Source organism: Pelecanus crispus, chromosome 4, assembly GCF_030463565.1.
Source record: "Pelecanus crispus isolate bPelCri1 chromosome 4, bPelCri1.pri, whole genome shotgun sequence".
In the NCBI taxonomy this organism is placed as follows: Eukaryota; Metazoa; Chordata; class Aves; order Pelecaniformes; family Pelecanidae; genus Pelecanus; species Pelecanus crispus.
This window is the reverse complement of record NC_134646.1, coordinates 1,985,644-2,238,161: the sequence shown is the minus strand read 5'-3', so window position 1 is coordinate 2,238,161 and position 252,518 is coordinate 1,985,644. Positions and strand designations below refer to the sequence as shown.

Sequence of the window (252,518 nt, the reverse complement as noted above, 5' to 3'; positions counted from 1 at the left end):
GAAGATTCAGTTCAGATTTACTTGAAACACATAGTAGAAGCCTTGAAAACATTCTTGGCAATAGTCTGATCAGTAACAACTTACTTTGACTAACAGTGCAATTATTCCTACAGTTTCAGCTGTCAAAGTTGTGGATTTAATTACAGGAATTGGAATGACAGTGCTCGCTGCAAGGAGTAAACAAGTCTGAGTTCTAATAAAGACTTCATTTTAAACCCATCACAGAGCACACAGAAATTGTGTGGCAGGTTATCTGCATCCCGTTCCAGAAAGCTTTACAAAATCTCTGCCTGCCAACTCTGGGTTTGAAGGAGCAAAGTCATGACCAATTATTAGAGTGCTTTTAATTGCTGTGGAGAAAAAAACAACAACAAAACCATACCGCACACCCCACCTCCCCCAGGCTTCTCGGGGCTTGGAAGCTGGCTGGGCTGCAGTACACGAGGCTGCAGTTATTGTATGGAGGACAGACACGGCTTAAACGGGAGCGGAGATGTCCTTAGACTCTTCTGCCTGTGCGTCGGCTTAAACCTCGCGGCTCGAACGGCACCTCAGACTTGCAAATTTGTCAGTATTCTTTTCTTTGCTTAAATCTATTCCCAGGCTACCGCAAAACAGGATTGTTGGCTTGCTTTTTTGCCTATTAGTGACGCGGAAGGTTTCTGAACTGATACCTACTCTTTGGCGATGATTTTTTTCAGTCTTTGAGTGCTGTGTCCTCTTTTATTCCCTCGGGTAGGAGATACTTTGATGGAACTGGCTAGAAATGCTCGCTTGTTTTAATCAAGCGTCATCACGATCAGGAAACAAAATCGGTACTCGGGTTTTGTTAGTTTTTTTCCAGTTAGGATACGGATTCAAATATCGATTGGTAGTGTTTTAATTGCTGTGCAAGCACACAGGTGAGCAATGGACATGCTATTGTCTCATTTTATTTTCAGTCCTTGCAGTTGTTTTCTGTGTAGTGGATTTTAAGTTCTCTTAATATAAATGCTTCTTAGAACAGCAACCGATTTTGTACGTAGAGCTTAATTTTCTATAATTTTGTGCCAGTTACCTATTTCTACTTTTTTCTGTTTATTTAAGCAGGCTTCATAATAATGGAATTGTACATAAAATGTGATTAGTATTGAGATTATCCTCTTCTCTTTCCAGATTCCAGGAATCTATTTGTGAAATAAAAATCACACAGGAGAAATTCATCAAAAACTGTTAAGCATAGACCAGGGAAGAGTGTATGTAGTAATAATTGATACCTTAGGAAAAACAGTGTGCAATTTCTATTGCCAAGAGGTTCCAGCATAGCTGGGTGTAGGGACTCCAGGGTTGGTTCCCCAGCTCCCATTTAGACTGGCTGCGTGACCGTGAGTAAATCACTCTTTGCCTCAGTCTTTTCATCTTTAAAATATTGATAGCTCCTTATGTCTTCAGAAGGCTGGGAGGATGAGTTAGTGTAATATTGATGTGCTGTTTTGTAGGTCTAAAGTGCTCTATTAAATAATTGAGAGTGAAGGCAGCCCTGGCTTGAGATTTTTCACCGGGATGTTTCGATGCCCTCACGAAAGGGGTCACTGGCGCAGATTCATGGCCAATAGAAATTATTTGCCTTAAAAGATGATATAAGCGATGCAGTGCAACATTAATTGCGTTGAAGTTAGTTCACTGAAAAACATGGCCACGGAAAACTGTCACCCTTTGTGAGGAAAGGAAACTTATTACAAATTTAACCTTGAAAAAAATAACTGGTGGCAAAAACTGTACTGCAGTCCCTGTAGCTCGTGGCAGCGGCGAAGCTCTGTGCGGGATCTGCCACACGAGGTCATTGCATCCTCAGTTCTCGCTTGCCGAGCCGGCTGCGAGAAGAGCCTTAGCGTTTGAACAGCGAACAGCTTTGGACAAGGGAAAGAAGGAAGAGGTCACTTCCTCGCTTTGCCAGAGCAAAAACATTAAACTGATTAATAAATATTCTAACGAATGAGATAAACCTTGGGGAATAAAGCAAGCCCACGTTGGATTAAGCGGAAAACTAGAAAAAGCTGAACTAAGGGCAGTGGTTTTGACACCAGAAGGTCTTCTGTGCAGCCACCAGCTGTTTCTGTTCTGTGAGGGAATATTAGCACATGGAGAACACTAATCCCGATGTGCCTGAGCGGTAACAGTCTCCTAGCACGGAGCTGTCAAGCCAAATGCAGACGGTGAGCAGTACTAATGCCGGCAGTGTGCTGGGAAAAGAAAGCAATCGTGAATTCTACGAACTGAAGTCACGGCATAGTGACTTTGTGCCAGATATAATCCTGAACTGGGTACGGCTCCTCTGAAATTCTGACTGAAATCCAGTAGTGACAAGGAGTGTGCATTCCATACTGGGAGTAAGTGGCGAAGTGCTTTCTTTTACCTTAGGTTGGTATTCAGCGTGGGTGTAAAATCAATATAAAGCGCAGAGCCTAAAAGTCGGCTGTTGTGTGTAGGTGACTTTTGTTCATCTGGGGTCTAGGTTTCAATCCGTGGTTATAAATAATACGACAGCAGCATAAATAAGAATACAGTGCATGCTAATTAGAATGTAGGCTATTGCCCATTTCTTGGATTTCTGCTGGCGTTTCCCAATGTCTTAGGCAGGGTGCATGTTATACATACGTACTTCCAGAATGTCAAAGTCAAGCTTGCACTGTGTATGTTCGCTGGCTAATGGTACTGAGGGATTTAAAAAAAGGCAGTGGGCTCCTGAGAGTTACTTACAAAGATGTTGCCACTGCAGTTCCCTCGGAGTACGTTCCTGTGCTTTCTCCAGACCTTTCCGTCCTGCATTTTGTGTTTTTTCTCTCCAATTTCCTTCTAAGTTGTTGTGACTTGTCTTTTAATAATACTAAAAACATGATCTCATACAAGTTGTAACAGACCTGTTAAAGCCAAAATTTCACTAGTATGCAGCCTACTTGAGGATGTGACTTCTGCCTCTGTTCCAGCTGGGAATCTTAGGTTTTCCAGTCGTCTTTTCTGAGCAATTCTCTCGCGTTAGCCCACCTGATTGCTGGGGCTCTTCCGAACTGCTCCTGGCTTCAGCACTGTCCACACGGGCATGCTGACAGCATGCTCTTTTTTTTTTTAATAATTGCATTCAGATTTGCCTCTGCTAGTTTCTTAAAACGATAGCTGTTGCTCTCTGATGAGCTTCCACTGCGCCTTTGGCTTTGTCCCCTCTGCGGGGCTGGCTGGTGGCCTTTACCCTGATCCTCTTGGCTGTGTACAGTGGCCTCAGGTCATTGACTGTTTTGCTGCAGCAGAGTGCCGGTCTGGGTCGGCTGCCGGGGTCCCATCTGTGCTGCACCTCAGGAGGAGATAGACCCGCTGTCATAGAAAGCAGGACTTGACTTTTTAGCTCTCCGTTCCGGGTCTGCTCCGCTGCTTGTTTCATGAAGGTTTATTGCCATGGTCCAGCATAGCTGGGTAGGTATTTCATGTGTGCTTGTCCTTGTCAACAGTTTCTTTGCTTTATTATTGCCTAGGGCATAGGCATCACGTCAAGGGACTAAAAGCTTGTTTCAAGTGGGGTTTCCATTGCAGTGTGCTGTGGGCACAGTTTGAGGATAGCTTGTCAGGAGGCCGTAGCTTTTATGGCTGGCTTGAACTGCAGTTCTTGCTGGAGCACGCTTTAAACGTCCGGTTTCTGAACGGTAGGCTCGCTGCGTATTGTCGCAGAGCAACATAGCTCTGTTTTGTGGAACCGAGCAGTTTTACGTCTTGGAGAGTTAACTGAGATTCCTTGAGGCTGTGGGAGCCCTCCTTTGCTCGAGCGGTCTCTATTTTCAACGTGCCTCGTGCTATTGTGCGCACGTTTACAATCAGGCTTTTGTAGCTAATGAGTGCCTCTGCTATTCTTACACATTCAGCTGTGAAGTACGTATTGACCTCGCAGTTTCAGCTCTTACCTGCTGAGATTCACTCTGTCCCTTTTGAACGTAATTGCGGCTTATGTGGAAGGCTTTTCCTCAGAGGACAACATGAGGCTTGTGGTCTAGTGGATGATCGTTCTGTTGCTTGCGGCTTCCCATCCTGTTCAGCATTTTAGTACGGACGGGACTGATTTTTGGTGATGCTAAGATGCTATGGCACGGTAGGCTCTAGAAATGATTTCTAATTGTGTCTGCCAAGTCTTCTGGCTGTGTCGCACACTTAAACTTGCGTGATGCAGCTAGAATCTTGATCACGGTTGTAGTTACTTAGCTCGTGTAAGTAATGGCTTTTCACGGTACCTGTTAATGACTTGCCGTTAGTCTGTGCGTGCAGCGGGGCTGACAGAACTTGTCCATGCTAGAGATGAGTCACTATCTCTTTCTGCCTGAAAATTTCCTTTTCTCCCAAGGTTGTTCACCTATGATACACTCAAAGTGATAATGCATCTTAGTTTATGTTTTATTGACTGCCTGCACTTGGCCCGTTGCTCTCAGATGAGGACATCTCCAGCATCTGGTTGCACTTTTGGCTTCAAATACTGCTGTTAGCATTGCTTCTGGGATTGCCTTTACAATCCAGCTGGAATCATATTGGCAGTGGGTCAGAAAGCATTGCTGAAAATGGAGCAATTCTCTGTCTGCTGTAGAGCGTGGACTGAAGATCCCTGGATCTGCTCAAGTCCCTCTGCAGAACCCTGCTTTTAGTCGCTTTTTGTCTGCAATCTTCTCTCTCTCCCTCTTTGAGGGTTTTTTGTTTGCCTCTTCTGCTCTGCTTGTCTCTAGCACCGGAATATAACCTGATTCTCCTTCATCTGTCATGCAGCTACTCACAGACTGAACGCTTTACGTTTCATTTACTTACAACAGCATATACGTTGGATGGCAATACCTGTGCCGCTCTGTCTCTCACTTTACCTCCTGAGCTCCTGCGGTCTGAGCCTCTATACTTAGGCTAAACTGCTGCCTGTTACGATACTGATCCTTGTCTTGGATAGCTGTAGTTGCTTTAGATCTTGGAAGACGTTTCTGTAGGCGATTAGATCTGTCCTACAACATTTCCTGCTGGCTGGAATAGTATGTCCATTGAATGGTCTTGTCTTTCACTAGGGAATACTTAACGTCTTGAAATTAGATGTAGATACTAGAGTTCTCAGCCTCTTGATGTAAGTACTCATTTCTGCTTCTTGATTTTGGGGTGTTATGTTTTGGGGTTTTTTGTTTGTTGGTATGTTTTACTAAAAGTCTTTGTAGTCACTTTTTAAGGGAGCACTGTGTTCATTGAACAAGGCAAGTGATTTGATGTTTTTTAATTCAAGCGTTGCTCCATGCAAAGCGTCTGTCGTGGTTTGGGGTTTTCTTTCTTCTTTTTATTTGAGATAGAAGGCGGCTTTATTTCTTCAATTTTTATCTCCTGTGGCCAACTCGCTGTATGGGTTGCTAGGTGAGAAAGCCTAGCAGCTAATGTTACTAGCAAGCTTTTCCCTAACATCCTGCCTTTTTGCTGTGTTTGTCGAAGTCAGCTGTTGTGAATCCTGTTAACTTGATGAGCTGCCAGCGTAGTTTGTGTATCGTACACTGAATAACACGTTAGGACTCGGTGTAAAATGCAATCGGCTTTCCTTATTTACCAGAAGACCTCAACTGCAGTGTAGCTTCCTAGGCGTGTGCACGCAAATGGAAATACAGTGCTTCCGATTCTGTACGTCTGCCCTGCGGGCTTCTTCATGAACACCATCGGTTGGGGAGCTGGTGCGACCCCCAGAGTAACTTTCACTTTTGTTTTTCACTGCTGCCTCTGACCTCTGTTAATGGTTGCGAGGTCACAGTCCTGGTTAAACAATAGCTATTATGACTGTATGTAGTTTGGTTTTAGGGGGTTGTTTTGTTGTTTTTTTTTTTTTTTTTTTTTAAGGGGATTGTGGGCTGTCTGTAAAATTAGCTTTAATCTGCAAAAATAACAGAAGTGATCGTGTCTGAAAATCCTTGGTTCTAGTTGTGACTGTTGGTGATGGTCTGTGGTCTGGGCCAGGTTGCTTTTCTGAGCATGACTCATTGGTAGCACCTGTACTGCTGATAGCAAGGAGTGCCTTAAGACTTGTTCTGTATTTTTAACCTTTTGACTGCTATATGAATGGTTGCGGAGGATGGAAAGAGCTAGAGGGTAGTTCTTAGTCACTGTTTTTTAAAGAGAGGGAGTTGAGGCAGGTGTTAGGGGAAAGGAATTTCATTATGAATCTGGGCATAATTAATGCGTAGATACACCTGAAATGAAAAGTAAGATGTAAACAGATAACGCACGTGTAGAGTGTACCTTCTTACCTGAATGAGATGTAATGCTAGCAGGAGCTGGGACGTGGTCTCTGTAAACGATGCTTGATGCTGCAAAAAAATACACACCTGGGAAATGTAAGAGGTGGAAATACTTGCATGGGAGTTGTCAGATGATAGGCAAAAAGGGGATTGCACTGAAAAGTTCTACTAATATGACTTCTGCAAACTTTTGTCTGTGGCAATGGAGACAGCCTACCAGTTGAAGACCCCTGGAAGATGAGAAAGTGCTTCAAAAGGCAGTGTAGTCAGCCCTGGTAGCAGGGGGTTCAGGGAACAGCGATCAGGTGCTGTCAGTCCTTACTCAAGTCCACTAATGACCAGGAGGTGTTTGCTGCTGCTGCTGCGTGGTTGATGATAATAACCTGCCCCCGCACAACAAAGGGGAAGATGAAGAAGGGACGAGGTGAAGAATAACTTGTAGTTGAACAGTTGTGGTGCAGCAGACGCAGGGTGGGTAATACAAAGGCTGGTAACCGTTCAACAAGCAGAACGGAATGAGAGAAAGCTGAGCGCAAGGGAGAGGCGAATCATAGAATCGTTTAGGTTGGAAAAGACCTTTAAGATCATCCAGTCCAACCATTAACCTACACTACTAAGTCTACTCTAAGCCAATCAAGGGTAGACTAGACTAAAAATAAAGCCTTCAGTCTGTGGTACTGGCTATTGCTAAGGATAAATAGGCAAATGAGTCTGGCTCAGGCTAAAGTCCAATAAGCTACCATAAGAAACATGCTAGGTTTAGAATATTTTGTGATTAATCCGATTTTGTCCTGACGCATTGTAAATCGAGACTATCCCCATGGTATTCAGCAAATCCCATGCACTCTCTAAGGTACGGCCTCAATTGTGCTAGGCCAGGTATTTCATGTATTGATTTCTATTTAAAAATCTGCAGACCTAGAGGGACAAGTTGTTTACTGATATCACCAAGACTGACAAATGGTCCAGGGACGATCCTGCTAAAAGTGCTCCTGTTCGATCCCACGAGCTGGAAGGGCTGACAGATGTTGGAAAGGGAGACACTCATGTGGTAGAGCTGATTCTCTTCTTATTGATACGGCTTTTATAGATTTATTCATCTGGCAGGATATGAGAGAGAATGAGATGCCCTGGACTAAATCTTTGGCTCATGTTCATTATTGAAGCTTCGTTTCAAAACAGTTTCACAGAAACGAAACCAAGAAACAGAGATGATAAATGGAGATGGAGAGGCTTTCTGTCCTTACAGGAAATAGCTGTGCTGTAATCCAGGGTGAGGTTGAGGTATTTGCAGGCTAGCTTTGAAGTAGGCTATTGCTAAATGGAATCCGTTAAGATCTCTGTAGCGTGCAAAATCCATCGAGAGTCTTAGGACACGCCGTTTGGGGCTAGCGGGGCTGTGCTGTCAGCAGTAAAACAAACACTGTTTCTGCTTCAGCGACAGTTTGTACAACATGGGCATTCTTTTTGCCGAACAACAACATTTCATCAAGTTGCTCCTGCTTTGCGCAAGTGATGAGAGAGGAGAATCGCATCCACAAGATGGTATTTTTTTATCCTTTGGTGGCCAACATTAAGGTTCTTAGCGTTTTTGAGAGGCCCATGATGGCTGGCGGATTTGGAACTTGTGGACTAGCAGTCCTTAGCAGTGGTTTTAGACCACTTTTACAGGGGTGATATGCTTTTATGGAACGAATGCAAGCTTCCTGAGAGAAGGCTTGCTTTCTCTGTTGCCTTTTGCAAATCCTTTGGCTCTTGGCCTCAGGAGTCTGCAGCCTGCAACTTGGAGTTAGTGTTGTAGACAATTACGACTAGTTTGGCGTATTCTGCGGGTGGAGCTAGTTGGGTCGGAAGTGATGGAATTAGTAGATATTTTTACTGGGCATGTGGAAAATTATTTCAACATTAAGCCAGAAATGGGGAAAGTAAATACTTTAGGAATGTCTTTCTTTAATGCCCCAAAGGGGTTCTAAGGAACAGCAAAATGGTGCAGTCCACCTACATGCTACCTGTCTAGATTACCAGTGAAACATGCTTTATACCAGTTAGGAGATGTTTCTTATATTTGTAAAGGGAGTATATTTTATTACAGCAACAAAGCTGAGCTTGAAAAATGGTTTTTTTTAAACCTAAACTAAGGAGTTACTGCCATCTGCTAATGTGTCAGTACATAACAAATAGAAGTAGTATTAGCCCCCTTTTTAGAGAGGACTAAATTGAGACAGAGCGTGGAGTGGATTGTCCATTTCTTGCGTGACCGTGGACATCAGAGACGGGAACAAAATCTGGTTTGGGCTTGAACGATTGCTTTGGACTATGCTGTGTTCCTTGTTGAAACAACTGAGCGAGGGTTGGGAATGGGCAATGACCTGAATGAAGCAGAACATGTCACGTAACACGCTGCGTGAATGAGTCGAGCAGAGACTAGACCAAGTGGGTTTATAGATGTTAGAAAGAAATCGATTGATGGAATTTTACTTCCACGTTTGGAAGTATAATGCTGAAAGGTCTGTTCAGCGGTGAGGTGGTTGGTTTGTTGCTAAAGAAGAGAAGGATAAAGATGGACCAGCTTTTCTGTGGATGACAACTGTGCAGATAAGTGGAAAGTGCCACTTAAAGGCACGCTTGAAGAGCTACTACACTATAGCAAGTGTACATCCCGTACCCGATAGAAGGAAACAGGGACAGAGTGCAGTTTAAGGCAATCCTGGTACTGCTACGGCTAGAATGATCTATGCCGCTAACCTCTGTTACCCTGAGCAATTGCCAAATTTCAGCATTCAGAGAGCAGGTGGGTGCTGAATTCCTGCCTTGCCACTGACACAGCAACACCTCTGTTCTGGCTCCTGCGTGCTAGACAATTGAGGGAGCAACCATGGGAGAAAGAAAATTCAAGGGGAGCGTAAGTTCCTTGAGGAATTTTAATAGTCTTGCTTTTCTCTCTCTCTGCCTGTGTAGAGGGTTTGTATGCCCTGGGCCACTTGCCAAGGCAAGTGTTCTGTGTTTTGCTCCTTGTAGATGATGGCTGGTGGGGCTAAGGAGACTTGCTCTACGCCTACGGTGACAATGAAGTTGGTCACGCTCTGCCCTATCCGTTCCGTATCTAGATACTGGAGGTGACAGGACAATGCTGCTGCTAGAGGGTAATGCGAGTAGGAAGAAGCAGTTTGCAAGGGGCTAGATGCTCCAGTGGTGGTAGCAGGGTCAGGCGTTTACAGCCCTGATGGAGTTAGTGAGTAAGAGCTGCTTTGAAGGGGATCTACTGACCTTTTTTTTCTGCCAAATAAACATAGGTTGAAGAATGAAGAACCATTACAAATCTGGCAGGCTATTTTGTCTGCTGTCTTCTGCTGGCACAGTTATTTTGGTTAAAAAGATCTGTCAGTGGAGGTTTTGCCTGGGAAGACTGGAGTAGGTTCTTGTAGCACGAGTGCATTTTTGCCACAAAGGCTGTACTCGCCCTACAAGCCCTTTGCTGGCGTAGAGCAAGGCATAGCTGTATCGATGGTTGGCTCACAGCATAGACCTGGCCGCAGTGTAAAGGTCTGGGCAAAGCTATTGATTTGAACTGGGGCTTAGTTAAGCACATTTTGTAAGAGAATGAAGGTTTGATTTTTTTGGTGGTGGCTTTTTTTGCTTCCCCCACCCCCCGGCATGTAGCGTATTGTCAAAGAGGAAGCCATCCAGTTAGCGTGTGGTTTTTTGGTTTGTTTTTTTAATAGCATCTCCCAGTTAGGAGAACATGCTCAGAAGGGGCTTGGGAAAGAGTCATTTTGGGTCCCAAACCTGACAGTGGTTTTGAGCCTCTCTTATCTGTTTTATGTCTTCAGTTTGGTGGGGTGAGAGGGAAAGCGATCTCTAATCCAGCTAAATACATCTGACTCCAAACTTCGGCTTGTTTGCTTGAGATATGCAGATGAGCTCTCTGTAAATGTTTAATGAAAGGGGTTAGAGCGGTGGTTTGCTCTGACACTCGTACAATTTAAAGTACTTGTGCTTTGGCTATGAGTTGTGTAGGGGGGGTGGTGTGTCTCCTTTTTTTTTTTTTTTTTCTTTTTTTTTCTTCCCCCCCTTCTTGGTATTTTAATTCTGCTGGGTTTGAGAATAAGTCATTCAGTTTTTAGAAGTCACTGATGGGACTTGGAGAAATGAGATGTTTAACACACAGCACAGCTGCTTGAAGACAGAGCATGTGTCTAAACTTCTGTTTTATGAGAAACTTGATTTCTGCCCCCCCCCCCCCCCCCCCCCAGCAGATTCTGCTGCAGCAGAAGTGACATCATGAGGGGCAGAACTGGGCTGACTCTTACTGCTTTTGAAAAAAATTACTTTAGGAATGTAAAAACAGTCTCGTTGAGATCCTAAGATGAAAATAGTGCAAATAGAAATAATGCGGAGACAAATTACCTTTATTTCTGAAATAAGCATTGCTATAGTATTTGGAGATCCTTTTCACCCTAGAGCTCTTTACTTGTCTTCTGCCCGTAGGTAATTGGGTGTGGTTAGATGTTCCTAAGAAAAGGAAAAGGGCATGATGACTTCCTTGTAATTAATGGATTCGATTATAATTCACGTAGAGCGGGCAGTCTTTCTAGAGGCTAGTGAAAATCTCCACCCCAGCCCCATTTCTGATTTCTTCTCTTGGCCTAACTACTGTTGCCAATTGCTTACCACAGCAGCCTGCTCGTCGCCCCTGGCATAATGTTGCTGAACCCCCATCTCCAGTGATTTGCAGCAATATTCTAATTTAATTGTTTATCAGCGTTCATTTGTTTGTTTAAAGCCGAATGCTGTGTGAGTTAGATAAATGTCTTTTGAGTGGATGGAAGAACAAGTTCAGAGACAGTAGAGAGTCATTAAAAGGTTATTTAATGACTGAAAAATAGCTTGGCTGAACTGCGGGTTTCTTCTGATAGAACAGGCTCCATCAAATACTAATAGTATTTTGGCCTGATCGTAGATTGGCTCGAGTGAACTAGTTTTTCATGCTTGTAGCACAGAAACTACTATTTGCACAGAAACGTACCTGTTAAGAAGTTGAAATTTTCCTTGTCCTTTTCGTTACGAAGGCAGCCTGCAGCCTTTGTAATCTTTTTCTGCAACTCTATTCTCCTGAATCCTTCAGCATTTTTTTTAGTTTTCCATGACTTGTCAGCTTTGCTTGACATCTTCATGGAATTTGGCCTTCTGGGATAGAAGGGGTTATATCTAAATATTTGGTGGTCTTAAGTGGGCACTCTGCCAAGAGCCTTGTTGAGCCCTTCCTCGCAAAAGATTTTTCTTCCTTTTACTTGCTACAGATAAAATGGTGGAATCGGGACTCGGGTAACTCCCAATTAACTCTAGTAGATGTTCAGGTAACCAGCTAGAAAGAAGCAAAAAGGGCTTCCTTCTTCCACTAGATTGTCATCAAGTTGACCATGTCATTTGAGGTTTGTGGGGCAGCTCGTGTTTTTATATGACTTACTGTTGGGTTGATTTTCCATAATGAGTTGGGAAAGCTGATTTTTTTTTTCTTTTTTTTTTTCCTTCTCGCAGTCCAGGAAGAATTGCTCATCCTTTCCCATCACTGAAGCAGCTGGTTGGAAATAGGCAAAGATTTCACAACTTTTCGAAGCCAACTGTATTCTTCCCCTGCTGAGAGTCCTCTAGCACTCTCCTTATCTGTCTTGGAAGAAAAATGCAGCATGTGTTAACATGCTTCATTTAATTTCTGTCTCTGACTCCACCTAACCTAGTACAGTCCAGGATCATTCTTTACTCTTACTTGAGGACTGTGTGTGATTTTGGCTTAATCCTGTGCCCCTTCATCATCAGGAAATGTTATCTAACTCGCATGACACCTCTCTGTAAACTGTTGGTCTGTTTTGTCAGCAATGCTTGGATTTGCAAAGGAGCCTAGCTTCTGTGTGAGCACATCAGGTGAATGTTGTCTGGGCTTTCAGAAATGCTTCCTGCCCAGAGGTGCCTGTTAAGCCCCTGACAGATTTTTGCCACATTCTGCATGGGCTTTAGAAGGAGCTTCTAGGTATTGTCGTGTTGATGAAAAAATGTGCCTGCAGCATCTAGCCAAAGTCTGTAGTCAGTCAGTGATTCAAAACATGGAGTATTGCTCTGTAACCACCCACAACATAGTTAGTAATCATAACGGCTAATTATGGTTTCAGTTTTTGCTGTCTCATGGTTGCCTTTCCTGTAATCTCCTAGTACATGGGGTCTGGGTTTTGGTTTTCTTATGTAAAAAGATTCTCCAAATGTTTTTTGCATAAAAGTCTGGCCAATTTGTGTCCATCCCAGATGACTGAGAAGCAGTGGGTGCCGCTGTACGTGTCTGCTCTCTGTGCCACCCCTCTCCTGCTGAGGCAGCGAACTGCCCGGACTTTTCTGCAATGCCATGGACATGCACAGTTAGCTGAGAGTCAGGTATACCCCTCCGCACTACTGGCACTCCAGAGAGAAAAAAGCTGTTATGTAGAGACTGTTTTGCCTTACAGATTTGGAATGGAGGTAATCAAGGTAGCCAGCACAGTAGCAAAAGCGTGGCTGTGTACCCAGGCCGTTGCAACAGGAGGTGACTGAAGTAAAGAGTCATTCTGGGGTTGTTGAGAGCTTTGGCGTTTACCAAACTGAGTTTGTGGTATCCCTAGGTGAAAAGGAAAAATGGAAAGCAAGCTAAGCTCTTTACCTCAGGCCCCCTGAGTTGAAAGCCTCAAAAGCGCTCAGCCTATTGCATGATCATCAGCTGTGCCCTGGGTCCTTTGCAACATTCCTGCACTCCTGTTTGGGCTACGAATGCCTTCACTTGCTGTGTGAATAGCTTATCAAGCTCCGGAGCGGCATTGCTCCAAGCTAAGGAGGCTGGATCTGCACGTTCCCTTCGGTCAGTCCTAACCAAAGACATAAATCTTGCCGTTTTTTGAATGCCAGTCTGTTTGCTGCTCGTTTCCATGGTAGTGCTGCCATACGCTTTCCATTCTTATTCTCTGGTGAGCTGCAGTCCCGTGTGCTATCTTTTTGGTCCAGAGAGGGCACGCTGCAGTAATGGCTAAATGCTCACATCCTGCTTTTTACCCCTGCTCTGTATGCTCTGAGGCTTCACGCATACTACAGGAAAGAAGGCAAGGTACTGGGAGCTCGCCAGGCAGCTTGAGTAAGGCAGTGAGATCGGGAAGCCCGGCAGTAACTCCTAAGCCAGAAGATAGCTCTTGGTTTTGGTTGGTGGTAGCTCCTTAAACGAGCATTTGAGAGACTGGGCAAAATGGGCTTTACAGCCAATTCTTGTTTGGGGAGGATGCTGTAGAGGGGTGACGGGATGTTCTTGCTCTCCATAGCCTTGGAGAGCTGGGCTGCGTGGGGAAGGGCTGCCAGAGTGCGCTCTGGGTGGAAGGAGGCAAGCTCCTGAAAATCATTCCCATACTGACGTACTGATCCTTGTGAGAATTGTCCTTGGTGCTCAGCTTCTGGATTTCCCAGGTTTGGCCACGGGTTACACGGTTTTTGGCGCGTGCATATGTGTTGTGGTGCGTTTTCGCTGTTCCAGTTGGCTATTGCGACCTCAGGCCTTGTCTTTTGCCTTTACTTCCTCCTTTTTCCAGTGAGTGTGGTTTAGGAATAGACTGGCTAATCTGGTGCTTCAATGATGGCCAAAATAGCCTTGGTCTCCCTGGTCAGTCTTGAGGTTATAGCAGCACAAACCACCTGATTGCATCCATCATTCCATCCATCATTTCACCCTTGAGAGTCCTTCCTCCCTTTCCTACTTAGTAAGAAAGGGGGGTGTGGGTGGCATTTGCTGTATAAGCAAGGATAGGTAGGAGCAGAAGCCCAATGCTTGTGATACGGTAAGGATCAAACTACCTTCATCAAGCCCCACAGTTGCTTGTCTTGGCCACAGAGAGGAAAAAAAAAAAACCTTCTTGCTGCTCTGTGACAGTAATCTGGTCTGGTGTCCTGATGGGAATCCACCTTCAGCAGAGCCCCAGGGCCTGCACAGCGAATTGAGAAGAGTTTTAAGCTGAAGCCTGGCTCAGCCAGGCTGCTGACTGTTTCACCTGGCAACTAACAGTCCTTTTCTTGCTGCAGGTTGGCCCTGGGCCCTTTCAGAGGCCTCTGGGCACAAGATAAATCATCTCTTTTATTTGTCATAGGCACCTGTACAGCTCCTGGTATGGCTGGCAGTATCTGAGACTCTTGCAAACCTCCCGCGTATGCTGCTGTAAAGCGGAAAGGTGACTTAATCCAGAAGCACAAAGAAAAGAGCAGAAATGCATCAAAGGTAACGCAGGAAGTCCACAGCGATGGCTGTGGTCGTTTCTTTCTGACCAATCCACAACCCATGTATGCTTCAGTTGTACATGTGACTTAATATTTTGGTCGGGCGCTTCCAGCTTGCGGTTATATGACGGGAAGAGAGGAAAAACATAAACTGGTTCTCTAATGTCAAGGTAAACAGACATCCTCCAGCGCATTTGGGATTTGGCTGTGGGCTGAGCAAGTGTGCCCTGGGTTGTAGACTGGTGGGAAAATATTTTGTGGGAAGAACCTCTGCGGTCCTGTGAACCTAAAGCAAAGTGGGATTAGACTGTCGGGTTGTTTCATTCTTGAGTAATGCCACAGAAAAAAAGGAAAACTGGTCCCTGCAGAGCGTAAAATGTAGCGTTAACAATGGGACACTGTGTCCGTGCTACTGTTACAAAAGGTTTTAGCTCAGTGACCTGTCAGCGTTTAATTACAGTTGACTTTTAAAACAGTCTTTCTTGTAGGTAAAAGAACATTTTATTATTAAATCTGCACTTACATTCACGGACTCAGGAATTTTGAGTGAATTGGTTGCAGAGGCAATTAAGCACCTAAATCCCTTTTGAGATGAGATCGTGCCAGTTCTTTCCGTAACAAGGGTGTACAGTGTTTATTCCTGCTTTTTATACAACTGCCGTTTATTTTGTGGTTAGGTTTTTTTTTTTTTTAAGTCTTCTTTTGGCTCAAACAACTAAAGCTAACCTCTCTTGTTTTATTGCTAAAGCCCTGTGACTGTTGCCTTATAATTATAAGGCACCTGGGAGGTATTTAGTCTAACAGTGATCTTCCTTCAACATGTTGTTACATCACCCATGAAAAGATCAGAGATAACCCTTCGTCCTAGGTAAATTATAGAAAGCAGAGCAACATAAGCAAGCTGGAATTACTATTTCACAAAAACAATGCGTGGGCTCACTAGGGAGACGACTGGATGACCTCAAATGAAACTTGCCTCTCAGAAAGGGGACGTCCTGCTAATCAAGTCCAAGTTGAGTCCCCATCCCTGGAGGTATTTAAAAGACGTGTGGATGTGGCATTTGTGGACATGGTTCAGTGGTGAACTTGGCAGTGCTAGGTTTATGGTTGGACTCGATGATTGTAAGGGTCTTTTCCAACCTCAACAATTCTGTGATTCCAAAAGAGTCCCAGAAACAGGCTGGTTCTACTTGAGCGTAGATGGTCTCCTGAGACTGTGTAGTGAAGTAGCTCTAGGGTGATAGCTCCAAAAGTCATGCTGCTGTTTAACATGACCCCTCCCACCATAGTTTCAAGTAACAGCTAAGATGTGTTCTAATGCTAGGTGTGATCCAAACAGCTGATGCGTGACCAGAGCTTTGATACAGACCCCTTAGATTTTTTTTTGGTCCCAGCTGCCAAGCAGTTGAATGGATGCTCAAACAAGACTGGTCTCAAAGGATAGTACTGTCCCACACTAAAAACTGCACAGTTTATACCACAAACATTGAGTGTCATCTGAAAATTAGCATGTTTCTCTCTGTCTTGAGATGAGAGTGGTTAAGGTCTTCTGTGATCTGAAGCACTCTGGGACCAGCAGATTGAAAATTCTACATTTGAAGTGCCCTTTAGCTCTTAGCCAATGTGGAAGCTTCCTTGGTCACCGACTGGTTTCAGACCAGTGATGAAGGCAGCGGTCGACACCTCGGAACTGTTGGAAGCTGGTTTGCTGGTTTTTTAACTTAGTTTCTAGTTGCTATGAAGGTACATGTTAACGTGGACTTAGGTTCTTGGTCAGTTAGCACTGGATTCTATAAAACTTGTGGCTGTGGAATCATGTAGTATGAGGAGATGCCTGACATTGCGTGATTTGGTTGGGTTTTTTTTATATAAACAACTATTAATGCATAGCTTCACTTAAATGAAAGTCCTTTTTCCCCAAAACTTTTTGTTTACACCTTATTTAATAACCAGTCATATTGATATGCAGCCCCACAACCGATTGCGGGTAGCTCACAAGCATTTGACTGCATTTCCTGATTGCTTCTGCTATTTTTCTTGAAGAACACGAAACACTGCTGTCAGAGACTCATATGTGGTTCTCTCTTCAAAACTCTTGCTTGGAGACTGCTGAGGAAGCGTGCCTTCTCTTAGATATAGGAACGTTTTGTTAGACTGACCTGTATTAAGTAATGGTTTGAAGTTCTCAGCCACAGGAAACCATGCAACGGATATCTGTGGAAAGCAATCTCAGTGCTTTCTGAAAAGAAGAGACTCCTAAAATTTCAGAAACGACCCTTATTTGTGGTTATCTGTGTTGTTGGGGTTGATCCCCTTTGGAAATGAAGCCCCGCTTCCTTGGGGAAATAACCTGCACGATTGAAACCGAGGGAGTTCAAGTACCTTGGTATTTGTAGAGAAGTCCTCTCTAAGCCTCACAAGGTGCGTACCTCTTGGAGAGGTACTCGGAATTAATTCATAGCTCTTGAAAAGTGTTGGCTGAAGAAGGGGCCGCTGGATGGTGCTGTTGTTTTGTGGTTGGCCGGCATAAGACGCGGTTACTTTACGAGGCATGACCTGTACGGTTAAGGAATCCGACTAGAAAACTAGTCTTTTTAAAAGGTAAGGATCTGCGCTTCAAGACTGACAAGCGTGGTGCTGATGTGTAATAACATTATATCATTTTGTGAGACATTTATGTCTTCTGGTCAAGAAGGAAAAGTTGAAGTAGCCTGGGTAGTCATGAGCATTCGGGAGACCCTCTTCATAAGGGCTATAGGTGAGCAAACAGGAATGCAACACCACCAATCTGGATGCAAACCCTGAGTCTGAAAGGCAGTAGGTAAGCATTTGGTCTAAACCGATGTCTTTGAGCTTTCGCTAAGTTGTAAATTTTTATTTCAAATAAGCTGCTCACCTGAAAATCAAAAGATCAATGAGGAGTTTAAAAGGAAGAATTCAGAAGTTATTTTAGGAAGATGCTTTATCCCAGAGAACGTGAGTGAGCGTGCGTATCCGTGCACCGTAGGAGGGAGTCTACACACAGGCTTTTCCAGAGGAAAGGAGTAATAAGTCCAGAAGAAAAGCTACTTGTATGTGCAGCTTATGTAGTTACTGAGGTGAAAACAGAAGCAACCTGCTGATGGTTTAAAAAAAAAAAAAAAAAAAAAAAGGCAAATTAAGTGTATTGTTTGACTTGACCTTTGGGCTGCCTTGAGCTTAAACAGGTCACTTTGGGTCATTTTAGCTGCCTTTTACCACGCGTTTAAGATAGCCATTGCTAGTTGCCTACCTGGTTAGGAGGTTAAAAGGAAAAGTTCAGTAGTGTTTATGACATACTGAATATGTTTAAGGCATGGAGTTCTGTCAGAGACTAGAATTGGACTGCTTTCAAACTCCAGTTTTAATAAACTGTGTGTGACTTCAAAAAGGAACGAATTCTTCCTTCATTTTGTTGCTCTTCTCATAAAAAAGACGGTGTATCTGTGTATATATGCCTACGTGCACACATGTGCATGCTTTATCACCGCTTTCTGCAAAGCTTTTGGTTAGTGACTGTTCCTCTGGGTTGTAAAATCACGTTGCAGAATGCATTGGTTCAAGGACTGGCTTGCCTTTTTTTTTTTTTTTTGTCCACTAGTTTGGGCTAACTACTTGCAAATGACTTGAATCCAAAGAGTGTTTGGAAAGCTGGGAAGACAGCAGAGAGTTAAGTGTTTATTGCTGGAATGTGGGGCTAGGTCATTGCCTGAGATGGAGTGCTTGAGATGTAGTTAATGCTTCCAGCGTTTTGTTTTCTTGGCAAAAGCTGTGGAGGGTGTCATATGTGGCCGTTTTGCCCCCTGTCATCCAGTGAAGAGCCAGCTCTGCCTTTTCAGCTCAGACCTGGCATTCCTCGTTTAAAAATTCCTGACTGACTACTCAAAGCTTTCCTTGTTCATGCCTGTGCAAAGATTTAGGATAGTTATTAGGAGCTAGGGATAGCTAGAGGGCTGATAATAAAGCTGCAAGTAAACTATTAGATGGTGCAAGGTGTCACTCACTTTATGCTTTTTAGAGTGCGCTGCCAGCTATTTTGCGTGCTTGGTGGAGTTTGGATGAAAAATGGCTTATTCCTCTCCAAGAGAGCCGTGCTTAGTGGTACGAGCAGGATTGTTTCGTTACTTACCGACTAGTTTTGTGTTCTCCGTCCTCAAATGAGAAACTCTGGCTACATGTGTTCTTGTCGCTATGCCTTCTGTGACCTTGCAAATAAAGTCAGCATGTCTAATTACAAGAGAGTGCCTTAAAGTTGCTGTGGGAACAACTCGGAAATATGCTGTGTTCAGAGCGGCAGCGGGATAACAAAGATTCGGCTCAGCCAAGCAGTGGGATCAGCTGTATAGCAATGAGCTCACTGTAGCTTCTAGCGACAGAATTTCAAGTTGTCTCACGTTTCGTTAGTGCGGGAAAGATAACACTGAGAAAGCAAATCTGCTTTCCTTGCCCTGCTCCTTTCCTTTCTCAGCCAGAGTGCACCATCATGACATGCCGGTCGTGGGCCACGCATTTTTGTCTCCCTGTCCCGGCAGGGCAGGCATCGGTGCTGTATGACATGGCTTCCCAACGCCCTTCGGGTTGCTGGCTAGAGGGGAGCTGTGTGGGTGATGAGGTGCTGCTGGTAGAGGGGTAAGGAATTGAAAGAGGATGTGGGTCACTGTTTTTTTTTTTTTTTTTTTTTTTTTTAAATTGTTGATCACATATAGGTTATGGCACGATGCCACTGGAAAAGTAGACAGCGCTTCAGGTTTAGTCATGCCCCGTGCTTATTATAGTTGTGTTGTGGGATTCCAACGGCTTGCTCGCTGCGAGTGCCTATCGTTAGATAGTCATCCCAGCAGCAATCTGCCTCGTGGGCGGGAAGAGCCACTGGCAGCTGCCCGCACACACTGGGTGGGAAGAGCTGGTGCATGGACAAATTACATGCTAATCCCCAGGAGGGCAAGGGGCGTGATGCTGGCATCACGCAGGACAGGGATTGTTGCCAGGCAGGTGTCTGCAGACCTTGTGCCTACCCAGAAGAGGCATTCCTCTACTTCTGCCGGTACTGGCTGTGCTCTCCCAAATCAGCAAGCACTTTGGGCAAAGCGTGAATAAAAATAACGTAGCTGGGTATCTAGCTCTGCTGCGCCTAGGTGCATGTGAGGGACTTTGGGAAGGTTAACGTGGGCATTTCTGCAGTGTAAGCTGCATGCAGGAAAATTCTTCTGCCCAACTTCCTGCTTACTTGCTGAGCTTTGACTGCAAGAATAGCGAAGAGAAAGCATGAGAAAGCTCTCCAGGGAATGAGCAGCAGGATGGCCTTAGGAAGGACAAAGCACTATGCTGAAGCTTGCTTTTCAGCAGCCGGTATCTTCTAATATGAAATTACAGCCCAAAATGTAGACCAAGAATATAAAAACACAGTGGTGAAAGTGACTTGCAACACTGATGGCTAGTTTAGCTTTTTTTTTTTAACTCAGCCCAGAGTTAAATTTGAATTTACTTACATGATGAAGTAATTGCCTGTTTTTGAGAATCAGACTGGCATTTAAATACAAGCTTAGGTTATTTCTGTAAGCGTCATGCAGAGTATTCTCAGCAAACTGTATGAATTTCCTGGTAATCGTGGTGTTTAATTTATGGCCAACTGCGTTTAAGAATGACCTCTTTCTAATGTGGTATTTAGTGACTCTATTTGAGCAGATAAACTTCCTATCTTAGCAATATGAAATTTGTCTTCCTTGCATAATATCCTAAAACCCCATTGAAACAGAAAGAAACCTATAACTTGATGTGATGTTTTTGATTTATTAACTTGGGGTAGGTATAGACTCTTCCTGTCTGAATGTTGATAATGTTTGTCGTTAAATGGAGATGCTGGCACTTATGTATGGGAAGCCTAGGATCTGTAATAAATACGAAGTCTATAAATATTTAAGGCCTGTTACATCCAATTCAACTTTTAATACATATTTTAGTACTGTTAGGTTGAAAATAACTTAAAGCAGATCTGGGAAAACAGCTCACAACAAATCTGGGAAACTCCGATACTTAAGGGAAATGAAAAGGAGGTTTTAAGGCAAGGCAGACCGTCTTGGCGTTACCTATAATGTTTGATTTATTGGCACACGCTTCGCACAGAAGCTCTTGAACTGCCTGAGCTCAAGAACCTTAGCTCTGCCCACCCCTCGGCTCCTTCCCTGCCGCTGGCCGTCGTGCTGCAGGGCAGAGGCGGGGGCTTGGGGCAGCCCCCGGACAGTTGACTTGGCCAGCCTTCTCCCACTGGGACTAACTGGGAGGCAAGAGACCCGTCGTTGCATAGCTATTCCTCCGTCTCTCTGGTGACGTGTTTTAGAGTCCCAGAGTCATCCTGGGAATACCCTTTCCTTCCAGCTGAGGTGACTTTGCTGAGCAGATGGTAGATCCTTGAGCAGAGGCTTCGAATGGAGCGTGGTTTATCAAGAAGTGATGCATCCCTGGTGGGTCTCATTTAAATGTGCTGAAGGTTTGGAACGTAGCTGGTGTTTATTCTCACAGTATAGAAAAATGGGTGCCTGAAAGCCCTTTTGAGCAGATGTGCAATTGCTTGCTTGCTTGGAAAATGTGTTTCTGAAGAGTTGTTTGGGGAGTTTAGAGTGAAGTCTTCTCATGGGAGGGACGATGCAGCCAACATACCCTTGGCACTGGAACTGCATTTCTGTCCTCGAGTTTTCACCTGTTTGCAGTGGAGAAGAAAATTCTGTTTCCGTGTATTTATTGGTTTGAAGGACTGAATGCATTCAGGATGACTGTTAAGTGGAAAACGAGGGGCTACTAACATACTAAAACCTAGTATTTCCAGGGCCTTAGGATTCCGCATCTGTAGCTGTGGTGGTGCAGGCTTAGTTAGTAGTACTAACAGAGGTGGTTTTGGATTCTTCGTCTTTTGTCTTTTTCCAGTTAGTTGGCATCTATTTCTGTGTAAAAAGTCATAACATGAAACACATTAAAAGGGCTGATCCCTATGACAATAAACAATTAAAAGGAAAAACTGAATCCTTGCTCCAGTAGAAAATCAAAGCCAATTTGAGCTTCCAAGGAACACGGTTTTGTGATGTCTTTGATAACAGCAATAACAATAAAGGTCACGAGAGCTCTGTCATCCTGAGACGTGATGTTGCTTGCTTAGAAAAGTGGACCCTGCTGAGACTCAGATCAGGTACGTCTGATAACGAAGATGGAACAGCCGTGTTTATTTCTCGGATGTGTCAGTGAACCTGTTACTGGTCCTTGCTCTTCTGTTAACAGTCAGGTATTTATTTACATGGTGTGAAACTCAATGTCTTCTCCCGTAAAATGGCACTAATGTATCTGAACACCTAGTACCTTTCCTTCCCCTTTGGTATGCTGATGGCATGAGATCTTAGTAAGAAAGATGGAAGGGGAACGCGATATTCCTGATCTAAGATTATACTGTTGCCAAAAAGGACAGTTTCACCCTGACCCTAGTGGCACTTTCCTGCCCCCTTCCGCACTGCGCTGGGGAACAGGGTACGTTGGGACTAAGCCTCGGAGTTTTTGTTTCTTTCCTTTCTGTCCTCAGTGTAGTTCGGAGAGGTTATTTTTCCTGGTAGGTGACCAAATCTGAGGTCCAGTACATCTCTGGAAGTATTGCTTTTGAGGACACTGTGTTACCTTACAAGGAATTAAATCGTAAATATTGGTGTTGTAAAAGAAAATTTTTGGGAGGATATTGCGTATTATAAAATATCATGATGGTGCAGTGGACATGGAAATCTAGCAAACTATTTGTAAAATGGTCAGGAATATGTTTGTTTTTGTTTTGCGTGCTAATCCATACTGAAGAAGAAAAATGATGAATCTCATTGATAGCCTTACACTGTGAAGAAAGTGTGCGCTGAAAAACTAAATGGACAAGCAGGTATCTGTGCCTGGGTATTTAGGATATTTGGGCCCTTCTGCTTTAAAATATTAGCAGCTAATTTGAAAATGAATTGAGAGCACTACATTTTGATTTGAAATATAGACTCTATATAGAAGCCAGTGACCTATTCAAGCAAGTGAAACTAAGTAACAGCAGGAATTCTGAATATGCTAGCGCAACCTGTTGTTACAAAACCTTCGCTTCTCCTGTCGGACATCAGAAGATTACTAATCGTGTATACATTGGAAAAGGTTTTCAGTTTAGAAATCTGATTTCAGATTATTTGGGTGGTTGGTCTTTAATTTTTGACCCAACTGCCTGTGCAGCCAAAAATAAATAATACAGTAGGTTTTGTTACCTCTGTCCTCAGTGGCTCAGACAACATGGGACAGAACAAGTTAGTTCCTCCTTAGAGGAAGGATAGCTGAAAATTAGCTGAGGATATTGATGGATATTTGTCAGTTGCTTGTTATAATGTTATAAAATATGTTACAATCACGTGATTTTAACACATTTTTGGTCACTGCAGCCACACCCTCAGCTGTATGATGCTGTAAACCAAGGTGATAAATGCTGTAGGTCAGCGACTGGCACTCTGCAGGCTCTCCGTATGGTACCCTGGACGAGTCGGGCTGTTCTTTCCGTGCCAAAAAAGATACCACCGCCACTTTTTATACTAGGTCCACAGTGTAATTCCTGGTTTGCCTGCAGCAGTTAAGAGATAGGTAACCTAACTCTGGATGTGGGCAAATGTTTCTTCTTACTCGCTGTATCTGCTGTGCGTGTTACCTGTTCACTGAGAAAGGCCATAAGGACTTTTGAAAAGCCACTACAGGAGTGAACGGACAACTTGTTTTTTTTCTTTTCTGTCTCCTATGCTGCAGATATATCTTGTGTTACTGATAGGATGCCGGGGCAGAAAAAGGAAAGCCTGCTTTTTCATGTCCCAGGCTGAGAGTGTTTTTCGATCTGATTTCAAGCCCTGCAAGCAGTACTCAAAGTTGGTGTGCACAATGATGGCACAAGCTTTAAAGCACGCGGAGTTGGAGGAGAAGTTACAGTCTTTTAGGGCTGAAGAACTGTTTTCCTCTTTGTCTGCTCCATTAAGTCACGGTTGATTTATTAATTAGGAAGGGAACGGAGCGGGGAGGGATTTGGTGTTTACTGACAAGAGACTGCATCAGATGCTGCATATCGCTTCTCGTTCATTGTTAAATTTCCTTTTCTGGTGCTGTATGCACGGTGACTGTTATGGTGTGATGAGCGATTAAATAGGAACAACCTGTCAGCAAGTGTCGGTGGTGTGTTCTTAGGGAGGAGTTGAAGATCAGAGGAGCAGGACAGCCAGGCTGAACAGAGTACCGCGGGAGACAAGATACGATGGATGAGAACGTGTTTCTGCCATACTGGACGGAGCATCCGGATCTGGCCAGACAAAGGCACACCAGAAGAGGTTAAACCCTGAACAGAATAATCAGGTTTTCCTTCCAGATCATGCCTGCCCAGGGTAGGCAGAGAGGTCGGTAAAGAGAGGCCAGATGTAAGCAGGCCCTTACAGAATAAGGGAGAACACCACTGGATTATGAAGCCAAAGTTTAGGATCTCTCCTAGAAGCTGCAGGAGAGACGCTGGGACTGCTTCTGTATGCAGGGACTCTTGCAAGGGTTATGAAGAACATGGTTCAGTTGCCAAGGGAGAGGGAATATGCTGCTTGGCAGTCGAGGGGACTTGACCGGCGAAGGTTAGAAAACTGCAAAGTCTGTATACTTTTGTAGTTTTAGGCACTTCTCCATATAAAGCCAAAGACAGGCTGTTGTTGTAACACTTCAGGAATGCTTCATCACAAAATAAATGTGGATGCTAAACATTACTTAAGCATTATACCTGCCTGACTGATTTGGTAAGAAATGTCTGAATTGTTGTGCTTGCTGCTAGAATGCAGCCTATTCTGGGAGACAGGCTAAAGCTCAGTCAGCTGCTACGAAAACTCCTGCAGTTTAGGGCTTAACTGGAGGAATTTGTACAGCTGCAGCGCAGTCCTCTGTATAGGATTGTGACTCCGATGTGATGCCATTGTATGTAGGAAAAGACATACGAAATCTCTTTTCCTTAAGTCCATGTGTTCAGTGCTATTTCCTAGCACGGCACCTTCGGCAGCAATAAGAGACTGTGTTTCATTGGTGATCAAAACTGCCTTTGGAGAAATTTCGTTACCCGAGGAGTAGACTGACTCACGGTTTATGACATTGGCTAATGACACTAAGTGTGTTCAGAGCGACTCGAAGGAAAACAGGGCTGCCACCTTATAAATCTTCCTTCCTGTTTTTGCTTGAAGTTTTGAGAGAGATCCTGCCTCAGACTTAACCAAAACATACTTCTCTTGTAAGTTGGTTGATAGCACAACGTGGGAAATGGATATACAGAAGGATGATGGGGGTGAAAGAGGATCCTTTCAAAGAGCTGTCCGGATTTGTTTTCCACTTCAAAAAAAAGTCTGATTAGGTTCAGGTGACTTTATAGCTCATGGGAGAAGGTATCTATAGTTCTGCAGGTCTATTAACCTCTAAGATGTATGGGTTCACTGTTGGGAGCTCACAGGATAGTTGCAGTCCTCCCGTGGTAGAACACTGCAGTCCGATCAAGTGACTGAGTGAGCTCGATGCCCCTAAAACGCAAGAATCATCCTTCCCTTGCTTAACTTGGAAACTTAGCTTTTTTTTTAACTGCCACTTTTTTTCCTTGTACAGCTCTGCTAGTATTATAGAGTAGTTGTGCTGTGTTCATGATAACAGTTTGTGGAAGGTTTTGAGAAGCCTTGACACTTGAATCATCCCTATACCTGTGGCAGGGATGCTGACGCACGGATGGCGAGTAACGTGCCTATAGCTACCGATCTTAGTGCGACGGCTGAATATAGGCGGTGGTGTAGCTTTTATCAAACGATCTAGGGACAGGAAAGATTGTTTTCCTGTAGTACTTTGGCGGTCTTTGTTTGAATGTGGTTTTCTTTACGACTCAGACAAGCTCTTCTGAATCCAAATCTAGAGGTTTTTAGATTACAAGTGTAATTTGTAATCCCTTTTACAAATGTATTTAGACAAAGGATTGTGGTGAGCACATTTAGATCTTGCTTTGTGTGGTTGCCATGTAGAGTTTTCTGTTTCGACTGCTCGGATTTACAAACGGTATTGCATGAATGTCATAGATGAAATTGTACGGGCTGCAATGCTTGTGACACATTCTCCCTGCTTCCTGGTATTCAATAAAAGCAGTGGACTCGAAATAAATAATGTTCAACTGCTCTAATTTTAGTATAAAATTAAGATAACTTGTTGACTAGCGTTATTGTTCCAAAGAGCGTAACATGACCCAAGAAACCAGCAGGACTCATAGACGCGTTCTGTTGGAGAGTGTTCGCACAATATTCTCCATAAACTGTTGTCTGTTGCTATGATACAATCAGAGAAGATCAAATGCTGGGTAAACATTGCATTACTCATCAAAGAGATCAAGTAACATATAGAGGTAAGGAATGGAAGTAATTGTGGCATTGGTAGAGGTCTGGGGAGGGGTAGAGATCTGAGACTGGAGGACAGTCTCTGAAATGCCATGTGCTAGGGAGCAAAATTGAGGTAGATAAAGAGCGTTGACAGTGGAGGAAACGAGAGGATGACATAGCATAAAGCCATGTAGGCAGGAAGGAACAGACATCCTAGGTGTAAAATACTGGCAAAAGTTCTTGTAGGCATCTCCACGCATGGCACTTTTTTTTTTTTTTATCCCGTGCTATCTTAGAAGGACTTCTTCCCACACAAAGGAGTCTGGAGAGCTTCCTTGGGAAATATTCCCACAAAAATATTTATGGGAGGGTTTTTTTTTTTTTTTGAATTGTGAATAACTTTTCTTACTTCATTCCATCTTGTTGTTTAGTTGGATGCTTCTTCATCTCAAAAAGATGACCGCTCTCTTTGTGCTGACTGCTTTTTATAACGTGAATTGTTCACTGTGTCAGAGTAGCCAGGTAACAAGAGAGTTGTCTTCATTTCCCAAATCACCCAGACTCCTGACAGTTGTTTGTTCCTTTCATGTATTTATGCAGATTTATTATGTCCATTCTTGTCTTCCCTTAGCAGAAGAGATCAAACAGAAGATAAACCACTCATGCCTGCAGCAGCGCTCCCTCGTTGCCTAACTGCCTATTCTTATTCTTCTTCCAGACGCACCTTACTCCATCCAACGCTGGGCAAAGTGCTTTGGTAAATAGATTAGCTTTGTACTGTGTTCTCAGGGTCAACAAATGAAGAGTCTGGCAGGCTGACAGAAGAGGGAGGATTTTCCAGCAAGCCGCTCGATCGCCACTGAGAATGTCTTGCCACTCAAACTGAAGTAAGAGGGAGGAATCTAAACTCTTTGGTTGATTAGTAAGAAAAGGCTTTGGCAGGTTTTTCAACCTGGTGCTTGTCTGAGTTAGCAAGGAGTTTCAAGTGATTTCAGGAGAAGTGAATTCCCCCACTTATTTCACTGGGTGCCAACTCAGACTCAGAGATAATGCTTACTAAATTGAGTTAAACTTCACCGCTTTTCAGTACAAGAAGGAGGAGAAAGATCCTGTTAAAAAGAACTGCAGAGACCATTTTGGAGCTCTTGTTTCTGGTGACCTTTTAATAATGCACAGCAGGACTGAAAGTAGCAGTGGTCAAGTTCCTTGGCTTCAGAAAAATGAAACCTATTTTCTGAAGCTGGGCCACTTCAGCCAGTGACATTTGTGGCGCGTAACATTTTACGGTGTTCCGGCGACAATTCTACAAATGTGACAGCTGCGTGCCGGCTCAGGGAGGATGCAGCCTTTTTTTATGTCTTTGCATCACAGATAAATTCCCTTGTGTTTTGAGTTTTGGCATCTTTAGTTGATTACTCACGCTCAAGTGTGAGAAGAAATACTACAGAGCTAATTACAATCGCTTTTAATTAGATCCTGCAGCAACTCCTGCAATAAATTTTAAGGATATAAAAAAAATACGATACCAGCAAGGATAGAGTGGAACTATGTACGTGTAGATGGAAGGGAGGAGAGAACAAAGATGGAAAAAAAAAAAAAATGCTTCAGTGTAGAGCACCACAGGAATTCGGTACGGACGGGATACACAGAAGGCAGGAGACTGGCTAACGACTTAGAGCCCAGGAGGTACAGTTTCTGTCCAGCTCTCCCTGCATAATCACGTACGTGCCATGCTTAACGAAGGGGAGAATATCAATGCAAGAGATGGCAGCAGTCTGGCCAGCTTGAAAGTTGCCATCCTTTCCCTGGCGAGGAGGTCTCAGTGGGCAAAATCACTGACACAGGCAAAAGCGGGGAGGCCTGCAGCCTTGATGGTGCCATTCTTTTACATTGGCTTGATAAGGAAAGCCATCCCTTGCAGATTATTTTCATGGCTGCGTTCTCCTTCCCCCCCTGCCCCTCCATCTCCAATGCTCAGGCCCTCCTAACAAATGCTTTTTACCAGACCCCCGGGGTACTCCGATAGGCTCTTTCTGCTCTTAGCTTTGCAGTAAGGCTGTAAGAGCTGGAAAGAGGGAATTTCTTGCAGGAAACGAGTAGGATCTGGGCTTCCTTTTTACCCCACTTCTGTGCCAGCAGCTGGGAGAAGAGAAGAAAGCGTGGTTAAAGCAGCGATCAGGTCGTTTGTCGGTGGAGGGAAGATGGAAGAAGATGGATGGCACTGGTGGAAAGGTACTGCTAGCTTAGTAACACAGATCTTTGGGGCTTTTTCCACATTTGGTAGCAAAGGTCTGCTGAACTAGGGATACCAATTGATAGGCATTTAAATCGGGTTTGGGTGTGTTGCGAGTACTTAGTCTGAACGTAGGCGATTTCGGTGCGGGTGAATGATGCACGCTGTCTGTGAGTTTGGTGCTGCTTTACAACCAAATCGCAAAATGCCACTTGTCTCTGCGGCAGAGAGCACGCAGATATGGTACTCAGACCATAATGCCCTCCTACACAGCTATGTAGCTTTCAAGAAGTGTTGAAATACAGAGATGTGTAAGTATTCTGCTGATATTTGGGAACTTGGTGAAGTAGCTAACAAAGCAGGAATTTCTGACGAAATTCCTGGCTGCACCGGAGTGTGAACCATTTCAAACTGCCATGCTACGTCCTGAATGTGAAACAGGTCTTAGAAAACTGTTGTGTAAAAAGGTTTCGCAAATTACCTGTTTAAATATGTTAAAAGGTTTCACAAATTACTTGCTTAAACAATGTGTCATCGTGTGATGCCTGTAACATCAACAGGAGTGAGCAGTGTTATCCGGTGAGAGGCAGGTTTTGGACGTTAGGTATTGTAATCTGCTTAGCTGTCAGTCTCCTCTGTCTCTTCTGTCTCTATCACAAAGAAAGTGCTTAAAAAAAATTCATCTTGCAGGTACAGAACTGGATGATTTGTTGTTGTTAAACCGCATTCCGGTCCACGGTTTGCAATGTGTCAGAAGAGTGAACAGCAAAAGATTAATAGAAATCCCAGAAGAGTAAGAGAAATTAGTAAGTGCTTTCGGGTGGTAAAAGAATTTTCTTGGATACCCGGTGGTGTGGACAGGGTAGTGACTGAAGAAAAATGAGGGGATCTAATCTTTTTGGAACAGTGGGGGTCCTTATACATGATGCTTTATCCCTCCTTGACTTTGTTTCCTTTCCCGTCATTTCCCTGTTGAGACTTAATTGTCTACAAGCTCTTCAAGGCAGGGGTCCTCCCACCAAAGGCACACCAGGACTATGAGTTTAAATGGGACAGTCCTTTGGACCGATAAACGATGGTAATGCATTTGCTGTCTCCATGGCCAGAGCCCTGTGTCAGCACAGCTGCTTTCTTTCAAACAGTGCCTTCCTCTTCCTCTTGAAAAAGCAAGCTCAAAAGGTTTTCAAAACCTGAGTTTTGATATTCTTAACTTGATGCATTAGCTTTGTCAAGTTGTTTTTATCTGCTGTCTACTGTAGCTTGTTTAAAATCTGCAGTGACAATAATAAGCTGACAAATCTAATGCTTTTTGCTTTCAGCCTTTCAAAGCTACTTAAAAAAAAAAAAAAAATCCCAACTCTTTACTTTTGTTTACTACTTGATGCCTTAGACTCTTCCAGCATTCTGAAAACAAAGCAAGGAGTAAAAAAAAAAAAATGTTAACAGGCAAATTCTGAAAGGGTTCATTTTGAAAGCCTTGAGCTTGTAAATGGATTGATTATGGCAAGTTTTGCAGGAAATAAACTTGCACCAGGCTGTGCACGCTTTCCTTCCAGGATGGCTGAAATGCATGGCTGGGAATACTCTCCCTCCACTTCAGCGTCTCTGCGCTTTTGTGTTTGTTAATTGTCAGACTCTCTGAGAAGGAAGTTCTCCTTGCTGCTTGTACGTGGAAATCAAAGCATAGAGAAGTTACAGAAACTTGACTGGGGTTTCTGGACAAGTCGGCGGTGTTTTCTGAAATTCGCGTCGGGGCCTCTGAGTGAAACGCTGGTCCCACTGGCAAAACAACGGAGAGAGGCAGGTTTCCGCACTTCCTTAGCGTTAATGACACAAATAAATGAATTCCTTTCTTCGGTGATTCTCAAAATGCCTTACAAAAGGAGCTTAGGATCTTATCCCTCGTCCTACAGATGGGGAAACTGAGGCCATATGCCACAAAATGCCATTGCTCAGGCCGTTCGGCGGGATAGCGGCATCCTCAGGAATAAACTGCACAGCCTTTCTCTTCCAGCCAAGTGCCCTAGCCGCTCGGCGCCTCTGCCATCCCCTGCTACCCCACGCTTGTGTAAGCAGCTTGTCATCGCTGGGCAGGATTGCAGAGCACTAATTGGCGGCGCTGGTAGCATGCTAGCTGGGCAGAGTGTCGTTTTCCTCAGTGCATCACGTTGCACTGCCTGCATGTAATCTGAGATAATGGAAGCAGAGGGAAGCAATGCGTGCAATATTATACAAGAGCCAGTGCGGTGAGGACAACGCATTTCTATAAATACAAGCTGCAGATGCCTGACCCTAATGGGAACTAGAGCAAGCCCTATAGCCCATAGGGGGTTTTGTTGTTTCTGAAGGGCTGGGACAAGTATCTTCCTTTGGCAAGCAGAGGCTATGACTTCCAGTGTAGATGTTCTTCTTCTGTCCACTTCTTTGAACACCATTTTTCCCTCCTTTCCTCACCAGTATTAATTTTGGGGCCTTCTATCCCTGCTTTCTCTCCTCACGCTTGCTTCCTTCATATCTTCTTCTCTGCTGTGGTGGGACGCAATGCAGGGGGCCTCTGAGTCATCTCGAACAGCCTAACTCTGCATCCTTCAGAGTCAGTGTAAATTACCTGTCTCTGATCCAGCAGGAATGGTGACAGGTCCTCTTTAGAGCTCTTGACAATCCTTCCCTTAATACTGACTGAAAATCAGATGAATAAAATATGTTCAGGAAATGCATGGTACAAGTCTTCAGACTTTATAGAATCACAGAATCATTTAGGTTGGAAAAGACCTTTAAGACTTGTAGACAGGCTATATATAAACTGGTAATTTTATAACATAAGGATAAGGATGTAGTGGTGCATTTTAAAGAGATTCTCAATGCTACCTCAACCGTTACAACAGATGAAATGGGTTTTTTGGGGGTTTGGTTGTCGTCCGTCCATGTCCGCCCCCTCCCCCCCCCCCCCCCCCCCTTTCTGAAACACCTCTAAAAAAATATGTTTGGGACCGAACTGGGTCTTTTCCAAGAGAATATTCTGCTTCCTCGTGTTTTTTAGGAGGGATTTAGAGGGTGGTAGTGACATGCGGCAAAAGCTAGTAGACTGGGATGGAGCTGGCCTGAGCGGTGATGGGACTCCAGCCTGTCATCCCTGTGGGAGAGGTCAGGAGCCCTCTGGTAGGGTGCCCAGAGGCTTGGCAAGACGGGCTGGTGCAACCAGCTTGCTTCCCTCTTCCCAAAGAGGGCCTCGGGGAAAGGAGGGCAGAACCGGGCACGGCGCGTGGACCAGAGGCTGGCATTACTTGGTCTTAGGGACCGGGCAGGCCTCCGGGTGGGAACGACCCGCTCCCATCTCCAACTTTTGGCATCTCTGCAGGATGGGAGTGGTGGACCACTGATGTTGAAAGGAGCAGCGATTCTCAAAGGGCGTAACCAAGAGGGGGGCTGAGGGCCACTTTTGCTGGCATCTGCTGTTGCTGGACACAGGCAGCTGAGTTGGGGGGAGCCTACTTGTGTATCTCTGGAGTGCCTGCTACCGCTTCTCTTCTTGTCGCTTGTAGCTAAGGAAGGGAAACTGGTAGCAGGGTCTTGAATTTACCTAAGGCGGAGCAGGTGAACCTTGGCTTTCAGATACATCTTTTCGTGATCAACTGCCTCCTCCGGAGTGTATTCCTGCCGCGGCTTTACACCTATCTCCTGGCACTTGGTGTGTGCCCTGCCTCAGCAGGGGCAGGTTTTGTATATCCTGTGCTGCGAAGCAGGCTCTCCAGAGAAGGAATTGGCTTTCACTTAACCTTTGTATCTCCTTCTGCGATTTATCTTTAAAGGCACATCTCAAGCGTTCAATGCCACAGTGTGCTTTAGCATGCTCTGTTTCTTGTCTGAAAACTGTGCTAGCTGTAGAAGCCAGAAATGTACATTTTAATACGCGGGTAAAAATAGCTTTGTTTGTTTTAAAGCACCCTCCCCTACCTGGTATTAATTTCCATGGAGTTGAAGAATTTTAAATTCTCTTGGTTTCTGTGATGGCTGCACGCTGAATTTGGAATACTACCTCTTCCAAACAGAGTTTGAATGACATCAACAGTAAGTTCCTTCCAGCGTACCAAAATCCTTACTGGCCATTATGTTTTAAAGGAGAGATAACTGCTGAATACTCTGCTGTGTTGTTCTTCTATGGTTTTTTTCATTCTTTTTCTTTTTTCTTGTACGTTTGAATTGAACACAATTCAATTCTTCATTAGGTGTTCTTGGACTGGTAGCAGTGTTGCTTTGGCTTTGTTCCTAAGTACCAGTTAATGTAAGAGTGCCATTCCAGCTTTCCAAAGGAAGAAAAAAAACAGAGTAACCTGACAGGCTAGTTATCAGGCTGTGGTTACGTGTTCCGGTGTATCAGACTTGTATGTTATCAGCTAATTTGGCAGTACCGACTTCATTTGGACCAGGTATGAAAACACAGCCTTGTTTCTGTTTTGCAAACCAGAATACATTAGAGCACGTCGTAACTGAGCTGGCTGTGGCAGAATAGATGATATCTAGTCAGTCATAAACATTGCTCCATAAAACGCTGAAAAATCTCGCACTGGTAAGGCGAGCTTGCGCAGTCTGGTGCTTTGTACTGTGTGGCTGTGGAGTTCTTGTTCTGCTGCGGCACTTACCAAAACCAGGCTTGCTGGTTTTTGGCACTGCAACTTCTATTCCTCATTTACTCTTATGTCGGTAAATTTGGCAGTTTACTTGGAGAGCTTCGAGTGGGAAGATGTAGCCATGGGGTTGGGAGAAACCTCCTTGAGGGAAGGGGATGCACGTTAAGAGCTGCATTAGACTTGAGGAACGTGTAAGGACCCTCTTAAACTTGGGTATATAAGTAGACTGTGGGCAACAAGAAATGCTTTTGGGGGGCTACAGCTGCGCATCCAGGCTTGAGCTGGAATGGCTCAGAGAACGCATACGGCGACTGGGCTAACACACTGCAGAAATGAGGCAATAGAAGGCCTGGGACTGTCTGCAAAGACGACAACCAGCAAAAGTACCAGCGTAACGGAGAGAAAGCAGTGAGAAGACGATAGGCTTGGAGATAGATAGGGTCTCCCTGTGAGGTTGAGAAGGAAAGCTTCTCTGGGTCAGGTATTGCGTGAAAGACACTTGGAGCGGCAAGCACAAAAGCTATCTCCTTGTTGGATTCCACCACTGCGTAGGGGAGCTACGTATTAGGTAGCTTGGTAAATAAAAGGCCTTGTATCACAGCCTTCAGACCTGTTGAATTTTTCTCTTCCTGTAGAAACTATCCAGGGGCAAAAAACAGGCAAAGTTTTCTGCACTGCACAGTGAATATGCTGGTCTGAATGTTATTTGTATCGCTTATTACCATTCTTTAAATCAAAGACCTTTTAAAAAGTTTTAAAACTTGTTTCCTCTGTTTCCCAAAAGTAGCAACAAAAAGTAAGAGTTGTGGAGAGTTAATTAGGGAAAGAAAATCTCTTCTGAGGCTTAGCTGGAGGCTAATAATGAGTTTCCATTGCCTGGAGGTACGTTGGGGTGAGAAGAAAATGGGCTGGAGTGGGGCTAAAGCTGGTTTTGTTCCCTCCATGCTGCAGATGGCAGATGAATAAGTCCATTCTTCTTTGTACCTCCATCTGTGAATCACAGATGATAGCACCTCCTCTGTGTGCCTGGTCCACTTAGATACTGAACATTTTGGAGCAGAGGCTGTCTCTGACTCTGTCTTTGTACAGCACAGCGGGGTCTCGGTCGAAGCAGGGTGCTGGCAAGTTCTGTGCGGTAATATCCAAATGCTGTGGTCAAAGCTGTTGTTACCACAGCTACGTTTGCTTCGACAACTTGGAGGGGAAAAAAAAAAAAAAAAAAAAAAAGAAGTACTTCAGCCATACATGATCTGAGCTGATTCATGCTGGAAATGAAATACTTTCCAGAAGACTTGCAGTGCCCAAGATGGAGGGGAGAAGGGATTTCCTTGGGAACAGCTTTGGAGTTTTGTATTTTATTTCATGTGCTTGCCTTGCAAAGGCAGGCAAATGTGCTCTGTGTGCTTGTCTACCAGGAGAAGTAACTGCTAAGTAAGGTATGTGATGGATTTAGGTAGAACTGGAAGTAAGGTGTACTCTGTGTTCTGAGAGAGCTGGCTGTGAGGAGTTAATATACTTAGAAAAATCTTACTCATCTTGGTGTCTGTGATACAATTTTTGCGGAGGCACATCTGGCGTTTTGAGCGAGTAGTCAAGCCCTTGCTTTTGGGTACAGAACCAGGATGAAGGCAAGTGTAGATGCCGTGAAGAGTAAGCAAAGTGATGGAAGGGAGCAGCACTGTGGAGTTCATTGCTGAACCCACGGGTCTTCGATGCTTATGTACATCAAGAAAATAAGGAGGCTCTGTTCCCTTGCTTGCCCCTTGGTTGGGAAGACTCTTTCTGCTTTTCTCCTAGCATGGAAAGGTGCACGCAGGGGTTTTAGACGTGAAGTTACTTAGGGCAGCAGACAGCTTGGGGTGGCAAATCCAGCATGGCCCTGCTGTTCAATTTGCCTGTGCTGAGCCTGCCACAGAGGGATGGGTCAGCTGGGTGGGATGGCCATCACTGATCTCCGAGGCGCTTCTTCCCCCTTCAGCGAGGAGACTAGCACGTTCAACTCCCCTGGGTCCCCATCCCAGCTCTGCTTTGTTCCCGTCTTTCTGTTTTGGTGGCAGGTGTGATGTGGTCTTCATCTGGAGCTGCACGCAGCTCTCCCTTCTCAGCACGGTAAAATTTGCTCTGCTTCTCTGCAGCCTGAAGCTGGCCAGGATTGTGTTCCGTGTCCCTATACGCACGTGTGCATGCTGCTGTGAAGTGGTGGGGTCGCATGGCAGGAGTACGGGTAAGGGCTGAGATAGAAGTAAGTGCAGTTGGCTTGTTGAGGGACCGCGTTTCCAGGAGCAATAGATGAGGGAAGGGATTACATGAGGTGAGTGGGATGAAGGGTCAGGTGCTTCTCTCCTCCCAGAGGCAGGAGAGCAGGCCAGACTAGCTCCGCTCGGCCCCAAGATGGGCAGTTTGGACCACAGACAGATAGCTGAGGCGTATTAATTACAATGTCACTAGGTGAAGGGCTCGGCTTACACCCCAGCCATACGCAAAGCAAATAGTAGTAGTGGGATATTCCTGTTTGTTCGGGACCCCATGCCCTCTTTGCCGGCAGCAGAAAGGTTAGGTTTTCCCGGTGTTGCCCCTACTTTTGCGCTCACGCCGATGGCGGCTGGCATCGCTGCTCCTGCTTGGCTTTCGGTGGCTTTAACGGGTACGCTCCCACAGTCGATTGGTCAAAGGAAGCAAAATGTCACAGGGGGGAACTATTTTGATCCCTTTCACTGGGGGGGCAGAGGGGAGGGAAGAAGGGGGCCATAGTAAATGTCATAACAGACCTGAAGTTAAAAAGTGTTCCTCCAAGCTCGGACTATGTTTGCTGGGCTCTGCCTCTCTCTCTGAGCTGGAGCGAATGTGGAAGGTGAGCTGCTGGGAACCGCCGTTTCTTCTCCTGCTCAAGGAACCCGATGGAACAGCTGGATCTGTGGAGGGACTGGAGGTAGGTCCGGGCAGCCTTGTTGGGGACTGGACGCCGAGAGGCAGAATCGTTCAGGAGAGATGCAGCGGCTTCCAGTCTGAAATCCTAACTCTTCTTTTTCCCTCTGTGGCAGACTTGCTACTTCACAGAGTTTTTTTCCTGTTGATGCAGGACGTGACCAGTCTAAGAGTCTTTTCAGGTGCAAGGTCTTACGCACCAGTTTCTGCTCTTGCAATGCGGGAGAGCTTTCTAGACTGTTAGGAGCTGGGGAGTCCTCCAAAAGCGAGCTCTCGGGTTTTTTCAACTGTGTGTGAAATCCTGTGCCTTGCAACACATTTGAAAGAATACAAACGTCCAGTGGAAACCTGTCCATTTTGCTTTGTGTTATTGTTTGCTTAATTGATGCTATGTGGATGATGTGATTTCATGAAAATTCATTTTTTTAATTTATCCTGTGTATGATCTGTCTAGCCTGTGCTAGCATATTACAGTTACTTCGTGGATAACATCAGGCTTGTGGTTTGTTGTCAGTGGCAAATGCTTTTGCTGAGCCAACTTTTTGATCTGCTTAAATCGTTAAGATAAGTGGCATAACATCTCCCTGGAACGCTGTGATAGCAAGATAAACTGTGTTGGGTGTTAGGAAAAGAAAGGTTGTATGTCTGTCTGTATCTCTTGGAAACTGTTGAACGTTTTGAGGCCTTAACTTGCAGCTGTAACTACCCAACCCTAACCTGCAGTTATTAATTGGGAGCAGAGCCAGCAAGTGCTGCAGAGCTGGAACTGATATTCTGAGAATTGTGGAAAACAAAGCCGGGGAGCGGAGCGGCGAAGGCAATTGGTTTGTGATAACTGCATGTACAAGAAACAATAAGACACAGAGGAAGACGGGGGACATGTATAATGGGCTCTGTGTTGATCAGAGACCTGGTTAGGAAGATGTGGAATAAAGAAGTCTTTGAGTCATTCCCTTTTCCATATTTGAAAGCCTCCTAAACGTGTCGTCACAAACCATCTGCATGCTGAAGATGTGCAATTTGATAAGGTATGGTAGGTTGTGTTATAAGTGTGACAGTAATATGGGCATGTCTAAACACACAACTAGTCTTTTCCTTCTTCTGTGGAAAATGTTTACACGTGAAAGCAGAGTTTAGGTTTTGTCATCTGAAGACGATGACAGCAAAAGCAGATGCCTCTAGTAAAGCTGATTTCTTCTAATAAGTAAATGAATAGGTGGTTTGTGCGAACTTATGGGTGAGAGGAAAAATGCAGGGAGTCTGTTGATATCTCTGCAAAAGGAATATAATTTGCCAGCTCAGGAAGGTGAGTGACTTTGCAGAATGCAGGTCAGCGAGGAGCGAGGTCACGTAGGAAGCGGTTGATGGCTAGTTCTCGATTCAAGAAGGCCCGCTAGCCGTTCGGGACCAGCGAAGGCTTCTCAGCGGAGTGAGGGAACTGCGGTGCTGGGATATATAGCTTATGCCACAGGAAAGGGAAAGATGGGGATGGCAAGCTGGGAGGGAGCTCTGGAGATCTGAGCTGGCTGCTCCAGCTTCTCCCGCCAGACCGAGAGTCCCAGGGCAGCGACTGCCGCTCGCCGCGAACGCCTAGCGCGTTCTCCGCGGGAACCGCTGCCCCGCGCTCTGGGTCCTTCCCCTGTCACCGGCTGCATCGTGTGCCTGCTCCCAGCCTCCAGCGCAGGGCTGAGGGCAGGGCCGGCCAGGAAACCCTGCGTTAGGACGAGGCACGCTCTTCCCCGACGCCCTTGCTCGGAAACAACTCGCTGGGGAACAACAACTCGCTGTGGGAGCGCTCAGGGCTGCTCTAGGCTGCAGCGCAGGTGAGAATGCGAGAAGCGTAACGCTGGCTTATGGCCAGCGGTATTTTTTCTTACCGTCCTTCCTCCTTTTATTTTCTTTCCCCACCCCAAAGCATGGGAATGTAGTAATTGCATTTTGACCCAGTTTCCAAAAGCACTGTAGCATAGACTTTGAAGCGGGGCGGGAGGGGGAACCCACTTAAAGAATGAAAACCAGCCATTAGCGAGCACCAGTGGGGCAGGAACATCAGCAGACTGTTAGAAGTATGCACTAACAGCCTTGTAGAACAACTGTTTTCCTGCACATTTTTATGGAAGAAAAGTAATTGCGTTTACATTTTTTGATATTTGATCCGTGATATGCAAACCTTGTAAGACCGAGTTCAGGTTGACTTTAGATGAAGTACTTGAAGCGTAGATGCTTGTGTAAGGCGCCTGGATTTTCAAAACTTGGCTGGAGATTTCATGGCAGCCTTTCTTGTGGTTATTTCTGGCACCTCTGGCTGCCAGTTGGAACGCGGGGCTACAGATATGTGTGGAAGTGGAAAGGAATGGGTGTGAGCACTTGTGCGGAGTAGGAGCCTTTTAATAGAAACAGGCTTGGTTTAAGATGGGTTTATTGAAACGCGCGAAGACTTGGGGAGCAGATGTAAGTATGAAATCCAAACCAATTTCCTCATTCCGGCTATTAATACAAGAGGGGAAAAAAGGTCCTTTGAAGTGATTTCAAACAACAATTAATATCCCTTGGAATCTCCCCATCAGCTCGGTAAGAAGTCTTGATGCGAGAAGGAAGTTGGAAATCAACCTCACAAAATAAGATAGGCAGCAAAGTAGAAAGAAGAGACCAGAAGACGTCGTCCTGAGTGATGGGAATCCAGTTTCTCCTGACTTCTGCTGCATGAGTGTCCTCACTGCCTCTGATGCCATCCTGGATCAGGAGGCTGCCCTGGCCCGGCCCAAGTGACAGTCCCTCTTCCTTTCGGGATTGAGTATGGTAAAATACTCTTTGAGGGGCAATGGGAAGCGGTGGTGTATTTTTGCAAAAGAGGCTAAGGTGTGGGTGACCTTCAAGTCAGTATAACACCGCTGTTGCTCAGCATGTAGTACTGCTCTTGCTCAAGCAACAGTTGTGGTGTTTGTATGTAGTCTATCACATTTTCCATAGGCAATCTTGCATCGAAAGAGCATGAATATACAGCAAGGCTATGCACGCCGACAGGAGAGGTTGGTCAGAAATTTCTTGATGGTGTGTGGCTGGGGCCCCCTTTGCACACCATTCCCTGCCTCCCTAGTTGAACCCAGCTGTCAGCTCACAGCCGGCTTGTGTCTTGGCTCTCATTTCTGGATGTGTGTTTTACCCTGGCTTGGGCTGCCCCCGGGCTGCCTGGGAGCCGGTTTGTCCCTTGGATTGCATCGGGGAGGGCGTCCCAGAAGCGGATGCTCCAGGTGGAGAGTTTGTTTCTGCATTTGTACACTTCGAAGCACATTGGGACCCTCACCCTTCTAGGATTTCACCGTAATATATGTTAAGTGTTAATACAGGGGGCAAAAGGGTTGAGCTAATGCTACTTCTAGGGCATAGGCGGCACCTGGAATAGTTGCGCGATAGGCCTAGGAATACCACCGGTATTTGCTGTCTCTGTTGCAGTAGAGAAACAAAGGATGGTAGTGCCCCGGGCTGCATTTTCCCACCAAAAGCAAGGCTGAAAATGAAGACAGAATCATGCCCTGGAAGGCAACTCTTTGCTGCTCCGCTGCAGATAATAGCTTTGTAAGAAAATGCTCTAGTCTCAGAGGAGGACCTGGTAGGTGCCTCGAGGATGTGCTCTCCCTTGGTGGGGAAGGATGGGAGTTTTGAGATGGGACCGTGAGTGTGGGGGGAAAACGCAGGCCAAAAGTTCAAAGCTCTGAGAGATGGAGATATTCCTCGTATGTTTGTCTTAATAAAATGATACGTGAGATTCTCCAAAGGAAATATTTTATTCTGGTGTTGTGTAAGCATAAAATAAAAGCTTGCCCTTTGACAGCACTACTATTTTCTTAAAATGTTCCACCAGAACATGCTGTCTCTTCATTTCTGTCAATACTCTGTCATGCCCCGAGTCCCGAAAAGCACACAGAACAGAACGTTGTCTGAAGACAGCGGTCTCCTGTTGCTACATAAATGTTGAGGTGAAGCCTGAGTTTATTAGTTTTTAAGGCAGAAGATATTGTTTCTGCACATTTTTAGTTCATACAGGGCCTTAATTTCTATTAGTCTTAAGCTGATATGCCTTGAATTTATTTTGCTTACTGGAAGCCCGTAGAAGCTGAGGCCAACGGCATAGTTCATCTCTCTCTCGTGTACGTGGCAGCCTGGTCCCCTAAGCCATTCTTGCAGATTGGTGCTGCTGAGGCGCTTCACGACAAGGCTCCGCTGCCTGCCCTTGCTGTTGCTCGCAGAGCACCAGGCAGCCCTTGCCCTTGAACTTCTGCTCAACAAATTGCCTCCTTCCCGTGGAGAGGAGATAGGGCTTTGCTCTGATGTGGGCTCTTTGCTGCAGCCTTCTGTAGGGACTGCTGCTGGAGGTAACCGCGAGAGGTATTTAAATAGGTGGTTTCAGCAACAGGTCTTGTGGGTAGACTTCTCCTCGGCGCAGTTCCTCTGAACTCGCCGGTGTTGCCCTAAGTGCACAGCTCAGCTATTGCTGAACATTGGGAACGATGGCCAGAATATCTGACGGGGTTGGTTGGCCGGGGAAGGTTTTCATCCCTAAAGGTATCTATCCAAAGGTCTTCAGATGGAGTGCGTTGCCTTGGGGTGGTTTCAGCTCAGGTTGCTTCTCCCTTCCTTTATGATGAATCCCCAAGATCTGGGACTACACGCTGGGGGGCTGCTCCTCCTCTGCCCAAGCTTGCAGAAGCTGCCGAAGGAGAAGACTGCTGGGCTGGGAGGAGCGTCGAAAGAGCAGCCAGCTCTCCGCGATGTTTTTTGCCTTGTAGCCTCATGGCTTTTGAGCAGTCACCTCGCAGGCCACGTTGTCTTCTGCTTCCCCGTTCCTTGTTCCTGCGTTTCTTCAAACTGCATTGCGAAGGGAGGAGGGCTCCCACAGCAGCGCTGCTCCCTCATGAAATGTTGTGATGAGAGAGGGCAGCTCTTGGTAGGGGTTTTTTGTCAGGATCTTTCCAGTGCAAAACCAGTCCTTTAGCACCTGAAACTTCTTGTAGGAATGCTGTCTGCGACAGTAGCGAAGGTGTCAGGGCTGCGTGGCGCAGGCTTTGCTTGCCCCAGAGGGACAGGGCAAACCCTTTGCCAGTAACAGTTGTCATTGTTTCTGTTTCAATCTCCGAGTGAAAAAGAACAAAAGCATTTTATGCAGGGTTTCTTTTTTTGGTTTTCATTTTGTTTTGGCTTGGACAACACATCCAGTTTCACTTCAGCTCTGCTTTTTTTTTTTTTTTTTTTCCTAGGATGCTTTGCTCTTCAGACTGTTCTAAAGTGGCAAAGAGCTTTTCGAGTTACGTGTGCTCCTGGGGAATTGCTACTTGCTGAAAAACAGTCTGTTTCTGTTGGAATTACCAAACAAATAATTTTTAAAAATCATTATGTCCTCAAAGCTTTATTTATAGAGCACAAATTTCTGGCTAGGTATGACCTGCCAATGTTTGGTTTTTACTGTTTTGTTTAGGATACGTTTATATAAAAGAGTAGAGAAAGAACAAGAGATGTGAAAAGCCAAAGTAGTGAATGATAATGCCGCTGTAAAATTATTTGAAAAGAAAAGCAAACTTTGCTGATGACCCAGAACAGACAATAGGATAATAAACTGCAGCTTTTCCCAAAGGAAAAAAAAAATCAAAACAACAAACCAAACCAACCTTTGGTATATAGCATTATAAATTGTGTCCTGCGTAAAAATGACCTGGAGTTTTGAAATGAAATGACAGAAGGGAAAATACAATCGAGTTACTTTAACTTTATTGCAAGTACCGCTTGCTCCTGTGTAGCCTTTTTCTCCGTATGGAGAGAGGCCCCCGGGGGGAAAAACAGGCAACACTTGAAAAGCTAATCAATGGGAACACTGTTGTTCACTGGGAATAAAGAGTCTGTATTATTACAACAGGAAAATGGTTAAAGGCAAAGAGCCGAGATGAACTGAGAAGAAGAAGAAACATTTAGATGAATATCTGTTGTTTAAATTGGCTAAGTAAGGGAAAAACAATGTTCCAAGAACAATAACCTAAACAGTACTGGAAATCAATTAATGATTAATTGTCTGGAGCTAAGCAATATAGATCGCCATGGACTTTACTATGTAGTTTCCCGTCGTCAGAGTTTTATAGCTTGTTTACCAAATAAGCTATCACAAGACATGACCTGAGAAAGATGCTGGAGTGTATGTATGGTTGGATGAGGTAGAGAAGTTGGTAATTTACCAATACGGTACCTGCGTTACTGATGGCTGCTTTCAGAATAAGAGGGAGCCTCCCATATCCTGACTTTGTGGTTGTTGAGATGACAAATGTCTTTATCAAAGGCGTTTCCTGTAAGTATTCAGTTTGTGGCATCTACCGTCAAACAAGCTTTGTTCTGTTTCATCAGATTGAGCCGTAAGCAAAGCCTTTCAGATCCCGTGGCACAGTTCTGGATGCGTTCGCCTTGTGACGGGAGCGTTCCCCAGCAGGAGGGATTTCACAAGGAAGTTGCTTTTTACTGGGGCATGCTGTGTTTTGGATTTCCTGCTGCTGCCATTTGGCGGAGTTGGTTTTCCTGATGTAGGCTGCCTCCTAACCCTAATGCCTATCACCATCTGCTTGTTGGAAGGTATCTTCGACCAGAGGGCAAGAAGGCTCGTTGAGGGGGCTGCTGAGTTTTGACAGTAGGTTGCAAGTTTTGTCTAAGCTAGTCACGTTGGTGGACTTGGCCTTACGCTGAGCATGGGTGAGATTTCTCCATGTCCTTCCAGTCATAGCAGCTTTCCCGAGCTGCTGCACAGTGAGAAGGGTTTTCATCAAGACGATGGTTAATACTTTGTAAGGATTTGGTGCTCGGAAGAATCGGTCTGGACCACAGTACACGTGCTATACAAAAGGACTGGAGGGCATGTTGGCCCATGCTTCTGAGCTTTCATTTTTCTGGCCCGGGATGCCAATAGTTGAGGAATGAGGAAGAGAAAGAAACTCATCTAAATGACAGCTGGGGGAGAAACTGGGAACAGAATAAATCCTTCTGACGTAAATACCGCTCCTCTCATTAGCAGCCCACCCATCTCTATCGTACAGCAGAGACGTGCTTCCAGTTCTGTACCCCACTTTCACGTAGATACAATTAGCCTTGTGCTAAAAGGGGTTGACTTTAGCCCCGTGATTTCTCTCCTGTCCCGAGATGTGAAAAAGTCTGTGTCCCTTCTGACCCGCTTCGTGTGTGAACTCGCTGTGAAGCAGAGAAGAGGCGATGTGTTGGAAAGCGCAGAAGTGCTTCGGTCGGCTGGGCTGCTCCCTTCTTCCTTAGCCCTCTCCTCCTTGAGTCATTCTAGAGGGGCTGAGTGTTTGTTGTTTCAGTATCCCAACAGTTGTAGGTGGCGGAAGCGTGTGTTTCGGCATCCTATGCTCTGGTGGTTTTTGTGGGTGTATAAACAAAACACACTTTCATTATTTTAACAAAGCCCTGTGTTTTTGGCTCTCTGACCAGAGACTGGTTTGGCTTCACGCCCTCTAGCACGGAGCAGGACACAACTTCAGGAGGACGGAATCAACTTCCTCCGCTGCTCCCCGAGGCCGGGGCGCTCGGGCCATCCCGCGGAAAGCCCGGCTTGCTTGCTGCGAAGGGGACACCAGCTGCTCGCCCCTCTCGGGGGGCTGGAGCTGGGCTTTGCTGTAGCCCCGCTATCCCGGGGGGAATCGGGGTGGCTGATGTGGGGGTGCCCGTGGCCGGGTCCCGGGGGTGGGGGGTGGGGGGGCAGGTTTCCAGTAGAGGGCCCCCGAGCAGCGCCGCAGGCTCGGGCACGCTCCCTGCCCGGTGCCGCCGCTCTCCTGGCCCCCAGCAGCTCAGGGGGCTCCTTGCAGCCCCGCTGCTGCCGTATGCGATAGGCGCAGCAGTTCCGTGCGTGGAGGAGTTGCCCTTGCTGGAAAGGTAAGGGATGTTTTTGCAAGGTAATACGAGCGTTTTACAAAATGCAATCCTGGAAGTAGTAGTCGGTAAGAGAGTGGCAGGGCTTGCTTACAGATCCGTGCAAAGCACAAACTTGTGTTGCTTCCCAGCCGAGTAGAACACAACGCTTATTTTCATCTGTTTTGATCTCCAAGTGCTTATTAACCTTCCAACCTTAACTAGAGATCTACTGAAAAAGCTGGAGGCGAACACGCTGTGCTATCAGAAGTTACAGCAGTATCAGAAGGTACCAGAAGCAATTGACCCAGACTATGAAATCCCCGTAGCGCTCTCCTCCTTTTGACGCGAATGAAGAGGCTGTTGTGGCCCGGATCATCAAAGTGATGCAGGATTGCTCATTGCTCTCAAGCAGACGCGATGTATTATTAATGATAAGCGCATCGAGCGCGCATCGCAAAAAAACCCCTTAAGCCTCCAGCACTCGATTCTGTTCTACCTCAGCTCGGTGGTTTTCAGCACCTCCTGTTTCTGCCTCCTTCGAAAGACGAAAGCGTGAGCCAGTGCAGGGGAAGTCAGCGGGAATTTGGCAATTTGCTTCTTGGGGCCCTGCGTGTGGTTTCACAGTGAGTGGGCAGGCGCTCAGTCAGGGGGCTGAATTAGCTCTCCTGCAGAGTCTGAACAGTCAGCTCCCCATTGAATGTTGTTTTCACAGCTAACTGAGGCAGGACCATTGGAAAAAGCAGAACCTGCTCATCAAGTTTCAGAAGCCAATAGGTTAACTTACGTTAGACCTTTAATAACCAGCTATCGGGTAACGCTTGCTGAGACGTTGAGCTCTGCCCAGGTTTCCTGCGAAGTGGATGGAAAGGATGGACAAGTCCTGATTCTTGGCGACTTGAACACAGGTAGGGAACACAAATACGAGAGCTACAGGATTGTTTTTCGTGGTTGCCCTTAGAAATCAGTGCTATTGGAGTAATTCAGCTCTAACACTAAGGAATTGTAATGCAGGAATTTGTTCCATTGAGTTCAATGGCTAGCATGAGCTGCATACCCGTATCTTTTTAAAACAAAACACCCCCCCTGCCCCAAAATCTCAGGGTGCTTAGGAAATAGCCACGATCAAGGATTGAGTTGTGCAAATATGTGTGATTGATTTTGTTGATGTAAAGAGGATTACTTGCGTGCACAAGTGTGTTCTGGGTTGAGCCTGCTTTTGTAAATGATGACTTGGCACTGACCATTTGTCAACAAAGGAAAAGATACAAAAAGCCTTTTAGACAAGTATAACCATGGTTTCTCTGTACCTAGTTCTTTCTATTGAAATAGTTTTATCCTCTGAAACTTCCTGGCTTAGATGGAATTACTCCTGACTTAATCCAACGCAAATATTTTATCACTCGGTAGTCTGCACAAAACCCTGGAAATGCAGGAGCTGCCAGTTTCCATCTCGTTCAGCATCGTCTCTGACTGACAATGCTGTGGTCAGCACGAGCGGCTTCTGAGCCATCTACCAGAAATGCTGCAAGATATATTTATGGAATAACCTGCCCACGGGGAAAGTTCTACCCTACCGATTGGACTGAGCATGTGCGTTTATTCTCTCATCTTTGCCATCGTACCTTTGGCTGTTCTCGTTAGCTGTATACGTGTCAAACGCTGTCATTGACAACGATACCTTGCGGGACCTCACAGGAAAATTGTGCGCTGGACGAGAAGGCAGAAAAATAATTTCGGTATGTCAGCGGACGTTTAGTTGAACGTGGCGTCCTGTCCCGTGCCCTTGTTGAGGCAGGCTTTGATTGCCTCGGTCGTGAGTGGGAGGTTGGCTTTAGCGAAGGCCTTCGGCACGCTTTCTCTGCGCAAAGTCATCGTGCGCAGGGCTGAGGCCAGCGGGCTCGAAAGGCAGGTTTAAACAGACAGCCAAAGGCTTCCCAAACCAAACTGTTTCTTCATTGCCTGTTCTGTGAATGGAAAGTTAGCGGGCTTTAGCCCTGAGTGATGAGCTTATCTCCGTTTATTAAATCAAACAGAAAAAATATTGGAAATTACTGGGTAATTTTGAAGAGGGAACATGCGGGCCAAAGCGTATGAGTAATGCCCAAGGGTACATAGACACAGTATGTCGGACAAGCCGGCTCCAGCTGATGGGTTTTTATTTTGTCAATCACAATGACAGACAGGATGATTAGGTCATTTCACTTGGGTGTTTCTCCGTACGTAGAGTCTACTCAATTTGAGACTTGGCCGAGATAACTGCCTTGGCTCTTGATTTAAGGACTCCTGGAAGTGGTTTCGGGAGGGTTTTAGATCATTAAATGCAGTGATGATATATTTAAAGACTGACTTAAAATCACGCATCCTAATGTCAAAACATTTTTTTTAGCCAGAAAATTAAACGCATAGGTTTAAGATGAAAGTATTTTAAGTGACAATGAATTGTGAGGAAATGGAATTGGTATGGGTGTTATTTAGATTTGTTACTGAAATAGCGAGCTAAGAGCCAGCTGCTGAGGACCATCCAAGAGGTGCTTTCACGGAGGGATCAAAACGCTTGGGGGGGATCCTAAAACCCCCAGCAGCTTTCCAAGCGGCAAGACGCAACAGCGATCTTCTGAGGTAGCTAACGTGTCTTTTCTTCAGGAGCTCCCCAGTTCATTTAAAAAGAGAAGTGAAGTTGAAGGTGCGAACTGACTGGAACAGCATGCGGGAGTTAAAGCGTGAAGAGAGCAGTCCTTGACGCTGAGCCGTTGCCTACGCCTTCGGAAGAGGGGAAGATGTATTGTTAGTTGGGTTAGGACGTGAGCATACGAAGCTTCTCAATTGATTTAGTGCTTTGCTTTTGTTAATACAGGGACTGTCATTAGTGCAAACGAAATACAGCTCTAAGCGATCAAAGTCATCACTGTGCTGTCAGCGACCCACTGGAAACCCATGGATTGTTGAACAACGGTTACTTTCAGAATGGGATTTATAAAAGGGAGCAGAGGAGCTCAAGTCCTGACCAATTCACGGGCAGACCCACAGCTCTGACATCTTCCAGGAAAACGTTAAAAAGGGGCTGAGGGGACAGGAGCTGCAAGACAGCTACCTGTTTTCAGAGGCTGGGGAAGGCGTGGAGGTGACGGCAGCAGAAGGCATAGGAGGAACGCGGCGAGATGGCGGCTTTTGCAGTGCTCTCGTGCCAGTCTGCAAGCGCAGTGGCTTCGGTTCCTGCTGCTTTTTTGCCTGTCCAATGGATTGCGTATGATTCCCTAAGAGAGAATTTGGACGGGTGACAAGAGCGGGGCTTGGTAGTTGAGGAGTAGCTGGAGAGGCAGTTGCCGCGTGGTAATCCTAAACCTTGCTGGAGAAGTGGAGTTTCTCCTCCACAGAGCTACAATAGTCCCCTTTGTTCCCCCGAGCATCCCTGTCCTTTCTGCCGATGGATTCCTGTTCTGCCATGTTACTTGTGAGCCCTCTGCAGAGCCCCCTTGTTTAAAAATATTTTATGGATCTCGTCACCTTGGCCTGGACAGTAAAGCAAGAGCCGCACCTTTGCTGAACACGATTTGGGATGTCGGTGTTAGTCCTCTCTACCAACAGCAGTCTGGAAAGAACTTTTCGAAGCGCGGTTAGTGGAAATAGAAGTGCGTGTGCCTAAGAGAGACAGGGGGAACTAAGACTACACGTGGGAGTAGCAAAGACTGGTTGGCGATAGGTGAGCCTTGTCACGCTGGATGCTGAGGAGCAGCACCAGGTAAGATGGTATTTCCTCACCAAATGATGACGAGCGGACCCGATGATGTTTTCTACGTTTTTCCGGGGTTCTTGCTCGGTAGTACGTGCTTTAGGCCCAGATGCTACCTGGGTTGTGTGTTTTTGGCGGTAGCGGGAGCGCGGTAGCCTCTTGGAAGGGCCGCTGCCTGCAGTCAGCCGCGGTGGTGGGTCACCGGCGTGCTGTCCCCGCCGTGACATCGCTCCCCGCCGTGACATCGCTCCCCGTGTCGCAGGCGGCAGCACCCACCGCTCACTGCTTTGCCTGGCAGCTTGGCCTCTCTGGGGCAGGGGGTGGCTGGGGAAAGGAGCCTGCGCAGGCAGGGCTGGCTGTAAAAAAACCAGCCAGGAGGCGAAAGAACTGGTGGAAAAGTGACGGGATGGGGTTTTGGCGGAGCGGCGGGAGCGTGATTGTGTGTCTGGGGAGAGGGGCGGCTGGGCTGGAGTGTTCCTGCACCCTTGGCCCCCTGCGCCCTGCATCCTTGGCCCCTCAATTCTTGCGCCCTTCCCACCCCTGCTCCCCCAGTTCCCGCACCCTTGGCCCCCTGTGCCCTGCATCCTTGGCCCCTCAATTCTTGCACCCTTCCCACCCCTGCTCCCCCTGGTTCCTGCACCCTTGGCCCCCCTGGTTCCTGCACCCTTGGCCCCCTGTGCCCTGCATCCTTGGCCCCTCAATTCTTGCGCCCTTCCCACCCCTGCTCCCCCAGTTCCCGCACCCTTGGCCCCCTGTGCCCTGCATCCTTGGCCCCTCAATTCTTGCACCCCTCCCGCACCCTTGCCCCCCGGGCCCTGTGCTCTTGGGCCCTTGATTCTTGCACCCTTTCACCCCTCCGCTCCCCCAGTTCCAGCACCCTTGGCCCCTTGATTCTTGCACCCTTGTCCCCCCCTGGTTCCCACGCCCTTGAGCCCCCCCCCCCCCTCGACTCTTGCACCCTTGGCCCCTTGATTCTTGCACCCTTGGCCCCTCCAGGTTCCCGCACCCTTGAGCCCCCCCCCCCTCGGTTCTTGCACCCTTGGCCCCTTGATTCTTGCACCCTTCCCTGGTTCCCGCACCCTTGGGCCCCCCTGGTTCCTGTGGCCTTGATCCCTCGATTCTTGCACCCTCGCCCCCCCCCCCCCCCCCCCCCCCGTTTCCCCACCCTTGGGCCCCTCCCTTGATTCTTGCACCCTTGCCCCCCCCCCCCCCCCCCCCCGATTCTTGCACCCTTGGCCCCCTGGTTCTTGCACCCTTGTCGTGTGTTCCCCCCCCCCCCCCCCCCCCCCGGTTCTTGCACCCTTGGCCCCCCAGTTTCTGCACCCTTGCCCCTCCCCCCCCCCCCCCCGTTCTTGCACCCTTGGCCCCCAGGTTTCTGTACCCTTGCCCCCCCCCCCGGTTCTTGCACCCTTGGCCCCCCGGTTTCTGCACTCTTGCCTCCCCCCGCCCCCCCCCCCCCGGTTCTTGCACCCTTGCCCCCCCCCCGCCCCCGCCCCGATTCTTGCACCCTTGCCCCCCCCCCCCCCCCCTCCGGTTCTTGCACCCTTGCCCCTCCCCCCCGTCCGGTTCTTGCACCCTTGGCGCCCCCACCCCCCCGCTTCTTGCACCCTTGGCTACTCGGTTCTTGCACCCTTGCCCCCCCCCCCCCCCCCCATTCTTGCACCCTTGCCCCCACCCCGTTCCCGCACCCTTGCCGCCGCCCCCCCCCGGTGCCCGCCCGCTCGCCCCCCGGCCCCGCCCCGCCGCCCGGTCGCGCAGCACCTGCCCCGGCGGGGCCCGGGGGCGATCCCGCAGCCCCGGCAGCCGCGGCCCCGCAGGCTCCGCCCCGGCCTCCCCGCCCCGGGGCCCCGTGACGGCGGGCGGGCGGCCGGGGAGGGGAGCGGGGGCTGGGCCGGGACGGGACGCGGGCCGGGATGGGAGCGGGCGAGGGGACGGCCGAGCCTGCGGGCGGCTTTAAATGCGGGCCGGGGCGGGCGGCGGCAGCACAGCCGCTGCGCCGCGCTCTCCCTATAGACACCTATATCGCCTATAGAACGCCAGCCGCAGGGCGGGCGGGAGCCGCCGCCATGCCCCGCGCCGCCCGCTGAAGCCGCTCCCCGCCCGGCCCCCGCCTGCCCCGCAGCCCCGGCTGCCCCGCAGCCCCCGCCGCCGCCGCGCTGGAGGAGCGCCGCAAGCCCGAGCCCCGCAGGTGAGCGCGGCCCCACCGCCTGCCCGCACCGGGGGGGCCAGCGGCCCCCTGCCCGGACCGGGGGGCATGGGGCAGCGGCCCCCTGCCCGGCCCCGGGGGGCCAGCAGCCCCGTACCCAGCCCCGGGGGGCCAGCAGCCCCCCTGCCCGGACCGGGGGGCCAGCAGCCCCGTACCCAGCCCCGGGGGGCGAGCAGCCCAGCCGGGCACCGGGGGGCATGGGGCAGCGGCCCCCTGCCCGGCCCGGGGGGCCAATAGCCCAGCTGGGCACCGGTGGGTGCAGGGCAGCAGCCCCCTGCCCAGCCCCGGGGGGGGGCCAGCAGCCCAGCCGGGCACTGGTGGGTGCGGGGCAGCGGCCCCCTGCCCGGCCCCGGGGGGGGCCAGCAGCCCAGCCGGGCTCTGGTGGGCATGGGGCAGCGGCCCCCTGCCCGGCCCCGGGGGGGTAGCAGCCCAGCTGGGCACCCGTAGGTGCAGGGCAGCGGCCCCCTGCCCGGCCCCAGGGGGGGCCAGCAGCCCAGCCGGGCTCCCGTGGGCGCAGGGCAGCAGCCCCCTGCCCAGCCCCAGGGGGTCAGCAGCAGCCCCCTGCCCAGCCCCGGGGGGTGCCAGCAGCCCAGCCGGGCATTGGTGGGTGCGGGGCAGTGGCCCCCTGCCCGGCTCCGGGGGCCAGCAGCCCAGCCGGGCACCGGTGGGTGGGGGGCAGCAGCCCTCTGCCCAGCCCCAGGGGGGGCCAACAGCCCAGACAGGCACCGGTGGGCACGGGGCAGCAGCCCCCCGGACCCTCGCAGCATCGCCCGGCTGCGGGGAGCGTGTCCCCCTGCCGCGGCGTGGGCCCGCGGGGAGCCGGAATGCCCGCAGCCCGGCAAATTTCTCCCCTTTCCCCCCCACCCTTGATTTCTTTCCTACAGAGTCCATCTCTCCAGGCGCCCTTGTCCAGCGTGTCTCACTTGCTATTAACTTTAAAAATGCTTCACGGTGTTTGAAAACTTTTTTTTTTTTTAATGTCCCAATTTATCTTCGCTTTCAGAAGTTGTCAGCAGCAGGCGGTTGAAGGAAAGCGTGTTTCAAGTTCTTTGCGTTCCACCTGGTATGTGGCCGTGCGGGGGTATTTTAGCCGAGCCGAGCTCCTTGCTGCTTGTTTTCCCTTTCGCGAGCTTCCTGCTAAGCGCCGCAGTCCAGAGCCCCTGGGCTGGCGAGCGAACGTGGAAATGAGAATTTAATCATCCTTTTGTTTGCGTACCTTTGGTTTTTTTTTTTTTTTTTTTTTTTTACGACAACATTAAGCATTAATGGATTTCCCCTTCGTTAGGAGCGCATCCTTTCCGTACTTGCATTCGGGAGGACCCGGTGTACTCGAATGTGCCGAGAGCTTCCTGGTATTGCACAGTGTGGGAAAAGGTGCCGGGCTCCGTGCGTGCGGCAGGAGCTCTCCCTAATCGTTCCACGGAGCTGCGCCTGGAAGTCAAGTTGGGTGCGTAAACAGCGGCGAGGTTGGGCCCTAGGGCAAATCTGAAGGGTAACGGCTCTGTCGGAGAGAGCTGCTCCGCGTACCAGAGATCCTCGCTCCTGGTTCGGGGAGCTGCAGCGTACTTGGCGTCTCCGCTTAGGCTGCTAGCTACTTTGTGGCTTTATCGTTCTGGTTATTCCTGAAATGTATATATTTCCCATTTAAAAAAAAAAAAAAAAAGGAAGAAACTTGGCTAGCCGGATTGAATAAAATGTGCAGAGTTGCCTATGGTGTGTGGGAATAGAATTTACTACTTACTAATTGCTGATGTAATAGTCTGCAGGAATATGCCTGGTTCTTATTTTGGTTGATAATGAAAAGGAAATTGTGCATTAAGGGCAAGGTACGGAGAGCACCCCCCCAGGCAAAAATCCCCAGCACTGAAGGCTCCCAAACCCTGGCAACTATTTCACGACCGACTTAGTTTTGTTATAATAGTTTCCAGTGATACGCGGACTGATTGAACGGGATTGTTTCCATCTGCGTGTGTGCTTGCTCAGGTGCTTGCATGTACGCGGACCGGTTTGTCACACTCTGTCCTTCCTCCTCTTGCCCGCCGTTTGGTGCTGAAGCAAGTGCTGAAAGACCTTCCCTCGCCGCTTCTGTCATGGCAGAAGATCCTGGAGTTCAGTTTTGCAAGGCTTCGTTTCAGCTGGTGATTTTATTTCTCGGTAACTTCACCTGCCTGCGAGCATCAGTGTGATCCGAAGGGCGAATGTTGGTACAATCTGCAGCGATGCTTTCTCTGCGATTCCCCCCCCCCATTAGATGCAGATGTGAAGTAAACCCAGCTTTTTTTAACTTCCCAAAAACGTATCATAGCAAGGATTTGCTTGTAACTTATCCTTCCCTCCTGCCAAGTGTGAGCTTGACGTTTGTAAAAGCAGTGGCTGGGTTTTAAGGAAGAGGCTGCTCTAAGCTGCATTTCCAAGATTTCAAGGGGCTGGCAACTGCAGCGGAACGACGGCTAGCCCAGGGGGAACTGGCAGCCTGGTGCGTTGCTGCTGTCCAGAGTTGAAAGCAGGGTGAGAAGGAATTATGGATTGTTTTTTTTCTTTTTTTTTTTCCCCCCAGTTGCGGGGAGGAGGGATGAAGTTTCTGTTTGTGTGCACAGGGCATTCCTAGCAAGTTAACACCCTGTACGCATCCATTCAGCTCCCAGCAAGGTCCGGCAGGTTTTTCTGCAGCTCGTAGCTGTGAAGATTTTTCCTTTAAACTTCCACGTTACGATATTAAACCTTGTAACTTCTCTGCGGTCCGAAAACACCCTCCTATACTGGTGTTGTATCGTGGTATTCTTCACAGATGGTTTTGAAAAGGGGTTCTGCAGAGGAGCTTTCAAAATGCGCTTTCACAGCCCTACTGTGGGCGTAGGGCAAACGCTTCGGTGACCGATGTCTCACCTTGATAAGGAAAGGTTGAATTTGTGCACAAAGTGCCCTTCAAAGGCCAGCATCCCCGTGAGAAGGGAAAATCTGTGACTCCTGTTGTTTTCTGATCTACCTATTGATCAGAGAGGGCGCCTTGCTCACGTACGCCAGGGCTCCTCCAGCGTTGCTGGAACGTCGGCGTTGGGCTGGAGCGTTTTGAACTGCGCCGACGCCTTGAAGACCGGTAAGAAATGACAAGCTGGAAGGTGTTTTGGCCAAGGTCGCGAATGAAAATTGCTGTGCGAGAGAGAAGAGCAAACCTGTGTTTAATTTTGCTGCCGATAAGTCTGTGAGCAGCTATTTTCGGGTAGCCAGTTCTTAGACAGAGTCGGAGATGCTGTCCTGCCGGAGAGGAGCAATTGCAAAGGCAAGGTGTTGCCTTGATTGAGCAAGGATACGCTGCACGAAACAGCTGCCTCGGGAAGGGGGATGCGTGAAAACGCTTATTCCTGTGGGTGCGGAAAGTGATGCTCCTGCGTGCCTGCATGCCGCTCCGTTAGTGTGGATTTGCTAGTCTTCTGATTTTTTTCTTTAATTTATTTAATTCAATTTTTGAAATTTTATATTATTACGTTGTTATACATGTCCCTGTCAAAAATAGCACAGCTTTTACTGCTTTGCTCTCAAATTCCTTCTTATGGGTTGGGAGCACCAGAGGAATTTCAGCTGGGTTTAAAGATGCCTCGCTGAAAACAGCGCTCACAGCGTTCTAGCTCTGGTGCTGCGGCATCGGGCCGTTTCCTCGGTGGCTCCGGTAAAAATTACTTCATTGCCTTAGCGAGATAGCATCCTTGTCGCGCTCCAGCGCCCTGCCTTTCGCGTATTTTCTTTTTGCATTAGATTTAGAATTTGAACTCTTGCTTTGAGCAAATTAAAAGGGTTCTGATAACTACTATCAGGTTTGCTTGTTCAAAGTCAGTTAGCTGCTTCCGGCTTGAAATCTGTTTAGAGGGCTCGAAAGGGAGTGCTCTTGGAAAAAAACAGGAACAGCAGTTTACATTTAATATTGATAAAGGAGCGTGGCTCTGTGTCATTGTGCTGCATCTGGTGGCAGGAAAGCTCCTTTTTCATGCTCCCTCTAAATTACAGAACTTGAACGGGGAGACAGAGGTCTTCCTCTTAACTAGGTTTCACTGGGTGGCTTGAAATGAAAATGCAGCAATAAAATAATCAAGGTCGTGGTGAAGTCCTACAACCGTTCAAAGCGATGCTTCCACGCCCCCTTGCCCTTGAACCTTGAGTTGCCGTAGCATCTCGTTTCTCCCGAGTTTGCTCAGGATTGTGTGCAGTTTGTGGCAGGAATGCTTTTTATTGCCGTTGGACACGTGATGAAACGGTGTGTGGCATATGTAAGAAGCTACGGAACTTCAAAAATGCTTAGTTAAATCCGTACCCCAGCCTGCTGGAGTGCTTGCTCTTGGGTAGATCTCTACTGTCCTCTCTCTAAATCTTCATGACTCAATATCCAGTAGTGGCTTCAAGGAGCGGCCATGGTCTTCCAGGTCAAAGCTTGCATGGAGATGGAGCGCAAAGAGACTGTGACATGGAGTTAACCGTTAAGCCTCTGAAAACTAGCGCGTGATGTTAGTTAGGATGAAAATAACCTCTGATGAAACGCAAGCGTTTAGTACAGGACCGTGCACTAGCTTCTGGGGGTCTAGGAGGATGCGAGCTGTCCATCGCGTCGCGCGTTTCTAAGAAAACGCTGAAGTGAGCGCCTGCGCGGTGACCTGGCGAGGCGGGAAGCCCCACGGTATCATTTGTCCTCTTGTTTTTCAGTTGCCTAATGACATTAACTGAAGAGATGGCAATTACTCTCCTGCATTTACTCGTTTTCCACATAAGGAACTTTTTGAAGTTGCCACAGGGATTGTCAGTGGGGAGAATTTGCATGAGTTTTATGGGAGAAATAGCAGAAAATCGGAGAAACCTACATCTCGGTTCTTGACGTTCAGTTCTGTTTGGTTTGGAATTGTGGATTTCTGTCCAAATTTATGGCCGCGTAAATAAAAGGACAGCAGGACTCTTAGCATACTCAGCTGTGATCCGTACCGTTTGAGTATGACTGATCCTTCTGAGCACATCGCAGCTGGCCCTGTTTTGAACAGATTTTCTCACCAGAAAAATCAGAAGAGATGATTTGACCTCCCCAAAATCGGAATCCTTTTAATTGGCGGCTCAGATGAACTTTCTGCATCTGAATTCCAGAAATGCGTGCTGTTAGCAGAGCTAATTCTGCTGTGAAAGTAAAACAAAGACTGACGGGTTGGTTTTTTGGTTTTGGTTTGTTTTTTTTTTTTTTTTTAAATGCATGTGTAGTACTTACATGTGTGTGGAGAGAGAGAGAGAGAATATGGCTATTTTATGTATTTACTACTCCTAAGGAAATCCTTTAAAGGGGGGGGGGGGATCTTCCAGGTCACAGCATTTCCAATCTGAGCTTTATTACCTAAGTACGTTTACGGGGCAACAGGGTCATATTTCTATTTTGCTACTATGCAATATATGCTTGCTGAATACTCTGTATTAAATCTGACTTACAATAAACCTTAATTGTCCTTCCCTAAGTACTGATCCATACATCTCGCGTCTCAAAGTGAGTCGGGAAAAATTGAACTTGGTGGTGGTGGGAATTGTTCGAATGACTTCTTGTAAGACTGGGGATTACTGAAATCACAGTATTCTGTTATTAATGATAATTATAAAAATTGCTTCATTTGATTCTAATGTTACCATAATAAATGAAATTATTTTAAAATATTCTGAAATAGAAAACGTGGGCTTGATGAATTATATAATTTTCCTCACCTTGTAAATGAATTACTCCTGCAAGGGAAGGTCCGTGGTGAATATTTTGCCTGGGTTTCAGAGGAGAAAAGCTTGGATCCAGTCAGAGACTGTGAAACAAATTGCATTTCTTTCTAGATTGGAGCAGGTTTGTCCGTGTTGCTCCTTTTCAGATGTATTTCAGGGACTGCTTTTTCAGCTTATTCCGTTACTATTTTCGCTTCCGTTAGCTACAGATTTCTTTGCTACAGGTTTTTCTGAGGGTGGTTTTGAACTTTTGGGTTTTGATCCGCTTGAGCGTTCCTGCCGCTGAATCTGGAATGTGGATATTTCCATGCTCTGCCTGGCTATGGACACCAATAATTGTGGGTGGAAAACTCTGCTCAGAGCTATGGGGGCCATGGTGTGAATGGTAATTCTTTTTTTTTTTTTTAACGTGTGAAAGGTGACTGCTGCTAATCTGTGGAATTAATGACACAGGCTATGATTTTATGTGATTGTTCCCCAGTGGACATTTAATTTTACTTCCTTTTACAAGTTGTCACAATGGGCTGGAATTATGCAGGAAATCCTAGTGGGTTTGCATGTGCAACAAATCCTTGGCTTTTTTCACTTAGAATATACCACAGGAGTAAATTTTTATCTTTTTCTGCTACTGTTTTCTGAGCAAAAGATATAAACTTTTTGATGACTGTGCGGATGTGTAATCTTAAGTCAAAGACGATGACCGGAGTCTTGCATGTCAAGTAATCATCTTCATTGAAATTTTCATGTTTTGTTTATTTTGATTAGTAAGTGCAGAAACAGAACTTGCCTATCTTTTTCATTGGTGCGTGCAACTTGAAGATTATTTTCGCTTTCAGTTTTTTTAAAGTTTTTCCTTAATTTTAATCACCCCTTGGAGGCTTACTGATCTGAGTGTCTAATTTCATCTCTTGACCTTGAACAGAAGGTTGCAAAAGTTAACTGCTTTTATTGTCCCTGTGACTATATAACACTTCAGACAAGTCAACCTTTATACGTAAGCATAAAGATCTTCCATCAAGGTTGCTAAAGATGAGAAGACTGTGTTTAGAATGAGGTTGGGAAATAGTTGCTCGGTAGCTCGAGGAAAAGTAACGTTTGAGCATATTAAACCTGCTTTGTTGCACTGGGATTGAATGCAAGCGTATTTCTCATATACGGGAACTGTACACGCACGTTTTGCTTCGGTCTCAGAGTTGGCAAATTTGGTGATCCTGAAGTGGATTTTACCCAAATCCTTGTTAAACTTGAATAGTCTGAGATCGCTTCCATGTCTGACGGTTCCTGCATTCAGCAGACAAAACAGCACAGCTAAAGAACAGTAGCCCCGTTCAACAGACCGGCCTGCGTGTCTTTCGAGGCAGAAACAATAATCGCAATGAAAAAATAGATGGGCACTTTGTTCTCTTTTGTCCCCAACGAAGCTTCGTTCCAAAGCCTTAATGGCACAACGGTACAGCCTGTAAGTGCCCTGGGAGTAATTCCGCATAAATTGTTGAACATCTCATGATCTATTAGGCTTGGGTTTGTGAGCAATAACCGCGTTTGGGGAGCGTTGTCCCGGGCGAAGCGTGAATGTGGCGTTCTACGGAAGCAGTGCCGGATGCCTTTGTCATGCTGTTGATAGGTAAGCTTGAAAAGGCACCGAGATGAATGGAGTTTCAGTGCAGTAATCATCCGTACCGGTGCACGGAAAAAGCTTGGCAATCCTGAGCCGTGCCGTCGGAGCGCGACAGCGTGGTTTACATCGCTGCCGACGGTATGGTGGGCTCGGAGTCTGGTACCTTTCTCACAATTCATGGGAGGTTCATTTCCGTGGGGCTGTTGCCTTAATCCGGCAAAGCCCTTGAGCACAGGTGGCTGCTGGCCTTGAAGCAATTGAGCCCATTGACCTTTAAGGCCATGGTGAAGGGCTGTGCTGGATTGAGTCCTGTGTGAGTAGCTCCACTGGTATGAACAGGAGAAACGTATGGTGAGGTAGTACAGCCAGCGGAGAGAATTGATCGAACGGGGCCGGAGGGGTGTAGGAACAAAGTCGAGATTGCAACCGTAAGCTGCAGGGTGGGGTTGGAAATCAGTTGAAGACCAGTGCAAAGTCTTCAGTATATCTTTGATAGGGACTTCGAAGGGTGGTGTTAGAGAGTTGTAGAATAGAATATTTCTTTGGAATAGAATAGAATATATCAGTTGGAAGGGACCTACAACGATCACCTAGTCCGGCTGCCTGGGTTGGGTTTTCAGTCATAGTTCACCTGTAGCCCTGTTAGATGACATGACTAATTTTGTTGAAAAAACATCTTGAATAGACAGATGTTGCTAGCAGAGCGTTAACTTGAAACGCTTTCCATTTCAGAGTGAGTTTGTCTCCAGTGTATTACTGACACATACATCACCAAAACGTGCTTGGAAAGAAAAGATTATTCTTGCTTAAGAGCAAGAAGTACTTCTACAGGAATGTGATATATGCAGAGGTTTTCCCATAACTGTGTAAATGCTTCTCACTCAGGATAAAATAGTATTTGATGTTTTCTACCTCTTTATGAACGGTAAGTGATCAGTTTATATATTGACAAGCCGCAGTTGGGCTTTAGAAGGAAAGGCGGTCTGTCTCCCACAGCGTACGCCTTCCATGTCACACAAGCTTTGAGAACACTTTCCGTGGCCTTCAGCGGATGGTGTGTGTTGTGCTTCACCCTGCCTAGGGAAGTGGATTTTAACAGCTTATTAGGGTAGATCGGAGTCCTGAATATGCTCTCTCATGTCAGACAAAAGAAGCATTTCGGTTAGCGTAGTAGAGGAAAAGGTGAGTATGTGCCTTTTCTACGTTTTGAACTTGGAAAAGGCTTCCTTCGCTTAATGCATTAATCTGCCTGATGCTTTGGTCTGCTGAATGCAGATAGCTTCAGTTCTTGTAGAAAGAACTAAAGTCAAGTTTTGTGAAACATTTAAACTGAAAAGAGATCCATTCAAAAAGACAGAGTGCTCTTTTAAACAGTGTGTTATATGGATGATAATTGAAGAACCATTTGAAGAAAATTTAGCTAAGCCTTGAATGCAAAACGAAGGCTGAGTCCCCGACGAAGTTCGGTAGATGACTTGCGCCGCTCGGCTGCGTGATGGAGAACGTGCGAGGGCGACAGTCCGAGCGGGCTGCAGGGGAAAGGAGGGATCCGTACCGTGCCAAGCTCTCTTTCTCCCTGGCAATGTCGCTATTGCACTCGAAGCGCAGGTCTGCGAGTAGGCTTCGGCATGCGAAGCCCGACGGCTCGGAGCTTCCCTGGCTCAAAGCTTCGTGGTTTGCATGGGGAGCATCCATGCACCGTGCCCGCCGAGACTGGCTTGCGGTTCCCGCTGCTGCACGAGGGGGTACTAGCTTGTACGTGGGATCTTGCTGGTGTCCGGTGGCGAGAAGGAAAAGTTGGATCTGCCGGGCTTTGTGGTAGGCCTTGAATTTTCCATCTTAGAAGTGTTCTGAAGCTAAGCCTGAGAGCCTGCTAGCATGGAAAGAATGTGAGCAAGTCTGGGCTTGAGCGTAGACTTGGGCCCGTGCTTCACTGACAGTGTAGGCAAGCCCAGGCGCCCTTCCTTGACTACTGTGGGCGCTAAACTACAACCATGATGCTCTGACTACTCAGTTTAATGGCTTATTCCTATTTGCAGTATAAATTAAAGGAGTGGGCGTGCAACTGGGACCATCATACTGTAGTTTAACCTGGGACGGACACTCTGGACCTGTGAATAAAAGGGTGAAACAGCAGGAATTGCTGCAAAAGAAAAACCTCCCTATTTCGTAAGTTTTGTTTGGATCGCCCATCTCTTCTCTTTGCCAAAAATGCAATGTATAATTTTTGTTGAAAGGGAATACGCTGCAAAACAACTCCGCGGAAATCCCGACTATATCTTACAGTGTCAGAATCCTCTCCAGACACTGAATAAAGGGAGATCGTGTCTCCAGCTTTTAAAATAATTACTCGAATTAAAGATCAAGCTAGAAGAGCCCAGAGCCAATGCAGTTCACTGAACATTAGGTATACAACTTAATTTATTAAAAAGCATTGCAAAACCGACTTAAGCTCATCGTGCTCAAAATATATCTCCCGGCAGGTAACCTGAATGTCCTCTGAGCCTTCAGCGGTGGAGAAATGTGGGAGTGCATAGAGATTTCTGTGGATTCTAAAAGTTTCTGTAATTACTTCTCTACGAATGAAGCCATGTTTCTTGAACCTGTTTCTGCCTTTTCAGTTCTAAATGATGACTAAGACATCTTTGTGTTGAGTATTCCTGGTACGATAACGCCTTGGGTTATGAAGAGCTTAGTGTGGGGAGGCTTGACCTGTAACTCAGTAAAGGTACCTAGGGCTTTTCACGAAGAGGGCGGTACAGTTCCGGATAGGATCCTTAATTTGAAATTCTCGGTACTGTATCTATGAATTCTTGAACTGTGCTATCAGCCTAACTTTTCTGGCTCTGTTCCCGGACCAATCATTCCACTCGGCAATAAAAAAATGCAAGATAATGGGTGAAGATAACTGGGATTTAATATTACCATGGAGTATTTTCCTTTTACCTTTAAACAGCCATGTTGCAATTAGGTGCTGGGCATAAAGCTGTTCTTTGTTAACAGGTGTCTCCAAGAAATTTGTGATTACATGAAGATTTACGAGCTGGGTTCAGTGATAGGTGGCTGACTCTGTATTTAAGAAAGTGCTTGCAGCTGGTGGTTAAGACACATGTGACTCAGCAAGAGTCACTGAGGAGTACCTTTTATCTCTTTTCCTTACCGAGGCCCTTATCACCAAAAGGACAAAAGGCAGCTTCGTATCCAAACTCTGTTGAAAATTAGCCAGAGTTGGCTACCGTTGTACCCTCTTCTGGAACGGAGACTTCTAGTTACATATGACCGGTGAAATTTGCAGGCACCAACTTGTGTAAGTACAGTACCCAGGAATACTGGCGGGAAGGGTTGCTGTTGAGTTGGGGATGAATCGGGACAGCCATGGAGAGGCCAGGTGATGACCAAGTTGGGCAGGTTATGCCCAACGGGTGCTGACCGCGCATGTTGCCTTGCGTTCCCCTCTTCATCCCCGGACACGCTGGCTTGCTTTGTGGCCTCACCTGATACTCCAAACTGCAGAAGTGTTCTTATCTGGTTTTTGGGGGTTGGTTTTCTTGTGTTTTTTAAAGCAGCAGGTCAGTAAAAGATTTCCTTGGCCCTGCCAGCCTACAAAGGAGCGTTTATCCCATTGTGCTTTTATGAATATATATTACGAAAGCAAACCAACTGTTTCGGGCCCGTTACAGAAAGTTGTTTTTCTGTGGTTTCTTCCCAAAGAATGTCTGCCTCCAGATTTTTAGGCAGATGCGTGTGAAAATGAGGATGAAAGCAGACAGTGGGTGATGAACATGAGCAAATAAACCTGGTCCAATATACTTGCGTGTCAGATTTTAGTGTGCAATTCCTGGCCCATTACCTTCGTAACTTGACTCTCATGGGCACCACACGCTAATTCTCGTGCTCTACTTAAAATCAACCTGCACGTTGTTTTGTTGTAGGCTGTATATCGCACGGAGTCTGTTACCATTCATTGTGGCTCTTGAAGATGCTTTTGATTTTATAGTTTGTAAAGCAGAAGTAGGAACTCTTACTTTACAGAGTTCAGGAAGAGGAGGAAAGAGAATGAGGGAGCTATGCAATACTTTTTAGTCTCTCGCTGGTGTTAAAATGCCATGGCTCGAAAGCCTGGTTGATAAAGGGCTGAGTTGCAAAGGAACCTGGTAAATATCTCCTTTCTGAAGAGCACATTTCAGGGATGGCTGGGAAGTTCGTGTTTACGGACTAGTACTCTATTGTGCTATTGGAGTCAGAGGAGCCAGCTACTGATACAGGGAGAGGAACTCATTCTAGTGACAAACTTGCTTGAGTGGCTGTAAAAGTGCTACGGGAGTCTTGAGTAACATGAGCAGCCTTCCTATGGTAAAGGAAGATGCGGGTGGTCTTAATTTTTTTTAGGCTGTCTCCATCCAGAAGAATGGGGTTTTTTCAAAGTCCATTCCTACAGCGGATGAGGTTTTTTGGACATTGTCTGAAAGAAATACCTATGCTAAAGTCACATTTTCTCTTCTCTTCCAGAAATCTGCTTGGTCTTCTGAACAAGCTCGTTAGTGATTACACTAGTGTTTAGGTTACTCTGGAGGACTCGGGGCCTCCTATACAACAGTGCTGCTTATCAGCATCGCTGCGCTCCTACCAGTTTATTCCCCGCAAGTTGTTCTTCCATGGCAACGGGGCACTAGAAAGGAGTTTGTAAAAGTAGCTATGAACGCTTTCTGGCAAGAAACTACGTTTCAGCTCTGGGTTATTGTTTTGTTCTCAGTCTTGTTTTTAGGCTGATATGAGTAAGTCTATTTTGGGCTGCCCTTAAATGGATGTCATCTAGAGGACAGTCTCGTTGAAACTTGGGAGTTGCCTGCTCAGCAGTTCAGTTATGCGCTCTTGGCTGTGGTTGGAGGATACAGTAAATCCAGCTTTAGGGCACTTAGAACCAAATGAAGAGCATTACTCTCCCATGAAGCAAAACGCCAGTCCAGTAGCAAAGTCATTTTGCTGGTAAAGTGAGTTTAACGTTTCTAAGTGGATTGACTTTATGCAGGATCATGCGTTGTCTGCTTATACCACTCTGCTTCTATGCTGTGTCATGTTCCTCCTGTTTAAGTTGGTGTCCTGGTGGCAAAAGAACCTGTATCGCTTTGTTCACTGACTAATGCAGCAAAAATGCAATCACGTGCCCCTGCCTGGTCTGGGCCAAACTCTTATTGACAGGTAACTGATAGTCTGCAGGTCCGAGGCTAAAGATCGCAGGCTTGGTCTGCTCTTCGCTGGCACCGCGCTCTGAAGTCAAGGTAGTAAGCAGGTCACTGCGATGCATTGCTCTCATCGCTCTTATCAGCTGAGCACGTAGAAGGGCAAGGGGTGCCCGAAGGTAGTGCTTTGCTCCAGACCTGCTCCCTGTTGCCCACTGCAGGGAATTCTGTTGAGAATTGTACAAAATCTCCGTTTGCTTTCTTTGCAGGTGCTGTCAAGAGAGTGAATGTGTGGATGAGCTCTCTCGTGAGGCTAGTGGTCATTGCAGTGGGGTTCCCCTGGGCTGTCTTTTGTCCTGATGGCTCTAGGTGCTCCGCGACAGCTATTTTCTTTGATAATACTGGCAAAACCGCGTACAAACCTGCCCCTCTGATATCATGATGTGAAATTTTGAGTAGCAGAAAAGTTTCCTTGCGCGTGGGCGTAAGTCTGGGATCGAACATACGTGATTTTGCCCCAACAGCCTCATCACAGCCCCCAGAAGGCACACTAGACTGCTCTCCTGGAACAGGATCGCGAGTCCGCCAAGGCAGCGGGGCAGGGAATTGTCGCTTGCAGTCACATTTCTGCTGAATGATCCTCGTGGGTGCCATTCGTAAGGGACCCGCGTCCTTTGGGTTCGGGGGCTTGTGTGCGTGTAATCGGTGTTTTGCTAAGCACTTGGCGCTCCTGAGAGACGAATGGCTCCCTGCGTTCATCATGCTGTGGGCTGTGACTGACTTTCTTCTGTTGTTTTGACTGGAACTTAAATTGGTGGAAGTGGTGAAATTCTTCTTTATTTCAGTTTATTCTCAGATGGCTTTAAAATAACTTGGTTTTACATTTCTCTCCCCTCTCTCCTCTTCTCTCTGGAAATGTTGTTTCTTCATCTTCAGTAAACTTGTGCTGGTTTGTGTTTTGGGTTGGTTTTGTTGTTGGGTTTGGGTTCCCCCCCCCCCCCCCCCAGTGCAGCTGGTGGAAGCAAAAACGGCATTTAGCTTGGAAATCGTCTGTTTGCATTTCTAGCTATCAGGTCTGCATTAGTTTTGATTGACTATTATTAAATTAGCACTTTATGCGTGCGCTGGGACTGGTGCCAGTGACCTTGTTCAGGAGAGATTTTGTGTCATCTCCCCTGGGGAACAGCCGCTATAAAGTCTTCCGGACAAGCAGCTGTCACTCAAGTGAGGATGAGGTGAGGTTGGAGCACTTTAGTCTCTGAAAGCCCGCTGCTTTTCTTGCTTGTCTGATGTTTTTGGAGAAGTTGTCTCTCCTTCGCCTGGATTACGTGTGTATGCTGACTCTTGGATTGGGCGACTTTGCCTCTTCTGTCGCAGTTTTACAGCTGCGTGCTCTGATCACGCTCTTTTTGATGTGATCTCAAATGGTATCACGTGCCTTCTTACTTTTGAGTAACTTGTCTAACTTGTAGAAATTCCCTACTCATCAGGGGACTTTCATCTAGTAACCAGATAAAGTTTGCAGAGATTGATTCCTTCCCCCTTTCTTTGATTTAGAAATAAAAGAAAAGCCTTGACATACTCGTGGTTCTCAGTCCTGTGCTTTCTCCAGGTCTCAATCTGTAGCTGGACAGGACCCGCCGTAGTTGCACGAGGATTTTGGCGGTAAGCACGCTTCAAGAAGTTCCTGCTGGCCTAATGCCGTTCTGTGCTGCTCGGTTGTGCCACATGGACTGTCTATGAGGTTGAGTGTTGAAGCAGATTACTGAAATCAGCCATGTTAAAAATATCCTTTATGCTGGATTATGTTTTTGAAACCAGCGTATCGTGAAACCGCTTATCACTTCAGAGCGCCGAGAATTGCATCAGAAATGCTGCGACTGCACTCTGGGAAGTGCTGAAAGTGCATTAGCTCCCTTGGCTGCTTCAGATACGTCCGAAACGTTTTATACAACCAAGCTTTCTGCCTCTGTCAGTCCAGCTTTGTGCTGGATCAGGTATTGTCTGTCCTCCTCCCAGCAGAAAGCATAAAGCCAGCATACGTTCTGTTCTGCATGCTTGGCTGGCGCCTGGCCTGGCTCGGGCCCGATATTAATGTCGGTGGTCCGGAGTTTTGTGATGCTTTTAGAATGACTTCAGCATATCGGAGATGTTTGGGAAGGCAATGGGGAGGAAAACGTGCGGCTCCGGGAGTTGTGCATTTGAAAGTACGAAGCCTGAAGGAAGGGAAAAGTTCCAAGCTGTAATTACAGAAGTGAAATTAAGATACGAGCTGGTCTCACGTGTTTTGTGTTTAACGGGGGTGTTTTGTGCGCTGGGGGTTATTGCTACGGGGAAACGACTTTCCCCCAAAACAGTCACGTGGCAGGACGAGCGCAGGAGCTGCTTGCTGGGAAGCCGGAATTGAGAGTGCTGGATTGTTTTCCCTGGAGAAAACCAGATCTGGGTTAATGGTGCCACTCCCCGCATTGTACACACCGCCTGCTCTTTTGCTGAGTGGGAAATGGACTTAAACCGAGGAACTCCCATTCCAGATAAGCTTTTTCTTCAGAAAGGCAGCCTGGCAAGACCGAGATGCCCACTTTAACATCCTTGTCCGTAGGTAGGAAATGCTGTCTCAGGTCCAAGCTGCCCGTACCTTGCTTTTTGAGACTCTGCGTGGGCAATGGTCAGCAGATGCTGGAAAGACTGCCCGCAGTTGCTGGTTTGTTGGCTCGGTTTGCGTATCTGTGGACGTTCATACGTAGGCGTGTAAAGATCTTGCACCCGTTTTCAAGTTGTGTGCTGAGCTGATGTAAAATACATGCTTGTAATATTGCAGGCAACTCTTAGACCGTGATACCTAGTCTTGTGACACAGTACGCGTAGGCACGGATTTCTCGAAAAGGGCTCTTACACGAGGCTTGAACAGAGAGCAACTACTTCAGAAAAGAGGATTGTTTTTTAAATAGACACGGGTCTAGTTGAAGAGCGCATGGAAACGCTCTCGGAAATCAGCCCTCTGGAGCAGTTTCATCTGAGGTTTATTGAGCCTCAGGTCATGCGCTAAATTACAAATCTGTTGTATGCTGCCTGATTTTCTTGAAGTGGGACAGACATGCTGTATGTCTTGCAGTCACCTTCTCATGTGATCCTTCTTGTTTAGTCCGCTCCTGAAATGCGCTCTCTCCTCCTGCCACTTCCCCATTTTCAGCTACTCCTAAGAATTTGCTAACCCCTCTTTTTCCAAGCAAATGTTTTGAAGCAGGTGGGGGACTTTAGGAACTTTTCTTGTGCCAAAATTGAACTCTGCTCTTTTTTCCATTAGTATGCAAAACTGAAGAAAATTGTAGGGATAGCCAATTGGATGTGTCAAACATGGTCGAGTAAGAAGCTGCCTATAGGGCAAAAAACTGTAACAAAAATATCACGGGACATGACATTGTCACAGCAATAAATGGAAAAAAAAAATCAGATCCTGCAGGCTGTTTTGAAATGATAATTTTTAGGAAAAATCCACTACTGCTTATGGGTTTAAAACCTGACACCCTTCTGCCTCTAGAGAAAACTTTTTGGTGAATTATATTTCATGCTTTGCAGCAAATTAAGCTACAAAAATGTCTGGCTTATGTTAGCCTCAAACAGATATATTCATAATATTTGCAGTCCGAAATCACTTCTTCCCACTGACTGGCTCATCTCATAAAGCTCCTACGCAAGTGCAATCTTGAATTCCTTTCAGAGCGTCTCTATATCCTCTCCTGGCTCTAGGTACATTAAGTCTAGCAGATATATGTGGAAGATGGCAGGAACGGCGTGCTCAGCTGTGTAGAGGTTCACCTCGTGCAGCTGGAGAGAGCTTTAACTGAGATGCTACCAGTTTCAAATTAAGCTTGAACGAAATGTAGACTTCTCCTTGCTGGTATGTCTCCAGTTATAGCTCCATGGTTTCCTTCAAGAGAAGGAAATGAAAACAAACCGGCAGCTGACTTGATCAGGTTTTATAGAGTTGTGTCATTTTATGGTAAGCAATCTAAGCATAATAAAACAGCGGCTTCAACTGCTACACCTACCCTAGGGTCCCGTGCCAGTACCCCTCCTTGTTCCCTGTGTTTTGATAATGTTACTTTCTTGTTTGTGCAGAAGAAAGCTTCCATTTCATTCACTCCTACTTATTTTTCCTAGTAGTTATTTCATTTTTGGAACGCATCCAAGTTGAAGAGTTCTCCCAAAGTTGTCGGAGGTGTAAACGGAAATCCAGATGATGGAACTTATCTTGTCAAAATAAGTTCAAATAATTCTTACCTTGGTTTCAGGAAGGTGTTCTCATAGGCTTTACCTGTGAGTTGAGATAAACCTCAGAGTTCTTGATGTTCCAGTCGGTAAGAGTTTTTGAAAACAAGACTTAGTCAAGAACTGAGATTGGTATTTAAATCCTATAATGGGACTTAATTTCAATCCCTGAGAACACCTCTGTAGAGGGAAACATTTCACATGACAATGAGATGACTTAATTGGGAAGTCATTAAAAACCAAACCAATAAAAGTCCCTCCCCTTATACCCCCCCCCCAGTTTTCAAAAACGCATGGTTAATGATAAAACCACTTTTAGTAGTCTAAATAGCATGGCGCGGTGTTACTGATTGGTTTAGAGTGTACTTGGTAGTGTAGGTTAATGGTTGGACTGGATGATCTTAAAGGTCTTTTCCAACCTAAACGATTTGATGATTCTATGAACGAATGGGCTACATTTTCTGGCGTGAAATCCGTGTAACTGAGACATTTCAAGCAAATAACCTCTATCAAGGTTTGTGTTCTACTTGATGCTGCCTGATTGATCAGAAGCACCCACTAGCCTTGGTTTGTGGTTTTTTCTAGGTCTTCGTAACCTGCTGACGAGACCTCAGCGTGAGTTGGCAGGGAAAAATATTGGGATCCAACAAATGGGCGGCAGTGTAAAGGCAAATGGCTGCCTGCAGAAAACACCACCTGAAATACTGCTGATGGGGAGGCAGCTTCTCAGAAAGGAGGTTTCTGGGGGACAAGGAAGCACTGAGGGAATGCGTCTATTTAAATAACTTATTCTCAAGAACATAGCGTGGTTTAAAAAAAAAAAAGGTGAAATAGCTTGAAACCTGAAAAGCAGTCTTGTAGCTGTATGCAAAGAGTGCGACAGCATACTGATGGGTGCTGGCTGCGTGCTGCCTCACAAAACTGTGCCTGTCTGGCCTGGTTTTTGCATGCCGTGCAAAAGCGCGCCGGGTCGGGCCGGTGGCTTATTTCCTGCGCGTGCCATCTTGTCGTAACTCTGACCTAGGTGGGCTTCCACGAAAGTACCTGGAGGGAGGGGAAGACGGGAAGGGTAACCTCGGTGATTTATGTGGGCTGTTGAGGGGCATACTTACCTTGTCTTTTGCTCATCCTTTCTTCCCAAGCCCCTTTCACGACTGTGCTTCAGTGTCAAGTAACGAGAGGCTTATGCCGTTGTCGCATTTGAGACACGAGCAACCAACAGCGCACCTTTGAGTTTTTACGTGCCCTTTGAAGAGTCATCCAGAACGTGGAGTTGCTTCGAAGTTGGTAGTAAGATGACAAACTTGCAAAGCTTTCTTACTTTTTGCCGCCTCCTTGTTTCACTACAGCACGTGCAATTAATCAGCAACCGTGTTGCGTGCGTCGTGGTCCAACACGTGCTGGCAGGTCATTGAAACTAGAAAACAGGAGTCGGTTCTGCAAAAAGGAAAAGCGCAGCCCAAAACAAACGAACTGTCAGTGCTCCTTCAAGGTTGTATATGTTCCAGCCTTCTCCTACGTGTCATGCCTTGTCAGAAATAGGGTGCTTCAACACCTTGCTTGCGTTTACAGATTTTAGTCTTGTAGCATTTGTAGTTGTCTCACGGTTCTGTTCAGGAGGTGATTGGCGTTGCTCTGGAGAGAGGAAATGGCGTTCTCCGTTCAGGCAAGAGGTCTGCAGGATGGGGAAGAGCCGAGATGAGTCTTTCTGCATCTGCTCTACTTGATAGCGTTGTGCAAAGCAGTCACCTTGGGTATTAGTTCCCTGTTGATTATCGAGAGTTCTTTTAAAAGAAGCTGGGTTTGTGTTTGGGTTTAAAAAGATTATAGTGCAAGTTCTTTCTGCAGAAAGCAGAGGCTTCTGTCCTCCTCTGCTCCTGGTGAGTACAATCTTTTTGCTGAGAAAGCATGTAAATAAATGCTCTTTTAGAGCTGGCAGGGGAAAATGCATCCAAGATAAATTTGGCAATGCGTTCTAAAAGTGCATCAACCAGACCGTGCTGAGTATAGTCAGGAGCTCATTTTTCTGTGTGATAGAGCCCATATGCAAGTAGGCGAGAAAAACAAAACACATCTAGCCCCTGAAGAGGAATCTATCACAAATAATTTGGTTTTGAACCACAGCATGTTCCTTTAGAACCTAAGCAAGGTTTGCCGTGTGAACGCCGAACGCTCGGAAATGCTGTTACCGCGAACGTCACCCGGAGCAGAGGCGCAAACGTACCTGCTCATTTCTCGGGGTGCGCTCTGCTTGCCGGAAAACAGACTTTTTGTCATCTTTTCTGCTCCGTGCTATTTGATTTCCTTCACTTTTGCCCATTTTGCACTAACTTTTCTCTCCATTATGAACTCCAGGATCCCTGCTAGTATTAAATGGGGCTTGTTCTTTCTGGGTAGTCTGGCAGAATATTTCCGTGAGCTGTATCTGCGAGTGGTCTGCAAATTGAGCTTTGAGTTGCATGCTGTGTTGGGTAGGCTGTGTGTGACTCTTGTTAAAAACCTATTGACGCATAATGACATTTCTAAAAATGTTTGGTACTCATCTAATCATCTACCCAGAGAGGCCAATTACTCAAGCAGCTCATAGTTTTTCACTTGAGCGTATTCTGTCAGTAGATCTTGCTCGGATCTAGACCCTGAAAATAGAAAACCAATATTTTTTTTTTTAATTAATTTTTCAGGTTTGTTTCCAAAACTTTGCAGTAGCAGTAATGAGGATGTGGGTCTAGATAAAAAGTCTCTGAATGTCCCATGGTTTTTACCTTACTACAAGGAGCTGTAAACCAGGCTTAAAGCAAGGCACGTTTCTGTTCAGAGGCCCTAAAAAAATTTCCATGCTTTCTTACTTGTATCCAGTGCGCGTGTGTCTCCTCCATGGGATGGTGAAAATACCTTTTCTTGCTGCAGCGCTTCACTGATAGGACTCTACCAGTTTTCCCCTGAAGACCCAAGTGAAGATTTTCCTGTTGTTTCACGTGATTTTTTTTTTTTTTTCATTTCATTTCTGCAACTTCCATTTCATGTTATTTGAAAAATTCCGGGGGGCTGAAATATTTTCCCCGTGCAAATTCGCAAAGGATGTTTTCTTGCTAGATTTTGGCCTGAAGAAAGCCCGCAGCAATCTGAGAAGGGCAGAAAAGAGCGACGTCGAGGGAGGTGGTGCTTGGGAGCCTAATCGCTAAACTCCTGCGGATTAGAGACGGGGCGCCGTGCCAAGGCGACCCAAGCTCTATTCCCGACCCTTTAAACCCCGCCCCAGCTCCTTCAGATCCGCTCTGCGCGCGTTTCGGGGAAAGCATCGCGCTTGCGACGCCTCGTAAGCGGTTTCCCAGCCCTCTGCAGCTAGAAAGCACGGCTGTTAAATGTGATAAAGTGATCCAAGGGAGGAAAGGTGCCATTACTGGGGTGGATGAGGGGAAGCTTGGGGTGAGGAGCTGCCCGCGGACGGCTCCGCCGCAAGCGGGGCATCCCTGTGAGCAGGGCGATGCCGGCGGGATGCATTGCTGTGCTGGGGCACTGGAGCAGGCGCTTGACTAGGTGGGCTGCACCCAGGGAATTTTCCGCGCTGCATTCCTTGCAGGCAATGGAAATCGCTCCCTTTTCCCCTCTTTCCTCCCTTCTCCCCCCACGAGGCCATTGCTTTTCAGGTGCTGCGCGCCTGGGCTGACGCTGCCTAGGAGGGTGCGGAAAAACCGGGGTTGGAAACCGGTGCTCGAGCGGGGACCGTGGGGTGCGCAGGCGTGGTCGCACGCGCGCCGAGCGGCATGAACGCGTCGCTGCGCAAGGAGCGGAGGCAAACGCGGGGGCACGTTGCGTGTGGAAGCCTAAGAGCAGACGGTAGGGAGTAACAAAGCGCGTGCGCTTTGCGTTTGGGCTGGAAATCCAGTCCCATCTGTTCCAGATGTTTTCGGTTGTGTTTATAGCGAGTGGCTACTGTGCTGCTTTGGGGGGAAAAACATTAAAATGAAAAGAAAATTGGGGTGTGCCTTCGTAGCCGTTGCAAACAGGCGAGAGCAGCCATGAAATGCATTCCCTTTTGTTGCCTTAGAAAAGACGCAGAACTAGTCTTGAATAATTTAATGAAGAACTGGAGCTTTCGGGGGGAAGGCTCCTGGGTGCGTGCCTGAGCGCTGGCGTCGTGTGTTTTGCTGGCAAGCAGCACATCCTACCCCTTCGCGCAAGGCAGCGGCTGCTCGTGAAATGGTGCCTTTCTTAAGTCACAGAAATTTTGTTCTTCAAATCCTCTGGCTTCTGGGTCTCCCGCAGGACCGCACGGGCAGAAACATCCTCTGTGAAAGGGAGGTTGCCCTTGCTCCAGGTGTCTGAGTTGGACCTCAACTTCGGAGCTGACGCTCGTGTTCATCTCTAGGTACGGTGCTGGGTTATTTGCTGCCACCCGATAATCCAAATGAAAAATGCGCATTTCCGTACGCTGAGTTAGCGGGTTTGAGTCTGCCCTATTTCGCTTTGTTCTTTTTCGCCCGTGACGTGTTCGAGACTCGTTTGTGGGAGCTGAGCTGCCGCCTAAGAACCAAGGATGAGGCCAGCGGCGTGTTAGTAAAGGTGCTTGAGGTGGAGGAAAACTTGGCAAAGATAGGAGAATGGCTGCAGCGCTGCTATTTTCAGAAAATGAGGGCTCTGGTACTTTCTTTTGTGGCTGAATTTTTTGTTTGTTTGCTCTCTGTAGGTAGGCGTTGACATGTAAGGGAGATATCCCAAGATGTTTTGATTTCTTGGTATTCATGCACTCAGTTTCTATACTCTCCTAAATTTGAATGTGCCATTAAAAAAAACCTCTATTAAGTGTTTGCTGCCGCTGCACTTGGAGGATCTCGCGGGATCGCAAGTGGAAGCGATGTGGATGTGAGGAAATTTTGAAGGCTTTGTCTCTTTCTGTACCGAGCTTGTCCCTATTCCATCTAGGGAATATAAGGAAGAGGTATTGGTTTTTAATCGTTACCCGCGTATGCCCGTTTCTTCCCCTTGATAGGCAAACGGGTTACCGGCTCGGTCTCCAGCTGTATTAAGATAGAAAGCTTCCACAGTGACTGTCCGGCCGTGAGCAGCAAATGTCTGCTTAGCCTCTAAGCGATATGAAAGGAGATTATTTAGTAGAGCTAGATTTTTTTTTTTTTCCCCTTTGTTATTTTACCATCTTTGCATTTGCTTGTCAAAAGTGAATTTGCAGGTGAGCCCTTGGAAAGCGTGCAGGGTCTTATTTTGCGGGTGAAATACGGCAGCACCAGCTCTGGGCAGCGCCGCGGGAGGAGTCTTACGGCGGAGGCGTAGGATTAGGAGTCTCTTCCGTGCAGAGAAGCGGATGAGAGGTGGAGGGAAAAGGGGAGGGGAGCAGAAGGCAACTACTAAAACCCGTCCCCAAATGGATGAATGAATGGGTGAGACGCATAGATGACGGTCTGCCTGGCTGTAGCTTGGTCTCCGGATAATCCTCGTATGTCAGATTTCTCTAAGGCCAACATGTGACACAAAGCTTGCCTCTCAACACACAAGTGTGCTTTGCTGGCATTAAGAGGCTGGCTGAAGGCTGGTCTCCCACCGCGCGTTCCAACGCGTGTGTCTGCGTGTTGTATGCGTGCGTGCTTGCGTACGCGGTTCTGCAGCCGAGGTCTTTTAGAAGAACTTTGAAGGGAACCTGGAATTCCACAAACTCTTGGCTATTGCATAGACAGTCCCAAACTTGCCTCTGTGTGTATACGGCCTTTTTGGAAAAAAAGGAAAAAGGAGGAGGGGGCGGGGGGGGAAACCAAACAACAAAAACCCAAACGAGAAACAGGGGAAAAAACCTCCAAAGACTTCTAGCCGGGATTACCTTTCTCCCACCTGTCAGCACTGATGTCCTCTCAAGGTTAGAATTGGAGCTGCGCGAGGCCAGCTTAAACCAAACGCCGTTCGAAAGGAGCTCTATGAAGGAACAGCAGGCGCTGGGAGAACAGGAGTGCCCGCAGGAACATGAACAGCAGCTTGCAAGTTAACCTGCCCAGGACCTGGGCTGGTTCAAATAGCTCGCTCCAGGAGAAGTCTGAGCATTCCTTTTTTCTTTTCTATTACTATAGGATGGAGGACGAGGCAGTACTGGATAGAGGGGCTTCCTTCCTTAAACATGTATGTGATGAAGAAGAAGTGGAAGGTAAGAGACCTTGGACTGCTGGGGAGAAAGGGTACCTTCACCGTTTGTGTCTGTATTTACGATCGGCGCAGTCGGATAGCGGCAAAAAAAGGGCGCCTCTGTTTTGCCGAGTAATTAATCCTAAAATTGCTTGAAACACGGGTAAGCTTGATCGGGGTGAGACTGACTTTTTAAAGAAATCCTCTCTTTCAGTTCAGGAGCGACGGGTGTTAGATGCTGCTGGCACACATTTCCACTTGCCGCAAAATCGTGTTTGCTCTGTCCTGCATAGTAGCTGGGAGATATCGGGGCTGTTTGTTTTTCTTTCCTCTACGAATATAGCTCTGGCAACGCTTGCATATCACCACTGCGCTTGGAGGTGCAGGAATACGGTGGCAGGTGTCGCGGAGGGAGAAGGGAACTGGAAAAACCGGCAGAATTTGTACCCGGTGTCAGGGGTGGGCATAAGGCAGCAAGTGGATGTTTGCATGGGTTATCCTAAGCTAAAAAGCTTAGGAGGAATAAAGAGAAGGTTTTTCCCTTGAAGAGGAACTTTTTAACAGAGCAAACAGTTTCTTCACTTTTTAGGAAAAGAGTAGACTCCTTGGAAAGCATTTTTATTCTCTCTCTAACTAGAAATGTTCTGAAGTCCCAAGGGTAAAAGGCATTTCAAGGAGTTTAGTTTAAGGTTGTTTGTGGAAAATGATTAAGCCGTTAGGAATGAATTATTTGCAGCAAATTCTCTTGTTTTATGAGGATGAGTTGACCGTGTGCTTGATAAAGGAGGAGAGGGCGACAGGGTACGTACTCTGCCTGGAAGGGGAAGGAGGCCGGCATTTCACCTCACAGTCCTATCCTTCCCCTCCTGACTTAGCTATATAATTTTATTCCAGTTTCTTTATTTGCAAACAAATGCCTCTGGCTTTTCGGTTTAAAGTGTTTCAAAAAGTGTAGGGTTACGGCAGTGTCATTGTCACTGGTCATGGACGGTACAGGATCAAGCAGTTGGAAAGAAAATAATCTCCAAAAAGATGGATTAGAACACCTCCAGCAAATCAAACCAGTCATTTCCGTGCAAAAGCCGGTGTTTCCTTCCTCTCTCGTGTGAAGTAATCTGTGCTCAGTAGCTATAAATCATGGTGAGGTTAATTAGGCCATTTGCTGTCTGCGGGGTCAGAATGACAGGGGGTTGTGTTAGCCTTTTGCTTGTAGAATCACTGATACTTTGGCACAGCAGAAGCATTTGAGAGGGGAGGGAGGGAGAGAGAATGTTTCTTACATTTTACTGTCTGAAATGTTGCCGCATGCTGTTGTGGTGTGTATTGCTGATACGTGACGCTCGGGGAATAGAATACAAATTGTTATTTGTGAAGAGCAGTGCGGGAGCGTCCTTCTTAACTGTCTGCAGGTGCTGTGGAAAAGGTTGTGGTTAATGCTTTCAGGAATATCTGTAGGTGTGGCGTGTTTATCTCCGTGTTTTGAGGTAGGTATCCTCATTTGATTGAGTTGGGCTGACAGACCTGTGGCAGTTCATCTCGCTGGGGTAAGGAGGAGAGGAGGTGAAACAAATATTTCTAATTGCACGCGACAGGCCTCTGAGAACTCTAGCTGCTTGTCTGAGCCTCCAGAGAGACTTGGAGCTGTGTAACCAGCTAATTCCTTTGTTCGTGCTAAAGGCAGCGCCTTGATTCTCGCCCGGCTTCTGCGAATGACCTAGCTAAATCCCAAAAGGAGCTGCCATCTGTGGCGGGGCCAGTGCTGACGCCGTAGCATCTGTCGGTGTCACCATGCACGTACGGCGCACGTATCATTCGGTTGGTGAGTTGCTGCTCAGCCACGCCGCTCTTCTGGAGCGGGACGGCCTTGATTTCATAGCGTACCGGGCAACTTTGGGGCATTACCACAGTGCAAGTAATCATTAAAGGCTTTGGCATTTTGAAGAGATCTTACTTGCCGTAGAAAAGAGGAAGATTTCCCCCCTAAATGATTCTGTGCTTCTGTGCATGTCCTCAGCTACATCTAACTCTCTACACAGATATGCGCCATGTACAGAAGTACACTTAATGCATGTGTGTATCTAATACGCACGCATGTACCCCGTGTACGGTCACAGTCTGCGTGTATAGAATGAATTGTAGACTCAGAGAGCAGTTTGGGTTTGAAGGGACCTTTTAAAGACCATCTAGGCCAACCCCCCTGCAGTAAGCAGGGACGTCTTCCACTAGATCAAGTTGGCCAAAGCCCCATCCAGCCTGACCTTGAACGCTTCCAGGGATGGGGCATCTGCAGCTTCTCTGGGCAACCTGTTCCAGTGCCTCACCACCCTCACAGTGAAGAATTTCTTCTTTATATCCAATCTAAATGTGCTCTCTTTCAGTTTAAGATCCAACGGAAGGGCTAAACCATCAGGTTGAAGACCTTCAGCTGACACTTGGTGCGGGTGCTTTAAAGTCTCTCTGCTAGATTTCTGCACTGCAAGTGGAGTGGTTTCGAGGAGGAGAGTGTTAGTCTAGAGACCTGAAGGTGTTAGCTCTGAAGTGCTCTCCATTACTTCAGCCACTCTCATGGTACAGTTATAACTTGCTTTTCCAAGAGGCTTACAGTAGTTGTTTCCTCTGTAGAAGAAGGTAACAGCGAGTGGAATCGTTACCTCCCTATGTATTTTATTTTTCCTGATAGTTTCTACATTTAGCCTACTTTTATGAGGAAACAACATTCCTATCATAAAGTTGTTTGCCTCTCTTGCCTCTTCTTTCCATTCCTCTCCCAATAATTTTTTGCACCCCGCAGCAATAATGATCAACTTTCTCAGGAAGGCTCTTTAAAGCTACTCTTAATTTCGCTGAACTTGTAGGAAAAAAAAAAACCAACCAGCCAAGCAGAGAGGAGAGACTGTTTGCTTTTCCCTCTGGTAGGGAAAGGGGAATTGTAACCTTTATCAGGAGAGAGCTGGCAGCGCAGTGTTAGGGCAGTGGGACTTGGGGGTTCCCCAGCTGCAGGAGTTTGCAGGAGAGAAGGGGGAAAACCCTGCTGCGAAACATTCAAACTTGCTTAGAAAGCAGGCTGCTTTTGTTGCTTGTGAACCGGTTTGATTTCAAACAGATGAAGACAGAAGGTTTAAGTCATTTTCAGCATCCCTCTTTTGCGTGTTCTTTGCAAGAAGAGACAAAGAGCGTGGTGTCGTTTTATTGGTAGCCGATGGCCTCACGTCTATGAGATGGAGGTAACAACTCTGAATTACCACATCACTCACGAATTTGATTATGTAGCGGTGTAGGGGAGAGGGAAGGACTTTGCTCTCCAAGGAGGGGGAAAACGGGCATTTCTGGTCAGTAGGATGTTGAGACATTTTCAGCTTGGGGCAATTGTCGGTCATGCCCTTGCTGAGTAAATGTAATGTTAATAGAAACCACGCATACCTGACAAAAGTATGTCCTTTGGGCCAGGTTCCAGAGATTAAACAATCTTTAATGAATGCTTCTGTAAGATGGCACCTCAGTCTGGTCCTACGCTGGAATGTGTTGCTATTTTATCAGTGATATCAGCTGTTGATATTAGAAAATTATTCCGTTCCGGCTCACCCCCTACTGTCTTTATCAGTGGGAGAGCTCAACGGATTAATTCCGTACCTGTTGGTTATGAAGAGCTGCTTTGCTGGCCGTCGCTGATGTTGCACCTAAGTGCCCAGAAATGTGACTTGGTGAGACGAGGGATCTGCCTGGGTCCGGCTCAGAGCGTGGAAGGAAAGCAAGTCGAAAACGTAGGCTTTCCTGGGGGAAATCAGGAAGAGGCACTGCCCTAAGCTGAACCTCCGGTGCGAGAAAACCGTTCCCATTCATTTGGAGCACTGCACGTTCCTTTCCTTGAAGGTAATGACATGCGGCTGTAATGCCACTGTTAGGAGCGCTGCTATGTGTGACATAAACAGATTACTTAACCAATTTTGCAAGAGGGGAAAAGTAAAGCTCCACCTTATCCTTTGAGATAAGGTATTCTTGGCTCTCTAAGCGTAACTTCCCCCGGGCTTGCTGCCACCCTGACTTCATGGTGGGGCGGAGGATGCTTGGTTTCAAGTCTGACAGCTCTGCTGCTGGGAGGCCCGAGGAGCGCTCTGGCTGCGTGGCTGACGGGAAGGGACCGGCGCTCCCGGCGGGTGTTTTGTCCCGCGTTCCAAACGAGTTGCAAAGTAAAGGTCTCGAGAGTATCTCTTAGCGCTGTCGCAGGAGCAAATTCAGGAAAAAACGCTGTTGCAGTGGGAACTTTTTAACGGATCCTGTTATCGTTATGGGATTTACCGTATAGAGAGCCTAAAACAGGGGTTTCGTAACAACTTTCTATAACTGCTTTTTCCATTTCAGCTGACTGCTCCCCACACTTTCCTCCTCCTTGCTTTCTATTCTCGACCCTGTGGTGTCATGGCACTTGCTGGTAGAAAGCTGTGTGATGCCGTAAGCCTAAGACTATTACTTGATGGTTGGATCAATGAGCAGAGAGGTTGAAAGGGTGAAGATAACTGTGAAAATTTTTACCCTTACTAACAGCAGGCAGAAGGTAGGAGAAATGAGCTGTATTTACCCATGTACTTTGTTTTCTTTTTCTTCTCTCATCCCCGCCCTCAGTTTTTGACCACTGACCGTAGGCAGACCTTCTCCATTTTCAGAAATAACCAGAAGACCTGTTTCATATCAGTTAGAGTTGTTAATTGCTTCTCAAATAAAGATGATTAAAAAAATTAATCCGGTAAAATCTGAGCACAGAATGTACTTCATTAATATTCTTTGGTACCTTTCATTTATATGCAGAGGTAGCGTTGGCTGTATTTTGCTTTGGTAAAACCGAGTCGGGCTTTGCTGGTGCAAAAGCAAAGCGACCAGGACTCGGGCGCTGCCTTTTTGCTCTCTTTCTGTACAGCAGCTGGCACGGCTTGGGAACGGCAGGCACAGATCGGGGCCTAAATGCTGCCCCACGCAGCTAGTAAAAACAAGACGGGTGGGTTGGATCTTCTCAACGTTGAGGTATCTGGGTAAAAGATTTCGGATGAGCTCTTCTCCAGCTTTGATTCTCCACGACATTTTGCAGGATACCGAAACGTGCCGTTAACTGGTTCGTCATAAACGAAAAGGTCTAGTGGCATGACTTCACGGCAGACTTTCGATAATATGGTAAATCCCTATGGAAAAGTTGGGAGCCATTTTTGTGTGTGTGGATTAATGAGGTCAGTAGTACAAATGCTGTGAGGTCTGTGAAATATGAATCACTCGTCGAGTGGTTTGTTCAGAAATTTTTGTCATGGAGATAATAGCACTTTGCAGTCATTTGTTGGCTTGCTGCTAGCAAATCTATGAGTGTGCTTACTATTGGCAGTTTCCAGCAGGTGTCTGTGTTCCCCATCGTCGCAGGGGATATCATTCTGGCCATTGCAGACGTCTTTCATCTGTTGTCAAGAATCAGTGTTAGCTTTAAAGTTGCTGGGGTTGTGTGAGAAGGTGCCGATGCCCACCTCCTCCGAGCTCGGTGAGAAAAACTGCAATCCCAAGTTCAGATGGCGATAAGCTGGCTTTACATAAGGTAGCGATAAGTTGGCTGTGCACGCAGGAGAAATCGAGAAAATGTAAGAACAGCTGAGTCAATATGCAATGTGGTTTGCCCTCTGCGAAGGGAAGGTTGTGTTTTCTTTTAAGCGACGGTAAGTTTTGCGCTGACACATGCTGCGTGCATAAGGTACGTGGCAGCAAAGGAAGGTGTTTCCGTGCCATTCTGACGGCGGCTGGCTGTTTTCCGTCTCTGATCTGTTCAGAAACAGTCATCGGCTCTCTGACCTGGCGGTGAAATTCATTTTGCTGAGGGCTGTGCTAATCTGAAGGGTGGCCCTGGCATGGCACCTTACAGCCTTTGACGGGAGCCGCTTCTCAGAGTTGGATGTTTTTGGTTCCTGGGGCCACCCTGAAGCTGCTGGTCCCTCCCCAGAGAGAGCGGGCGCTTGGGCAGTGCACGGGAGTCCAGTCCAGGGCCATGGGCCTCCCTTGTCTCCGTGTGCTCATGATAACGACTACAAAGGTCATTTTTTAAGCCCTTCTTTTCTTTTTGTGCTTCGATTTCTGTCGATGCCGCCCAACATCAGTGTGCGTGCAGGCTGGTGGTGTAGTTGTGCACCTGTGATGGTTTGGTCCTCTCCTGGGTCGTTTCAGTGAGGATTGAAGTCTGTGCTTGTTTGACTGTCTTCTCCCACCCATTGTATATACTTTCCTCTGCCCAATAGTTCTTTTTTTAAGGTGCAGTAATACTGGATATGGCAGTTCAGGATGGAGACTGAAGAACCCATACAGCCTTTGCTCGGTCTTCGGATGCAAGCCCCAGATGTGCTGATTACCCTTCCTGAATTTTTCTGGCCATATAAAATTTAAAGGTGACATAAAATGTATTGGGGAGGCCCAGTCGCAGCTGCAAAATGTGTAATGCAAGCGTTTGCTCTGTTTGGCCGTACTTAGCAAACTCTCTCGTGGTTTTTGCCTGTCCACTGAATTGACAGATCTTTAAGAGACGTACTCCATGCCGTAAATCAAGGCGTAGAGAAGCGGTGAAGGTCAATGACAGAACCCACTTGGCAAACAGGGAAAGAGACTGAAACAGGAAGTGGAAGACAGCAGATCCTGTGCCGGGGTTGGGTTCCTTCAAGCTTGGCCATGTTAAACAGGCGACGCTTCCGTGTAGCTTGGGAGCACAGGAGTGTCCTTCCCCTCTTGTCTGTGCGCCCAGTGCTGCTGGAGCTGGGCTTAATCTGGAAACTGGTTCTAGGGCCGTTTCTGTAGCTTGCCGGGATAAGTGCGGTCCGTACGCTAGTTCAGTCGTCATCTCGGCCTCTGTGAAGGTCTGTCCCTTTGGGTGATATTCCTAATCTGGTTGCACAACGCTGTGAGAGCTTCCTTAGCGGTGTAAAGGGGCTGAGGAGGGAGGTAGGAAACGCCGGCGCTTCCGTGAAGGAAGCGTTGTGCTCTTGGAGAGGCATCAGGAGGCCTTTGTGTGAACGGGGCTCCCGCCGGTGAGCATCACGTTGTTTGCATTCCTTCGTGGTGCCTTGCTGGCAGCAGCCTGGCCTTCTAGCAACCCCAGCTTCGGTCACAGTCTGCCTTTTATAAAACGCACCGCAGCCTCTATATGTTTAATTATAACTGCAGCCTTGGAATCAAGGTTCGCTTGCAGCAGGGCTGGTTTCCTACTGATGCAGTACTGCGGAGTCGAGGACTTCCCAGGAGCTGCCCGGCACTTTGCAAACCCAAGGAAACAGGACGGTGGTTTAGGTAGGTCTCTGCGGGGCACGTTGCACTTGCATATCATGCTTTTGTTGTTAACCTGTGCCCAGCCTTTGCTGTTTGTTCTTCAGGCGTTGCACAACGTGCTACTCCGTGCAGTCGTTGGCGGTGATTAGGAGTTCAGGCTCTAAAAAGATCACGGTGTTTGCTTCCGAGTTTGGAGCGCGGGTTTCGGCGGCGTGCCTTCCCGTTGCCTCTGCGCAAGCGGTAAAGCAGCAGCCGACCTCTGGTACCCGGGAAGCAGTTTGAGGTTCTTTCTCTGAAATGCGGCAGCGCTTGGATGACTTAGACAGTATACCACAGCTCTTACTTATATTGGAGGGTGGTCGAAAACCTACCTGCATCGGTGACCTCAACAGTGCCAAGTACAGCTTGGTATTTATTTGGTCAGCCTTGGTAATGAGTGAGCTGCAAGTACAGAAAGCGAGGCCAAGGTTTTCAGCCAAAATGGGCTATTTTGGGTGGTCGTTTGGGGCATTTCGGAGGGGGACGTGATTTTAAAAGAACTGTGGTTAGTACTCGAGGCAGATGCCAGAAAATGCAAAGCTTCCGAACAGCTTGGCCTAAAACTTAAATCAAAAGGTCCAGCACGGCTCCCTGCCTCTGCCCTGTTCCCCAGAGCCGTGTCTTTTTAAAGTCTTCCTTTTCTTTCTGTGGAATCCAAGCAGTACTGGCCAGATTAGATCAGATCCCAGCAGGACAGGTTCGGTGGCTTCTGTAACCTCTCACAGCTCCAAAGAAGAGAGGAAGAAAAGCAGCTTACGGGGTTGTGGGTAAGAGTCTCGCAGTGGCTTATATAAAGCTCGGTGAGAATACCCCAAATGCATGTCTATTGTTCTGTCTAAACAATGTCCACCCATTAATTCACTGCCAACTTCCTTATATTTTCCTGTCGTGGAGCAGTACTTCATAGCTGTCACCAATGTGTGTCTTCTGGGCTTCCTATTCTGATCCTTTCCTAGCAATTTCTAGCGTAGTTTTTAGTGACTGACTTGGTCTGCTCCTTCTAAACAAATGCGGTTTGTAGCAACTTCAAGAAGTCAAACGAAAACCTCATTTCATTTTTTACATTTTCTTCTCCTGTTTAGATATTCTTGACTTCATGTGAGCTCTGTCCTTCAGAGCCGTCCCGTTCCTCAGGGCGCAGTGCTAACTCACCTTTTAAAGGTGGTTTGCTGGAGCAGCCTCTGAATCTTGTTGGGAATCTGGCGGTTCAGGTCTGGGTCATTGATGGATAGCGGGCGAGCGCACGTTTGAAAATGGGAAGTGCAAGCTTTAGACAGATGGCTGGGAAGACTTTCCCTCTGGCTAACTATAGCGTTGTTACGTGGGAACCTTTTAAAGATTGCAGAGGTCACTTTATGTAACGATTAAACTGACCTTTTGAAGATCTTGAAGTTCTAGAAGCCTGATGTTATAACAAGAAGAAACAAACAAAAAAAATACCCTGTTTACATGCTGTCTTCCCCTGCTCAGCTCAGTTCCCTGCCCCTTGTAGTGATTTTGCTAAAGGACTGTACATTAAGATGCGAAGGGTGGTAAAATAAATACCTAAAATGATCTCTGGACAAGTTCCCTGCTCGATTAAGTACCTGCGTCTTCGTTGCTGATGCTGGGTCCTCTCTTGAATGCTTTCATCTTAGCCATGAATTTGGGGTTCTTTTGGCAGAACTGGCAGAATGGAAGAGCGCCCTGTTGTTTCTAATCTTATCCCTTCCCGTTTCATCTCTCAGTTGCAGACTAGCTTGGGTTTTGTCTCTCTTGGAGCCACCACTTTCTTTTTTGCCCTTTGCTCCATCTCTCCCATTGCAGGCTGTTCTCCTGATGGCATTTATTAGGTTGTGAACCTTACGGTTGTCCTTTCACAAGTATTTGGTCCCGTCACCTGATGGATTCACGCTGACCATTTTCTTTGGCCAACGGCCACATACCGTGGAAGAATTAGTTCATTGCACGCTACTACTGTTTTAAAGGCCCTTATGCCCGAGGGCCTTCCTGACCTCGGTTTTTTTCAGCTACCTGGGTACAGACTTACCCTACTTCATACTAGTCTTTTCCATACAGACGTGATTTCTGCTGCTTCTCCCAGCCCGTCTCTTATCAGGCATCCTTTGTCCAACTCTAGGCACCTACCTGCTATTGCTGGTCCTGTGGCGGTCTGCGCTCAGTCCCTCAAAAAGACCTTGGGTTCCCTCCACGGGAACCTCTCGCAGAGAGGTAATTTGGTGCGTCACCGCTGTGAGACATGCGTGCATGTTTCTGCGCTAATAAAATCGTTGCTGTCGGACAAAGAGCCGAGTCTGTTCGAACACGGTTGTGCTGGCCACCTCTCTTTGGAGGGGAACGCATCTTTTCTGTGCTTCTACTGCTTGACGGGGCTTTGTCGCTGTGGGGAACAGGAGGGATTTGGAGCCAATTTATCTCCAACTGGTATGTTAACTTGTTTATATTTCAGCCAGATTTCAACAAAATGCTCAATGGATCCTGCTGCTGTTTTTCTGATCGATAATTTTTTACTCGCCTGGAAAATCAGTCACTTGAATATCAGCGTGTGTTCTGAAAACCCTGTGGGGATGGAGTGGTGAGCCTGGGAGTGTGCCTGGTTGGCCCGTCTAAAGGATCGGTTATGGTTTTGTTCTGTTTTCTTTCAAGTTTCGGTATCTGCGTTCATATGGATTAATGGGAATAGTACTTAGCTCTTACACAGTGCTAGGGGAAATCGTCACGTTCCTTGTTTCCACTGCGTGAGCCAGCCACGTTCACTGATGGGTCTTGTGGATGACCATGTCTTTTCTCCTACCCAGAATTTACATCTTCCTAATGTATCATTGAAAATATCCCCCCTTTGCCTGTTGGTTTTGTGGCATGTGTTTTCATCCTGGGTGGAAATTAATGCTCTTTCTGATCACCCCGGGGAAAATTTTGAGGTGAAATAGGGTGATTGTATAGGAGGGACTGGGAGAGTCGTTCCTGTTCCACTGGTGCGAACGGTTGTCTGCAGCGGGGTGTCGCGTCTGTGCCCGCTCCGCCGCTAGCACCGGTCTCGGGGGGTGTTTGGCACCCGTAACCCCTTCAAAATCAGGTAGGTTTAAGGGCACCCGGCACGTGACGGCGTGGCCTTTTGTTCTTATTTCTTGAGCTGATTTGAAACTAAGCAGGGCTTAGTTTGGGACATGCTCAGTGCTACTTTTAGTATCTCCCTTTTAAAATGGATCATCCCCGTGATTTATGTGTCCTTCTGGGCCATCAGCTTTTTCTGTCATTTATTTCCTTTGATTCTCACACGAAACGAGAAGCACCCTCCTGCCGCCACCCCCGGCTTTGAGAAGCAGCTGCTAAAAGCCGCGCTAGCCTGGCTGCAGTCCCAGCGGCGTGTTGGCTAGCGCCACGTCTCGCTGCGTGCTTGGCCATACACCGACGCCTCCTCCTTGGCCGCAGAGGTGTGCCGTGCCGTCTTCTGCTGACGAAGCACGCGGCGGGGCTGCATCCCCTGCCCGTCTCGTGTGACTACGGAGCTGCGGTAAGCGCGGATTCCTAAACGTGAGACATCGCTACGGAGCAAGTTTTCATAAAGTTAGCAAGTCGTTAGCGGTAGGAGTGAAAGCCGTACGCTCCTGGGGTGCGTCAGAAGCCACATCAATAAGTAAAGCTTCCCCGCCCTGAGGGTACGCTGTGTTTCAATTCCAGCCAGGTACGAGACTGATAGCTAAGCTCTGGAAATGGGCAGAGAAGGGCACGCACCTTCGCTTGCCTGTGGCTTGACCTGTAGGTCAGCCATGCCCCAAAATGAAATGGCTGGGGCGTCCTGAGCAAAGCCCGTCATTCAGGGGGCCTGAAACGTCTGTCCCAGTCTTCTCCGAGAGCCTGGGTGCACAGGGCTGCCCAACGCAGGAGGCGCGAGTGGCCAGAGCTTGCGGAGAAAGAGGGTGGCTGTGTAGACATGTCAAGGGTAACCACATGAGCCTGTCCAAGCCTGATTGGGTTTAATGTGACTCTGCCTGTTCTTTGGAAGGGAGCCCTGAAAGTGAAAACAAGGGCCAGGTGGAAAGTGCTAACACTCAGCTCATTTTCACTGCTTTATAAATTTTTAATGTTGGGTTTTGATCTTGTTTCCTTCTAAGGTGCCGATCTGAGATTCTTTCTTTATGGGCTAGTCTGACCAGGCTCTACGTCTCAACAACCCCAGTCATGTGGAAGGGATTCCTTCTTCGATACTGCGCACCAGGCAGACTTTATCCTTTGATCCTGTAACTTTCGGCTCTTTTCTCCAAATGACCAAGTTTAGTTTTTCCTAAGCAAAAGCCGTCGTGCTGTCACCATTTTCTTAGAAGAGTTAAGTGCTTAAAAATGGAGAGGATCATAAATAAAATGATCTCTTTCTGCTTGTTCGTTTGGCTGTAGATACCTGCAATGAGAAAAGAATTTCAGTCTTAAACGCAGCATCAGGGTTAAAGTCTGCTCTTGGTCATGCACTAAGACGGCAGAAAGCCGTAGACTCGGCTTGGTGTCCAGATGAATGCAGAGACCCCAGGCCCAAAAGGTATCACCGCACTTAGATAGTCTAATCGTATCTGCTGATGTACCTTTTTTCTTTATTTTTTTTTCTTTTTTTTTTTTTTCCCCTCATGCTAAGGTGTATGATTTCAGTTTGCATTTCCTGTAACACAGGTTTTGTGGTAGTACCCTACATTCGGGTTACTACCGTGGCTGCTGATAATCTATTACATGCATGTGTTGAAATACACAGTACAAAAGGCGCTGTGGAAAGACTGTCGTTGCAGGATGAAGCTCCCCAGAATCACCTAAATTGAAACTTCACGGGAAACCTGAGCTCTACAGCTCTCCGTAGGTGCGTCACACATCAGGTCTATTCTGTATGATTCTTCTGGGAGGAACTGGTTTCTTACCAAGGACATGGTAGGAAGCGATAATACTCTTTAAGGCAGATGTGGTTCCAGAACTAGTTTGGGAAACCACACTTGAGCTACGGACTTCCCTCTATACAAATGTTTTTTGTCATTTGCCGCCTATGTCGTAGCATGAATCCGCGTGTTTTGAACAACATGAGATGGGTTGTGCTTCCCGGGCCTTGGGATGTCCAGTTTGGGGCTGACATGATCGCATACAGAGTGAGTAATTCCCCTGCTCCCAGCACACTTCTCATGCAGGCAGATCCCAAGGTCATAGAATCATAGAATCACGGAATGCTTTGGGTGGAAGGGACCTTTAGAGCTCCCCCAGCCCAACCCCTGCAGTGCCAGGGACAGCTTTAACCAGAGCAGGGTGCTCAGAGCCCCGTCCAACCTGGCCTGGGATGTTGCCAGGGATGGGGCCTCCACTGCCTCTCTGGGCAACCCCTTCCAGTGCTTGACCACCCTCATTGTAAAAAATTTCTTCCTTATATCTAGTCTAGATCTATTCTTCTTTAGCTTAAATCCATTATTCCTTGTCCTGTCACAATGGGCCTTGTTACAAAGATTCTCCCCATCCTTCATGTAGGGCCCCTTAAGTATTGGAAGGTCGCAATAAGGTCTCCTCGCAGACTTCTCTTCTCCAGGCTGAAAAATCCCAGCTCCCTCAGCCTGGCCTTGTAGCAGAGGTGCTCCAGCCCTCGGGTCATTTTGGTGGCCTCCTCTGGGCCTGCTCCAGCAGGTCTCTTCATCATGTATATTTAACCAGCTCCTCAGCTGGCGATGCCAGGCTTGTCCTGGTTCTGTCACAGCTGCACTCTCCCTTGCTTAGCAGTGAGCAGGGCAGCCGCTCCGTGCGTGCCTCATCATAGAATCATCAAATCGTTTGGGTTGGAAAAGCCCTTTAAGATCATCCAGCCCAACCATTAACCTACACTACCAAGTCCACACTAAACCAATCAAGGGTAGACCAGACTGAACCATGTCCCCAAGTGCCACCTCTACCCGTTTTTTGAACCCCTCCAGGGATGGGGACTCCCCCACCTCTCTGGGCAGCCTGTTCCAATGCTTGACCACCCTTTCCGTGAAGAAATTTTTCCTAATATCCAACCTAAACCTCCCCTGGCGCAGCTTGAGCCCATTTCCTCTCGTCCTATCGCTAACTACATGGGAGAAGAGCCCAACACCCCCCTCCCTGCCCCCTCCTGTCAGGCAGCTGTAGAGAGCGATGAGGTCTCCCCTCAGCCTCCTCTTCTCCAGGCTGAACACCCCCAGCTCCCTCAGCCGCTCCCCACCAGCCCTGTGCTCCAGACCCTGCCCCAGCTCCGTTGCCCTTCTCTGAACATGCTCCAGCACCTCAATGTCTTTCTTGTATTGAGGGGCCCTTGCACGTACGCCCTGCCTCTCGGTCTCCAAACAGCTGCCGTCCTTTCTTCCTTGGACAGAGAAAGGATCCTCACCCACAGACAGCTTGGGTTTGATTCCAGCCTTGTGCCACAGCGACTGCAAAGACACCTAGACAGAATTATGGCTGTAGAGGTACAGGAACCTGGTGTGTTTGATGCAAGTCCTGGCTTTTCCTGCTGAGAAACCCTCACGAAGCTTTCTGCTTCTTTAACCCCCACATTTCCTTAAATGGAATAACTCGGAAAAGAACTAGCACGGCGTTGCGTTGAGGTGGTGTGCTTGGGCTCCTGACTCGTTGAGGCAGGGCGTCCGGAGCTGCTTTCTTTTGGGCGGCTGCTAGGGTCAGCACGTGAGCTTGCGTGGCGTGCACGACTTGAGGTGCAGACAGTTTCGTTCCCAGGACCTCAACAAGACCGTGCTTGGCCGGGACAGAGACGAGATGAACAGAAATTCTCGCAGGCAGGGAGGCAATGGTGCGTTTTACAGAACTTAAATTTGGTAATGCCCGAGTGGGTTTTCACCGGTAAAAATGACTCAGGGAGTCTTGTGTGCCCAAACTCTAAATCTGGACTCTGAATCATGAGCTGCTATTCTTTAATAGCTCTTAATAAAGCAAAAGATGTGGTTTCAACCAACATTTTTCCAGGGGAAAAATACCTCTCTGATGATGACTACTTCTTGCTCCGTTAATAATCGGGTGAAACGATTTTGCTCTGAATTTGGCACATGGTAAAGTTTCTCCTCAGGCACAAGAAGCTAACTTCAAAAGTTTTAGCTACAGCAGGTGTAAGTTCAAGGAAGGCATGACCCACCGCTGTCCTTTAGAATAAAAAAGGTGCCACTTGGACCCGCAGGTCTTGCTGTGCCTCTTACCTTCGGGCTTTTAGTGTTGTGAAATACGTGCTTCTGGTCAACCAAACCAGCTCTAAAAATTAATGAGGTGCACGCAGAGGCTAATCCTGGGGGAGAGCGGGGAGGGCGATGGGAGCAGCCCCCAGAAAAGGCTGCGACTGCAGTCAGGGCCACCGGAGGAAGCTGGCAATTGGCCCCTGTCCGGGTGTACGAGAGAAAGTTACGGCTGAGCAGGACCTGGATTTACCAGGAGAAGTTTAGCACTCGGCTCTTCGCTTCCCGTCCTCCACCAAGCCGTAGGATAACAGTGCGGTGCATGCGTGTCGCGTTAAATTCATCAGGCATGACCGTTCGTAGTCAATGGTTCTCATGGGAAAGGCTCCGTTACCCCGGTGAGTAGGAAATGTCTCAGAAACCCAGGGCATTGAGAGTATGTGTCAATTGTTTCCTTCCAGGCGCTTTGGGAAGGGAGCCTAGAAGTTTATCTCAGCGTTTGCAACAATATAAGCAGATGCCAAGCGCTCCAAGTACGCAGAAAAGGAAAATGTCTTGCCTGGCCTCCCTGAACAGACTGGGAAGCAGAGGCGGGGTGGGGGGACGACGGTCAAAAAGCAACGTGAAGTAAGTCTCTCCCATGCAGAAGAGAGAAAAGCAGCTAAGTCATGCAGATGTTTGCCTGCGCATATACAATTTAGTTTCGCATTACCAAAATCTGTGCTGTGCACACGTGGTCAAAAGATTAAAGAGATTGTCCGGTTCTGTTGGCAGCATATTAAAGTATTAAGACTACAGGCTTACTATGATGTGCCTCTATTATCAAGCTGACCGCAGAATTCAAGTGCTTCAAAGGAGGACGCTGTTTTAATACAGATACCGGAATTGCCCCATCCTTTTGCGTCTGGCTTTTGGATGCGATCTTGGCTGTAGGAATCCTTTGGGCACGGCTGCCTCTGCCCTGTCTCTCCGGGGGCCACCCGTACCCTGCAGCTCCTGCTTGTGCTCAGCTAAGATCATAGAATCGTCTAGGTTGGAAAAGCCCTTTAAGATCATCCAGTTCAACCATTAACCTACACTACCAAGCCCACCTAAACCAATCAAGGGTAGACCAGACTAAACCATATCCTGAAGTGCCACATCTGCCCGTTTTTTGAACACTTCCAGGGATGGTGACTCCCCCACCTCTCTGGGCAGCCTGTTCCAATTCTTGACCACCCTTTCCGTGAAGAAATTTTTCCTAATTTCCAACCTAAACCTCCCCTGGCGCAGCTTGAGCCCATTTCCTCTCGTCCTAAGATCTCCCCTTCTGTCCCTGTGCAGCGTTTACGCCATCTGCCATGCTAAAGCTGACGTTCCCAGCTGCTGGAATCGCTCGCCGGGTTTCCTTGGGCACGCCAGAGCTAGATGGTATCTTCAGGTGCAGCCGTCTCCAGCGCTGTGGCTCTGCCCGTTCCCTCTGCGCTGGGAGCCCATTTATCAAAGATCGCCGTGCTGGCACGCTGGCCCGGAGGCAGCAGGTGCAGGTCCCTTTTCTTCTGCCGCTCTTGCGCTGCCTGATTTTTTTTTTTTTTTTTTTTTTGGACCTTGCTCGACCCCGGATTTCTGTTTCTTTTTTTGTCCTGCTCCCTGAGATGGCAAGTTATTAGCGTCTGGTACTGTACCGGACGGTTGTGCGGCTGCTGGCGCCCGGCGGCAGCAGGAGATGCGCAGGTAGCGGTGAACTGTTCATGACGCAGCCTAGATAATATTGGCTAAAAAGTAATCGTAACTTCACTCGGAGACATTTTCACTATCCCTTTGTAGCTGTTAGTTTATATCTTGACATCGCGGGCACCGTATATCTTTATATCTGTCTGGTTTATTTATTTAGTGCGGTCTTCTGCATAGTTCCCACCAGTGCATAAACTCGAGCTTGCTGTAGCACTCGAGCCAGCGCGACGACGATGATGTGCTCCATTGCAGGGCCATCTCAGGCGCTGTCGCACCAGCGTGTCTGTGAGCGAGAAGGGAATTTCTTTATAAGCCTCTGCTTTCTATTACCATTTCCACATAATAAATGACTTTGGAGCCAAAACATACCGCACTTAGTGCCAGTCTGGGGATGAAGATTTTTTTTTTCAAGTGATCGTATTGGACAACAACTTTTTTTTTTTTCTCCTCCCTTTCATTGTATTAGTCTTTGAGAATTAAGAACCCAATATTTAAGAAGCCTTTTCCAGATGCTTTTTTTATACTTCAGTAACTCAGCAACAAGCATGCGTTTAAAATTTCTAATTTGTCCTCTGTGCTTGCTTCTCAAAGGAGCTGCTGCTGGAGATCTGTGCACCTCCACAGTTTTGCTGGGCTCTCGAGCGCGTGTGTAGATGGGTATGAGAGACAGTGTAATATGCATAGGGCACGAGCTATTTTCATAAGCTGCTGGCCCCGTCCTTGCATACAGCTCATCATTCCGTTATTTGCAAAGCCCTTGGGGAACTCGGTTAGCTATTTTAAAGTTGCTATCAAGGAGGGCCAGTCTGGTCAAGCGGCTTTGTAGAAGACCTCGGATGCTTTCAGTATGAAAATGCACGTGCCAAGAAGGTGAAGGACTCTCCAGACTTCGCAGCTGGCCTCAAGAGCGTGTGGAATTTGAAATGGCAAATGCAGGGTTGTTTTTCATTGAAAAGTCAGTTTGTTACGGGAATTGGGTATTTTGTGCCTAAATTTTCAGATGTTCGGTCTCAAAGATTGGATTTATCTTAACGAGGAATTAGAGAGACATGTGTTTAGCGGTGAAGTTAACTGGTGGCCGCAGAGTCTGGCTTTACTGTTGCGCTGGCGTTTCCAGAGCACCTTCCCGTGTCTTGCAAATAAGTAGTTCGTCTGGAACCTTGTAATGCTGCTGAAAAGCAAACGGTATTAATAGGTGCAGCTTGCAGGTGAAGGGAAAGAGCAATGCATACTCTGTAATGAGGGAAAATTGGTGGAGATGGGTAAGTGGCAGGGGCCAGTTTTCTCTCTAACTTTCTCAAGTGTGCGACTGTTTTATCAAGTGAAGGCTGACTTTTGTTACTCGCTTGACTTCATCCTTATTCCTGAGCAGAAGGGAGTATGGCTGCTGCAAGAGAGAGGTGGACGCGGCTCCGAGCTGAACAGAGAGGTGTTGCAGAGCTCCGTGTCCGGTAACACAGAAGCACGTCTCGTCTGGATTCAGACGCTGTCGCCGTCGTCTTGTTGGGTGCCCACCCAACAAGAAGTTTCCACAGAAGTTTCTGTGGTTTCAGGAGCGATGGGATTTCACGTTGCGGAGTGCGTTTCAGGAGGGTCTTTTGGCTGAATACTTTCTGTGGCAGATATCTGTAGGTGCTGGAGTCAGGACCGAGGGCTGTCTTATCCGGGCGTCCCGCTCAAAGCCCCCGCGGTCACAGAGGCTGGGATCTGAAGGCTGCTCTTTGGGGGGGTCTCCCCTCTCTCTGGGGAGGCCCCTGCCAAAGGGGTTGGGGTGGGACGGTGCCGCAGGATGGAGCGTGACTCTCCAAAAGCTGTATCCTCTGCCTTCTCTGGAATACATCACCCGGTATGCTCGCGTGGGATTTTAATAGCCATGCGTTCATGCAAGGTGTAAGCATACTTAAGAATAGATGGATGTGAGGTGACCGAGCCGGTGACTCTGCAGAAAAGCTCCGCTGTGAGTAGAAGTAAATGACTGTGCCTACAGATAAATATATTTGTTCTTACGTGCGTTTGTGACTCATTCATTCGGATAAATGTACTTCAGTCAGTAATAGGGTATGTGTGTTTGTCTGAAACTCTCTGCTTGGCTATGCTGAGACATGAGTGAGGAAACCAAATTTGGTCAAAAGCGTAGAATACAGCTATCATTTATCAAGAGCTAAATCTGAAGGAGCTGGTTTTAAAGTTTACAGTAAGATGTCTGAATTATCTGGGCACCGAAAAAGACATATGAATGCTTTCTATAAGCACAAGCAAAGGTATTTATCCAAAGTTGGTAGACAGTGCAGAAAGCCCTGAAAATAAAACTTTTTTATCAAACTCATCAAAAAGACATAACAATTGGCAAATGTACTTTAAGTGCTTTAGTTTGAAACGGAAGTCTATATGAAAGGGAAAAGGCAACTTTGTGTTCACAGTCAGCGTATGAAATCTGGCACGTAACTCTTTTATTACTTAATTTTTATTTTGGAAAGTGCCAAGTACTTAGAAGTTTACAGTAACTTATGTTAGTCCTTCTTCATCTGCTGTGTTATAATAATATCCTAATGGTACTTTGACACTTGTTGTACAATGCACTGCATAGTCAAACGATGTAAATTTTGTTGCTCTAAGCTCTTCAATTAAGCTGGATCAGTTTGCACAAGGTAGGTGTTAAGTCCAGCCAGTGCATTTGGTAAAAAAAATGGAAAAATTTATGTCGAATGTTTTTGAAGAGCGCTGTATTCAATATTGCAAAATGAGCATGATGGCCTTCTGTGGTTTTTATTTGTATTTTTAAATGAGTCACAAGGACAGAATAATTATCAGAGAGTCTGCAGTGGCATGCACTCTCAGAAATGATTGTACAAAAAATACTTTTCTAAATGGTAGCTGAAGAGCTCCTAGCTCACATTTGGAGACAAGAAACATAGGACTAATTATTGTTAGGCCAGCAAAGAAAGATACTTGGCTTGCCTATTTGAGCAAAACGCAGCATGAACTGTACTGGCCAGTGATGCCCAAACTATACATGGTCCAAGTTAACATTTGCTGTGCTTGTGTTCCCTAGGTCATCACACTATTTACATTGGGGTCCACGTGCCGAAGAGCTATAGGAGAAGGAGGCGTCACAGAAGAAGAACTGGGCACAAAGAAAAGAGAGAAAAGGAGAAAATCTCCGAGAACTACTCTGACAAATCAGACGTAGAAAACGCTGATGAGACGAGCAGCAGCATCCTTAAACCACTCAGTAAGTACCGGTTTCAGTTGTCGCTCGCTACAGTGGTCTGTTGTCTAGCGATCTGCTCCTGATCTGATCACGGAGGAGGAAACTGGATCCACGGAAACGGTCGTCTCGTCTTGCAGGGTCGGAGTAGTCTTAATCAGTTGCTGTCGAATGGCTGCTGTGTCTTGGAAAAGGCACCGGCTGGAGCAGGCGTTTCATCCCTCTGTATCACTTGCGTTTGCTCCTGAGCTAATGCCAACCAGGAACAGGCCAAATTTTAAAAAGCGGTTTGACACAGGTGTGTAAAGAGGTAGCAAGGAAATGCAAAGACTGAGTAGATGCCGAGACAGATCTATTGCAGCTTCTGCCCTGGCTCTCGGGATGCGCACGCTCTCTAGAATTCACGCACCCCGTGGCTTCAGCTAGAAACAGCCCCGCAGGAGCAGGTTGATGAGAAGCACCAAGGCCACTGCTGTAGACTCTGAGAAACATACCCGCTTGGGACTGGGCTTCGTTGTATCGATAACTTGCGGTGCTAATTAGTCTTTTCCCTTCGGTAATTAACCGGTTTTAAGTTTTGCAAACAAAAAGAAGAATAAAGTGGAGCATTACTGTGTGTTTGAGCATCTGTAGGGGTTGAATATCTGAATTTTGATAGGCAGCTGAGGTCTCTTTTGGATGCCCTATACCTCCATCTGTACTGCAGTTGTTAACCAGAGGAGAGAGATATTTATCTAGTGTCATCGCTGCACAGCTCTTCGGTAACATCGTAGGAGACTCTCGTAAAGTCCCATTCTTCTTGCTGTCTTCTCTGTTGGCTGCAAGCTTTTTTCCGAAATCTGGGGGATGGCTGCTTAAATAGAAGTGAGAGAGAGATGGTGATGGCCTGCTAAAATGGCAACGTGCTAACAAGGCTTGAATATAGGAGAACAACCCGGGCTACGATATAGCTCAGGTTATTGAGGCTAATTCCAGATGGTTGGAGTTTCATTAAAGAACTTGCTTGTAAGTGGGAAGACGCTTCCTGAGAGAGAGAGAGAGGAGCAGGGGTCTTAAGACCTGATCTTTGGTTGAAGAAATATATGAAGTTTTCATTCTGAAATTATGTTGCTGGATAGTTGCTGCATATGAAGGCAGCAGCATGGGATCAGATCAGTCACGTCTGTAGCCCAGAGCCTGCTACTCTCCGTGGTGCAGGTGCTTCAGGGAGCAGCAACTGGAAAGGGAGAGAAGTCACAAAGTCCATTTGCTCTCCGTAGCTGTAGTTCCCTAGTTGTCCCAAGGAAGTTTTCTTGTCAACGCTCAGAAACCCGGAGTTGGTTTTACACCGAAAGACATAATTACCTGTCTTCAAGAACTCTAGATTTTTTAAGTTTAATTTTTATATTTACACCTCTGTTCTTCTTTGGCGTGCAAGTGCCCAGATCTGTAGAAATTCCTTTTTGGCTTCGGGATGTATCAATATCCTAGGGGAATCGTTTCCACAGGCTAATTGTGCCCCTGGTTGAAAACCTATTTCTTCCATCAGGTTTTGATTTTCTGCCTTTCATTTTGTTCATCGTTGTTTCTGTTTTGTGTCATTCGAGAAAGGGTTAAGGGTATTTTTTCCTCTGTTGTTTCTACAAGTTAGTATGTTCTTGTCTGCTCTTTGTCTGCATGTAGAAATGTGCATTTTTTCTTTTCATCTCTCTATCTGAGAATTTTCCCGTAGACTTTTCCACCTTGACCTCTCTGCACTACGTAGTTTTGGAATGGAATAACTTAAATACCACACGATATTCCAGGTGTCCCATGCAATAGCATTAATACTACATCATTTGTAACTTTTTCTGTATTGTTCACAGTCTCGTGTATCCAGATACTTTACCAGGTTCTTGCAGGGACTTGCTCTTTTGCGCCGGTGGCCAGATCTTTTTACAAGCTGGCACAGTTAATTTAGAACACTGTAAAGGATAGGAGTAGTTCAGATTACTGTCTCAAATTTCCAAACATTGAATTACATGTTGCCTCTCTCCCCAGATTTTTTCCCTTCTAAAACTCTTGTCTTCATAGGTGACCTGAATTGTTTCCTATACTTTTCTGCTGGCTAACAGCCCTTCTCTAGTTCCACCTATGTAGTGACACCAGGCTTCCTTCAGAAATTTCTGCTGTTCTGCTTTTGATGTTCTCCAGCATTTAGAAGTGGCTCTTTATTTTCATTTCGGTTTCTGTCTCTTAGGTGGTTGCCGATCCGAGACAGCTGTGGGATGTTCAGACTGTGCCAGCTTTAGTTGTCTCTTACTAGAACTGTGCTGAAGGCTTTTTGAGGGTCTGAATGGCTTACGTGCGCCATGTATCCAGCTGCTGCGTTACCTCTTAGTTATAGCAGGTGCGTCCAAGAGAGGACCAGTTCTCTTCAGACAAAGAAAAGCATGCCTCACCAGCTTAGTCTGATATTCATTATGGGCAATCATGGCGAGAAATCTCAGTTCTAACCCTGCTTTTTTTAATCTTCATCTGTTAATTATAAATGAGTTAGGGGTTCGTGGCTCAAATCCCATTTCAAAAGAGCGCTAAGAATATTAGAAACAAAGAATGGGGGAATTTTGAACAGCAATTTTAATGGCGTTGGGAGAAAGCTGAAATGAAATGTCTCGCATAGATTTCAGACAGCTGTCAGTAGAGAGTATGTGGCGTAAGAAGCTGAAGGACCTAACCCTGTGGTCTAGTAGAGTGGGTCGGAGTGAAGGTATTTGCTAGGGAGCAGGGGTGCCAGCTGGCCAGCGGAGAAGATGTGGCTGCATTGTGGCTGGGAAAGGAGGGAGTTTTGGATTTTGCTTTTTCTTCTTTGAAAGGGGGGGAAAAATAACAGCAACTGAGCAAGAAGTGAAATGCAGGGCGTGGAGACAACCAGAGAGTGAGCGTTAGTCTAACGTGCTTGAGCTCATTTTACAGGGATGGGTGATGATCAAGGGATGCATCTGTCAGAGCTAGGCCAGCTCTGTGGGGGCTTGCTGGATGTGCGTGTGGGGTAGTACGCAGTTTTTCCATGCCGTCAGAAGAGGAAGAAAAAAGAGAAGTGCTGGCCACCCAGGAAAGGGGAACTCCTGAGCCCGCTGTGCCCTCTTAGGCAGCTCAGCACCTTTCTCGTGCAGGGACCCGAGAATAGAAGAGCAAGGGTGTTGCAGTCCCCAGGATTAAGGGCTGCTGGGACAGCTGTGTTAATGACCTTTGCATAACACCGCTTCGCGGGAGGGCTGGCTGTCCCCAGGGACTGCGCTCACCACTAAAAAAAGGGCTTGGATTCACGTGTGCTTCAGGTACCCACCGGAGACTGAGGCTCGATGAATACTGTGTTGTGAATATCGTGTGTAGGACACTGCCTTGGGAAGGGCTGCAGAGGAGGTGATAGGTGTGTGCGAGTTAAATGAGATAATAACATGAAAGAGCTGTTTACGTAGCTTAACGATGAGGTGAAGGGACTGACCTGATTGACATTTCCGGTTTTTCCTTAGAATTGGAAGATTTTGGATTCTTGCATTCTGCTTTGTTAAATTAACCATGTTTTAAAACAAGCAAAACCCAATTTTACTTGAAGAAAAAAACCTCAAACATCTCGGAAAGGTACAGCGCATCTCAGTCTATAAAATTGAGAATTTGCTTAGCTCCTTCTCTTTGTTGATTTTTGCAATCATTAACTTAGCCAAGCATTAGACGCTGTCAGTTCAGCTTGTATGTAATTTGTAGTTTATTTCATCTTCAAATACAAGGACAAGCATATAAAGCTTGATTTGCAACATCTTTAATAACATAGTTGTTAAAATAGTTCCAGGAAGTTTGGGAAACGACTTGATTGTCTCCATTATATTGAGAGCTTTGTTTTTACTGAGTAGAAAACTTTGATTCAACACATCCCTTCTATTTCTTGATCTGTCCCTAAGGACCGTGAAGCCTAAACCTCGATATCTTACCTGAAGATGATTTCTCAGCTGCTTTGGTGAATACTGTGCTATCAGATTTTGTCCAGATCTGGATTTGACTCACCAGGTCAAGCTGCTTGTCCCACAACAAACGAACCTGATGAAACATGTCTGTGGATACAGGCGAGAGAGTAAACAGGTCCAGAAATGCAAACCTTCCCTATAAACGTTTTGTTCCAGTTCAAAACCGGTCTAGCTGCGCTTCTGAATTTGGGAATTGGTGCAGTCTGGAAATCTCAATTTTTTTTTTTTTTTTTTTTTTTTAAATCTCTGTCCAGTTCAGTCAAACAACCCAAACTCTGGTAGTTTTTAAACAACCTTCAGCTCTCCCATCTCGGGAGAGTTAGGGAAATGGAACGTGTACAGGTATCATAGAATAGAATCATATCATAGAATCGTTTAGGTTGGAAAAGACCTTTAAGATCATCCAGCCCAACCATTAACCTACACTACCAAGTCCACAGTAAACCAATCAAGGGTAGACTAGACTAAACCATGTCCCCAAGTGCCACATCTACCCGTTTTTTGAACGCTTCCAGGGATGGTGACTCCCCCACCTCTCTGGGCAGCCTGTTCCAATTCTTGACCACCCTTTCCGTAAAGAAATTTTTCCTAATTTTCAACCTAAACCTCCCCTGGCGCAGCTTGAGCCCATTTCCTCATTTCATTTTTTATTATGTTTTATCCTAAGTCAGTTACCGCTTGGGAAAGATGCCTCCTTCAAAAATCCCGACAGGGACATCCTCTGATACATTGAGGAGGAGGAGGCTTGAAGGCGATGTTCCCTCTGCAGAGCCCTTGCAGTATATTCCAGGCCTGCAGGGCTGTCTCTGCGCTCGGAGGGAAAATTGGAGTTCACACCCTTGTTCTCAGGCAAGAGTGCTGACACTGGTGCGAGCTGAAACGTGGCTTCCCTTCACCGCAGACTATTACAAATCCGTGTGCCAGATGCAGTCTACTGGCACCTTATTTCTAAAAGCACCTCCTTTAACCAGCCTGACCCTGGTTTCCACTTACAACCGGTAAGAGCGAAATACTTTCTAGCGGTGGTTATTCTGCACCATCCAGGAAGCTGGCATACAAGTATTTTTGAGGTTAAAAAAAAAAAATATATATGTATATTATTGCATTACTAGTCAGCAGGCTTTACATACCCTCTTCTGATCTGCCCAAAACACACATAAGAGTTGGAAAACAGCTGAAGATTTATGCTGTCAGAACACTGCAGAAGGGGAAGGATAGCGTATTGAGAGGCGATGAGAAAAATGGGCTTTTTGGAGGGAAGGTTTGGTGGGTTTTGGACCGCTGGTGGCCGGAGTATTGACCCGCTCGTATTCTGGGCATTGGGCTGCGATTAGCTGTGGTTAATGCACGTAGTGGGGTGAAGGAAAGACTCAGCTGGCCAGAGCAGAGGTGATGGTGGAAAGGCACCGGAGGCTTGTCGGCTGGCGTGGGTAGAGGTGTCCAGCCTGGTTTTGCCTCCTCAGGTCGGCCGGTCCCTTGTCTCGGTGTGAAGCGGATGGTAGAGTTTGCTGTTACTTGCAAGGGACGAGACAAGGGAGGAACAAGGAAGGCAGATAGAAGTTTCTTCTTCGGGACAGGCTGCAGTCTGAATCCATTTCCCTCTTCCTCATTCTTTACTACAGGCATGAGGAGATGTTTCCCATGAGGAAATGCATCTCTGCTTGATCTGGGAAGGGGTTTCTTCTCGTCGTCTGGTTGCCCTCCAAGTTAATTTGGCTCGCTTCCCTGGCTCAAACCCAACGAAATCATGTCTCTCGGCAAGCGCTGTCGTAGCAGGCAGCGCGTAGACACCGTGTTGACATACGCGCCAGCACGAGGTGCTCCGCAGGGATGCCTGTGCTTGTGCAGAACTCGCGTGGGTTGGCCTCGGGCTGGCCCAGCTCTCTGCCCCTTAGACACACAGCACGTGCGGAAGGTTAACGAAGACACGAATCTCTCTATTTTGAAACTCCAATGGCGCGTTTAGAACAGAAGCGCTTGGAATACGCGGTACAGACTGGGGCTGAGGTGAGCGATTACCATGTCAGAAGACACAGAATTAGAAAAATGTGCGATTGTTTGACAGAATGGAAATTCTCACCTTCGTTCAGTTGACCTGTGCGTGGCCTGTGGTTCTGGAAGGTAAGAAACTAACTGTGTGTAAGTGTGACTCTGCATTCAGCGGCTGGGTAAAAGTCCTTTTATAGGCAAAGGTGATTCCAAGCAAATAGAGAGCAAGAAGCCCAAAATAGAAAATACCTGTCCCTTTCCAAAATAGCTTGGGAAACTTCATGTGTAGTCAAGGACAAGTATTATAAGCTATAAAGTAACGACTTGCAATACTACACCTCGGTTCAAGCCCTAAGGCGTTTTACACAAAATAATCACAGAAATGATGCTAGTAGCATAGGTAACAAAAGATTGAAAATTCTCTGTTCTTTGGAGTGATTGTAAAGGTAGCTGGCAATAAACATCCTCGAACCTTGTTTTCCGCAAGTTAACTAGAGGCATCGCTTGCTTTTTAATTTTTCTTTTTCGCAGTTTAAACAGTAGGGGTGAGAAGATGCGGGCATGGCACTTCCGTGCCCCGCGTTCATGCGAAGTGACGCTCGCTCCTGTGCTCGGTAACGTTTTGCAGAGCTGTTAATGCAGCCTGCGGCTTTGAGGAGGGTGCGAGCCTTCACCCACAGTTTATGGAAGGAAGGTAATAGGCAAGGGGATTGCATCCTCTTATGTTAGAATCACAGAATCGTTTAGGTTGGAAAAGATCTTTAAGATCATCCAGGCCAACCATTAACCCAACATTACCAAGTCCACCACTAAACCAGTTAAGGGTAGACCAAACCATGTCCCAAAGTGCCACGTCTACCAGTTTTTTTGAACGCTTCCATGTTCTTGAGGTCTTTCTCCTCTGAATCGCAAAGTTTCCTTGGCTGCCCGACTTGAGCCTCTTTGACCTTTCATTTTTAACAATGTGGAAATAGGATGAAGAAGGAATTTGCTTTCATGGGACAGTAAGCTGCCTGCTGAGATTACTCTTCAGCTGTAAACACGGGACGCCTTCATCCTCATCCTAGGTATAGTACTTTACATGCATATGAACACATATTTGTACACGTAAATGTCCTGCCTTTAAAGACCAAGAGGGAGTCTCCGGGAGTTTGCTGAAGGGCTGTAAGGTTAGATTTTTCCTTTAATGATATGTTATTGCTGGGAGCCAAGTGTAAAGGTTTTGTCCCACAGGCGGTGGGGTGTAGAGCCTCGCTGCAATACCGTATGGTTTACTGAGTGTTTTTGTTAAAACCACTGGCGGGTCTGAAAAATAGTTGTTGCCAAAGTGAAAGATTTGTCTAAACTCAGCATAACACTTAAGAAAATGGAGTGGGAGGAAAGGAAATTCAGTGTTCAGAGTTTACTGGAAATGGGCATTCAGGACACGCAGCCCCAGGCAGTGCTGGGCTTCAGAAATGACTGCGATACTTGGCTTTGGCAGCGGATGCGGCGAGGAACTGGGACCCAAAAGCAACAAGCAATAATGAGGGGCCCATGAAACTAATAAACTGCACGTTGGAATAGAATTTTCTTAGCGTTTGCATCCGTGAAGGAGGTAAAATCTGATTTTTGGCAGGAGTCAAAATGTTGACAGGTGGATAAATAGAAGTGCAGAATCTAAATTTTGGAAAACCTTAAAGGAGGGCTTAAGTGGTTGTGAGCCGAGGCCATCTTTCATTTTACACTGTTAGTTGCAGCTCTTCTGCATACGTCACATGCGGGCTAAGCTTACTGAAGGTTTTCTTTACCAGCTGAAGGGTGTAACTATGATCCTGTTTATAAGACACAAAACCAGAAATGGGGAAAAGAGGTTGAAAATCTGGATCTGTCTGTTGGAGTGGTTTCTAGAGGACCCGTATAGCAAGAGAGAGGGAAGGGATGGTATGTCATCCCATCAAAGGTTTGTAAAGGTTTGCAGTTTGCTCGGAGAAATTCCTCCGCCCATCCGCAGTAGTTCTTGATGGTTTTAGTAAAAAAAAAAAAACCTCTCTGTTGAGCCCTCAGATGTGGGTTAGGTGGAGCGTTTTGCTGAAAGAGAAAACGTTTGCAGCAGAGTCATTTCATGAAGGTACTGTTTGAGGCGTGTGCTCGCATTCTGGATGGAGTGCATCTCTCCCGGTGAAGGTGAGGTTTGGTCTGGACGGGTCAGATTTGCTATGCAGGCGACCGCTGTGTCCCTCTGTAACGCTCGCCGAGCGTCATCCCGCACTACAGGTTAATGTGCACCTTTTAACAATTCTCATTTGAAATGCAGCCTCCTCTCAAAAGTAAGCTCTGTGTAATCTGGGGCTAGGAAAGCCGGAAGTCTAGAGAATCCAGCTTGCTTGAAGCTTGCTGTCAGTTTTGGGTACGTGTGCTACGACTTCGCTGCATTTAAGTAGTGCTCGGGAGGATGTTTGACGTGGAGAGGGAACTGTAATTAGCTCTAATAGATTGTCTGAACCTGACAGGTCCTGCAACACCAGTGGACACCGTTGGGGTTTTGTTGGGGTTTTTTTTGTTTTGGTTTTTTTTTTTTTTTTTGAAAACTGGGTAATCAATGCTTGGTTTATCGAGATGCCTAGCAATACAAAAGATGTCGTGGTGAGCAGTCTTGCAGCATGAATTCCCCACGCTGATTTGTTTAAGTGGAGGCTTTTTCATTTTTAATCCAAGTACAGCAGTTTGTTGCTTCTGGTTGATGTGGGACACCCTAAAGTTGATGGCATTAGTATCCTTAGTTTCCTTTACGTGATGGTTTGCTTCTTGACTAACGAATACATTTTTTGGTCCTTTCAGGTTCTTCAGGTCTTCTAGTGGGTCTGGGTGCCTAGATAAGAGAGTGGTGCTCTGTGTGTGTGTGTATAAATAGTTTTCTAACATCTGCAGTACCTCTGAACGGTGCTAGCCAGGTATCCCCAGAGCCCAAGCTACTCTGCTTTTTTGCTGTGTTCTCTCACTCACCGACACGATCCTTATCAGAAAAGAAAGCCCACCGATGGGGCTGAAATGCCCATTGATTCCTTTGTGCTCTTGATTCTCTCAAGTGCTTCATCACGTCCATAATTCCGTCCATAACTCATCATGTCCATAATTCCATCCATAACTCATCACGTCCATAATTCCTGAAATCTCTAAGACCGGAGCATGCATGGAGGTGTTTCTGGATCACTAACTGTCCCACCAGTGGCTAAGTTACAATCTGTTCACCTCACGCTTCACATTTCTTGAGAACCATCATATTTTGAGGTACATCTGTCCCTTGGCTCAGTATCAGTGCTTGTGAACAGCTTGCTTACACACGGCCTGAGCTAACGTTTTGCATCTACCATCTTAACGGGAGCACTGAAGTAGGCAAGTCTGTCTCTTGTAAATGCAATAGGTAAAATACCCAGAGCAGCATGCTGAGCAATGTGCTGTGCAACGCCCGTGGGGACCGAGCGAGCCTTCGCGCCTGGCGTGAGCTGAGGAGCGGGCAGAAGGCTCTGTCCCTGGCACTGCCTCCGAAACTGAGACGAGGCTCTATTTGAAACCGCTCGTGGAAAAAGCAATTTGAGCCCACGGGTGTGGAAACCATCTCCTCCTATTTTAAATGCAATCCGTTTGACGCCCGCGATGCGTTGGGCAGGGGTTTTCCAGGCTCTCTGTGGCAGGCTTCGCCTTACAAAGAGCAAACTTTGCAGCTCTCTGGCACGAAATTGCCTCTTCTCAGGAGCACTTCTGGGCAAAACGGGAAGCGCGTTGCGCGCAGGGTTACTGAAGCCATAGGGTGGTTTGGGGAGACTGCAGCATGCCTGATCTGTAAGTACAGCTGCCTGCAGCCCGAGCCAGAGACTGCTTGTCAAAATGCCTGTGCCTGGGACACGTAGAGAATAGCTCCTGTTTATCTTAAGGTTGAGTGTGAGGTGGCTATTTAATTGTGTGTGTCTTAAAAAATGCGTTTATGATCTCTTTGGCTGTTCTTCAACAGCCTTCCTAACCTCTTGATGTGCAGTCTGGTTTACTACGAAGTAAATGGCTGGTATTGCCTCCCAGCTCAGAGTGCCTGCCTTGCAGGAAAAGATCCTGTATTATGGAGGACAATGTCCCAGCTGATTTCCAGTGAGGAGCCCAAGTTGCCAGTCCAACTGTGGAACAGTCCATGCATAACGAGATCGAATTAATTCAACAAGGATATTTAAGCATCAATTTAGGAAGGCTCAGGCTTGGTGTCTACCCTGGAAGTTCATTAAGCTAGCAGCTATAAATAGCAAAAGGCAGCTACAGGATTGAGATGAATGTACCTACTTAGCAGAGCAGATGCAGCGCAGTCAGGGGTGTGCCAGGAGTCCTCTTTCTACTGGCGTTGTTGGATTTTTCAGCAATCCAATTCCTCTCCTGGCTCTTCAAGACACGGGGTGGGATTTTTCCAAAAGCTTTTAGCTTCAGCTCACCACAGTAAGCGCAACGGCAGACCAGTGTTGAGAGCCTTTGAAAAATACCAGGTAGGATGGCCGAACAGCTTAATTTTTTTATATTAATATTTTACGTAGGGAAGATGGTCAGGGAGACTTTCCCATAAATGTAAGGGAATCTTTGGTGTTTTGGCATTCAAGAACTGCACAGCAGGCTAGTGGACTGGTCCGAGGTGGTGGAGTCAGTCGAAGCACGCCTTTTTCTGCCTCTCCGATGCCGCAAGCAGCGTATTTAGGTCACACGTAGCGCAACTGCAGAGGTAAACACAGAAATAATTACCGCTTCGATTGCAGACATGCCCTCTGCATAGCTGAGGGCCCATCGGAGAGGCTGTTGGCGTGCAGCTGGCTGAGTAAATGGGAAAGGGCATGGGAAGGCGCTCGGGGCAGGCAGGCGGTGGGCAGGGTGCAGGCGAGGAGGTCGGCCGTGAGATCGCTCAGTACCTGGGCTGGAAATTTGACTACCTAGGGGAAAGCTGACTGCGTCCTGGCCCTGAATATTTGGTTAGGGACCTTCTTTTGGCGAGTCAGGCTCCTCTACGGCAGGACCCCTTTCATCCCTGGCAGGTCGCCTCGTTTTGCGGGGTCAGGAAGCTCTCTGGCCTTTCATAGAATCATCGAATCGTTTAGGTTGGAAAAGCCCTTTAAGATCACCCAGTCCAACCATTAACCTACACTACCAAGTCCACTCTAAACCAATCAAGGGCAGACTAGACTAAACCATGTCCCAAAGTGCCACCTCTGCCCGTTTTTTGAACACTTCCAGGGAAGTGTTCGCTGCAGGGGACACAAACCTGGAGTTGCGTTAGGTTTCAAGATGGATATTTTTTGGGTTTCTGGGTGGGTTGAGGGAAGAGGCTGCGGCCTCAAAAAATCCGGAGGGGAAAGATGGGGAGAAGGGAGGCGTAAGGAGAGGCTACGTGAAGACGCAGCTGATGGGCGGTTAGGAGGACTTCTTGCAGGCGTGGGAGCGACAGGGACGAGACACGTGTAGGAGGGAGGCACTTCAAGCAGCAGCTAAACCCAGCTTCCTCTCACCCGTTCGTTACTCCAGGACTTGTCGGTGGGAGATGGTCGGGATGGTATTTCTCTTGTTCCCGTGGCTCCGCTCGAACTGCAGAGGCCCACAGCTCCCTCTGAAGCACTCGGATGCGTTGAAGGCACGTGGCGATACAAGGTTGGGTCTAGATGTGCGCTCTCGCTCTAAGCAAAGGCTTTCTTTTCATCTTGGCAAGAGTTTTTCCTCAAAGAGCTAATTAAAAAAATTGCTTTCTTTGCAACACCTCTTGACTGAAGTGTTGGTTTGTTGGGTGTTTTTTTTAACTTGTGCATATGCCGATCACGTAAGGGCTTCTTATGCACACTTGGGTTTGTTTAAAACACTTTACGCTTCCCTTACACGTAACACCCACCTTATTTAGGTAAATGCGTGGCTGAAATGGGGCTTACGGCACAGAACGGTGCTAACAGTGCTCTTGGCTTGCCCTTCGCTGTGTAGCTGAAGGCTGGCGGTCCCGAGAGCTGATCCGTGCGAGCGAGCCGGCGGGTGCCCGTCGGCGGGCGCGTTGCTGTCGGGAGGCCGAGAGGAGCAGGCAGCTGCTTTTTGTTCCCTGTTTCCGCGTAAGCAAGCGGTGCAGCTTTTTATCGCTGCCAGGTACGCTCCCCCGCTCTTGCCTGCACCCGCCCTGTGCTACATTTTCCCCTTTCTCCCTTTCGGAGTGTTTTCTAAAATAATTATTGAAGTGTGTTTGTAATATCTCATTCTGACGTGGAGCAAAACTCTCATTTCTTTGCCAAACCTTCATTCCTTGCTTGTGTCAGCTGGGAAAGGAGCTAAGTGGGTTTGGTTTGGTTTTTTTTTTGTTTTTCTTGCAAAGTCCAGATTTTGGGTGAGTGTGATAAAAGATAGGGCTAAACTGTTCCTCCCTCAGTAGGTGTGTACTGGGACTCCCATGCACAATAACAGAAAATGATCTTTCCTGGCGGTGCTGGTTGTCAAGGCAAATCCTGAGTGCCTCTGGTGCAGAGGATTAGTTCTTCTCCTGTCCAGAAAGGTACGGCAGTTGTGATTTTTCCCTTTAGGGTCGCTTCTGAAGTTGTTTTTGAGAGTAAGGGTTGGGGAAAAGAAGCGGTTGTCCCTGAAAAAGTTACGTGCACATTAGGTCTGACTTCAATTTAGGCATCAATCGGGTACCTATAGGAAGTATGCGTGTGCATACCTGTTTGGACGTGACACGTGGGCTCTGAGCTTCGCCCTGCCACCCGCTGCCCTGGCTGCCTTTGGCAGGTCCCGAAAGCCTGGAGTTGAAAGCCTTCAAAGGCACGGTTATGTCAGGGGTCTCGTGTGAGTGAAAATAAATCTCATCCTAACGTAACAGCATTTCCCACGGTACCCTCCCTGGTTGGCACTCTTCGTAGACACAGTTTTGCATCTCGCTCTGGCAAGTCCTTTGCTTCAAGAAAGCCCCCTGCCTAAGGGAAGCTCCAAACTCTGAACTTCACCTTCTCTTTTCCTCTGCTGTGACATCTGAAGCTCTCCCCACCACGCTTCCCCTTGATTCCGCTCGATACCAGGGTCCGAGGACAAGGCGCTGAAAACCAAGGGGATAAAAGCTCCAGCTATTGGGCTTCCTCTTGTCCTGGACGCTGCAAGCAGTCGAGGTGCTGCGAGCACAAGCATCCGTGCAGCGAGTCCTTTCCTTGGCAGAACATCTCAGCTTGCTTCCAACACCTTTCTCCTTTCCCCAATATCGGGCACTTTTTTTTCTTTCCAGCAACATTTCTTTCAGGTTTTTCCCCCCGTGCTTTTTCCAGCCTCCAAAGTGCCACGAAAGTGTCCTTAAGAACTGGATGAGTGTTCAACCCCACGAACAAAACCAGCCCCACCTTTGCGATCGTGCGTGGTTCCTCACAAGAAAGCAGCAGCGTAGACTGAAATTCCATACTCAAGTTTTACTTACTTCTTGCTTTATATTGTGTGTCAGATAGCGGTAACGTCATTTGGTGTTTGTGTTAGTCGCCTTGAACTGCGTCGAGGCTGGTAGGTGCTTCAGTAGAGTTTGCTGGCGTACGAAGGTTTATTGAAGTAACTTAAGCGCGTCGTGTAGGATTTAGAAAGCACCTTGCGTTGCTAGGATTTCAGTGTTCCTTTGGTCGTGATGCAGTCAGACTGGTGCTGAGAAGCGATGCCAGTTTGAAAAAGCATTCAAAAAAAAATCAGCGTTGTAATGTGCCCATGCGAAGCCATCGCAAATGCCTGGGCCTGGAATAACGTTGAATGTACAGGAGAGAATTTCCCACCCCTGCAGAGGCCAGGATAAAATTGTTTGGATCTGAATTCTGCTTTCAGAGATTTCTGGCTGTGTCTGAAAGGAGCAGTCACTGCAGTGGAAGAAGAGGGGAATGAAAGTGATAATCTTCTTCTCAAGAGAAATTCTACTGTGCTTTGATAAGGATTATTTCTAGGGGTGGACATTTAAAGGCACAGTGTCAGCTCTTCAGGTATTTTTTTAAAACCTGCCCCCGCTGTTTTCGTCGTTAAAAAGCAAAACAGAAAAATTGCCGTGGTGAGAACACCAATATAGATGGTAGAGCTGTTGAGCAGTTCCACTTACGTTATTGTCAACTTTAAGTGATCAAAATCCATGACCCTAAAACAACAAAACCAATTTGAATATGAAGTACGAATACAAAAGCAGCGGTGTTTCAGCTGGCCTTCTGGTTTTGACGCCCTAACACTGTCAAGCTCCTGCAATACTTGTAAGTTTTCTCTACAATTTGAAGAACTGATACAAATATTTTTTGGTTAAGTGAAAGTTAAGATTCTTCTATAGCTTTAACTTCCCCTTGAGAGGGGAGTTAAAATGATAAACCCCATCTGGTTAATATTGAATTAATTGTTGCAAAGTTTGAGATAAAATAATAAGAATTAAGCACTGTGTATTTGATAAATGTGGTGTGGGCAGAACAGAGACAATGACCTGCAAAATGAAATGATGAATCAGTCTCAGAATACCTTCGTTTTGTGGTGGGTATGAGCGAGCATTTGAATTTACTCGTCGCTTCTGCCTTGATTAACTGCGTCTTTGCTTGCAGCTTTACAAGTAAGCCATTCTTGATTAAGAAGGGTCTTTGCCGCATTTTTCTTTACCAGGCAGTTTTTATTAGAAATCTCCCTCGGCCAAAGGTGACACAATTAGTCATGCTAGATGAAGAGGAAAATAACTCAATATAAACTTTACATTGGGTTTTGAGCCCCAGGGTGCTTAGCTGTCTACTTTGTGGATTTCAAGTGGTTCTTCAACTTCGTCTTGAAACTTCTTCAGTTTTTAAGTACCAGAAAAAGTGCCTCTGGGAAGTTTTTCTGGGGTATACATTGCCACTTTGACATGGTAGGCTGTTCATGTTTTAGATAGAGCAAAAAAGAGGCCAGTCCCTTTCACAGTAGAGGGGAAGACCACCTTTAACTGGAAGCTCGCTGGGCTAATCTTCTGTCTTGAACTGATAGCATGTGCCGCTATAATTACCTAAGCCACCTTAATTCTTTGCCTAATTCTGTTCTCTGCATTCACGTGAAACTGCTAAGGGACAGAAAAGTCTAAGGAATTTACCATGTGGGGGGAAAAAAAAAAAAATCTCATTTAGAAGCATTTTGATTTTAAGCCAAAGATATTTCTATAGCTGAGAAGGGCTGAATTGCGTAGGTGATGGTTGGTACTGTAAAGCTGCCCTTTTTGGATTAAACTCTACACAAATCTGCCGGACAGTGTGGGAACAAGCCATCCCCAAAGCTCTGGGTTTCTCTCTGTGTGTATGTAAACAAGAGTTTGAAGCGCTTCAAAGCACATACGCTGGACCTGTCTGCTGAGCCTGGTAGCTATTTCAACATTCCCCGTGTTTCATACACGACGTTTCATACAGTGGGTTTTCTGACTCATGAAAGCACGGCGTCGTTCAGATGAGGCTCCGTCTTACTGAATAACAGGCAGACTGGCCAGCAGCTGTGTCACATCGCTGCTGTATATTTATTTTGTAGGCGTACGTCGCATGGATGCTGTTGGGAGTTGAATGCTGTTGGATGGCGAGCGCTGTACTGACAAAGGGAGATCTGTCATTGAGATCCTTACGAACTTGGTGGAAATGTTGTGTATTAGATGTGCTCTGCTATCACTGTGCAATCGTTAGCGCCCCAGACAGAGAAGTGACTGGCCGGAGTACGAGCTGATCAGGCAAGTTACAAGTTCTCCACTTAACGTGGTTTCCAGAGAGACTTACAGAAAGAAGAGGGTTCCAATGATGGTAGGTGCTGAGGTTGAGATGGAGGGAGGCAGGAGGCAGGCGCGGGGTCTGTCACTACAGGGAACGTTGGAAACAGAGCTGTGAGCCGGAAAGACCTTCTTCCCTGTGACAACTGAAAATCGTTGCTTCATTGTTAGGGAGTCTTGATGTAGGCTCTGTGCAAAATCCTCCAATGTAAATATAACCAGCTTCTGGATTTTCTTCTCTAAGCCCTACTTTGTGTTTTCTGTTGGCTCTTGTGAATCTCGTTGAGCTGTTCCTATTGGGACCACTAAAAATGTTGATCCTTAGCCTAGTTATTCGTGAAGCTGGTGTCTTTTTTTTTTTTTTTTTTTTTTTTTAATTTTTCTTTCCACACTGAAATCCGCTTATCCATCAGCAGAGCTATTGTATATTTGCCTACCGCTTCTTGCCGCTGCTCGAGGAAGAAGGCAGGTTAGCCACTTTTGGAGGGACTGAAACGTGGGTTGCGGCTGAGGTCAGCGGGCAGGGGAAGTGTTGAAGTGTAGGGACGGGTAAAAGAGGGGCTCTCCGAGTGCTTCCCGTGGCATGGAGCCGAGTCTCCCTCTCATCCCAGGAGGTGCAGAGATTTATGCCCATGACCTACTAACCTCCTCCAGTTGGGATTGCGGGTTTGGGAAATGAGTGCACAGATGGCTGCTCCCTGGATGGCAGCAGATGCTGCTGATCTAACGAGTAGGATCAATAGACATTTTAGCAAAACCGTCGTGAGTGGCGTAGGGATGTCAGTAGAACCGCAATGCCGCTCCCTTCTCCCTAATACCAGTCATTTCTGGGCCCTTTCCCTTCTTCTCTTGGCACCCCCCCACTTATCTCCTCCTCCAGGTCGGGCTGGCACAGAGATAATGCGGATAATTTTGATTGCACAAGGAAGCTGTTAGGGAATTAGATGATTAAGCACTGTGTGGAGGGCGAACCAGAGATCTCGAGGCCAAAAACCCGTTTTACTCGGATGCCAGTAGGTTGGTATGACAAAATAGGAGTGTTAATAAAAAGTAAATCAGTCGTATACAGAATACCCTGCTGATAGCAGAGGTCTTTCTGCCTCCCTGCAGAATGTCGCTCCAGCGTGTGCTTTGCTGCAGCTCTAGCTTGCATAAGCGTGAACCCTAAAATAAATACATTTCTGTCATCATTCATGAAAAACAAGCTTCATGATACCCTTACAAATGCTTTTGAGGAAAGGCTTCTATTCGGGCTGAGTCTTCTGCAGCTGTGGGTCTTGTCCAAGGACCCACTCCTGGCTTTCTCTTTCTGCCAGGGTTGTTTTAGGGATGGTGAACTTGCTTTGAAGTTTCTGTTGTGTTGGAGCAGATGCTGTGTTGTGAATGTGTTTGTGGCTTGAAGAAACAACAACTTCTTGAGAGGCAAGAACTGCCTTTCTTTTCTCTCTTCTGAACTCTTTTATCTCTTTGACCTTCTGATAAGCCAAAATGAACTATTTTGCCTGTGGCCTGAAGGACTGGAAGCCAAAGAACCACCACCAAAGGAAATGGAAATTGAACGGCACCGAAATGTCAATGTCATAAACCTGAAGAATAAACAAGATAGGGTGGAAAAGGCCTCAACCCTGGTACATTAATCATTGCAAATGATTTCCTTTCTTCTTCGTTAGTGTCTGCCATTTCCCAGAAAAATGATATATTCATTAAAATAAATCTGTATGACATCCGTAATGAAAGCTTTGAGAGCTGTGGTCTATTCTGCTCAGCTTTGAATCCTGATCCAGCATCTGTTCGAGCAGGGGAGAGTCTCTGTTTGGATTTATTTGCTGATTTCTTACCCACTGAGTTGAACTTAAAAATAATGACATTCAGTACTTCAAAATTACGTGTAGGGAAGAGCTTGGTCATCTGAAAGCTGAAGAGGAAAGCAGATGTTAACTGAAATGTAAGCGATTCTTTATAGATGTGTTTGTACTTGTATCGCCAGATTTATGTCTATAAAAAGGCAGATCCCTTTTGGTGCGTTTTGCCTTATGGTTTGTGTAGTCACTGGAAGAGTAGTGTAGACCTCAGCAGTTAAATGGCAATAAAAGCATGCATAAATCAGCAGAGCCTTTCCTTCTGCTTGTAAAGAAACATATGAATGGACTAGTCTCAACCTGAATGCGGTGTTGGGCTTGGGTTCAAGTCTTGCTTCCAACTGGAGAGCTTGATATTTAAATATAGTAATGGGAACTGAGTTCATCCAACTGAGGAGGGGTGTTTGCTTTAGCTCTGAGCGATGGGTATGTAATACCCTGTGAATTGCACGGCTGTGCATGAAAGGAGAGGTATTTTGAGCATCCCGATCTGTGGAGACCTCCAGGAGTTACTCTCTGTTGTGTTCATGCTCCAAGAGCAGTTTCATAATGATATGACTTATTAGGCTTGGATTTCAGGCCCTGATTAAAAACTTGGCTCCTCCGTGTTGAAGCTATGTGGGAGCATTTTTTTGCTAGGTGAAGCATGTGTCCTTATTTTGTACTTGCACTTGTGCTAGGGGAACCTGGGTTCGGCAGCAGAAGGCTGCGGCCGTGAAATCTGCGCTTTCGCTTCCTTGGAACCAGACAGTTTTCCTGCTGTAAAAGCAGTGGCGAGCGGAAGGATGCTGGAAGGTCGAAACGAAGCAGAAAGCGTAGGTGTCAAAACCTGTTTGCACGCAAAAGGGAAGAGCCGGGCTCCACCGTGAGTCAGCTGTACGTTCAGCCTCCGAGAGCCACCCATCATGATGGAAGTGTGTCCCGGAGTGCCTGGCCCTCTGGGAGCTAGGCAAATATGGTCTGACAGCGGGGATGGATGATACAGATAATAGATGGACTTTATGCGCCCGATACAGGAAATAATTACAAAAGTTTACAGTGCTATGGCGACAATTTGGTCCTTGGCTGTAGAGCACTGATAGCGTTGTGGGTTTTGGGGGCTATTTTTATTTTTGTTTTTAAAATGGATAAGTAGCTCTTACGATGTGAATCATCAGTCGGGAAAGAAGGAGGACGCGCACTAAATAACACCACTCTCGGGAAACAGCAATCAGGCAGAGTTTGCTGTAGGCAGCGAAACTTTGCGTGCTTTGGCTTTTTGTACGGAGAGGTCAGAAAAGCTATGTTGAAAGCAGAAGATTTGGATATCAAGACACTTAGCAAGTGTCCTGCACCAAATCTGGGCAGAGATAGGTGTCACACAGACTGGGAGCAGCTAAATTAAGGTTTTGCCGTGGCCTGCAGTCCAGATGAGTGAGTCTGTCTCCACAAACTGTACGGGAGCAGAGGGTGATGAGCCCCTGTGAACACCTTGTCTGCAATAAAGATGGGCTTGAAGAGCTCCGGAGCGGCAGCGCTGTAGGACGTGTCCTTGCAGTGACATCACGCCTTAATTCACGCTAAAAGGGCTGAATGCGGTGTGCAAGGGGACCGGTAGTGTCTCAGTAAGACAGCGGTAACTGTGTCCCGTGGGAGCCGTTGTGTTTCAGTCAAACACTTCATGGTTACCGTGGTCCGTGGGTGATGGTGAGGCTGGCTCCTCACCGCTGCATGGAAAGAATAAACTTGGGAGGTGGCAATTGGATCCTTTCCAACCTTAATGATTCCTAGTTTATACTTTCATTAAAAATAATCGAGCCACCAGGCCAGGAAACATGAAATTGCTACTCTACCCTTAATTGGTTTAGTGGTGGACTTGGCAGTGTCAGGTCAATGGTTGGGCTGGATGATCTTAAAGATCTTTTCCAACCTACGCGATTCGATGATTCTAAATGGTAGGTCCACAAAGCGTCGGGAGCCGTTTGGGGGGCAGTGACGTGGATGGGGTAGATCTGCTCCCGATGAGGAGATGCGCTTATAGAAGGCGCACGAAACCGCGTGGTTTCAAGTCCACGAAGGCAGTGGAAGCTTTGAGGCTAGGAAAGAGTTTCATGGATGTGGGAGGATTTTGATGGGTGACTTGGGCGGTTTGCTCCTTGGAGCCTCTCAGAACTTTCTGGGGCATCTTGCAAATCTGTCGGGCTCCAGACGCTGAAGGGAAGAGGAAGTCTGCTTCCTGCTCCTTGCTTGCAGGCAGAGTGCTGACTTGAAAATTGCAGCTGGGCACTGACTCTTCCTTGCGCTTTGGGTATTCCTAGAGAACATGTCTGACCCCGTTTTGTTGGCCTTGCTCTTATTTGGGTTTCCCTTTATCTGTCTGGGACTTGTTCTGCCTACTTTGTATATCATGGGTTTCTTGTTCCAGCCTGTTTCTGTGTAAATTGCCTAGGATGGGAAACTTCAGAAGGATGAGTCTATAGAAAAAAGAAATGTAGTCAAGTGACTTCATTCCAGCATGCATTTCATCGTGGGAATAAGAGCTCGCTCTGCAGAAACAAAATGCTCACCACCAAACAGTATAAACTTATTTAATGGCACCAATTGTTCCTTTGGCAAAGTCTCGCTAAAGCTCTCTAGAGGGATTAGTCTAGGCTTCGCATTAAAGCTGGGCTGAAACATACTCTGCATTCCTAGTGGCAGGAAAGTAGTGCCATCCAGAACAGTTGTTTCACGTCTGCTTCAAGGAACGGGGATTATTTGGGGATGGACTGTTTCAGATAAATGACTGTTACGGCTTGTAGAATCACATTTGCTGATTGGAGGCAAGAGAAACGTCTATGTAACCACAGAATACGCTGGTTTAAATTACTCATGTGTGTGTTTAGAGTTAAATTTTGTCAGCTGTAGAGTTCAGATGCCAAGCTCAGGCTGTTAAGCTCCTAATTTCGAGCAATCGCCGAAATGCCCCATTTCAGCGGGACGTTTCATTGGTTTTCCTCTGGCCCGGCTGCAAGGGTTTTGCAGCTTCTTGCAGCTCCCACAAGCGACGCATGTCATGCGTGGGGAGCCTTAGAGCGGGGCGATGAGGAGGAGGTCACAGGGAAGCTGCTGAAGGTCTAGGGGATGAACAGCGTGCCTTGGATCCATTCGAACAAACGGTGCTGTGGTCCTTTGACTAATAATCTGAATCAGGTTTCCATTCCAGCTGTGTCCGTGTGACTTATATTCAGTGGTGAAAAGGCAAGATTTCCAATTCTTTTACTTGGTCTACTTAATATATATACACGTACATGTATATGTAAAACAGGCAGTATTTTTTAATTAATTGGTTGCCTTCGAAACGAGATTGCTCTCTGTCTTGTGGGTTCCTTTAATACTTTGGCAATAAATAAGCTTCCAACTGCAGACAAAACCACATTTGGGGTTAAACGTGAGCATTTTTTGATTGCTGGACCTTTCATTATGGAAAGAGGGCTAACGTCCCGGCATCATCTTCCCCGAGGGTTTGGTTGCGCTTCGCCGTGACCATCGGAGAGACTTCGGTGGTGCGGGGACAGGCTGCCAGTACATCTTTTGTCAGCACCTGTAGGAACAGCGCGGGCAGAGAGCTGTGATTGAGGACAGCACCGAGGACCAAATTTAACCTAAAGCATATATTTAGCCTGGTTGTCTTCAAGAAGATTTAAATCTATATTTAAAGCTAAGCATCTGTTGAAGTGCTGCGCAGATTGCCGATATAAATAGTTTGCCGAACTAGAGCTGCTCTTGCCTACGTGGGGGAACCTAGGAGCGGGATGGATTTCAGGGAGCGCTTTCGGCTGCTTTGCCACGCTGGGATGATGCAAGCAGCGCGGCTGTGCCAGATGACTCTTTCTGGTATAGATTCTCGCTGTCCTTTCGCCTTTTCTTTAGCTCACTTTCGAATGACCGCAGGCTTTTAGAACCCAAGAGCTTCCTTTGTCACAAGTGAGAGAAAGGGAGCACAAATGGGACCGGAGTTTGACTGTCAACTCCCTGCCTCCTACCCACCGCCCCGGATGACCCTGGAGTTGTGCGGGTTTCCAGAAGCGTGGCTCTGCTCGAGCTTTCCCCCCGCCCCGTCGCTGGAATTTACTGTAAACTGATGCTGGGAGGATGAGCAGGGCTATCTCTTCGCTGGAAAGCTGCCAGCACGCTCTATATAGCTCGCCCTGGCCTCCCGTTGTAAGTAGAGTAACGTAACGGGGCTTTCTTCTCCCAGCGTTACTTAGGAGGAGCGTTCTCGTTTTCCCTGTTACTTGTACTTGTCTTAATGCCAGGTGAGCTGTCACTAACCGGACCGCGAGGTGCTTTCATAGCTTCTCCCCGTTGTCGTGAAAAAGGGGTCGTAAAAAAAGCGGCCAGATCCCTCTGGGCTGGGATCTTTCCCGAGTCGGACGAAGTTAGGGCGATGAGCAGCTCCGAGTTCCCCTTGGAAGTGGTGATGCAGTTGCTGACCTTCTCCCCGAGTCAGAAGTGAGCCAGGCTGCTTCCCACCTGTTGCTGGGAGGTCGTGCGCTGACTCCATCCGACGTGGAAAATGTGCGGCAAGAGCCGGTGCCGGTCGCTGCCACCCTGCTAACCCTTTTGGCTAGAGCCGCCTCGGACAGCTGTGTTTGTGCTGCTCCAGCAAACATTTCCTTTGCATTTAGTTTTCATTTCCAATCTCAAAATATGCTCTTTCTTCCGTGTGAAAGTGGTAACACGTGGATTTTTGTCCGAAACCTGTGCCTGCAGAATATGAAGCGTCTTTCACACTCATGAAGTGAAAGGTGCTTCTTAATTATTGGAGAGTTAAATATTAAGAAGCTGATAAAGACAGCAGCTGGGTAAGGTTTGCTAATGAAGAAGGTCGTGTTACCCCACTTTTGCGTAATGTCGTTCTGCAGTTACTAGAGCAAAATAGATTTTAGCAAACTGTCTCCTCGTTAATTCCTTACCGAGAAGCCAAGTCCTGCGGAGGACTTGAACGCCGTTAACAGCTTGCAGCTGGTACCGTCCGCGGAAAGTGTTGACTTTCAGGACATCCCATATTTCACAACAGTTGGAGCTGTGGTCTCGTAACTGGAACTTGGCAGTGCTTGGGAAGCTGTGGATGTGTTTTCCTTCCCTTTGTTTTCTGAAAGTGGATATAATGCCTGTTAACAAACCAAGGGGTTTTTCTTTGCCCTTCTGGAGAAGAGGATATAGATTCTTTGCAGTAAAAAATAGTCTGGTGGATCCATTTCTTAGATTTTCCAAAACTGCCATTCTTCACTAGAAGCAGACCTTCCTTTAGGCGACTTAATTCTCTCTCCATGGCTAATTCTGAATGCTTTGGAAGACTGTAGATACCCCTCAAGTGCAACTGAATGTTATTTTGGGGTCGGGAGAATAATTAGCTTGACTTCTTTACAGCTACAGCTAATCTAAGGTTTGCGACTTGACTCTTTTCAATACTGTCCTGTGACTAATCTCATAGTTTTTTTCATTTGTTAGCATAACTGTGTCCTTTTTTAAAAATGGAAAAATACTAGCGTATCTGCTTCATCATTCCGCAGCGGTTATTGCATACTTGTACTGGCTAAAGACCTATTGATCAAAGTTCCTATGTTTATAGCCATTTTTGCCAAGGAATTTGGCACAGAAGTGAGCAGGGCAGAGAAATGGAAGGTGTAATGTTTTGGGGAAGAACCTGTTCATTCCTGTTGTCAAAAAGGGAATGTGGCTGCTTTAATCAAATTGGAGGGCTTTGAAGCTAGAAAGAGCTATCAGAAGATGAAGTAATATTAATATGCACATAGAATGAGTTACAGACAAGATTGCTGTCTGGGAGAGGAGGGGATTCTGTGTTTACGGCTTGCAGGAATGCTGTGTAGTACCTCTTCTAACAAGTGGAGCATGTAAACGCTCCATTGATACGTGCTTATATTGGCTCTTTGGTTTTGAACCCTTGGTAATGAATATTTTGCAACAACTTTTGGATTGTGAGGCTCAGACTGAGCAGGAAAGGCATTTGTATTTCTTGTCACCCATTTTCCTTAAATGGAGAAGTACAGTATTTACTCTTGGGTGACTTTGAAATTTGGAGACTTAGGAGGTTGATTTCCCTTCTGGCTGAAGCCTGCCGGTCTTCGGCACATTTTGGAAATCAGTATTTTGATTTGCTCTGAGGTTTCGTCTGGAAGCGAGGTCTCAAGGGGAGAGCTTTGGAAGTCCTGAGGGTTGGGGCTACCCCTGTTCTCAGGGAAGCCGGTGGCGAGAATCCGAGCGACTGCAGAAAGCGGGTCGCCTGCGCAATGACTTCACCCAAGACGTACGCTTATCATCATCGCTTTCCCTTTTGGTTGAACCGCCGGTGCAAAAATCAGTGCGTTCTTGCTTTTTACTAGCGTTAACGGATGTTGCATTTTAATGACCTGAGTTTTCCTACTTGTGAAATATTTATTAGCAAATGCAGCTCTTTCGAAGCCTTTAAAGCTCCTTCTGGTTTTCACGGCAAGCAATTTTTTTTTTTTTAAAGTCCTTTTTGGGGAGAAGAACATTTATGAACTGTTTTGTGCGTTTAGAAATGGCAACTCTTTAAGCCTGAGATGGCAGCATGTGTAGCCACAGGCCTCGCCTTTGATTATCTTCTGTAATTTTACATCTTTTTTGACTGTGGGTCAGGCTTATGGTATTCACTGCAAGCGGTTTCACTTGCTGCCTGTACTTGTCTGAAGCGTTTGGAAGTGGTGGTGACGCTCTGCTTTTCTGCAAGCGTTTTAACTCGGTGCTTGTAAGAAATGGGGAGGCAGAAGGTTTTTTTGCCTGGTCAGCTTTCATTTGGTCACGGCATGTGTAGGAGCCGCTGCCGTCGATGACTCGTTTCTGGCAGGGGTTGATCGTTTGGACGCCGCTACCGCCGTAGCTTCAGGTTATACGAGGAGAGGCCCTAGGTGCTAGTTTTAAGAGAGCTTGAGACCTTTGTATGGGTGCAGGACAGCATTAGGTGGTATCGGTGCACTGTCAAGTAGCAGTAGGAGTGGTGGTATCTGTGAAGGAACATCCTCCCGAGAGAGTTGTGCCAGAAGGGGTGCCGGGAGCTCCTGCCTTCCTCTCCATCGTAAACGTGGATTCTGCAGGTGATCCATCTGCTGTCGACGTCGGCGTGTGCCTTTGGGGAAAAAGCGGAGAAGTGGCGCACCTACTGAGGGTCTGGAGAGGGACTTGTGGTCTCTCTTGGGTTAGTCCGTGGGAGGAACAAGGAGGAGACGGCAATTCTGTGGGCGTATCCAAAGCCCTGCCTGTTGGCAAGGGAGATAGGGTGTTGTAGCAGAGAGCGAGCAACTCTGTGTTTGACAAATGATGTCTTAGAGACAAAATTCTAACACTAGTTCTTCCGAACTTGGGAAATAGCCCAGAAGTAAGCCAGCATGCATACTTGTTTATGTCCTTATCTGAGAGAGGGTTGTCTGCCTGCTTCAGGTTTTGCAGGGAGAAACGTGTTACTTCTTAAAAAACCCTTTAAAACCAGGATGTATCTATGCCACAAAAAGCAAGGAAACTGGCATCCAAGTCCTCTTTCGTAACTTCTCTGAAGACCAGACCGCATTTACGATGACTTGCATGGGGGGAATGGTGCTCTGTTTCACCTGGCACGCGTGGTCCCAGCTCTTCCAAGACCTGCGTGTGGATTTAGCTGTAGGCACACAGAAATTTAACCAGCTTTACATATGCGCTTCCCAGGCAGTACGCTTGCAATTCATTTTCATGCTGCTCCGATGTATGTATGCGTTTTTTTGATTAATCTGTTTTCTGCTGTTAGGCAGTCATTTGCAGAGTGCAGTTCTGGGCTTTATTTTTTTTTTTTTTCTTCCTTTTCTCCTTTGTTGTGGTGCTGGTGTTTTTTTTTAATATCTCTGCAATCCCTTCTGGTGGGGGAAAGTATTCCTTGCGGGGGAAAAAAGGGAAAGATATTTCCTAGAGTGTACCAGCTGTGTTCTTAGGCACGGGCTGGAGGTGAGATCAGTTTTCTGGCTCGTACCAGAGCAGCTTTGCGTGGGTCTCCTGTCTTGGGCCACTGAAGCCTTTAGCTCTAGCTGAGTTCATTTTGAGCCGAACTTGGTGTTGCTGTAGGTATGTTGCTCTCGACGGCTTCATTCTTCAGCTGGCTGGGATGAGCTAGGACAGTGCCGGGGGTATCTGGTGGCCTCCCCGAGGTCCTAGGGCCATGGGTGCCATGGTGAGCCAGAGGGTCCCTTGCACACCTGGCTGGTGATTCTGAACTGTCCTCTTCCGACACGTGGAGAGCCCGGTGGAGCTCGTCCAGGTCGAACTGCAGTCATGCCTTCCTCTGTCCTGACACGGGAAAGGGAGCGCCTGTTAAAAGCTTGCATAGCCAAGACGGCTCTTGGTGCAGAAGAGAATAGAATCATGGAATCGTTTAGGTTGGAAAAGCCCTTTAAGATCATCCAGTCCAACCATTAACCTACACTACCAAGTCCACACTAAACCAATCAAGGGTAGACCAGACTGAACCATGTCCCAAAGTGCCACATCTACCCGTTTTTTGAACCCCTCCAGGGATGGGGACTCCACCACCTCTCTGGGCAGCCTCTTCCAATGCCTGACTGCCCTTTCCATGAAGAAATTTTTCCTAATTTCCAACCTAAACCTCCCCTGGCGCAGCTTGAGCCCATTCCCTCTCGTCCTATCGCTAACTATGTGGGAGAAGAGACCAACACCCCCCTCACTACACCCTCCTTTCAGAAAGTTGTAGAGAGCAAGGTAGTTGTAGAGACCAAAGAAGAAGATGCTCTCTTCTTGGAAGCCCACGGCTTCAGAAACATAAGGTCAGTGCTTAACTTGTTGTAAAAACATCCTCCTCTGATTAAATCCAGTGTGGCAATTTTTTTCGAGTAATGAGGGTTTGGTGTCCTTCATTTAGGAAGAACAGACAGATTTTACATAGCAAGAGGAAGAGTAAATGTTTTGCAAGAAATACTTTGCTTGCTATCAAGGTCACGTATTTCTTTCAGTTATGCAAAGCATGTGCTGAAAATGGGAATGTCTAGTTGAGGACAGCTTTCAAATGCAGTAATCTTAGAAAAGAAATCCTTGAGGTTTATTGCTCACAATTTCCTGTCTCTTTGGGGGATAAAAAACAAACGTGTTTTGAAGAAAAGCTTTTTTTTTTTTAATCTAGAGCAGCTCCTCCTTTGTCTGTGAACCTGCAGTGAATTGAACCATTCCCATCTTTGACATGATGTTGTTGGCAGACATTTGCCTTCATTTCAAAATCAAGCAGAAGAACCTGGGTTGTGGTTGAGGGAACAGGTATCCGAAAGAGCCGTCTGCTTCTCTGTGGCTTCTCAACTGCTGCAAAGTTGAGAAACACCTGGAAAACAGCATCTGACTTCTTTTTTTTCTTCTCTACATGTTCTTTTCTTTAATGCATTTGATGAATACATGTAGCAAATAGTCTCTGCCTGTTTCTTCTGAAGTTCCTTTCCCATGCGATGGAGTTGTCCTTAGGATGCTCGACAAGGTTGGGATATTGAGAAGCGCACAGTGTTCGTACTGCAGCCCGTGGGTGGATGAGGTGCTGCTGTACTCCAAGCACAGCAGAAAATGCACAGCAGATTGCTGGCAGGTTTATTTCATTATCTTTTTTTTTCTTTTTTTTCCCCTTTTTTCTGAGTTTGCTGCAGCATGAAATCCATTTACTAAAAACTCAGGGGAAGAAAACAGTTTGATGTTGACATATGAGCACATGTGCTGTCCTCAGTTTGACTTCACATATGCTACTGCATCAGTCAAGGTTTCAAGATTCTTTGAACTATTCTTTTAAAAACAGAAGGCAACAAAGACTTGGTAACATTTCCTCTGTACAGATGAGCGCGGCCCTTCGCAGGAGATGATTTTCAAGTGAATAGCCTAGGCTTCTTTTTCAGTAACTGCTATAGCAAAGGTCTGTCGACGTGTTGGTGGCACCAAACAGCTGTGCTTCCTCTTACGTCCTTTGCTCGCTCTGAAATAAATGAAGCCCCCAAACAATTTCACATTCCTTCTTCAAAACTTCTTCAGCGTACGTGACACAGCGAGGCGCGATGATGCTCTTAGCTGTATCCCTGGCAAGGTTTGCCCAGCGCTTTGGTGTAGAGGATTGGGGAAACGAGGAGATTCCTCCATGCGGCGGCTTGGTTTTACCTATAGCTTTAAGCAAATATTTCGAACTGGGCGGGCAGGGGGAGGAGGGGAATTTTATTTCCCTGGAAATCAGCTGCGTATTTCTTAACAGAATTGTTCTGCCTCTTTTTAAAAGTTCAATAGGCTTTCAGCCAAGCTTTGTAAAAAAAAAAAAAAAGAAAAAAAAAAAAAGAAAATCCCTTCTCTGTGTGTGCATTTGCATATAGAAATAAAACTGTTAAAATTCTGCAATCCGACATGGCTGAGATGAGTCCACGTGTGTCTTGGCGTGTGTATTACACATTCTCAGTGAATTCCTTTCCACTCTGCAGCTTCGCTGCTGCCTCTCGCTTGCGGACTGTTGGTTGGGGTAATGTTGCTTTTTTCCTGGAGCCACGAAAATGTGCATCTCGCTCTGGAGAGTTTAAGTCAGTAGCCGAAATAGTGTATGAGGCGGTTCATTGGGGAGCCTGGTTTGCCTTTAAAAAAAAAAGAGGTAAAAGAATCTTGGTGCCATCAGTGATTTGAATCAGCAAGTAGGAAACTTTAATTTAAATAATGGATTTTAATCCGGCTATATACTTTTCATGGTTTCCTAAAGGGATGGTGATTCTCAATGATTGATTTGATGTTAATATTTCTTTCACACTGGGTCTATCATTCCATTTTGGCAGCCAAGTCACACTTAGAAATACGCGTTTGAATTCTGTAAAGTAATCCGCAGTTATTCAGCATCTTACTTTTTGTGCATTAGAAAGTAGAAACTAATGCATTTTTTTATTTACTAGAGGCAGAACGCAAGCACCTAAATTGAGGCATCTCGGTGTGGGTGTCAGCGTACGGCATAGGCGTTTATAAAATTGCCGTGCTGGTCGCTGGAGATGCGGTTAACGTGCACGGTCAAGTCCGGGGAGTGATTCAGCAGAGCCGGAGGCAGGCGCCTTCTGGCTGCTCAGCCCAGTTGCTCCCTCCGCTCCTCTTGCTTAACCTGGCTTTGGCGCTCGCGGGAGCTTGCAGGCTCGGCTGGCATGCGAACGCTACCTGCACGCGTCCAAGTTCAGGTGTTGGTGCTGGTATCCGGCTGGAGATTGAGCGGACTGCCTTTTTGTGTAACCTTTGTCAAATTCGGTGTGGATGGGGATTGAAATCCAGTTAAAAATATACAAGGGGAAGGCTGCCTTTATTTGTATTGGTGCAACTACTTGAGGGGTTTGGTGTTTGGTTTTTGGGTTTTTTTTCCCCAGTTGAAATCCCTTTAGGAATCAAGGGAAGTATTATCTGAGCTAAAGAGCTAGTGGAGTTCGTCGTTCTCCTTAGATCTCATCTTCCTCCCCCTTCTTTCTAGCTCCGAATTCAGAAGAAATCATAGAATCATGGAATCGTTTAGGTTGGAAAAGCCCTTTAAGATCATCCAGTCCAACCATTAACCCACACCACCAAGTCCACACTAAACCAATCAAGGGTAGACTAGACTAAACCATGTCCCCAAGTGCCACATCTACCCGTTTTTTAAATACTTCCAGGGATGGGGACTCCACCACCTCTCTGGGCAGCCTGTTCCAATGCTTGACCACCCTTTCCGTAAAGAAATTTTTCCTAATTTCCAACCTAAACCTCCCCTGACGCAGCTTGAGCCCATTTCCTCTCGTCCTATCGCTAACTACGTGGGAGAAGAGACCAACACCCACCTCACTACACCCTCCTTTCAGGTAGAAAGAACCAACCTCTCCTGTTTTGTCACCTCCCATTGAATATCTTTAATGAGTTGAATAATTTCATAAAGTGACAGTAATATTCTTCCTGCGCTATAGAAGATACCGCTGTCAAAAACTAGTGTAGCACATGTGCGTGGTCTCGGCTGAGGTGATTAGTTAGCGACTCTCGCTTGGATGAAGCAATTTGACTTGCCCTAGTCTTTGGAATCAAACATGTACTTTCTGCTCTTTATTCCGTGCTATCTTATGAGTTTTCATGTTCTTGGTAGATGATGGTTCAGTTCAGGTCTTAATTCCATTTGTCAGTTTTTAAATCGGTTTATTAAAGTATTTAAAAGTAAATGATTGGACAAAAATATGAACAAATTTTGTGTCGCGGTCTTGAAGTAATGATTTGGTGCTCTAGTCCTGTAGCGTCACAAGTGACTTTCCAAGATAACCGAAGGGTACATAGCAGCGGGAGGTCAGCGGAGAAACGCCGGGACTCTGTAGCGAACGCGGGAATGCTTCGTGGCTGCGGAGGTCCCCCCTTTCCTTGGGCTTGACAGGAGTCCCCAGAGCTGGGATTCGGTGTCTGATCATGCAGCCCGTGTAATGGATTTTCCCCTGTAGGAATGGGACGCCCCTTGCAGAGCTTTGAAGAGAAGCTTCGCTTTGTGATGCCTCTTCTGCGTCCACGCGAGAAGAAAATAATTCTCCAACTTGCTGGCGTTGAATTCTTGTCGTGTGAGGGTCCGCTGCTTTTATCACTTCCAAGGTGCAAGTCTTCTTGTCTACCCTGTTGCCAGCTGGGATGTGAAAAGGAATAACCCGACTTGCATGTCTTCAGAGGAGGAGATCCTATCTGAAGACTGTTGTCGTTCTCCAGGGGTTTTCTGCAGTTCTTGGAAATGCAAGGCAAAGGTCAGAAGTCCAGCAAGCTTTTCAATGCTGTGAAAACCACTTCTGTTTTTCACACCTGTCCTTAAAATCGCATGCTCCACTTAAAAACGTAATTGACTTCCAAGAAAAGGACACAAATAGATAAATAATGAGTTGCTTTCTTAGGAACAAGCTGTAGGACATTGACAAACAAGCAAAAAGATTTAAAAAATTGCAACTTCTTCTCCCTCCCCCTGTACATTCCGCTTTTGCTCATCCTGAACTCAATAGGAGGTGAATTCATTTTGAGCCCTGTGCTAAACAGTGTTCCTTGTGTCGTGGAAAACGCAGGGCAAGAGGAGGGGATCAGCGCACCGTGGCTCTGTAATAGGCAATATAATCTAATGGAGAGGACACTGCAGTGGGGTCAGGCGAGCCAAGTTGCATTTTTGGCTCCCTGTCACTAATCCTCTGGGTGATCTTGGCCGCTTTACCTCTCCCATTGTCCGCTTCCTTCCAAAATTGTGCGTCAATCACAAATCTATGAAAGAACAGACCGGCCTTCTCCAGAGCTTTGCCAGCATCTCCCTTTTGTCCAGCTCTCCGGATGATTTTACTATATGCATGAAGTGGCCGTGGCGTAAAGGTACTTGAAAAAGTTACTTGGTTTTTGCCTCTTTTTTTTTTTTTTTTTTTTTTTTTTAAATGCAGAGCTTTTAAGCATATGCTGAGACTTGCGCTGCAGAATTTGCACTGCTGCAGTGCTACGTCAGCTCCAAGGAAATGAGAAAGAAACGGTGAACATCGTGAGTAGGGGCCTGAAGAAAGTAGGAGCTGTCTGGCCGTCGTGCAGGTAGCTGATGTATTAGCAGCTAGGGGCAAGAGCCAAGGGAGGGTAACTGTGCTAAAGTATGAGATGAATTGGTAAGATTGAGATAATTTGAGGCTGAAAAATTGGCCTGTATGCAAATCAGATGTGGTTTTAAAAGCACATTCTGTTTAGGCAAGTTAAAATGAAGGTGCGGAGTCGTCATCTGTACAAAACCCCAACCGTGGCTAAGGCTGTTACTGGGGTCGGAAGGAACCGACGGCTTAATCGCGTTTTGCGTGAGGGACAGTCACCTGCATTTGCAAACAGGAGCTGGTTTTGCTTCCTCCCGTCGGCTTCTGTATCTATCACCAGTGTAATTACTGCAGAAAAGGGCCGAGTCTACTTTTCTTGCAAGGGCCAGCTGATGACTTTGTTATTCCCTCCCGCTGGAAGAGCAGTGGGCGCCGACACCTTGCGCGGGCTCCTGGGATGCTCCGGAGAGGGGAAACGCGCATGGCGTTACGTGGCCCCGGGTGCTGCCCTGGCCGTGGCCGCTGTCTGCAGGTGGAGTCTCTATTAATAGAGCTAAGCAGCAGATGAGTCCTGGTGTTAACGTGAATGCTGGCTCCAGAGATTACTGGGAGAAGTGTTTTGAGGCATCAGGAAATCAACCTTACGGGATGTGCGTGCTTGCAAGAGGGCTGGGATTTCAAACACTGTAGTCTGGAAACTGAAGGATGCGTTAACATTAAAAACGTACATGGAGATGACGGAGAGAGTTGGGTTTTGACGTACGAGCTAATTGAGCTCAATTTCTGGGTAGCGCAGAGCTGATGTGTGCACTTGGTGTGCAGTTGCTACTCCTCGGTATTTTATTAAACTCCCTGTTTGGGGACTTGGGGACTTGCTGATATTAGTCAGGTACATGAAGCATAAACCCAGAACTTGCTTCCGAGTCGTCGGCTAAGCGCCTCACCTGGTCCGCACTCTTGGGGATGCGGTAATGCCAAAAAAGTCCGATGGAAAGGTTGTCAGAGGTCTGTTTGGAAGCATTCCTTTCTGATACGGCTTTATCGCTGCTGTAGGGTAGAAAAAGCAGATGCTAGCAGTCTCATCTGTGTTGACTTTTAAAGCCATTACTGATGACTTGTCCCAAAATTCCGTCCTAAGTTCACTGGGTGCTTCAATTTTCATAGTGTAAATCTCAGGGCAATATGAAAAAAAATTTTGAAGGGCATGGTTTGCTGTTTCCCTCCCCACAAGTTACATGATCTACGGTTTTAGAACTGTAAAGCAAGCCGAATGAAAGCAGACGGTTTTAAGCTATTTGGGACTCGGGCAATTAAAGCAATTACTGCGCAGAGGGCAGAACGTAAACGCTGTGTGTACTTACAAGTAGGTAGCGAACTGCTTGCGCAAAGGTAACGTATCCTATATGCTAGGGGCATCAATGGAAACTCGTATAAAGTAGTTTTTGGAGAGCTTTTAGCTTACCAGCTGCACCATTTTCGTAAGAATCGGTCGCATCACTAGCTGAAACGGCTTGTTAGCAGCCCCGTGCCTGAGAAACAAGCCTTGGGAACCGCGCTGAACGCAGTTGAACTGTATTGTAGGGGACTTTGCTATGGATGGTGAGAATTTCTTCCTGACGGGGCTGTGACCTGAGGGTTTTTATCCAGAGCTCAACCTTCTGCCGGACATCCCTCCCCTGCTCTTGCAAAAACGCCTCCTCCTTCACTGCGTGCTCTCCAGCAGCGCTGGCCGCCGGACTGACCTTCCTGAGCCGAGACGGCAGCGCGGGAAGGGTCGGCAGCAGCGTTTGGTCCGGCGTTTTCATAAACCTGGGTAGAAGGAGGTTGCCTGGGTGCTTGCATTTCCATGTCCTCAAGAGGGTGTAGGTAGCTGGACATGGTCTTTTAATGACATCCCATCCATTCCAGTCTTTTGCAGCTGTAGGTATCGCCCATCTGAGCAACGTGCTGTTTATTGTCGTTATTCCAGCACCTTCAGCTTTTCCCTCTGCCACCATCTGAGCTTGAATGTAAAGCTTCTACACCTGCTGCTCCTGTCGATTCCCTTTGGAAAGGCCAGCGTAGCCTATTACGGAAAACGTCGAATTACTGTAGGGTCGCATTTCACTGGGAATAACTTAGCAAGCGCGACTTTGACTCCCCTTATTGCCACCTAGCTGAAAAGTTGGTTCAGCGCCTCGTTAGCTTATTTTACAGCAGCCTTGTGCTTTGTTCGACTCCTGTGGGAAGTTAGCGTGCGGGGAGATCGCAGGTCCGGGCGTAGGTAAGCGGCAGGTTGGATAGTTCAGCACGTCTTTGGCCGTAATGCTGTTTTCTTCGCTGTAGTCGCAGATATAATCTGTTGTTAATCCCCCAAGTCTAAACCTGTGACTCCCCGGAGGACCTGATGCCTTTTGTTGATTTTGATTTGCAGCCTTATTATAGACAAATTAATGTACATGAGTGACAGCACGCCAACAAGAGACGAGAAGAAAATGAGTAATTAACATATATTGGGTATTACTGATTGCTTTTATGATTATCTGGATTTTAAGGTATTAGCTGGAAAAATAACTCCTAATCCCTTATTAAAGATAAAAGGCAAGTCATTAAAAGTAGAAGGTTGTTTTCAGTCCTGAGAAGCACTGGAAATATGTCTTGGCTCCAGCAGCGAACTAACCTTGAAAGCCCGTAATTCCAAGTTACTCAGCTTAGTTGTTCTCCTCGGCAAGGGAATTTCTGAAGTTTCCCATGTGGCGGGGGGGGGAGATGCGAGACAAAGCGACCCTTGTCATACGAACTGCGTGCTTGGCACCGGGACAGGGTCCTCTGAATATCGGTATTAACTGAGCCCTGCCCAGCTGCCAGGCTGTGAACTTTCGACAGTGCAGTCTTGAGGTCGCTGAACTGCACGGCGCGCTTCTGCTAGCTCGTTCCTAACTCGGAACGTCACGTTTCTGTTGGGGGTGAGTCTCCTCTACGAAGCTCCCATCGCACCTCGACTCCTTTCTGACTTCCCGACAGCAGCTCATGCCCTCACCGTTGTGGCCATCTCATTGGTTTCGTGGCCATCTCATTGGTTTCGTGGCCATCTCATTGGTTTCGTGGCCATTTAACTGCTTTCGCAGCTGTGCATGAAGCTGAATCTGCAAAAGGGACTGGTCCAAGCACTGACCGCTGATCCCAGCGGGGAAGGGGGAAATGAGCGGCTGAAGCGCTGGGAGCAAAAATGCGTTAAAGCTCAGGAAGGGTGATGTTTCCACGTTACTATTCTTAAACCCACCCGGAGCGTGTACGTGTTCCTCGGGTCAGAACGAAAGCAGCAGCACCCCTTGCTGAGTTACAATAATTAATGATTTGCAGAAGCTTGCCACACACTAAGACTTTCTTAATAATCAAGTATTTAAAAAAAAAAAAAAAAAAAGGACATTCCTTATTTCTCAATAATGAAATTTGAGCAACAGTAAAACTACAGTCTTTCAGTTTAATTCCCGTGTTTTAACAGTTGAGTGTTTCAACACATCACGTTTATATACTTCTACTATACTTGCAAAAAACAGTTTAAAATGCTGTGGGACCAATTAAAAAGAAATAAAGATAGCATTTAATCACTCTAAGGAGATCAGTACCTGTAAAACAACTTACATTGGAGGAAATGTTGTTTTGATGGCATACATTTTGGGAAACACTGCTCATTTCTGGTTTGCCCTTTTCGTTCCAAGTTGTTTAAAAGATTATTAGTAGTACCTGGCTGATTTGTACTCTTCCCACCCAGCCCCTTGTTTGTTTGTTTTTTCTTTAAGTCCTGAACACTCCTTAAGGCCAACTGTGCTGCTGGGTGCTCAGTGCTTTTGCAGATGAGGCCCCTTTTTTGTGTTTGGGGAGGGACTTGAAAGGTACAGGTAGAGTTTGACTCCATGTTGAGTTGGTCAAGGGCGATATCCCCGAATGCAGAGGCAGCAGGGTTGTTTAGGAGCTGGTTTGCTCTTTTCCTCTGGCTGGTCTTGAGGGACAGCACCTGGAGTCGGACCGTTTGTGCTGGGGCAGCCCTTGATGTTTCCAAAGAGTTAATTAGCATCAAGGGTCCTGGGAAAAAAATCTGTCATGGAGTTAAGTATGTAATAACTCCAGTCAAGATGTATCTGATAATGGTCACTGCAATTCTGAATGAGAATGTCCATGCAAGAAACGTATGTGATTTCCCTAATGCGTTTGAACCCAAGCCTCCAGTCAGTTTGGTTTAATTGCTCCTGGTGTCTCCATTTAGCCTACTTGGGTGTGCCTGTGCAGCATCCAGAGTAATTTGGGTGTGGACTCTTGAACGAAACCTTTTGGGCTGCCACATGGTTAATAACAGCTCCATCTTACTAAAAGCCAAAGAAGTTGGAGTTGGGGCACTTGGTGAGAAGAAGCCTTGGGAATGCTTTGCACGGAAAAGACAGCACATGAATTTTTCAAGTTGGATGCGTTTTTTTTTGCAAATGCTTCTAATATACGGAGTTGGCTTTTTGTTACTTTAGTTTCTGAGCTCAACTTCCAGACCATGATCCCAAGCAGATCATTAAAACCAGCATGGGGTTTCCAGTCTCTCTTCATTACTAAAAGTTGTTCTGAAAACCTGGCAAAGCGCTCACGTTTTGGGCAGCAGATGTGATGACTGGAGTGGAGATTAGCTATATGTGGAGTTCACTAATGGATAGAATAAATTAGGTTGGAAGGCTCCTATGGAGGTCATCTGGTCCAAACCTCTGCTCAAAGCAGGGCCGACTTGGTAATTAAGTTATTAATGTTGGTTTCTAAGCTATGATATCATGTCCAAAGTGCTCTTTCGTTAGATAGGAGTGCAGGTGGAATAGAGCCCCAAGGAGGCACGCTGGATTTTTTTTTTTTTTTTTCCCCCCTCTCATATCATTCCGATCTCTTTGGATGCATCTGGGCTGACAGTGCTCAGAGCAGAGAACACTTCGGTGTCCTGGGGCTCCCTTTTAGCACATGTGGGACAAAATTATTTGTGCCACAGTATGGTGTTGAGATGTGGCCTGGGTGTGCTCTAATCAAGAAACTGGGAAATGTGGGTGCTTGATTTTGGTGGGCCCAGGGAAACATCCCCCTGGATCCTCCTTGCATTCCTTCTTCCCCCCATTTTGTCTGAAGTGTGTTTAAAAATGTCGGTTTTCCCTGTCATGTTCTTCATGCCAAGCACACGGAATTGCGTCTTCTCTCCATGGTTTCATCTGTACCTCACATGCAGATGCTGTAAGCAGAGGAGTCGGTAAATGAGTCCTGTTGTATCCTCCTCCTCGTAGGTAGAACAGAGGAGACGACGTGATCCTGTAACATAACCGTTCAGTCGTGGCTTTGGGGCTGAACATGGGGTTGACCATTAGGAAGGTCAATGCTTATGCAAAAAATCACCCCCATGCGCGTTGCTCATTACAAGCAGCCATTCTGTTCAGTCCAAGCCATCCTCAGACTGACCTCCTACTTGTTTTTTCTTCCCAACTGTCTAATAATTAACAAGCTACTTAATGCACGACAAAAGACCAATTAACCCTAAAGCATTTAGTGAACTACATGTAAATTAGTTGTAAAACGTTGCTGTAAACATTAAATGTTAGGCAATTACATAAACCAATAATTGCTAAAGTTGCATTTAGGAGCTTAAAAGAAAGAAAGAAAAAAAAAAATCTGCTTAAGCAGCGCTTCAGTTTGGGAACTCTGCTAATGGTTTTGTTTTTAACTACAGCAACCCCGGTCTGCGTAAGTTGGAACAGGCTGTGGCAGCTCAGATTCGCTGTGTTTTTTAGTAGCGGAAGAAAAATAAAGACATGCTAACCTTGTGCACTTTTGGAAACCACAGCATGGTTGAGCAGTGGTAGAAAACCTCCAAAGGGCAGTACCTTCCCTAGAGTCTAGAAAGAAATGGAGATCAGATAAAATAATTTCTTTCATTCTGCTGCAGTGGGTAGTATCCCATGGTGAAGCGTGCTAATTTAGTTGGGTACCAATTCCTGGTGATTTAATGGATTGATGATTATTTTCTTTGGTTTCAGGCTGTATGAAATATTCCAGACCTCGCAAAAACCTCGGGGCTGGGCAGGGTCTCGTGAGGTGTGAGCGCAAGGGGTCTTGGCCGCTTGTTGCCGAGTTCATCTCTTCCCTTCCTCTTTCTGCAGACACCTTCCTGTCCCAGCTGCCTCACGTGGTGGCCTTTGAAAAAGGTTGAGTGTCTTTCCACCCACCTATGCGGTGGAGTTTCACACGGAGGAGCTGGTTTGCTTTTCTGCAAAATCTTTAATCCTCTTAATTGGCTGTCTCACTCCGAGGTGGTCCGGTTCACCCACCGGTTCTCAAGCTCCTGCTGCTAATGTTCTTAAATAATTAATTTTCCTTGTATGCCTTTGTGTACTTATTCTCCGGTTTGTGGTTGAATCTTCCTTATGTTTCATGTTTGCTAGTTTTGCTTTGACCTAGGCTTGTGTTAGACTAAGATGTTCTGAAATGGTGCAGCGAAGTGGGGCTTTGCCTCCTTATTCTGTGTATTTGGCTTCACTTTTCAGCCTCTGTTGTGTTGGTAGAAGTGTATCTCTGTGTGGCCCGCTTTGCATTCCGTAGGTAGTCTCCAAATGCGTCTCTAGATAGCAAATTTCTCATTTTTTCAGTGGAAAAAAAAAAAGTTGGGTTTGTTTGAACTAGCTTTCTTCCTCCCTCAGTTTTGGCGGTATTCTTTTCCTGAGTATATTGATCTTAATTACAGTACAGTCACTTATGGAAAGCTAGCCTACGCTTAGTTTTGCTGTATAAATACATTGGCTAATGGTGTCTTTTTTTTTTTTTCCCCACACACAATTTTACTAGTATAGATCCTAGGTGTATTAATTGCCCAAAAGTGGAAATATTTTATACTTACATTTGGTTGATTAAATTACAGAAATTTGCTTAAAGCAGCAAAACTACCTTCCAGTATAGGTGAGACCTTAGCAAATCCGCTGAAGCTATTGCCTTGCCTGAGTCAGTTTTCCTTCTTGTACTTTGGAGTCTGATGAGAAGAGCTCTTGCCTCTTCTGTGCAGTAGACGCCAAGGTTAACCACAAAATCTGGCCGGCTGTCGTGCAGCCAAGGAAGGGCATACATCGCTAGGCTGACATCGCTTTTCATGAACATTTCATTGGCCTCCTCTTGATTTTTTTTTTTTTAATTTTTTTTTTTTTACAAACTTCTTTTTTTTCTCAGCTTGTTTTCCTTTCTCCAACATTTGGTTTTGCTGTTGACATTTGCTAAAATGCCTGCTGTGTGATAGCCTGCCAGTTTCCCTCCCTTGCTCTCGCTAATGAGAGAGCCTCTGCCATTTGGGAGCTTACATAAACCGGCTCAAAACACGGACCTACGTGCACCTCTTGCCAGCAGCTGATCCAGCTGTGCAACCTTTCCTGTTCCCTGTGCGAGGGATGCCCAGCAACTGAGTTTTTCTTATATGGAGGGGTGGGTTTGCAGGCCTTGGTCTGTCTGGGTTCTGCTTCAGAGCAGCGGGGCACACCTGAAGGTGCAGACATTTGTGCAGACCTTGTCCGTGAACCAACGAGCCTGGTTTTTTCCAGCACGATCACGTTCTGTGGAGGTTTAGTGCTCGTGCGGGGGGCGAGTCCGTGAAGCCCAAGAGTAAAAAGGAGGCAGAAGCTTGAACTCCGCTTGCTGTTGCAAGGGGAAACCAGTGAAGAGCGGGAGCTGCAGAAATGTCACCAGGCTTTTGAGAACAAGTTGAATCAGGAGTTTCTTTCTGGGAAGCCAGTTGGAAGGAGTGTGCTGCTGGCAGCCTGGAGCCACTCCGCGCCTGAAGTTAATGGTGGTTAATTTTTAAAGGCAAGAACGAAACCGGTTATTGTGTCTGTACCTCAATAGGGTCTTTCTGCTGCTGAAATAAAATTGCAGGAGCCCGTTTCTGAATTGTTCTGACTCGGAGAGAAGACGACAGTGCCCTCAGAGAAGTGATTTCTCCACCAAAAGCTTTGCTTTGCCACGTTACTAACAGACGGTGACAATTTCATCAGGGTGATCGTAACGTGTCCAGGGATGCCAAGTGAGGGAAGTGCTGAGGATGGGCTTTTATTGGGATTTAAGCTACGGAATAAATGCGGTCACCCAAAGTGCAGGTCTGAAGAGAGGGGTCCACTTGATCGAACTTGCTTTGCTGCAGCAGGGAAGCATGAGGGAAACCAGCGTCCAAATATGAAACCAACTGGTTTTGTAACCGCTCCGTCAGGCCAAATCCTGCTGCTCCCCAAGTCAATGAAAGCATTGTCTGAATTCTCAGGCTGGCTCTGCAGCTTTTTAGATAAGTGGCTGTTAACCTTTAAGAGCCAAAAGGGCGGTTTGTCACTGAATGAAGCTTTTCAGAAGGTGATGGGAGGGGGGAAAAAGAAAAGCTGAGCTTTTTTCAAAGCATCTCAAAGGAGGTTGGCGCCTCACTCCTGCTGATATTCAAGATGAGGTGGCCTCCTAAACTCCGAATGGATTTAGGCTACCAAATTTGCACATGAAGGCTCGTAGCGTGGAGGTGTGCATTTGTCAGAGCAGCCAAATAATATCCCTCGTCTCCATCGCGTGGAGAAAGGGAACGCCTTCCACATCGGCCACCAACTCTGGTGAGAACGGGTTCGAGTTATATCCGTAACAGACCCCTCTTCGTGTTCATTTGTATCTTCATTTTCCCTCTGTTGACCGCTGCGGTGCCCCTGTGCTGGACTTGATTCAAGCCAAGCGGGAGAGCTGTATTCATCGCTGTTGAAAAGGATGCCTAGTTACGGACGTCGCCTTTGCCAATTTTACGCTCGGCAGTGAAAAGGCGGCCACGTTACGGATGCCGAAGACGTGTTTGTCAGCCTTGAAAATGAGATGCCAGGTTTGCGGTACCCAGCTTGGGTCTCTGACCCTTGGCCCTTCGCCCTGCCACTTCAACCCGAGCCAGATGGAACCACTCGGGTGGGACCCAGCCATCCATACCCGCTTCGTAAATACCGGCCCCGTGTGCCAGGCGACGGAAAAACCAGACCCAATTTCTTGCGCTCTCCCTCTTTCCTCTCCCCCAGCGGTAATTTCTGCTTTTGAGCCTCGTTGGCTGATGGGAGCCTGTGGCATCTCTCTCCTCCGTGGTGGTGGAAGCGGGGCAGGCGATCATGAAGAAATAACAACCTGCAGAACCCTCTCGGTGCGTGTATTTTGCTCTCGTACGCCAGCTGGTGTCCTGCGACGATTGTAAGGAATAACAACGCGCTTTTCTCTCCGTGCCTGAAGTGGTCAAGGTATTTGGCAACATTTAAAATGGAGGGGGCAGAATGAAAAGAGCTGAAAGCAGAAAGCGTTGGATGCCAGAGACATTCGGTACTCCTTGAAATACTGCCTGGCAACGGAGATGGGCTCCATTTCAGCCGGAGACGCTGGCTGAAAAGCACGTGGGACAAAGGGCTCGGCACGCACTGGAGCTGCAGGAATAAAAAAATGAAAATCCTCGCACGCTTGCGCTTGGCCTCCTTCCTCTGCGGGTGGGTTCTCTCCTGTCAAGCCCTCGCTGAAGGAGACTTCTAGAAGTGCTGAAATGGTCAGAGCTGATGTGGAGATTGATTGAACGGGACAAATAGACAGTGATGAAACCCTGCTTGTGAGAAGAGCTTAATAGGCATAAAATTGCCTATTGCAGCCGGAGGGCTGGTTTTAAAGTGCAGACAGGGAAGGGAAGTTTCTTCTTGTCACTGCATGGAAGCTTAAATTCAGAAAAAGGGCCCAGAGTTGTGGTAGCTGTGTCCTTAAAAATGTCACTCTACTCTCACCATTACCTAAAAAAGGGGGCACAGGTAAATGATCAGTGGTGAACTGAATGAATGCTTTGGCAGGAGGGCTTGGAGCTGATGCAAGGAGATGATGAGACTTATTCGGGGACTGCATCACATCAAAACAGCTTTAAAATTGGCTTCGAGGGAGCCGCGTTAACAGCGTTGGAAAATAAAATGGTACCTCCTTTTGCTCACTGGAGGAACAGGAATTTTCTCTTGCGCTAGCTCACGTTGAGCGGTTGCTTTGTGCCCGCGTTGTGCTGTTGATGCCGGTGGAAGTACGGGGAGGGGGTTGTGCATGATCACTAACGCGATTAAGATGTTTAAGACACTAGAACAGGACCCCAGCAGGATTCCAGAGAGGTAGGCAGCACACGTCTCTGCGAGAGACCATGGAAGTCGTACTGCTTTAAAAAGAAAAACAGAGAAAAGCCAAAGAAAAGGAAAAACGCTGAGAATTAGGGAGCAATTTTTGAATGTTGTTATGTATGGCAGCCGCTGTGGTGCTAAGTGGTTTAACTGGAGACTTGACCGGTGCTCGGGTCCAAGGGAGGTGTGATGCCAGACAGCATCCCGTATCTGTGTGACAGTGGGAAATGGTAGAAAGCTCAGAAAAAAGCCAGGCTTTCTCTAGATGCTGCTTTTTCTTTATTAAAGTCTTTTTGGCAGCTGCTCAGTAATAGCTCCTTAAAAATGTGCTGCTGTAGCAGTTTCACCCAACTTGAAGTAAGATGGCTGACCTCCAGGACTAGTCAAAAAATACCGTTGTTATCCATATTTTATAATGAGTTGCTTGTTCCGTGGTTTATACCATGCTAGGACTTATAAACAGTATGGTTTGTTAGAGGGCACAGGCTACGGTACAGGAGCACGGGCTAGTTGTTTAGTAAAAATAAGTGTCAGAGGCATCACTGCCTTTGATGTAGATAAAAATGGCACTCGGTCAATCTAGAAAAATCTAAGAAAGTGATGGAGAAAGAGAAATTTTCTGTTTTTCTAGCAGTTTGCAAGCTGGTCACTGCTGATGAGCGTCTAGCTACAGCATACCCACCGCGAATTGCGTGGTCCACGTACACCCGATTCCGCACCCTTGGAATCAGCGGGAACCTTGCGCTGATTTGAGCAGGCAGACACTCGCGTTGTTAATACAATAAATATTCAGCCTGGCTCGACTTGCTAATGGTGTGTCTGTGGGAGGCTATCAATAATGCTAATATCATTTGGAGTATCCAGCTGCCTTTGCTCCTGAGGTGTTACACAGATATTATTGTTATTGTCTGCAGCTGAAAAAACCAGATAATTTTTGAAGACAGTAATTGCCAGTTTCTCTTGAGTGGAACAGTGTTGGGAAAAGTTCATAATTAGACCTGCGGTATAGCATGCAATGGTCTCTATCATAACTGTGTGTTGGAATTAGCAGTCTCTCTTCTTTTATAGGCAGTGCCTTTTATGTTAAGGCTGACTGACTTTTTCATTAGATGATGCCGGTTTTGTTTAAAAAGTTGCCAGACCGATTGTCCACATTGCGCACCTTGTCCACGTGAGCTGTCTGCTGTAGATGAGTTGATCTGAGATATTTTTGGAAGAAGGGTCTTTTCTCTGTCCCTGTATCTCCAAGGAATGTTTCGATAAAGTACGAGTAGACAAAACTTTTGTACATGATCTCAACAGCACTGAAGACAAAGGGAACTGAGAATGCTCAGCAAATCGTTATGTAAAAGCTGCCATTCTTCTGGCACTTGAGAGAATATGTTATTAGTAAGCATTTGTCTAATACTGAAGATTTTTTCTGTTTTTTCAGATCAAAGACTTAATATAGGCCACATGCTGCAGAGGAGCTTACAGTAGAACGTGTACAATCATGCAGTACCATAGTCCAGCAAAAAATGGATTATTCAAGAGGCAGTCAATGCTATTCATTATGTGCCGGAAAGGGTCATGATCGAGGGCTGGGGGATGTTTGCTTCAAGATGGATCAAGCGGCTTGAGTAGCATTCTCCGCTTTTGCACCCCGGAGTTGTGAAAGAAACGGGCCAGGATGGGATCTGGGCAGCGTGGTGAGCGTTCCCTGCAAGCTGCCAAGTGCAGCCTGTGGACAAGTCTAATCTGCCTTACAACCAGCCAGCACCGAGAGCGGGGTCAAAAAGTCGTCGTTTTTCCCTATAAGAAAAGAAACAAAATAAGAAAAAAAAAAAGAAATTCTCCCGCTTGCTTAGAGCGATTAGGTGGAGAGTTGATCATCCAGAGGTGGGTTCTGCGAGACCCTGGGAAGGGCCCGATGTGCAGTCACTGAGCAACGCTTCCAGGTGCAAGCGTTTCTCTGAAGCAGATGTCCCGTGTGAGTCTTGGTGCAGTTGACTTCTTCAGTGGCGCTCAAGGATGCTCTGGCTTGATAGAGCGCTTGGGGAGTCAGGAAATCCGTTCTCACCTGGCTTGTTCTGCAGAAATTGGTATTACCTAATTCGACCGTTGTCTCTTCCGTAATGGGAATAACAGTTCCTACCCGTAAAGGTGCAAGAATGGCACGGAGAGTCTACGTGCCGTGCTCTAGCGGGAGCAGCGCTCCAGAAATGCTGAAGAGTATTGCTAGTAAACTGAGAGAGCGTCCTTTGCCTTACCCTGTGGCCTTGGCTCAGGGTGTCAGATGCCGGACATGAACCGGTGAAGATGTCCAAGACGATGATTTTTAGTGGCTCCTGGTTTTAGCTGTGCCTCCGTTTGGGTTAGTCTTTCAAGGAAGCTGGTAAAACTGTGAGCTGTAAAAGCCTTCCCTGCTTGCTTTTAGATGGTGCTCTTAAGCTTCATCTCACATCCTCACTGTCACATCTTACCCTGGGCTTGACTCAGAAGCTTTCCTCCGCAAATTTTGCCAAACTGAGTAACTGAACTAGCTCTTGCCTGTATTAATCAAGCCAGGTTGATGCAGAGCAAGAATCTCGCTGCGAAATCTAGATAGCGTGAATTCGGGTCTTATCAGCGATGTGTAATCAGCACTGGGCCAGGTTACTGCTGCTTCTGATGACGCCCGGTTGTGAAAGGGGATCAAGGGGAGATAGTAAGTGTCCACAGTCTGCCCTGCAGCTGGAAGTCGTACAAAGGGAGAATCAAAATTAAAGTGAGTTGCAATTTCTGCCCCCCGTCCTTCGGAGCAGTTTTGCACTGTCTGTAGTCTGCAGAGCTCTGTGCTTGTGTTTCACCGTTTGTGATCTGCAAGGCACGAAGGCTAGACAGAGAAGGGGTTGTTGCTATTGGCGGGATCAGAATCGTAAAACTGCTGGGTTTGCTGCTCTCTTTGCTCATGCTGACTGGGGGGGCGTGGGGTTTTGTCATCAGTTATCCTTAGCAGAAACTTCCCCCCAGATAGTGCCTTGAATTGCATCTAAAAACCCTCAAGCTCTGGGGCTTGCCTGTGCAGGAGCGGCCAGGAAAATGAATGGCAATTGATCAAAGGTATAAATCATAAGGGAAATGATTAAACCGCGTAAGGTCTTGTATCGACATTAGCACACAATTAAAATTGTTTTGGGTAGTGGATTAATTTTGGAAGTGAAGTCAGCTAAACTAGAATGAAAATGACTTCAAATCTGATAAAAGTGTCTGCACAGGTGTTTCACGTAACTAGCTCGCTCTGACTGCAGATGGATTTGAACCAAGTTTTGGCTGAGTGAGGGCAACCCCAGAAGTTAATGGGAGTGCAATCATGTCCTATTTGAATAAGCGTATTTGGAAAGCGCGTTTGACAAATAGCCTTCCCTGATAATGTTACCACAGGCTTTGAGGAAGGATTTACACCAGGTCTCTTGTGGATTTTTGTAGCTGCCGACGTACTTCAAGGTAACGGAGAACTTGATGTTAGGTGGCCTCTTTGGCCTTGAATGGAGGAAGCAGTTGACCGAGGTGCAGATCCCAAGGGTATTGAGAAGTGTCGCTGGTAGCAGCAAGCTGAAAAAACAGGAGGAAAACGGTGTTGGTTGATTGGAGAAGAGGCTGCGTTGCTTGAACATCAACACAAGTGACTCTCTCGCGTCCGCCCCGTCCCACGGCAGCATCGTACACCTGGAGAGCCGGGCTGTAACCATCTTCCACCCACGACAAGCGAGGCACCAAAGCGGGAGGTGACTTGAGGATGTTTGCCGATACCACGAAGCCCCCCGGCATTTCCGTGCAGGCATTGCACCTGCTCTTCCATCGTGCCGGGCAGCGAGGCAGGGCTCCCACCAGAGCCAGCGGTTGCAGGAGTGGGACTGACGTCGGGCTGGGACGTTCATCTGTGGCTGGTTTGAGGTTGTCGTGCTAGAATGTGTCTCTCTCTATTTCTGGGCTCCCTGAGATTTCTCTCTGTTGATGGAGATTGATTTTGCCTTTGGGAACCCGAGGGTATAAATTGTACTCATGATTGGCCTGAACTGAACTAGGAGAAACTGCTGATGTGTTCATTCTCTTCTGCAAGTGATGTATTTTATAAGCCGCCTCGTGGACCGCTTGTGACCGAACGCAAAACAGGAAAGGGAGAAGGGAGAGGTAAGAGGTGTCACTTAGGGATAGCAATAGCTCTCTTTGAATGTTGCACTGGAGCAGCTGACCATCTGCAATTAATACCTTCATCCCTCTCCCATTCAGAGGAAAAATGTAATCCTGGCCATCTAAATCTGTGGATTAGCATTTTCTCTGCTACATATGTCTGTTGAGCATCAGGATGTTTCTTGAATGAGAGAGCGAGGAAAATAATATTAAAAAGACTTAGCAGCGGCGGCAGCTGATCCTGTCGTTAATGGTGCTGGTTCCAGCAGCTCCTAAACTGGACGGATTAGGTAGAAGCGAAGGTGATGGTCAAGGCTGGGGCAGGCTGGCGGGGTTGGTGCTCAAAGGTCGGGCAGGGGGAGGTCTGCAGAGTTCACCCCCCGGGTTAATTGCTCTCCGGTTCTTAAGCCTGATACTCAGCTGTCCGCCCCGCGCTGAGCACACAGTGTTCGCTCCGGAGATTAAGATGAAAATATGTTCTCCTTGCTAAAGAGAGCACATAAACAACCCATAAACGGCCCATTAACCTACAAAATCGCAATAAAGAACATGTGGTAAAGCAAGCCATAGGAGACCTGTGACCCAGCAAATGCCTTAATTGGATTTTGAACCTTATCATCTGTGCTAAATGCAGCTAATAGGAAATTAGCAAAAACGAAGGAAGGAAGAAAAGAAAGAAGAGGCGATGTATGATGCACGTCCAGGTTTGGTGGGAGCATTTCTGTAATTCCTCTCTCGATGCAGGTCAGTGAGCAAAATGTTGTGGGTGGTTGTGGAATTACCGTGTTATGGGATCGAGTATTAGGGTAGCACTTCCGTGTGATAAAACCACTTTAAAATGACTGAAAAGAGATAATTTTCCCATCGGCTGCGACCGATGCCTTCAGCAGCTCTAGAAGCTCTGCGGTCACTTCTGTTAGAGGCTCTTCCACGCACCAACCGCTTGCTGTGCTGCACGTTGCTTTTTGAAGCGATAGGATGTAAATTGGTTTTTTTGCTTTTCGAGCTGCGATATTTACATTCTGTTCAGCATATGAAAGCATATTGAGAGTCATTAGTGCAGATTGAGAGGGAAGATGATGGAACGTGCACGTAACGGGTACTCCACCGGCAGGTCTTGCTCTTCGTCTGGAGGATGACAGCAGAGTTTGGACGCCATCAGCCACGAGCTGTAGTCGTCCAGCTTAAATTCCTCGGGCCCTTTCCACCGCTGTGAAACCACCGAACGGCTGGAGAGTGGCAGCCGCTCGACGCCGGTGTTCTTCAGCTAAATTCAAACCAGTTAAGGGAAGATGAGAGAGTAGATCATGGAAGTCTGCGGGCTCATGCAATAAGCTGTTCTATGTTCTTTTGGCCAGGTGTTGTCTTTGAATTCTCTGTATTTAAAGGCCTGAGCTGAATCTTTGGCCTCTGTTTTATTAGGTATTTTTTTCCTGCGAACACCTAGTGAGAGATCTCTGCCCTCAAGCCTGCACGAGAAATTGAACCCTGCCGCCTGACGCTCGGTGCATTGGTTTCAGCGCGACCTTCTGGCACCAGTGGTTGATTGGGGCTGACTGTATAAAGATGAGCTCGTGTCACGCCTAATTGCGTTTTTAGAATAGGCTACTCTTAATTATTTATACTAATGTTTGTTTTAAACGTGCTTTAGAGGGAGATTTTTAGCCCAAATTGCTTTTATAATTGCAAGGACAATTTTCACGCGTAAGGTTGCGCGTTTGCAGATGTATTTTGGAACTGTTCTGCAAAGCGCATCTGTTACATCCAAGTCAACTAATCAAATAGTTCTTATGCACCTCACAGATTCTGAGAAATATATCTGAGGGAAAAAAGATAAATTCTGCAGGAGCTAGCGGTTAATGTAAGAGCGCTGATTGCCAAGAGGGTTAACATGTATTTTGCTATAGCTACATGTCTGTAAAAGCGGGTTAGCAATATTTTTCTCTCCTGTTAGGAGCATGTCAAAGGAAGGTTTTTGTTTTTGTGGGAAGTGATGGATTTTCTCAAAGGAAGGACTGATGGGAAATGCGACAGCCTTTGCGTAGCCAGCCTGGGAATTTTACTGAAGGATGGGCGATGCGTGGCTTCCGTGCCGTAGCGGCACGGGCACGGACCGGTCGGTCTGTGTTGGGAGGCTGCTGTAGCACGTTTTCCGAGCCCGTCGTGGCTAAGGAAACTGTGATTCCGAAACGGTGCCCTCGAAATGGCGAGTGGTGATACGCGGTCCCCGGGACGTGCGTGCAATTCGGTATTTGTGTTGGGGATCGGCAAGGGCTGTGCCGCGCAGCGCGACGGAGGAGAGCGGTAGGGGCCGCATCTCGGGGAGGTGCAAATGGTGGGGGAAAGTAGATGGGATTTGCGGCAAGAGGTGGAGGCCAGCACCAGTTTGCGGTGCCTCAGCGGGTTGTGTCTGTGCAGACACGATGGGCGCTGTTGGAAACCAGCTTGATACACCTAGCCGGCAGGCAGAGAGGCTGAACCGTTACGCTGCGTACTCAGGGACGGTCCAGGCTTTTATGGATTTTCTTAACGGGATTGTGTTTCTGTGATGAAAGGCAACGCTGCCGAGGACCTCGTGGCAGGAGAAAGGAGGAGCGTGTACACGTCCCTGCTCCCGTTTAAGTGGGAGAAGGCAACCGCTCTCCAGCCCATTTAGCGGGACGTGCGGTACTCCGAAGACCTCTGCGGAGGTTGCCTTCTCTGGTGCTGGGTTGGATGTTGCAGAAGGGACGCGTGGCTCCTCTAGAAACACGTAAAGCCAAAAGACTGGTGGGTGCTAGGGTGCCCAGCAGCCCGAACTCTCAATACCATCCTGGCCCGAGTGCTGCAGAGGTTTCCAGACGCGTGGCTCTGTTGTTATCCCTCCTGCCTGAGTTGCAGAGCCCGTGCGGGGCCGTGCACTTGGATGCCCAGGGACTTGCAAGGGCGTTTATAGCTGCAAATATACTTTCGATAGAAAAGAAATCTGTTTTATATTATGAAAGCATCATCACCCTAACTGGTGAAGAAATGAATTTGCATCAACCTTTGCTGAGTAATTTAAGAAGAAAGCTATGAAAGTTTCTTTAAAAAAAAAAAAAGAGGAGGAAAGGGCATGCTTCTTACTGGCTCCTTTTTTCACATTACAAATTGAGACTTTGTTTGCCCTGAAAAAATCGACGGTGATTGGACACCTGGTGTAATTAATTATTTTGCAACAGACAGACAGCTGATCTTTTGAAAAGAAAGGAGTCTTTAGCAGAACCGTTCAAAGTTCATAGTCTGCTGTTTAACTCTAATGCTAATAAACATTCAGCAGAAAGGAAGTCTGTCTTAAAATTTCACATGATCACACCTTCGTTTTAAGGTGATACGATCAGAAAAAAAACTGTGGACCCCAAGAAGTCCTCCAGCGAGGTGACTCCTGTGGCGTGAGCTCCAGTTGCCTTTGGGAGATGCCCTGGGGTCCTGGGATGCGGCCAGCGGCGGTCTGGGGTTTTAATTTTGAATCATGCGTGTTTCTTAACTGGGAAGGGGTTTCTGCTAATTTTTCTCAAGCTAATAATGCAAACGAACTTTGCTTGCCCTATCAAAAGAGCGTGTGTTGAACATAGTTTCTTCTACCTAAATGGGCAGTCTTTCCCCAGTGGGACCAGTTGTTTTTTTTCAGTGCATTGGTGCCTGACTAAATGCGTTGGGTCGCATTCTTCACGTATAGAAGAGACAACCTTTCTGTTAAATATTCCCGTGTTTTCCAGCAGCAGGTCTGGGGAGGTTACAGCCTGCCTTGCAGGCCAATGGGAGCCCGAGCCTTGTTGGCAGGGAGGGGAAGGCCAGCAATGGGATGCTGTCACAGCAAGCCCCAAAATAGTTTGGCTGAAACTGGTTTTACGTCATATAAAAAAGGGGGCGAAGGATCTCAGCCGATCAGAGTACGAAAGGTCCTTGGGCACGCACCATAGAGCATATTGGTTTTGAGCTTGATAGCGCTTTTTTTACAAGGGCTGCAAATTGCTGTGACATAGTTAAGGACTGTAGGAAGAGGCAAGTTTTCCTGAACTTTACTCCCAGCTTGAACTTTTAAGAAGCTAAGTGAGAGGCAAGGAAGGGGAGAGAGGGAGACAGACGTACCCTCGCTCACGCCCCTCCGTCCGCAGCGCCTAGGATGTCAAATGGAAAAGACAGCCTGGAGAAGCAGCTGAATGGCTTTGGGGAGACGGGGAAGGAGAGGAGCCGCACGTCCCTGGTCATCTCTCAGGCCGTTAACCGCAGTATTTTCACCTCCGCAGTCTCCCCCCGCTGCCGAACGCATCCGCTTCATCCTCGGAGAGGAAGATGACAGCCCGGCACCCCCGCAGCTCTTCACGGAGCTGGATGAACTTCTGGCCGTCGACGGACAAGAGATGGAGTGGAAGGAGACTGCAAGGTGGGTCAGTTTTCCTTTACCCCGAAAGGGAAGGGCAGCTAGCTGTACGGGACCCCCGCGGGAAATTCCTTTTTAACGTTCGATTGGGGTAATATCTGTGCTGCAGGATCGCTTGGGGAATCCACAGAAAGGAGCCTGTATAGTTCAAATTACCTTTCTTTGATAAATGAGAGAATTCGAGGATCTGTTTAAATACCCCTTTAAAACAAAAACTAGAAAAAAAAAAAAAAAGAGTGCCAGATTTATTTGAATAGTTTGCTTACGGAGAGCCGACGGACGTATGGGCTTGTTAGTGCTTTGCAAAGAATGACGGTGTCGTGGCCAGAGTTGGCAGAAATCGGCACCTGGATAAGGCTTCTGCAGGTGTGTCAAAACGACTTCAATTTTATTGCCCAAAAGTAGATTTGAGCCTGACCCCACCGCACGCCACAAGTTGGGAAATTTTGACGGTGTCCCTCTCCTAGCGAGTTACTGATGAAATTCATTTTAAATAGGCAAAAAAACTTCAAGGTTTTTTTTCTTTTGAGGAACTGACTCAAGGTGTGTGTTAAATGCTGGATTGGGTTGCCCGCTTTGAGTTTCTTGGTTAGGTTCTCTGCCTGTTTCTTTGATGCTGCTGTTGGCTTGGTCAAAAAAACGTACCGAAACCATGGTCAAAAAACAATGCCAAAACACTGGCATGTTTTTTTGATCTGGTTGACGCAAGTTACCTATAGTTTATTTCTGAACACCACCAAAAGAGCCATTGGATTGGATTAGTGATCTAAAGGCTGCTGTTTAGCCTCTAGCCTTATAAAGTTTTGACTTTTTTAATCCAGTAAAAATATTTTTCTTGGGTTTGCCTGAAAAGGTAACCCCCTAATTGCAGTCTGGTTGCTGTGAAGGCCTGAAACGTCCCACTAGAAAGAGGTGCTCGCCCAGCCGGAGAGCAGGCTGGGGCTCTACCTTCCCTGTTCCCAATCCCCCTCGCTTAACTTGGGGCTTTTCGTTTTCCTTTATTGTGGCTGAGCTAAGCTCTTTCCCCACCTTCCAGTCTTAAGGGCACCTACCGTGTTCGTAGTTAGCCCGTGTTGTTTGGTTACCTTAATCTTCTTTACCTGCGATTCCATGAACCGCTCCACCACCTCCCCCTTTACCCCCTTATCTTCCTTTAGCTTTACTTCTCGGTCACTTGGAGAACCTATTTAAAGACTTTTCACCTTTTACTCTTTAACTTCTTACTTGTTGGTCATCCTTTTCTCCCTTGATTGCTTTTCTTCCCTCTTATCATTAGTTTTTATCATTGCATTTTGTCATCTGTACCGCCCGCCTCTGCTTTTTACAGCAAACGATGCTTTCCTCTGTCCATGCGCAGCTCTTTGGGAGTGGGTTTTAATGACGGTTTGTTAAAGCTTTTTCACGGTTCAGACCTTAGCGTGGTGCTACTTATCGAGCAGTCTCTTCGGTCTGTCCTTTGTAGTATGAGTGTTGGGAAGCTCTGTTTTCCTTAAGGCCACAAATGTCAGCCATCAGAAGAAAGATGCCCTGTGTCCTGCACGACGGATCACAAAGCACTTCTGTTTCTTGAGAGACGTTTGTCAGGAGCTCTCCGCTCTTACGTTGAGAGGACCTTACAGCGGGATACGCCTTCGTACTGCTGGGCGGCGGTAGAGAAATAGGGAGGTTTTCTCCTCTGCCAAATGATATCTGGTTTTATGTGTTTTCACACATCTTTGGTAGAAGTGCTAGATGGAGCTGTATAGGTGATTCTCTCTCTTTAAAGATACTAAGATGGCAGTGTAGGTTAATGGTTGGACTGGATGATCTTAAAGGTCTTTTCCAACCTAAACGATTCAATGATTCTATACGTGTATACGTTACATGCTTTAAGCACCCTGTTGAGGCACTGTGTCGTTCCTAAACTTGGCCCACCCTCCTGACTTGCACGCTCTTTTGTTGATAGCGATCTTGCGTAGCGCACGATCGTGCAGGATTTATCAGTATCTTCCTGAAATGACTTAATCTTGCACAACAAAACCTGCTGTAGGCTACGGAGCGGCTCCTACTGCAGGACGTACCAGCTAGAGCTGGCTAGCTCTGTGCTTCAGCGGGCAGAGCAGCTGCCAGCTATGGAGCTCGCTGCGGCTCGTTGGTCGAAGACTTGACAGAGCGCGGAAGCTCTCATGAAAGAGTGTTTGTATGAAAAGGTTTAACAAATTATGCCATCCCTTCCAGAGCTGTTCTGGTCAATAGGGAAATAAGCGGTACGTGTCACGGAAAATTTCTAGCCAGCACCTGAAAGCTACCAATTAAAAGATGTTTCCCCAGAACGGGACCATGCATTGCCCGTCCTGGTCCTTGATTCATGTGAGTTCAGCTGTCTGTGGTGCAACCCCGGTATAAACGGGCTGTAGTTGTCCCCCTGCACGCGGTGACATTTCTGACAGTAGGTAAGATCAGCCCGTGACCAGGGCTTGAGGATGTCATCGTATTCCTTTGCGCGGTCCTGTTGGCACGTCACGGTGTTGGGCCCTGGTTCACGATAACGGGCCATTTTGGAAAAACGTCCTTAGCGCATGCAGGGTTTCACAACGAAGCCCTGTAAATGCATTGGAAATGGAGCAGTAAAAGGGAAGGTTTATTGCTGTTAAAAGGTAACCTGAAGATTTGGGTCACTGGGTGCTCCTTGTTGGTTTTGTTGGCGCTTGTAATCGATTTACCTGCTGCGGATGGACAAGTTCTTGCACCGACACGTGAATGTTTGCATTTCAGCAGCAGCGACGGGATACAGAGCAAACTAGGAAAAGGAAAAGCCCTGAAGCAGCTGGAGGCCAGCAGTTTGTTTTGAGGCTCAGTACAGCGCGTTGGGGAAGCAAAATGTGTCCACCATAGCGTGGGGTTTGTCATTCTGCCAGGCAGGGAGGTGGTAGAAAGATCATGAGATGACAGAGAAGAGGAATGAAAGGACTGTGGGATGGTGGGTAGGGTTATTTTTAATCTTCTATTGTGGTCTTTTTTTATGATATAAGCTCTGTCAGGCAGTACATGTATATCCTTCACCCTTTTACACATTGTAATATTAACACGCCTTTTACACAATCCTTTTTGAAGCTCTAAAATTAAAAAAAAAGGTGGCTCCTGCATCTTGGTTAGCAGAGATACTAGCTGTCTCCGCAGTATGCGTGCACTGACTATACCGTCGGCTCCCAGACACGCGTTAGAAGTGCAGGGTGTTCTTCCGGGGGCAACCGAGTGCGCCGGCGGCGGATTTTTCTCCCAAGTCTCGGCCCTTTGGAGCCAGCGATGCTGATAGGGACCTGAACTGAGAAGTCCCCAGTGCCGGGAGAGCCTTGCTGGAGCCGTCAGCGTGGTTCCCAAGAGGCAGGACAGGACGTGGGTGTTTTATGTCACACCTTGCTGCTTCTCTGATGTGGTCGTGGGAGCGTTTACGAGCTCTTGCAAGCGAAGCACAGCTGGCAGACAGGACGAATACATAGATGTCAAGAACAGAGCGGGGTAGAGATGAGGAAGGTAATTCGATTGTTTTCTCAAATAACAGCAGAGATAATCTTTTGCCCTGAAACGGCGCGTTGCTGCTGGGCTGCAGACAGCGTTGCTTTCAGCGCTCGGGAAGCGCTGTTGGGAGCCGTACAATTCGATAGTCACGCCATAGGAAGCGTCAACCCTGCGGCCGTCTCTTTCGCCCTCTCCGCTGCCCTCCACCCTGAAAGTCCGGCACTTTTTTCCGGCGCTCAGCAGCTGCCCATGCAACTTTCTGGTTTGGGCGAGCTGTTCTGCAGAAGCAGATTTTTTTTATTTTTTTTTTTTTTTTTAAAAGAAGAAAAAATAAAAAAAAAGGCATTGCTCTATATGGAAAGCCACGTGGACAGCTTTACTTAAGAAGTACTCGGGCTGGTTTGCGTAGGGGATGGTGTGCACCCAGGCTTTGGAGGGCACTGAAGAACCAAGTGTCCAAAGCCGCTTCAGGGCGTTTGGGAGGCACCTCGCTGTCGGTGAATGCCCGCTGCCATGGACGGGCGTGAACGCTTCCCAGGAAAATTGTTGTTCTAGGGACTGCGCTGAGCAGGGGATAGTTCAGACAGGTTTGCAGGTTAAAATCGGTTTTATTGTGTTTGTGTTGTGGATTATAGTGAGAAAAGTAAACAGAAAGCAAATATTGATAGTCGTAAAGAATACGCTTTCGCTGGGCAGACAAACGCTTTGTAATTTGCAGCCTTTATGCTCTGGCAGGGTGAACTGCATCTCGGTCACCCCTAATACACAGCCTTTGAAACTCACTGATTTGCCGCTGCCCGAGTCCCTCAGGTGTCCTAGGAAGTACCTAGATTTTGTGAACTAAATAGAACCTTATTAATTTGAAATCAAATGCAGTCTTTGAGCTTGAGTTAAAAAGCATCTTTTAAAAAAAAAGTCTCAAAAAGAGATTATTGCAATTGAAAAGCGTAATTGATTAATCCTCAGGTAATACATTTTTCAGGATTAAATATAATTTCACTCGGTGTTAATAATATTCTTTTGCACCAATTTATGACCTTCCTTACCTTTACGTGTGTGTGCTTTGTCTTAATAATCCCCTTATATTAGTCACTGGAATTTTCATTTGCCACATATATTAAAATGGTATCTCAAGACAGGATTAAAAAACACTTCTGCTTTGCAATTAGACGATATTACAACACCTTCTTTTTCCTGCACTCCGAGCTTACACCAAAGCCACAGCTGGCTGCTGCAAGAGCCCGGCGGTGGGCTGCAGCCCGGCGCTCGGGGAGGTGAAACCTCCTGCGTGCCTGCTGCCAGGGCGTGGGTTTAGGGGCGTAAAGAGTATTTTGCACAGGATTTAACCTTTGCTCTAATCTTCAACTAGAGATGAGCTTTCTGGGTTTTTCAGACCGGCTGTGTTAAATCATTCAACAACGCCTGGAGAGCGGAGGGAAAGAACGAGCCCCTTAATTTGTCTCTTTTCCTTTGGTGGCGCGCTCGTTCTGCTAAGAGCATCTTCAGATGTGGTTGGGATGTGCTCCTCTGCTCCGCCCTTTGCCTCGTGCCAGCCCGTGTCCAGGCAAGGGCAGCGGAGCTGGTGCAGGGTCTGGAGCACAGGGCTGGTGGGGAGCGGCTGAGGGAGCTGGGGGTGTTCAGCCTGGAGAAGAGGAGGCTGAGGGGAGACCTGATGGCTCCCTACAACTACCTGAAAGGAGGGGGCAGTGAGGTGGGTGTTGGTCTCTTCTCCCAAGTAACAAGTGATAGGACGAGAGGAAATGGGCTCAAGCTGCGCCAGGGGAGGTTTAGATTGGATATTAGGAAAAATTTCTTCACGGAAAGGGTGGTCAAGCACTGGACCAGGCTGCCCAGAGAGGTGGTGGAGTCCCCATCCCTGGAAGTGTTCAAAAAAGGGGTAGATGTGGCACTTGGGGACATGGTTTAGTGGGCATGGGGGTGTTGGGTTGATGGTTGGGCTGATGATCTTAGAGATCCTTTCCAACCTTAATGATTCCTAGTTTTACTTTCATTAAAAATAATGCAGCCACCAAGCCAGGAAACATGAAATTGCTACTCTACCCTTAACTGGTTTAGTGGTGGACTTGGTAGTGTAGGTTAATGTTTGGACTGGAGGATCTTAAAGGTCTTTTCCAACCTAAACGATTCGATGATTCTACGGGGCAATGTTCTTTGGTGCTGCTGAGTTTTGGCAGTAGCTGAGGTTCTCAGATTTTATTGTCTGGATCTGAATACTGGAATACAAGTCACCTTATTTCCAGAAATGCTGATCCCCCCGCCCCCCCATTCCTTTTTGTGGAGCTGTGGTGCTCAGCCCTTCTCACTTGAGATTATTTTAAGTGTGAATGTAGTTCCCTGACTTTCTCTCCGTTGGGTCTGGCGAAGCGGTGGCCGAGCTGTGGTTGGCTTGATGCGACGTCGGGTTAGGGACTGGGTGTGCAGACTGCGGGGGGAATGACCGGCTCTCAGCCGAGTCACTGAAGCTGCCTATGTACTCTTGGCCTGGAGCAAACATCAGCTAAAGGCTGTTAGTTTAAGTCTTGGTGAAAGCTATTAAAGATAACACGTTTTACCCCAGATTTGCAGTAGTTTACCAGCAGGCAGAGCATTATCGCCGCTCAGCTGACACATACCAATTCATTAAGCCTTTGCAACTTGATCGTGGATTTGTGGCCTCGGAGGCGTGTGGGAAAATGCGTGTGCTTGAACTTGTCGGTGTGCCGTGACGGATCAGCTCTCTCGCTTCTTCCAGGGATGCGTGTCTGCAAGGAGCCAGCCGCTTTAACGTGCTCTCGTTGCTCTGTCCTCTCGTAGGTGGATCAAGTTTGAGGAGAAGGTGGAACAAGGTGGGGAGCGATGGAGCAAACCTCACGTGGCCACCTTGTCCCTGCACAGCTTGTTTGAGTTAAGGACGTGTATAGAGAAAGGCTCAATAATGCTGGATATGGAGGCCTCTTCTCTCCCGCAGGTGGTGGGTAAGTAAAGCTGCCTCGGCTCTTTCCCTCAACTCTTGCCTACAAATTTTTATTAACCCTGATGATGGTTTCGCTGATGGTTTTAATGAAGAAGCTCTGCTTTTTCAATAAAAGAGGAAAATAAAGAAATAATCCTCCAAGGAATAACAGGGAATACTGGAAAGTACATGGAGCAGGATAACAGATAAATGCAAGTTCTTCTCAATTTGGGAAGAAAAGAATCGACTTCAGTGATAATTAGTGCTTACCTTGCACTGGTTTTTGGTGGTTATATAGAACCATTTGCATCCTGAAGCATGTATCCTAAGTTATATCCCAAGGTACCGCTACGTGTGTGTGTGTGAAAGGAGTAGCACGCACTGACTTCATTTGTGTTCACTACCAGAAACGCAACACGTAAAAGGCCGGCTCCCTCAGGACAGAGCTACCCGGCAAGCGCTGCTTTGTGCAGAACGTTGGCCTGCGTGGTCAGAGCCGTAGGCTGCTTTCGGATGAGGGCCCGGGGTGGGCTGCTGAAGGCGGGTGAGGCTCTCTTTAGGATGGGGTGCTCCCCTCCAGCGAAGGAGACTGAAGAGCAGCCACAGTCCCAGCTGATGCTTCCCTCTGCTGAACGGCATGGTGGGTTTTTTGCAGTCAAAATAGCCGTGGCCTGGGATGACACTTAGTGACATTGCTGAGAGCTGGACCATGTCCCCGGTGACGTGTGAGAAGACATACAAAAATAAATTTTAAAAGCGAGCCATCCGGCGGAGCTACATTTAACCAAAACGCTGAGTTTAGAAGCTGTTGTGTGAAGAGGTGTAAGAGAGCAAAATGATAGTCTCCCCCCTCCCCAAACTCAGTGCTTTGAATTATGATCTCAGGAAGCAGGCTCAAAGTTGTCCTGGCTCGAAATTACCAAATATCAAGTGTTGCACTAGTTGGTAAAACTTGGAGTTACAAGTTTTACGTTGCAATTATAATTTGCTGGATGGAATTACAAAAGCTGCCTCTGCTGTTACCTATAGAGTTTTGAGCTTAGTTTTGTAAGTGCTTATGGTGGCACTTACCTTCCTTTATTTTTGCCTCTGTGTATCCAAACGCACAGCTGTGCAAAGTTTAAAAAAAAAAAAAAAATCCAAACCCCTTTGAAGTTTTATGCTGAGGCTGAACGCACTTCAGAAGATAGCAGCTGGTGTCAGTGGTCCAAAACTTTAACACTCAAACATTAAATTTCTTTTTGAAGTCACTTTGAGATGTCACGTTCAATATCCTTCTTCAACACCCAAATTAAATCTAATTCCTGGGAGATTAAATTACAAATCAGTGGCTGCTGTTGCTGTAACACTGTCCTGGGTGGGGTATTTTTGCTGGTCCAGATCCTTAATCAGATAGATACAGATGTCCAAGAAGCATGCAGACTTGGTTTCCAGAATTATTTAATCATGATCGCTTGGTTGGTGTCTAGTAGTGACACGTGGGAAGGAAAAACTCGGAGCTCTCTTCGTTGATTTGTGTTATATCAGAAACATGGAAGGGAAAAAATACTTGCCAGATGGAGAAGGATAAAGTTGATGAAGACAGACATGTGGTTCTGAAGGAGGTGTTCCAAAAATCACTAACAAAAAACACGAACGACAAAAGCTTACAGAAAAACGGCACTTTGCAAAAATAAACCTTTTGCCAAACGTTTTGTGTAACCGCACCTACGTGCATATATCATCCTTTAATGAGTTTGGGAGGAAGAACTAGGCTTTTTGCCCTCGTGATTGGAAGAGGCAGTCGTTCTTGGGGAGCATATAGAAGATGACTTTCTGACTCACTGAGTTAGCAAATGTGATGCATGTTCTGCCCCCACTTTCCCATAACTTTTATTATTAGCACAAATAAAAGTTACCGGTAGAGAAATGAGAGCTGCCACTTTCCCTTGGGGGACAGCACGTTCACTGAAGTAATCAAGGGAACAACTTAATGTGAGATTTAATGCACAATAGAGAGTCTTAATAAATCTGGCTGCCTTTTTTCTCTTTCTCCTGCGGGATGGGGGAGCAGAAAGGAGGGAACTGATGGGAAGCGAGCAGCCTGCAGTAGGCTGGGAGCCTTTTTCCTGGTGATTCAGTTAAAGGCAAAGCCACGTAATACGTCCTGTGACACTTGGAGCAAGTTCTGCCTTTTGTAATTGCCGTCATTTTACTTCAGTTCTGAGAGTGAATGATTTAATTAGTTACTCATCTCCAGGACTTTTCCCTGTTGGTAGATGAGGTTTTACTGGGGGCCTGCGAGGTGAACTCAGGTCTTGCTCAATCTGATAGAAGTTTTACCGTGTTATTTTGGGGAGCGTACTGGAACTTCCAATGGAGTTGTAGCTTCTTCACCAAAATACAGGGTCAGAGCAGATTCCCCTTCTGAACTAAGAACCGTCTTATCCCGGGCACGGTTGATTTGAAATAGGCTCAGTGGCACGTATGAAAACAACAGAAGGGCGTCTTGGTGCAATAGGTACGTACCGGTGGCTGATGGGTTTTGCTGGATGGAAATGCTTTTGTTACGTTTCAAAAGAAATGTCTAAAGGAGATTCCCATTAAAAATAAAATGATGAAATCTGGTGCTGGTTTTGAGATGGGCAGGAAAGCCTTCGGAAAGGGGGGGGTGAAAATGATCCGTGTCTCTCCCCCCGCTCTCCCTTGACGCAGCTGAGTTTTGTGCTTTGTGATTAATTTTGCCCTCCTCTCCCTCACCCTTTTCTTTGCGTGCGACAGAAATGATCGTCGACAATCAGATCGAGACGGGGCTTCTGAAACCAGAACTGAAGGACAAAGTCACCTACACGCTGCTCAGGAAGCACCGGCACCAGACCAAGAAATCCAACCTGCGCTCTCTGGCTGACATTGGAAAGACCGTCTCCAGTGCAAGTAGGATGTTTTCCAACCCCGATAATGGTAATGCAGAGGCTAACTGGCTATAGCCTTCCCTTTTAAAGCAACCCACCCAACCTGCCCGCCGGAGACTAACTGCATTGCCTTGACAATGCTTTTCTAACCCACCATTAGCGTAGCGAGACCCGTGCTGATAACACGGCAGTGGCGGGCTCCGAAGGCTGCTTTGGCCGTGGCACATCGCTCTAACCGTATCTTCACTGGACTGAGAGGGAGAGGAGGGGAGGTGGCAGGCGGGCAGCGGGCGCAGGAGGCACAGGGAAAGGCGGAGAGACGCTCTTGCGTCTGGCGTGTAGGAGATGACGTAGGAGCAGCGATAGGAAAGAGAGGTTTGCAAAAAAACTCCAGCCGTGCCCGACCCTAAAAGGCCGATCGTCTGAAATGTTTGGGCAGAGACGAAGCTTTCATGCGCGTTCGATTTCTGTAACAGATGCTGTCGATGGCGCTCTTAATCAAAAAGTACGTGATAGTAACATCTAGCTTGCATTTTATTGCCATACAATCATTGTCCAGTGTGGGTAAAGCTGATTTCCATCTCGCTTTATTCATCCTAAAATTGTTTTGTGGTGTCTGTTGTGACTATGTCTCTGTCTCTCTCTAAAAATGGCATAGTGAAGAGGTAGTGCCGTGTTTCTAGTGGTGTGTGTAAATGTGTGTGTGCCTGCGGATGCAGACAGCTATAGAGGCCTTGGCAGTGACTCTGTACTTACCATACGTTGAGATTTGCAGTCTTTTTGCTAGTGGTAATCAAAAAAAAAAAAAAGAGGAGTTTTAAGCCTATTGTCGTGTCTTGGAGTTCTGTCAACTGCCTCCTGTTGCAGTCTGGAAATTTGTCTAAAAGTTGCCGTTTTAAAATACCCAGAAATGAAAGCGAGCAAAGAGATTATTTTCTTCTTGCTACATTTAAGGCCTCTTAGCTTTCTGCGTTCCGCTTCTAAAACGCACCCTAACATTTCTCCCTAACCTATTATCATACTTTATTGATATTTCCTACTTTTTACCATCCTTTGCTTTTGCAGCAGGTGTGTTTGTGCATGTGAAGAATATTTCTTGCTCTTGATGATGCATCTTGTCATGTACGAGTGCCTTGGTAATGTGGTGATTAAGTGAACAGCACAAAGGCGCGATAGCATGAATCAAGGGAGCGTTCTGGGCATGCAGCTTGTCGGTGGATATCCCTGCAGGAGTCCAGCGGAGCAAAGAGAGGGACCGTGCTTTGGAGAGCACTGTAAAGAAATCCCAGGTCTGGGGAAGGAGCTCGGCGTGGCCAGATGAGGCGGCCGGTGCATGCTAAAGATAGGGGAGCCTCTTCCAGAGCGCGCTGCGGTGAGGGGGAAGGTTCTTCTGGGCATCACCAAGATTTGCTTTTGACCTGCAGGTTCCCACAAGCCTTGAGCAGACAGACACCTTGCTAAGTGGGTGACACACGCGGGGAGGGCCAGACCCAAGAGAGGTCTAGCTAAAGTGTTGCTCCTCAAGCCCCCCTTTTCCCATTAGCTCATTTCCCATTAGCTTCGGGCATAAAATTTGTAGGTGCCTCAGTTTTCTGCCCTTAGATCAGCCAGGCACTTCAGGTGGCTGGAGGATGCCTCAGTCACGCCGGGACTGGGCACCCAGCGAGGAACTCGTGTTTGGTTTCGCTTGGAATTAAGAAATTGCCTTCTTCCCAGCACACAGCTCAAGGGCTTTCCGTGGAGTCCTCCCCGCTGTTGGTATGGGAGGCATCTGCTTTCTCTTAAAAGAAGGAAACGGCTGTCGCAGGTAGAATGCGTAAACGTTATTTGCGGTGGTGTCTATAGATACCAGTTACCACCTCCGTGACTTCTGCTCTTTCTGGACCTTTGAAAAGATGAACGGGTTGGCGTTGAGGAGAAGGATCCTGGGCCACAGCCGTGCCATATTGGGGGCAAAACGTAAGAGGGACGCGTCTTCAGCACGCGTCGCTCGGGTGCTTCGGTCGCCTCGGGCATGGTGTAGGGGATGCCCCTCCATTTTTGGCACCGGCCCCAAAGCCCTTTCCTGCAGGTAGGCACCGCGACGCCGAGGGTTATGGTAGCACGGAGAGGTGTTTCCAGGCTGGCCCGCGGTACGCTCGTGATTCCACGGTCAGACCTAACCGTTCGTGTTGTGTGGGAGGCGAGCAGGGAGACTCCTGCCTGTGGGGACTGCCTCTGTGTTAGGGCAACGATACGCTTTTTTCCTCTCTTAGAGTTGAACAAGTAAGCAAGTTTACTATTTTATTCCGAGTTAACCTGTCTCGGTGAGTTCCTAAGGCGTAGAAATGTAAGGAAACCTTTAGGTTTGACTGTATGGCATTGCTCTGATGAGTGCCTCCTTCGGACACAAGAGTCTTAACTGAAGATGTTCAAGTGGGCTGTTTACAGCGTACGGCCACCTTCCACCTCTGTATTGCATCGATTTTTACTGCACCGTATGCTTGTAACAGCCTGTCGTGGTTTAGCCCCAGGCAGCAGCTCAGCACCACGCAGCCGCTCGCTCACTGCCCCTGCCCCGATGGGATGGGGGAGAGAATGGGAGCAGTGAGAGTGAGAAACACTCCTGGGCTGAGATAAGAACAGTTTAATCATTGAAATAAAATAAAGTAAAATAATAATAACAACAATATAATAATGATAATAACAATAATAATATCAAAGCAAGTGATGCCCAATGCAATTGCTCCCCACCCGCCGACCGATGCCCAGCCAGTTCCCAGCAGCGATCGCTGCTCCCCGGCCAACCCCCCCAGTTTCTATACTGCCCATGACGCCGTATGGTATGGAATGGCCCTTGGGGCAGTTGGGATCAACTCTCCTGGCTGTGCCCCCTCCCAGCTTCTTGTGCCCCTGGCAGAGCAGGGGAAGCTGAAAAGTCCTTGACTGGCATAAGCAGTGCTGAGCAACAACTAAACCATCAGCGTGTTATCAGCATTCTTCTCATCCTAAATCCAAACCACAGCACTGTGCCTGCTACTGGGAAGAAAATTAACTCTATCCCAGCCAAAACCAGGACACAGCCTCCTCTTTTTTCAGCAGGTGCTGAATGTTGAATTCTTCCTTTCTGCAGTTAAAGTCATTCCTTGAGGGGCCATCAGAACCTCAGGGTGTTAAATTAAAACTCACTTAAGGGGTTTGAAGGTAAATGATGCTCAGTGGATTATTTAACCGTACCTTGGACGGTAAGCCCTGTCTCTTCGCTGCATGGAGCTAGACTTTCAGGGCTGGTTAAAGAGAAAATACTGCTTATCCTGGGAAGGACGATGCTGACAATGGGCGTTCGTCTACGTTCTCACTCCAGCCCCTGCTTATATTTCATGGCTGAGGGCATCCTTTACTCACATCCTAGGTGACTTCGTTTTTCATCCATTTCTTTTTCTTGTTTGAAGGGGCTGTGCAGGTCCTGTCTCGGTTGGACCGATTCCCAAGAAATTCTTTTCCTGGCTCCACTTAGCCCGCTGGCTGACCTTCAGCCACTCCTTTCATGTTGTTTTGCCTCTGTTTCCCCGCCTGGGATGTTTATGTGTTAGGCAAATATATAATGCATTATGTTCCGTGACAGTTCAAGTGCTTTGAGACTTAAGGAGGGAGAGACTGACATACAAAAGGAAATACCTCATGAATAGTTGTTACTGTTATTTATTATTTACACTTTAATGAAAAAGTAACTGCAGAACGTATTTGATCGAGTTACACCATGCTCCCCGGAATTCAGTGAGTGCTTCTTATCTGCTTCTAAAGGCAGAATGTGTCCTGTAGCCAGATGAAAATTTAATGAGGGCGGCAGGAGCGCAGCTGTCTCTCAACGCGGCTAATGACAATAACGCAAGTGCCGTCAGCCCCAAGCGCTCCTAAACTCCTAGCGTTTCTTTCCAGGTAGGTATTTCCTTTCAGTGTCTACCTTCCATTTCAGCGTCAGGGAAACTTTCATCCAATATTCATGCTGCCGGCAGGTTCGTGAGGGCGGCAGCCCCTCTGTGCATCCCTTCTCGCCTCCGCACAGTCGGTTTGCGGGCTGGCATATTTGGGAAGCAGCTTGGCTTTCTGCTCGACTGACGTTTACTGCCGTTGTTAAAAGGGGGAACGTCTCATCTCTACCCATAAAACCCCCTAAAAATTTGATGGAAATTACAAACCACCCTGCTCGTTCAATGGACCCAGTTACTGTGTGTTCATGAAGGGTTGTTGTGTTCAAAAAACGGGCAGAGGTGGCACTTTGGGACATGGTTTAGTCTAGTCTACCCTTGATTGGTTTAGAGTGGACTTGGTAGTGTAGGTCAATGGTTGGACTGGATGATCTTAAAGGTCTTTTCCAACCTAAACGATTCGATGATTCTATGATTCTATGAAACGATCTCTACTCAAGCTGAACCAGACCCTGCTGTAGGTGATGTGTAAAAATATTAGGCAACTTACTGGCTCTTGCTGGGTGATCACAACTGGTTTGGAACCTATGATTTTGATACATAGCTAATTATATTAAATTACTTTCAAAAACATTTATTTAGGGAACACTTTAGCATAATGTCATTAGCGTGGATTCTGCCCATGATTTTTTTTTTTTTTTTTTTTTTTTTTCTTCAGGGCAGTTAGGCTTAAAACCCAAATTAAATAATGACAAATTTCTTCAAGGGTATTTGTTGGATCGGAAATCTGGAAATATCCCCTGGGCCATGGTTCCCTGGTAGCAGAGTCATCCTCCGCCCCTTTCTTTCATTTCACGGCTCTTTTTGAAGATAAGACTCAGTAGCAATCAGATGGGCAGAAACACGGAACTTTTGAGCGGCGAAGGTGTGCGCTGAATGCCTTTTATTCGCTGCTGCGTCACAAAGAGTGATGTTTGGATCGTGCCTGTGGGAGGATGTTTTCTCAGAAATCCTTTTGCTCTTGGGAAAGAAGTTGGCCAAAAGCTGGTAGTTTCTTGTGTGACCTCGGACGGAGGAGGATAAATCAAAGCGCTCCTTTGCTGTCCATTCAGCAGGAAAAAGATGATTATCAAAAAGGCGAGCAAAGCGGTACCAAGTAATTACTCAAAGCTACCTTAGGAAGACGCCACCCTTCTCGTTTCTTTTATTGGCAGAACCTTGAGCTGTACGAAGTGTTCAGCGAGGAGGGTTCGATTTTTACATTTCAATTGAACTCCTGCAGGGTTTTTTTTGACAGGCGCTTTTTTCTGTGTGTGTGTCTTGTTTTGTTGACTGGCTTTCTAAGGGTTCTTTGTGTCCTTTCCTGGCACAGGGTACAGCACTTGACGTGAAGCCCTGCAATAAATAACGTATACGCTAGCAGCTCTCCGGCAGTCCTTGCCCAGCCGGCACACCTTCGGGTTGTAACGCCGGTCTGCCGTGGGTTTTGCCACTGTATAAAATTGGAACCGTGGTCACCGTTCCGTATGCAGGTGCCTGAGGACTGTCTAATCAACGTTTACCAATGCTTCGGTGGTGACATTTGCCATGCATTTTTGACATTTTTCTCTAAAAGCTTCCTGCCTGCCAGCAGTTTGTATCATCTAACACCTGTGAGAGCCTTTGGCCAAAGCCTTGACGAGAAGTGGTGGGGTCGTACTAAAACCAAGCTGGCAGAGGCTGTAGAAAAACTGTGACGCGTTTCAGTGTGCGCGTTTTAACCACCATAAATAACGGCATGCTACCCGTCACCATGCGGATGGTGTCTGTGCTGCCCAAACATCTCATAAATGTTATTTATTTTCGCTGTGCCGACAGCGTAGTTTGGGAGCTGTTGGGTTAAAAGAACACTTAGGCTGTCTGCAACGCGTTGGCTGATGCACTGAGAGGAGGATAGCTAGCAACAGATGAAAACTTTTCTCCTCTAAAGTTTTTATTCTACGTTAGGGCTCAGCTTTATTCAGTTCAGTGTTTTTCATACAAACTGCCCCCTTGGTCCCTTTAGAGAGCTGAATGATGGCATCAGCTGAATTATACCAGCGCAGGAGGAGAGAAGTTTGAGGAGAGAAGTTGAAGTCAGAAATGAGATGTTTCTCAAGGAATGCTTGGAAAAAACCCACCAATGTATTTAGGTGTTTGCATTATTTGAAGCATTGCGGACTAAGGTGCGCATCTCCAAGCCCGAATTGGTGTGCCCGGGTACGTACACGGTCAGGATGCTCCAAGTCGGCTCCTACGGGGACGTGACCTGATCTTTTTTCAAACGCGCTGTGCGTCTGCCGTTCTTATTGACCGCACCGCAGCTCGGGACTGCTTCGCACAGCTAGCACTGCAGCTGCCTTACTCGGTTGCTTGTGAATTTTAGACACCGGGGATGGAAAACTGGCTCCAGACCTGCCAAGGGAACACTGAAAGGTGGAGCTACGGAGGAGACGTCGTGCTCCAAATGAGTGGGCTTGCCACTTTGGTCACCGAACTATGCAGCAAGGCGCACTTGTGTGTAACTGCGACTGTTCAAACACTCTGCCTCCTACCTGGCTTGCTTGTGCAATTGCTTGCGCGTTTCTTGCGGGTTTTTTTGGTTTTTTCTTTTTTTTTTTTTTCTTTGACTTTTCAACTTTGCTCTCTTCCTCCTCTTTGCTGCTGCTACTGTCTCCTGCTTGCACCGCACAAGCACGCAGCCCACTCGAGAGCTCCGTGCCCTGCCTAGCAACCCGCACGTTGGATGATGAAATGCGAGTGCAGCGCAGCCCCAGCGTGGGATGGCTCAGTAAGTCACGGGCAGGGGTAAGGGCGGGCGGGTTGGGGGAGATGCGAGGAAGAGGAAGGGGTAACTTGCGCTGGCCGGTCTCCCAACGCTTGCTGCTGCGTTAACAGTGGGACGACTGCAGATGTGTTCCTTGTGGAATGGCTGCTGCTCCGGGCGTCCACGTTACCCCCGCTATCCCCTCCCGCTGTGCTATTTCGCTCTGGTTTGCTTTTTTTCTTCATCTGGGATGAAACGGGTAGGTCAGCCTGCACTCCCCTCGGGGTGGTGGGCTCCCTCCTAAGCCATCTAGTGACATTTCTTTCATCTGTTGAAGCATCCTTTGGCTCTTCCCCATCAAAGGGCTCCAGGAATTTTGCCACTAATGCAGTCTTATAAATGCAACGAGCTTAAATATTTCAATTTCCATGTAAATGAAATACAAAAACAGGCTCCCTCTGTCACACAGCTTGCAGGTCCTGCCAGGTTTATCTCTCGGTGATGAGCTGGACTTTTCTCAGGCCCCGCTTCTGTGATTATCCTTCGTAAAACATTACTCATCAGGAGCCGTGCCGATCCCAGAGGAGCGTGTTGTTCCCCCAGGAGGGCGCAGCTTATTGCACTGATGGCACAGAGATATTCTTTGTAGGCCACAGCAATCTCCAGAAATCTGAATTTCAGGATATTTCCCCGTGCAAGATGACTGTTGAGCCTGTTTAGCAGAATGAGATAATAACATGGAGGGGTTGGGATTGCCTGCCTTGCTTCTTAGAATCATAGACTCGTTTAGGTTGGAGAAGACCTTTAAGATCATCCAGTCCAACCATTGACCTACACTACCAAGCCCACACTAAACCAGTCAAGGGTAGATTAGACTAAACCATGTCCCAAAGTGCCACCTCTGCCCGTTTTTTGAACACTTCCAGGGATGGGGACTCCACCACCTCTCTGGGCAGCCTGTTCCAACGCTTGACTACCCTTTCCGTAAAGAAATTTTTCCTAATTTCCAACCTAAACCTTCCCTGGTGCAGCTTGAGCCCATTTCCTCTCGTCCTATCGCTAACTACATGGGAGAAGAGCCCAACACCCCCCTCCCTGCCCCCTCCTGTCAAGTAGTTGTAGAGAGCAATGAGGTCTCCCCTCAGCCTCCTCTTCTCCAGGCTGAACACCCCCAGCTCCCTCAGCCGCTCCCCACCAGCCCTGTGCTCCAGACCCTTCCCCAGCTCCATTGCCCTTCTGCCCTTCTTGCACCAGTACTTGACTGAGCACAGCCAAGGAGAGGCTCACGTCGCCTTTGCCAGAGCGACGGTAATGTAAATTAGGCCCGAATCAGGAAATTATCCTTAGTTAGCAACCTGCAGAAGGGTGAACATCGTGTGCCGAAGGCTTTGGCTGAGGTCTCGGCAGCAGAAACTTTTTGCTCCGCTGGTTTGTTCAGGGCTGTGAGAGCCTGCAGGCTGAGGGGCTTGTTGCTTCCCTCTGCTCCCATATTTCCTCTCAATTCCAAGAAGCTGCTCACCCGAGGACTCCCAAATTTTTAAGGCTGGCTTTTTCCCCCTCTTCCAGGCCTTTCTCAGAAGTGGTATTGCTAGGCTTACCCCAGGGACTGAGATTGCCTTGTGTCACTGTAACCTCCAAATGGTTGAGTCTGCTGCAGGGAGTCGCTCTTAAGAGCGGGCTTGTTATACAAACATAAAATAATGAGTATTGGACGTGTCCTTCCTTGCTTTGGGTCTTCAAAGGTGCACAACCATTAGGAACCTATGTCAGAAGGGATTTAGGCTGTACAGATTGGGGCCACAGTGTCCGCAAAACCAAATGGCTTTTGAGCCAACGTGGCACATGTTGCATCTTGCCTTCCTAGCAGCAATTTTCTGTTAGTGACTTTGCTTGGCAGTCAAGATAAATTCAGGGATTTGGGGAAAACTTCTAAATGCAGGCTGGGATACTGTCCAGTTCCTTAGGTCAGCAAAGCTGGTAAAAGGTGAAGCTTGTGGTTTCCAGTCTGTGTTTTACAGATCGTCAAGGTCAGTACTGAGTGGGACTAGTCTGAACTTGAGGACCTCGTGAGGCATCTTCAAAAGACGGTATGCACAGACACCAAACTTCAGGGGAGAACAGTCATATTAGATGAGCAAGAGGTTTTGGCTGTCAGCATTAGGTGTAAAATTTCTTGCAGGGAGATGGAGATAGGAATCATCTTAGCCTGTGAGAACCCTATTTAAACTGGGATTATGAGACGCTTTCTACCTCCAAAGAACAAAGAGTACGTTGTGAAGCGTTGGTGCTCAGATCTCTGAATGCAAGGCCAGTCTGATGACGGAACAAGGGAGTGAATGAGGTCTGTGTGTTGTGCCAAGAAGTTGGGAGCTGCAGCGAACGTGCTCGCAGCTCTTTGTGGGGGTAAGTCTCAGAAACGAGTGCAGGTGCAGGCTTGCTTTCTTCTTGGGCTCAGGTCCTCCTTCTTGGTTAGGAGCTCTGTCACTGACTGCTATCACACAAGCAGTTTCTTCAGAGAAAATATCAGAGCAGCGCTGAATTGCCAGCGAGGGATTTCTGGGCGGGAGGGGGTCATTGCTCATCCGAAGCGCTCCAACTGTGACAAAAGGAGTTTCCCGAGAGCTCTCTGCCCGGCAGCTCGTGCTTCTTCTTGTACAGGGCTTTGTCTGATGTCCCTCACTTAGAATCATAGAATGCTTTGGGTTGGAAGGGACCTTTAGAGGTCATCTAGCCCAACCCCTGCAGCGAGCAGGGACAGCTTTAACCAGATCAGGGTGCTCAGAGCCCCGTCCAACCTGATCTTGAATGTTGCCAGGGATGGGGCCTCTACCACCTCTCTGGGCAACCTGTGCCAGTGTTTGACCACCCTCATTGTAAAAAACTTCTTTCTAATGTCTATTCTAAATCTATGCTTTAGTTTAAATCTGTTATTCCTTGTCCTGTCACAACAGCCCTTATTAAAAAGATTCTCCCCATCCTTCCTGTAGGCCCCCTTTAAGTATTGGAAGGTCGCAATAAGGTCTCCTCGCAGCCTTCTCTTCTCTAGGCTGAACAACCCCAACTCCCCCAGCCTGTCCTCGTAGGAGAGGGGCTCCAGCCCTCGGATCATTTTGGTGGCCCTCTTCTGGACCCGCTCCAGCGGGTCCATGTCCTTCTTGTGCTGAGGGCCCCAGAGCTGGACGCAGTGCTCCAGGTGGGGTCTCACCAGAGCAGAGTAGAGGGGCAGAATCACCTCCCTCGACCTGCTGCCCACGCTTCTTGTGATGCAGCCCAGGATGTGGTCGGCTTTCTGGGCTGCAAGTGCACATTGCCAGCTCATGTCCAGCTTTTCATCTACCAGTACCCCCAAGTCCTTCTCCGCAGGGCTGCTCTCCATCCCTTCATCCCCCAACCTGTACTGATACCGGGGGTTGCCCTGTCCCAGGTGCAGGACCTTGCACTTGGCCTTGTTGAACCTCATGAGGCTCACAGAAGCCCACCTGTCCAGCTTGTCCAGGTCCCTCTGGATGACATCTTGTCCTCCTGGTGTGTCAATGGCACCACTCAGCTTGGTGTCATCTGCAAACTTGCTGAGGGTGCACTCGATCCCACTGTCTATGTCATTGATGAAGATGTTAAACAGCACCGGTCCCAGTACGGACCCCTGAGGGACCCCACTTCTAGGCTCCACGCACTTGTCCTTGTTCAGCCTTGTAGGGGTAGTGCTGCTGTAGCCGTGACGGTTTTAGAGGATAGTCGAGGTCACGTTTGTAGAGAAGTGTGGTATTTATTAAATCAAGGGCTAGAACTGGAAAAGGCAGACAAGTGTTTTGGCACCTGGGTCTGTCCCGGTCTGGGATAAATATGGGATGCCTTGAGAAGAGCTGCTGTGAGTTTGGTGTGGTTGTGTTGATCGTGTTGGGAGAAAGAGGCTGCTAGCAAGAGGCGGTGAAGTCATTAGCCGCTTCCTCTCGAAAGAAGTGTAATTGTCTCCTAAGAAACATTCAGCTTTGGACGTCTAATAAACAAAGGAAACAAATGTTGTAATCTGGAAAAATATCAGCTATGAAAGCTGTGGGCCCTGATTTTAATCTGTTTACTCCAGACCTAGAAATTGGGAAAACCACCAAAGCAGGCTGCAGAAAATGAAGGGACCCCTTCAGCAGATGCTTTTCTCTACGCCTACGTAGCGCAGCTCTTCTGAACAAAATGCCTTGAAACAGCATTGAACAACTGTATACAGTAAAATCACTGGTATTTTCTACCCTTGCTCAAAGCTTTTTGGAAGCCCTACTTAGTTCCTTCTCAGTTGGAGTCACTAGCCGTGCCAGGACTCGGAGGTCTCGCGGTAAGGCTTGGAGGAGCTCAAGGAGCTCAAGCTGCGGCACTGTCTCGCCATCCCCAGCAGAACGGCAGCTCTCCCAAACCTGCCCTTGGGCGTGCGATGCCCAGCTCTGCGAGCAGCCCACTGCTATGCCCAGCTCTGCAGGTCCTGGAACTTCTCCAGGTCTCTCGAACTCTGCCGAAGCCTTTCTCGTTTAGTTTTTCTCACTCGGTAGCTCTCAGGTGATAGAAACTGATAGCAACTTTGCTTTGACTCACTGAGCCACCAATTATCGGCGCAAACAAGCTTCGCATTTTAAAGAAAGTGCTTCTCTGATTCTCTGTTTGATATTACTGGCTCGGATTCGCAAAGCAGCCATGTGTATCTCCGCATCGAGCTTCAGTCTTTCATTTTAATTTATGGGTATGCTATATACTCGTCAAAGGTCTCCCAGAATTGGCAGTGTCTGTGCAACCTTTCAAAGGTAATTAATTGCACCATACAAGAAAAGGAGCCCTGGGTTTCAGTAATGGGCTTCAGGATTACAATAACCTGGGTTTATTTTGAGGTTTTTTTGTCCAGCTTTGCTTTTTACCAAAGAGAAATATTTATTAAATGTTCCTATTCACAGAAGATATCATATCATCATAACATGAACACAGTAAAGTCTACACCATGTAACAGACACAACATACCTGAGCAAGTTTGATCATTATTTTCCTGGTTTATTTATGTGTTTTATCCTCCTACCTACAGATTCATATCAAACATTCAGTCAGAATTTGTGGACATTTCTAAGTCTGGCTTGCTAATAGTTAACTAGGAGAATGATTACTAATGTATGTAGCTTAAACCAGTCTTCCAAGTGGCGTTTCTCACTCTACGAGTGAACATATTTGTAAAAACTCTGTAGAGATAGGTGGGGTCTTAAATCTGGCTCGCAGTAACAGCAGGAAGAGGAAAAGCTGGGGATCCCCCTTTTCATAATACCTAATTTATCTAATTGTGCTTGGCTTCTGCTGCATTGACGTTCCTGGATGCGGCAATAACGCACAGCAGGTATATTGTGATTCCGAGGGGCTCATGAGAAAGCGTGCTTTAAATCGATCTCCACATACATTGAATATGTTGTAAAGAAACCCCAACTCTGGGAGTCCAGATCTTTTTCTTCCCGCTCTTTTTTTTTTTTTTTTTTTCTTTTTTTTTTTCCTGGCGGGCTCGGTATGCCGATTTATTATAGAGCCTCTTTGCACTGGGAGCTGATGAACGCTGAAAACTTGGATTTTCATTTTGGCACGAATATCAAAGTGTAAGTTTAATCAGTATTGTCTCGAAACATAGCCTAAGTTGGGAAATGCCTCAGTGCCATTTCTTCTCGAGTATTTTCTGTCTTTCCAGTTACGTTCATGGTCAGAAACTCTGTGATAACAGCCCCTGTTGCTATGCTTCTCGTTCCTGTGAGCGTGGGTGAGAAGGGATGGGAAAATTTCAGAATAATTAAAAGAATGTGTAGGGACCACTGTGGTGTATGATGCTGTATCCATCCCAGAAGTTTTTTGGGGTTTTTTTTTTTTTTTTTTGAAGTTATTTTTCTTCTTCTACAATTATGGCTATTTCTGGGTTTCTTCAGTTTTAACTACAAACGCTTTTAGTGGGATTGTAGAACTGAATTCTGAAATCACGGGGGCTTTCCTCCAAGTTCTTTAGAACTGTTTCCGTATGTTCTGCTAGTCTCTGAGAACACAAGAGTAAGTAGGAGAAGTAGTCCAGAAGGGAGCAAGCAGCTCCTCGCGAGCTGTTTTGCAGTGCTTGAATGCCAGCGCGTCAGGTTTACAGGCGAGCGGTTGGTCTTTGAAAAAAAATGGAAGAGAACTGCTTGGGCTCTTTGTCTCTGGAGGTTTTCTTCATCTCTGGGGGGCATCTGGTGTCAGCAATTTGGTGGCTTTTGGCCTATCCGTGTGGCGCGCACGTTGTTTTAATCAGTAAAACGCTTAAGGTTCCCGAGCTTAGTTCATGAGCTTGCTCGAAGAGAGGTAGATTTTTATTATTGGCTGTTTGGAAGGACCAAGAGCTGCCAACCTCATTCGCTGCATGAGCCGCATACCGAAATCTGGGAATGCTGAGGAGCGTAGGGCAGGTGCCATCTACGTAGGAGAGCCAAGGCGAGGGCTTTGGAGGTCGGGGTGACCGTGAGGGTCCCAGCCCTGTTGCGGGGTGGGTTTGCGACTGGGTCCTGGGTGACCCAGCAGCTTCAGTGTCAGCAGCCTCTTGCTGCTTTGCTTTTTCTTCCGCGGGCAGGAATTACGGCAAGTCCTTAGGCTCTTTTGCTGTCCTAAGAGTCATGGGAACGCTGCGGGTCATAGGGGACAATTCGTTAGCATCTTAATATCCCCCATGCCACGTAAAGGCGCAGAAAGCAGCCTGTCAGGGTCTTTAATTCCCCGCGTCAGCCTCCCTCGTGCAAGGAAGGGTGTTGCTGTAGCCTGAGCCTCTGTGTTCTTCTGACTGGATCGAAACAGGTGCCTTAATCGGTGTCGACATTGTTCTTACAGGCAGCCCAGCCATGACTCACAGAAACCTGACTTCCACCAGTCTGAACGACATCTCTGACAAGCCTGAGAAAGATCAGGTAAGCTTCAGATTCAGACTTCGCTTGGTGGTGTGTATGGTTAGGAGTTGGATGTTGGGGAAGGAGGCTCCCTACCGTAAAACTGAAGCAGAAGAAGAGGGTGAGCAAGGTGAGTTAGGGTATTTCCGAGTCCTGTGACCGGATCCTCTCCTTTTTAAGCACCAGCCCTTGAAAACAGCAGCGTAAACTCTTGCAAGGCCTGAAGTGAGTGACGCCGCGTACGTGGCGCCTTGCCGATACCCCCGGGAAAGGAGGGAAAATACCCAGATAATGATGTATTTTGGATCCCCTTCCTGCTGAGAAGAGGGTCTTCGGGGCTTGCAGCAAGGGTGTGCACAGGAGCTGAGATCCTGCAGCGCTCCGGGACGTGTGTTCGCAAGGGCCGTGGGGTAGATCAGGAGCGTTGCAGGCGATGTGTCCCTACTGCAGCGGCTGCTGGAGTTCAAGATGCTACCTCACCCTGTGCAGCTCTGCGTCGCTTCAGCAAGGCAACCGTGCTGACAGGTAACCGTGGAAGAACAGCTCCAACAACGGAGATGGGTAATAAAGTTAAAACTGGCCTTTAGTGCCAAGTCTCCACCAATTTGACCAATGTCTTAGAGTAGGGTAGCAGTTCCGGTACATCATATGGGCTCTCTTTGTGTGTGTTCTCGTCCTTTCTGAGAGTTGAAGTGTCTGAGGGCTACGAGTGAGTTTATTTCAACTCTTAGAAAACTGGTTGCTGAATAAGGTCTCTGTGCAAATTTCAAAAAAACCTTTGTCTGGGTTCAAAAAATGGGTTGTTCTCAAAGCATGACTGTTTCTTTCGGAGAATCTTTTTTTTTTTTTTTCGTGTCTTTCAATGTTCTCTAGTCCCATGGTTATTCTGAATGCAAATGAGAGTTACTTTGGAAAATTATTTGGGTAACGCAGTAATGCTGGCCAGCTGAGAATGACTCTAGTCCTTCAAATGATGGCTGGTTGCAATCCTCTGTAAGGGCAGCTCTGCCTTAAAGGGACACAGCAACATAATCAATGTAGAAAAGTGAGTTCAGAGTAATTAAATACTTAAAAAAATATATACTTGCAAGGAAAGAGAAGGGGGGCAACGTGTTTTGCGTTGACCTCAGCGTTATTCCAAGTCGTAGCATACTTCTATATCGGTTGGTTGGTTTTGCAAAGTATCCGTTTCCTTTAAGATATGCAGCCACACCTGGGGAAAGAGCAGGACTGTAAAATAGCTTTTTTTCATTGGAAAGACTGCTATGTTTTATTTCGTTAATCACATTATAATTGGGGTCTTACAGATAGACTAGCAGAAAACTAGGTCTGAATGTTGCAGCAGGCTTCGTAGAGCTCAGTAGCACAAAGGGTCTCAGTCGCCCCTCCTGCTGCAATGTCGCTGGACGCGTACAGATAATAGACATTTTGTGTAGAATTGGGTATAAAAATACAGATGTTTCGGTTGTGCTAATAGTGAAATCTGTTAATAAATCCGGTTTGGAAGTGCGCTCCAAAGTTTTTAACTTTCAATGTAGATAATGACTGACTGTAGGGAAAACAGTTACTTGAAAACTAACTAGTTCCAAAAAGCCGCTTAGTTAATTAGCCTGTGTCCTGCTGATGAACTTTGCACAATGGAACCCTTGTACTGTACGCCTTTTGATGCTGGCCTGAGAAATCACCTTGGATCTCACTTTTCGTTACTGATTGACTGAAACGCCTGTCTTGATAAAGTTTGTGAAATTGTGGTGATGCCTGGCAACTTTCTTGAGCAGAACTTAGCATGCCATACAGGAGGCAAGGGAATAATCCATCGTGTTACGACAGCAGGAGCTGGAAAGAGAACAGATTTTTCTTGCCTTGACAGCAGAGTGACTGGCTCTCGTTAATGTGCTATCCCATCTGGAAGGTAGACAGAGGCCATATAGTGAGGTATGAGTCTGCTGGAGAAAGAGGCTGTTCAAATTTTTATTTATTTGTGAGTGTATAAGAACTGGGAGAGGCTGAGGGCAGTTTGTAACAGTTGCTTGGAGCAGGATTGGGACCTAAGCTCTTTCATCCATCACTATTTTTGCAAAGATAAAAAAAAAAAGAGTATTGTGTGCCTGTGTTTTAAAGGAAGAAAGGCTTTGAACAACTTCTCTATGCCTTCAATAACTTCCCTGCCTCCCTACATCCTTAAATTTTCAGTTCTGCAACCTTTAATGCTAATTGGAATGGTGCAATTAACAGTGTTCGCAATATTGTAGCCGGAATACTGCTTTAATCTGTGTTTCAGTAGGTTCTTACTGAGCAGAAAGACGCCGAAGTAGAACTGAAGTAGAGGTTCTGGAGGTTCTCTCCTCAAGCAGTGTGCCCAGGTGGCCAAGAAGGCCAACAGCATCCTGGCTTGTGTCAGAAATAGTGTGGCCAGCAGGAGCAGGGAGGTGATTGTGCCCCTGCACTCAGTGCTGGTGGGGCCGCACCTGGAATACTGTGTCCAGTTTTGGGCCCCTCACTACAAGAAAGACATTGAGGTGCTGGAGCGTGTTCAGAGACGGGCAACAAGGCTGGTGAAGGGTCTGGAGCACAGGGCTGGTGGGGAGCGGCTGAGGGAGCTGGGGGTGTTCAGCCTGGAGAAGAGGAGGCTGAGGGGAGACCTCATCGCTCTCTACAACTACCTGAAAGGAGGGTGTAGTGAGGTGGGTGTTGGTCTCTTCTCCCACATAGTTAGCGATAGGACGAGAGGAAATGGGCTCAAGCTGCACCAGGGGAGGTTTAGGTAGGAAATTAGGAAAAATTTCTTTACGGAAAGGGTGGTCAAGCGTTGGAACAGGCTGCCCAGAGAGGTGGGGGAGTCCCCATCCCTGGAAGTGTTCAAAAAACGGGCAGAGGTGGCACTTTGGGACATGGTTTAGTCTAGTCTACCCTTGATTGGCTTAGAGTAGACTTGGTAGTGTAGGTTAATGGTTGGACTGGATGATCTTAAAGGTCTTTTTCCAACCTAAACGATTCTATGATTCTATTCTATGATTCAAACGGTGAAATGTGTTCCTTAGAAGATTTTACCCTTTTATTTCTCTTTGTTTCTGTCTCTCTTGGTGGAGCAGTGCTGGTGGCTGGTGCTTTGTAGTCGCAGTATGACCTCGAGCCCTCCCTTTTCTAGGCTGGCAGGGCGGGTTTTGTGATTGTCCCCCACATGACAACGCGGAGAGGGGCACAGGAGCGTGCCGTAGGACGGCTCTTGCCCTGTACGCTCGTCTAGCTGGAAGCAGCCGTCACAGTTTGAAGCAGCCATACCTTCCAGTACTTTCAGCCTACCTGGGAAAGTCTTCTTACCCAGCTGCCAGCCTCCGACCCTGGTGATATTTAACTTTCTCCATCCTGAGATGCTCTGCCTCTGCGTAGCAGCAGTTCCCTCGCGTACTTTTTGGAAAAGCGGGCAGGTCCTGGGCATCCACCTGTGGTTTCCCTGCTCCTTTCCCCTTGATGTTTTAAGGTCCAAGTTGAAAACTGGTGTCTCCCGTTTTACAACCCCGATAACTCTTTGTTTGGGATCATTCTCTGTGGAGCCAAACGAGGAGCAGATCTCTTGGCGTGCTGCGGTTGCCTCGCCGCTAGTGAGTACTGAATTTTTCCATTCAATTCCACGTTTGCAACAACTGATGGTTTCCAAGGACAGCCTTTGAGGTTAGAGGCAACAAAACAAGCCTGGAGAAGGTCAGAAGAGGACACTCTGGGAGGGGGAATGCTTTGTGCAGAAGAGTGGCATGTGTTGGCATGTTATCTAATGCACTTGGCTGCTTCTCTCTGCTTGTGGAGCTGGACTGTAATTGGCAGCAGTGCTAGAGCGTGGTCACCTGGGCCACGCTCCTTTCAGGTGCCTTGGGTTGTGGTTGGGTTTTTTTTTTAGATAATCCAATTAAGGGCCAGTAAGCAGCTGGGACCTCAGCTACAAAGGGAAAAGCCCAGGTTGATCCCTCCAAACATAGGCACTTCTTTGAGGTGCATGTTGTCGAGCCCGGTCTCCTGAGGTTATTTTTCGGTGGCTGCAGAGAGCTGGAATTGCAGAGCGGGTTCAGGTTTTAGGTGGGCTGGTTGCCTCTTGGACAAGTGCCTCGTTAGCTGCAGAAGCAGCCCTGCTAACACAGGCTTAAGCAGGACACGTGCGTTGATGCCTTCGTACGTCCATGCCGTGGCAGCACCTGAGGGTGGTGGGTGCTTGGGTCACAGCAGGGCGGAGAGGTGTTAAAATCGCTTGGGATCTAGCCGAGGGCATGGCAGTGGAACGTACTAAGGAGCACTGGAGATGCTTAGGTTTTCCCTGAAAATCAGAGAGTCCTCCTGGAGGATGCCCTCCCCGAGGTTTGCAAGGGCTGTTTTGTCCTGCCCTGCAGAGAAATCGGGAAAGGCGGCGGTGTTCCAAGGCGAGCGCACGATGGAGGTGGTGACTATTGGATTGGCCTCCTCCGGGGACGGAGGAACAGTAAGGGAGCAAGAGAAGAGGAGACCCCTCAGCTTTCCCGTGACTGAAACCCCTGCGTAACGAGGAGCCGGGCTTCGCTTCGCGGTGCAGACGCTGAACCTGGTTAGATGTCACCTTCGGCTCAGTGGCTTTCTCGCAGATTGCAAAGATGGGTTAGAAGACAGACAGCACTGAGGGACAGGGACAATATTTGCAGTGGTCCCAAGACAGGCTGACACGAGTACAGCCAGTGGTAATACCAAGAGGTACGGTTTTATTAAAATCATAGCTAGCACTCAGATTTACCCGTACTAAGTGTTGTGAGGTTGGTTCCTCTACCCTTACAGAAGGGATGGTTTTATGCTTACTTTGGATTTACTTTGATCTTGCTTTTGTTTTGTTTTTCTCATACTCTTTGCCTTCTTAATACACTTTTTAGAGTTAATCTTCTTAGTGGGTAACCATTAAGCTCTTGCACAAAGAAAATGAACTTAGGATCCCTCTTGGAAAAGGCCGGCGTCAGGAAAGGACAGAGGACGCTCGGGCTGTTTCCAAAGGACCAGCCGAAAAAGTGCTGCCCGTTCCCGCGCTGCCAGGGCCGAGAGCCATCAGCTGGAGGGGAAGGGAGGGAGCAGAGGCGCGCGGGTTGTACCCACGGGTGGGTGTTTCCAAAAGGTTCTCCACTGGCCTTGCTCCCTGCGTATTGCTGGCCCTGGCACTAGTAATTTTATGATAACATTTTTTTATATTTATTTATTTATTTATTTATTTTATGTATAACTTTTTCTGGATCTGCTCCCCGCCCTGCCGGACGGGGCGGCCGCACGAGGGCTGGGGCAAGCGGTGCTTGGAGCTGGGGCTGGAGGTGCATACCCAGGGCTCTGCAGCCAACCTGCTGCAGGAGTTAAGACCCACGTGGTTGCCTTGTTCTCTGATCATCTTAAGATAGTTGCACTAATTTTGACTGTCATCTCGCCCTCTGAAAACAATTTCAGTGTACCGCTGTTCACTAAAAAAAAACCCCAAACAAATCTTGCCATAACTTAAATGTCTGTTTCTTTATTCTCTCTTTCCCCTTTGACATAAAGTGTTTACGGATGAGCGATAAGCAGTTAGATCAGCAGCTTTAGCAAAGGAGAGATTGCTTCACGGAAAACGGTGGAGTTAGAACATGTTCATTGGCTTTGTGTAATTCTCTTCCTTATATTTGAGACTGGATGAAATAATTTTGCCATCAGAATTAAAACTGTGCGAAACCATGAGTAATGCGGAAATCTGAAAGTAATAAAGTCCTGGGTTACTTGTAAGGTTGGGATGTCTGCTAAATTAATAATGTCACGTTACTCTTTGTCCCCTTTAATTTATGGAAAGCAAATGATCGTAAAGCTGAAACAAGAGGAAGGGCCAATTACCAAAACGCAGAGTTTGCAGAAAATCGTTAACTGCGGATTACTCATCGCAAAAGTCGCATCAATAATATCGATTCGGATCTCACGTGCCTGCGACAGAGAAAACAGGGTGCCCCCCTACCTCCACGGCGTATAGCAGCTGCTCTTGGTAGGCTGGTTATCCCGGCTGGTGGTCTGTGGAAAGGGAATTTAATGGGATAGAGTTTTATTTTTTATTTTTGATAGCGCAGAGTCGGTCACAGTCAGTGGCAACACAGCGAGCGGACACCAAAGCTGTGCCGAAGCGGCTGTGCTGTCGGTACGGCGTTCGCCTGCACGGAATAGATTGCAGAGAGCATCCGCAGGCAGCAGCGAGCCAGAATTTCTGGTTGAGCAAAAGTATGTGTATTTTCTCCGAGAGACGTTCAGCCTTGATTTACGTTGTTATTTCGGGGCGTTGGGATCTGCTGACGATCACCAAAGTGTTACCAAGCTTTGTGCCCGTCAGGTTCCCAGCTGAGCTGGTGGGATAAAACGCCGTAACAGGATATTTAATCACGTCTACAAGAGGCGAAGGTCTGGAGGGGGTAGAAGTGAAGAGGGGGAGAAAGTTTTTATTGCCATTTTCACTGCCAGGCTCAATAAGGTGCTGTCTTACGGGAGGCGTAACAACTGAAAAATAAGAAAGGGGAGCTCCGAAGGAAGTCTTCCCTTTCCGCCTCCAGCCTGCGTGGGAAGCTTGCCCCGGAGCTAAACATGGATTCGTTCCTCCTGCCACTCTCATAGCTATCAACAGCGCTGAGCACCCAGACAGCTCTGCATGGTGAAGGGTGTATTATTTATGAATATTGAAGGCGGGTAATTTGCATGAACCGGCTCCTCTCTGCCATGAGCATGATGGCTTGATTCATGGCACTGTGTGACGTGGAGATTGCAAGAGACTGGGTCAGCATCCTGAGCGTGTTGCAGGAGACGCCGGGGCCCTGACTCAAACACGCTGATGATAAATAGCTTCAATAAAGGCCACCGAATTCCGATTTTGCTGTTTTATCGTGTTTTTGCTTTGGGCTTGTTTGGCATTTTGGCAGTTCGTGAGGTTAATTAGGGAAGAGGAGGTGTGTTCCCTTTCGTCGTATTTGCGTTGGCAGAACACCGCTTCGGAGGTAGCAGTGCAGAGAAGTGATTTGCCTTCATTTGTCTTCTTTTATGAGGTGTTGGCTGCAGTTAATGTACTGGTCATTTGCAGCTAGATAGACAAGCAGAGGCAGCGGCACTTGTGGACAATTTATTTTTCTTTTCTGTTTTCCAATTCATAAATCAGCATCCAGGCTTCCTGCTCTCTCCTGGGCTCTGGGCTCTCTGTGCCAGATACATCAGCGGTACAGACCAGGACTTCTCACGGCAGGAGAATTCCTCCAGCCCTTGAAGGTCAAGCTGTTTGCTCAAGTTTTTCTCCTATGGAGAAAAATACACCATATTGAATAACACCAAACTGAAGGACCTAAGGAAGGTTTCTTGTCAAAAAAGACGACCTTGGGGTTTACCCTCATCTGGTCCACGGCAGAGGTGGGTCTAGAAGAAGCAGGTGCTTCTGGTGGGCTCTCCAGCAAAGCTGGGGAGATGCACCTGTATGTACACGCAGATTGGTCAACCAGATACAGTTAGAAAAGATCTAACGCTTCTGCCGGTTTAGGTGCATCTTAGCCAAGTTACACATCTTCTGTATTTTTAATGCAAATAAGCTTTTTTGGTATATTTATGTCTCTCGGCCACTTCCTAGTTGGGATTGCTCTTGTCTGAACTCCTGCCAGCTTGCAAGTAGCCCTTTTGTCAGAGGTTGCCCAGAACAGGGGTAGGGAAGAAAAGTGCTGGGCAGCTGCAGCAGTTCGGTCTGCCGGGGGTCGGGTGAATCCCCACCTTCGCTCTTTGTTGCTGGTGGCATCTCACGCTCCCGTCTGATTTTCTTTTTATGAAAGGCCGGTCTGCACGTCGGAGGGATTGCCCGGGCAGTTACGCCGTGCTGGCAAGTCCACGTGGCAGACCCACGGCGTGTACCAGCTGGAACCACCTAAGTGGGTGACCTGTACTGACGAGGAGCGGTCCTTTTGCTGGCATGAGCTGTGTACGCCAAGAGATTGGGGGGTTTTCCACCCAGTTGACTGACGTGGTTACACCGGTGAAAGTTCTACGTGTGGGTTATGCCACATGTGGAAGGTTGGATCCACGTGTGGGTTATGCCACATGTGGAAGGTTGGATCCACGTGTGGGTTATGCCACATCTGGAAGGTTGGATCCACGTGTGGGTTATGACACATCTGGAAGGTTGGCTTTGTGCTCGCGATCGCCCCGGCTCTTCACCGTGCATTCCTCTGCTGGAGCAGATAACAACGGCTGCTTGCCCGGTGCTGCGCGGGCATTTTGCTAGTGTTACTTCTCCACATTTTGCTAGCGTTACTTCTCCATTCTCTCTTCTTTTCGGTGCACTTGAAGACAGGATTTTGTGTGTGTTTTCGGCTTTCTAGCCAGTTTCAAACTACGCCGCCACACGCTGGCCCGTAGTTGCAGTATCTGAGTCACAAGTGCTTCAGGAGAATGTTTACAAAAGCGTTCCCACATGATTAATCTGTGGAAATATTAGCAGCCTTGCTTACGCTTAGTATTGCTTAAGCCGTGTTTGGGCGGCGCTCTCCTTTGGCAACGTACCTTGGAGTTTCACTCCACTTGTCCCACGCAAGACGCCTCGCGCCGCACCGTGCCTGCAGCCACATCCCTTCTCCGTTTGAGCAGCCTTTTGGGGAGGACAAGGGTTTAACCCTCTTTGCGATGCCCAGGGGACAGCTTGTCATTTGTGGTGGTAGAGCCAGGAGTGTAAGTTAGTGTAGTCTTAATAATTTGGAAATACGTAAAATTATTTTTTCAGCTTTATCCGTGAACGCAAGTGATTGAGAAGAGTCAAGCACGGCCTTTATCAGCCCCTTTGTTGCTGTAGAGCAAGTGGCCCATAGGAAGCTGGGGAAGTTCCCAGCGCTGTCCCTCCTCCCGTGAGAAATCCTTTGGTCGTGCTCTGCTAAAATGTCCTTGGCAGCTCCGAATGGCTGAATCGCTAGGGCCTCGGTAATGCTCAAGATGTGAAATAAAGGGGACATTTAAAGAAAAATCTGTTTTATCAGGGACCTGTTACTACTGAGCTGATGCAATAGCATATAGCAAATGAATATATGTTGATACAAGGGGAGTTTACTGACCTGGTGTTATCTCCGCTTGTGAAGGGCTTGTATATGGGACAAAAACCGGCTCTGAATGAATATGGTCAGTCAGAGAGAGGCACAAAACCCTTCTTATTTGTTGTGCACTGTTTATTCAAGCCGGTGTTTCCATATCAACAGGGAATCTGTGCCAAAGCCGGCTCTAAAGTTAAAAAAGAAATTGGCCTTGCTGAGAGAAACCCTCCTGCCTTTCCCGGGGGAGCGATGGACGGGGAAGGCGCTGGTGGGATCCCACTGTTTGGAATGAAGTCTAGTGATTAATGGTGGGGCTGATTTGCTGCTTTTCCTGTTTGAACGTCTCCTCGTCGCCACAGTCACAAGCAGACATTCCTAATTTTTAGGTCTGTCAGCCTGGATGGCCTACTTTCACTCTGTGGCGCTCAAATGAAAATGACTGTCTCCCAGTAGAGATCAGTGCCACCTTTCTGAAGGAAAGGAGAAGTTTCTAGGAAGTTTAGTTTACTGGAATTTCATTTACTTTGGCCTTTTTCTCTTGCTGCAGCGAGCAGTTTTGCTTGCATCATTTCTCCCCGCGGTGTATCAGCAGCGCACCTCTAAAGCGTTCCTGGGTAGTGGAATTCTGTGCATAGAGAAAACACGGAGCGTTGAAGGTATCCCTTGAGGTACGCGTTCGTGGGATAATTTATGGGAAGGTCATCTTAAACGTGTCTGTGGGCAGATACAGAAAAACAGAGAGGCAGAGGCAGATTTACATTCCTTGGGGAATTAACCTTCCTTAAGTACAATTTTTTTATATTTGCCAGATAGTCAGCAATCTCAATTTCTCATGCCCACGTAAGCTTTCGTTCTGATTTTGTTGTATTAATATTGTTATTGTAAGGATGAGACAGGGATTATTACTTACCTACTGTATCTACGTAATGGCATTAGACCCGAATAACGTTTCTCCTTTATTTTTCCTTTTGCTGTAAGCAGGCGGGGGCTTCCCTGCTGCAAACTCGGCAGGCGCTGTGAGGCGAGGACAGCGGTGATATCCCATAAAGGCAGCTGCTCTACCCATAGCAGAAAAGCTCAGACGAGTCACGGCCTCCCGCTTCGCGTTCGTGACGTTAGAAACCCGTCAGGGTTTTCTTTTGTCCCAGCCCTCCTTTCACACAGGGCTGATTTTTTCAAACAGGGCGTAGCTGCGAAAGCTTTACGCTGTGTAAAATAGGCAGTGCAAGGTGGCACGTGAACGGACTAGCTGCGTCCCGTCTCGGTTCACCGGGACTACTCTCCCCGTGCAACGGGGGTTGCAGTCCAAGCAACGCGAATCGGGCGAGCAGCCCAAGTCAGCAGGTGCTGATCGCCGAGGCATCCTGTGCGGAGGCAGCTCTTGATGCCATATGGCACACCGCAGAGCTCCGTCCCCAAAGAGCAATTGATTTCAAGCTTTCGTAGGCTTGCAACCTCAATTTCCAAGGAGGCTGCTCCTGAACATGTGGCGTGTTTTACCTGAACTCCGGCTCACACAGCCGGAGGTTTCCGTTCGGGAGCTCTTCCTTAGGCTAGGGGTGATCAAATAGGACTATGACACATAAGGGCAAACAGATTGTTCCAAAGATTGGTGCCTGCATGTTCCTTGCAGAGACTGGAGCATCGTTACAGTAATGCGATTAGCCAAAGGGCTTCTCCAGTTATAATTTTACTGCTGTATCATGGGGTTTTGGTTAGCTCTGTGTTTCTGATGCTTCAGCTAATGACTCATTTAATGGAGTTTCCACTTGCCTTGGGTGTTCTCTCGCCTTGGACAAGCCTGCAAAGTACTTCGCGGAGCGTGCCAGGGGTCACAGGCAGGAGCCACGCGTTTGCTCAGCCAAGTGCTCCTTTGCATCTTCTCTTGCTCTTGGTTGTTGGGCAGCTGTGCTCTTGGTCGTGCTGGGTGCTCCCAAAAGAAAGGAAGAATCCTAAAATCGTTTAGGTTGGAAAAGACCTTTAAGATCAGCCAGCCCAACCATTAACCTACCCTACCAAGTCCACACTAAACCAATCAAGGGGAGAGTAATAATTGCATGTTTCCTGGCTTGGTGGCTGGATTATTTTTTAATGAAAGTAAAAACTAGGAATCATTAAGGTTGGAAAGGACCTCCAAGACCATCAGTCCATCAGTTTGAAGCTTTCCATCCTTCAAAAAGTATTTGATGCTGAGTGATTTAGGAAAAATCAGTCTGACTTGGTCCCTTAAATTGTTTTTTTAATACCTTGGCAGGAGGTCCAGGGGCACATAACTAACCTGGGTGCTCTCTTGGCCCTGGTGACTGTGGCCGCTCCTTCCCGCTTCCCAGGCCTGCGAGCTGGCCCCTTGCCTTGCCTTCACACCTGCGTTTCAGGCTGGAAACTGCAGCGGTTGGGAGCTGCCTCGCAGGCTGCGCAGCAGCCTGCTCTGCTGGGCAGGCAGCTCTACGGCACAGTAACGTGCCAGGGAGCAAACGAAGATGTGCAATGAAAGCCGCATGTACTTAGGGATTGCTTTCCTTTCCGATAAACCCCGAGTGACGCTGGGGATAACGGTGTGTTCAAATACATTTAGGGAAGTGGTGATTTTTCAGCTTGCCGTGCCTTCTTGCAAGTGCAGCATCAGAGATCGGTGGCCTTTAACATCACATTAGTGGTTGGGTCGGAGCGGTGCGCAATTCAGCAGAGCGCAGGGAAAATGAATATAGTGCTTCCAGCTGCACGGCCTGCCTCCCTCCCTGCTCTCAGGTGCTGCTCGAGACTTTCTGAAGCTTCTTCAGGGAATGGTTCAAAATGGATCGTAAGTGCTGGCTGCACCCTTCCCATCACCTGTCTGATAAATGATTGAAGAGAGCGGCGAGCGGTGCTGCAAAACTCATTTGGAGCAGAGAAACCCAACTATAACGATAGCTCTTCAAAATTAGTCGTGCTGTTTTGACGTGCCGGGCAGAGGGGAGGCTAGGTTTAGGTTGGAAATGAGGAAAAATTTCTTTACGGAAAGGGTGGTCAAGCACTGGAACAGGCTGCCCAGAGAGGTGGGGGAGTCCCCATCCCTGGAAGCGTTCAAAAAACGGGCAGAGGTGGCACTTGGGGACATGGTTCAGTCTAGTCTACCCTTGATTGGTTTAGTGTGGACTTGGCAGTGTAGGTTGATGGTTGGACTGATGATCTTAAAGGTCTTTTCCAACCTAAACAATTCGATGATTCTATGATAAAGGGGCTGGTCCCCTCGGCCGCGGGACTTGAGATCCTGCTTGTCGGTTCTGGTTCCGAAAGGCCCCTGGGTGTGGGCCAACAGCGTGCGTGTTGAGCAACGCGCGTAAGCGCGCGACCAACCTGTTTGGCAAAGTTGAACTTTTATTGTGGATTTTCCACCTTCCCGTTATTTTTTTTTTTATCACCAGTTTTCTCCAAAACACTATTCATGGAAGAACTGGTAGCACTTTTCCAGGCTTCCTCCGCAGTGCTCCTTGATGCTTATTTAATATTTTGTCTGGTGGTAATCCTGACTGAAGCGTGCAGGAGTAGAATTGTTCCAGCAGTTTTCTTCCTGCCGAATCAATAATTCATGCCTTTTCATGAGCCTTTTTTCCTTTTTTTTTCTACTTCCTTGAGTCGCCTGGCAGAGCTCGTTACGGATTCATAGCCCGGTTTAGCGTTACCCCCCGTTGGTGTTCCTGGCAGTACATCCTCCCTCTCCATTCACCCTTAGCCAGACAAACACGGAGCATCCTCAAAGATCGCCCGGGGTGAGGGCAGGCGGGGCTGGGGACCAGCGAAGGGCAGGATTTTTCAAAAGCCTTCAGCTTCAAATTAATTCTGCCGCTGCTGAAGTTAAAAACAAAGCCGTCTCGGATCCGAGGACATTCGGAAATCCCTGCCTGGCTGCGAGGATGCAGCCCGAGTGCTAAGGGGGACAGGGGGGTGCCCCCCACCAGCGTGGCCGGGGCTGCAGGAGCTTTGCTGGTGCCACGGGGAAGGCTGGGGGCGAGAGCAGCGCTGCTCCGATCACCCTGCCGTGCAGCAGGCCTGCTTGAGCTAATTTAATAACCGAGCAGAAAGGCAATCTTGTGCCAGGCTAAAGAGATTTCAACTGCCCGGAAGGATACCAGAAAAGAGCCAGGAGAGGCTGGTTTTTTTTTTTTGTGTGTGTGTGGTTTTTTTTTTTTTTTTTTAACTCAGCTGCTGCTGCTGCTGCAGTGTTTTCCCGTTATCAAATCAAACAATTGATGACATTTCTCTGTAGCCGGACTTAGTTAATATGTTATCAGCTAAATGATGCATGTTGCAGAGCCCTCTAAGCCTGCTCACGTCCACCGTGGTACACTTGCGGTACATAGGTGCAGAGGTGAGAAGAATCACCTTCAGGCTGTAAGGAACTGGTTTTTAGCGTGAAGCTATAGCTACACTTGGGGAGAAGACGTATAAATGAGAGTAACCCTGGCAGGTGGCTGATGAGAACGATGCTGGTCAGTAGATTTCTTCTGGCACTCTGCTTTAATGGTGATGAGCACAGAATTGGACCTCGGATACCACTTGGATGCCTCGGGAAGGATTGCTGGGAGTGCATAAATACAGCTTGATAGGTCGTCTTCTAAGCTCACTTTAGAATCATAGAATTGTTTAGGTTGGAAAAGACCTTTAAGATCATCCAGTCCAACCATTAACAGCACCAAGTCCACCACTAAACCAGTTAAGGGTAGAGTAATAATTAATTTCATGTTTCCTGGCTTGGTGGCTGGATTATTTTGTAATGAAAGTAAAACTAGGAATCGCTAAGGTTGGAAAGGATCTCCAAGATCATCAGTCCAATCATCAACCCAACACTATCGTGCCTACTAAACCATGTCCCAAAGTGCCACCTCTGCCTGTTTTTTGAAATTTTCCTGCAGTTTTGAGCCCCACTGTTCAGTCACACAGCAGATGCTTTGCTGCATTTCCAGAAGCGCTGCTTATATCGTGACTGAAGTCCCAATGCTGCTGTCCTTCCTGGTGGATTCGCCTTACGTCAGCTCCTCCGGTGCCGCTCCCAGACTCGAGGCTTCCCCGTCGCTTGTGCAGCGAGCAGACAGCCCTCAGAAAGACCCAAGGAACAGGAAGCACAATGTCTTGCTCTGTGTGGTCTCCCTTTTCAAGTCAGAAAACGGCTCTGTGCATATCCCGGTGCAGGAACTGGGGTAGCTGTCTCTAGATCAAATGCACAGGGCTTATTTCCACTCTGCGGTGACAGGCTGCCTTAGGTGACGCTATGTTGACTGCAACACTTTGCAGTCCAGGTGTAACAGTGTTGGAGGAGGCAGGAGAGGCCACGTGTAGAGCCACAGTTAACAGTGGGCTTGCCATGAACGAAGACTTAACTTCCAAATATGATGAAAAATATGTATATTGCCCTGTGCTGTTCTTATTCATCAAGCAGCAAAAACTGATAGGAAATTCTACTACATACTTAATTTTTTAATAGGGTACGACATAGTAAATAACTGCATTGTTTTGCTTTGAGTTACAGCCTTTTTTTAAAATACAAAAATCAAGTTGTGTTGGTTTTTCAAATAGACTAAAATCTAGATCTGAAGTATGAGAAAGCTTGAAGACGAGCAGTGCAATTGCGCTGGTGTACGCTCACGGTGGCTTCACCAGCTCTCTTTGTCATGTTTCTGGCACAGCTGTTGTCGCTGTTAATGAAAAAAACAAGACAAAGATGGAGGAAGAGAGTGAAACAGCACTAGAAAAAGCACCACCACCCCTGAAAAAGCTCAGTTAACAGCTCAGGCTCACGTTACTAAGGAGAAAGGAGCAAAGAGCATAAGAGTACAAAGGAAAAATAAGGCTAAAAGGGCATCACGGGAAGGACATGTTGAAATAACCTGGGTGAGTAAGAAAATCAGATGACTAGAGTGATCAGAAGGAAATTTTGGCGTCTTAGTTGAATGTCTTTTGCTACAAAATATTTGCTGAAGTGCGTGCGTTCTTTATATGCTGTCGTCTCTATTTACCTGGGTGCATTTCAGGAGAACCCGTCCTTTTCCGACAATGATTGTGATCTTATATTCAATACACTCCTTCACCATCCTTGAGAAAGGGTAACCTGAGCCTTTGGGGATACGCAGCTGATCAGAGCAAGCCTGCCAGCTGGTTTGATTCCTTTTCCCAGGAGGTTTTTCTGTCTCTCCAACAGAAGAGCTAGACATTTTCATGCTTTTACCCTTGCGCCACAGGCAGCTCAGCGGCGCGCGGGGCCTTGCTGCTGCCATGACACCACGTTGCTCCTGAATTGTATCTCAGCCCAAAAGTTAAGGGAGAAAAACCCCCAAAACCCTGTTTCAAAGCATCAGCAAGTTTCTAAGCGTTTGTTTTTTCTTTGCTTTCGAACGTGACTCTTGGGAAAATCAGAGGACAGACTGGTCATGGGAGAAAAGCTTCCCATGAGCGTGGCGAAGGTTGTTTTGATGAAACTTGCTTTGGTGGCCTGGCAGAGGGGGTGATTTCGTGTCTCTTAGAGGTGCTTGGGGGAAAAACCCCAACATGCTGCCTAGAAAAGGAGGGCTGAAGAGCAGCATCCTCCTCTGCCACTGGGCATCTCGCCTTTCTTCTCCTCCGGACAGCAGCCTTGCCCCGACTCGGGCGCGTGTCCGCAGCGGTGGATGCTCTACTCATTTAGGGAGGACGTGTAAGTGTTTTGTCACCCTGCAGACAATCCCTGGCTCAGCAAAGTCTTGTTACAGAGAAGCTCTCCGTTAACGAGCACCACATTTCCTTAACAGGTTTTGCTGAGTCTGTCCCTAAATCTCATGCGTCCGACCAAGCGTTTTGTCATGTGCTTGGTCTTCCGAGGGATACGTTAGGAAGTGCTGAACAATTGGCAGCGTCGATTTGAAGTTACGAAGATTCTGTTGGGGAATTACCACACGCCTTATTTTTTCTTGTGCGTTTAAGGTATTCTAGTTCATAAATACGAAAAGCATCAGTCAGCGTGTGCTTTGGGACTTCTGGGAGCTTGCGGAGCGAGACTGCGTTGTGAGCTGCTGTGGTTTTTAGGTTGCTCTGCTCAAGTGGATTTCTTTGCCGCTGGGCCATGCTGATTTTTCAACAGGTCAGGCAGAGTGGTATACATGTATATACTCCAGATGTTAGCAGTTCATTTACTTAAACTTCTGTGTGAGGTTCTTCACATTTCTCTCGACAGAAAGGTATCATGGGGCAGAGGACAGAGTTGGGATCAAGTCCAGAGTTGCTGTGGCAGGATAAAACATCAGCTGCAGTAACTACATTATAAAGCAATGGATGTTTAATTGATGGTGGAAACATGAGAGGTCTTTTAGCTACACAGTGATTAGCAGCCTCGTTAGCTGCCTTTCGGTGGTGGGGTTTTACGTGCATTTCAGTTATGTGGCTGGGATGGAGGAGGGAGTTTCTGTGTGCTATCAGAGTAAAGGATGAGGACAGGCAATTACTGCTCCCTGCCTGCTTATCGATCCTTTTTTAAAAAGCGCCCTTACCCTCAACTTACGCGTGCATAGTTGTGTTGCTGTTGCACGAATTATGGAAATTCATGAAGGGTAGGTATGATTGTACTTCAAAGATGTAGTTGGGTTTGAGGGAGAGAGATATACACACACACACACACCCCTCTTGCTTGGTGTCCATCCCTGGGCCAGTGGAGTGCTGGGAGCCTCGTCAGGAGGGGAACAATTAACGTGGAGCCCCCCCACCATGAGCATCTGGAGGGGGTTCCCCGTGCCACCCAACCCTTCCTGGCTCGGGACCCACGCCGAGGCCGGGTGTGCTGCTCACAACCACCCTCTTCCTCATCTCCCCCCACTCCCACTTGGCTTCATGCAGGCTTTATGCTTTTCTTTTCCTCGGAAACCCTCTGATTTCTCTCTTCTTCATGGATGTCCCTTCTCACTTCACCTCTTCCCAAGGCTTTCTCTTCCTTCAGGTCTTTGGGAGGTGAAGCACGCAGTAGCCATCCAGCATCGTTCTGTAGAAGGATGGAGAAGGGGGTTTCTCCTGGACAGAAGGTCTCTAATGATGGCCCACGTTCCTCTGTCCCACTTCGGCCATGCCCTGCTACGTGCTCTCAGGGCAGCAGCCTGCGGGAGGGCTGAGGGCCGGGGCGGAGATGGTGGGAAGCAGTAACGAGCCGGTCTCTCACCCAGACAAGTTACTGAGACCATTAGTGTAGTTTCAAAACCACCATACTTTTCCCCAGCGACTCCTCATGTGCCGGCCTGCATGGGAACAACGGCTTTGGACAACCTCAAGCAAATTTTAGATTAAGGCAGAAGCCACAGGCGTAGGAAATGGGCTCCTAAAAGCCTGCGCGAAGCTTAGTCTTTCACTTGGAACTTGAAAAGATGCGTACACAGCGAAATGCAGGTGCCCAGCTCCTGGCATTCATCCTTCAGGGTTAGTTTTCCTCAGGCCAGTCGTTTCTGTAGCAGCGACCGCAGATCGTGGAGTCGCACTTTCACTCGTAAAAAGCGCCTGCCCTTCCCCGTCGTGCGGATGGCCGGGCAGGGAGGTGGTGCAGCGCTTCTTCCTGAAACCCTGCCCACATCTACTCATCTTCCTCAGTGCTGCACACTTTTTTCTCCCCAACATAATACCGTCTCGGGTCAGTAAACATAAAGAGCAGCTCCAGGAGGCCTAATCTTCTCAGCATCGTCTTGGCTCCCAGCACCAATATCAGCATTGTTCTTCTGGGGCTGATCTCCTTAGCATTTGTGATCTCCTTAGCATTTGTATCTCAGTAGACTCTGGGGGGATGATGCACCTTGGCCAAAGACGTATTCAGACCAAGGCGGAAACGTGGGTGAAAACTGGGCACATTTTATTGCACGTTCCTGTTTACGTGCCTGATGAGACTTAATTTTCTTTTCCTTCCTCTTTCACTGACGCAGCTGAAGAACAAATTCATGAAGAAATTGCCCCGTGATGCTGAGGCCTCCAATGTGCTGGTGGGGGAGGTAGACTTCCTGGAGAGTCCTTTCATTGCCTTCGTCCGGCTGCAGCAGGCGGTCATGCTGGGTGCTCTGACTGAAGTCCCCGTACCTACCCGGTAAGAGAATTCAGCCCCCAGGCAGGGGATGAGAATTGGAAACTGCATTTCCACCTTTTAAACTAAAAACACCAGGCTAGAAGACGACATTCTCCGTTGCTTTCCATCATGGGACGTGCGTAACGTGGTCAGGATTATTAGTTTAAAGTAACAAAACTCGCTGTAGCTGCTTAATTGTTTTCAGGTCCTGAATTTGGTTATACGGTATAAGCTGTAAAATACACAAACGTTACACAAACACACTAACCTAACAACTCAGCAGCAAAGGGCACCATCAATGGGAAATTTAACTACTGGGGCTTTTTTCCTGCCCCTTATGATTCCTGCCCCCCCACCCAAGACATACCGTACATAGCTCGGATTCCCTCTGCGCATTTTTGCAGCGCATATTTTTCCTCTTAAAAACGCACATGAGATGAAGGATGCAATTCTGGCCGTGCTGGGGTGAAAAAAAAAAAAGTCAGGTAAACTGGGGCATACAGTTGCGTGGGGGGTGGTCACGCTGTGTTGCTTGGCAGCACGTAATGCTTCAGAGAAGAATGTCATATAAATATTTTAGCTATTGTGACTCATGTTGCAAATTAATCTGTCTCACAAATATGAATGTATCTTAACGTTCTTAAATATTTGAGTTCACGGCTTGAATATGCATAACTGTCTGTACCATGAGTGTCTCTGTCTACCAGAAGAGCAAAGCGAAAGTCTGTTTGAATTCTTAGCAATATTACCCTTCGTTAGGCAATTGCGTATTGTTTGTCATGTAACACAGTCAAGAAGAATTAGTAGTATAGCTGTCCGGAACATCCGCTGTATGTGAGCATTATGTAGTAGTATGTCTTTGCTTCATACCCACACAAAACACCCCACCGAGGTAAGAACTGGAAAAATCATTAGTATTGGAAGGTAATGAAGCGCAGTAAGAACGGAGCCCGGCGGAGTTTCGGTGAGAAGGACGAGGGAGGCTGCAGGTGGACAGCCTGCAGCGGGTTTGCAATATCCCCTTGCGCTGCTGCGCACCTGGGCTCCGACCTGCTCTCAGTCTCAGCTTACAAAGGGTTTACTCCGCGTTTTGCGTGTAATTCCGGAGTTCGCGTTGCCCCTTTCGCATCACCGATGTGCAAATACGTGAACGGTTTCAAGGGCTTTCGATACAGAGGGAAAGCTGTGATTTGAATCATGCCTAGAGGGTTTGAGGCTGGGTCAAGTAGTATTTTGTGAGAAGGGACGTAGTACCGCGCCAAAAGCGCGTGACTAGTGCGTTACCGATACTGGAATGAATCACGGCCATGGTGTGGAACGAAAGTTATGTGGTGGTTACAATCTGTACCTTATTTCCATGTACAAAAGGAAAAAGACGATCCAGTTTTGCTCTCCGTTTAATTGCCTTCTAGTAACGCAGCGGTGTTTGTATTTCTTGGGAGTTTCATTAGGTGGCTCCTTACAATAACCATGTCAACAACTGTTCGCACACGCTGGGTATTCTGGCAGGAGTGTGGGGAGAGAAAAGTGGCTTAATTTTATAAAATCAAAAATTTTATTTATTTCTTTATAACCTTTATAAAACGTTATTCTTCGTTCCTCGGCATGACTGAGCTCTGTATACTTCAGTATTTCAGCTTCGAAGTGTAGCCCCACTTACTCTTTTTTAAAACACATCTCCAAATGCTTTTCAGCAGATGTAAAATGAGGTATTGTTTGTTTTGGTAGTGGGAGCCAGGAAGTTAGATCTAGGATTGCTGAATGACCTCATTACTCAATCGCATTAATCAAGACAATATGTCCTTCCATGCCAACATTTTTTCCAGGAAATAGTATTATCCATTTGCTGTCCTCCAAACGCAATGCTAGCCCTAATCAAAGCAGGGAGGCTCGTTAGATGGCTTTTGTGAGTAATGAAGAGCCATTTGCAATGGCTGCATCCTGTGAAATTCAATCAAGGAAATCCCATCAGGGCCCAGACGAGCTATCACGGAGCGGCTCCTCCGTCAGCGCTGAGCCTTGGCCATCTCGCGCGGCGGGCGTTCCGGTTGCGGACGTGCACTTAGCGGCCCGCAGACTCTGCGAGATGCTGGAGCTGGAGCCTTCGGCGTGCTCCCCCCCTCCCTTTCTCTCCCTCGGGGCTTCTCCTTTTATTTTGTTAAATTATCAGGTTCCTGGTAAAATTGTCAGAGCCATGCTGTCAAAGCCAGGTGGTGCAAAACCACCTGGGGTTTCTAAATAAACATGAGCCAAGGTTTCCGTGCTATGGGTTGCTGCAGGAGTGCAGGATAGACCCCGGTCTATTGAGTAACCGCAGCGTGACCTGCATCTGTCCATCTCTTCGGAAAGCAGCAGGTCGTTTTGGTGTGGTGCAGGCGGGGGGTTAAGCACCCAGGTTTCAGCCCAGGGCTGTGGGCATGCTGGTCCGTAGCCGTCTATTCCCGTGGCGACGAGCGGTGACGTGCACTGCTGGAGGTGCCTTTGCGCGGCAATCCGGTTCACGTTTCTGTGTTAGGTAAAAATCTCGCGCTCTTTAGCAGCTACAGATGCACCAAATGCATCCCAGGAGCCAGCGAAGTGCCTTGCCCCAAAGACGTGATGGTTGCAGGGCTTGTTGGATCAGCGGCAGAGGGATGAGGAAAGCCCTCCCGAGGAGCTGGGAGAAGGCATTCCCAGCCGTGCCGTGGTGTCGCGCAACTTGCCGAAATGCATGAAGCCGTCTTGACGTTTTGCTTTCCAAAGCACTAACTGGGCAGGGTTTGGAGGGAGAGGGCAGCCATAGCTTTCCCTAGACTAGCTGAGAGTCAGCGTATCAGCTGCATCCCGTAGCCGGACGTGTAGGACATGGCCCCAATCTCGTGATGCCAAAGCAGCTGTGCCAGCAAGCCCTGTAGAGGCGAAAGGCTCGTGGTATCGATAGTCCCTGCCCTGGTTTGGTTTAGTCATGTTGACCTAGTACTGTAGAAAGAAAAAGGATTATTGTGTGCATAACCTAGAGAGTAGTCAACATGAAGACCTCCAGTTAAATGGGTTACTTAGTTCTCCTGATTTTTTTTTTTGTTTTTTTTTCCCCTCCACACATCTTTGACTTGGATCTTTCTTGTAAGTAATGGAATTTTGGACGCTTTGTAGAAATAAGGTTTCCGGTGTAGAAACGACTCTTCCTTGGATGCATAAATTTTCTATGTATTCTTTTCCTTCACGCTTCCTTGCGAAGTGTTTTAAGTATTTCCTTTACTTAAAAGCAAATTTTTACTTAAAAGAAACCAGCAAGATGTGATGAACTCTCCGGGAAAAGTTTCTCAACAGGCTGTTTTCATATAGCCCTAGTAATAAAAATCGGGGATCTGAAGTCAGTATAGAGAGATCCCAGCCTTTCACGGTGGAGAGTTTTCTTTTTACCGGTCAGATTGAAAAAACCTTTAAGGACTTTGGTTTTCTTATGTTGAATTTAATTCCACAGCGCTGTGAACTCCTCATTTTGGCAAGCACGTAGCGACTGTGCTTGCACCATGGCGTGGGTATGGCTGCCTCTCCTCTGGACGATGCAGATGTAGCTTTTTATTTTCATAAAAGAAATGTGCAATTATGCGTTCAGGTCTGCTACATTAATATAATGTTGATGGGGAAAAAAGATGAGGAATGAGCAAGGAAAAGATTTTTTTGGAGATAAGCTGTGCAGACTTGCACAGTCTAATATGTAGCGCTGGGAAATCGCCTGTGTCTGCAAGTCTCGAATGAAATGAAGCAACTTGCCCAAAGGTCACTTAGGAAGCATGTGGCAGAACCAGGAGTCAGGTTCTCCTCCCTTGCCTCCTAACTTAAGCTTTTAACTGCATAGGCATCTTTTCTTCTTCATAGGTGAGGGCGAAGCGTGTGTCTTGTTCATTAATTACAGCCTGGAAATGGTTTTCAGGGCTGTGTCCTTTAGCAGCCTTTCCAGCAGAAGGGCTTGCTCTGGGAAATCGGAGCTCTGGCAGCAGAGGACTGCCTGCGTCTGTCTGCGTTCATGTGTTGGACACCGTGCGAGAAGCCTGCAATGTTGGTGCGTTGCCCAAAACTTGAAGGATCGCCTGTGTGAAGTAGAAGACAGGCCAAACGCTTCACCATCTCCTTTCGTTACTGCAATCTCCAGTCGTGCTCCTTTCATCAGCGGTCCAAGCCGCAGATTCTGCTGGAAAAGTACATCAAGAGGTTGTTCTTTCAGCCCTCAAGTCCATCGGCGTATCTCTATCGGGGATATTGGATGCTTTGCAGGCATCTCACATGGTGTCCAACAGCAGAAGGACTGCTTCCCCCCACCCCTCTCTAAAACAAAAACATTTTCTTCAGGACCTTACCGAGTTTCCTTTGTGTAGGTGCCTTTAACCCTACGGAGCTGCTGCTCCTGCTTGCTCCAGGTTTGAGAGATAGGCATGGATGAGCGGGCCGAACTTCAATCTGGTTTTAGTTGCTCTTCCTCTTTTCTTTCCTTTTTTTTTTTTTTAACTTTTTTATTTTGGGGATGGGAGGAGGGGACAGGACACGGGACAACCTTGTCTCCGGCACTGGTGGTCAGCCTGCAAGGAGACCGTGGGGGGGCTTGGTCCTGGGACAGTTTTCCCCACGACTCTTACCCCGTATGGGAACTTGACAGTCATGGACATTATGGATTTCTTGCAGGATGTCCCAAATGGATGGCAAAATATTCGTGCTGCACTGACTTTGGGGCCTGTCTGTGTTGTATTTGCTCCCCGCCTCCTAAGTGTGCTCTTCCTGAGATTTCGTGGAGATTTCCAGCCAAATTTCTCAGAAGCACAGCGCGGAAAGCCGTGTTGCCTCCTTGGGCAATAGATGGAAATTCTGCCCCGCAGTCCCTGGTCTCACCTCCCGCCAAGGTCCAGGAGGGTTGTGTTCACCCATAGCAGGTTGTTTAGGTCCATAACCCCAGGTTACCGGGCTTGTACGCAGTGTTGCTGTGGTGCGACGTTTAGATCTGCTAGGTGCGCTGGCTGGCTTTACAAAGCGTTGGCCAGGGCACGTTTGTCCGTTTCAAATTGGAATTACTCATCTGTGAGAATGAATTTATTCTTGTTGGGTTTGGTGGCATAGTCCTTATGATTAACAGGTGAATCATACGTAGTCGGTGGTCATCATCTGCTTAAGAAGGGTAAAGCATGTAAAACGACCGGAGGAGTAGTGCTTTAGGTAAAACAGAATAATGAATTACTGAGTTTCTGGCTCATTATCATCTTGGAAGGGAAGGATTTTGAGTGCTTTGACTGTGCTGTGATACAGAGTTCAAGACCGGGTATCCTGGCTGTGAAGGCTCAGCCCTGTCTGTAAGCTGTTGCCCGGAGCACTCGGGAGAAACACTGAATTTTCTTACTGCTTGAGAGAGACTTTTGAGCTAAGTGATACGAGGTGAAACCTCACATTCTCTGCACGAAAGCATCCTTAGCAATGTTAAGTATCAGACATGGACATTTGGTAACTCGGCACGTGTCGTGTGCAGCAGAGAGCAATTCTGTGCTGGGTTTCATCTGGGTAGATGGAGAGGAGGAGTATGTCACAACTAGAAGTGAGGGCTTAGGTGGAAATATTCATAGCTAAATGATAGTAAATGCATGCAAACATCATCTAGTCCAAACCACTAAACTACATTAATGTTTTTGTGTTTATAGGGTTTGGCCCTTTAAAAGGTCGTCTTCTGCATGCTGAAGGCAATTCTGAGCTGAATCAGTCAGGGCAAAGAATTTAGAAAGTGTCACAAACTGCTTGTTTTCAAGAACATCTTAGTAAATGCCAGAGCATTCAGGTTCTTCTGTTCCGCATTGGAAGAGAGCCAGCTGATGTCATTATTTCAGAAGATGGTTATGAAAATCTTGTTCCCCTGGAAAATCAGGAGAGTGCTGAGCAGCAACTTCTGAAGTTATGAACCTTTTTTTTTTTAATGAATATATTTGGATACTTTGCATCCTAGAGTTTTAAAAGAGTTGGCTGAGGAGCAGTCTGTCTTTACTGTTGTTTTATAATAACTCCTGAAACACGGGGTAAGTTCCAGGAGGTGGGCGGGAGGGCAGAGGACATGACCTAGGCGTGTATGGCTTAGTCACCTCCCTGTGAACCTTAAGTAAAACACTTGAAAGCCTCGTGAAGAACTCGATTAGGAAGTGTTACTGTTAGTAATGCCAATTAATATGTATTTATGGATCCTGTCCTATTAACTTGATGGCCCTTTTTTGTAGGACTCTACGTTTTTTAACTAGAAAGTACTAGTTTGAATATAATATACCTTATAAGACATTTGACTTAGTACCTCATGATATTTTGACTTAGGAAGCTAAAAATAATACTTAATACAGTGCTTGTAAGGGGAGAAGTACTTCTGGTGAGGTGTCACACCTCTTAACCCCGTTGTGTTGCACATTTTATCAGCAGCTTTTGAGAAAATGTCTGGTTAACATAGTAAAGGTTGACAAATAACAAAGAGGGTGTCTCCATGGCGCAGAGCAATCCGGTCGTCTGTGCTTTAACTTGGCCCCACGTCAGCTTCTCCCTCTGAGGACAGAGAGCGCGAGTGGAAGAGCTGTGCTCCGAGTGCCAGTTTTCTCCGGGGGATGCTGTAGGTAAAGGGCTGGGGCCATCCCTAGGGATAGCAGATTGTTCCATCAGTGCTGGAGCCGCTGAAAGCTGGTTTCCTAGAAGTAATGTGCCATGTCCTTTCCCTCCACCACGGCAATAATCCCAGCTCTCCCCATTTCCTAAGACTCTTACCACATTTCCTAAGACTTCCCATGCTTGTCCGTATCTGAAGTCCTGTCCCCTGACTCACTCCTCCTAATTTGATTTTCTCAGGAAAGCAGGCTCGCATAAAGTTCCTGAGTAGCCATAGGTTATTTCATCTATATATTTGCACTGACAAAACTGCCAGCTCTTGGATGATTTCCCTGAGGAGGACACTGATGCATCGGAGAAGGTTCACAGAAGAGCTGTCGAAGTGACTGAAGAGAGGAGAAAAGCCTCAAACGGCTTAGCCTAACTGACAGGTGGCTACAGGTGACCAGATCGATAGGGGAGGCTATTTAAAGGAATTTAATTATCAAGGGTTCTTCAGTCTAGCTATGAGAGAGAATCAAAATTGGTGACTGGGAGTTGAAGCTAACCCAAATTCACTCTGGAAGTAATGCAGAAGGTTTTAGATGAGACAACTTGCCAAAGGTTATAGTGTGTTTATTTTCCATTACTGATTGAAAGGTATGGCTGTAATTGGAAAAAGGCTTAATTCAGGAAGCTTTCAAGTTGTTTCCAGGAGCTATTAGTGTTTCTGTTTGAAAAACATGCTGATACAGAGTTTGCTGAAAGTTGCCCCAATAATTCGCAGCCTTTGCTAAATTAGGTGAAATGGAGAAGTTGGTCTCCTGCCATGTGACTTCTTCTGTTGCTAATTGCATGGATGAGTTGATGCGCGAGAGAGCGAGACTTATCTCAAGGTCACTAGTTAGAGTACAGGTCAGGCTGAACGCTTGAAACGACACCGTTGGACCATCGGCGTGATGGTCTTCATCGAAATCCCACAGGCCACCGCATGTTGACCATGGTGCGAGGTGGCCAACAGAAGTAACAGGGCTTTTCTTAACAAGCCGGTTGGCAAGGCAAAGAGGCGGGCATGAAGACAGATGTATTTTCATGCCATAGCCATGAACCAAATCTTTTTTTCTGGGACAAATCTGAACAGGGGATTTACGGGAAGCTTGTGTTTCTACAGCCAAGGCCATAGGTGCTGTGTGAGTGAGTAAGTCTACAACATGAAATCAACTTTAAGAGTATTTCTACAGGCGGTAACAGCTTTTACCATTTCAGCATGGATACCTTGGCCTTTCATATGAAAGTTGGCTTGGGAACTCAGAGTGTCTAAGATAAGGCTTAGGTCTTTCCTGCATTAAGTATTATTTGAATGGTGGTGTGGTTTTTATTTTAATTTTTCATTCCAGGCCAGGAGGATCTAGATACCTTTGAAGATCCAACCTTGAGGCTGTACTTAAAACTATTTTCTAATGAGGGTCAATTAAGAGGTTGGAGAACCCAGCCACCTTTCACCAGCGTTCCCATTATTCTGGCACAACTGCTGGACAGTTTTATTGACAGAAGCATCCTTTTTCCATGAATAGCCTTTTCCATTAGGTAATCTCATTAAACCATACTGTCATGTGAACTGTGGCTGGTCAGAGCGGCTGTGTGGGCGATCCTTTTATACGTAGGCAAGTCCTGATTCGTAGCACGTTAGCACCGACAAAAGCAAGGGCAGGAAAGATAAAAGCGGTAATTTCCTTTCTCCAAAGGTTTCGTATCGTCGTGCTTTTCAAACGCGTTAGCAGTGACTTGGATATAGTCGCTGCCCAAAGAGGTCATGTAAAAGACAATAAAAAATGCTTTTATAAGTACATCAGCAATAAAAGGAGAGCCAAGGAGGATCTCCATTCTTTGCTGGATGTGGGGGGGAACATTGTCACCGAGGACAAGGAAAAGGCTGAAGTACTTAACGCCGCCTTTGCCTCTGTGTTTAACAGCCAGACCGGTCATCCCCAGGGTATTCGGGCCCCTGAGCTAGAGGATAGGGATGGGGACCAGAATGGAGCCCCCATAATCCAGGAGGAAGCAGTTAATGACCTGCTACGCCACCTGGACGCTCACAAGTCTATGGGGCCGGATGGGATCCACCCGAGAGTACTGAGGGAGCTGGCGGAGGAGCTCGCCAAGCCACTCTCCATCATCTATCAGCAGTCCTGGTTAACAGGGGAGGTCCCTGATGACTGGAGGCTTGCCAATGTGACGCCCATCTACAAGAAGGGCCGGAAGGAGGACCCGGGGAACTACAGGCCTGTCAGCCTGACCTCGGTGCCGGGGAAGATTATGGAGAGGTTCATCTTGAGCGAACTCCACAGGCAAGTACAGGTCAACCAGGGGATCAGGCCCAGCCAGCATGGGTTCACGAAAGGCAGGTCCTGCTTGACCAACCTGATCTCCTTCTATGACCTGGTGACCCGCCTGGTAGATGATGGAAAGGCTGTGGATGTCATCTACCTGGACTTTAGCAAAGCTTTTGACACCGTCTCGCATAATATCCTCCTCGGGAAGCTGGCAGCTCACGGCTTGGACAGGCATACTCTTCGCTGGGTAAAGAACTGGTTGGGTGGCCGAGCCCAGAGAGTTGTGGTAAATGGTGTTAAGTCCAGTTGGCAGCCGGTCACGAGCGGTGTTCCCCAGGGCTCTGTTTTAGGGCCAGCCTTGTTCAATATCTTTATCAATGATCTGGATGAGGGGATCGAGTGTGCCCTCAGTAAGTTTGCAGACGACACCAAATTGGGTGGGAGTGTCGATCTGCTCGAGGGTAGGATGGCCCTGCAGAGGGACCTGGACAGGCTGGATCGATGGGCCGTGGCCAACTGTATGAGGTTCAACAAGGCCAAGTGCCGGGTCCTGCACTTCGGTCACAACAACCCCATGCAACGCTACAGGCTTGGGGAGGAGTGGCTGGAAAGCTGCCTGGCCGAAAAGGATCTGGGGGTGTTGGTAGATAGCCAGCTGAACATGAGCCAGCAGTGTGCCCAGGTGGCCAAGAAGGCCAACAGCATCCTGGCTTGTGTCAGGAATGCTGTGGCCAGCAGGAGCAGGGAGGTGATTGTCCCCCTGTACTTGGCGCTGGTGAGGCCGCACCTGGAATACTGTGTCCAGTTTTGGCCCCCTCAATACAAGAAAGACATTGAGGTGCTGGAGCGTGTTCAGAGACGGGCAACAAGGCTGGTGAAGGGTCTGGAGAACAAGTCTTATGAGGAGCGGCTGGGGGAGCTGGGGGTGTTCAGCCTGGAGAAGAGGAGGCTGAGGGGAGACCTCATCGCTCTGCAGCTCCTGACAGGAGGGTGTAGTGAGGTGGGTGTTGGTCTCTTCTCCCAAGTAGCTAGCGATAGGACGAGAGGAAATGGGCTCAAGCTGCGCCAGGGGAGGTTTAGGCTGGAAATTAGGAAAAATTTCTTTACGGAAAGGGTGGTCAAGCACTGGAACAGGCTGCCCAGAGAGGTGGTGGAGTCACCATCCCTGGAAGTGTTCAAAAAATGGGTAGATGTGGCACTTGGGGATATGGTTTAGTCTAGTCTACCCTTGATTGGTTTAGGTGGGCTTGGTAGTGTAGGTTAATGGTTGGACTGGATGATCTTAAAGGGCTTTTCCAACCTAGACGATTCTATGATTCTATGTAAGAAATTAACTCCCGATACCTTGTAGGTGTAGGCACCCTCTCTGATGGTGCCTACCTTAGGAGTAGGTTTACACCTCAAGAACCAAGTTGCCCGCTTAAAAATTAAGCTGTGACTATGAAGCTATCAGGTGGGCTTACAGGTCTCTGGTACGTATTGTATACTCAGAGCAGAAATTCAGGGCATACAAGTTGGGCTTAATTATTTAGAGCTAAAGCCTTATTTCAGATTAATGGTTTCCCTTCAGATGTGGGTAGCTACTCTGGGTGCTGAACTGTAACGGAGGTCTCGGCCCCAGACCATAGTGGTCTCAAGGCTACTTTTGAGGCTTTTGGGGCCAAAAACTCTGGGTACTGTCTTGCTTGTCCAAGTAAGCATGATGGGCTGCAGAGAGTAACTTCTACTCCCAAGTGTCGTGATTTAGCCCCCGCCAGCAGCTCAGCACCACGCAGCCGCTCGCTCACTCCCCTTACCCCGATGGGATGGGGGAGAGAATCGGAGGAGTGAGAGTGAGAAACGCTCCTGGGCTGAGATAAGAACAGTTTAAGAATTGAAATAAAGTAAAATAGTAATGATAATAACAACAATATAATAATGATAATAACAATAATAATATCCAAAGCAAGTGATGCCCAATGCAATTGCTCACCACCCGCCGACTGATGCCCAGCCAGTTCCCGAGCAGCGATCGCTGCTCCCTGGCCAACCCCCCCAGTTTTCTATACTGCCCATGATGCCGTATGGGATGGTATGGCCCTTGGGGCAGTTTGGATCAACTCTCCTGGCTGTGCCCCCTCCCAGCTTCTTGTGCCCCTGGCAGAGCATGGGAAGCTGAAAAGTCCTTGCCTGGCATAAGCAGTGCTGAGCAACAACTAAACCATCAGCGTGTTATCAGCATTCTCCTCCTACTAAATCCAAACCACAGCACTGTGCCTGCTAGTAGGAAGAAAATTAACTCTATCCCAGCCGAAACCAGGACACCAAGTTAGCTGGAGGCCACTGGCAGCCTCTGGGTCTCTAACAAGGGCCACAACTTCTTAAAGTTGAATTACTGCCTAGATGTTTTGTAAGTAATAAGCGATGCGTTTTGCTGTCCTGAATGGGAACAATCTGTTTGTTTTGTCAGATTTCTCTTCATTCTGCTGGGACCGAAGGGCAAAGCAAAGTCCTATCATGAGATCGGCCGAGCCATCGCCACTCTGATGTCAGATGAGGTAGGTGTCTTGACATCTCCTGTGTGAAATGCGTTCTCCCAGGGGTCACTTCATGAGCTAATAATGTCCTTTTCTCCACCGTGGTCGACGGGAACGGGCATACACATAAAGCTGAAATATCCAAATGTCGCCTCCTAATTCCATCTGTTTACATAATTATTTCATCTGGCTATAAGTTTTTCTAAAAGCATGACTACAGGAAGTTTTTGTCCATTGTGTGTATCTTCCTGCTAGCAATCACTCTTTCAAATAGGCTATGAATTAATCTTTGAATTAATCTTGAGGCGGCGTGCGCCCTGTGTCACATTCCACGATCACGGTAACCTGCAGCTACGCTCCAGGTAATTGCCGCAGAAATGGTTACACCCAGGACACGCTGTTGTGTGTTGCGCTGTATCCCAGAGCGCTTCTTCGTTCAGGCGGTGCTTATATATTATCCATGAGTAGCTAGCAATTACTCACTAATCATTCACCTCAAAGAGATGACTGGGCTTTCAATATTCATTTATGGCGTCTTTCTTCCAGTGTCCCCTGGGCTCTGTGCGCCTGGGGCTGATTTACATTACGTTTGTTTCTTGCTTTCTCCTTACGTTGTTTTGCTCTCGTAGGGTTCCCTTAATTACCGCTCGCCCGGTCTCAGCTCTTCTGTTCTCTGCCATTCCACTGCTTGGAGTAATGGTCTAGTTTCCATAGCCCCAAAGTCCTCCTTCCTACCACCGACTGTTCGCATTACATCTGTCACGCGCGCTGATCCACCTTCACTCCAAGTAGTCCGAAAGATTTTTGTAAAATTCAGCATTAGTGCTCTTTTCCCTCTCTTCTCTCATTCGCTCTTTATCAGTAATACTAGGCCTTTCAGTAAAACCAGTTTGTGCTTCTTGTTATTATTTTTGAGTCTATATTGTCATCATTTCTATGTCACAGGGTTGAAAACTAACCTATTTTTTGACAGACTGAAGTAGGTAGGAAAAGGAGATCGACGCTTTTTTATGGCTTTGTAAAAGTACCTTCTCAAAGTATAATTGAAACTCCTTGTTTATAGGAAAACTCTTTTTTTTAGCCTGAAAGAAATGGATAATTGCTTTAGTAACATATTTTGCAAAGGTTAGAAATGTATATTTTGCTAAAAATTAGAAATACACCTGCAAGAAAAGAATCTCTATTGTTAAATGACCGACCAAAGGGAAGGGGCTTTCCTGAGGTTCACACACCCTCGTGCCAATTGCCCTGATGCTTTTTGAGAGGCTTTTGAGAATGAGTAAGTTGTTTTCGTGGAATAAGACTTGGTAGCTGCCTCTGGAGTCTGTGCCACAGATAATGCAAACCTTTTTTACATGGAGTCTCTCTTTTCCTTGCAGGTATTCCACGACATTGCCTATAAAGCCAAGGACCGGCAGGACCTGATCGCTGGCATCGATGAGTTTCTGGATGAAGTCATTGTGCTCCCCCCTGGGGAATGGGATCCAGCCATTAGGATAGAGCCCCCCAAGTCTCTTCCTTCTTCAGATAAAAGGTAATAGTGGGAGACAGGCAGGTTTGGCTCTGCGATGAAGGATCACAGATCAATCACATCGAAATTGTGCATCAATTCTGGAAAGGTGATGGGAAGAGCCGGTGCTTTGGGTGCACCAGGTTTATGGAGCAACTGCAGCGTGACTTGCATCTGTCTGTCTGCATTTAGAAGGTACTAGAGATATTTTCAGGTTGGTCTTAATAGCTGGAGGGAGGATGTTCTTGCAATTCTGTACCCTTTAAGGTGATGGTGTAGGCGTATAGTAACATACGTGGGGGTTATCCAGACTCTTTGGGGTTCTGCTTGGTCTTTCTAACACGCTACATTCCACTCTGGCTGCCAGCAGGTCAGTCTTTTAGTCCCCTTCGTACAACACAGCTTCAGGAAAGGCTGTGTAACGCTTGTTTGGAGGAACTGCGCGTGGACAATGTTTTGTGGAGCCATCAGGCAGTGCAGTGAGCCTCAGCTTGGCTTGCCTTCTTGCCTAGGAAAAACATGTACTCCGGTGGCGAAAATCTACAGATGAATGGAGACACGCCTCATGATGGAGGGCACGGCGGCGGAGGCCACGGGGACTGCGAAGAACTGCAACGAACTGGCAGGTCAGTAACGCGCCGCTCGGCGTGACGCGCTTGGCATTATCCAAGCAAGATGGCAATGTTGCCCTTGCAGAACTGTTTTGCCCCTTTCTGCTTTCTGTCTCGACATACTGTTGGTATAGCTGTGACCCCGAAACGTGTCCCGGGGTTTTTAGTGCCCAGCTTAAGACTGCCTGAAGGGTTCTGAACATCCAGGCTCAGCAAGTTACAAAGCGTCTTAAATGAGGCACTCATAAATGAAAGAAGGCCTAGGTAGGTGTTGGCGATTGAAGGCCTGTGAAGTTAGACGAACCGTAAGGGATGTAAACGTGGCAGGTACAAACGTGGCAGGTACAGCTGCAGTTGCCGTTCGGATTGCTCTAAGTGCTGTAGCCAAAAGCAGAGACGTTCCCTTTTCCAGGCATTCCCAATGTAGTTGCACAGATGAAGGCTTTTACGGGATAGAAATACAGAAGGTAACGGAGCCTGAGGCCTTACTCTCTGCTTTATTTCTCTGCTTGTATGCCATGTAGAAGTCTACTAGAGTGGGAATGCAGTTCAGGTGGCCATAAAACTCTGCTCAGCATCTCAGGGTCAATACACAAGTTTTTGTGGTGGCATTGCGCCCTGCGCCCTCCCTCCCACTCTATATTTTTTTAAGTTCTAGTAGAATATCTAAATTCTCGGAGAAAAGTCTGAAAGCCTGAAATGACACATTGGTGTGTACAAGGCAGTCGATAAGTCCTGATTCCGGGTCGGAAGGTAACGTGTGCCCATCTGCCACGTACCTCTCTACGTACAGAGCGTCCGAACAGTCCTGGCGTTGGTGGTGAACTGCGTACCAGGGACCAAGAGGCAAAAGAGCAACGTTTTTCATGCTCGCAGCGTCAGAGCCACGTGGAGTTTGTAGGACTTAAATGCTGTCTTGTAGAAAAAGAATATGTCTGCAAGTGGAGCTCTCTTGTTCTCCAAGATGATTTCACTTAACTTGGGTTTTTACTCCTAGTTCTTTTTCTCGTTAACAGTTTGAAGCATTTTTCCATTTCGCAGATTGTTTGGCTCACCCGGCCATTGTGTCTGCCACGTGGAGAAATTTAGGCAGGGATTTAGACTAGACTTAATATATTTTACTACATCAACCAGTATAGTTGGGGGGGGGGGGGGGGGGAACCAACCCAGACAAGCTTCCTGAACTGCACACTTTCGTGGTCTGTTTCAGCAGAAGTAGGGCTTGTGTTCCTGAAATTTGCCTCTTTCCAGCTGCATCACGTTTGAGATACTATCTTTCTTTACAACATTATCTCAGTGATATCCCTGGACCATCAGCGCTGCGATAAGACTGTTATGTAATGCGATGATCTCACTCCTTTCAGATAATACTTCATTTCTGGCAACATTTCTGATGACTTATCTTGGTGACTTTCACTGTAAAACATTTTGCACGAGTCTTCTATCGCCTGTCTTTTTCAGATTCTGCGGTGGCTTAATCAAAGACATAAAGAGGAAAGCGCCGTTCTTTGCCAGCGACTTCTACGACGCTTTAAATATTCAAGCCCTTTCAGCCATTCTTTTCATCTACCTGGCCACAGTGACCAACGCTATCACTTTTGGAGGATTGCTTGGCGACGCTACGGAAAACATGCAGGTTAGCAAGAGCTTTCAGAAGCACAACTGCCTCATTTGCCTTTCGCTATCTACAGTCAGAGGGGGTGTTTGGCCACCGACAGAGCTTGAATTCTGGGTACAATTAATAGAAGTATCCTGTGTTTCCACTAAAAGTTGGCTTGCTTTCTCTACTGTTGGACGGCTGTCCTTTGAAAAATTGCACAAGCAGTTACCTTAAATGGTGTTTGAACGATGGCCAGGCGGCAGAGAAGGTCCTCGCTCCTTCTGTATAGAGCAGTTCCTCTGCTGTGCTCTCTGTGCTTGTGTCTCGGCTGGACCGTTTCAGTCCAATTAAGCTTACTAAGTCTAATTCAGACTTTCCATGTCATCAGAGCATAACACTGTATCCTCTGCGTGACTCTTGCAATCCCTGGACTTCTGCCTCGCTGGTGAAAAGAAAATCCTAAGATTCATAGGAAAGCGAGTGAATCGGGAGATGTGACCCGGGAGAAAACGGCGAGTTCTTTAGAAAGACGAATTTCCTAAGAGTGGAAGATCAGATCCCGAGAACCGTATTGCATATCCAGAGACAGGCTGGATCAGCAGTGAGGACAAAAGCAGGGGCTTCGAAGGATGGCTCAGTTTTAAATGAAGTCTAAAGGAAAGGGGTTCTGTAGTAACACCGCTGTAGGTCCTTCGTGTTTGACTGGAGCAGAATTATGCTCTAGCAGTGCACTTTAGTATTCCTTTGGCTTTTTGACGAGGAAGAAAACACAGGAGGTTGTATTTAGATAGATTCAGTGCAGCCACGTTGAATCTCCTAGCAATAATTAAGCTCATAGTGACAATGACTGAATTATTAATTTACACAGGTTTAATTAAACCAAACCTAGAAAAGGGGGGCACTTATCTGGAGCGCTACACTCCCCCATGATAAATTGCAAGCTAGAGGAAGGTTCAGTAGCTGGTGGAGTGTCCAACTTCCCTCTCCCCTGTACAAATACGGTTTACCTCTTCTGAAACTCAGCTCTGCAGCACTCGTGCAAATAAATGCATGATGCACAGTGTTAAAAATAATAGTAAGTGGAAGTAGAGAAGGGAAAGGCTTCTGGGATCCACCAGTGAGCATCGCTCTTCTGTCACCGAGTAGCAGAGCAAAGTCTGGCGGCTCTGCATCTGTGCGAGGTGCAGTCTTGCAAGTAGGGGGACGAAGGGGAAATGTTGCCTGGCTCCAAATTTAGCGCACAGAATCACTTTATTATGTCCAAAAGCCTCTTCTGTTACCTTTGTATCCCATGAACATTTATTATCAAGTAGCAAAATATTTTTTTGCCACTGAAGCTGACAGTATGGTTCCTTAATGCTCACAAAAAGAAAAGTTGTTTTAAAAAGAAGCACCTTGCATTTCAGGAAGTTGGAATCACAGAATGCTTTGGGTTGGAAGGGACCTTTAGAGCCTACCCAGCCCAGCCCCTGCAGTGCCAGGGACAGCTTTAACCAGAGCAGGGTGCTCAGAGCCCCGTCCAACCTGGCCTGGGATGTTCCCAGGGATGGGGCCTCCACCGCCTCTGGGCAACCTGTGCCAGTGCTTCACCACCCTCAGTGTAAAAAAATGTCTTCCTTATGTCTAGTCTAAACCTATTCTTCTTCAGTTTAAAACTAAAATAGGAAAATAGGTCATTCATCTGACAAACGGTAAAACTGCTGCCCCATCAAGCAGTGACGGTCCCGTTGCTTGCGCTTGGTCGTATTGTTGGAGTAAGCCACGTGCATTTGCCGTCTTTTGGTTTGGCTGCTGGATCGTCAGCACCGGCTCTGCAAGGGGAGGAGATCCCTGCCTTTGGCCCCCGTCCCCAGCAGCCTTTTCCTGGCGTTGCCCCATTTGCGGCCGTGCACGGCCTCGCTCGTAGTTTGCAGCTGAGCTTTGCTGCCGCCCCTCTTCCCTTGGGAGCCTTCCTGCTCCAGAGCGTACACCAGGGAAGGAGAGGGGTGATAAAAGAAGGTAGGCCTCCAGGAGAAGAGCCGATAACCCCTGTGCTCCTGGGGGACCCCTCTGCTGTCTTCCACCTGCCGGGAATTGATGCATAAACGCATTTCCTTTCATACCTCTCATGCTGGGGTGAGGTTATTCTTCCAAGAACCTCATGAACCTGCTCCATGGGATTATATCTGAGTGTGCAGCCTTCCTCTGCTTTAAAATGGTATTCATTTATTGAACGTGACAGTCTCGTTTCGCCAAAGCACAGCTGAGATTGTGACTGCGTAGGAGGGGAGGCGCAACGGGGGGGGAAAGATGGAAGGAAGAGAAAACACAGGTTGCCTTTAGCCCGTAGTTTTCCCTGCTGTAGATAAAACCCAGCCTGAGTTTTCCTATTGCTCGGAGAAAAAAAAAGTCCCTAGAAAGACAAAAGCTTGCAGGAACACTTTGTTTTGAGCTCAGTGATTTATTCTCCGTGTTGAAAAGGGAAACCATTGATGCTCTGCAGTTAAGAATACTGCTTTGGTAACGGGGAAGCTCTGCAGCAAATAGAAACCCAGCGGAGCCATAGATGACGAAGACTCCAGGAGCAGCAGAAGGAACCAACACCCAAGTCCTGCCGAGGGCTTTGTCCCTTGCTTCTCAGGGGTTTGTGCTCAGCGAGGAGGGAGTTTGGGGTGCAGCCGGAGAGGAGCACTGACAGCAAGGAGCAGGGCTGTGCATGTGCCCCCCCGGCCGCCCACTCCCCATAGCCATTTTGCCATTAAACTCGGTTCACAGAAGTGGAGCCAAGTGCAGGAAAATCATCACCGAGCTGCTAGAAAAACCAAATCCCTCCAGTCAGTTCATAAGGTAGCCAAGGCTCAATGCAGGAAAACATGGTCTATTGTTTTCTCATTTGTGCACTTCAGCAGTTACTTGCTTCTCATGTACAACGACCGGTTGAACTTACTCGTTTTTATTCATGTACTGATACAAAATTGAAGTCCCAGCAGTTTTTCTGAATGGTTCACTGGTGGATCAGAGGTTTAGAGAGTTTGGGCACAACTGGCTTTTCTTTTGCCATCTCCCTTCAGCAAACCTTTATTCACCGTCCTTGTTTGAAAAGGCATTAGGTCTGTTGGCTTCTGCGGGAGCCTGGAAAGGGTTTTGACTGCAGGTTCTCAACAGAAGAGCAAAATTGTGCGTTCCTCGTGCTCAGATGCCCCTGTATCATCAGAGCCGGAGTGAAGCACCCCAAGGCACCCAATTCGAGCTGTTCCTCCAGGGAGCTGCTCAGTGGGATCAGGGCCCAGGTTCACGTCAAGTGTTGTTCAAACCGTTGAGCATTCCTGCAGTGGGCAAGAGTTTGGAAGCGTGGTTTTCTGTAAGATATCTCAGAGCGTGAGAGCTACGCTGAATCTTTATACTCAGAAATGCGAGGGAAGGTTACGCCAGCTTCTAAAGCTGAGGAGCAGCACCTGGAAGTCTTCCCCCAGACATTTTGTCCTCATAGAAAACAGTATTTTGGGGGCTACCACAACGCAGTTCGTGCTTCTGGTTTCTTGTAAACAATTATATGACTGCTGCTGGGTCAGGCGCTAAAAATCGCCCGTCCCACGCTGCCTGCCCCAGAGAGCCTGACACAGCCAGCGTTTCTTTAAAAGCTCACTTCAGAGTTTTATGTTTCTGAGAAAAGACACTATTCTTAGCTACAGACACGTGGAAGAATGCAGGGAAAAGAGATTCCAGATGCACTGGCCGCGAGGGCCCTCTCCATGAGTAATGCGGGAGGAGCGAAGGCGATCAGCTGTGCGAATGCTCTTCCTTGCCCCAAGAGCAATTGTCTCATCCTCACAAGTCCCCAAAAGGCAGCGAGCCAGGGCTCGTAGGCTCCCGTCCGCGTCCCCTGTCAAAACCTGCGCAATCCTTGTACGAAGGCTGCGGGGCGTCACAGCGAGCAGATCTCCCTTGCGCAGATGTTAGTGACAGGCACCACCGCTAGCGCTTAGAAATGGAAAGGACCAAGGATGTCACCTCCTGCCAAGGCAAGGTTGTTTCTGTCCACTCTACAGCAGCTTGTCTAGATTGACGAGTGGCTGAATGTGTGTCAGGAACAGGCGGCTTTTAAGCCTTCCCTTACCTTCTGCTTCTCTGCATAGCTGTCATGCTGCTGCTTTAATTACCCAGCAATAGCAGTGCTTGACCACTGGTATTTTGGGATCATGTTTGTGGCCAAAAAAATAGTTTATGATTGCTTTAGAGAAAGTTCTGCTAGTAATTTAGTAGATTAAAAAAAAAAAAGTCTTCTGCTATACATAGTAACATACTGGTTTGATATATGACAGTATGAAAACACTTTCCTCAGTGTGAACAGTAACTTGGGTCTTTCCAAGAAAGAGAGACACAAAACGTAATTTAAATTCTTCCCGTTACCACTGATAAGCCACAAGCACTGCAGCCCTGACCCTGCAGCTTGTCAGCTGGAAAGGAGGATCTGCGTGCGCCGCTAACTGCTGGTTGCTCAGCATGTGCGGTATTAATAGAATCATAGAATCATCGGGTCGTTTAGGTTGGAAAAGACCTTTAAGATCATCCAGTCCAACCATTAACCTACACTATCAGGTCTACATAATGAGGCTGCCGATTCAGACACAGCTACAAGGAAGCATGTCAGCCTATGCTGAAATCTGCCCCTGGTTGCTGGGTAAGTATTCCTGGAGAGGGTGATGCTGGCGGCTGCGTGTCTTAGTTGGTCGACGATGGTGCTCTTGTTGTTCCTTTAAAACTCATGTGTAAACAGCTAAGTTTCCATAAGAGCAAAGGAGGTACGGTGCAGAGCAATCAGCCATTTTTGTGGAAGGATGCGTGCTCGGTCAGTAATCACATTTTACTGCCATTTATATTTCATCCGCATTTTGCATCTTAAAAGTAGATACTGTTGAGCTGTAGTTGGACGCGAAAGTCCAAGAATGCATCAGGCATGCTCTTTTATCCTTCTCCAGCGAAGCTCTTTTGCCGCACATGCCAAAGGTAATTGTAGAGCCCGTTAAGTATGGAATTTATTACTTGCTGCTGACATCTGATGGAGTTGGGTCTCAACGCATGACTGCTGGATGAAGTAGGCTTGTTTGGTTTGTGTCTCATTTGCTAAAATAGTTAGTTGGAAGAGAGGCATCTTGTTTATCTAGAAAGAGTGTCTGCTCAATTGGAGAAAGAAGCAAAACCCACCCTCCCTGGTCCTGGGGGATGTCAGCGCTGTCCTCCAGCCGTGCTCTGCCGTGTCTGCTTGAAGAGCCCTGCAGACGTGTAGCCTTACTGTCAAAGATGTGGGAGATGTTCAAGGAGTTCTCAAATCCTTTAAGTGGTCTTTGAAAACACTCTCCTGCCCTTGTCAAATACCAAATACAATGTAGTGTTACTAAACTCTGGGCCTCAGAAATAACAAGGGGGGGTTGGTGGTTATCCTGAGTAACTGTGAATTGTGTGGGGCAAACACATCTTTGTGTGCAGCTGCAGGAGAGGGCAGAAGATGGTCTTCCCTTAGATATGTCTTGGACATATCGGCATACAGCACGCGACCGGTCACTGATGTAACCACTCATTTTCTTGGAACAGCGCTAATAGAAGGGGTTATTCAGTAGAACTCACTTCTCTCCTATGTCTACCGTAGGGCGTGTTGGAGAGCTTTCTGGGCACAGCAGTCACCGGTGCGATATTTTGCCTTTTTGCTGGTCAGCCACTCACAATTTTGAGCAGCACAGGACCTGTCCTTGTCTTTGAACGGCTTCTCTTTAATTTCAGCAAGTAAGTACAAGGGTGGAGGAGGGAGGGAGGGGAGGAACGTCTCACACTAATGAAATACTAGCTAGGGAATGAGGTGGCTGGCGGTGGGGAAGGAGGGGATTTGGTGCATGAAATGAAGCGTCTCTTTGTTCCTTGTTGAGATTGCAGAGCAATCACATCGGGGATTTTCACAGGCACGCATGTCCCAGAGTGCTGCCCGGTGCGTGGGTACGTATCTCCTTGGGGCCTCTTGGAAACTCTTGGCCAAGTCTATGCTGGATGAGAAGTTTGCGCTAGTGACAGCCAGTCTGCTGTTCCTCCCCTGCCGCTGCACGTGTTTCCCTGGCTGCTGTGCCTTTCCCGTAGGAGCAAAGAAAGGAATGCAGCTCTTGGTGATTTCACTAACAAAATCCCGCAGGTCTCAAGGTTACCAAAAATTTGTCCTTAAATCAGTACTCATTTGAAATAGTCACTCTTACTTACAAAAGCAAAAGTGCCTATGACAGAAACAGCTGTCGATCTCTGTTTGTCCCCAGAATTCCTTGGTGGAGCTTTGCTGCATTAAATGTTCTTGGGGTTTTTTTAACTTTTAACTGGTATAAAGAGGTTCTGCTCCCTCCCCACCATGTTAACGTTGATGCGGTGACGATAGCTGACACTCGGAGCTAAAGGGAGCCCATTTTGTTAGGTGTTCTCATTGACTGTTCCCACATCTACAGCGCTGGCAAAATATAATGAGACTCTCTGAAGGACTCAGCATATTTATTGGGGATTTTAAGTGTATATTCGTTGATGATTTTACACGTAGGACTGCTAATGCTTTGGAGGGCGTTTTGCAAGGAGATCATTTTAGGTTGTACAGGAAATGCCCCGAATCGCTTGTAGCCCTCCCTTCCCCCATCAGGGAGTGTTCACGGCATTGCAAGTTGGGAAAGGCTTGCGTTTTCATACAGAAACCCAAGAGCTTTTGGAGCTGAGGCGTTACTAGGCTTTCTTTCAGAAGCAGTCGCCTGTGATGTGGAACAGCTCTTTGGCCGTCGGTGGGTTATTTTTAGAAGAGGTCTATTGAATTATTAAGCTGAACATGGCTGCAGGTTGCAGTAAGGCAGGAGACGTGCATGTTTGGTTGTTCAGTTGTATCTCCTTCCTCATTATAGTTAATCTCTGTGGGCAGTTACTCGGAAATTATTGAGAGCATAGAATCACGTCTTACCTGTGAATACCCTACACGTTGGAGAAGTCTTTTGAGGTACGGAGCTTCTGCTAAGGCAGACAGTATACCTACCTGTGATCCCACATGCGCAGTGCTACGCTGGACTCTTTTGGAGTGCGATGATTTCATTTGGCCACTTAACTCGATAATACTCGTGGCAGCGTGAGCCGTGCCTGTGGAAGTAGTGCAGGGCGGGATGAAACGGGCAGGGTCCGATTCTCCTGCCGCGTGGTCAAAGTTGGTGTTATTTTATAATCAGTACTGATGGGTTCGAAGCCTGCACGGCCTCGCAGCGCGCTCTGACTGCCATTCGACGGAGCCGTATTCATGCCAAGCCGGGGAGAAGTTCATCTTGGAGCCAAGGATGCCACGGAGGGACCGCCGGCTCCTTCAAATGCAACGCAGTCGCCTCCTGCCCAGCCCTGGGACTGCCGCTCTCCTCGGCACGGTCTGCAAGTCCTGCCGAAGAGGGGCAGAGGAGGTGGGCTTTGAGCCTGTCTCTTCCCCCCACTGGAGCGTAGGCAGGGAGGGATGGAGGCTAGAAAAAAGGGACAGAAAATTAGACTAGCCCGGGGAGGGAAACTGGAAGCTGCGGACTGGCGAGAGCTCCGCAGCAGAGCAAGAGGAGGGGGCACCTTTCTTTTCTTTCTTCGACCGGACTAAATGCATGCAATCAGGAATAGACGTGCTGTGGCTGTTTGCATCTGGCGGGCAGGTCATAGCCCAGGTGCAGCGCGCAGAAGGAAAAAAGCGAGATGGAAAAACACTTTGTACTGTTTTGGGAGGGAGAAGGTGGTTATTTTTAACCCGAGGGGGAGGTGATCATTATAAAAGCTATTGTCCTAACAACCTGCTGGGGCAGAATGGCAGGATTTTTCGAGGCAGTCTTTCTCACAAGGAAATTGGAGTCAAGTACTGTGATTTTTCAATAACGCATTTGTGATTGTTCATATTCACAACACCCTGTTCCCTGCTGGGAGCAAAATTAGGAAGACTTCCTTCCCATCTACTGATTCCTTTAAAGTTTGACTCTGCGTGTGTGTGTATATGGAGGGATATCTAAAAAATACCTCACGTACCCCGCCGTGCATCTAAGCTTTGGGTGCCCGCAGGAGCGGCGTTCGCCACGTTGCTGGCAGAGTGGGTCGATGCTATGGGACACCCTGGGTCAACTTGCATCCCGACTCTGCTCCCGTGCAGAGTCTTTCGGATGCACGTTGTGAAACGAGTCTGGCTTTGTGAGCTGGAAACAGCGGGAAGCGAGGCACTGGGCTCCCCGGGAAAGCAGGACCCCAGCCCTTCTGCCTTCCAGCCACAAAAGTTGGGAAAGTTTCCCTTCCAGCGACCTCAGAAGGAAAATTAATCACGGCAGAAGTACTTAGCGTGCTGTATTGGGTATGTGAGATGTCCTGTGCTTTTTCATTTGCTCTGTGAGCTTCAGAAGTGCTGCAGCACTTTGAGGGGTAAAAAAATTTAAAAAAAAAAAAAATAGTTTAAAACCTTTTGAAGGTCTTCAGTGGTGTGCAGTCAGGATGCCATCTGGGTTTCTGCCAGCCGTCTTCTCCACACTCGGTCAGATGGATGGCAGCTCCTGCTCTCCGAGGCACCTACTCCTGATATTTCAGAGAGCTGTCACTGGGGTTTTCTATTAATTTTTTTTTCCCCCTTTCTCTTTTTCTAAACCATCACTTTGTTTCTTCCTTGCTCCTTACCCTTCTCCCAGGTCAAGCTCTCAGTGTGAGAAGGCTGCGCCTCTCCCTGAGATGTTTGCCTACGATAAGGAGAAAGCTTTGCAGAGACTTGGTTGGAGTGCACGTGCCTGACCCTGTCCGAGCCTACCTGACGTCCCACCCAGGATCCTTGCGGAAGCGCACGACGCTGCCCAGCAGCAAGCCTTTAACTGGCACCCTGCCTGGGCTGCAGTCTTTCCTCCCATTTTACAATCACAAGGTTGCAGTTCCCCCGGCTTGAGGTGCTCTACTCTGCGCTTTTATACCACGCACTAGAAAATTGCCCTCGAGCCCCTCCGCTGGCCAGGGTTTCTGCTGCTGGTTGGGGTAGGGGCTTGGGGTGCGCCGTGCAAAATTGCTGCCAAGTTTGCCGCCTGCGGGCGAATGCTGACGAAGGGTAGAGGTGTGTAACAGCACACCGTGTCTGCCTGGAAATAGCCTGTAAAAACAGGCACGTGGGAGATGCAAGGACGTTTTTCACTATTACAATGCACGGTTTGAGGGAGTCCATCGGCAGCGGGGACTTGAGTAAATGGTGGGACTTCAGCCAGCTCTGAAGGCATCCGGTTTTGCCAGTGTCCTGGTTTCGGCTGGGATAGAGTTAATTTTCTTCCTAGTAGCAGGCACAGTGCTGTGTTTTGGATTTAGTAGGAGAAGAATGCTGATAACACACTGATGGTTTAGTTGTTGCTCAGCGCTGCTTATGCCAGTCAAGGACTTTTCAGCTTCCCCTGCTCTGCCAGGGGCACAAGAAGCTGGGAGGGGGCACAGCCAGGAGAGTTGATCCCAACTGCCCCAAGGGCCATTCCATACCATACGGCGTCATGGGCAGTATGGAAACTGGGGGGGTTGGCCGGGGAGCAGCGATCGCTGCTCGGGAACTGGCTGGGCATCGGTCGGCGGGTGGTGAGCAACTGCATTGGGCATCACTTGCTTTGGATATTGTTATTATTATATTGTTAGTATTACTATTTTACTTTATTTCAATTCTTAAACTGTTCTTATCTCAGCCCAGGAGTGTTTCTCACTCTCACTCCTCCGATTCTCTCCCCTATCCCACCGGGGCAGGGGCAGTGAGCGAGCGGCTGCGTGGTGCTGAGCTGCTGCCTGGGGCCGAACCCCGACAGCCAGGTTGCAAGCACCCTACCAAGTGTTTTGCCGCGGAGCTGAAACCACCCCTGGCAGCAGGAGCTAAGCCCTCGCCCAGGCACGCGTGGTTCTCTGGAGGAGCTGGTGCTGGCCCGCGCCTGCCCTCTCGGCACAAAGAGGCCTGGAGGGGCTGTGCTGCAGGCGATCCAGCAATCTCCTCCTCCCTCCTGCCTTGGAGAGGCACTCAAAGAGGCTTTTCTGCTCTTACGTTTTAGAGCTGGGGGTGGTTATCTGGTGTAGCCTGCATTCCTAAGGTATCTTGAAGGCGGCTTTTGCTGCTTTTTATTGAAAGGCAGGCTCGCAAGGAGAGACGTTCAGTTTTTCTTACAACACTTGATGTAGTTGGGGGAAGGAAGGGATAAACTCCTGGGCCCCGTCCCCTCCCCAGAGCTTTGCGATGCTGTTAGAGACCTTGCACCGAGACTTTCCACAGAAACTGCCCTTCCTCCTCTGTCCTTCAGCACTGCAGAGCTCCTGGCTTCCAGGGAAGACCAGCTGGCTGGGGCTGCCAGCCCCGCCGCCCCCTTCCCCAGAGCAGGCAGGAACCTCCCCGGCAGGCCCTTATCCGCTCTGGTGTTCCCTTTCCACGTTTGTTCGGTCCTAAAAGCCTGCCTTTGGTCTCTGCACCGTCAGGGCACGGCAGCCCCCAGCAGCAAACAGGGGGCAAACTAACTTCCCAGGAAGGAACGATGCCGTTCGCTCCATTGTTCTCTACAGCCTGCCACATCCTGGCACCAGGGTTCGTCGTCTTCTGCTTTGCGCTTCTTGATCTTCTCCTGCTGATGTTTTGATTCCTGCAAATCGCACAAGGACCCGAGAGATGGAAACACCAGCTCCTGAGTGCGAGGCTTGGCAGGAGATGGCTTTTCTGAAGGCAATTTTTAAGCTGCGGTTACGTCTTCAGCTGGTGGAAAGCTGTTGGCGTTGAGCTGCTCTTGGTCTGGACAGCTGGGTGTTTGGGCCTTTACAGCTCTGCGCCTGTTTGCCAAGGGAGGATTTTTACTGGGAAGCCTAGAAAGAGCTTGAATTCGCTGGTAACATTTATTAGTGGAGGCGTAAGCAAGACCGATCACTTCTGCATGCTTTTCTGCCACCTCGGCTATTAAACTGCACCGCATGCATTTGTGGAGTTGGCTGGCTGCAAACAGAGAGCTCAGCTCTTGGGAACGCTCTCGTTGAGTCTAAACGAGCACGGGTCCCAGAGGCTGTGCGTTCACCACTTCTCACTGGGAAGTCACGGTCCTGTGTGGATTTATCTAACCCCGATATTTCTTTCCCCTCCTGCCGCCCCTGTCTTGTTGCAGAGACAATGATTTTGACTACCTGGAGTTTCGTCTCTGGATCGGCCTTTGGTCAGCCTTCCAGTGTCTCATTCTCGTGGCTACCGATGCCAGCTTCCTGGTCAAGTACTTCACCCGCTTCACCGAAGAAGGTTTTTCCTCCCTGATTAGCTTCATCTTCATTTACGATGCTTTCAAGAAGATGATCAAGCTGGCCGACCATTACCCGATCAACTCCGAGTTCAAGGTGGACTATATCACGCATTACTCTTGTGCCTGTGAACCATTAGATCCAGGTAAGAGAGTGTTTAATTAGCTCTCCGATTTGCGGATAGGAGATTGCATTTGCTTTCTTTATCTGTTGTGCTGCAGTCCAGCTAATCAACAGGTACATTAATCCTCCTTTAGCCGTTGTCTACACATATCCTCTCTTAGCCTTATTTTGAGGCTGAGGGGTGGATTTCGCCCTACGTGCCAACCGGAATGTCTTTAGAGCCGCCCTTCCTGGGACTCCTCGGTGAGCACCGCTACCAGCGGAAAAGCTGTCCCTGTACCCTTGTGTCCTTGTGCCATTTTGTCAAGTGCAGGAGCTGGATTTATTCAGGGTGCTACCCAAACGTGGGTGGTTTCCCACCTCCTGGAAAAGCAGAAACGGTTCCTCGGTAGAGCAGAAGAGAAGTATAGCCAACGGTTCGGCGTATCACTAGTGTGTGGGCTGCGAGGCAGGTATAGCCAGCATACGTATAGATCTGGCAACGCAGCCGGGAACAAAAGGTTACAAAACCCAAGTACAAACAGAAGGACACTGGCTCGTACCATTAGGGAAGCTGTGACCACTCCTAGGGTCTTTCAAACAATGAGGAGTGAGCAAGAAACTTGGTTTGTGCTCAAAGTCAACTGCAGATTATCTCGACATACCTGTCCAACAGGAAAAGCTTGTGGTTGCTGCGAGCTGCCTCTGTGCAGCGGGTATCAGGAACGGGATGCCTAGGAGCTGTGTGCGTACGTTAGTTAATAAATGTAGGATCTCTGCACGCGCTTGGATGTTAGTTGAATGGCAGGGTGTTTTCTTTTTTGGAGTTAGGAGGATGGGGAACGGTCAATGCCAAATCAAAAGTCTCCGCTTCCCATCTGAACGCCTACGGCCCAGACCCAGTGCCCAGGACAAGCGTGGTGGTACACTTGGAATGCGCGGAGGAAACGGAGCGTGCGGCAGAAGCCCACACGTTACTTCCTAAGAGGTTTGTGCCTGGAAATACAGTGCTGGTCTTTACCTTTGTAAGCAAGCGGGCGGAGGGTCGGCAGGTGTGGTTTGATAAAATTTTGCAAACCCTCGCCGCCACGGTTCTCTTCGCATCTGATTTGCCTCTTGGCCAGGTGATTGTTTCGGAGGGTAAAGGTGACCTTATCGTCATCATCTCCAAACGCTCCTTCCTGAGTTTTTCAAGGAGCGTTGAATAAACCTTGACTAGGAGGAGTGAGCAGGTAGTGCTGGAGGTGCTGACAGCAATCTGTCCAGGTAACCCGCTGAGCTCCAGCCACACCAAGCTCTCCAGCACAGCTCTGCCCGAGTCTGCGGCACCTCGGGCACGAAGGCCAGCGCTTCAGAAGCTGCCGAAATTGAGGGAGAAGACTTGGAAACAGCAAGCTGTCTGGGAACGGAGCAGCTAACAGAGTGATCCCGTATTTAAAACTCGGTCCAGGACAAGCTCAAAGATTAATTTGAGGCTTCTGTGTGTAAAGCAGCGAGCGCTGGGGTTACAGTCTTGGCGGAACAAGTGCCGCTAGCTGGGTCCTTCGGCTGTTCTCATCCCTTGCGCGGCGGCACGTCCTCCCACGGTGGATTTGATGCGCAGAAGCAAGGAATTTTCCAGAGGAACAAGTTACATAGCTGCTAGCACGTCCGTCGCGACACTGACCGGTTTGGATTTTCACAGGTCTGACGTACACCGATATGTGCGTGTGTCTGTAGCTGTGTCTGCATAAACCCAGAGAGCATCTGTCAGCAAAAGACAATGCAGGTTTAATTCCTGCTCTTTAAATAAACAGGTTGCCACATCAGCTGCTCATCACAGCCGCAGGGGAGGTTTTCCTCTCTTACCACGCAACAGTAAATCAGCAGCAAAGTAGCGAGCGAGGAGAGTCAGTCTGCAGCGCTGGGTCGCTAAACCCAAGTGGCCTTACCCTCCGTGTCCTGCGCCTTTTGTAAAGCCCTGTCTCAGATGGCAAAGTGGAGGCAGAATATCGTCGTCGCGCTTCTGGGATACTGGCTGGCGGCTCCGCACGGTGTCCCCGGACCAGGGGGGCTCAGGGAAAGGGGAGGGGGGTGGCGCAGCATGAGATAAGCGAGGAGATGTGAACTGAAGCCAAAGCAAGCTGCGATCCCAGCGGCTGCGATGCCAGCAGCATAGCGAAGGTCTTGGAAACAAAGCTCAGGACCGTCAGGTCTTGCAGCAGCGGGTTGTGTAAGCAGATACCAAGAGAGCATTAGGACATCAGTTACCCTTTAGGCTAACATTTTCTCCCTGGAAGTTCCTAATGCATGAGAGAAAGTTTCCAAAATGGGATAAAAACGCACGTGGCGGATGGGCAAAAGGGGATGCCTGGTTCTGGGAAACGAAGCGTAATGCGGCAGCAGGTGCTGTCTTCCCAGGGATTTTCCTCTAGCGCGGATAATGTCTGCTGCTGCTGGCGTGCTGTAAGCCGAGGTGGGTAAGCTGTCGGGGATTGTGCTGGCGAGGCGGGGAGATTTGTTTGGGGTTTTTTTCCCAAAGTAAGTGGAGGTAGAGCTTCATTGCTTTTTGTCACGCCACAGGTGTAAGCTGGCTCTTCTTCCTCCAGACTCCCATTCAGGCTTTTTACTGTTGGTTTTCGTCTCTGCGTCATTAAGATTTGCCTCCAGAGTTTTAGCATCAGCCCGTAGCTTGCCTTGCGGCGTTTCTGCACTGGGCTCTGCCCGTGCTCCCGCTTGCAGGGCCCTGGGGAAGCCGGGGAGCAGCATCTCGCCAGCCCCGCCGCGCTTTCCGCAGGACCTTAAAATGTTGCCTTTGAAATCACCGGCGGGATTTATGTGCGCTCTGGCAATGATTACTTAGCGGGGACTTCCCTTTGATCCTTGCACCTCCAGTCTGCGTCTCGGAGCTAACACGCACCGGTTTATAGCGTGCCTCAAGAAGTTAAAAGGCAAAACCAGCAGCCAGACCCACGCTCCATCTGCTTGCGGGAGCGATAGCGTCCACGTAGCAAGCGTTGAGCCAAAAGCGAAGCATCGGGGCAGCGTGCTTGAACGCCGAGGGGGCTCAACAGCCGCAGCGGAGGGGACCGGGGGGGTCTAGAAGATTGCAACTTGCTGCTCTCTGCTCCGTGCAGTTTTTGGGTACTGATGGGACAGCGTGAAGAGCTTTGTTGAACTGGCCGCCTTCTGTTTCTGCTCAGAGCGGAGGAGCTGCTCCATCCAAAAGGCCTTTTACCCCATCTGTCAAGCCTACCAAGAGGGTTTGCATGCGATCGGAGATGCTGGAAAAAGAACGTAAAGCGGTTGCATCGTTTGACAGGCTCAGCTCCCTCCTCGCAGCAGGGCTTATAGAATCATCAAATAGAATCATCGAATCGTTTAGGTTGGAAAAGACCTCCAAGATCATCCAGTCCAACCATTAACCCACACCACCAAGTCCACGCTAAAGCAAGGCTTGCAGCTGGGCACAGTTTCTGCCGGCAGGGCGAAGGAGCAGGCTGCCCGCTCGGGACGCGCAGGCACATCCCTGCCATCGCGAGGGAGGTGCTGGCGGCAAAATCTGCACTAATGCTGCGGGGCACAGCAACGAGAGTCGTGAGATCCCGCTTAAGGGCCCGGGACAGATTGCCTACGTATAAAGATGTCCTGCCACTTATTTAGACCCTAACATGGGGAGACCTTATCACTCTCTACAACTCCCTGACAGGAGGGTGTACTGAGGTGGGTGTTGGGCTCTTCTCCCACATAGTTAGCGATAGGACGAGAGGAAATGGGCTCAAGCTGCGCCAGGGGAGGTTTAGGTTGGATATTAGGAAAATTTTCTTTACAGAAAGGGTAGTCAAGAATTGGAACAGGCTGCCCAGAGAGGTGGGGGAGTCACCATCCCTGGAGGTGTTCAAAAAACGGGCAGAGGTGGCACTTTGGGACATGGTTCAGTCTGGTCTACCCTTGATTGGCTTAGAGTAGACTTGGTAGTGTAGGTTGATGGTTGGGCTGGATGATCTTAAAGGGCTTTTCCAACCTAAACGATTCGATGATTCTATTCTATGATTCTATGATTTCAGGAGCGTAAAAGCCAAATGCACGTACTCTTTCTCCAGCTAAACAAATGTGAGCTATGCAATCTTTTAGTACAACTTAAAATACTCTTATCAGGCATAAAAGTACATGCAAAACCTAAATAAGACATGAGGATGTAGTTGACAAGCCTGCTTTCAGGGAAGGATTGCGCTTCTAAATGAAATTTCAAATAAATGCCTTCTAATCCCATGGAAACAAAAGGAAAACATGTATCATTGTCACAGGGGGTGCTGCCCTCTTTTTCAAAGAAATCATCTCCGTCCTGTTGATGTCAATTACTCTCTATCTTTTTAACTCAAAACATGTGTTTGTGCTGGATTTTGAAATGCATTTTGATTTTGTGGATATCTTTGGGGTTGTGCACTAATTTTAAATGAATAATTAGGAGTGTTCTGTGGATATTTATTTAATCCAGAAATCATTAGAAAAATATTGCCAAACCATGAAACACTATATTGTCTGTCTGGTTTTTTCTATATTTTTGTTTTTACAGTGAACTCCAAAAAAACGCCAGTTAGGTTTGAATTATGTTTCACTTAGCCTTTTCTTCCCATTTTTTAAATGATTGATGACCGCTGCTTTTGAGTCACTCCGAAACAATCCTTTTGACTCACTTTACTGGAGCAAAGAGATTGCGCACGGTTCGATGGAGTTAACAAATGATTTAATAGTTGAAATGTGCTTTCCTTCCTAGCCGTTTCGGCACCACGCTCACGGTATTCCCTTCTTCTGTCCTCTCTTGCAGTGAATAGCTCGTTCAATAACGGGACAATGGTGTTGCCAGCCGATGAGCTGTTCTATTCCTCTACTGAGACGGTGAGTGCCCTTTGGGAGGGCAGGGATTACGTGGTCTGTGAAGCCTGCAAGTGCCGTGGGTTTCTGCTGGGCCGTGCCAATGGATCAGGACATCAGGACTTGAAGAAAAACCCTGGGGCTGACGCTCCCCCCGTTGCCCCTGACGCTGTGGAAGTGTGATGCTGCTCCTTTTGGCATGCTCGCTTGATCCTCCAAGGATTTCCTGTGCGCAATTTGATAATGCTAATTACTCGCTAATGGCAGCCGCTTTCTTGCAGTCTGATCTGTGTGCATTGGCAGGATGCAAATGGTTCTCCCGGGGGATTAGTCAGGCTGTAATGGTAGGAGTGGTGTGGCCAGCCCTTCCTTTGGAAGGTCATGTTTCCACCCCGTTCTTTGATTTTTCTCTAGCTAACCCTGGCTTTTCCACATTTCACTCCAGCGGTGAGCTTTGGATGATGAGGAGAAAGAAATGGAGCTTGATGGGGTCAGATAGGTTTGTGTTTGATGCCGGGGAAGTAAGTTGAGAGACGGAATATCAACTTTCTGCTGAAGAATACAGATCCTACCTGTCTGTGTTTCTTTCCATCTGGTGGCCACTGTTGTGTGGCATCAAGTGGCCCAGCAGGAAAGGGAATGGTTTCTGAGCTGGGCACGGTCTGCAGGCACTAGGAGCACGAGACGCGGACCTGAAGGCAAGAGCATTGCCCACGGTCCCCAAGGGGGTCGTTCGCAGGGTGGCGAAATAGAAGCGAGGGTTCCCGATGGCCAGGCTGTACCTCGTGTGCTCCTTGCCTTCTTCACTGCCCTGCCTCCGTCGGCTGGCTGCGGTCCCGGAGCATCCGAGTTGGCTGCCTCTGGGAGGGCTGGAAATGAGCACCTCCAGGCTGCGGCGCGCTGGCTCTGCAGGGGCGTAGCAGAGAGGGAAGCTGAACCGCAGCATCCTTCTGACTGCTTGTCTGTAAAACAGAGGGGATTTTGGTCAATCCAGCTGTGTGGAGGAGCACAGTGAACGTTGAATATTTACAGTATCCGCCAGCTTGTTCTCTGCATGTCCGGCATTCTGCAGGCACTGATAAACTGGTGCCTTTTACAAGATACACAGGAGCCCAGAGCTGAACTCTGTGTGCACCGCAAGACCAGATCAGCTCGTTCAGCAGCAGGGCTGCGTCCTGTGCACGGTTACGCAGCCTGCAGCAGCGTAGCACCCCGTCCTTTAGCCCAGGGCAATTGGCACTGTGTGGTAGAGGTGCTCAGAGCACATCAGAACACCCGGTGACTGCAGCGTGGCACGGCGCCCTGTGTGCGGAAGCCTCCTGACACCGGTGGGCACTAGGCGAGCTCAAGCCTTGTTTCTAGAAAGGGCAAGGAGGGAGATTTTCTGCTGCGGAAACGGTGCTGGTCTTGATCCGAGAGAAGCAGGTTTGGGTTTGGTGCTGGTTGCAGTGAAGGGGCAGTGGGGAGCGGATGTAGAGGTGGCCTCAGGCCGCTCCAGCTTCTGCGTGAGGTTTCCAACATTGCCTTTCCGCTGGAGAAAATACAGAGCGTGTCTGGCAGACCACAGCAGAGGTCAAAAGATCTCGGTCTTCTTTCTGAGGCCTGGCCTGTCCTCAGTTCCCAGGTAATACCGTCATCTGTCTGGGTTAAAATCCATTCCGCCTGCGCACAAGCACAGCCTCTGCTCCGTGCCTCCCTTTTCCTCCCAGTACTTTTCCTGATGCTCTGTCCCCGTTCCTGTCCTGGCGTGAGCAGTGTTTGCATGAGCACAGCTTTATGGAAGCGTTCTCTTTTTTTTTTTTTTTCTGCAGTACAACACCACCATTGACTGGTCATCTCTGACAACGAAGGAGTGCTTGAAATACGGAGGACGACTTGTGGGCAACAACTGTGACTATGTCCCTGACATCACCCTCATGTCTTTCATCCTCTTTTTCGGCACTTACACCTGCTCCATGGCCCTGAAGAAATTCAAGACCAGTCGCTATTTTCCAACCACCGTAAGTATCTCCTTTCACCCTCTTTCAGAGTGCAAAGGTCAGCCTGCCTTTTGGTACAGCTGTCTGACACCGGGAGAAATGTTTTGCAGGGAAGGCAGGTTGCATTGGTTGAGAAGCATGGTTCTGGTTGACCAAGGCATGGCTGGGATTGCTTAGCTTTCACTCTCTCGGTGTTTCTGGGAGGGCACGGGTAAGGCAGCAGAAGAGCCAAAATGAGCCATAAGCTGTCGTGGGGATGCAGCAGCGATTTTAAAGGTACCGACGACAACACTTCCAAGGTGAGATACGCGATGATGTCATTTATCAGCGTTAAGAAATGAGAATAAATCCTTCAGGCATATATAGTTTCAGCTGGGCATTTTCAGGGTCAGACGCACAGCTTAACGTGGTGTACTGGCTCTGGGGTGGGATGCCCAGCCATTCCACAGAGATCAAGCGACCAAAAGGAGCTGTTAATTATGTCAGAAGTCTCCCTGCTCTGACAGAGGGAGTATTTGGGGAGGACAAAAGAAGCCCTTTGCTTTGTATCTGAGTAATAGCGGGGTGAGCGAGCTGTCCATATAGAACAGAACGGAGACGCATCTCTGATGTTACCACGTAGCATTTGAAGTAGTCAGAAATCGCTGCAAAAATGTTGAACTCGACTACAGTCCATGTCTGGTCTACCTGTCACGATAGGGACCTATAGCAGAAATTCCCTTTCTTCTCTGAGGATCAGATGCAAAATAAGGATGACCTGAAAAACCTCTGCACTGATTTAAACAATTTTGCTCCGACTTACAGCCAGCTTATACGCACCTCTCGGGTGCATCTGCTTGTTTCGTCTCCCCAGCTGAAGTTACCACGACACGCGTGCGAGCTGGTGGTTTCCGTGTCTACCAAAGCCATGTTTCTCTCTGAGACTTGCCCCCTATTTTTGGCATTCCAGCACATGGGGATTTACCCTGCATGGATGTTTACCGTTCGGCTGTGTTACAATTGAACCTCTATTATTTTTTAATAAAAAGGAAACAAATTCCATCCGGGCTGGAATGCGGCTCAATTTATCTGTAACCATGTGAACCCAGGAAACCTGGAAGGAACAACAGCTCTGCAAAGATCACGCAGTTACAGACAAGCGCAGTGGGTCCTGCCCAGTTCAATTTCGGGGTCTGACCAGCAGCGGCTTCAAATTGTCGTATTGCAATGACTTCAGTAGAGTTGCACTCATAGGACACGTTGAGGATTTAGCTGAGAAGCCTAGTTTGTTTTCCTGTCTGTTTAGGTTGATTTATTACTTGAACAGAAAACAAGGTGAGCTCTGCCAGTCATACAGAACATCTCATCTGTCGTGGAAGTTTGGGTCTTCCCATCTTCTAAGGGGACATTTATGACTGTTTCCATTGTCTGGTGTGAAATACTATTTCTTCACGTTCCCTTTTTTTTCAGTCTGCATTGCAAAATCAGTCATATTAAAAGAATGGAGTGTGGGGGTAACACAGTATTTTTTTGTTCAAGACACGCACCTTAGGAATCCTGTGATAACCCGAGAAGCTCGACTCGTGTCAAAAAGACAGTCTCTGGCTCTGCATAGAAAAACATGAATATGTGGACCGTAAGAAGCAGAGATCAGAAGGCAGACAGAGGGAGCCAATACTTTATATGTCTAAAAAAGTAATTTGGTTTTTAGGTTTTTATTTGTAAATGTTCAATATCTGTTAATATTGGAAGCTGATCCTGAAAAATCTCTTCAGACGCTGCTGCAGAGGAACTAGGTCTCCGTACCAGTGGTTGTTGGCTGCTGCCGAACATAACATCACTGAGACTGCCTTGAAGAATTCATGTGGGAGTTTCTTACAAAAGCAGTTTTCTTTTCGCTTAGGCTCGTTTTCATACTTGCATTTAGGCTTAATTGTTTGGCTTTCAGACAGCGCAATAAAGCAAATGGCACCAGACGTGACAATGCGCACCTTTGTTTCTATGAAAGAAGAACTGATGAGCTTGTATTGCCACCAAACGCAAGCCCGGAGTATCACATAGAAACTAAAGCTTGGGTGAAATGGTGTTTCATAGTGCTAACTACTGTTATGATATCGACTTCTGTTTCAGGCCCGGAAGCTCATCAGTGACTTTGCCATTATCTTGTCCATTTTGATTTTCTGTGGAATAGATGCCCTGGTAGGTGTGGACACACCAAAGCTCATTGTGCCAAGTGAATTCAAGGTACGTCATTGCCGGCTTGTTTGGTGGCCTTTGGGAGAGGTTCCCTTTTCCACCCCTCTGCCCTGTATAAAATGACTTGCCCGCAAAACAGTAGAGTAGTCAGCTGTCTGGAAAGGACCGTTTCACTCAGATGATACCCTTTTTATTAGCAGCATTTTGGTTGGCTGATTAATGTCCTAAATCCTGCCTCCGTACTTTGAACCTTTTGTTCCTGTGAATGGGAAGGATGGAATTGTCGCAAACCTCAAGTTTGTAGCCTCGTTGCTGGAAGTACAAGTGTATTTAGGATGTCATCACTCCCATATTGTGGCTCTAATGCAAGCTTTCCTTTCCTTGCCCTTAAAAGCCAACCAGTCCCGAGAGGGGCTGGTTTATCCCACCTTTTGGAGGGAACCCGTGGTGGGTGTACATGGCAGCAGCCATCCCTGCACTGCTGGTGACTATCCTCATCTTCATGGACCAGCAAATCACAGCCGTCATCGTCAACAGGAAGGAGCACAAGCTCAAGGTGGGTGTGCTTTGTGTCTTGCACGCGTGCAGAGAGCTGCCCGGTGCTTTTTCTGTGCTAGAGCTGGAGGAGGGGCCGCGGCAGCGTTGAACGCACATGCCGCCTCAGAAACGTCATTGCTGGTGTTTAACAGCAATATTTATTCTGTTGACCAGGGTAGAGTTGTTGCCAGGAAAACCGCTGATTCAGCTGAAAATCTTGAGCGTTGCGTAAACAGCATTTGCCTTCCTCCTAAAGCAAGAGCCCTGCACAGGGCCAACTCGCAATGTCTCGTTCAGTGAGCACTTAGGAATTTTGATGGGCTTCACTGCCATGCGGCTTGAAGCATTCCCACATGAGAGGCTTTGGGATTGCTCCTCCCTTTCCCTTCGCAAACAGGTCCCACGCCAGGAATACTGGGATTTGACAAGACCGGCCAGCTACCCCTTCCCTTCTAGGGGAAGGAAAGGACATAGACCCATTGCATCCTACCCACTGCTCATTTGGCAAAGACATGGCTAGAGCTGGAAGAAATTAGAGCGGCCCTCCTTTGAGGGGCAGAACTTTTGTTTAAAGCCCCTTTTCATGTCAGCATAAACCCAAAAAGTTTCTTAAAATCTTTACAGTATTTTGATCTTTCCTTGGAAGAGCTTGACTCTCCAACTGTAAACATCGGAGAATGGCAAAGGAAACTTCTAAGTATAGGCTAGTCAAAGCTTGTCTTGCAAAGACAACTGATGTAAACAACATCTAGCTGCTTTCATAACCCTGCTGCCCTGCACTTCTATTCGTGGTAGTAGTATTGTCTACCTTAGTAGAGGGTTGGATGAAGTTCGTTTCAGAATCTGCTAGCCCCGACCCCAGGTGTCATTCGCCTTGGTAATTCTGCAAGACTCCGCCATTTGGAGAATTAAAAAAAGAAAGAGGGTGCACATCTACCCACAAACATGAGGTTATATGCCCGTACGCTTTACGCGTCCATCTGGCATGCTCTGCTTTTCCGGCAGGAGATAAGAAATCATTAAATCAAGTGCAGTCAGAAACTGGTTGATGTCTCTCATTCCCGACATTTACCTGTGTAGGGTGAACGTGTGCTGTCCACGGGGCCCAGCAAATACGGTTATACGTACTACCAAAACCGTTCATTCCTTTAAAAACAAGTCCCCAGGTCTGATGCTAAGGAACGCCTAGGGAAGGATAGGATACTTTCCAGTGAGGATGCTTGGCAGACGTTCTTTCTGGCGTTTTTTCCAACAAGGCATTCAGGAAGGTGATTGGGGCGGGCAGAAGGGTCTGATCGCTCGCTGCCTTACAGCTGGTGTGCAAAGCTGCTGGGTTTTGGGTAGTGCTGGTGCTTCCAAATGGCCATTCGCTTCACAGGCTCTAGTTCTCTAGAGAAACTCATCCCAGACTCAAGTCCAGCTAACTCAAACCTCTCCTCTAGCATCAAACGACTCTTAACATCTAATTTTCCTCCTACCACCTTCCTCCCTCAAAGACACGAGCCTATTCCCTATCATCTGCTGCTGGTTTTGAGGTGGGAAAGTTGCTTTGTGATTGTGGTCAGCTTTCTTCCTGTGCTTTGGTCATGGGCTATAAGGGGATACTTTATGAATGTGATGCATCAGCGTGGAAAGGAAAACGAGGGCGGCCACAGCGGGTCCACCGGGTCATGCACAGATCTGCAGAGAGCACCCAATTTTGGGAGCTCAGGCTTGCGGTGGGGAGAGGCTTGGAAGGGCCTCCCCTCTCAGGAGCTCTGCTTTAACCTGAGCCGGGACCTAATTTTAATTTGCACAGCACTGCGTTATTGCACCCAAGCCAAAATCTCTCTCGCCTTATCACAACGGGCAAAGTTTCTCTGGATCTGAGAAGCCCCTGTTACCGTGTTTATCATGTAGGACGATCACTGGCGGACGTTCCCAGCCATCGGCAGAACTCGTCGTGCACCCTGCACGGGCACGGCACGTCGGGGTAGCTGTCAGCCGCTCCGAAGGAGGTTTTGGGGTGCAGGGGCGATCACGGGACCCCACCTGTGGTGGGTATAGTCAGAGATGGCCCAAGTGTGACAGCTGTGCTGGCTGCACAGTGCTGTAAAATACAGGCAATAAGCTGAAGAGATTTGGGACATACCAAGGGCATAGCCACAGTTGGATGTTGTTTAAAGAAGAGCTTTATATCCGCTGACATATAACAGCCTAGGATGTAGTAATGTTTTTCAAAATAAACTTTCCAGACCGGCGCTATGTAGTTTTTCATGCCTGTAGGGTTTTTTCCTTTCCCTGCACTGTCAGTTCTATTGAAAAATATTAAATTCCTGTAAAAGAAGACTCTCCCTTCCTGCTAACGGGACACATTCCAAGTGGTCTAACCCATGAGAGTAAAGACTCCCTCAAAACATGGGTCACGCTGGGTGATCATTTAGATGTCTGCTTCATCGGTTATATTGAGAGCTGTTGGAAACGTGAATGGAGCTTTTACTTGAAAAAGAGGAGGATGTTTCAATTCGTATGATAACTGTGGACGTTAGACAACCGACGTGTGGTTTAAGACAGTCCTGAGCCTGACCTGGAGGAGAAAGTCAGAGCAACAGGGAATGGGAAAGGTTTGTTGTGCACAGGGATGAGCGCTGGCTGATGGTCTTATGGGGCTCGTTTGAAAAAAAAAAACCCTCAGAAGATCGCGTTTTGCCGTCTGGACTGGGCAGATACATTCAATACTGTGCCTGCATCTTCCTCGGGGAGAGGCTAATCATTGACATGGTCTCAGTTTTAGGTCTGTCTCCTGCACCTAAATAAGCAGACGTATCATTTTCTTAATCATTGGGAGAATATGTTCTGGGTTCTTCCCCCATGAAGAAGAGGTCCCTCATCTCTTCACCTTATAGGCACTGAACGTGGTTATGCTATCAGCACTGGCTGTACTTTTTTAGTAACAAAGTATAAATGCTCCAGCAAAGTACTGTTTAATATAAAAAATTTATTTCCTCCTTCCTTTGTTACGGTTGTGAGCATGTGCTTTTGTGTAATTGGGGCTTCTCGAGTCCGATCGTGCTACTCTGCACCAAAAAACACCTCCGTACACAAAATCTACTGTAGGCCAAAAGAAGGATGGGGTTTTTTTCTGCTCGTGCCTTGCTAAAATATTGGCAGGGTGTCACTGAGTGCCCGTCCCAGTGCTGCTGGCCAGCCAAGGTAAGCAGCGCACGTACGGGAAAAACAATGAGGACTATTCAAGGTGAGCTGGGTTGCTGTCCCTCCTGGGTCACCAAGTAGGTCCAGATCATTTGTTCTTTCCAATAAAATCAAATTGAACAGGATTAAAAAAAGGTTAATCATCTTTAAAATAGCAAACCTTAGAGATTTGTCTAGTGTTTTTTTGAAGATCACTGTCTTTGGTGGCTCTTTTGTTTCTTCGCTTCTCTTGGCACTTGTGACTGGTGGATTTCCTGTGTTAGTTCATTAAAGGATTTAAAAAATAGGCGATCAGAGGTCTTTACAAGGGAATAAAGAACGAGGGCAGCTTTCTCCTTTCGATAGGGTATGAGCCCATCAGCTGTTCTTGTTGCTTTCCCCAAGAGAGCCGAGGGTTGGGTGTTGAGGAAGATGCCTCCAGCACCAGGCACCATCAGCAGGGCTCAGACCAGTTGCAAAGTCCCGACTGTGAGATCCCACTGTTGCTCCTTACCCTAAACATAGGAGTCGGATCTCTCTCTGAGACAGCAAATGGCAAATGTTACCTTTAGGCAGGCACCATATTTCTGTAAGATTGCTTTCAGGTAGGCTGCATTAAGTCATTATACTGAGAGGTATTTACAACAGCTGTTTCAAACTAAAATTAGGCTTTGGGCTGGTTTTAAAGGGTGGTTTGGGTGCTTTAAAGCTCTCTGCACATCCAAGGTGTCACTTACACAGATGCGAGATGACTCGGCGCACAAAGATACCGATCTCGGCCTCCCACCGTGTCAGAAGTCCTGTGCGCTCGTAGCAGAGCGGTTGACAAACGGCTCACACCGTCGCAAGCCGCTCTCCTGCTTTGCAGACGATCTTCTGTCCACCCACCCTCTCCAAACTCTCTTGCTGCCGTAACTGCCTTGTGCTGTGAAAACGGGCCGTCAAGTTTTCGCATGCGCTGCGGGGGGGCAGTGAGGGGGTGGGATGGTGTTGGCTGTTGGATTCCTTGTCACTGCGTTACCCCGTTAAAAAAATGGGAACATATCATTATAAAAATTTACAACGGGGTTTCATTTTTGGTTTTTAAGAGGCAATGCAGAGCTCCTTCAGAATGCTGTAAAGCCATTATAACCAAGATACATGTGTGTGTGTGTGTGTGTATTAAGAAAAGAGAGAAATCATAATGAGAGCTTGCTTATACTGTTTACAAGATACAATGTGTATCTCACCAAATATTTTTTGGCGAAGGTGGTGCTCTCTGATTGTCTTTAACTCATGGTCTGCTGTGTCAAGTACCTCCATAAAGAGCTATTTGACTGGCCGCAGGGCTTGGTTTGTACCAACTCAACCGCCAAGCTCTACAGAGTGGACACAAGGTGCTTGGTCTTTTGCCGGGCTGCCTGCAAGTCTGCTGCTCTCCTACGCTTACTGTATGCTGGCGTTTTCAGAGCTTGCCAGAACTGTAACGCTTACCTGTTTTCCCTGTGGAAGCAGGTAATTCATCCTTCAAGGACCGACGTGTCCTACTCTGCTATTTCCTACGGTGATTTCTGTTGGCCAAAAGACGCTGTAGAAGGAAATGCTGCTTGTTTGGTGTGCCTCTGCCCCCGGACCAGAGCCCTGGCCGTTCCGTAGGTGTTTTAGAATAATTAAGCTGAAGGTTGTCTGTCTCCCTTCACAGAAAGGTGCTGGATATCATCTGGATTTGTTCTGGGTGGCCATTCTGATGATCATATGCTCCTTCATGGGTCTGCCCTGGTACGTTGCTGCTACCGTCATCTCCATTGCTCATATTGACAGCTTGAAGATGGAGACGGAAACTTCAGCCCCTGGAGAACAGCCCAAGTTTTTGGGAGTGAGGTATGTCAAACCAGAAAGGCCTTAATTGCCTTGTTTGCCTGCAAAGATCAGTTTGTACTATAAATGGTCTTGCTTCGAGCAGGACACATGCAGAGGTTCAGCGGGAATAGCTCTTAGATTTGCTGTAAATCTTCAGATCAGCTGTGCTTCCTGACAGCTTTTCTCATCTGCAGAGGATATATCCAGTTAGAAGTTCGTCTGGCGTAGCCCTTTTGCAAATACTCTTTCTTGAAAAGGAAGAAAACTTTTGTACTACGTGCGTCCCTGTAGACGGGGGAGAGTCTGTGCAAACGTGTGGTAGCAAAGCGACGAAGGGAAGGAAACTTTGCACCGGAGCTTAGACCATTTCTCGGTCTGCTTTGGGCATGCATGTTGGAAGTCACCCCAAAATACACCAAGCTTTACAGAGCGAGCTCTGGTGTCCACGGCGCACTGCCAAGTTGTCATGAAGAATTTCGTGCTGCTTTCTTCATATTTCCAAACCTAACTGTGAGATGTAGCAGTGCAGGTCTCTGGCAATTCCTTGGACAAATCCCAGTGTAACTCCTCAAAAGTTTATTTGGCCAGATCAGACGCAGTTTTCCAGTGTTTGAGAAAGGAGATAAATTTACTACAAATTTCTTCATCCATGGAAATTAGACAGGCATTCATTAGCAAACATAATGGTAAAAAATGTAAACCTGTCATGCCTAGAGCAATCAGCTCTACTTAAGCAATTTTTTCTGTATTTGGTTGCCTTAATTAAGTGGTCTGAAGTGCTGTCAATAGGAGCGCTTCTGGAAATCAGGCCACTTGTTTAGGTGACTAAATAGAAATTTAATGGCCTAACTTTCAGGATGCTGAAATATTACTGGCAAAAGTATTTTTGGATGTAGGGAGCGGCTGTGGGTGCCCATGAAGGCGCACGTTCAGCACCCCAGGAAGGCCTGGACCATTTGTCCAACTGCTGGAGCACTATGGCCGGGACTCAAAATATGCTACTAATCTAAGAGTGGAGAGATAATGATTTATTGCCTATTTGCATGCTATAAAGGCAGCCATGCAGAGAATTTGGATTGCTAGTTAACGGTTTCTAATGTTTACCATGTAAACACGCTCCTCCTTACTCAGTAGCAGTACTCTGTTGATCCACAAACAGCGGAGCTAAGGCGGCGTACAAAAATTGATCTGGGATTTGAGAGAAGAGGCGTGTGAGGCTCGGTCAGGATCGAGATACCTGCCCGACGCTGCTGGCTTGTAATCGCCAGTCTGCTTTGAACATGTGGCTGCAAAAATGAGTTGTCAGGCTTGACGTTGGGTTTGAGTACTCGAGAGGGAATAAAAGCAGAGTGAAAGCTGAAGCCATCCTGCTCACCCAGGGATTTTGTTTCAGGGAGCAGAGAGTCACTGGAGTCATCGTTTTCATTCTGACCGGTGTGTCTGTCTTTATGGCTCCCATCCTCAAGGTAAGGACATCGCCTTTCCTGCCTCCTTCGGCTCGCACGGCCAAAGCAGGGCCACAGCAGCTGCCAGGCTATTTTTATGCCCCTAAAAAACCTCATCACTGAAGTGTGGAAAAGGAGATTAGTGAGAATTACTGATGCAGCTTGACAGTTTTCTGGAAGCTTAAATACAAACCTTTTGGAAGGAAAAAAAAAAAAACCATTGTTGCGGTGTGCTAGATAGTAATAGTGACAAAGTTCAGGGCTGGTGGTCTTGGGGGCTGTGATTTTTTTCGTGCTAACGATTTTTCTTCCGTGTTTGCATAAAGTTACATTTCCTTTTACTTTGCACTCTCATACTTCCACTGCGCCTGTGTTTTATGGAAAATATATTGCAGATAAAGCTTGAGAGCCTGCTGGTGGCACGCTGGAAAGATGGTTGGCAACACGGTAAGAGTTGCTGCGTGGAAGACACAGGTTAACAGATGGATATGTAGTTTTAAAAGTACAGTTGCATTTATTTGAGCGTGCGCACGTCTTCACACGTACACCTGAAGAAAATCTTCATTTGGTGCTTACGCATAGGCTGTGCGCGTGGCCCGCTGAGAGGAGGTTTTTGGATGAGAGAGAAGACGCAGAACTGGCGGCAGTGAGCAGAGCCTACAGCTGATGGTATTAGTCCATGGGTATGGGTTTGGCCAGAAAAATCTTTGGGACCATTGCTGCTACCGTAGCAGAGCTGTACCCTGCCTGGTGCGGCTGCCAAGGCACACACCTCAGCAGTGGGAGGCTCCTGCGGTTTGCCCGGCTTTTTTTAAAAAAAGCCAGCACAACAATCAAATTTTTACTCTTTTAGGCTGGATCCTCCTAAAATAGCACATCCCTTATTGCTCAGAAGCGATGCCCAGCTCAGCAGTATGGAAAACGTGTTTCTAGAGGAAGCAGTGCAATTAAACGTCATTTCTTCATCTCCTGAATTTTTGTTTCTTGTGAGTTTAGCCAGGGCTCTGGACAGATGTACGGTTGATGTACCATTTAATCTAGGTAGGGAGCTGTTTTCCGGGACCTGAAATTTGTCGGCACGTAGGCACAGAGAAACGAATCCTTAGTGGATCATCAGATCATAGAATGAAAGTGGAAAACCTGCTTATCCATGCCTCGTGGAGGATACTGCCTGTACAGGAGGAGATGTCAGCTGCAGAAGTCCGTCTCCATGGATCTGTAGACCGATGGTACGAGCAGAAGACGACAAAGCAGGAGCATAGGTACTGGAACAGTGGCACCATGCATCGTAACTCCGTGGCGGAGCAGACAGGTGTCTGGAGGAGCGTTTCCGGAGGAGGCAAGCGAGGTTTTGGTGAGGAGGAGGTGGGAAGCTGCGGGGGCTGCGAGGCGCAGTTCGATGTGAGCCTGAAGGGCAGGAGGCAGGCAGAGGGCGATGACGCTGCCTGTGTACGAAGTGGAGAAAGTGGCTTTACAAAGTCAGTGTGTTCCTGTTCTCAATTTCTGAGGTTGTTTTTACAACTAGCAGATTTTTGTGTCTTGGTAACAGTTTCCTCCTCTGCACAAACAGGCATTTCCGTGCCCTTAATTTTAATGCCTGATTGTAATAATTCTGTTTGTTAGTTCATGTGACCTTTCCCTGCAAGATCGCTCTCCCTCTATTCCACTGGGGTCTATTATTTCCCCGGTTATTGCTTCATTCATTTATTATTTGTCCGTGCTTCCCCTAAGAACGCGTGTGGGGACGAGCCTTGTGGGAGGACGCCTGAGGATAAATCGGCACACTCCTCGCCCACGTGCCAGCGAGAAGTCCCTGGCAGCGTTTCAGGACCTTTAACAAAGTCCAGTGGCAGGGTCTCCTGCTCGAGAGAGCTGCTTTGCTAAAAGCATTGCAGAACATTTCAGTCTTCTCATGCCAGCGGCAAATTGAACGCTAACGATCCCAAATTCAATAAAGCAGGCAATCCGCAGAATAATCTCAGCTTTGTTTTCTGTGGGTTTTGCGGTGTTTGTGCTGGTTTTGAACGTCACTGATGTTTCTGCTCAGTTATGGCAGATCTCCACAGAAACATCCTCAGCCCCGCTAGGAGAAGGACGGGCACTTTCCTATAAATACATTTTTAATTCTGTTGGCTAGCAGCAGGTTTGCTCGGAGCGCCTGAGCCAGCAACCCCGTAGTTAGCGAATACTTGGCCAACAGAAAGTCTTCCAAAACGAAAGCGCCGCTTGCTACTCTGCAGGATAACGTTCTGAAGTTTCACCTAGGGATGATTTACAGGATTAATTATCGTGGAATGGTGAAATAATATTTGGACGTTTTTCCTTTTTTGAAAAACAGGAGTAGAAGGGGAGGGAAATAGAACGATGTAAATGAACTAGGAAGCTAAACTCTGAAAGCCTCCTACCCAACTTGCCGGAGGAGATACTATCTTGTCTCGTCTAATTCCTCAGATCCAGTGAGGGCTTTGAATCCCTTGGACACCCACAGCTATGTGAACCACACGCTGGCTCCCCGTCCCTCCCCACGACGGCGCACGGTCATGGCAGAACCAGGCTGCGGAAAAAACATTTGGCTTTTAATGTGAAATATCAACGTGGCTCACTCAAGGAAGCAAATAAATCCGATAGAAGGATGATTTGGCAATCAGGAAGCTCGCAGGAGGTGATAGGGAATGAGACTTAGGGGAGGGAAGGGAAAAATATAGACAGGGAAGCTTTGGTCTTGCATGGCACGTGGCCTGGTGACTTTGGTGCTCATGTGCCCCAAGTGAAATGCACGGATTCGGGATCAAGATCTCCAGGGATATATGCATGGATTCGGGATCAAGATCTCCAGGGATATGTGCATGGTGCTATGTTTCTGACCCAGTAAACAACTAATAATGTGGTGGGGAACACGATAAAACACCAAATAACTGCCGTGTTACGTGCCTCTCTAATGAGTTGCATGCACGGTTTGGAAGAGGAACGTTCCTACGGCAGCAGTGCCGGCCGCAGGTTGCGTGGGAGCCTTGGCTGTGCTGCGGCTGCCGTGCAGTGGCAGCCGCCCGTCACTGCACGAAGGCTTTCGGCGACAGCGGCAGAGCTCTTCCCGTCCTCCTCGGGTTCAAATAAATCACACCAAGACCGTTACTCAGCTCCTGCGTGTGGTTTGCGCCCAAGTATTCCCGTCGACGCCACGCCACGCTGGCCGCCCGCGGTTTTGTTGTGGGGCCGAGGAGCGCTTCCCCCTCTCGGCAGCCGCGCGGTGGCTTTTGGCGTTGAGGAAGGCTTTGTGCTTCAGGTCGGAGGGAGCGTGTAGGTTCTTACCACGCGCCTTCCTCGCTTCTGAAGGAAGGTGCCCCCAATGGCAGGACCAGTCACGGAGGAGTGGGCAGCGCTTAGCACTTGAGGGAGCAGAAATGGGTGTTTGAAAGGACAGTTCCTGGCAGTGAAGAAAGTAACTCACCACCTTGTATTTGTGAATAGTTACGGATTAATGTGAGTGAAGGACGGAGCGGTCAGAGATTTGGTTGGCGTGACCGTCATCGCTGAGGTGGGACTCAAGAGAAGAGCCTTGCTGGGTGGATTTCCACGGCTTACTGAGCCGGACGTACCGCAGGATCGTGCTGCCTTTTCTTCTTCTCTACCTTCTGCTTCTAGTCTCACCAGAAACCAAGAGGTGAAAAGCAGTTTGAAGCTTACTGGAACACGTTTACCGTGCCTCTTCCTTAATTTGCTGGCTGACTGGCACTGCCTGGCTTGGTTCCCTTTGGTTCTTGGAGGGACATCCAAGTCCCAGTGAAGTGGGAGAGCCCAGGGGCTCGTTTGGCCCCTGCCCTGCTCCTCAGCCCTCCAGAGATTGCACAAACATTCTTGCGGCTCTCAAAACACAGCAGAAGGATTGCTCGCTTTATTACTCTGAATCGTCCGCTCGTAGGTGCAATTAGAGTTGATCACAGGCTAGGAATTGTATTCCACCGCGTGTTAACGGTGCGTTGTGTCCGGGGAGGTCGTTTGCTCAATTTCTCCTGCTCTTTCCCCCCACAGTTCATTCCCATGCCTGTGCTCTACGGCGTCTTCCTCTACATGGGTGTCGCTTCGCTCAATGGCGTGCAGGTGAGTCCCCCCAAGCAGACTCCCCGCCGGGCCTCCTCCAGAAGACGGCAATCGTTAACGAGTGCGGGGTTTCTTTCACAGCCCTCCGGCCTTTCCCTTCTCCTTCACCCCCTCCTTTTCCTTCCCAAGAAACCCGGGGAGGGTGGCAACTGTTTACAGATGTTGCCGCTGGCTGGCTGTCCCGCGATTGAGACCAAAGGGGAGCCATGTGCTCGGCGGGAGAGCAGCCAAGTCTGGGCCCTGGAAGGGACGGGGGGTGCTTGGTGAAGAGCCGGGGTCCATCTTCTCCCCGCAGCTCGGCGATGCTACGCTTGCGGAGGCCCCAGGGCTGGCTCCCCGGGCCGGTTCGGGTCCTCTGCCGGGGGCGTCGGTCGCAGGCGGAAGGAAAACAAGGGAAGATGATTTATGGCAGCGGGGTTATTCTGCAGTGTTAACGAGCGGGAACATTGCTGTTTGCCGGGGAGGGGAAGCCAAGCCCCTTTCTTTGTCGTTGAGGAAATACTACGTAAGGAGCCTTTCTCACAGCCCGGTCTCTGCGGCTGGCCCTAGGAAGCTGGAAGCGGTTTTGTTGCGTTCTGGCACCCTGTTAATTGCGACCTTTCTTTTTAGCGCTTGGTTGTGCTCTAACAGGAAAAGACTGCCTGTTCTGTGAGCACCATGAGAATTTCCTTGGGTATTCTTTGAAACGGCCCCGGCTTGCATTCACGGCTGTGAGATCAATCTGGTCTCGGCAGCGGGCAGCAAGCCCGCCTTCGGGCAGGGGACAAGGAAGGGATTGTAGCGTTCGCCCTGGGGTTGGTTCTTCTGGAGGGGATTTCCCCTGCTTCCCGGTCCAGGTGGTCAGGGGACTGGGCAGCTTGTTTTCCCCCCCCATCAAGGATGTTTTTCACTCGATGAGAAATCCCAATTTTGGTTTAACTCCAAGTCCATCGAGTCCAGCACGGGACGCTGCCGGAAAAGCGGCCCGTCTTCCTCGCTCTTTGGTTAGGAGCCCTTCTGTTCTCTGGTAACGTGATGTCTGCCCTCACCTCTGACGACCTCTGCTCCCAATTTATTTGGAGAAAAACACGCAGTTTTTAAACGCTGAATGTCTTTCCCTGGCAGGAGCGGGGCAGGGAAGGGTGGCAGAAATGACCCAGAGTTTGATGCTTGACCGTAGTTTGGGCATTCATCTTGTTTTCCCTGGTTTGTGGGTAATGAAATTCTCTCTTCAAGAGAAAACTCCCTACGTCCACAGCCGCAGCAGGTCAGGCCCGTTCTTTTGCAGCCAGCGGAGCGATTTCCACCGACACCGTTGTTCCTGGGTTTGCACGCTGATCACCGGGCCATGTGGAGTCCCGCTCCTTAAGATAAAGGCCTTGCTTTGAGCGATGCTTCGCTCCTGTGTCTCTGTTTAGTTCCCAAATACAGCGTAGACCTAGGACCTTCGCTTGAGACAGCTGAGTTACCGTGTTTTAGCCCACCCTGCGTTAAGCACGAGTTGGTGGGGACAGAGGAGCTACGCTGGGTTTTCTACTGGGTCTCTTTCATGGAAGGGAAGCAAGTTGGTTCAAGGTTGCACTTCATAGCGGAGTAATGCTTTTGTATGTCTTCTTTTGTGCATCCTGGGTTTCGTTTAAATGTCCGTTTCTTTTCCTTTCCAGTTCATGGATCGTCTGAAGCTGCTCTTGATGCCTCTAAAACACCAGCCGGACTTCATCTACCTGCGCCACGTACCGCTGCGCAGGGTCCACCTGTTCACCTTCCTGCAGGTGGTGTGCCTGGCCCTCCTCTGGATCCTCAAGTCGACCGTGGCTGCTATCATATTCCCTGTCATGGTAGGTGACGTTCTCCTTCGCATCCCTCCCCTTTGCGCCTTCCACGCGCGGTCATACCCGCCCGTAAACAGGCAAATCCAACCTCTCCCTCTCAAATCCCTAGCTCGGGGCTCTTCCTCCATTCGTGGCACTGATGTAAGACTGCACGGGGTCAGTGTTGCCGTGGCTGCCTTTACATAAATCCTCTGGAGGAAAACGAGCCTGGAAAGTTAATTTTTTTCCCGAAAGGTGTACTTAGTTTTGACCGTTCCTGGCTGCCAAGGTTAGATTTGCCGCGTTGTCTCCCTGAGCTGCATGAACATATGAGAGGTGCATAGTTTTGGGTTTTTAGTCCACGCTAATTACAGTACGGAAAATGTCTCCCTTGCTTTTAAATAGCACAAATTGCCAAAACCAAGAATGAGGCTCGCTGCTAAGAGGTGTGCCAAACGGAGGGAGAGGATTAGCTAAATCCAGGGCAAAGAACAGAATGTCTTTTTCCTTGAACTTGAGTAAAAAGACAATAATGTTGAATCATGTGCCAGAGGATGACATGTAAGTTTGTGGGATGCATGTCCTCTTTCTAATAATGCATATCAGAGTCATGTCAAAACTTAGTTTGCATGTTGAGAGGTAAAACGTTCAGCACACAGAAGAACTGTTTCTTAAATCTACGCTGTGCAGGCAGTCTGATATAGTATTTCTACATCGAGGAAAGGGAATAGCGAAAGAGCTTTCTGTGCATTTAGATTATTACTAGAGCTGTAGACACAATTGGGCATTTACACCAAATAAAAACCAAACAGGTGTTAAGGGGAGTTTACCTGTACACTTTGCCTCAGGCATCGAAACCTGTGACCGTGGATCCTAGATGAGGGAGCACGGAGTAGATCCTTCTCCGCCTCCGTGCCTGACCTGTAGCTCAGCTGGAACAGTAGGGAGGAACGTGGCCGTGGGGCCGAACGGATCGAGTGTGGATCCAATGGGACCATAGCTGCACGCACAGAGATTCTGCCGAGTCTGGTCTCTGGCTTGGAGATGGGTCAGACTGCTGCAAAGGCAAAGCTTTATGAAACCCCACGTAAGAAATCTGCGCCCAGCGTCACCTAGTTTCAGGTTGACGGACAAGTAAAATTTCAGTTGTGGGTGCAGTTGCGAACTGCAGCGCTTATTTAAGGGAGAGAAGGAGGGAAAGCAGAAAACAGAACAAGGACAAGCGTTTGTTCCCTGATGCTGGTGAAATGAGACAAGGTGATGCAAGCAAAAAAAAGTCCTCCAAATGTTCTTGCTGGGACACATGGTCGTGTATAAAGGCGTTAAAAATCAGCAGTTCCCACTGACACGCCGTTCCGTTGCGTTTTCACGGCTGTGTTGTGCTGCGCTTGAGAGCTGCATCTAAGATCTGGACACTCCTTGCTCATACTAGAGAGAATCTGAGTGAGCCCTAAGTCTGCTGAAGTTTGTTATATGGTCCAAACTCAGGCAAGGTACAGTCACAGCTTAGATGTAGCTGGATCTGATGGCAAAACCTCAATTATTTGCACTCATGAACAAAAAGACTATAAACTTGCAATTTGTGAAGATCCAGCCTATAGCCAAACGCCCGTTTATGTGAAGGAAAGGAACTTTTAATACAGAAGTAATGCATCACAAATCATGGGTGTCTACATGGCATCTTTCCACCCCCTGAGTAATTTCTCACTTCTGTAATCGCGTCTTAAGTTACGCAAGTCAAAGCGTGAGATCCTTTCCTAGGAATTGTTTGTGCCATTGATCATCATGGCTCAGAACAAACTCTTCATCTTAAAGGCAGCCCTAGGTTGTCGGGAAGGGGTTATATCTTTTAGTAGCCAAGTCGAGCCTTCCGCCTTTCCCTTTGGCAAAGCGTACATGTGATCTCGGTAGGCAGCTGGTGGTGGCGTTAAACCCAGCGTCGATGTCAACACCTACTTCAGACACGGCCCTTCTGTTTTTTTTTCCCCCCAGTGCCTTTGATTGCAGTCTTGCACAGAAAAAGCTTTTCCTCCAGTTTCACACAGCCACGATCCTAGTAAACTTTATTCTGCAAACTCTGAGGGCACGGTTTGGCCCTTGTCTAATTTCTAAAGAGTTCTTGCATCTGGGGAGGTGGTGAGAAAGACAGGCACACAGTTACTCAGGCTGGCCCTCTGAACCTGCATACGTAGGGTGAATCCAAAAATAAATGAAAATACTCATTTTTTTTGTCTCTTTATTATTTTGCCTGCTGCCTGTCAGTTGGATGTTAAAGATGACCTTTGTCTCTACAGCAGTATTAAGTGATTAGATACTTTCTTCTGTACGATGCTCCTGTTTATTCTGATGTGAAGCAGTCAGAGTTCAGACTTTCAAGTTGGTGGAGACGTCCCAGGTGTTCACCTTGTTCTCTGTGTGTTCATTTACAACCAGAATTAAAGTGTGTGGGATTAAGAAGCAGCATCAAGAGGAAGACACAGAGTGTTCCCAGTTAAAGGTAAAATGTGACTGAGAAGTCCCTCTCTGCCTTTTTTCAGATCCTGGCACTTGTAGCAGTCAGAAAAGCCATGGACTACCTCTTCTCCCAGCATGACTTAAGCTTTCTTGACGACGTCATTCCAGAAAAGGATAAGAAAAAGAAAGAGGACGAGAAGAAGAAGAAGAAAAAGAAGGGCAGTGTGGACAGTGACAATGATGATGTAAGGAGCTTTCTGCTCTTGTCAAATTACTCATTTCTAGCTAGCTAATCCCGGGGGACGGTCCATGCCCTTCTGAGGCTGAGGCTCTGGGGCTGGAATTTCCCAGCCTCTTTTGAAGCCGACCAGCTTTGCTGCTGCAGCCAGTCGGCCCCACACAAAACTTTTCTACATTGCCTTCCCTTTTCCAGACGTCACCAGGCCGCGGTAGGCGGTACTTGCTCTGCCAAGAATGAAATCTCACTTCCCAGAAGAGCACTAGATACCTGCTGAGACATCACGCCCTTTACTAGAATGCTTTCGTCACCCTGCCTTGTTCATCTTTCCCTCCTCTGCCTTTCTCCCCCGCCGTTGTCTTTTACATTTCAGGAGGAGAATGGGTTTCACCAGCAGCTCTGTTACTTCTGAATATATTCTGGGTTTCTTTTTTGATATTTTTTTGAATTACTCTTTTTAAAAGCAGAAAAAGATGCGACTTGTCGTATTGCGGGAAAGACTGCTTTCTGTTGGTAATACTCATGATGTAAATATTTTCAAAGCATACATGCCCTTCTGCAGCATACTCTTTGGTCCTACCTCAGGGTGCAGCCCTAAAATAGTGAAACGTGGCTGCTTCGCCATTACTAAGCACGGTGACCTGACTAGACCAGATCCACGTGCCTTAGACTGTTCTATTTTTTTATGTAAGAACAAGAACTGTAGTCCTCGTGCCTTTAAACATTCTCCTACCCGGGTCTAGCATGAACTCAAATCCTATAAATTTATATTGAAGTGCTAAACGCACTGGTTATATAGCACTTTGTATAGCAAGTGTGAGCTGCCTTAGGAGAGCTGGCTGCCTCGGTCAGCATCACCTTTTGCAACGTGAGAAGGGAGCTAGGCTTTAGTAATTTTAGGCTACACGGAGAGGACTAAGCGCAGCGTCACTTCTTCTGCTCATGTAACCAGCCAGGGTTCATGAAGAAGGGCTTTTCCTATCGTGCAGGCAGAGGTAAAATCACCTGAAGCTGGGAAAAAGATCCCATTTTAACACGGCAGGAGGAACAAATGAGAAGGGATGGCAGTATGGGAGGAGGCAGGCAGCAGGAAAAGTCAGCTGGCCCTTTCTCGAGCGCTCCTGCCCGCTCCTGACCTGCAGCCCCCCAGTTTTGAGCCGCAGCCCGGTGCGGTGCGGCAGAGCGGCGGCGGCACCAGTGCGTGGTCCGCTTGCTCCCTGGCCTCCTTCGTTGATACGAAGCGGGTAACAGCGACCTCCCCAAGAAGCAGCTGCTGGGTCGGTGTGTCTGTCTGTCTGTCTGTCAGAGCTGCTTGCAGCAAAGCCTGAAGGTAGCACCGGTGCCACCGAACCGGAGGGTCACGGGTGCTGTGGGATTGTCGTGTCTCACTGTGTGTTTGGAGGGTTTCTGCTGAGTATCGTCTGCATCCTTTCCGCACTGAGCAGATCTACCAAATCAGCCCTCCTTGTGGGTTAGATGGTAGACCTGGTGTCTTCAAGAGGAAGATGGCAGCTCCAGGAGTTCCCCCAGACCATCCCGATGCCTGACCTTGCTCAAGGTTGGGAGGACAGAAAAGGCAACCTCAGTCTTGGTGGAGGACAAGCTAGAACCCGAGCCCTTTACGTGAGAGCTGTGTAACACCTCTGCAGATCGGTGTTAGAGGCAGCAAAGTCAGGCTATTCCGATGAGAAAATATGCGAAGGAAATATATAAAGAACATACACTGTCTAAAGTTTAGCGTGTACCCTGTAAGAGACAAAACTAGGCATTTCCTAGGTGAGGGCGCAGCGTTGTAGGAGGTAGCCTAGATCTGCGCCTTGTTAAAACAAGCTGAATCCCAGCTGGGAAGATGGGCTCTTATTTCGGACAGCAAGCTCCCCTTTCCCATCGTTCTCTGATTCCTGGGAGGCCAAGGGTTTCCTTCAGCGGATAATTTTGTGCAAAGCAAAAGGAGAGAAAATGCCAACCCTGGTAGGTAGCAACCAGTCAGCAAAGGTTTGACTCCATCCCCTCCTCTTGACTGATTTGAATCAGCAGTGTTGTATCCCGCGCCATGGCTCCCATATCTCTGGTATATATATTTTAAGCTATCTCCTCTCTTCTCAGGCTTTTCATGAATTTCAGGTGCAGTAATTGCTCTAATGGGTAAGAGAATTGATGCAAAATGTTGGTTCTTAACTCTTCTTGGGGTTTTTTCCAGCACTTGCTTTTACCAGCTTCCGGAACGTAACGCACTTGGCATTGTTGCTTTGATTATTTCCCCCCTTTCCCTTCCAGAAACTGTGCCCCCACAAAGTTAGCCCGGTGGGATTTGGCAGGCAATACACCGCTCGGAGTTCGGCAGAGAGAATTGCTGGGCGTTGCTAGTGCCAGCGGTGTTGGATGAATGAGTACGGCAAAACCTGGCAGTGTTGGAGACCGCTCAGCGCTACTTAGGGCTCACCTGAAGTTCTCCCTGGGGTTTGCTAGCAATCGGGGCAGCGAGAAAGGAGCTGGAAAGAAAGATTATCAGCAATCTCACCTTTTTTTTTTTTTCCCTCCAGCTTGTCTTTACAAAGTATGAATTAGTGCAACTAGTTGCCGCGTTTGCTTAATGAAAACTCAAGCGCCTTGGTTTTCTCTTCAATTTTATGTCGAAAAACGCATGATCCAAGAAAGGCCAGACAATTTTTATACAAAATTTTGGGCTAACACGCTTAGTTTCAGGGTCGGAAGTGCTGTGTAATGGTCTCTTCTCCCCTTTGGGGCATTTTTGCCGACTGCAGATACTTTGTCTGTCTCTGTCCATTTTAGATGGTGAAGTTTAAAGGAGACGCTGAGCATCAGCGTTGCCATTCCTCTGGCCTCTTACATTTATTTATGAGCATCGAAATGGTGATATGTCAGAGAGGTTACCCAGCTCTTATGCTCTGCTTATGGCATGGCCCCATACGGATGGGGATTTTGGGATGGCTTTATTGCCACAGTGCTTTTCTGCGGAATCATCTTTATTTCAGCTATGCTCGTCCCTCAGCCTCGTAAAAATGCTCCCGAGGAGACATTTTGCTATCGGAGTATGAAATAGTGCGCTGGATGTCAGTTATGTTAAAAAATAATTAACAAAAAGAATCCAGGGAGAGCAATTTTCTGGCCTCCATAATGTTTTCCTGCCCTGACTTGAGGGTCTCCCTGCCTCCACCCCAGCGTTACGCTCGGTGCTGTGTCTAGTTCTTTCCAGGAACAAAGATGTGTTAACGCTTCTGACAAATAACATCGTACTTCCTTGGCCAAGTTATGCAACGTCAGCCTTTTCTTGGTTACGAGAAGTTACTTTATTTTAAAAAAGCAAAATAATTCCGAGTACCTTCTACTAAGCGTAAGCAGGTGGATTATTGAGCCCGGGGGGTATAAATGATGCTGGTACCCGAACTCCGGGGGACCGCGTCTGTGGCTTTTCTCTGCACTTGTGCCTCTTTTTGACCAGTTTGCTGTTTCTCCTGGCTGGCTGGGAGTACTGAATTCTTACAACAAGGGCCCTGGATTTGGTGAAAATTACATAAAAAAAAAAATTACATGAAATGTTAGTGTACATAGAGGTGTAATTGAGACTGGGCTTGACTCGACTTAAATGAAAGGGGGAGTTGAGACAGTCCAGCTTAAGGAACCTCTGCCATATCGTGTCTGGCCCGCGTCCTCGTAGAGCAACTGGGGAGAAAAAAGGGCTTTTACGGAAATCACAGCAGGATAAAATATTTTGTTGAGCTTTCACAGCAGCCGGTGCCCTGCTGTTTCTGCCTACGAACGCATTTTCCGTCTGTATCTCCTGCGGCCGACTCCAGGCTGAATTGGATGGTGTTGTATAAGCTGGTGGCAAAGGAGCTGGTGAGGTGGGGAAGGGGGGAAGATAAGAATTGCACGGGGTTGTTCTTTCAATCTGTTTTACTTTCGCAGTGTGAAGGAAGAGGAAAAGCGGGGTGCGGTGGGGAAGCGGCGGAAAGCAGCAGGCGACTAAGCTGGCCGATGCTTTTTTTTATTTTTGCTTCTTTTCCTTATTCCTACAGAAACTATATGAAGGATAATTCTAATTTGTGGGAGACGATAAGAGAGAGAGCAGTGAAAATATTCTAAGACCTTTTACACGTTTCTTTCACAGTCTGACTGCCCCTACTCAGAAAAAGTCCCAAGTATTAAAATACCAATGGACATCATGGAGCAGGAACCTTTCCTAAGTGATAGCAAACCTGCCGACAGTGAGTAGAACTAAACTCTTGCATGCCTGCTTGACTCTGACTTGCAGTACGAAAATAAATACGTATATATTTAGAGTGATTTAAAAAAAAAAAACAACTAAACCTTTCCTACTACTTGAGAAGTACTTTTTCTTGTTCTTTTTTTTTCTCTTTTTTAATTTCCAGGCCTCTGATTTATGACAGATTTTGGTTTTGTGAGCTTTTTTTCTTTGCTCGTTACAAAGTTGATGTTGTTCCTTCTGGTGCCTCCAGCTTAAGCGCTTTTATCCAGCTACTAACAGCTCTCTTGGCCACTCGCTCTCTCCTCCTCTCTTTTCTGACCTTTCCCGTTTTGTGTTAACTCTGCTGATGGTTTGTTTTTTTTTTTTTTTTTTCCCTCGGAGTCTAGTGTTCTGGATTTGCAGCATGTCTAAACTGCATCGCTGTCCCCGTTACCGTTTGTTCCCTTAGGTGCCAAGCAGTTGCACAAATCAGCGCTTAAAAAGAGTAATTAAGTGTGTCATTGATCCGCATTGCGCATTAAACTGACAAGGCGGTGATCAGTTGACCATTAACGTGTTTCCCTTCTTAGGTGATTTGCTTTTGTGCTCTTCTGTTTCTTTTTAATTTCTCACGTTAATATCCCTAACCGATGATTACGCTCTTCATTTCCAGTCGTTTTCACTTTTCATATTTATAGTCTTTTGAAGTGAGGAATGGGGAATGACGGCTGACCTTAGCTTTTTTGCCTTGGCGCTGACTTTTTAAAATACTGTGAGTGATTTATCTCCATCTGGAGATAAATATGCTGTTTTGTCGTGGGACAGGAGGGGAGCAATACGAATGATAGTAATAAATTACTACTGCTGGCAAGGCTGATGATTTCTAGGGGGAGGACCTAAAACCACAGATCTCTAGAACCTTAAACTATCATTTGAATTTAAGAGCTGGTACCCAAGTCCCTTACCTTGCGGTGGCAATCCTGAGCATCGCTCTGTGTTTTTTAGATACGGGAACGCTTAGAGATTGGCATTATGAAACCAAGCCAAAGAGAAGGAGACGTTTCCCTCACTATTTACATATTGTCACTCTTTTTCTGATAAAGAAGAGATAAGGAGCTAGATCAGCCTCGGACAACCAAACGGATCCTCCTCATTTTTTCTGTGAAAATGCCCTTATGTGCTAAAAGGTTGTTACACGGGATTTTATGTTCAGAGGCACTGTTTTCAACATCTTTGAGGCTGAAATAGTTAAGGAAGAGTTAATTCTGCCACAAACCTGCTTGTTGGAACGCCCTTGGAGACAACACGGGGTAAACCACCCGTGAGCCCAGCAAAACCAGCTGGTTTGTGTATTTGTACATTTTTATAATGCAGTAACCGATTTGCTGGTTTAATTAGAAATGATGCAAAAAAAAAAAAAAAAAAAGGCAGGCCCTTGGACTAGAAAAAGTTGCTGGAATTCAGCAACAGTGTGGTATTGTCCTTGAATATAACTGTGCTCTGCGATTTGAAGTGTATTACTGATAATACTAGTAGCATTAGCGTTCCTTCAGCAACGGCAAGAATAGGATTAGTATTATTATTAACAGAGAGTACATTTCCCCACGCCGGGTCAGGGAAGGAATCATAGAATCATGGAATCGTCTAGGTTGGAAAAGACCTTTAAGATCATCCAGTCCAACCATTAACCTACACTACCAAGTCCACACTAAACCAGTCAAGGGTAGACCAGACTGAACCATGTCCCCAAGTGCCACATCTACCCGTTTTTTGAACACTGCCAGGGATGGGGACTCCCCCACCTCTCTGGGCAGCCTGTTCCAATGCTTGACCACCCTTTCCGTAAAGAAATTTTTCCTAATTTCCAACCTAAACCTCCCCTGGCGCAGCTTGAGCCCATTCCCTCTCGTCCTATCGCTAACTACGTGGGAGAAGAGACCAACACCCCCCTCACTACACCCTCCTTCAGGTAGTTGTAGAGAGCGATCAGGTCTCCCCTCAGCCTCCTCTTCTCCAGGCTGAACACCCCCAGTTTCCCAAAGGGAAGCCCTTACAGGCAACAAGCCACCTATTTTCTCGCAAGGAGTCTGGGCGCGGCAGTGAGGAGCACGGGGTGACTAAAGAGGTGTAGGTAGAAGGTAAGTGTACAGACCTAAAGGTGGTGGAAGTCTGGGGAAGCGAGTCTTTTGGCCGTGTTGGCAGCTCGAGGGTTTTTATCTGGGAGGAGAGCGAGAGGAAAAAATTGAGTGGTTTTATTTACAAGCTGTGAAACGCATCTGGCAGGCAGGCCGTAGTAAAAAGAGCATTGCCAAGCAGATGGGAGTATAACTGGAGAAACTGAGGCTGGGCTTGAGAAGCCGTCAGCGCCACGGGCAATGACAAACCAGACTTTATTCCCTCCCCGACAGGAGAAAAACCACCAACATTCCTTGAACGCCATACGTCGTGCTGATACAATTCCTTTCCTTCAGTCACGCACCATGCCAAGGTAAGCACCCAAAAAACGCACTTTATAATGGTTCCTCAAAAGCATCTCAGCTACCCCTCGGTATCCTGAAAGTCAACGAGGCAAAGTTTCTGTCCCCCCCGTAGAAAACTCTTAAAAAGCACTTTGAGAGAATTCCCTACGTAGGGTTGCAGCGTCCCAAGTTCATTACCGACACGGCTTTGCAGTGCTTGGGACGGGGCGTGAGACCTGAGGGCTCCACCGGCCTTGCTTGGACCCCCGCTGCAGTACCGATGGCTGGTTTGGGGTGTAGACCAGAAGAAGGATGCGGAGCAACTGGGAGGAGTCTGGAAAACGCGTCTACAGGGGAAAAATTAAATTAATTGGGGTTGGTTAGCCCTTAGTAAAAAAAGGGCGAGACAGTGAGATAAAATTGCTGTTAGGCTTTCAACAGGATGTCGCAAAGAGGAAGTAATCCATTTTCCCATGTCTGCGGTGGAAAATGGAGTAAATAATAACCTTAAATTGCAGCAAGGAAGAGTTAAGTAACAATTTCTCAGAGCTCAGCCACGGCTCAGCTCCTTGGGGCCACCTTGGACTTCCCCGTGCAAGGAGTCGGACCTAGACCGCAGCAGCAATAGTCCTCTGAGGCGTCAAAGTCGTATCTACCCTTCCAGGCGTTAGAGAGCGTGTGAAATGAGTCTCGGTGGCTAGAACCAGATTCTTTCAAAGGCAGTTTATGGGTGTTGCCACAGCTCGGTGTGAAGCACAAGTGCTTAGGATGCTTGGAGCTCCTCAGTCAAGGAAGGCGGTTTTACCTCCTGACATGAGCAGCGTTTAGACCAACTCATTAAAATTATCGTACGTGACGTACGGGCCTTATCTTAAGACCAGCTGTGTATTACCGCTGCCTGTCAGGGTTATTTCCTTGGTACCTACGTGCTGCCGGTTTCAGAAAGCTGTGCGGTACGAGCGAATGCAAGGAACCGATGCTGGGAGGCGAGCATTTCTTCCATTCCTAGATGTGACACCGCCCGTTGGGTGTCCCAGGAAGTCCCAGGATCTGCGGTTTTCCCAGTTTACGCCAGCTGCCCTTCTGTTTTGTTTGTAAAATGCTGTAAAATCTCTTGCAAGTTGTAGGTGATGACTTTTTTTTCAGGCGTTGGTCGCTGGGGAGCTGTGCTAGCAGAAGTCCTGAGCACGGCAGAGCGTGTTCAGAATGGCCGAGAAGGCTGGAGGTAGTCCTCACGCTTAACCACCTCTTTCTTTTTCTTCGCAGCCCTCCACCAACTCCAGTAAAAGTTGTGCCTCAAATTAGAATAGAACTTGAGCCTGAAGACAATGGTTATCTCTGGAGGAGCAAGGGAACAGAAACGACTTTGTAATTTGTCTGTTAAATCTGTTATGGAATTTATTTTGTCACTAGCCAAATACTGAGATGCTCCCTGCTCCCCACCTGCGTAGGTAGAGGGGACGTCCCGCGTTGCCCCTCGCCCCTGCAGACCCCCTCTGGTCCCTCCTCACCCGCTTCCCCCCCGCCGACCAAGACTCCTTTTGCCTTCTCTGTCGCTCCGACACGCACGCACCTCTCTGGTTTGCACGCAGAGGGCAGAAGTATTGAGGTTAGCGTACCATACCTGTGGGAGATGTCAGAGGAGCTGGCATTACTCTAGTTGTGAATCCGTGTGTGTGCGTTGGTCTCTTCGTCGTCTGGCGGAACAAAACTGACCTCCAGGCTAATTCGATGTCTCGCTTACACTGCTCGAAGATGCTGGAAAGTGCTGCTAATACTAATTTGCTCTTAAAGCCTGTACTTGTAGTTAATGCAGGAAGGAAAAGGAAAAGGTACTTCACTCCCAGCACAGATAAACCATTGCCATCGTTGTAGCATGTGTTTTGAAATGTCCCTTTCCTATGCAATTTTTTTTAAAGAAACACTTTAATGGACTTAATCCGTCAGGTACATTGAAGAGTGTTATTTTCCTAGATTATTTTGTTTAAATTATGGGGGCCTAACCTACGACTTTTTTTTGTCAATTTTTTTAACCTTTTTTTAATTACTGTAAAAAAAAAAAAATGAATTTTTCCTGCAGCAGGAAACATATAGTTATGAGTAGTTCTACCTCTTATTTCTAGACGCCAGGCTTTCTGTAAAAAATGTATTGTACCATATATAATGTGATTTTTACAAAAAAAAAAGAAAAAAAAAACAAAACCACAACACCACACCACAATCTCCAGGACGTGGCATAGGGCTGGATCAGTTTGATTAACACCTTCTACTCTGAAGCACCTGTTTTACTTAGGGTTATGTTGGTTTTTTGTTTTTTTTTTGTTTTTTTTTTTTTTTAATAAGTAATCTAACTTTACTGTGAAGGAGACGGGATGTAACAGAAATCTCTTGTGATCTAGGAAGAGTCCTAAATGTAACGGTGGTAAGCGAAATACTGACCGGCTACCGACGTCAGTGGACAGACGCTGATTGCATTCGTGTTGTTGATTTCCTACACGGTATTGTTCGAATTATTTCTTTCGAAATGTGGGGGTGTGCGCGCGCGCATGTGTAGGTGTATACGTGAGAAGACCCCGGGTGCGCTTCGGGCGCGATGACGGCGCAACGGAGGAGAAAGACAGCTGAAGGCGGCCTCCGGCGACGTTCATCCCGACGCTCGTGTTGGCCAGGCTCACAAACATCCTCTAGCATCCCACATCTGTCTACCATCATCTACAGAATTTACCCCAAATCTTGACCGCTCGGTCCTAGACCCATCCATCCATACACAGCGATGCGTCAATACCAAGCAGGCTAGGCGTGGGCACGCCCAGGCTTCTGGTTTTAAACCAAGCGAGCAAATATTACCTTGGGAGGGATGATTTTCTCTCGGTAGCACCTATGCGTATGTACTTGGGCGTGCAGGTGGGGAATTGGGCTTCACCAAGACATTTCTTCGATGAAACGTGAGGGCTACCTGTAACACGCTAGAAGCTTCATCAAAAAACAAGAAAAAAAAAGCCCAGCTATAAGGGCTAATTCCCCAATGGAGAGAAATCCCGCCGCCGAGGGCAGGCACGTTGCTGCCGCTTTTGTCCTTGCGCAACCAAAGTCCACGTTGGTTAAGTGAAGAGGATTTCATGACGGTGCTGAGACCTCACATGCCAAATTTGAGCATCTACTCCCTCGTAGTAGCCATAGCGGCAACAGGAGGTGCAGAATAGGGCTATTCTTTCCTTTCCCAGATGCGCTGTAGCAGCAGCTGGCCACCTTACTTTTTTCCCTACGGCGCTTTGGTTAGAGGATGAGCTGGTAGGGACCGCGATCGTTTGAGCTTGATCTGCTGCGAGCGGTCATTGCTGCAGCAAGACGATGGAGCCGCGGAGGCGCCGGCGCAGCACGCGCGTCCGTACGTTCCCCGAGTCGTTCTCGAGGGGTCTCAGTTTCGCCTGCCGTGAAATGCGCGTCGACTCGCAGATGGGCATCCCGGGAAGCCAGCCCAAATGTGCTTCGGAAGGGCTGGGGAGATGTCGGGAACGGCCAAAAGAGCGGCTCTGTCATCCCTTCCGCCGCGGGGCCCCGCTAGCTGGAGGACAGACAACCTGGGAAGCGCAATGCCGGCGTCAACCAACAGTTTCCATCCCTTGGTGAACGCAAGTCCCTGGCTCCCGAAGGGGAAACGCGCTCGAGCGTCACCCGCAAAGTACGCGGGAGCTTGTTGTGTTTGGCCCAGGCCTTGGGTTTGTAGGAATCCCGGTAGCTGACAGAGAAAAGATCAAACCAGATGAGGATAGAGCGAAGCGGCTTTCCTGCTCCCGGTGGGCTCCGCGGGCAGGGCGCCGCACCCACGCGCGCAGCTTCCCATCCGCGGGCACCTGGTGACGCGCCTCCACAAAGACGAGATCTTCCGCTTGCCAACCGCGTTAAATGTACTTGAAATGCATTGACTGCTGATCTAGATCTTTTTTTTTCTTTCTTTCTTTTTTTCTTTTTTTTTTTTTTTTATTATTTTAACCCCAGGGAGCTGTTGTGCAGAGGGTAGCGTTGCTGAAGGGATGGGACAAAGGTTTCTGTAGCTTTCCGTGAAAAACGCACCAACTCTGGCGACAGGAGTTGGAAATGCTTCCTTTCCTGCTGCCTGACAATAGCCCTTCATTGGTGGTGTCTCCTTTCTTGGTTTTTCCTTTAAAAAACGAACCAAAACCCAACACAAAGAGAGCAACCCAGAGCTCCGCCGGCACCGGGAGTCAGCAGGCAGGGAAAAAAAAAGAGGCTCCAGGTGCCACAAGGAAAGCTTCGCTGCACTTCATAGACCTTTGAAAATAACCAGAACTTCTTTTCAGTCAGATTTGGGTGGGTTGTTGGTTTTTTTTTTTTTTTTTTGGTGGGCAAAGCCTGGCTGAGCGCTTCTGGGAATAGGTGTGGAGACTGACCCCAAAGCCCCCTGGAATGGGAGGCGGCCGTGGAGAAATGAACTGCTCGGAGCAAAACGAAGCCTGGTCCCATCTCGCGGTGGGATCCCACGGCAGCCTGCCTCTGAGCCCACGCTTATTTGTCATCGTGGCCGATAGATCTTTGTATTTCTTTTTTTTTTTTTTTTTTTTTAATCAACACGCACTTTCAGATACTTTTATTATTGTTTTTAATTCTCGTAAGTCTGTATTTGCTTTGGAGGAAAGAATAAAAACTTAGTGTAAAATGAAGTGGATCAAGATGGTGGAACAAAAAGGAAAAAAAAAAAAAGCAGAAAACATTTCAATATATTAAAAATGATTTTTTTTTTCCAGTAATATAAAACATGAAATTCCTTATAACATTATAGTATTTTACAGTTTTATGAAGCTTTCTATTGTGACTTTTATGGAATCAAAAGATGAAGATGATGAGATATTTTAGCATTTATATTTTTCAAAATTAAATGTATACTGAAAATAAAGTAACTTTATGCATTTATCGGAGAGTTTGTGCGTGTGTTTTTCCTCGTTACGGACTCAGTCTTGTTTGGTTGAATCGGGATGCCCGTATCGCTGCTGTCGTGATCGCCATTTCCAAGGGACGATGCTCGGCGGCTCTCCGGCGGGTAGAGGACGCTTAGGAAAAGTCCCACAAATACATGTAAAAAAAATGTAGGGAGAGTCTCTTAATGAACCATAGAGGAGTTTAGGATGTATGGCTGTAAAAGTGAGTTTTAATGAGAGAAATACTCTTTCTTGAGGTAATATACTGAAGCTTTTTGGGGAGTGAAATGTAACTTGGGCACAAATAAAGGCGAAGAGACCCGAGTCCCATCTCGGCAAGTCAAGGGGCACGAGGTGGTAACAGAAGGCGGCAGCCGGGTACAAATCCCAGCCCCACACCATCTTTTTTTTTTCGGCGGGTCCTTTTTCAGCCCTTTCCTTACCGGGCACCGCACAGGCAGCAGGCAGCCAAAGCAAGCAGAGCGTGATCAGAAAGGTGCTGGTGGAGGCGGGGGGTCCCCGAGACCCCGGAGCGAGGGCACCCTCACCGACCCCCCCCCAAAGATCGTTTTGGGATGCAGAGAAGGCCCTCGAGGGGCTCAATGCCGCGGGACCCTGAGTCGAACCTGGGATTGGACAAGATTGTGGAAGACGGGTCCAGTAACGGGGACGTGCCCGCTCGCAGCCCAAATCCGGGGATCGTGGTCACCGTGGTGGGGTCGGGGGCTCGGTCCTGGGCAGCGGTGGGAGATGGGGCTGGGGGGGGGCTGGGGCATCTCCTGTTCCCGCTCCCATCAAGCAAACGCCCTCATCAAGCAAACTAAAAAGCATCGCTTGGGACCTATAGAAAACGTATTGCGCAGGTGACGTTGCCTTACGGAAATTGGCCTCGGGTGAGGACACGCTGCCCTCCTCCCTGTGCAGGCAGGGGTTGTGTTCATGGCCTTTTGGGATCTCCCCGCGGGATTGATCTTGTTCCCCATCGCAGGTGGGGGTCACCAGCACCCCCCATTTCACATGTTCCAAGGGCCCCGGGGAGGGACGCTGCCGTACTTGTACAAGGATAACTTCTGGTGGCAGCTCAAGGTGGCCAACGCTATCGAAACGAAGAGCAGGGTTGGAAGATGATGAAGACCACGGGAGAAACCCGCGGCTAATTTTTCGGCGGGCTGTGGTGGGAAAGGGGCGAGCCCCCATCAGCGCCCATGTTCGGGGGCTGCGCTGGGGGCCCCAGGAGCCTCGTGGCCGTGCAGGGAACGCTGCATCTGCCGGAGGGGCTGCCCCCAGGGCTGGCTGAGTCCCTTCAATCCTTTCACGTGGGTTTTTCTCGTGACCCGGCGGACAATCCCCTTGCACGACACCGCGATGCTGAAGCTTCGTGAGCCAACGCGTGTGTCGTGGCTTAGCCCCAGGCAGCAGCTCAGCACCACGCAGCCGTTGCTCACTGCCCCTGCCCCGGTGGGATGGGGGAGAGAATGGGAGGAGTGAGAGTGAGAAACACTCCTGGGCTGAGATAAGAACAGTTCAAGAATTGAAATAAAACAAAGTAAAATAATAATAATAACAATATAATAATGATAATAATAATAACAATATCCAAAGCAAGTGATGCCCAATGCAATTGCTCACCACCCGCCGACCGATGCCCAGCCAGTTCCCAGCAGCGATCGCTGCTCCCCGGCCAACCCCCCCAGTTTCTATACTGCCCATGACGCCGTATGGTATGGAATGGCCCTTGGGGCAGTTGGGGTCAGCTCTCCTGGCTGTGCCCCCTCCCAGCTTATTGTGCCCCTGGCAGAGCAGGGGAAGCTGAAAAGTCCTTGCCTGGCATAAGCAGGACTGAGCAACAACTAAACCATCAGCGTGTTATCAGCATTCTCCTCCTCCTAAATCCAAAACACAGCACTGTGCCTGCTACTGGGAAGAAAATTAACGCTGTCCCAGCCGAAACCAGCATCTCTGTGGTGTTGGGGTGCTCCTCCCACAGGTCCGCCCCTTCAATAAGCACCAGCCTCTGCGTTTTTCGCCTGAGAAGCATTTGGAAAATGGTCACTGTTGCTCGCACGATGTGGCTGGAGCCATCGCGGTGGTGCTCAGCCGCCATGGCTGGCCTGGGGAGATGGGTTTGCGTGGCAGCATCCTCCTCCTGCTTTGTTACTCGGGCAAAACACTCGCCCATGGAAAGGGGCTCCCTGGGGCAAGGGGAGGCCGCTTACGGAGATGTCTTGGGGTGTCCAACTTACGGGGAGCCCCAGCGGTCCAGCTCCGGGCTTGCGCGTGGGTCCCTGCTCCTGCCCTCCCTTGGCAGGGTTAGCTCCCCAGCTGCGCAGAATTGGGGCTTGATTCGCCCTTCCCAGCTCTCCCGGGGGGTGGGCACGTTGCCATTTTGTGTTACGTAGGGTGAGACCAAGCCAGGGGAGATGTTTGCCGAGGACCAGCGCCATGAAGCCCTCTTGAGTGGCTCAGCCGTGCAAGCCCCCGGCTTTGAGTGTGCCGTCGTGGGGCTACCTCGCTCCATCGTTTGGTGGGTGGTGGGACCCTGGGCTTTGGCTGATGCCCCTCACCTGGGGGAGCGGCCGCCGGGCCGGGTCCAGAGGGTGGCCAGGAGGCCCTGGAGCAACGCAGCATCTCCCTGCCCAATGCGGACAGGTAAGGGTGAGCCCAGCACGGTTTTTTCTCCAAGAAACCTCTGGTTTCCAGGCTGGAACTTCTCATGACCGAGCTTTGCTTTTTGCACTCGTTCCTTGGCCAGGAACGACCATCGGTGAGGACGCGGGGCTGGCGGAACAGCAACCATCAACACCTCTCCGGCTTCACCAGCGTTACGAGCGGCCACCCCAACCACAGAGAATTGTAACGGGGCACCAGCTCCTCCAGGAACACCATTCCCTCTTGCCACGGGAGGAGGTAGGGCCATTAAAATGCTTACACGGGTATTTTGAGCTAATTTTTTTGTCTTGTTGACGCAGTGGCGGTGCCGGGCCAAGCTGCAGGTGCCCAAAGCCCGCTCCCCTCGGCTGCTGCTCTCCCGTACCCGACTTGGCCGGCTTGGTTTAGGCAGCACCAAGCTCTGCACTCTTAAGCTGCAACCAAAAGCTATATATTGTCCAGCGTCTCTCCCGTTCTGTCAGTGTGGAAAGCGTTTCGTGGCATTTTCGGTCTCTACGATGTTTTGAGCAGCTACTTCTGCACAGGGGTACCAGGATTATCCCCTGGGGAAATAAATTAATCCTGCTGGAGGCCCTGGGTGTGAGCTGGGTGGCATGAGCATCACCTGCGAGCCCCTCCCCTCCCAAATAAATCGCTGTTTATCTCCTGCCAGCTGGCCAGAAGCCTTTGCTGAGCCTGGCTCTGTGGCATTTGGGGTGTCAAGCCAACAGGGAAACGCTTGCTGCGCCTTCTAGGAAAGCGCTGTATGCAGTAGAAAAGAAAAAGGAAAATAAAAGGAGGTATGGGCCCATTTCCTTGCTGGTTTTTTGGGTAGCTGAAGGGGATGGCAGGGATGCTGCTGGTCTAAAAGAGAAAACTCTGGCCTCAATGGTTGGGGAATCATAGAATCATAGAATGTTTTGGGTTGGAAGGGACCTTGAGAGATCATCGGAAGGGAGTCACTGGGAAAGCAGGCAGCCCCACGGGTCTCAGAGGCAGAGAAAACTAACACTTTTTAACCTTTTTTTAATGCTTTTATGGATCCAGTAATTGATTTTAAAAAAACAAACAAAAAAAAAGAGACAGAGGTTGGTCAGCTTATTTACTTTTGTACTGGGTTAACCTGCTCTTCAGGAGCAAATCCCCCCATGTCAGGCGCCTGGCAGGGAGGCAGAAAACCCCCTGCGCTCCCCAAAAAGGCTGGGTGATGCCATGGGCTGGCCGTGGCAAGATTGGAGGGGTTTTTCCAATTTTTAGGAAAACCCGCCTTGCTGCATGTCAATCAACGAACGCTCACGTGCTTTCCTCTCCGCAGGAGCCTGGGCGTTGCTGGATGGGCCGCGAGCACCGGCAAGGTAAATGTTGGGAGATGTTTCATTCGGCGCCGCTGGTTTTTAGTGCCTCGAGCGATTCACGCCCCGCCTTGCCCGCTGCAGCCCCGCTTTCCCCGGTTGGAAGCTTTTAGCGATGTTACTCCCACCCTGCCCGCTGCGCCTGCAATGCGTTGCTGCTTAATTTACCAGCCGTGCAATTAGCCTGCTCGACAGCTCGCGAGGGCTGTGCTTGGGAAGGGGACCTGCCTGGCAGAGGGATTTGCTTTGGGGTTGTCTTTTTAATCTGTCCGTGTTGCGTTGCCTGCTCCAACCTCACGGCACGCTCTGCCTTGGGCTTTGCAAGCCGCCGGGCAGAAATGTGCTGGAGGGCACCCCGATGTTTGGGTGGTGCAAGCAACAAGGATGGGTTTTTTTAAAAAAAAAAAAAACAAAACCCGAAAAAACCCCCAAAACCCACACCAGGGACTTTGCTGCTTCTTTCAAATCTTTGGAAATGGGTTAGAGAGCTATCGAGATAAAAATGCAGGAGGCACATCTGCCTCGTGCGTGTTGCAGCGCTGAGGGTAGCGGGAAGGAGACCCAGTAAACAAAATAAAAAGGAAAAAAACCAAACGAAAAGCCCCACTGCAAGGAAGAGAAGCAAAAGGGAAGTGGTTTCTGCCCGGCTTGGCGGAGGGCTGGATGGGAATCCCTGGGGGGTGCCTTGTGCCGACTCGGTGCTCCCGGCTGGCACCAGCGCGGAGCAGCCGTGCTGCTGTACCGGCCAGCCTGGGCTTTCGCAGAAGTCGACGTGGTTTTAATAAAAAAATTGTTGTGTTTCATTGGTTATTTTTAAACAGCAATTGATTTTTTGGGGGGGAGATTTTTTTTTTTTTTTTCTTTTTCCCCACGAGGTCCCCACGTAAGCAGCGCCAGCGGCTTTGCCGTCACGGGGTGCGTTCGCCTCGTGCAACGCCGCTGCCTCCCGGGAGCTCTTGCCGGCTGCTGCCGGCAAAGGTTTTATTTTTTGCAAGCGGGGTAGGGGCTCAGGGGATTTCCTCGGGTTTTTTCGTTTTGTTTTTTTTTTTTTGCCGGTGCAGTGCAACGCGTAGCTCCTCTGTCCGGAAAGGTGGGAGCTTCCCCAGGCGACCGCGGGTGGGTTCTGGCGCAAAGCAAATGGGACCCATCCTTCGCGCCGGGCTGGGATGGAGAGGGCTGTGGGCTCGGGGAGGGGTGGGCAAGGTCCCCAGCGCTGTTTTAGGGAAGCGTCCCATTGCAAAAATGAAATCTTTAATAAAAGATGCCATCTTTTTAATGGTGCGGCGTCATGGCTGGGCTGATTAGGCAGCGGGGGGGAAGATGCGGCCGCATGGAGCTTTCCCATGCAGAATTAAGGCTAATGGGAGCCTAATGCTAATTAACACACTCATAAATAAATACAGAGGGCAGAGCACGCGTGTCGCTGCCCAAAGCCTCCAGCCAAGGCCAGCAGCGTTTTCTCACGTGCTTGTAGAGACTAAAACACGTCAAGCGCGGGTGGGGAGCCGGGGGCCAAAAGCCCTGCGTGCGGACAGACGCGGGACGTTTCGATGCCGGTGTTTGGTGCCTGTTGGGGCTGATCGCGGTCCTAGGAGATATGCCGGGCTTGCTTTTATTTTTTTCTATCTTTGCTGTCCCTGCGTTCTATCAGGGCATGGGGCTGATGGAAACCCCCTGGTCGGGGCTGCGGGGCTTGGATGGGTGCGTTGGCATGGAGGGAATAGCAAAGAGCAATAAATATATTAATATAAATATTTAAATAGCTAAACATCCTCACGCCCTTCGGCTTCACCTGCTGATTGCCGGCAGGGCTTCGGGTTTCTTAAGCCCCTGTGAGCCAAGAGGATGGGGCACCACAGCAGCAAGTGACGCCTGCTCCCAAAAATGTGCAGGGCAAAGCCCTCGCCAGAAGCTTTCTGCTCTGGGTGCGAAGGGGGGGGTGATGCAGGCTGCTCCGGAGAGAGCCTGGGCTCGGCTTTCTGCTCTCTCCAGCGTGCCCAGGCTCTCGGTGTTAGGAAATACCCTTGGGGTATCGCAGTGCGCGCTTCTCGCCTGGAAAGCTGCAGTGATAATAAGCACTCCTGATTTATTTTCTTTTTTTTTTTTTTTTTTCGCATCTATCAGCACATTTCCTAGAAACAGGCGCACAGCGGATGAAATGTTCTTGGCTTGCTTAGCTGGATTGCTCCAATTTTTCTTGGAAACCCAGAAGGTGGCTGTAATTATTAGCCCTTACCACGTGCATCCTGAATTTGATGGATGCAAACATGACGCTGGCGGGGCGGTAAAGCTTAGGCTGGTCACTAACACCTCGTGCCTGACGGAGACTAAACTGCTTTTATGGGAATGGTGGGGTAGAGTCCTTTGTCCGGGCTGGACCCGGATGCGCAGTGGTGGCCGTGGCTGGTGCCCAGAGCTGCTGCCGTGGGTCCCATGCAGAGCGAGAAGCTGAAATGGAAACACATCCACGCAGGTATTGATGTACCGGGGGAGGTCAGAGAATTTGCTGGCAATGCCAAGTATACGAAGGAGAGTGTCTCATCCCAATGGAAGAGGGTAAAACCCAACTGTTCATTATTTTGGAAGATAAATGCCAATAGCACGACGTAACGCGGCGGTGGGTGGGTGGAACCGGTGCCTCGGCGTCTGTGTCTTTGCCGCTACAACGCGACAGGCTCCGGTCCCGGGTGCGCGGTAGCGGCCGTACGCTGCCACGCTTTGAGAGCGTGTTCCGCGTCCAGATGCTGATGCGGAGAAAGCGTCTTTATCTTGCCCAGTAACGCGTGCCTTGCACAAAAAAAGCAAGTTAGCCCCTGTTTCTAGTTCTGTCCCCAAAAATAACGTCGTGCCAGCCCGTGCAGCCTCTGCAGGGTGAGGCTCCTTCCCCCGCCATGTCCCCCCGAGATGCTGCTGCTGCGGGTTCTTAGCACAAGCCTGGTCAAAACGCAGGCAGCGTCCGAGCGTGGCCCCGCTCTATTTCTAGCCGGGTTTTGGGGTGTCAGCGACCCCAGAGCACGGG

At 47.7% G+C, this 252,518-nt stretch overlaps 1 protein-coding gene across 1 annotated transcript; it reads left to right on the top strand.

Annotated features, from left to right (window-relative positions):
• The first annotated feature begins 72,450 nt into the window (after positions 1–72,450).
• Positions 72,451–240,554, top strand: SLC4A4 (solute carrier family 4 member 4). Its single transcript, XM_075709210.1, has 24 exons — positions 72,451–72,523; positions 91,741–91,920; positions 141,610–141,763; positions 148,073–148,233; positions 150,972–151,151; positions 164,651–164,727; positions 182,666–182,823; positions 194,161–194,248; positions 195,607–195,761; positions 196,250–196,363; positions 197,810–197,984; positions 203,575–203,708; positions 209,084–209,355; positions 214,120–214,190; positions 215,978–216,166; positions 218,255–218,368; positions 218,715–218,876; positions 223,710–223,888; positions 225,261–225,333; positions 229,342–229,410; positions 231,054–231,227; positions 233,738–233,899; positions 238,025–238,121; positions 240,511–240,554. The coding sequence occupies exons 1-24, from the start codon at positions 72,451–72,453 to the stop codon at positions 240,552–240,554; spliced, it is 3,255 nt and encodes a 1,084-aa protein (XP_075565325.1).
• Positions 240,555–252,518: the final 11,964 nt, after the last annotated feature.

What these genes read in the sequence shown, in the direction of transcription:
- SLC4A4 (XM_075709210.1), top strand. Translation starts at nt 72,451, where the DNA reads ATGGAGGACGAGGCAGTACTGGATAGAGGGGCTTCCTTCCTTAAACAT. An exon ending in ACGCTACGGAAAACATGCAG is followed by an intron (nt 197,985 to 203,574) that starts GTTAGCAAGAGC and finishes TGTCTACCGTAG; the next exon opens with GGCGTGTTGGAGAGCTTTCT. An exon ending in CTTCGCTCAATGGCGTGCAG is followed by an intron (nt 229,411 to 231,053) that starts GTGAGTCCCCCC and finishes TTTCCTTTCCAG; the next exon opens with TTCATGGATCGTCTGAAGCT.